This window comes from Catharus ustulatus, chromosome 16 (genome assembly GCF_009819885.2).
Source record: "Catharus ustulatus isolate bCatUst1 chromosome 16, bCatUst1.pri.v2, whole genome shotgun sequence".
Lineage (NCBI taxonomy): Eukaryota > Metazoa > Chordata > Aves > Passeriformes > Turdidae > Catharus > Catharus ustulatus.
In genome coordinates, this window is record NC_046236.1 from 14194413 (window position 1) to 14467351 (window position 272939).

Here is a 272939-nt window from a genome sequence, read left to right on the forward strand (position 1 = left end):
CTTCTCCAATCCCGATAATCCGAGAACTCCAGGATCCCACCAGAGCTCGGGAGGACACCCCAGCGAACAGCAGCATCCTGCACGCACCGGAGGGAAGGACGAAGCAGCCGTGGGCCGGCTTTGGAAGCGATGGATTCCACGCGGGGTGGGGCTCCCGGGGGTGCGCAGGGTTGCGGAGCAGGGAAAACCCCGCCCGTAGGACCAGGGCCACGCAGCCAATAAGCGCGGCTGCCCTGAGTGGAGTGATTCTACATCACGGCTCAGGGCCCGCGATTACATCATGTCAGTCCTGCGGGGATGGCGGACCGGCCACGTGGGCGCTCCGGAGTCGCTGAGACGTTTTTCCCGAGCGCAGGCTTGGAGGAAACCGCAGGATGAGACAGAAAACAAACCAGCCCCGGGATGGTTGGGACCTGGCCACCGAGCCGGCCGGGCAGGCTGGTGCGGCTCGGCGGGGCTCGGGCTGTGCGGCATCTCCCCGAGCAGCTCCGGGATGTGCGGTGTCTGAACGGAGCATCCCCAGAACGGAGCATCCCCCCTCGCTCAGCCCGCTGGGCTGTCCCAAAGCGAGCCCCCGGCTGTTTCCCAGCTGCCAGCAGCTTTAGCCCCGCGCTGGAAGCAGTGTGCCATGCTCCGTGCCCAGCCTCTGGCATCCTGCCTGCCCCGGGGGTTGTTTTGCTCTGGCAGAGCGTGGCGTTAATCATTAATTTGTGTTGCAAACATTCAAAAGCCTCTTCTCTCCTTCACTGCGTGTAACTCGGCTTTGCCAACTGTCCCTTCCTGAGCCGCAGCTTGGGGAGATGCTGCCAGGTTTGGTGGCACTCCAGTGCAGCCCCTGCTCCGGGTTTATTTACCCTCGGGGTGAAATGGGGGAAGGCAAATGCACCTGTGGTCATTTCCTATTTGCACTGGCATCCAAACCTGCTGCCCAATGCCAGAAATCGGTGACACTCAGCTGGCCCGAGGCTCTGCCCACATGGGGCTCGGTGCCGTGCTATGCCCGGGCTTGGCAGCACATGGAGGAGAGCAGGGATGTGTGGAAGCCCCCAGCCCATGCTGGGAATTTGCATGGTCACTGTGGGAGCAGGCTGGGAGAAGAGAATCCCAGCAGGGCTCACAAACCTGGGGAAGCCATGCTCAGTTTGGGGAGATGGATCACCAGTGGCTGGAGGGGCACACATGGGAAAAGCAAGTCCCCATGTGCTTGTCCCCCTTTGCACCCACTCTGGCCCCTCTTGGAGGCAGAATTTGGGGTTAGAGGGATCTTTCCCTCACAAGTGTAACTGTGGGGCTGCAGAGGATGATGTGGTGAAGCCCCTGGAAGGAGCAGCTCCCTTTGCCAGCAGCCCCTCACTCCCAAATCCCCTCCTCCCACAGCCCCTCACTCCCAAATCCCCCACTCCCACAGTCCTTGCTCCCAAATCCTCCACTCCCAGTCCCTACTCCCAAATCCCCCACTCCCACAGTCCCTGCTCCCAAATCCCCCACTCCCACAGTCCCTGCTCCCAAATCCCCCACTCCCACAGTCCCTGCTCCCAAATCCCCCACTCCCACAGTCCCCCATTCCCACAGTGCTGCACATTTCTGACCCGGTGCTTTTTGTGTGATTCTGCCCTGTCAGGGCAGCAGTAGCTCCACACCTTTCCCAACAGATCCAGGCCAGGAGCCTCCCTGAATGTGTCTGACATTGAGCTAGGCACATGATCAGTGCAGCATAAACAAGCTGGGGCAGGGCTGTTTAATGCTAATATGTGGCTACAGGGAGGGAAAACTCCTCTTTCCAGCTTTTCCACACCCCCCTTGCCCAGATTTAAACAATCAAAGTGGATCTCCATGTGCAGAACAGAACATTCTGCCAAACTGGTTCGGTTTTGGCCAATGCCATTTCTCCAGGGTTCCTAGGCTGATGCTCTTCCTTCTCTGCCTATCAAACTCATCATCATAATGGGGATGTTGGAACAAATTCCTGGCTGATGAGTCAGGAAAATGGCCCTTGGATGGGCTGGCAACATCACCCACCACTTTCTAGGTCACCAGGGTGGTGATCCACAGTTGCCCTCCAAGGACTATCAGCCAGGTGGGCAGGCATCCCACCAAGCACCCAGGTTGTCACCTGTTCATCTGCCTGATGCCACCCTCAAAAGATGTGCCAGAATTTAGTGGGACAGGAATTTAACAGCACTGGCAACACAGCACTGAGGGCAGCATGAGCCATGCAAAGACACAAAAGAGCAGCTGCTGGGGACAAGCCCTCTCCCAGTGGGAATACCCAGGTTCTGTCTCCTGGAGGAGACTGAGGACTCCCAGTTCTGACATCTGGTGGGTACCCCAAGGGCTGCACATGTCCCCTGTGCTCTCTCATTCCCTGTCCTCAGGCCAGGCAGTGGAGCCAAGCGGGTCCCCAGCTGAGAGACAGACGATAGCACCCCCAGCTCACACTAACAGTGTATTTATTGGAATATCTCACATGCAGGAACCAAGGAGATGATTTCTGGAGCAAGTTAAACAATGGCAGATTAATACAGTTGTCTCATCTGTAACGGAAACACTTTCTACTTGAATACAGCAATGTTTTAGTGTTGGGTTTCTCTGGTTTTTGTGTATTTTGTTTCTCTTTACATAGTCGATCTCTTTAAACAGTTATGTCCCCTTTCTCCCCCTACCCCATTCCCAAACAAAAAAATATCCAGTATCTTCAGTAAATAAATATTATCCACTTTTATCTGGAAAGCCTACAGCTGTAATATACAGAGAAGCTATTACACAGGTTATGTTTGTAGGGTTAACAACAGCTCATAGGAACATTTAGGGAATGAGGAGCTTGTACTCATAAAAACACGGAGCAGGGTGGGAATTTTGAAGTAGTGGGTTTGCCATGGGCTGAAGAGAACCAGCACCAGAGCTCAGCACTGTTCAAGGCCAGCTGGCTCTTGGTGATCCACAGCCTCACCTCTCTCCAGGTGAGGAGGAGGTGTGCAGAACCTGGAGCTGGAGCAGGCAGGCACAGCCTGCTCCAGGGGCTGTGGTTTGGACGGGTGGAAGGTGCTGTGTGGGCACCTCGTCTCCTTGGCTGGTGGGAGCCCACAGCAGTGGAAGGGTTACCTCCAACACAGCTCTAAATCCGCTCACTGCTTCACTATTTCCATCAAAATAACTGTTGTGAGCTGGTTTTTTCCAGGGGAGGCTCCGCAAGGCTTGTGGTGAGCCCTGAGGAGGTAAACAATGACAGAGCTGGATGGGGACGGACGGGGATGGAGATAGCACAAGCAGTTCCCACTCCAGGGCTCCCAGCAGCCACAGGAGACTCAACAACTCACCAGATGTGTTGGAAATTCTTGTTTGCTCTCCTGGGCTGCATATCCTGTCCCTGTAGGTGACATCAGGAGAGCAGGGGATAGAGGAGAGGGACAGGCTGTGCTGGCTGGGAGCTCCTGCACAGAGGGGCCATCACCCCTGCCCTGGGCCTGAAACCACGGCCTGGATCTGTTCTTCCACCACTGGAGGGAAACATCTCGCCACCACAGCCAGCCAGCTCCCAATCCTCCATTTCAAAGTGGAAACAGCCAATGTATTCCATCAAAAAACACTGAACAAAGCCAAATGAACAGAAATCCTCACTAAAAAAAGTCCTTCAGCTTGGAGGCGCAGACAGAGTTTGATCAGCACATCCCAGAGATGGAGGCTGTGATAATCAGAAGGGAAAAGGAATGTTGGAGGCTACGTGAGGGTCCCAGTATGGACCAGTCTCAGCATTGATGCTGTTCCCTTTAAGAGACACCGTGCTACGTTTTTATGAGCAGTTCTCCTATGAGCCTTACCTACACCCTAAACACCCTAAATGTCTGTACAGCACATTGTTATCTATTACACCTGCCAAAGATGTAGCTGAAAATCTACACAGAACAATTAATAAAAAAAACAAACCCCAAATGATATATTTAAATAGAAACCATTGATTCCTTACATCTCAGCACATGAAGAGTTAACAGAAGAGGTTAAAAAACACACTGGAAAGAAAATATATAGACAAAATAAATATTTTAACCTAGAATAGGGCACGATTAGAACTTACAAAGGACCCCGAGAATAATTTAGTGTCATTGAGTGTCAAGCTGTGATTCCTAATATGCCTAGAAAGCACTGGGATGTTTTTTCTTATGGAAAGTGGATCAGGCTGCAGCTCCATCCCTGTTCTTGCAAGCATTGGAGCCACACGAGTCCTCTGCCCACTTGCACAGAGGAAGCACTTAAGAGTGAAAGCGGAGGAAGGATAAATTGAGAAGTTGGTCTCCTGAAGTGAAAAACCCCTTCCCTTTCCCTCAAACAGTTCCCACTGCTCTGGTTTTCAGCAGACCACAAGAGGACAGGGAAGATGAGAGATCCTGATACAGGACATTTGGGACGCTCTAGCGTAGCTCTTGTTATTTGTTAAAGAAGGTTTGGGCTAAACCACCTGTTCTGCCACGTTCTGTTCCCTTTGGTGCTTCCAGCCCTGAGAGCCAAGTGTGGTGGATTTGGGCTCCAGATCCATCCCAGGTCTTTCCAAAAGTACATTTCCTCCTAAGGAAGGCATCTCCTGGGAGCTGCCCTACTTCCAGCAAAGCCACCACTTGTGCTGGTGGCACCTGTCACTCCCTGCAAGCAGTGCCACGGCTTTCCAGAGGATAATGCAGAGTGTCAGCAGGGACCACGCCTTGCCTGGGGCTGCACACACCACAAAACCCCCCTGAGCTCTGCCTACACACTTTGTATATTCTCCCCAGCATCATCCCTCTCATTCCAGCTCTTTTCTCCCATCTGGAGAGAGCAATCACCGACAGCTCTGCAGAATCTTCCAGAAAGGGACCGGATTCTCCCTAAAGCAACACCTTGGAGGTGCCAGGACAGGTTTAGTGTGACAGAAAAAAGCATTAACAAGCACACTCCCCCAGCACCTTTTGGCTGAGGGGTGGGGGATGAAGGGCCAGCACAGCTGCAGCAGGGGGATGCTGTGGGGGCTCGGTGACAGTGACATCCGTGCCGCTCTGCACAGTGTCCCCATGCCTGAGCAATGCGATTATCTCCTCTGGCTTGGCAGGGAAGCTGGATTAACATGCTTAGAATCACCTGATGTGGCCATTTACAGGGTCAATGTGTTTCAAGGATTTAGAAGAGAAAATACAGACTTAAAACACCCACGGAGCTTTCTGCATTGACAGGAATACCAGCAATTCATTCTGCGCTGGCAAGACTGCTCAGGCGATCACCAGACGCCGTCTGAAATCAAATCAGCGTTGCCCCAGAAGTTTCCTCAGGTTTCTGGGAGCTGGTGGCCACATCTGATGTGTTGCAGCAAGCTGGCAGTGCCAATCCCTGAGCGTTGGGCTCACCTTGTGCTGAGCAGTGAGGGCAGTGGGTGAGAGCAGGAGCGTGCAATGCAGACTGGGCAGACTGTTCTTTTCCATGGAGAAGATGGAATGGGGAAAAAGCCTCTGCAGACCCACATAGAAAGACTTCAACTGGAGAGAGCCAGCAAGTGAGGAGAAAAGCTTGATCCCCAAGTTATCTCCATCCTTAAACTGGCTTTCCCTGTCCATTTGTAAGCCGTGCTGCAGTGATGAGGTGTCACGTCAGCACAGAGGGGTGGCAGGACAGCCCTGCCTGGGTCCAGCTACTTAGGGAGGGTTCCTGAAAGAGGCTACAGGCAGGGCAGGACAGAGGAGACAATGAGAAGGGAGAGCACAGAGTGAAACCTGACCTGGGACGGCCTGGAAATCCTGCACCAAACAACATTTCCCTTCAAAGATTAATGTGTCCGCTGTCAAAGTCCATCAGAGCTGCAATCAGGCATTTGGTAACAGGCTTTGTGTGTCACAAGTCCCAAAGGGGGTGGTCCTCAGAGAGTATGGTATGGGCTGATAAAATGCTGTGCTCAGATAAAAGCTTCTATCACTTGGCCTAGAACAACTTTCAAGAGAGCTTGACACACATCAGCATCCTGGGAAGCTCAGACATGTCAGGTCAGAAGGAGCTTGCCTAAGCCAAGGAACACCCTGAGGAAGAGGAGCTGGAGCCTGCTGCCTGCACAAGCATTTAGCTGATAAAGTGCCTCTCTGTCAGGATGGGAGATTCTCCTGCCATGCACTGCTCAGCTCTCTCTTTGATCCTGCCATCCTGCGCCACTGGCTTCCTCCCAAGGAACACGCTGGGGGATGCGGCGATGGCTGGAGCTGCCTGCTCCAGCTCTGCCTGTCAGCCCAGCAAGGCAGGCACACATGCTGGAATCCCTTCTGGCAGCCCCAGAGGAGCAGGAATCCTGGCCATGCCTCTGGCAAGCAAGGGAATATGCTTGTTTGCACAGAGACTGCAGCCCTGTAGGAGCCGGGAGTTAATGAAGGGCAGAGGGATCAAAGGACATTCCAAAAATTACAACTAGCACGGTCACAATCATTTCAACACTTTCTCAGGCCTAAAACTGGAAGGAAATGAGGAGTTTCACCTCCAGCACAGGCTGGCACAGCTAATCCCTCCATGGTAACCACCTCCCTCAGCGTTCCATACAAACCTCTGAGGTTTGCCTCTTTTCCTCATCCCTACCCCCAAGAACCAGCACATCTATCCTACCAGGCATGGCAAGGAATCCAGGAAGCTCAGTTCACACCCAATCCATGAGCAAGTCCATCTGCATGGATGTTTACACCAAATGCAGAGCTCTACAGCCACCAAAGAAAGAATCTAAGATATGGAGAAAATAACCAAGCTATTTAAAAAGGCAAACACACCAGGAAAATTCCTGTGTGAAAATGGTCTCCCAAAGAGCGAGGTGCTTCCTGTGCCATCGTTACAGCAGCCATTTAGCCCAGCACTTTCCATCCTTATCAACTGCCAGAGCTACTGGACACGGCCAACAGACTGTTTCAAATTAGAGCAAGCCCAGATAAAACACAAGGCAAAAAATACCCTGTGAGATTTAGAAATGAAACGCCACAGAAAGTGGGGAAAAGCGACCACCATATGGTACCAGGAGATGTGTGAGTGGGAGAGTAAAGGATTTTAACTTGTGAAGCACATGTTGAAAGGGGAACAGTTGTTCCTTGCTGTCGAATCCAACACGAAAGCCAATACATTAACATTTTATCTAAAAATAAAGACACACTCCTCCTGAACATTCCAGCTCAGTCAATTACATGCTGATTGACAGAGCCGTCTACTTGGCAGGACCTGCCTACAGAAGAGGATGATCCCTACATAAATTGAAGGGCAAGGCTGCTCTCTCCCCCCTGGGCTTTTGTTTCAGCCCAGTGTGACGTACTGGTGCATTCTGAAGGGGTTTTCAGCATCAAGAGCTGGTTTTGTGCAGCTGGGACAGGAAGGAGGGGATTAAGCGAGTGCTGGAGAATCGTGGTCTGGCAGGAATAGTGTTGGATTTAAATAGAAAGAGTCAGCTTGTGGGGGTGGATCATTTAGGGAGGGAGGGAAGGAGAAGCAAACTATGGAATGGGGGGGACGGGAGTCGTTGTTAGCCAAGGACTGTGGGAGGACAAAGTGGCCGTGCGGCGACATTGGCCGGCGGAGCACAGGGAAGGGAGGGCGGCTCCGCGCCACCTTCACAGTGCAAAGAGGGCGTCCTCCGAGCGCTCCTGCTTTTTCCTGCTGGAAGGATTTGTCGGAGGGGTGGGGGCTTCCAGGGGAGGGGATGGCAGATTGGGAACCATCTCCGCCGCTTTGGCTCGCTCTTCTAAAAATTTGTCAAACTCTGCAATGCAAAAAAACAGAAGAGAGACAGGTAAGGATGGGGGGCCGTGGGTTTGGCCCCAGGGACAGAGGTTGGCAGGGGCTGAAATTCCAGAGCCTGGCATCTGTCGGGCAGTGTTTGCAGGCACAAATACTGGTACAGCCCGACTTCCTAAGAAAAGGGTACAGCCGTCCTTGGAGACACCCGAGCTCAGGCAGCAGCTGGAATCAAACCCACACTGTGCCACCGCCTGTGACAGAACCAGGGAAACATCATTCCAAAGGGCTGAGCAGCTTGGGGACACATTCCTGCTGGCACAAACACAGAGCACAGCCAAGGAAGATGGCAGGGAAGCACTTACAGCCAGGAGGGCTCCCCACACCATAAATATGAGCCTTTTGCTGTGAAATGCTCTCCTCCTGCCTTTCTGAGCATGGAAGCGTTTGCTGGGGAATTTCAGGCAGAGAGAAGGCAGCATCTCAGCAGGGATCAAAGCAAATTCCATCTGAGCACTAACCTGAGAATGGCTCATAGCCACGGGCATCTCTGCTTACCTTCACTGGTCACTCCTTCTTCCAGTTCGTTGCCTTTCTGCAATGGGAACAAAAAGGCACGTGAGCACAGGCAGTGTTTCCCCTTCCCTGTCATCCCCTCCACCTTTAATACAACTGGACAGTTTCCACCACTTGCTTCCACATATTAACCATCAGAGCAGGGTGACCTGGGGAAATCACTGGGAGGCCAGTGGGGACTGACATTTCACTGTGCTGCAGAGCAGGAGGATGAGCACTGAGGTGCTTCTGAGGATTGCTGGTGGATAGCTAAGCTTTCCCTGTTGGATCTGAATGTCAGTCCAGCGCTGTTTCCCCTTCAGACAGTAATTCTGGTCCAAATCTGAGCTATGTGAGTCACACACACACTGTAGCAGATGGCATCTTTTCTGTCACACAGTCCTTTAAAAAGTCAGGACTGTGGTTTGCATTGTGTTTTCAAGTGAAATGCACTTTTAGCTGACAAAGGACACGTGCAAAATTGTCTGGGGTCAACATTCCTCCTGTGAGAGTTCGTTTTAGGTTTGATACAAAAATATAGCAGCTTTCCTGTGCCCATGCTGTACAAAGAAAGACCAGGGTGAGCTGGATGAAGGATATGACAGCAGTTAATGTTTGTCCATCAGAATCAAAGGCTGGGAATGCCACAAGGTCACTGTATTTCCACCAGTTTGTGCATTTCAAATAATGAAATTAAAAATCCAGGGATAGGCAGCCTTGTCAATCTATCAGGATGTTTAAAATGGGTAAAAATACTGGTTGAAAACCTAATGTTGAAACTGCTTTGAAAAAGTAAAGTATTTGTCTATACTTGGCTTCTCTACCAGGGGAATATGCTGACTGGTCTCACATTTTAGAGCCTCAGCATCTCCTACTGCACTGAGGTTTCCAAAGGTTCACAGGAAGAGCTGCTGTTTGTCCCAGTGTACCCCAAAAAGGGTAAGGAAATAACAATTATCTAACCTAACCTGCAGCTTGCAAGACTGGGAAGCAGAGAACTGAAATGAGCTGTTAACAAAACAAGGAGGAGGTGACCCAGAGTGAAAAACAAAAATCCAGTCCAAATTTTCACAGGTATCTCTCTGCTGCACCCACATAAGGCTGGGGGTCCAGGGACATCCCCAGGCTTGTTCAGGCATTTCCAGGACACTTCTCTGCTTTGTTCCTTTTGAGCAAAACTGTGCTGGGGATGACAGATGCACAGAGCTACCTCCATATCTCTCCATCAGATCTTCTCTCCCTCTAAATTAATTTAAATGGCAAAGACCAAAGTTTATTGGTTAAGCAGAGTGGACATGCTACATTTACTGTATTTTTTTAACAAAATGAGGCCAGTTTGCAATTAAATTTGAAAGTGACTCTCCTGCACTGAGGCCTGACAAACCTACCTGCAGTTGGAACCCAGTGACATTTCAGAGACAGCCAGTAGTCAGTCTGCCAAAATCAAACACTGAACCCAGAATCTGTTTAAGCACTTCAGGCACCTCTGGAGAGCTGGAGAATTTTCTTCCTTCCAGTACAGCCAGCTCCTCCAGTGCCAGAGCACAGGGCTGACGTGCCAGAGCGTGCCTGCAGCTCTGCTTCCAGCTGAATCCCACAGCTCCCAGCTGGGAGCTGAGCAGGCAGCAGCAAGGGGCTGGGGGAAACCCTAAGGATTGGGGAATTTTCTGCCTGAAGCTGGAAGAATGGAAGGAGATGATCCTTGGGGATGGGGTGAGCACAAGTTCAGTTCACTAAAATCATGTTTAAAAAGAACAGTGTGAACACAACCCACCCCCCACCCCCCAAAATGCATTTGGTTGATTTGAGTCATATGCTTACACTGAAAAAAACCAAAATAGAATAAATGTGTACTAGTTGTATCCTGCTTAAAACAAATGTGTGTTAGGACAGCAAAACAAACTCCAGGGTGAAGGCAAAGCTACTTTTAGTTCTGCTTTTTGTTTATTTGTTTAATAATTACCAGACAATAATCATTTAGGAGAAAGTTGTAAACATTGAAGAGAAACTGTTATAAATTTTTATTATTACTATTATGAAACATGTCAAGATTGCCTGCCAGTTTAACAAAGACATCTTGATTTGAAAGGAATCTAAGCCCTGTTCCAGCATCTCTTAAAAGCATGCCTCAACATAAGCATGAACTTAGATCCTGTCTAAATAATGCAGCTTTAAATATGGACTTTAAGTCTGGTGCAGAAAAATTCAGCCCATATTTAACACTTCCCTATTTGAGGATCAGAATCCCACGTTTTCTGGAACACATGCTATTCTGTGATGTTCACATGGAGAAGGGAAAATAAAACAGCTCAGAAAAAAAAGTGTTTTGATTGAATTGCTGAACACGACCCTGACTACTCCTGCTTAGATATTCCCTTCGAAGGGAACCAAACTCTCTGCTTGGGAAGTTTCACTGCTTCCCACTATGAGAAGTACCAGGAACTCAGCAATGCATTCAAAGTTACCCGTGCAAGTGAAAAATGAAAATATAAAGAGTCTCACCAAGTCGGTACTGAGCCACTCCTCAATGTCATCCATGACAGAGGACTGTGCAACAGGGATCTAGGGAGTGCAGCGAGAGAACAGCAAGGCAGGCAAAAACCAAAACACATCCACAATCATGGCCACAGAGCGATGGAAAACGCCAGAAATAAGATTAAAAACAAAACAAAAACAAAGATGTAAGATGTGCTGGAAAAATAAAAATAAAAAAAAAAGGCAACAAAATATAAATGGCATTTCAAATAAAGAAACAATTTGGAAAGGAAATTATGAACAACAAGGCTAAAAAAAAACGAGAGAAAGATTATGGGGAATGACGTGACTGGATGCCAGTGTAAGATGAGTAACTTCTCGACCACACATTAAAACCATCAAGATGGATTGATGATTCTAATCTTGATCGTGAAATGCTTTTAAGGGTAGAATACTGGATATCAGTTAGGTTTTGAAATGTTAAATTTACACCTTTTGTTTTTTTTAAAAATGGGTATTAGCCACAGTGAAGGGTTAGAAAAAAGAGGGGCTCCAAGTCTTCAGGCAACACTCCTATGAAAACAAATTGGTTTTCCCTGCAGGTGGAGAAGTCAGAGCCCAGGGCACAGTCATGCTTCCTCCCAGATCCTCCTCCCACCACACCACTGAGCCCTGGCAAGCCTTGGCACAAGGTTTTAAAGCAGAACTGTCCCAGCTCCCAATTCCCACTCCTCTGCCAAAGGTGACCCTCAGCAGCAGAGCCCAATGTGTGCCAGTGCAAAGTGCAGAGTCTCAAAGGTGAGGGAGGAGGAGGAGGATGGGGCAGAGGAGGAGAGCACAGCCCCAGAGCTGCAGCAGGGCTCTCCAGAGCAGGTCAGGCTCCTGGGATAGTTGAACACTCAGGCATGGAAGGTTTGCCTCTACCCCTGCAGAGGAATTGGTCACGATACTGGTGTGATTGCAACACCAACAGGCAGCTGAAGGGCAGCGATTTCACACAGTGCTAAGGGTAACTGGGTCAGCAGAGGGAAATTACTGAGTATTAGGTGTAGAATTTCCTGACTTAACTACACAGCTTAAATACAACAGAGGCCTGCCGAGGTAAACAGGAAAACATCACAATAGTTCTGGTAAGGACAATCTGAAAAATAGTTGGAAAACAATGTCAGACATGCGAGTTCCAGGCCAGGGCACGGCAGCCAAGCAGCAGGGCTGGCAGGGAGGAGATCTGGCACTGAGAGAGGGATCCTCCTAGGTAGAAAAGGCATCAGGGGTTCTCCACAGCTTTGCCTGAAACCTCTCACAGGAATCACCCACCCTGGAAGTGATAAAAAACCCTGTAGAAGTGGTGCTTGAGGGACAGGGCTCAGTTGTGGCCTTGGCAGTGGTGGGTTAATGGTTGGATTTCATGGTCTTGGAGGTCTTTTCCAACCTTAATGACTCTGTGATTCAATAAGAAGAGCTGGAAGAGGCTCTGCAGATCCATTTCCTGGGAGATGTAGTTTTCTCAGGCACTTCTAGCAGAGGAAGATGGACAGATGCTGGATCACTGCGGCTGAGGCTGTTTAGCAAAGTTCCTCAGGAATTTTTTTCAGAGAATCAAGTGGCCCTTTGTACTGAGGAGGCCAGTTAAGCCCTTGCTTGAGGTAAGGTGTACTAAAGTGAGTTAGTTGTGTCAAAGAACTGGAAATCCAGAACTCAATCCAAAGCATCTCCCCCAAAGAGCAGCACCAGGAAGGTGGCTGGGCTCTGACTTGACAGGTTGCTGTACAAAGTGACAGTCCTCAGGGTCAGAGGTACAAGGCATCATTTTGCTTCCAGTGAATTCATAAAGATCCCAAACAGAAAATAAATTCCTGCAGTTTCCTCTGGATTGGCTGGATTTGGGGTAACTGCCCCTTTCTGATTTCCTGAATCATTCACACACAACATGAGCTGAAGCTGCTGTGAGCTGGCCCAGACAGCCACCACAAGGGAAGAGCTCTAAGCACCTTCCAACATGTTCCTTCCCAAGGACAAGCTGCATCTTGTAAAACTGTCTCCTTGGTTTAACAGCTCCATAAAATATCGGCTTCAGAGATATGAAGTAATTAATTTATTCAGCCTACAGCAACCTAAAACCTACTGCAGAAGTTGCACTGCTGCCTCTCTCCTGTGTTGCTTAACTTGCACACTGTGGAAGGTGCAGCATTGGAGCTGGTGGTTGGTTTGCAGCTCAGGAAGGTGTTTATATTTCTCTAAGGATAACAACATGTGCAGGGAAGGGAGGAGGAAAATAGCTGGTTTATTTTTCCTTTTCTGTGAATAAAATTTACAGGAGCACAGGGGGCTCCAAGTGAGCTGGAGAGGGATTTTGAGTAAGGGCCTGCAGTGACAGGACAAGGGAGAATGGCTTTAAGATGAAACAGGGTGGATTTAGACTAGGTATTAGAAAAGATTATTCCCTGTGAGGGTGGGGAGGCCCTGGCACAGGTTGCCCAGAGAATCTGTGTCTGTCTCATCCCTGGAAGTGTTCCAGGCCAGGTTGGATGGGGCTTGGAGCAAACTGGGATAGTGGAAGGTGTCCCTGCCAGTGGCAGGGGGCTGGAATGAGATCTCTTTTTTCCAACCCAAACCATTCCAGGATTTTGTGATTTTATGAATATAAGAGCAGCTGTTCTAAAAAGTGTGGCAGTACTGTGTCCCTGTATTAGAAGGAACAGCAGCTCAAATCTTGATTATCCTGAAAATATGACAGATGACTGATCAAGTACTGAGTTCCTGAGAATCACAGGACTCTTGAAATTGCAGAAGTCCTCGAAGAACAGCTCAGCAGCACAAGAGTTTATGTTGTGGTGTTTCGCAAAAATTTTTTAAAAATGAAAGAAAAAAAAAAGCAAAAAAAGGAATTCTACTTTCAGCTAGAGCTACTTAAACAAACAAAGCTCTCAGAAGTGCAAGAGCACTTCTTGCAGAGAAGCAGACAAAGCTGTAAGATAAACATCTGAGTGTGTCAGCCGTTTGCTATTCAGCACTGACCTTTTAAAAAGCTTCCCCTGTCTCCCAGCACATCCACAAGTGCTGAGGGTTTGTATCTATTGCTCCTTCCATGCACAAACTGCCAGTTTACTTTCCTCAGACTCTGAGCCCCATTTCCTCATAAAACATGGGTTATATGTGTCAGGTTTAATTTGTTCAAGAATAAAGAGGGAAACTCTCAAAGAGCAACTGGAAGTTTTAAATTATTTTAATGATAACACTGTACCATTTATTTTTTCATTTTAAACTGACCATACAGAGAAGTTCAGTTTTGGCCACTCAATTGGGTACTTGGCAAGTCTTCCCCTTTCAGAAGCCCTAAACTGAAAAATGTGCAGGGCACATGCCAGCAGTGGCAGCCACAGACTACACGGAAAAAACTCTGGAATGGGACACTGTCTTGTTGATACTTTGATTATGCAAACTTCCATGGTCTAGTGAAGCTCTTGTCTTGACAAGAGAGCTCTCCAGACAGTCAGTGCTGGCTGCAAAAACTGCTTGTATAAAGATATTGCAATTTATTAATTTTTTTTTTTCAAGTCTATACTTCAAGTAAATGGAAATTAAGTCACAAAATATTTTTGGGTACTTTAAGTAACTGGCTTTAATTAAAAGTTGGGCTGATTGTTTAAATTCCTTTTTTATTTAGTCTTTGGAAAATCCTACAAATGGGATCATCTCAACACTCCTGAAAGGGAAATGGAAAAGGAGGGCTGGGAGAACAAAAGTGAGTGTTCAATCCCACAAAACCCACAGGAACCTGGAATTCAAGTTCCTACTTATCTAAGTTAGATTGTGTTGATGTTCTCACTAGCAATCAAAAGCCAAAGCGTATTGCCAATATATTTCCTCAGAAGTCATAAAATCCAATATTCTACCCTTAAAAAGACAGTTTAAGGTTATTATTATCACATTTTATTTCTATTAAAAATGATCCCACTGGAAAAGAAGCAGGTATGAAATGACAATTCAGGTCTCTAGGTGAGCTCATTAATGTTCTTAAAATGTTTAACAAGGTTTATGCTAATTGTTGCTAGACTACTGCCTTGTTAATTCCACTTCTTTCTAGATGTTTAACAAAGCTGACAGCAGTTCTTGGTTAGTTGTTACTCACTCCCCCTCGCTGGTTAGCAGTAGTAAGGTCTGTCATTGCTACAGCAGCATTAGGAGCACACCAGCAGGCTACTCCAGCTTACTACTACAGCCTTACCATCTATTTAAAGCTGTTGTGATCTTGAAATAGCTGCTTGGCCTCAATATTAGAACACGCCTGACTTTACGTGTGAGGACTGAATTAACCCCCTGGTTACTCGTGGCTGTGTTTCCACGTGGCACAGGGGCAGGCAGGAGCAGCGTGTTCCCCAGCAGAGCCTGCTGTGCCTGAACAACACCCAGCACATCTGGATCTGACAGGCGTGCCCAGACAGTGCCAGCCCTCCCTGACACCGGGGATTGGGCTGTCCTTGCACAGGGCTCTGAAAAAACCACGGCTGGGTGAGGAGACCCCCGTGGTTTTTGGCTCAGAGAAAGCACCTGCTTGCTTTCAACAGGGAGAGGGGTCCCACCACAGGGAAGAAATGAGATCTTCTCGTGTTTGTTTTTGGGCTTATCCACAATTCAAGCACGTCAATCTCCAAGATGATGTTATTCAACAGTCTCACCTTACCCAAGGCATTTCCACATCTCAGATCCTATCTCTCTCTTGAAGGCACATAGTGGCATCCCACTTGGTTACTAATTAACAGAGGTTTGTTTAATTTAATCTTTACTCACCTCTCTTCCCTACAAAGAGGCTCTCCTCTCCAGCCAGGCATGCTGCTGGCAGTCAAGATAGAATGCTGAGTAGTGTTCATATCACTTTCTGTGAATTCTAGTTCAGTTTCATCCTTCCCCTTCCACTGTCCCAATTAATATCCTGACATGGTGGCTTAAGCAACACCTACTTCTCACTTTCATAACAAATAACCCATTTGGTATGTGAGTGGGTTGACAGATTATTCTGAGAAAGGAATATATTAATGCAAATCTCAGTAGCTGTCCAATCTCATGAGAAGGGAACTGAGACTACCTGCACTAAAACCTGGCTCTGTGGTAAAGTCTGTGCCTAATTGTTGCTGATATGGATCCCTGCATGGCAAAACCCTGACCTTACACTGCAGAGATCTGTCACTGGAACAGCTCACCTCCCATCCCTCAGTCATATAAAAAACAGAAATGTTTTCTGCCAGTATCATTTTGCCTACTTTAGTTTTGTAGGTAGAGCTGGGATGCATAAAGGTGTGGCTTGTGTCTGTCTCCATGGTTCTGGCATCATCTTGATGGCAGAACTGGGCCACAGGTGAACTGGAAATAAGAACAATACTGCCAAATTAACTAGGAGAGGAGAGCCAGAGACTGCAAAGGTGTGTGATGAACTGGGATGCAGAGAAATGGAGTGGGAAGGACTCAACCCAAAGCTGAAATGTATCCCAGTTTGTATAGAACAATGTCAGGTCGTGAGATGTGAGAACCACTCTGGCAGGTGGAGAATTCCTTTCGAGTGGTCTCAGTGTTGTACAGGCACAGGGAACAGCAGTGTCAGCTCACCCCTTTCCTCCTCATCAAAGTTCAAAAAGCACCCATAGAATGGGCACATCAAGTTCATACCTGGAATTCTAGTTATCCACTGGCATTGTAAATGCTATAGGTCATATTAATACAAACTGTTAAGAACTACAGCCAGTTAAGAGAGAAACGGAGTTAATGATTAGTTTAGTTCTATTTTAGGTATTTCTCTCTTGTATTTAGCATACAAACAAGGTGAAAGGTTTGTAAGAGCAGTGACTGGTTGGACAGCCAGGCCCCCTTCCCTCCCCAAATCCATATGCCTCCATGAATGCTGCAGTATCCTTTTTCCAGACTGAATAACCACAAGCCAATGAAGGAATATGCTGTTTGCTTTTTTAATAAAGCAGTGGTGTGAGTGGTGTGAACAGCAGGGGTGCTGATTTCATGCTTCCCCGCTCTTGTAAACAGTGGAAAGGCAAAGAAGAAGAACTAACTCAATCACTGGATTATTCATTATGGATGAACATCTAACAGTGGCACAGCACATCCCTGGCTGCAACAGAGCCACTGAACAGCAAGAGCCTCTGTGAGCCACAGCCAACAGTATCAGAGGCAAAGTTGATACTGCTGCTCATTTTACAGCTTTTCACTCTCTCCTTGTGAGCACCAAAATGACACTCTGGTTCCCAGGGACAGGTACCCACAGTGGGCTTATCCAGGTGTGTCAGCAGGCATGGAGCTGCTTTTGGGCAGGACAAAACCTGTCCCATCACTGTGTGTGCACCAGCCATGCAAATTTCTGCCAAATTTCCAAGATGGCCCTGAGAAATAATCTGGATTAGCCCAACATCCAGAAGAATAAATGGAAGTGTTTCACAGAGTAGATACTGCACACTCTGGATTTTCTAAACTTTAAACTTTCTGGGATGTTTCTCTATTCAAGCATTGGGCAGCTTAGTGTGGGACATTCAGGGTTGTCCCTGGAGTGAGACATTCCTGCCCCAGGGGCTTCCAGGTGCCCCCACATGCTGCACTGCCACTTACCCCAGAGCAAAGAGAATTCTCCCTGCACCTCTCTGAACTCGACTGCAGCCACGACTGTCTCAGGAGGATTTTCTACAATATTAGTTAGGTCACATTATTGGTACTATTCTCAAACACTTAAAATGATGGATTACATTGTCCAAAAAAAATGGTTTTAGAACTTGGCTTTAAGGCATAGCTGAGGCTATTTTTCCCTTCCTCTGGCTTCTGCACCTAAAGCAGGCTTTGAACTTCTCTCTGCAAGCACATTGATGAAGGACAACTTCAAACAAGGTCAGAATGTGCACAGGTTCAGTGATCTTCAGAAATCTGATTTTATCAAGGCACTGGCATCACCAGACATAGGAATTAAATCCTTACAGCCAGACACAGTATTGTACCTTTTGGAGTCTGATTCCTAACGCCAGTGGGGTTGAAGATGTCAATCTGGGCAGCAGTTCTCCCACTGCCCTCCTTGCATAAAGAATGACCCCTACATTACTCCATTCAACTACATATGATCCTACTATTTCCCTATGTTTATTCCAGACCATGAAGCTAAGCACTACCAGGAAAGGCTGCTTTACAGACAGATAGCAAGTGTCCCCTTTATGAATAAGATCCATGAGACTTGTGTTTATCCCTCGAAAAGTGGATACTGCATAAATAAATCAAGACAGTAGAAGGAACCAGTTGGATCCCCAGGCCTCTTCTGAAGGTGACGTGGGATCCTAAAAATCATTTGGTTGTTTACAGGTCTTTGTGCTGTATAAACCAGAAATTGGTGCAAATCTTTCCCTTTGCCCCAGGTAATGATGTAGGTGGGAAATAAACTCCTTGTACTGTCCGATTTCAAGCGGTTCAATAGGGCAGGACGAGAGGTGAATGGAGGATGGTTATTCTAGGTCAGGGACTGGGGTGGGCAGTAGGAATTGCTTCACTGGTGAAGTCCTCACCATTCCTTGTGTAATTAGCCACTTGTCTATGGGCTCCATGTCTGAGTTCCCACCTTTACCTCTCCTCTGTGTTGAGAACAGAAAGGTCCATAAAGAGAGAAACCACAGCAACAACCCGTGATCAAGTAATAAACAGTTAAAAATTCCACATACACAGACACACACATACACACACACAGTTGCCTACAGTAGCTCCTGGCAGCAGCTGTGTCCCCCTCTGCCTGTCAGCTCTGTCCATAAGGGGACAGACCTCACCCAGAATTCTGCACTTCCTACAGACAGTTCATAGTGTTTTAGCACTCCCTCCATGATGTCCTTAAAAACAAGAATAAAAATAAACCAATCAGTGGCTAATAGTGAGGCTGATGTTTGTCATCTTCTTAGAAGAAGGAAAAATGAGGCTGTACAGGCTTCTGCAGTCAGTGAGACTGCACTGGAAGCTCTCGTGTCACACTCTATGGAGCCCCCTTGTTTATGAAGCCATGGGTTGCAGCACACCCTGCTCATGTCCTCACCCTCAGCAGACAGACTGTGCCCCACACAGACAGCACAGCAGCTCTGCAATGGTGTTGAGTGGAGGGGAAGTCAGGGCAGTTTGCTGCAGTGTCCTGGCAGCCTTTCAAACTGCCCCTCTTGAAAAGCGCAGAGGTTAAAGGACTGCTGATGCATCCAGCTCCCCTGAGCAGGCTGCAGACTGCATGGCACAGCACCACAAACACTCTGAGATGGTTTTGTGTCCTTCAGCATCTCCTCCCTGAGCCAGGGTGGGATGCAGAGTCATCTCCAGCTCTGGAGGGGCTTGCTCAGGCTCAGCAGAGTGCAGTGGCTCCAGCCCAGAGCTGGGAGAGCTCAGCAGAGAGCCACTGGTGTGTTCTGTACATCCACCCAGACACCTGCACACATGGGACACCTCTCCTGTCCCTATTAACACAGGTAATGGAGAATCAGCTGCAATCTTTTATGTCTCATTTTCTGAGGAAGAAAAACCAAAGGGGGGAAAATCATTCCAATTTCATACTCCCTCTGTAACACCAGAGAATTGTTTCTTGGACACCTCTCCTCCCAGTTGTGATCATGCAACAACTCTGTGGCAACAAAAGCAATTCCCAACATGGAAAAGCAATATTAAGAAAACAGGGTATTTTTAGCTCATCTTGTTTCCAGCTGCTAAATCACATTAAAAGACAGCTAATGCCACGTGATCAGGCTCCTCTCTGCAGACCATTCCGAGAATGACTACATTAGAAACGTCGGATGTGCTGAATTCTACCACTGGACAACTGTGCTGGAACGAGACGGGTGTGAAGAATGTGTTGCAAAGCTTTTGGCTCCTCCCCAGAGCTGTTCTTAAATTAGCTCTACCCAAATTAAAGCCTGTCTTTTCGTTTACTGAGCACTGCCAGTTTTTTTGCTACACATGCTGAGGCTGGTAACTTTAGGAGAGTTTAATTTTTATTTCCTTTAAGAAGAGACACCCACAAGCCTCACAACAGTTGAGAAAAAGTGTTTACCAATTACAGAGAGACTGCATTTCAAAATAAGCTCTCCTGATTACATGATACAGTCTCCAGGACCTTTGAAAAGAGGCTGAAAGTCTTGACAACTCAGAGCCTCAAGATCCACAACCTGTAAGGCATTTACCCCAAAAAACTTTGACCCTCAGATGAGCTCACCCACAGCCCTTTGGCCTGATAACACTTAGGGCAGAGCAGCAGCTCTGCTGGTGTGAATGACATGTGCTGGTGCTTAGCACAGAACTGGCTGGGAACAAAAGTGTTAATAAATAAAGACATGACCCTGAGGCCCCTGGGGGAATACAGCCCCCTTGAGCAGCTAAATGCAAGCCCCTTGCATTTGGTTAGCCAGGAACAAAGAGCAGAATCTCAAATCCTTCCCCAACTCCTGCCAATAACAGCTCAGTGATACTGGGGGTTTGGGATGTGACACTGGATTCAGGAATTCCTGTGAAGGAATATTTCTGTCCCTGCCTCCTCATGCTTCCCCTTTTCCCTCAGTGTTGCTGCCATGAGTTTTTGTGGGGCTGAGCTCCAGCTGGCCATGGGGCTGACCTGGGTTATAAATTACCCTTCCTGCAGGAGGACAGGGACAGGAAGAAGCAGGTAGGTTTGTGGGCTGGGGGATGCTCTGTAAGAGCTGAGGCCCTGCTCCCACTGAACAATGGCTGGGGCAGGCAGGCAGCTGTGATCTGACCCCAGCTGGCTCCCAGAACAAACTCTCCCTGGCTTGGAGCACAAGCTGCCAGGCATGCCAGCTGCCCAGAGCACTCCCTCTCCATGTCATGAAAGAACCAGGGTGGGATCAGCCAAGGCATGGGGAGGCAATTCTCCCGGGTGAGAGGCATGTGCACACTGCATTGGCTCTCCCATGCTATGCTGGCTCTGCCGTGCTCCCTAGTGGTCATCACAGCCCAAAATTGGACTGGAAAAGGCTCTGAACTTTCTCTGGCCTCTAAAAACTTACACACAGCTGCATACAAAAGAGCAGCACGGTTTTAAAAAGCAGGGTGGTAGAAAGGGGTCGAGGAATGATCTGAAAGCTCCTTCACTTCTGCCTTCACCGAGGGATGCAGACAAAGCTGCCCAAGCTCTCTCACCCATGTTTTAAGTGTCAGCTGCTGTGAGGTGACAGCACATGGGGCTCTTCTGCCCACACAAGAGAGCGAGAGCCAGCCCTGGGCAATCAGAACAGGCTGCAAGTGAGGGCAGTTATGGCAAAGAATGTGAAGCACTAAAAGGCTGCATCATTTCTCTCCCTGAAACTTGTTGGTGTATCCATGCACTTGGAGCAAAGTCTAGCAGATTAAGACTTTCATAAGCAAAACCAAATCAAGCCAATGCACATCAGTGTTCACAGGACATTCCCCATTTAATTCTTCTCAGCAGTGATTCCAAAGAGCTGGACTCCCCAGACAAGCTGCAAGGACACAAGAGAATTTACCCACTATGATTCTGAAGTCTTTTAGACTGGAGTGCAGCATCTCTTTAGAGATCATTACTGAGCAAGTACTTGCTCCCAGATATCAATTTCAAAACAGCCATTACTACCACGTTGCTGGAATACAGAATGAGAAGCTCAGTCAAAGCAGCTGCCTCCAGCTTGGATTCCACATGGGTAACAAAACACAGAGCCATGACCTACCCCTCCTGTGTTCTGTTTCCGAACATCCAGGGCAGATGCCAGTCCTTTGACAGCCTGTGGATCCTCGTACGTCACGCTGGAAGGAAGAACAAACCACAGAACTAAAATCCAGTAGCCACTCATGAGCAGTCATGGAATTATAGGAAGGCCTGAGCTGGAAGGGAGGTTAAAAGATCCTCTCATTATCCCTCTCACCATCCCAGGTTGTTCCAAGCTCTGTCCAACCTGGCCTTGGACACTTCCAGGGATCCAGGGGCAACCACAGCTTCTCTAGCAACCTGTACCAGTGCTTCACCACCCTCACAAGGAAGAATTTCTTTCCAATATTCAATCTAACCCTACTCTCTCAGTTTGAAGCCATTCCCCTTTTTCCTGTCACTCCAGACCCTTGTAAATAATCTCTCCTTATCTTTCTTGTAGGCTCCCTTCAGGTACTGGAATCAGGTCACCCCAATCCCTTATCTTTTCCAGGCTGAACAATCCCCATTCTCCCAGCCTTTCCTCACAGCAGAACAATACTCTGGATACCCTGATTTACTCCCCTGGGAACCAGAAAGCACATTCTTTTTCTTAACAAGATTTGGAGGATACTGTGTGTACCCCAAGAGGAGCTTGCTCTGTACAAAGGCCACCCATCAGCTTTGGAAAGCACCTTCAAGCAAAGAGAGTAAGATCAGCAGTATGAGAGGCAGGCAAACAGGCCTTAAAGCACCCTAAGAATGTCCAAGAGTAAGTGGGGGACTGTGAAAAGAGACCTGATTGCAGATTATGTTTAACAAAGATTTGGAGATGACATCTGAAAGCCTGACCTTGAGTGTGCATAGGGAGAGAAGCAGAGTGAGACTCGAAGAGACATGAAATTATGCAACTGCAGTGAAGCAGACAAAGAAATGCACTATTTACAGAGCTGTTAAAAGCTTCTTAAATTGCAATGCAAAAGGGACATGTAGCAGTCAGGTGACAGAGGCAGCAGCAGCATCTCACAGAGCACAGTGGTGAAGCATGAGCTGCAGCAGACACAAACACGTGCCCCTCAATCAGCTCCTGGCAGGGGCTGCCTGCCTGAGCAGGGGGAGCCCTCTCTCCTCCTCATGCTGCCTTCTCCCAAGCTGTGAGCACAGCACCCAGAGCTCTCACATCCAGAGCTGTCACCTACACACCACAGCATGTCACACTGATGCCTTTCCTCCTCCCTGCTGCTCTGTTTATACAGTGCACAATCCGAGGAAGATAGAGCAATCCTCCCTTGTGAAATCACGGATGATCCGTGCTCCTTGTTCCATTAGCTACAGTGTGGGAAGAGTAGTTTTGTGCTTCATTTAGCACAAGAGACAGAGGGACCTCGATTAGATCTCTCCTGCAATGCATCTCCTTTCTAACTGTACATTAAGGCTCCTAGCCCAAAATCTCCAGTGGTGGCTTATCCCTCTACATTAGAGCATTTCTTCTCAGCACTGATACCATGGCTGAGGCACTACCAATAGCTATATTGATAAAAGAACCCAATATATTTGTAGGCTCAAGTTTTCTAAATTTTTGATAAACTATTTAACAGCATTTCTTAGCTTGAGACAAGACATTGTTGATATTCTGACTGCTGGTAACCTCTATTTCCTCTAAAATCTGAAGCCAGAAGGCAAGATATAATATATGAAAGAAAAATACCTGAGTGTGTCTTTTATTGAATATCACTTGACAGGGATCAAAGGATTTCTTAATAACTGCATAGATTTATTTTACATTAAAATAATTTGACCTGTTAAAATGCCCTTGAAAGTGCCAGATTTGCAGCTCCAGAGATGCAAGCCCTCTGCATATAAACAAATTAGGGGTAGCATGGAGCCAGGCAAGCTACACTGCCTTGACAGCCTGAGAGAGTCTGACTGGGGCTAAAAGGAGAGTTAACAGGATGGTAATTCTGTTTCCAAGCCATTGATGACAGTAATTCAGTCACCAAAGGACATCCATGACCTTCAGGTGAAGGACCCCTCTGTTCCTGTATCTTGAACATGGGTGGATGGGATGACAAGCCTTTAGGAGAAGGCAGAAGTGCAGGCAAGCACGTGTCCAAGTTTGCAGTGAGCTCATCAACTAAGACAATCAGTACCCAGCCAGTCTGCTCTGCCCAAAGACATACAACAAAACTACTTTTTCAGTCTGGAGTCAGGAACTTTCAGATTTATGCCCTTAGAAAACAGCAGTGCCATGACTCAGTGCTAAGGACAAATTCCAACTTACTTCTTTCGCTGCTCAGCCAAGGAGCTGCCTCTTGTCTGTGCAAACATGTCAAAGTCATCCCGAGGATTAGCATTACTGTTCTGGAGGGAGCTGAGTGTGCCACTGACACTGTTTGTGCCCAAGTCTGCAACCAGAGGAGAAAAAATAGTGAACCAGTGAAATAACAAACCATATGCAAACACCATCACCATTAACAGCTGCAGCAATGAGGACAGTTTTGTTCAAAAAAGGCTGGAGGATGCTAATCATGTGTTCTTAAAAGAAAAATGTAGAGATGATCTAATTCATCCTGGAAGCATCACTCCATAAAGGTTTCAAATATAATTTGTAGAAGGGGAATCAAGAACATTCACCAGGCTGATTTCACAGAGAACTATAACTAAGCAGAAATAGTAGTACAAGTTCTGCTATGAACAACAACCTGCACCCTCTCAATCAGTCTTCCCTCTGATTAATAAATCCCTCTCTTTGTGCCAGGCTGGCTCTCAATTGCAGATTGCCACAGTGCAGGAGAGTGGGAATGCCTTCTGATCCTTCTGTAAGCCAAATATCCAAACCTTTTGGAGGCCACATGGCAACATTAATAGGTAATGGAGAGCATGATCTAGATCAGGCACTCACCAAGACCTGCAAGCTGTGAAGTAAGTGAAGATGGAGGTGCTGAGTTTCCAACCATTGGGCTCACCACAGCTGGAGAGCCAGGACCCAAATCTATTAAATTATCTTCTGTCACCTCATTCAGTACCTGTCAGGACACAAGAAACAGAAGTTACACATGCCAGAAACTTCTTCTTGCAGTACATTAAACATCAAAATTTTCCACATTAGGTATAAACTGTTTTCAGAAACAAAACTTTGTTGTGATTGAAGTGTCAATACAGAGTCTTTGCTGAAGTTTGCATCACATTGTAGAAAGTGTAAGAAGCAAAGTAAACAATAGAAAATGTAATAGAAGTACAGATTCATCATGAACTCAGACCTTGAACACTATAAAATGACTACAAAAGAGTTTTCATTTAAAGAATAATTAGAACTCTTCAGCTTGGAAAGGGGCTGCCTAAATAGGATGAGAGTGGTTCCTAATATTATGAATGGCATGAAGAAAATTAACCTGAACAGTGAAGAAAAATTAGGTGAAGTAAACAAAAATCCTTAAGTGACTTGAGCAAATGTAAACAAAATATTTGTTATATATAAATGCAAAATAAATATGTAAAAATGTATAGTGAAACTGTGGAACTTATTGCTTAAGGACATTGTAAACTCCTGAAGTCCACATGGACTCAAAAGCAATCAAAAAAGTTAATAGAGGAACGAAAATCCATCAAGGATTGTAAACACAGAGATGTTTTAGTGTGAAGTGACTTCCTGAGCTAAAAGTTGTCTCTTGGGGTTTGCCACATTCTTACTTTTCCTGGTATCCACCATGAGTGAGTAGAGGCAGGACACAGGGCTGGGCAGGTAAAAGGTGTGGTACTACTGATAGTACTACAGCTGGTGTGAGAGAATCAAGGGAGTGAGTACTTACTCCATTGCTGGCGTTCTGCGTTGAGCGTCCCGATCTGTATCGCTCAAATCTGTTTAGGGAAAAAAAAACAACAAACCAAAAACCAACATGGATTATCAAAGCCACCAATAAATAATAAAACCCATGAGTTTATAACCAAGCCATGACATGCTTGCCATTGAATTTAGTTTTCTTTGGCTCCAAAGGGAAGTCTGAAAGCTTTAACTCCAAGCCAGGACAAAGGGAGGATTGCTGAGAAGTTGCACTCTTGGCAAAGGTGGATTTGAAGTTGACTAATCTGATCTTGCAGCACATGCTTGAAAAACACTGCAGGATTTATCTTTTGGTTTGGGGGGGTTTTTAATCATTAAGTGCTTTGTGACAGACTGTTGTGTGAGCCAAGGGACAGGGGGAACTGCAGCAAGATTGATGCTCACAGCCCAACAAGCCAAGCACAGCAGCTCTCTCACTCCTACTTAGCAGCTCCCTCCTGCTGCAATAATGTAAATGAGGAGCTCTAGATGTGTGGCACAGCCCAACCCAGGCACACTGGCATGAGGGACAATGAACAGCAGATTCACTGCTTAAAACATCCTGAGTTGACTCAAAGATGGTGACAACCTATGCTCAAATAGGTTGGTACTTTCCAACAAAGGAAAGTAATGATGTTGGACAGAACCTTCATGGTTCTAAGGAGAAGTCTGGTTAGTCAAGGTCTAGATTTCTTTGTGCATCTGGGGCCACAAACCTAAACCCAGTTTTCATGAAAGTCTTCAAGGCCAGGTTGGATGGAACTTTGAGCAACCTGGTCTAGTGGAAGGTGTCCTCACCCATGGCAGGGGGGTGGATCAGAGGAGTTTTGAGGTCCCTTCTAACCCAAACCATTCTGTGATTCTGTGAACTCAAAACTACCTGCTCCCATGGCCTGTCTGAGGCAAGCCTGATCTCCTTCCTTACCATGGAAAAGCACCATGGCTCCTTGGAGGTTTGAATTTTTCAAAGTAGACTCTCCAGCAAAAAGCCCACAATATTCATATAATCCTCCGGGTTTTCTCCCAGATGGACAAAACAAACAGGGAATGTCAACCGAACTAAAATGTTTTCTTAATGTAACAGAGGAAAATGCAGACTTAAAAGGCAGCAAAACCAAATTCAGGCCCAAATTTCAATTTTAGGAAACTGTGGGTGTTTGCTATTACTGGAAATCCAACTCCCTTTGCTGGAAACCTAAGACACCTCCCACCTCATTTCTCACCAAAAGGCTTCTGTTCATTTACATCCCAAGGCTTCACAGCAAAGGCCAGAGCTCCTGCTTGAGTCACTGACAGAGCTTGGTCCCTGTGCTAGAAATCAGCATGATGGATGTGGAGCTTTTGGAATAGCAGAGGAGGAACTGGAATTTATTGAACACTCAGACCAGTGCAGCTATTCTACCACAAATGGCTTGCTAACATCACTCAGCTCCCCTTTCATGAATAATGACTACAAACACATCAGCCACAGTCAGCAAAGTCGCAGATGGGGGGGAAATAGAAAAAATATTAAGGGTGACCAGACTAAACCTCAGTGATAGTTACACTCTGCCACTTGTAGGATCCTGCTTGTGCATGAAACACACAGCATTTCACACAAAAAGCCAGCGTTTGTTTCAAAGTTTGCCCCATCTCCTCTGAACGAGGAAATCAAAGGCAAAATCGAGGGCACCGAGTCGTCTTTGCAGCCTTTGCCGTGACAGCACAAATTCACAGATCTAGAGTCTAATTTATTTTTAAAGGCTTGAGAAACAAAGCCCTGTGCTAAGAGCAAGGAACAAAGGGTACTCTTTACTGCCTTGCTCCCCAGGCCTGTGATTAAGGGGAAGATTAAACTTTCCCAAGACTGCAGCATCACGTGTCACCTCCTGCAGCAGATGTGCCTGACAGCGCCTTTGTCTGGCATGTCGAAAGTCCTGTGCCCCAAGTCCTGTCCCTGGGGATGATTCCTGCAGACCAGCTCTTCAAAACATTAGCTCTGCACAAGAGCTTTTTTTTTTTCAAGATTTTAAGTGTTTCTTAAAAACAAACCCTTTGCATGCACGACGCTCCCGCCCACCTCAGGCAGCTCCCCTTGCACCAGCACTGGGACTGGAAAGCTCAAGAGATCAGAGGGCAGAGAAAGCTCATGGGAGCCTCCCTAAGCCAGGAAGCAGCACAGAGATTTGTGCAGAGCTTGGGCAACTAGTGACTGTGGCTGTGCTATTTTTGGTCCCAAGTCCCTAAACCTGTACAGCCCTGCACAACAGGGACTTGCAGACTTGAGCCTCTGCATTCAGAGCATTTTCAGAAGGTTGCCTTGCATTTTATGGATATGTCCCACAAAAATTCAATGCACAGCACAAAAGAGAAGATCACAGTATTAAAAGAATCAACTGAAACAGGAATGTTACCATAAAAGGCCATAAAAACACTGTGTAAATGGTTCCTGTGGTTTGGTTTTCTGTGTCATGTTGGACCCTTGGCCCAGAAGGCCAAATTTCACCAACTGACCTATTTTATTTTTAAGTGAAAACCCTGAATGAATGTAAATGGTTGCTGGGAGAGATGCCCCACCTTTCATATCGGAGGAAAACGTTATTTAAATCATCATTCACGTGCAGCAGCTCCTCTGTGACTTCTTCATTGGACACTCGTGAGATAAGCTCCACAATTCTCTGCTGCATGGCTCTGCAGGTTCGGTTCAGTTCCTAGGAGAAATGCATTGTGCACACACAGTCTGATAAGCAACAAGCAATAAGTAGATTTAGTTGAGCTCTGTTCACAGCCAAACATATCCCCCAGCTGAGAAACACTAAGACAAGTTTATCTTTGCATGATTAAATGTCACCCAAAAGCACATCTAATCAAACGCCCTTCAAGAGACGATGGCATAAAACCTTGAGAGCCTATTCACAATTCAACTTCCTGATTCTTCTTTAACTCTGAGCACTTCAGAAAATAAATATCTGTATTTTAGTCATCTGTTTTAAGAATAAAACATGTTAATACAACACCTTCCCAGAACAGAGCTTTCAAGGAAAATTCAATCTGCTCTTTTTGGCAGCATCATCCTTAAAAACCAAATTATGTGGATGGTGGAACATGTGGGGGGAAAAGGTTCATCAGGGCTACCACAAGTGCTATGTGTGTGTTAGGATGAGAAGTGCTGGTGACACAGAATTTACCAATACAGAGAACATGAGGATAAGGACAAACCAAGGAGCAGGAGCATGAAAAGGTGAATGTTCCACACACTCTCCAGCACTGAGATTCACAGAAATGTTCCCTTCCACTGAGCAAGCGCAGAGACAAGAGACTGCACAAAGGCTATGGGGAGTTTCAGGAGAATGTTTTAAGGAATGCAGAGTGAGGGCATTTATTTTAGAAGCTTCTCATCAAGAAATCTGGATTTCAGTTTGGCTAGACCAGGAGTTCTCACGCTTCCAGGACATCTCTTCCATCTTCCACCAATTACTTAGCAGAATCCTGTAGTCCTGAAAGGCCTCAAGACCAAAGGTCAAACTGGTCTGCTGAGGAGAACTGCAAGAAATGTGATGTATGGCAGGGTGCCTGTGATCAGGCCAATGGTTTTACTTCAATAAGCACTGACATTCCAGCTATAACACGTCCCTCTGTCATCTTTAACTCCTCCCAGTTCCACTTCACAGCAAAAATTCAGCACTAAACAAGGATGACTTGTTGGTACACAACCTTCACGATGAAAGCAAAAAAGTGTTTGCTTTCCTTGCATGGTCTGACATCCTAAGCTCTGGATAAATTTCACCTAGTGCAATCCAGCTGCCTTAACAGCTTGAGGAATGTGTTCTCCAATGTCAGTTTTGATCCCATCACTTTCGAAGCAGATTGTGACATTTCAGAGGTTTGTTTGCTGCCTTTCCGAGAGGGCTGACAGTACCTATCTATTCTGCTCAGAGCTGGCTCTCTCACAGCCTGTTTACATTTGATTGTTGGAGAAAATGTCAGGAATTATTTAAGGAGGAGGGCTATATAAACCTCAAAGCAAGGAGTCCTTGCACGCAGCACCCAGCTCTCAAAAGACTAACCATCATTTGTGATAAAAAACGGGTTCTCCCCAGCTCTGTGATTCAGATTTAGGATGCACCAGTCACAGAAGGGAACCAGCTGGAGTAAAGAATCGATGCTGTCACTCCATTTTATGATCAAGTTCTTTCACCTTAAAGCTGTGCTCTAAGGTTACTCTGTCAAGATGCTGGTGGCTGTTTCTCAGTGTAAGCAAACTGTTCGATTTTGGTCTGTCATGGTTTCCTGGAAGCTGCTTTTGTTTTGAGCAGCTCGACCCAAATGGGCAGTGACTGAAAGGCTCTTTATTGCAGAGCCTCTCATCAGCTGCCATGATGGCTCTGAGACAAACACACAATGCCACTGCATGGGAGAGATGAGTTTTTGGATGGATTTCAAACTCTGATGTGTCACAGAGAGCATTCCCTGCCTTCCTCTGAACGGATTGCTGTGGGAGCCCATCCTCCCTGCTGGAGGATCAAAACACAAGGCTATTTCTGAAGCAGTAGAAAGGCAAATCCCACGTTAGAGGCAGAAGCTGCAATGTCAGATCACAGTGCTCCTCATCTGTGGGTCTCTGTGACTTTCCTCAGCCAAAAGGCCACCCCACAACCACTGGCCTTGGGAAATCGGTGTGAAGCCTGAGACACGAGCTTGATTTATCCTATTTTCCCTCTTGAGATGCACAGTGCTGCACTGGATTGAGATTTTACAGCAAAGAAATCCCTCCTGATTACCCAGTCCAGCCCTCTGGACACCACAGAACTGCACCTGCCTTAAGACACCACACCTTCAGGAAAACACATCTGGAAAGACAATTAGTTCATAGATAAGATTTCAAGTGGCAGAGAATCTACAGACCCTTATCATTATTTTGACCAGATGGCAATATGGAGTGTTTTTTCCTGCCTGGTGACTGGGAATGTTTTGACACTGTACAAGTGGTGATGGGGGGTGTAAAAGAAACATGATTGCTCAGGGCTTACAGAACCTGTGGCAATTCCAAAGCTGCTTAGTGGTAAAGGAGATCTGATATTCAACACTGGGAAAAACTTGTAGCTACACAAAGAGGAAAGCACTGAACAAATTTCAAGGGAAGTCAGGAAATCCTTGTCACTGTAAGGTTTAACAAATGAAAAAAATCAAGTGGCACTTGCCAGGGTCAGGCACAGCCCACATCCATCATGTATCCCAGCATGGGCTGTGAACACACCCCCCAGAGAAACAAAAGAACAGAAGGGATCAGAATCATATTTTCTAGGAAACTTACCTGGAGTAACTCAAGGTCTGAGGAATCCTCTTGTCCAGGTACCATTTCTGTCAGCATTTCAGACATCACTTTTGTGTTCCCACGAACAATATCCAGCTCACTGCGCAGCCGGGCAATCTAAATTGGGGTAACAAGACAACAAAACACTGCATAATCTTTTGGTTTAAGCAGTTCATTTTCAAGAACTGACTTTGAGATATCTCTGGTTCTGTCTGACTTGATATCTCAGGCTCCAGACATTCTAGCAGGAAAAAAACCAAGAAAGATAAAAAGTTTACCCAGGAGAAAAGGAACAGAAAAAGAAAAGAATTATCATCACAAACCCAGATGTGCTGTGTCTGTATGGAAGGGAAGCCATTGCAAACAGCACCTAAAGCCAGAGCTTGGCTGTGGTGCCTGACTCCAGTGTGGGAAAAGATGAACATATTTTAAGTAGAATCTTTGGCTCTGAACTTATCATTTTGCAGGGAGTAAAGAAAATCCTGTATTAGGGCATTTGACTTCTTGCATCTGCAAGACATTCTGTGCCTTGAAAGGAGAGGGGCTAATGGGAATAACTGCTAAAATAGTGCTGAGTGGGCTGGACCAGCAGATTGTGCTGCCATTACCAGGCCACAGAGACACATCCAAAGCCCAGATTTTACAATATAACAGGAAGAAAGACTACTAAGTAGAGCCAGACCTAGGAAACAAAGTCCAAAGAGTTAAAATGAAACTTTCTCTGCAAATTAATTTCTAATTTGATTTGCTGAAAGAGTCTCACTTGAAGGAATCAACATGCCAATACCTGTTCAGAATTAGCAGTGATGGGACCAGTCACGTTCAAGGCTGGGGCCTGAGGAGCAGAGTACGCCGTTGGAGAGGACGAGGAGTAAGAACTGGTGCTCATCCTCTGCTGAGACTGGGAATTGTGCATATTTGCTGCAGGATCAACTTCAGGAACACTCTGCCACATCAGAAAGACAGGAGTTCAAAAGCTGAGCTGGGACAGCACTTGCTTTGTCAGCAACCTCAGGCCAAACAGGCTCAAATATAGAATATAATTGCACCTTGTGGGAAAGGTCATACAGCTACTAGAACAGACTGGCAGCTCCAAAAATCTTCCATGCCCGTTATCTCTGGACCCAACCCACAAGCATTTAAATCTATTTACTTTAACAAGAAAAGTTAGAAGCAAAATAAAAACAAGAGCCAAAGAGAAACAATTATAAATTATTTTAAACTAGGAATTAAGTTGCAGGCTTCCAAAAAATGATGTGATACATAGATACTGAATTTAATTAACCTTGACACAAGAATTGTAATCTCTTAGTCCTTGATCACTTGCATTTGCCGCTTCAAAGATTCATTAACTTCAGTTTTCAGAGTGAATAATCAGAACACCTGTGATCATTAAGTTACTTCCAAGCAGCAGTTCTGTCAACTTTCCAGACCTAACTTTCCAGAAGTAAAAACCTCTCACATTACTGTGGGATCAGAGAGATTCAGACTCTGTACACCCCTAACAGACAGGCAGGCCTTGGCTCAGGGTTATCACCAACCACACTTTTGAACAAAACAAGTAAATCTCAATCATAAATCTTGCTGGGCTCTCTTTGAACAAATTAGTGGCATTTGTTTGGTGGTTTCGTGGTGCAAGACTAAATGTTACAAACTCTTTCCCTCTTCTCAGATTGATGATTAACTCAAGGGAGGAGACAGTTTATCAATCTGTATTATGCCTCTCTTACATGCCCTTTCAGTGTTAAAATGTCCTTCCGGGAGTGAGAAAATGAGCCAAATTCAGAGAAATGGGAGGGGGAAAATGGGTAGTTATCCAGTTATTTGGAGTTGCAAGGCTGCAGCTTACCCTCTGTGGTGTGTGTATTGGAGACAGAGCATCAAGATCTGCCATGGGGAACTCGATGCCTTTCCTCTTGAGTTCTTCATAAATGTGCACGACTCCGGTTAAATCGGGGCTACTTCGGAAGGCATCAGCCCAAGCCTGGAAAACACGAGGGATTATCCATAAACCTTCCAAATGAAGCTCCAGCCCCACCCTGACCTCAGATACTGACTGCAAAAGCTTTCATGGATTTTAGCTTCAAAGGAAAGCTGGAATCATCAGACCTGGTCTAAAAGGTCCTGCAAATATTAAGACAGTCACCTACACACTTTATTCAAATACAAAATAGGCAGGAACCCAGTGCAGAGCAGCTGTGAGTAGCCCCTGACATCAGGAAAATCTGTGAAAACACATGAAAGTCTCTTTCCATCTCCTCTCCTCAGCAGTGATTGATGCTGATCTTTTCTGGCATATTGTACAGCAAATGACCCATCAGAAAAGGTCTGTGTGAAACATTCAATAGATCTGACCAAAATTCACAAAGCACCACCATCATCTTAAGTAATCTCCATTCACATTGCAAAACATCCTCCTTTGTTGCCAAAGGAAAAACACAGCCATCAAGTTGTCTTCAGTGTTTTGTTTGGACCAGACTTAAATTTAAAAAAAGGTCCTTTCTGAGGTTCTTGTCTTGTGAAGGAGACAGTCCCCTGAGCAGCAGAACTAACCATGCCTGGGTTCTGACAGAGCATATCCAACACTCAGACACCCCAGTGTGGCACAAAGGATGAAGTTTAAAAAAGAGAAATTCCCACAGCCAGAACATTCATAATATCTCTCCTTCATGAATTCTCTGGTGCCTAAAAAGACTTCAATTCACATTTGAGCTTTTCCTTCAGTGGGAGTACTAAGTGCTTCTCTTGGCTAGCCAGCCTCCTGCACTCACAGAGCTGCTGGGAGCACAGAATGCTGAATGCCTCAGCCCCTTTCACTTGTGCTGGAAATTAGCCAAATATTAAAAATGTAGAGGAAGGAAAAACTGAAATATTATGACAATTAAAAAATGAAGCATTCCACAAACCCCCACATGTGTGGAGCAGAGTATCAGTGTGCTGGATCCAGAACTACTGCGAGACGTGTGTGGGGGCTCCAAACTTAATTCATTTAGTCATCACTTTAATACTATTTTTTTTACTATTTTTACTTTAAAAGCTCTTTGAACCATTTTTTATATTTGAGAGGACAGAAGTACAAGATAGCAAAGTAAGATAAGAAATAATATACATTTTTAACTTGCTTTCCTGTCCTGTTCAATTCTAAGAAAGAACATTTCCCACCATCTGTGCCCAGGAGACAATCCATTATCAGGTGCAAGCAGACAATCCTGGATTTGTTTCTCAGCTTTGTTAAGAGTAAATCAACTGTTCTGATGCAGTGCAAGTCCAAACAGCCCTGCCTGAGCCAGAGAAAACAGCTTTGACAGCACACAGCCATTGTTTCCTTGGAACTGACCTTCCAAAACATCCCCAGTGCTGATGGAGATTTTGACTGCACAAGTAACTCCACCTTTGCCATGTCACTGCCTTTTTAATTTACATCAGAAGCCATCTGAATGATGCTTCTACATAATGGTGTTCACCACTTCAACTCTATTTGCAAGCAAAAGTGAAAAGTGTTAGGTAAGGGATATTCTATTTTAATAATCATCACTTGAAAGAAACTTAGAGGCAAAAATATGCTGCATTCTGCCCCCAGTTTTTAATGAGGCCTGTTTGTCCAGGAAGATGTACTAATACATCCCCTCCTTCATTGGCTTCCTGTGGATTTTGCAAAATAATCTCATTTCATCTGCACTCCACCTTTTAAAAATATTCTCTCTTCTGCAATTCACTTCCCTGGAGAAAGGAGACACTTCCATTTGTATTCTTCTTCACCTGAGCTGGGAGCATTATCTACATTAGAGTGTCTCAGAGGTCACAAGCAGGACAGGTACTATTGTCCTAAGTGCTGTCTACATACATTGTAAGACAATCCCTGTCCTAGACAGCTTACAGTCCAACTAGGCAGCTGCAATATTAGCTCTGCTTTATGGATAAGGAGCTACACTAGAGCTTAGGAGACCTGCCCATTGTCCAAACACATGTAGGACAGAGGGGAGATTGAATTCAGAGCTTCTAAGACTTTGGGCATGACAATCAAATATAGATATCTCAGGATAAATCCCACTTGGATCCTCAGTGTGCCCAAACATTGTAAATCCAGCCCCTAAACTGGGGATCATCCCAGTGTTTGGACACTGGGTGACAGGTGAGCTCTTACCAGGGGCACAGTGACAAGGAACACTTCCAAGGCCTCCTAGCAAGGTGAAGAAGGAAGGATAAGCTCTATGCAACATATGCTAATTCATGTACACTGAGAAATAGGTTGAGAAAATGAGACACAAGATGCTCAACATCCCAAAACAAGTCTCTAGATAAGAAATTGATGGCAGCTTTATCTACCCTGGTTATGGAAAGGCCCACACACAGCTCTGTGGCTGAAGACATGTGTTGTTTATACAACTCTCTTCCATGCTTCCAAGTCTGGGCTATTAATCCTCTCATTTCTGTTCTTATTAATTCCCCAATATCAAATTGGATATAGAAAGGGATAAATACAATGTTAGTGGGGCAGAGCTGAGATCTGGGACAGGGTTAACTCCAGCCCCAGGGAGCTCTACAGAGCACAGCCTAAGCTGGGTGAAGCTGTCACAGGGTATTGTGGGGGTATGTGTCCATAGGGCACCTGGGATGAGTGACTGCAATCACTCTTCCAAACTTGTCAGGCAATCTGGAAAACAAAGTCCCCTACCACCTCCAGCTAAAGAGACACAAACAGAACCCACCCACAGGCAACCTTCATCATTTTCAGGCTTTTTATATCAAAAGGCATTTAGTACCTAGAGTGAGGCTTTTAGCTCTACTGCACTACGTCTCCTCAGATAAAGCTCTGTTTGATACACTGAGGCAATGACTGTGGCTTTCTGATTATGTTTCAAACACTCCCATCTTTGCTGCTTTCACGACTGGGAATCCATTTAAACCCAGAGCCCAGCAAAACCAACACTCCCTAAAACAACATGGAAACACACCCAGTTTGTCTTTGTAAGACAGTTTTTAACCTCATGTCCTGGTCACTGTATGCATCTGCTCTCACACTAAAGCAGGTAGAAATCTGAGGGCTCAGTCAGAAGCACAATTCATTAATAAATTCATTAATTTTGTGGCTTTTTTTAAAAAAGCCATAAAATCATACACCAGAAATAAAGGGACCCCACAGACCCTGACACAATGCTCACTAATCCCACCACCCTACCAATTTCCTGTTCAAAAATCACTTATTTACATTGTCATGCTCTATGGATGCCTTATCCCTGTATCCAAATAAGAAATACAGCAGCAGAAATCCAAGTGGCATGCTTTGCCATAAAAATCAGAAGTATAGCTGGCAAATGATGCTGTGCATTTGTAAATACCTCCCCACAAGGAACACTGCAGCAGGTTTATATCATTTTAAATACGCAGTGTCTTTTAGTCTCTGGTGTACGCAGTAGCCTGTGGAAGCTTAGTGATAAAGCTTCCTATAATTGTCAGATTTCCTCCAGGCAGGCACCAATGTTTCCTCATGTGTGGCTAATGCTTTGTGGAATTAACACGGCTGTTTATTGTTGTGCTGCACAGAAGGAGAAGTGGCAGACAGGCCCATGTCTGAACTTCCTACTGCAGGCAAGGATCTGACAGCGTGCTTTTACTGCACAATAACCAGAGAAAAGACACCAAAACCATTTTAATTCCTATATGGTCATTTACTTTTCTATAACCATCTTTGAAAGGAATGCAGAATGCTTTCAAATGGAGGGAAACAGCTCCATTTTCCGCTCAGGGAAACAGACACAGAAAGACAAGTGTTCTGCAGCTGACACCAAAAGCACAATCCTCTGAAATCTCCTGGCCTCAGATGACAAGCTCATCGCCAAGGCAAGTCTCCAGCTTCTAGATATGACTGTTAAATTGCAAAAGCATCCATTTACCTTTTATTAAACCCTCCTGTTTTAGAGTAATACCTCTCTAACTAGAATCCAGACAGTTCTCCCTGGATGAAATATCTATGTGTGTACATGTCTGCTGTTTCCCACCCATCTGGATATATTGTTTGAGTTTATATATAAAAAACTTGCCACATTTTTAACGATGACAGCATGTTTAGTGATGCGTAGCATCGAAGCAGACAGTCCTTATTTCAGGCAGCAACATATGGAGGCAGAGACAAGCTGTGTACCTGAATCAGTGCTAGCACTTTATCCTGTACTATAGTGGGGGGGTTGTTCTTGGGTGAGATGATTTTCACCAGAACGCCATCGATGAAGTCACGGTTTGCCACCAAGACGTGGAAGCGATGGCCACAGTTCTTCACACAGGTCTCCAACACCTACACACACAAAAAGCCAACATTCATTGTTGGAGCAAAGCTTGATCATATACATTTTGAAATTTATTTTAGATTTTTTGATGGCAGGGCGAGAAGATAGAGGGAAGATGACACACTCTTACTACTTCTCTTCTTCCCCAATTTTGCCAAAAAACTTCTCTACACACACATTCAGCTGTACCTCACCCACTGTTAACACAATGGGCATTTTTGTGATCTACCTTTCCTGTTTTCAAGGTAAAGAAATAGAAAGTTTCTTCATCTTCAAAGCAGAACTTTCCAGCCAGTGCAGCTGAACAGCCAAGTACAGAGCAGCACATCAGGAGCAGGTAAGACAGAGGACATCCTGTCACAGTGAGATATTATCGTGCTGTGCCACTCCACCATTTTCTGTGTGCCTGGAACACAGCTGGACCCAGTTGCTCCGAGCTATAAGCCATGTTTTAGAGTTGGGAATTCAGGTGAATGATCTTCACTCATTCAAAACACTCCCCTGTGAATGCTCTGACAGGTTATACTTTGACACATTTTCCCCCTGCAACCTAGCTGGAGGCACCTTCCACTTGCCATTCAACTGCCATGGAAGAACAGCTGTTGATTTCTCTCTGAAGAACATGATTAGCATGGAGATAAATCCAACACGTCACTTCTCCTTACAGCCATGCCTAATAACCACTGCGACTCTGTACCGAGGAGTCTGTAATTACTCTCCTCCTTCAGCTACTTTCATCAGCCATGATGACACGGGCTCATTCCTGATGGATTTCGCTCTTTCCTGCACAATGGATAATCTCATGGTTTGGACTTTGGTAATCTGTCAAAATGACAATCCAGGACAGGAAATGGCAAGAAGACAGAAAGTACGGTTACGCCTCGTCAGGGAGATGCAACAAGAGCTCTGTGAAAGAATCACACAGATCACCTCCCCAGAGCAGGATAACTCGATCTAGTTACTGCCAGAGCCAGCCCAGCACCCCACTCTGGAGGGCTGCACTACCCAGGAAACCTCCAGCTGAAGCCATCAGCAGGAAAGGTCACTGCTAAATTATCCCACACCTTAGCAGTGCTGCCTAAACGCACAGAATATAATTTACACTTTATTGAGTGAAATTAGATCAGCATAAATTAATGCGTTGTCTCCCACAGAGATTCATTCACAAGGGAAATTGTGCATCAGCTACTTATGAAGCTGAAAATATGGCAAGTTCATCATCCTCACTTGCAGATATGCCCACAGCTGTTGCCTTGGAGTGGAGGAATGGTTGGACACAGGGAAATGAGAGTAGAAAGGAAAACCTCAAAGAGTAACAGACCCATTTGAGCCACTTTAACTTTCCTCAGTCAGTGCTTGGGATGAATAAGAGCCACAAAAAGAAGCAGAAATCAATTGAGTCAGAAAACTGCTATGCAAAGCTTCCAGCAGCTCTCCCCAAGGAAGCAAGGAGGCAATTGGAGAGAAGAAAAGGGCAGAGCAGTGGCTGTTAAAGGAAATAGTGTGTACATTCAAGAGAGTGCCAGGAAGAGGAACATGACAAAAGGGTTCTGCCCTTTGAGGCATTCCAGCCTGCCCCCACTCACCGTCAGCGCCAGCATGACCTCTCTGTAATTTTTGTTTCCATTCAGCCTCTTCTTCAGCGCTCGAATGGCATCCTTGGGCCTGAAGGAGAAACACACCATTTTAACACACAGCTCAGACAGGCTTTTCACATCCCATAAACTGTGGGAAAATGAATCCTTTGCCATTTCCAGCTGGACATCAGCATGTGGGTTCACTTCAGATCATCTGACTACAACCAAAGCAGGGTCATGGAGAAATATGTGAGGAGAAAAGGTATCACAGAAGTCAAGACTGGAGGAATGCCCCAAGTCTCCAAAAATCCAGGTTGTTGACTAGGCAGGGAAGACTAACAGCCACTCTGACAAGCCCAGGGAATAAGAGCAGTGATCAGTTCTCCTGTAGACTGCAAGCAGCAAAGTTTTCTGGTGCTGAAGGAGGGGTGTGAGAAAAGCTGTCTACAGAAGTAGCTGAAATTAAAGGCATTGCAGAGATACACCTGCAGAAAAACAAAGGTGGCACCTCCCCACGAAGTTCTTTATGCCAGCCCTCCCAAGCAGAGACTGATCACAGAAAGTATCACAGAATCATTTGGGTTGGAAATACCCTCTTAGGTCATTGAGTCCAACATTAGCTCAGCACTAAGCCCACCACTACACTATGTCCCAAATGCTACATCCACGTGTTTTTTGAATGCTTCCAGGAATGGTGGTTCCATCACTTCCCTGGGCAACCTGACCCAGTGCCTGACCATCCTTTCAGTGAAGAATTCTTTCCTAATATGTCACCTAAAGAAGTTGCTCTCTTGGCACAACCTGAGGCCATTTCCTCTTGTCCTGAATCCTACAGGAACTGCATCATGCAGGAGCAGGGGAGGTCTCAGGAGCAGGAAAACCAAGCAACAGATCTGCAAACTGTATTCAAACCATGAGCATCTGCCCCCAGCCTCGTTGCACCTCCTCACAACTGGAGGAAGATTGTGTTAAGAGACCTTTCCAAGTCTGCTGAAAGAGCACATACCCTTCTTCTGTCTCGTTGATAATGTCACAGATCTCCATGTTAAGTGTCCAGTCTTCACTCTGCAAAGAGCCATCTGTGGCCTTTTCTGTAAAGTAAAGAAAAATAAATCTTTTCATATCTTCCTGATTAGGTCTATACCTCAATCCATCTTCAGTTACTCTGAGCTGAAACTATTCAGTAACAGACAGAAAAAAACAAATCCCTGCTAACAATAAACAATGTCAATCCTTCCATCCTGGTTTTAGGGATCAGCACAGAGGTTTCCAGACAGAATCAATTATCCCTCCAGCCCACATAGATGGGCTGTTCTTCAAAGACTCCTGAATTCCTGGGAGAGTAGGAAAATGTCAGCTAATTCCAATTTAAACTCTTCAGATGCTGCATTGCTGGCAAGTTATGAGCTAGGAAAATATCCCCCCAAACCAACATGACCTCCTCCCTGTTTCAGCAGATAATACCTCCACATGAACTGAGGGAGGAAAAATAGCAACCTGGGGACAGAATTCAAGGAATTTCAGCATGAAAACCCCACCAGCATGTGAAAACATTTAGCACATAACAGCTCAGGTCTTGGTATCATGACACCTGTCCTGTGCTGTGTCCCTCTGGGGCTCTGTACACACCTCCCAAGCTCTGCCTTCCTCCCAAATCTTCCCCCAATATTTGTGTGGCAGGTTAAGTCACTCTGGCATCACTCAATTCCTGGGGAAGGATGACCTATAGCACTGTGACAGTGGCAGATGCCAACTGTTGGCAGTTTAATTTATAGATGTCTGCAAGAGTAGCATAACCATAACTTGTAGTAATCAGTTGACAAGAACTATTTCCTCCTTGGGATTTCCTCCTAAATCAATATAGTTTTGTCTAGCAGTGCCTGGAACATCCCTGGAATTTTTCACACTCCTCACTTGCAACATTCAAATCCTATCTGCTACCCACAGTCAGGAATGATGTCAAGTTGAATGCAGAGCCTGTCACTAAAAAGATATAAAAAGGGGACCTTTGAGTCAAGCATGACCTTCTCTAAATTAGTCTGGGTTTTTCTACAGATACCTAGATTTCCAGATACAGATTACAGATTGCCAGATCCAATGCTGGAAGGCAAAGAGGGTCAGCAAACCCACTTTTAAACAGTCCAAAGAAGAAACAAAAGCACAGGTACCATCTTCTCCAACTATTCTGTCTACATCCCTCAGAAAAAGGCAGATTTTGTTTGGAAAGACCAGGCTCCAAGGACTTCATACATCTCTTTTTGTTTACCAACAATGTTTTGTTCTATTATTATTTCCATCACTGTGACTGAGGATACAGATGCCCACAGGCCATAATTATGGGACATTATTTGGAGAAAGACTCTGTCTGGATAATTCAAGTTTCAGTGACTTGTCTACACCAAAATCGTGGTTAAAGCAGCTCCACCAAAGACAGCAATTACAGAAGTTTGAAACAAACCAGACAGCTGTGTAAAAGCCCAGAAGAGAGAGCTGAACAGAAGGGAGAGGACATCATGGAAAAGGAGATTATGGAACAGGAAAACATTTGTTACAGACCTCACTTCTCATTCTGAGAAGCAGCACTGCAAGGCACCCATTGGGGAGGGAATGGAGGCTGAAAATCTCCCAGCTGGGTCTTTTTCAGCTGTCACCACCTCATGGTCAAGTTCACTTTGGTCAATGAAAATTCTTTATGCTTGAGAGATGCACAGCTTCATAATGTCCAATAAATATTGGACATGTTGCTGAGTATTTTTAATCTACAGTGCATTTACAGTGCAGGCAGAGCTGTGTAATGTTTTCTAGGATACAGGAAATTTATCTCTGTGCAAAGCTACTTGTAAGAATCACTTCTAGTAGTTGCTTTTTGTTCTTACAGTCTACATAAGGTTTTATTGCTGTAGAATGTGATCTGCCTTCACCTCCATATAGTCCTTACCACTTTGGAAAAGATTTTATTTAGCATTAGAAAAAGCCCTTAACATTCAGGGAAAAAAAATCACTACATCTGATCTACTAGAGAAGGTGTTCCCCAGAGCTGCAAAGGATTTACAAGCCAAATGCTTCAAAATAAGAGATTATGCCTTAAATAGAGAAGCTGGGCACATGATTTGTTTCCTCAGTCTTAAACTATATTAACAAATTTGTGTGTTCTTGACAGCATTTGTCATCAGGCAGCAACTCAGCCATGTTGAGACTCTCTGGTCTGCTATAATCACGTTTTATATATGATTTTGGAAAATGCTGATCCTCCACAAATTTGTGCTGGCAGCCAATTCACTCGCTGGTCTTGTAAAACTCATGGAGTTAAGTGTTATTTTGACAAAATGTGGATATAGCAGCACTCCACAGGTAATATTGTGGAGCTGGCAGAGTGAAGAGATGCTGCTGCAGCACTGAACAGAGGTTAGCACTGGAATGCTCATCTGTGGTCCCAAATAACCTTGGTCATATTCCCCTTCTGAGATACTCCAGGGAAAACAACATCCCCTTTCTCCCAAATAACTTGGTTACTACCTTTTTATTTTTGCATTTCTGCATACACAGCTGAGACTGTGTGGGTTTAAGACATAACAGTTGCCTTCTTGAGAATTAGCTCTTTCCCCCTTGGGTAATTTTTAATTCAAGTAAGAGTCAGAAGTTAATTTTAGCAACAAAGAGCACACGAGCACTTATCATCTGGAGTTGTGTGTCCTTTGTAGGGTGTGTGACCCAGATTTGCTGCTGCAGTGCTCTCTCAGCTGTACAAAGGAGTTCACTGGCTGCAGAGAAGGTTTGGGTGGGATTTGCTTGAAGAGCAGTACTGTGCTGTGATGAACTGAAAGCCCACAGAGCTTTTCTAGAACCAAAACACAGCAAATTGTAGTTCTGGATTTCCAGTGGAACAGCTCTGCCTGCACTCAGCTGTACAAGAATCCCTACCCAAAACAGCCAAAATGCAGTAAATTAAAATTACTCAATAACCTGTCCAGTATTTCATGGACATTTTGGAAGGCTCCTCTTCAAATAGCACCCAGATATGACAGACAAGATTAAACAGATTTTGGAAACTATCACAGAACAGCAAAGGAACGGCACACAAATCATGCAAATCCCCTTAGAAAGACTAATCAGTTCCTCAACCTCTTTCATGCTCATTAAAAGGCATCGAAATGGCACCAGTTCATTCACACACGGACTCTGGAATGTGACTAAAGGATTCCAGGGTGCAGTAAGACATGAGGGAAGGTGATGAGGAGGAGTTTGCCCTGAACTGAAGAGTTTATGGTATAATTTAATTGCATCACAGAAGGGCTGGCAGCTCCCAGCCTGGTGCCAAGGGCTCCTTGCACAGCTCCTGACTCGGGCTGGGATAATGCCGGGTTTGTGTCTCACACAGAGACACGATACCACCAGTGAGATTATCAGAAAGTCTCTCTCTGAAACAAGATGCTATCAGCTCCCACCACGTGTCCCAAATTAAAGCATAAATGTTCTGGTGGGAAGAAAGACAATCTGGCACTCCACGCCTGACACGCAGCAGACCTTGGGCACTGCATGTGCACACACAGCATCAGCTTATCTGCAGTCTGTGAGGAAAGGGAGAAAAAATTGTGCTATTTTTTCCATTCACACCTTCCCTCTGAGATCCAATTTTTGTGGTCACATATCCACGCTCTGCCAAATGGCAGTATCAGCATTTCCCTGCTCACACTGAAATCCTGTATAATTTACAGCACTCAGAGGGTTCAGCAGTGTAAAGTTCTCAGTACAAACAGTCTCAGTGCACACACCCCCAGCCAAGGCTCTGCCCAAACAACCTGCTCTGACCCAAGATGTCACCACAAGGAAATCAGGTCAGAAATTCCCATACAATCACAGGTTGCCCAGGGCAGGGCAGAGATTAGCTTCTAAATGTAGGAAGAAAATAGAAGAACTTTTATCACCCATGCTGAAACCAGGTCAAAAGTGACCTCACAGAGAAATACCAACTCTGGTTGTCCTCAAGAAGCTCCTCTCTGCTCCCTTCAATCCACACTACTGCTCCATGTGCATGTTTGTACAGCTGAGACTGGAATTCTGACTGCTGGAAGCACTGAGAACAGCCAGTCCAGCCTGAATGACAACACCAGGGTAAATGTATTTCCAGAAATCCATCTATAAGTATAAATACCAAGAAGTCTTTATGATGCTGTAGAATGGTCTTGGGAGAAAAGGCAAAAGGGAAAGTCAAATGTGGTAGTTGCTAGAAATATTATTAAATGGAAACAGCACAACTGCTGTTTTCTGTTTGAATATCAGGATCTCATGAATGAACAGATCTTTGTGTTCAGACAACTCATGGTTTTCTCTCTTGGGTCTTCTCCAGATGTTGCTTCAGAGACTCTCAATTCATACATTTGGGACGAATTACACACACAAATTCACCTTCTATTTTTGCAAGAAACATGCAAATCAATGCATCGTGCTAGAGATCCAAAACCAAGAAAGTTCCATGCCCAAACTTCTCCCCTTCCCTCCAACAGTGTCTGGTGTTCAAATAACATAAAACATCTTGGGCTTTGTGGTTGGTTTTCTTTTTTCTTTTTTGCTTGCAAGTTCATAAGACTGCAGATCTTAGATCTTTGTCTTGTCTCTTAACAGTCCACCTGCCTACCAGCTGTGCTCCACCACTGAAATTAGTGAATCAAACACTCAGATATGTTGTATTTCACTCTGCATAATAAGGATCAGAAGGAGCCACAGCATCAGCAGGTTTTTGCTTCCATCCTGCTGGTCTCCCACCCCTCAATGCAGAGCTGCTCTCTCAGAAGCCATGGACATCAGCTGAGGGTAAAAGCAAAATGCTTTTACAGACTGAGCTTTCAGGAAAACAGCAAGAATTTTGCAATGCAGTGCAAACCAGACAAGATTGCTCAAATGAATGGGATGATGACATCTCTGAGCTGTAGCCTATAGAACTGTTTTACACTTTAAAGCACCATTACATTTTGTGACTGCAGTTGTCTCTCTTGGATTCAATAACTCATCAATGAACCCCACAGTACCATCAATAAGATCCAGGGAAAGACCATACAGAGGCCACAGAAACGTATTTCAGCTGTTCAAGCAAAATGAAGATAAGACCCAAGACCCCCAGCACTGACAAAGCTGCTGAGTTCAAGGCATCTCACTTGGGAGACAGAGACACACTCAAATAACACACTTGGATACTCCCGGAGCCAACAGTCTATTCTTGTTTCTCTATATTTGCTTTTAAAAGACAGTCACGGCCACTTAGACATTATGGTAACCAACAGGAGGATTGTTCCTTTTTATCAAAACGCTCCTATTAAAATATAAATGTGACTCATTCAAAATTCAAGATCAAAACTCAACTCTGGAGTGACTTACTCATAAAACCCTGCCAGCTTCTTTGTTAGAGCGCACAGCTCCAAGAGCATTTTTCAATTAGCCACCTCACTGCTCCAAGTCCTTTTTCTACATTCCTTATTTCACACTGCTCTGAAAATGCTGAGCTTCACACTTCCAAGGAAAAAGGCAGTCAGCTAGAACAAACGGGCTCAATCTGAATGGCAAAGCACTACAGAAAATGTGATTTGGGTTGGACTGCTGCAGCACTGGCCATCCACTTGTCATGACCACTGTGATTTTTCACTTGGTTTTTAGCTATGCTCACACTGAAACTCTTTGGGATCAAATCATTTATCCTCCATTCATTGTTTTGCCGAAGTTTCTGGTGCTGAATAAATGAATATGTAATGGCTGCAGAGTCTATGTTCAAATGAAATAACGAGACACTGTGGACATGCACACGTGCAATCCTAATGAGTATTTAGCTGGAGTGCTGTTGGAAGGCACAGCAGTAAACTGGGAACTGTCATTTTCTCCAATTAACTTTCAGGTTTTCTTCTTTTTGAAGGTGCCACCCAAATGCCAAACTTCCTCCAACCTGCTTTCCAGATCACATGTACCTGCAATCATGAATATATAGTACATAATTACAGTGCCTTTTTAAGGACCTCATGGTACTCACAGTCATGCTACAACATTCTCGTGATTTAGATATGCTGCAGAAAAAAACATCACCCATCTCCCACAAATTCAAGTGCAGGAAACTCCAGGTGATTACCTGAGCATAGCTGCACTGCAGCTTCAGAAGCAGAGCAAGGTGAATAGATTAATACATATTAGAGAAATATTAACAGCTGTACAACAAAGAAGACTTTTCTTTCATGCTCAGATCAGAGCTTCACCTGAACAAAAAGAAAACCAAAACAGAAAGCCTGAAAATAATATCAGAGCAGGCAAGGGAGCATATCAGCGTGGCTCAGTTTATCACATCTCAAAGGTCTCGATACATTTGCAGGGTGTAAAACCAGCTGGACCTTCCCATCTGCAATTGTACTGCACAAAAAAGGCCTGGCAGGAGAAGCTGGTCCAGGCAGCTTCTGTACTCGGATGTTTCTCATCTCAGGCATAAATGGTAGTTTAGTCACAGTCCTTAAAAGCATTTGGAAGCTGGATCCCAAGCAGAACGGTGTGTTTCTATACAATAAAGACTTTTGTTATGAATATTCTCCCTGAAGTTCCCCCATCAGCAGAAATTGTTGCTGCTGACAGCAAACTCCACTGAATGACATGTGTATGTGAGCTGCTCTCTTCCAAAACAGATGGCAGAGAGACACTACTGCTTCTTTAAAACACAGTGAAATCCATCTGACTTCTCCATTCTCCACAGCTTTAGAAACAAAGCAGAGAACACCTTCCTCCCATGCCCTGACACTCATTAGAGCTCACATGTTGACCCATGTACTGTAAATAGCCGTCCTTCAGAGCGAGGTCACACACAAGCAGCTCCCAGCTCATCAAGCCATTTGCATGATTCAGAGGCACTTTTCCCCCAAATTCAGCCTTCACTGCATATTTCCTCATCTCTTTTAGCAGTGACCTTGGCTAGATTCCCACCTCGTTGCCAACCCACGATTTTCAGATGATGGTGCCACTTCACGATTGACAAACAGGGACCTGCTCACGTCAGGAATCGATACGGCCAAGCCTTCAATCAGAAATGTCAAAGCTGTTTTAAAATCTGCGCCCTGTATTAATGGATTTTAATGGATTTGAATGGAGATGTTTGATTTACAGTAGGGGAGCAACAAATCAATGATCCTTTATGACATGTCACATCTCGGGACAGTGTCCCCTCGTCCTGTTGTGTCGGGGGGATGATGACTTGCCACTCCACAGACATCTGTGATCTATTAGGCAACACTTCCAGTAGTTTAATATCATCCCACTCTGTGTGTCCATCTTTCTTCTCTAGATGAGAGGCATGAAAGCATAAATTAAAATCTCCTGGGTGATGAAATGGTCTCCTTCAGATTTGCCTTTGCTAAATTTAACTGCGACTGCTGCGATGTGTCCGAGTGTGACTGTGATGATTCTGCGTTGGAGAATTTATCAGCACAGTGTTGTTTAAACAGGTCAGTGCATCAGGATGGGTACCCAAATCTCCTCCTCCTTTGAACACTATCCAGCAGTCAGTGTTTTATAACCAAATCATGAACATTTAGTTATTTCCATAGCCAGAACTCAGATTGCAGCCCACCACTTGCCAAAGAGTTTTCGTCCTGTTTTAGTTTCTCTGTGGAATTTGGGCTCCTTAACTTGGGCTACCAGTTCCTTAACTGAGAATCTCAGGTATTAAGGCACTGATATACTGGATGAGTAACATCTGTTGATTAACACTAGTAATATAAATTTCCAAAAGTCTCCAAAAAACCCCCCAAAACAAAGAAGCTGAAAAAAAATAATAATTTTCCAAACATCCATTAGTAGCCGAGAACTACCTACTCACACAGACAATCCAAATAATGCAAAACCAATGACTACATTAATTTTTCCTGATGCAAAAAAAAAAAAAAAAAAAAAAAAAAAAGCTGCTAAAAACCAGTAGACTCCATTAATTTTATCAGCCTTAACTTATGAATCTCAGAGAAAGGGGCAGCTGGAAGTAGGGAAAGCAGGCAGAGAGGTATCACAATTCCATATCTCAGCAGCAAAACATGCTTTAATCATCATCAAGAGTAAGGAGATGTCCTGATCTGTGACTATCTGCCCCATTCAGAACTTCAGCAGCATCCAGTAATTACAGGTAAGCCCAAAAAAATGACTTTATGAAAAGTTATGGATGATCAGTGTGTCAGTGAGCTATATTTGAAATCTATCAGCTCTTGATGGCCAATTTTGTACTACATGAGTAAAGCAAGTTCTAATAACTCACTTGGGACTTCACTCCAGTACTTACAAGCTACGTGCTTTTCATATTCATAAAACAAAACTAATTGCCTTTCATGGATGAAATGTTCGAAGAATTTTTAATCCACGTCAGCTGCAAACTCTAAAAATCCATCCCCATATATTTCAAAATCCCCCTCCCACCTGCTCACTTGTAACATGTTTGCTGCAAACAAACAAATCATCACGCTCCTACATTAGAATTATTTGTATTATTTTTTACAGGTTACTCCAAAAATCAGCTGCCTACATTTTCACATGCTTGAAATAAACTGAAAACACTATTGAGTGAGGGGAAAAAATAGGGAAAATCTCCCATTCCTACAAGGAGGCACCTACAAGAACAAGTTTACTCCTTTTCTGCAGCGTGCTACACCAGATTTTTAAGCAAGTGTTCACACGTGATAATTAAAATGTGTTACAAATGAAACGCAACAACTCTCGCAGTAACTATTCCACGTGCATGTTCCCACCTCCAGCTCTCCTACAACTATGAAGGTGAGAGCTGAGTCCTCTGGAAAAGCACAATTATCCCACATGTAGAGTGAACTAGACAGAGGAGCCTGCAGCTTTTGAGGGTTGATGGGCTGTGTTTTCTAGTCTGAAGGCTTCTGTTTGCATTTGAATTTTTCAGCCTTCCCCTGCACTGCTCTACAGGATGACACCAGGCCTGTGCAAGAGGCAGCAAGCTCCAGCCCCATCCCAATTCTCCAAAATCTCACAGCTTGAGGATCAGTGTCTGGAATACACTAAGTATCCACCATGGGAGGAAAGGAGAGCTGGCTCCTCTTCCACTAGGTGACAGGAATTTTGCTGTGGTCACTGAAGGGCTCCACTGCCAGCTGCCCATTCCAAGAAGCCAGGCTTGCTATGCCTGCAGAAGCTTAGCAGATAAACACTTCCCAAGCAATCTCCTCAGTAAACCCGAGTGCAAATCAGGCAACAGCAACAACATGGTACGTATGTGCAATCCCATCTTGGGGGCTGAGAAATGTGGATTTCTTGGTCTCTAATAACCCTTCTAAAAATTCTGTTCCATTTTTACAGCCCTGTTTCTCATGTGCCACTGCCGTAGATAAGCCTGAAAAAGACTGATAAATAGAAAATGTAAATACCAGAAGTTTAGGTCAAGTATGCAAATGCCTATTTCTGAGACTGTCATTTTAATTTTCCCTTAAGTCCCCATTCACCAACTTGTGTTATCTAGGCACATGACTTTGTAAATTCTTCAGGTCAGGAGCAGTCCCAATCCATTTCACGTTCCACTGCAATTGCCTCTATTACATCATAGCATTAGTGTGGCAAAATTAATAAAAATGTAAATGTATCAGGGGACTGAGGTGTAATTTTGGAAAATAACTCTGCTGGTTTAGTTGTCTTGGACAGTTAAGATTCTAACTAGAACACAAATTTTGAGCAAAGCTTACAAACAGTTTGGCTTATTTAACAGGTGCAGCAGGGAAGTAAACTCCAACAATGAAACAGGCTGATCTGATGCAGAGTATGGATGGGAGGGAAACCTTCCCAGTATGAACACATGCAATCTTTTGGAATCTGCAGAGAACCAACTCCTCCTGCTTGGGAGAGCCATGAGGATGAGCAGCCTGCCCTGCTCACTGTGACCAGCCCAGTGATGGAGCTTCACCAGCTGCAGCCAAGCTCATCCTCTCCTGGGCATTCCCTCCTTGTTCTGGGTGAATCACGACTTTCTCCACTTCCTTTGGGTTTAATGTTCATATCCACCATGCACATCCTTCCTCTGAGTCCAGCAGCAGCTCCCTGAGCAACCAACAACTGTGTGATGCTGCCTGTAATGAAAGGGAGCCTTTAGAGGGGCAAAGGCTGAGCCAGGCTGCTGCAGCTCCCTCCTGGTGATCACCACAGCCAGGAGATGATTCTGCATCCAAACTGAGCTTTGTTTCAAGGAATGCTACACGTGAAATACCTCATTACCCACAGCAAGACTCCAGGCCAATACCCATTAAGGAACCTGGTAGGAAAAAGGGGTTTTTCTACTCATTGGTTATGCCAAGTCATTGGCAAGGATGGGGATTTAAAAGGCAGATTTAATTATAGTAGGTAAAACCCACAGATGATCAAGCTGCAGTGTCAGAAAACCATCAGAACTGAACACTGACCCATTTGGGTTGTTTGCTGAACTTTAATCACTTTCCAAGTCTGACAGCTGCTCAAACTTAATTGCTCATTACACTTGTAAATAAAAACTGATCTCACTCTCTGATTAGCCAACCATCTTATAGTTGCCATAACAACTTCTGGTCTAATAAGTGATTTCAGATTTACCATTATTTGTACTAGCAGAAAATTTCACAAAGGTCTGAGTTCGCTCTTTTCAGCAAAATACCCTTCTAATTAAAACCACTGAAAATCAGTAGAGAAAGGGCAGCTCAAAGATAATGAAAAAAACCCAAGCTATTTACTACAACAGCTTAAATGTGAGCTCAGGATAACACAAACCCAAATACATGCTGCATCCAGCCCAACATCTACATCCCCCTATCAATCATCTTATTATCATGCCTATATCCCATAACAACTGCTCAGGAAAATACCAGACAGAAATCAGGAAATAACTCGGGTCACAGTGTGGAGACGGATTCAAAATTCACTCTTGATGAAATATTCCAATAAAATTTGCATATTTTCTCTTCTAATCCTTAAATTAGGAACCAATTAACTGGTGAAATTCCTCAACACTCTGTTAAATGATCAGAGAGCTTTTTGGTGAAAATTGAGGAGTTAAGATCCTCAACAACTTATATAAAAGAAGGGGAAAGTATTGAGTCCAACAGATATCCATTGCTTCAACTGCAATCAATGAGGTTTTGGAGGAAAAGCTACAACATAATATCTCATCTCTGGATCACTTCAGTCAAAACCATAATTAGGCAGGACTTCTTGGACAAAACTAGTAATTAAAGCCTTGCAGATGTTTAAAAAAATTATCCATATTTGAGTAAGCATTTGGTCACCAAAGCTTAAGTAAAATGCTTATATTCAATATACAGATGTATTTATTAGTCTCAGAAGACAAAGCTATGAAATATCTCTCACCTGTAGGCCCAGAATATCATAAAACTTTCCAAAATTTGCTGGCAAAGCTGCTGAAGCCTGCAATTTATTTAATATACTCAAGGCAGCTTTTTGTGTTTATGGGCAAGGAAAGGCACCACCTTCCTTCCAAAACAAAAATAAATGCAGAAAGCTATAATTGGATAAAAGTTTAAAAACAAAACAAAAGTCAGTAAATACCAGATTTTTAAAAGGGACTTTTTACATTTATTAATCTAGGCAAAAAAAAATGGATTTTTTTTTCTTATTTTGGTCAAATAGGAAACAGTCATATTTCTTACAGTAAATATATCCCATGAAAATAGAGAGGATGCAACATGCTCAGATCAACATTCCTGACCACATTTGGGGTGCAACAAAGTCTGCCCTGCCTTAAGAACACAAAACCAATGCCCTGAAAAATTCTTGGTATTCAAACAGTTTAAACAGCTTACAACACAAATCTGTGCCTTCACTTTGTGTATGTTTTCTTTGATCTGCATTTGAACAAATAATTTCTTCCCAAGCTAATTTAACCCAGAAGGTTTCTGAGGACCAGCTGGGGAACAGGCTGCCCTACTCTCAAGGAATAAGCAGCCTACAAGGTAATCAACTTATTCAACAGGTTTTTTCTGAGTATCTCCTTATTTTTGAGTCTCCTGATGCTCCCTGAGACTACACTGAGCTGCCAAATGCTGTGAACCAAGAGATACAGGAGCATGGGTAAATACTCCATATGCAGCCATGCCAGGAATTGTGCAAATACAGACAGGGCATGGTTTTTTTTCATCCTTAATCTTTGATTTTGAAATGAGTTACAGCATTGTGGAGCCCATCTTATAATTGTGGCAGGTGGAGAACAATTGTGGAGTGTATATTTAAATTTAAAGACAGTGCTGCCAGTAATAGACTGGTTGGATTTATTTGCATCTCCCCTTCCTGAGCGATGGGAAATGTTACCTATAGCTGGAAGATCTGACTCCTTGTGTTGTATAAAAACATGTTCACCTGCAGCAAAGGAGCTGCTCCTAAGGGAAGAGAGACCCAGCTCTAGGGAAGCTCTTGGACCAGTTGTGCTGAAGAATCAATTTTAAAAGAGCCTTTTTTGCCACTCTCAGTAACTGAAATGATCAGGCAGAACCATCAGCAGAATAACCACACAAATATAGAAGATAAAGCTTATCTATCCTTGGTAGGATTTTTATGCTCAGCAACAAGTTTCTTTTACATAGAAAACTCACTTTTCGCCAGGTAGATGCAAATGAGAAAGAGGAAAACTAGTTCTGGACGATCTGTGCAGATTCATTGCTGTGTTTCACAGGCTGAGTTTTTGGGTCTCTTCCTCATTTCCCAGGGATCATCTCAACAAAACTTCTGCAAGAGATGTTGCTGTCCCTCCACTGACCACCAAAAATGCCTTCAACACCTTCAAAAGTTATTAATTAAAAGCTCAACACAGTTTATGAAACCATAGGAAAGTCTGCCTACCTTAAAACTGTTCCTAACTAAGGAAAACACAGAGTACTTTTTTAGGGGAAAATTGTTTTGGATGCAATGCTATATCAGTTGGAAGGGTTTGTGGGGATTTTCTGTGGTTTTTAGGCAAGCATATTTTATATATGCAGTTTAAAAAAATCTGCTGAGTTTGTGAACAGAGAAGTAACAAATTTGGAACAAGCTGTCCTCACTGTCATGTATAGATGGCTATTAGAACCATGTGGAATATATATTTAAGCATACCATGCTGAAAGAGATATAACAGCATTACCCAAAAATACATGTTCTAATACCTTCATGAACTACAATCTGCTTTTGTGCCTATAAAATAAATCCAGCCTTAGTAACCCAGTATTAAATGGCATTATACTAATTACCCAGCTTCACACGTGTACGTAGTTTCTCCAAGTTGCCAGACTCATGACTCAGTATTTATTTGCTCCTTTAAAAGCAAAGATATCCATTTTTGTATTTCATGGAGATTTTCCTTACAACATAATCCATTGTCATGAAGTGAAAGCAGATCCAAATAATCTCATAAAACTAAAAGCACTTTATCAGGCTCTTTTTGCATGACAAGCACAATTGTGAATGAGCAGTGGAGGCTGGATTTCTAACAACTGACCAGCTACAGGAGTACCTAGAAAAGTACTTCAGCTCTGAGAACTTCTTGAGCCCTTTTCATTACAGGTAAAGGCAAAATTCATCTTTTTGATACAGCAACAAAAGTTACTGCCACCTTGTACAGAGAAAAGCTTCCCTTAGAATAAGGGACAATGCTTCCATGGTTGTGGGTAAATGCAAAGGATTTCTTATTTCATTATAAAGCAATGAATGATGAGAGAGAGGATCCAGAGCCCAACAGCACACTGCAAAAATGATATTTTACAGGGACCACATCCTAAGATTATGGTGTGCACTTCAAACACTGATTTCTAACATTGAGGAAAGGCTCCATTACAAAAAAAGTGTTTCACTTACAGCACAGCAAAGTAGTAAGTTAACTCTGAAGGGAACTTAGGGAAATTTTGGGACAAGAAAGCCTGGATTAATGCCTCCCAAAAGACTACCACAAGCTGCTGGCTCTAATGTATTTCTCTGTTCCTACATGCAGCCATCAACTCATTTATTTAAGAACTGTTTTTATTCTGAGAATCATAAAAATCTTAGAGATATAAGAAACCTGAAGAAAAGGCTCAAGTGCTTCTTATGGAAGGAAAAATATAAAGGTGTTTTAAACCCCCTTGGCTGAAGCATTTTCCCATTAAAAAGAAAAAAAAAAGGGGGGGAACAAACAGCAGCTCTGAAAACAGCCTGTATCCACCATATATATTATCAATTTAACAGCCTTGAATGGAAACTGCAAGTGCTTTGATAAAAATCAATTGAAAAGCTGTCTGCCTCACTGCTGCTTCAATAAAGTGTCTCTGTATCTTTTGCTGAAACCTTGTTTTTGTAGCCTCCTTAAACAATACTCTGTATTAAATCACCACACAGTTTCTCCTCCAAAAACAGACTCCAAAGCAAGTGCCCAGACCAGCACTGAGCATTGAAACTTCCCTTCTGCATCAGGGACCAGGGGTGTAAAGCAGCACCTGATCCCCACTCCCAGTCACACAGGACAGCTTCATTTCTACTGCATTGTTAAAAATTAACTTTCAAGTCTTGCTGCACTTAATTCAGGTGCTGAACTTCACTCCCTGAAGTCTTTGACTCTGGGTCAGGCAGATTTGGGGCTGAGTGAGAAGAGCTGAGTTCAGCAGCACACACAGCCCTGACCAGAGCCTGACCAAAACTGACCCTGATGCCCCTGTCCAGCACCCTGTGAGGAGCCCATTTCACAGCTCACTGCCCCAGCTCACTCCTCTGCACCTGCATGAGGGGGACAGCAGCAAGATTTGGTTCAGATTCAAACAAATAAGCATTTTCCAGAAGCCTTTGAAAAGTCTCCAGAGGAAAACAAAAAAAGCTAAACCAGGCTTTCCTGTGTCCTCATGTGTGAGCCATGTGGCCACTATCAAATAAGCAGAATGGCCAAAAAAGACTCACCAGCCCTCCACATCCTTGTAATTCAATCAGCTTTAATCATCAAAGATGTTTTTGCTAACCTGCAGCAAGGGTATTTGTTCTAATAACCTTGAATAGAGCGGTGACACTTTAAAGATGGTTCCATTGAACAAAGAAAGATAAAAACGCAATTTATGGCAGGATGGTGAATCTCAAGGCAAATTCCCACTACTGTAAATTGCAGCTTTTTCTCCAGGCTGATCCCTCTCCACACAGCAAGCACTCTGTCAGCACTGCTTTACTACACATCTTCCTGCTCCTCTCTGCTCAGGATATTCTTCAATATAGTATTTACAGTGGTGTTTGGAAAAAATAAACAGTTCAGTTGTAAGAACTGGGCCAGCACCCAATGCCACAAAGGATCTTGTCAGCCTTGATGTACTTGGCAGCCTATGAAACCCATGGCACCCAATTCCACCCTCACTGCCTTCACAAAGACCTTCTGAAAAACACCTCAAAAAAAACTTGGGAAAGAATTGGATTCTGCTACAAAATCTGGGGTGAGATTTTTGGTTTATATGCAAACTGATGCTATAAGCTCCCTTCACAGCAACCTCCAGGTAAAAAGAAATTTGGAATTAATTTTTTTTTTTTTTTTTTAGTTCAGGAATCTTTCAGGTACAGCTGCCTGCCTTCCACACAACAGCCCCACCAAAAACCAACCCCTCTTCTCAGGAGAAGAGTTTGTTGGAGATACAAGGGACAGCTGAGTATCCACAGGTCAATCAAAGTATTACAGCAAAATTAGGTGAGGTTTGTAATTAGCAGCCATGGTAATTGCTTATATTGTTTCTGCTATGTCACCACTGGGAATTAAATAGAGGGTGCCATATAAGCCAGTCCAAAAATCAGGTAGGTTTCAGCCATGGGGAACCTGGCTGCCATTTCAATGGCACTTTAGATGCAGGAGACTCTATCCATCTCCATTACAAATCCTCTGAGCTCATCCTAGCATTACTTTCCCACATTAAGCAAAAGAGTTAACATAAAAAGCCTGCCTAGCTTCAGACATTATCCAGATAAAGAGGAGAAAAGAGAAAATCCCTTGTATTACCTCTCTCAGCTCTCCTCAAACCTTTCCTGACATCTTTGTTCTTTACAGACCTGGCATTTATCTGCAGATATTGTAGAGCCCTAATTAAATCTTCTCATGAACCTCTGCTACTTCCTGGCAGGGAACACACATTCTTGGTGTGCTGATGGACCTACAGGATTTTCTGCACTTCTTCCTTATGGTGAGTGTTAGGCCTTGCTTGAAAACATCACAACTGTGTACAACACAATATGTTTAAACAGAAATACAAAATTATTCCATTTCCTTCAAAGAATGAAGAGAAACATAAGTGAAAATTATACTCCACAAGCTCATTGGAAAAACAAACTGTGGAAGCACTGGGCAAATAGCAGTGTCTGAGAACAAGGCATGCTTTTGTTTTACTGCTGTCTCAGAAAGGGATAACTGGCAGCGACAGGAGAAGCAGAAAAATTTGTCTTCCAAAATAAAATCTGCAGTTATCTCTTCCCCCTGGGAGCTAAAAAAAAAAAATTCTGAAAGTGCAGCTGAATTTTGCATTAAGGGAAGCTGCACACCTAACCTTATCTGATGGAAGCAGCTCAGCGTTCAAAGCCTCAAAGTTGGCAGCGAGCGCTCGTTCAGCAAGCGAAGGGATGTGAGAGCTGTGAAAACCTTTGCACTCCAGAGTTAAAGAGGCAGAAGGCTAAAAAAGCAGATTTTACTGCTCCTCCCTCCCTGCCCCACAACAATTCTTCAGCTCCTTCAAACCACTGATTGATGCTAAAAGAAGCTGCCAATGAAGCGAGGAGGAATTGCTGCCTTCCCTTCCCAGGCTGACTGCAGAGGCCTGGCCCAGCAGCAGCTGTCCTGGCAGGGCTGCTCTGATGGCCAAACACAACAAAGCCAATTCACTCTACAATCACCTTTCACTTGAGCTATTCTTGTTATTCTCCTCCGATTCCCGGCACTTCTCTCTCTCAGCAGAAGAAATAAACACCCCAGATGGCTGAGGATAAACAGCAAGTTATACATATGCTCCATATAGGCTGGCAAAGAGAGCCCAGCCATGCTCAAAGCACAGCGTGAGACTCACCCATGCAAGGGCCTTTTACCTCGACCAGGGGGTGCCCTGCACATGGGGATGAGGAAAGGACTAGAAAAGAGGTTTGAGGTCATGAGCCGATACTCTGCAAAATTTTCTCCATTATGATTTTCAAAGACTTCCATCATTCCATAAATCAACGTAGAATAGCTACAGGCAAGACTATACACAGCTGTTACAGAATCACAGAATGGTTTGGGTTGGAAGGGACATTAAAGATCATCTCATTCCTATCCCAGGTTGCTCCAAGCTCTGTCCAACCTGGCCTGGAACACTCCCAGTCACGGGGCAGCCACAGCTTCTCTGGGCAACCTGTACCAGGGCATCCACACCCTCACAGGGAAGTTTGTCTTCCCAATATTCCATCTATCCCTACTCTCTTGTCAGTTTGAAGCCATTCTCACTTGTCCTGTCACTCCAGACCCTTGTCAACAGACTCTCTTCATCTTTCCTGCAGGCTCCCTTCACGTATGGGAAGGCCACAGTTAGGTCGTGCCAAGGCCTTCTCTCTTCCAGGCTGAAAAATCCCAATTCTCCCAGCCTTCCCTCGCAGGAGACATGCTCGACTGAGCATCACCTTGGCTTTGGGACTACCTGCCCTCCTGCACTGCGGGAACCTGAGCCAGCCTGTTCCTTCCCAATGTCAGAGATCTTAAATTTCTCCAGGGCCCAACAGAGGAAAGCAGGAGGCATTGAGAGCCCACTCAGCTGAGGTGAAAACTCAGTTACCAAACTGTGATGCTCAGGCTTTCTCCTTAATCTCTTTGCCCCAGCCATGGCAACCCAGACCAAAATACAAGTAGCCATTAAAGAACATATCTGTGGGAGGGAAGGAGTAGCCACAGCAGCCCAGGGAGGCCTTGACTGGCAGTGAAAGCTCGCTGAGGGTAACGTGCTAATGGCACCAAAGCGTTACCAAAACCACAATTCAGCCTCCAAGCTGAAAACTGAGCACATATTTGTGTTCTCTAAACCACATCACCCCCCTGCCCACTCAGAGGTACAGGGAGGTTTCAGAACTTTGGGAAAAAGTGGATTGATGGCAGGGTGGTCTAGAAGAAGGTGCTCAACTTGAGGAAAAGGAGCTGGGGGATGCAACAACTTTCCTGCATCCATCTCGACGTGGAGTCACTCTCTTCTCATGGACACCAGCCTGTCCAAAGCCCCCCCTGTTCCCAGACCTTGTCTGCCCTCTGATCTCTCCACAACCCCCACTAACCCCAGAGTCCCCCACTGAGGCCTCCAGCACTTCCCAAATTCCAAAGCCTTCCAGCACCTCCAAGCCCCCACCAGCCCTGGCATCCCTGCTCCCCAGAGACCCTCCCTCATCTCCAGAGACCCCCGACAGCCCCCAGAGCTGTCTCACCACCTCCACACCCCCAGCAATCCGCGCTGATCCCCATCATCCCCAAGCACCTCCACTAAGCCCCAGAGCCCCTTACCGAGCCCAAATTTCCCCCACGGGCTCTCACAGACTCTCCACCCACCGCTCCCACAGCTCCTCACAGACCCCCCAGAGCCCCCACAGCCGCTCCCAGCCCCCCAGAACCCCCCCCGGTTCCGGCCGCGCCCACTGCCCGAAGCCCCCGCTGTCTCCCCGGGCTCCCCCGGGCCCCTTCGCGCTCCCCAGGCCGCCGTACCGAGGCTCTGCCCCACCGGGGTGCTGAACGGGTTCCCCAGCAGAAACTCCATCTTGGGATGACAACAAACAGCGGCCCAGCGCCCACCCCTCCCGCACCGCGCCCTGAGCGACAGCCCCGCGCACCAACCACAGCGCGCTCTGACAGGCGGGTCCCGCCTCCCTACACTCAATTGGACAGATGCTGGACGCACAGCAAAACTATTGGATATAGAGCGTGTCAATCACTGTCAAGAGATGGGTCCGCCCCCACCGTAGTCCCGGCTCTTTCCCCACCCTCCCTTTGATGGACAGCGGGAACAACGAGACTGCCTTTCCCTATTGGGCAAAGGCCGGAACTATCGGTAACATTATTGGACAATAGGAACGTCAATCATCCGAGCCCTCTCCGCCTCGGGGGCACGGTCCCGGCGTTGATTGGCTGACACGGATTTCTTGCGCTCTGATTGGTCTCTGACCTCCCCACCCACCCCACGCCCATTGGTGAATGCGTCGGTCACGTGCCGTCCTTAGCAACGCACCTGGGCTTCCTTAGCGACGGGCACCGAGGCGCGGGTGGGAACCGGGAACGGGGAACGGGGAACGGGGAACCGGGAACCGGGATCCGGGATCCGGGAACCGGGAACCGACCCAGACCCCAGGGGACCTGCGGGTGAGAGGCCCGGTGGGCAGGAATCTGGGCCTCAGTGGGTCCTGGGAGCGGGAGGCGGCGGCGCCTTCCCACCCACCGGGCAGGCGAGTTGGAACCGGCATTGACCGGAGATGCTGGACAAGTGCACATCCCTGGGAGTGTTCCAGGCCAGGCTTGACGGGGCTTGGAGCAACCTGGGATAGTGGAAGGTGTCCCTGCCCGTGGCAGGGATGGAACAAGATGAGCTTTATGGTCCCTCCCAACCCAAACCATTCTGTGATTGTACAAGAAAGAGAGAGAGGAAGGCCAAGGATGGATAAATCCAGATGAATAAATCCTCGGTCTGTACTGCACACAACCGCAGAGAGGTTTGGTTTGTTAATGAAGTTCCATAATGAGAACAGAACTCTCTAAACTCTGACATTTATCCTTACTGTCCTATGCAAAAATAAATCGGAGCTTGCTCTGTAATTATAAACATCTTACACAAGCACAAGTTTGAAGATTCAAGCCTTTCACAGCAATTCATTAACTCTGCACAGTTCAAAAAAGGCAAATAGTCTCATTGCCTCCAGGGCAACATTAGGGATATTTAAATTTCCATTAAAAATTTCTTCACTAAAAGAGTTGTCAAGCATTGGAACAGGCTGACAAGAGATGTTGTGGATTCCCCTTCCCTGGAAGTGTCCAAGGCCAGGTTGGATGGGGCTTGGAAAAACTTGGGATAGTGGAAGGTGTCCCTACCCATGGCAGAGGGTGGAATGAGATGAACTTTAAGGTTCCTTCCAACCCAAACCACTCTGGGATTCTACAACTGCTGGAAAGAGTAGCCAGGCAGTGATTTAATTTATTTTTCTTTTCCGTCCTTTAAGGCCGATTCTGTCTCACAATGAGCCAGTTTGTCAATTTTATTGAACCAAACATTATTGATGATGAAATGGTTCAGAAAGCCATTGAAGAGAAGTGTCCAGAGGACCTTGGAGATCTTGCCAGAAGGGAAATCACTAACTGGAAGGTTGTGACAGAGCTACAACTTAGTTTTAAAAGTGAGTATCAGAATACAGTAATTTCACGTAGAGCTACCGTAATTGCGCGTATACTGCTGCTACCGTAATTACCGAAATCACCGTAATGACTGCTATTACCGTATTTAGCCATAATTCCAAAAATTACCGTAATTACCACTATTACCATAATTACCACTATGGGGGCACCAGGAGGGGTTGTGGGGGCACTCAATCTTTGTAATTGCAATAATTTTGGTAATCTCAGTAATTTGGGTAATTACGGTAATTTGGGTGGCAGCGGCAGTGTACATGGTAAATTACTTTAGCTGCGGCAATACACGGTAAATTATGGTAGCAGCAGTATACGTGCAATTACAGTAGCTGCAGCAATATACTATAAATTACGGTAACTGCGGCAACATGCTGTAAATTATGGTAGCTGCGGTTATATACTGTAAATAACAGCAGCGCATATATACACGGTCAATTACGGTAGGGCGCATATACACGGGTAATTACGGTATCGTGCACATATATTAGGGTAATTATGGTAATGCACTTATGGTAATTATGGTAGCGTGCACTTATATTAGGGTAATTACGGGAGTGCGCATATATACTGTAATTTACGGTAGCTGCGGTGATATACTGTAAATTACGGTAGCTGCGGTGATATATGATAAATTACGGTAACCGCGGAAATATACTGTAAATTACGGTAGACGCGGCAATATACTGTAAATTACGGTAATTACCGTAATTTCGGGTATATTACCGCAGCTACCGTGTTTACTGGAATTACCTTAATTACCTGAATTACCCTAATTACCAAAACCACCCTAATGACTGCTATTACCGTATTTAGCTGTAAGTCCAAAAATTACCGTAATTTCCGCTATCACCGTAATTACTGCTATCACCGTAATTACCTCTATTGAGGCACTGGAATGGACTGGGAGGGGTTGTGGGGGCACTCAATTTTTGTAATTATGGTAATTTTGGTAATTGCAGTAATTTGGGTAATTACGGTAATTCGGGTGACAGCGGCAGTATGCGCGCATTTACGGTAACCACGGCAATATATGTTAAATTACGGTAATTACCGCAATTATGAGTACATTGCCGCATGCACCGTGTTTACCAGAATTACAGTAATTTCACCATTATAAGCCGCACCATTTTGACTAAAATTTTGGGCTGAACCCAAAGTGCGGCTTATAATCAGGTGGGGCTTATATATGGACAAAGAATGAAAAGTTGCTGTTTTAGTTTGGAGGACAGGTGTCTGCTGAGAAAGGCAGGAGCTTCTCTTTGAAATGGAGAATGTAAACCCCCTCCCTCCAAATTATTATAATTTGGAAATCAAGGAGCTTTCAGGCAAAGATATGGGAATTAGGAATAACAGTTCTTTTCTAGGGAAATTAAAATAGAAATACAGCACTACAAAGAAACAAACCCCAAACCCTGACACAGTCAGAGTACAGCCTGACACCCGTCAGGCAGGGTGTTGGCAGCAGTCCCATCCCATGGTGGCTGCATCCTCCTGCAGTGACAGATGTGGCTCAGTTGGAGCAGTGCTCCTGTACAAGGTGCAGTTTCCCTCTGGAGCTCCAGTGGGGATGTGGAGGAATCCGGTTTTCCTCTGGAGTCCAGTGGAGAAAGGGGCTCCCTTAGTGTCCCAAAACCGCTGATTTTATCTTGGTAAGAAATGTTGGGCTCTTCCCCCTGGCTGGAGCAACTCCCAATGGGATGCAGTAATTTTATCAGTCCCACAGTGGGACTCAATGGCCATTAGCAGAAAATGACTGGCTGGAGGAAGGATGGGTTGTGAAAAGATAAAGAACAATGCCCTGCCTGGTTCCAATGGATGGCCCATTAGCAGAATATCACCACCAGAGATAAGGATCACTGCCCCCACCCTCAACAGATGGTGATAGAACAGATACCTTTTATCACACTCTGTATTGTAATGTGCAGCTTATAATCAGGTGTGGTTTATGTATGGACAAAGAATGAAAAGTTGCTGGCACCCAGAAGTGTGGCTTATACTCAGTGTGGCTTATAATTGTGAAATTACTGTGTATATACAAATTTTGCCTCTTCTTTTACTGGAAGGTAATAGAATAAGTGAGTAACTGGCAATTAAGCAACCATTATTAGCTTGGATTTATTATGTGAAAATTAACATCTGGACTTGGACTTTTGCTCACAGCTGTACAAAGGAGCTTCATCAGAGGGAGCCAGGTGCTTTTGCTGATGGGTAACCTCAAAACTGCTTCACTTCCCGCTCTCATTGTCACTGCTGTTCTCATTTAACATTTATATTGTGGTGACACCTACAGGCCACAGGCCTGTTGGGCCCCTCAGTACGTGGCCAAATCCAGCCCTGGGCAGGCTCTGCCACGGCTGGTGATTATGTGAGAGCTGTTTGGGAGATTATGGTGATTACAGCCCAACCTGATGGCATTAGCTGGTCATCCATAGCATTACTATGGCTTGCCTCTTACTGTCAAACCTGTTATAAACTTGCACTCAAAAAAAAAGAAAAAAAAATAAAAGAAAAAAAGAAAAAAAAGAAAGAAAAAGAAAAGTACGAACATTTGGCACAATATTTAAGTATTTGGGGAGGGGGGGTAATTTCACAGGCAAAATCTACAAAATCTACTGTTGATTCTTCTTTGTGTGCTCCAGTAAAATAATGAGAAATGACTCCCTTGACCTGGTCCTGCATAGAATTGATTGCAAATACAAAATCCAGAACTGTGGGAATATTTTGTGCATGCAATTCCCTGGTTTGTGATGCCCTCACTAAATAAGGATAGCAGGACAGCAGATGAAATCTTCTGGGAAGCCATTGCAGGGGAAAGAGAAATGGGAGTGAGGATGTTCTGTATTTCTGTCACCTTGGTCCTGATACTTTGCTGCGGTGACTAACGGGCTGCCCTTGTGATTCTGTTTTTGGAGGAAACTAAATGCAGGGATATTGATTAGCTCTAAACTGCAGCCTTCACAGAAAGAGAAGACTCCAACTTCCTCTCCTGTGATGAGAATCCTGGGAGCAGGAGAGTCATTTAGAAAAGCAGGAGCTGGGCACAGCTAGACTGCAAATGCAGAGAAAAGCAGAGTGTCATCCCAAACCTCCTGCTTGGAGCTGGAGAGGAAAATGAAGGTCAAGGCCTCCTAGTAGTGGATTCATAAAGCCACTGGAGTGCAGGGCCATAGTCAGCATCCCCTGCACGCCTCGTTGGCCTCACTGATGAGCAGTGTGTGCTGGTGCAGGACACTGAGGTTAAGTGGGCTGTTTCACTGAAATCTCGCCCAGCCAGCGCACCTCTGAGCTCTCCAGGGCACTCATCACACACTGAAAATCCTTCTGGAGGCAAGACTGGACGTGTTTTCCTTGTGCAAGGCAGTGTGTCTGCTGAAACGAAGCAGTCTCACATGAAAAGGAATTTTCTTTTCTTTCTTTATTTTTTTTTCCCTGTGGCTTTAGGCATCCTGCAGATTGATAATCTGTGGCCATTAGAGAATCTGACTAAACTGCAGCTGGACAACAACATCATCGAGAAGATAGAAGGTCTGCAGAGTCTGGTTCACCTTGTATGGCTTGGTGAGATACAGGCAGAGGAGGGTGGATGCCTTCACAGGTGCAAAGCAATCTGTGACAAACCAGGATGTCACCTTACTTCTCAAACACGACTGATAGGAGCTTACCCTGGGAAGGCTGTCAGCTGTCTGTGTGTCTCCTTATTTGACTGTCAAATGTCAAAATGCCTGAGTATCACAGCTGCAAAACAATCCTTCAAATGTTTAAAAACTGGGTTGCATACATTTGGTGTGGTGGGAACAGGAAGCTGAGGTTTCAAGGTTGTTTCCAAGGTCTGTATTGTATTTAGGGGTGACTCTCAGGAATATTTATGGAAACACCTCTGTGATTTAGAAGCCTGCATTCTATTTCCAAAGCTGCTGCAGGCATTCCAGAGCCTACAACCTCCCATCTTTACCCCTATATCCTTCAGGGCTTGGTGTCATTTTTGTCCCAAGGAGTGCCCATCCTTGTAGCCTTATGTGACTGCTTGCAGCTACACAGATGCACAGCTTAGAGCATTCCCTGGAACTGCAGCCACATTGCTGCCTGGAATCCTAAATATATCCTCAGCATGCAGGGCTTCAGCTCATAAGCACGTTGTGAAATGTCTAATGGGTTCTTCCTCCCAGTTGTCTGCACTGTTCTGCTCCACAGATGACTGATGCACTTGTGAATCACCAACTATCAGTGTAAGCAGAGTGTTTGGAAGCACACTCACATATTTTGTTTGCCCAAAGGCTGCAGTGGTTCAGCTGCTGCTACACGAGTGTCTCAGCCACACAAGAGACCTCATAAACTGGTTTTGGACTCTTGGCTTGCTCAGTACTGGTCCAAGGGCAAATCCTGCCCTTAGTCATGGTGAGTGTAGGTGTTAGGAGAGATGTTCTGGCAGGGGAAGAAGATGTTTCAATAAGTGAAACAGCTAAAGGGAGCCTTTGCACAACTCCACTGACATGGAACTGCCATATCTTTGTCCTATGGGAGTGACCACAGCTGTGGCTTTGGTGTGGCAGGACAGAGTCTGAAGAAACAAGACAGTGTCAGATTTATCACAGAAATTCCCCTCTAAGGGCATTTCCCCACCTCTTGTTTTGTATTTCCCCATAAGGCAGAAATCCCTCTCAGGCTGTGTATGTGCACTCTGCATGGACTAACTTCAGCTTCTCCTCTCATTTAAAAGCTGCACAGAAAATTGCAAAGAGGGAGATGAGAGTAAAGGATGATTTAATGCTGAGTTTTCCTGTGGGACACAGACCACTCCTGAGAAAAATTGTACATAAACTCCTGCATCCAGAACTAAAGGGTGGAATCAGGGTGTTCTGCAAGAGATAATTTGATGTTTGATTTCTAAATTCTTCTCCAGACCTGTCCTTCAACAATATTGAAGTAATTGAGGGCCTGGATACTCTTGTCAAACTACAGGACCTCAGTCTCTACAGTAACAGAATATCTAAAATTGAGCACATGGACACATTGCAAGAGCTGCAGATTTTCTCCATAGGGAAGAATAACCTGACCGTTCTGGAAGATGTGAGTGTTCCCTGGCTTTGCAAATATTCTCTGTTGAAGGATCAGATATCTAAAACTACCATTTGCCATTGTGTCCAAGCCGCTCCTTAGGTGATAAAATTCTCCTTAGGATTTCTAAGTAGTCTGAGCTATGTTTTTGGTCCTCTGGTGTTAAGTGCTTACTGCAGCCATTTTTCTTTTAGATTATTGACTCGTGGGGGCCCAGTTCAGTGACTGCTCTCAGCCATGGCAAAACTTCTATTGGCTCCCGTGAAAGCTAGAAAAGGGGGGAGACTAGGATTTATTTGTGGTTCTTTTGAGGGCATCTTAGCAATTTAGCACCTGTGATTTGTGCACCCCATCTGCCTTCTCTCTCCACCCATTAGATAATCCCAATGTGAATTTAAGTATTTCCTTTCCCAAAACCATTAGAAACCCGTAATTGACTGTCATGCGAATTTGGCAGTGGAGCAGAATACATAATATTGCAACTCAACTGTAATAAAAGCAATAAATTCCAAAGCTGTATTTCCCCAGCAGTGGGAAATACAGAGCTCTTTTCCTTTGGCACAGGTTGTCTATCTCAGGAGGTTAAAAAGCTTACAGACACTGAACCTCAGTGGGAATCCTTTCTGCAGTGAGGAGCACTACACGCTGTTTGTTGTTGCTCATCTTCCAAGCCTGGTGTACTTGGACTTCAAGCTCGTGAGAGACTCCACGGTGAGATTTCTACATTCCCTGCTTGGGAAATCAGGCAGCAGCATCTTCCAGAGCCTTTGCTTTGTTGGTGTGCCAGAAATATTCCAGCACTGAGGACAGGTTCCCTGCAGAAATCAGGCTCATAGAAACACACAGTGTTTATTCTGCTTCCACATAACAGCTGTGAACCTGTAGGCCAAATTCTGTCAAATCTGACAGAGAGGTAGAGGTGTCAGAAGCATGATGTCTTCACAGATTTTGTGAAAATCAGCAGCTGTGTGTGGGAGAGGGGCCTGGTTCGTGTTGCCACAGAGAGGCTGCAGTGTGAGTGCAAGTCTTCTCAGAGAATCTCAGAGGAAATCAGTCTTGAGACGTGGATCCAGGGGGAAGGAGCCTTGGTGGTCCTGCTGCTCACTGAGTGATTTGTTTCAGTAGCAGACTGACAATCCAGGCAAGCATGTGTCTGGATGCACTTCCCTCTTTTGATTTGTGAATAAGACACTTCATCCTCACCAGTAACCTGTGGAACTGCTTTATCATCCCAGGGTTCAAAGGAACAAAGAGGAGTTTTTTTTCAGGGGGTTTTGTTTTGGTTTTTTTTTAGTAACCAAAGAACATGATTAATTGTAAATTTGCTTGGTTCAGAGCAGGAGCTGTACTTGGAATGTACATTGCTCTTACCACAGGACTGGAAGGGCTTTCCAGGTCATGGAATGCAGTCCTTGCTCATCAGGGACGTCAGAGAATTGCATACTTAAATTTGTCAAGCTTCAGTTTCAAGCTAATGAGGTTCTTGCCCCTGGTACTACCTTGCCATCCACTCCTCCAAAGAGCTTTCTCCACCCAAGAAAACGTATTAACCTTGCTGACTGATCAAATTGGATCTCAAATTCTAGAATTCAAAATAGAACTTCCTGCTAAAAGAGGAAAAAAAAAAACAACTCTAAAGATGAGAAAATGGAGAGAGAAAAGCTTCCTGGGACTGAATTATCTCAGATGCATTGAATGCAGAAACAGAGCAATATGCCAGCAAAAAAATGGGATGAGGATTAAATTAGAAACTTCATAAGCAGTTTAATAAAAAGCCCATGAGGAAATGGAGATGCAGATGCCACTTTGATGCATGTTCTAGAAAGATCAGTTCCTTATGCTCAAACTCATTGAGCAATGTTTGATAATCTAATACAAATATTTTATTTATATTTCTCAGAGAAAAGCTGCAGCTTTAAAGTATCAAGATCTTACTGAGCCACTGGAACAAGAGGAGGCTCGGGTCCTTGCTCTGCAGGAGAAACAAGAGGCAAAGCAGAAGGAGCTGGAGTACCACAAGGTAAGTTTTCTTTGGCTGGTCATGTATTGTCCCAGGAGAAGGAAGCACAACACATATTGACTTGTCTGTCCCCTGCTTGAAGATTTAATGAGAGGTTAACATCAACTCTGCTAAAACTATGGCTCAGATTAATCTCTGTGATCTCTGAATCTTATCTTTTGGATGGAAACAGGGACTGCTGTGGAATACACATGACGTGGGGGAACATAATTATTTGGGCTGAACAAAGAAACTATAGATAGAGACCCAGCAAAGCTAAATAGTAAATCATACCCAGGGAGCTTATCAGCCTGACGTGAGATTAAGAAAATTACAGGTCTGAGGGAAACGTTAACATTTTCATGGTGAAGTGACTTTTTTATTCTCCTTGACACTAAGTTGAGACTTTCATTAGTTTTATGGTTAAATTGTCCAGGACTTTCAGAGATCACTGCAGTCTGAAAGCAAGACCAGGTGGGATGGTGCTTTCAGTTGCAGCCTGGCTCTGTATTCCAGACCTCTAGAAGATCAGAGTGGCTAAGTTCAGTCTTTAGTGCCAGAGAGGATGCCTACAACTCTTCCCTTTGTCTCTCCCCAGAGTTCACCATCTCCTCATCTGAAAGGCTAAACAGCCTTGCAATAAGGGTTTATATGTGGAAATGTCTTATACTGACAACTGGCACAGGGTGCCCAGAGAAGCTGTAGCTGCCCCATCCCTGAAATGTTCCAGGCCAGACTGGATGGGGCTTGGAACAACTTGGGAGAGTGGAAAGTGTCCCTGCCCATGGCAGGGGGTGTGACTGGATGATCTTTAACATCCCTTCCAACCTAAACCATTTTATGATTCCATGGTCTGATATGAGATTAAACAGTGTTTTCTATCCTTAGGCTACAGAGTTGTAGCAGCAAAGCCCCTGGGATGGGTTTCACTCCAGTTGCAAGGTGCTTTCATGGCTTGGTTGGTGTTTCTTCTGTGTTCATGAAGCTGTGTCTGCACCAAGGTTCTGCTGCAGCTGAGGTGCTTCTAGGAGAGACACATCCTGAGGACTGGCAGCAGGCTGGCATCTTTATTTTACTTATTTTGCTCTGTTTCTCTTCAAAGACAGCCTTTGTTGAGTACCTGAATGGATCATTCCTGTTTGACAGTCTGTATGCAGGGGATAGAGAAGCTGCCAAGCTGGCTTTCCTCCCTGGAGTGGAGGACCTGCTGCTGGCATATCCTTGCTGGGTTTGGAATACCTACTGCTAAAAGGTAATGCCTTGAGTTAAGAAGGAAGTGCATCCACAGGGACTCCTCATCTGTTGCTTTTGTCCAGAGCTGAAAGCTACATGGATGTAAGATCTGAGACAGTCTGTGTTCAGTTTTGGAATGGTACCAAAATTACACTACAAGGCTGTGAGACCACTGACTGCTCTAAGGCTTGATATCTTGTGAAATATGAGGGCTCCAAACAAATGGTTTATATTACTGGCAAGCTGGCCAGCCCAGCTTGAAACATCCCAATGTAAAACCACCCGTTTCTATCCCCAACAGGTCATGAGATCCCAGCATTTTAAATTCTCACTGTTGTAATTACCATATTCCTTTTCCTTCCCTTGAATCAAACATCATTTCAGTAGCCTCCTTTTCTGACCCTGCAAGAATCAAGACTTTGTACTTTCTTTAAGTCTGGAATCCACTTAAAGTTTAAAATGAGCTGGAAGATAAATCTCTGCCGGGTAGATTGTAAGAGCACAGTGCTAAAATCATGTTGAAATTGAAGTGGTAGGAGATAGGAACAGACTAATCAGAATGATACAAGTCACATATCTCACAACCTGCCAGAACTGGCAATGTGAAGTTTCCAGGCCAGCACATTTTTCTGATCATTGCTCCTACACGGGGGAGCAGAAAGCAGACACTTTTTTTTCCTTTTTCTTTTCTCATTCAGATTAATAGAGTATTGTCAAGGCCAGTAACTTGACCTTCCTTAAAATTGCATTACACTGTTGGGGAAAAATGCATCACAGCTTAACTACAATAGACTCCAGAAACAATTTCATTGCCAAGATAATAGCAGAAGAAAAATTGACGTTATTTTTGTGATGCTACCAAGTCAGTAGTTTATTCTGTACTCTGGCTGTGGGCTCCAGAGCTGTATTTATTAACTACACAGGCACTGTATTCACACTTGTGAAGACAGATATGGTTGTAGGTTTCCTTCTGCTGCTGTGTCAGAAGAATCAGACAAGTGAATGTATTTTCTTCTTTTCCTCAAGGCCTTTTCCCCCCCTCAAGTTGCCACAGCTTTCTCCATACCCTTCAGGCAGCAAAATCTTGTGCATAAAACGTGAATGGGTGACCCAGTGCTGCCCCAGACAGAATATTTGGCAGCTCCCAGCAAGAACCACAGAGTTTACATAAAAGTAGCTCATAGCTCTTGTTGCTCAGATTTGCAGAGGCAGAAGGAAGACAATGTGTTGCTCCACTGAACAAGCAAAAAACCTTGACTCTGCTGTCACATACAAGAAGGAGTTTGTCTCAGTTTGTAAGAACCTGTGTAACTATGGACTGGAAGAGTATGAAAAACGAGAAGCTCTAGTCTCTAAATTCTACAAAAGGTACCATGAAATTCTGGCAGTCAACCAGGAAGAAAGCAGGAGAATAATCTCAGACTTCGAGAGTAGGAACCAAAAGGTAATGTTACACTTCTGTTTGTTTGACACATGATTTCTCTACACCCTATACCAGCTTTTAATTGAGCTGAAAAGTGGGGTAATGCCATTAAAATTTGGAAAATTATTCTGGATTGACAATGCTGTAATCAATACTTGATCCCTAATGGCAGAATCACAGAGTGGTTGAGGGTGGGAGGGATCTCTGGAAGTTATCTGGTTCTGGTCAAGGAGGAAAACCCACAGCAGGCTGCCCAGGACTGTGAATATCTCCAAGGATGGAGACTCCACAGCTTCTCTGGGAGTGCCAGTGCTCAGCCACTCATATTTCCTTGTGTGTTTCTTACAACATAAATTTATACACAGAAAATTTGTTTTGTTAGTTAATATAATGTCATTGACATAATGTGAAAAGTTTTTTAATACTTTATGTAGGGGAAAAAAAAGGGGGGATTGAAATTTCCACCCTTTGAGCAAATTACAACCAGCTAACACAGCCTTTATCAATACTGGAAATTCAGTGTAGAAAAAAACTAATTTGTCATGATGTTGTCATCTATAAAGGTAAAGGTCCTTCAAGGGTTTACAGGAAAAACGTGGCTAAACAGGGTGGGGTTTTTTACTTATATTTTTTCCCATCCCAAAAAGTTACCAATATTTAAGAAAATGGAAATGCTCAACCTTTCTTTTAGTTTAAATATTTTTACAAAGTTGATTTATGAGAGATAGATAGATAGATAGATAGATAGATAGATAGATAGATAGATAGATAGATATTTACTGCTACAACCCTTCTTTTTGAAGCCTACAATAGCTCTTCCTTCACTGAAAAATCAGGAAGAAAAGGAAGGAAATTGCAGGGCATTCAGTTTATTTTCAAGTAATTTTCTGCTTCAGTTCATTTTCTCAACAACAGCTCAAAGAACTATAAGCAAAAAAATTAGAGGAAGTTATTTGAATGTATTTCTAGTCCTTTAAAGCAGAATCTCTTTTCATTCTGCTCAACTACAGCCACCCATTGTGGCTGCTCAGGGCGTAGCTTCTAGCTGGATCTCTTTCTAACCATGTATAATAGATGGATCACGATTTTGTTTCCACAGGAAAAAAAAAAAAAATTAGGGAGGGCTAAAGCCTGGTAACACTGTCAGCTGAGAGAGCAAGTCCCTGACAAGTGACACCAACAGAGTCACGAGCGCTGGCTCCCGCTGCAAACCAGGTCACTTTTATTTCAGTGCTTGTCACAGGCTGACAGCTGCTGAGTCACTCTGCTCCCAGGGCCTTGGACCTTGCTGACTCATGCTGGAAATCTGCATCCAGCAGCTCCAGGAGCTGGCAGCACTACCAGAGTCACAGAACTGCAGCGTGGTTTGGGTTGGAAGGGACCTTAAGGATCATCTCGTTCCAACCAGAAGTTTGATAGGAATATTCAGTTGGCTTGAGCTTGAATTCTCACTGTATCTTCCATTAAAAAAATCCTAAAGCAGCAAAACAAACCCTGCAAAACCTACAAAAAAAACCAAAGAAACAACAACAAAACCCAAAGAAACACAGCTGAGGCCAGATTTGACCCCTTGGTCTGACTACAGGTTCAGCTGTGGATTGAGCTGCGAGTGGTGACAAGAGGGAATGGCCTTGAGTTGAAGGAGGAGAGGCTTAGATGGGATATTAGGAAGAACTTAGATTAAATATTAGGAAGAAATCCTTCCCTGTGAGGGTGGGGAAGCCCTGGTGCAGATTCCCAGAGAAGCTGTGGCTGCCCCTGAATCCCTGGCAGTGTCCAAGGCCAGGTTGGATGGGGCTTGGAGCAACCTGGGATTGTGGAAGGTGTCCCTGCCCATGGCAGGGGATGTGACTGGATGATTTTTAAGGTCTTTCCCAACCCAAACTATTCTGGGATTCTGTTATTCACTATAAACAGGACACAGGGGTCAGTGTGCCAGTTTTCATATAAATATTGGAGGAGTGGGTATGAAACCCAACTCAGTGTTTTAACATCATTTCCCCCATCTTTTAAAACTGCTGGAGGAGTTCAAAAGGCACAGAGGTCCCAGCAGACTGCAGTCTGTGAGCTGTTCTTAGGGCTGTTTGTCTGTCTGTAATCCTTTCATGTAAACTTGGGTAACCTGTAAAATCACTGCTCTCTCTGAAGTTGGCCATGGAGGATTAAAGGCCTTGAACTTTGAAGTTGTTGCTCCCAGAGGTGCAGCTTGAGTGGCTCTGGAGCCTTTTGGGCCCCCTAACTTGTTTACATTAGAGAAGGAGACACCCTGCTCTCCCCTTCCCCCTTTTAACACTGCAAAGTTTGGGTAATCTGCCCCATTTCCAAACACAAGCCTTGGCAGGGGTTTTTAATTGAATTCTTTATTTCATCCCATTCCATTCCCTCTCAGGAGAAGTGGATTAAACATAATAAAACATATATCTTATCCCTGCTTTTTTAAACAGTAGATTGTTAGGTGATTTTAAACAGACTTGAAAATAACACATTCAGCACAAGAGGATTTTTTTTTTTTTTTGATCCAAGAAAACATAAATCTTGCCTGATACAAAAGTGACGTCAATACAAAATTCTGAAGGGCAATAAATCCTTGCTGTAAGAGGAAGGCAGGCAATGATAGGTATTCCATATTCAGAATACTAAATCCTGACCCTACTGGAAGTCAGTCAAGATCCTCTTTGGCAGGAAGTGGATCAGGATTTAGGCCTGCATTACTTTCTCTGAAGCAATTGTTAATTTCTTCTTCACAGCCAGCAATGTCAAGAATTAAATATTATTCTTTTTTTACTTGAAATGAAGGAGAACCAAAGTTGGAAGCATAGAAGGAGCAAAGTCTTCTGCTGAGTAGAGCATGAGGAAGAGTTTTCCCAATCCCCCTGCAGTAGCAAACCTCAGCACTGTTGACTATCCACTATGTAAATCTGGCGACTTCCCTGAATCATCACATTTCATTTCAGCTAATCAGCAGCAGGAACTTTTCTCACACGCGTAACAAGTTAATTAAATTGTGATGCAGTGCTGCACACAAGCTCTAAGTAATTCATGTATCTCTGTGTTTAGAGGCTGGATGAGCTTTATCAGGCTGGGAGAGGCGACCTTGCTGAGTCTGAACGAGCCCAGGGCAAGGAGAACATCTGTCAGCTCTGGGATGCTCTCATGACCTTGGAAGCGCTGGTATCCAACGACCTGGAGGTGAGATCCTCACAGTCAGAGCATTGGGGGTCACTTCTCTGTCACTGCAGCTTGCACACAAAGAGGAGGACACTGCACTTCCACTCAGGAAAATGTTTTGTCTCCATCTTATTCTTCCTCTGCTCAAAGCTGATGAGGGTGAGATCAGGATATCGACACCCTTCAGGAAATTTCTGTTTCTCAGAGCAGAACACAGCATGTCCATCACATCTATGCAAGCTGGTTTCCCACACTTTAGAGACAGGGAGGTTGTGCAATCATTTTATAGGTCTGCACAAGTAGCAGCATAGCATGGGGTATGCATTTGGAATTCTAGAGGTGTCACTCTTTGAAGCTGATCTTTGCTATAAGATTACACACATTCCTGCTCAGCTTGCTGCATTTGCTTGCATAATAGCTGCCTTTTCCTCCCCAGACTTTTCCTCAAAAACTAGGGCAGGGCTGCTGATGTGCATCTTCACCCAAGGAAAAAAAAAAACAAACTAATGTGCTTAAAAATGAGCAGGCAGGAACTGTGGCCTGAGTGCAGTCATTTACTTTTGTGAGCATGGATGGCAGAAAGCAGCAGCTCAAAATGGATCCTCACTGCACCAGGATTGTGCCTTTTTAGTGTTTTCTCGGTTGGCCCTTACATATCTGCAATCACTGATGGGATGAGCAGAAACATTTCTCCCTGTGTGCCCTGCTGGATTTGCAGGATTCAGGGTACCAAGACATTTAAGTGCAACACTTCACAGATTCTCCATCAGCCATTTCTGAGAGAGGGAATAGGCAGCAGCAATTTTAATTTCTGAGGACTAAACCAAGAGCTGCAGTAAAGCCCAGGCAGGGGTTGTGCTTGTGACAAGAGGCTCTTCATACAGACAAGGACAAGGAGGATGCAGCATGGCAGGGTGTGGGAATACAGCCCTCTTAGGTGAGGGTAACAAAGGATCCCCAGACACAGACAAAGGCAGTATTCAGTCAATTTCCCTCCAATAAACTGATTGTGATTCTCTGTCCCTGAAGAAGGGAAGAAAATCTTGCAGCACTTTGAAAACACTTTAAATGCTCGAGGCAGTTCGGTTTCTGACTGTGCTAATAACAGCAGTGAGTCCAAATTACAGTAAATTGTAGATTCCTCCTAGACTCCCTGACTCCCTGTTATGTTTATGCAAGTTTTCATTGTGATATTTCCTCTTTTTCCCCTCTGTTAAGGAGCTGTTACAGGATTTTAAAAGAAGCATTGATGTCATAGCATCAACATTCACTGAAAACATTCAAGGGATATATCCTTTTCACAGTTTGCTGGCCTGGACCTCCCAGTCATGTACCTACACCTCACTTCTAAATGCAAAAATGAGCCAGTGGTATAAAAACTTTATTTTTTTTATTTTAATCAACAGAAAATATCTTTCCCAGGTTTTGAGGAATGGTCATTCAAGGTGCCCAGCTTCTTTATGTGGAGAAAGATCTAAATTCTACTGTGCTGGAAGTCTGTAGGATTTAGGCAGCTTTCACCCTGTTGGGAATCTTCCTTTCTTCTCCATGCAGAGAAGACAAAATACAGGAAAGATCTGGTTAGACCATTTTCTAGGTACATTCCTGCCATAGCAGTCAATGAAGTATCTCCAATTCTTGTTGAAATGTCTTTAAATTGTGTTCATTTCTGTATTTTTGATGTGTGCTGAACAAAAGTTATATGAGAATACTGAAGGGCTTCAGTGTCAGGTCATGCTGCTTTAAATGTAGAAATCTGATGGCCTGGTGCAAATAATTGCACTGTATTCAGAGCTCAGCTTTTACCTGGAGGCCTCTTCCAATTTCCCTGGCAATCCTAGGTCCTCTCTCAATCCTCTGTCATATTTGGCAGTAAAGATGAGACTCAGTGTGTGATTAAGAACTGAAACTGTATATCCTGATATCCTGACACCACAGCAGCTTCTGGGAGCAGCCAGGCTCATTTCTGCAGAATCCCCCTGTGCAGACACTCAATCCCAGTTATGGGAGGTCATTTAATCTCCACAGATGAGTGGTGTGCTCAGCTTTTTCCTTAACCATGTTCTGCACGTTTAACCAGTGCAGGGATCTGGAAAATAAGCACCATGAAAAGCTCAGGGTGATTGTCCTCGCCACCCAGAAGAAATTGGACATGGATCCATTCGATGAGAGTTTGCCAGATGATGTTCAAAAGGTGAGGGCACCAAAATAATTCATCTCTGTGAGGGAGTAGGCAAGAAAATGAGGCCACAGCCTCTTCTCTGAAGGGACAGGATTTCCAGGAGGCTCAGTGCTGCCAGAGCCATACCTGAACCACAGCACAACCTCCTTCCTAAGGGTCCAGCTGCTTGCCTGAACTCTGGTGCCTCTGGACATCTCCACTGACTAGGACAGGGAATAATTGCACTGCAGGTTTCCCTGGGCACTGCCAGAGCTGGTGGCAGCAGCCCAGAAGAGGTGCTGAGGAAATCTCTCTCCTGCCTTCAGCACAGCTCACTGCTCTGGCTGATTTCCAGGCACTCAGGCAGCATCTTTGCTGCACTCCCTCACAGCTGGTTTTGCTCAGGCTCTCCCTGCTCCCTCAGCAGAATCCCAGCACTGCTCTGAATTTCTTGCACCGCGGCTCTGTTTGCCTCACTGATTTCAAAATCCCTTTCTGGAGCTCCTGAGCCCATGAGCTGATCTGGAGGCAGGACATGACCCTTTAAATGGAGCTTTCCACCGAGCCCTCAGTCTTGCTGTGGAAGCAAAGATCCCAGGAGCCTTTCCAAAAAGCACCAACATTGCTGCAGTGCTCCACTCAGCAACGCTGCTGCCCTTTTTGCCTCCATTAGTCCTTCATTTAGTGGCTAAATTACTTGAATTTCTATTAGCTGTGGTTTTTGCTCTGTCCAGATTATCCCAGCCCCCTGTCACTCCAGGTAACCAAGAGCTGACAGACACAAACCAGACCCCTGAGCCTCGGGGGAGCTGCTGCTTTATGGCCTGTGCAGATGGTGGCGGTTCCGCACCGCTGCTGTGCACCCATTTTGCTTCACTGCCATCCCTTTCCGTGGAGAAGGGAATTCATCTGCCCAACAGCTGCACTTGGCTGCAGGAGGAGACTCATTATGGGTTAGTGAAGCCACCCTCTATTTAGAGCCACGAGGGAAGTCACTGCTTCCATTAGAAGCTGGGACTCTCCAAAAATGAAGATTTACAGCCAGTGCCAGCAGTGCAGGAATCCCTTCCAAGTGTGATTTTTCATTTCCAGACATGCTGGAGCATATACAGCCTTAATTCAACAGCAGCTGCAAGGCAGCCCTGCTTGCACTGAACTCCCCATTCCAGCATGTGGGGCCAAGGTGCTGCCTGTTTCCCCACCTGTGTTAGGGATAATGCCCCATTACACCAGGCCAAGGGTAAAGCTCTGGATTCATCCCAACGAGTAGGGATTTGCCAGGTTGAGACAGAGGGTTTCTCCCTCTGAGCACTGCTGTGCTGCTCTTCATTGTGTGCTCATCCCTCCTCTCATCCGGTCACGTTACCTCCCAGCTCTTCGAGAACAAAAACACCATTGTCAACATCATCAACACATCCCACAGCATCCGCCTGCGGAAGATTGATAAGCGAGAGAGTGACATGCTCTGCAACATCTACCAGTGGCAGATCTCAGAGAGAGAGAAGGTAAGAGACCCTCACACCCAGGGTATGGGCCACAGACAGGTCTGGCCCAAGTGGCGGGGACACTGTGAGGAGAGACATTCCCAGACCTTTGCTGGAGCCCTCTATGCTCCAGGGATCTCGGCACACCTACAGATTCACTGCTTGGTTTCAATCTGTCCAGGCTTTCCAAACTGAGAGCGACAGAAACCGTGCCTCTATTGGAAAGATCCTTTGCTTCACCAACACTCTGCAGAAGGAGCTGGATAACAGAGTGAGCCTGAAGCCTGTGGAATAGGGCTGGGCAGCTGCCTCAGCTGGGGCACACAGGACAGCCCCCAGCAGGAAGAGCTGCCTCTCTATGCCCAAGCTGCCTGGGACCAAATGCATATTCCTTCCATCCTACCATAAACTGCAAATAAAAACTCCTTCTTGACTCTGGAAAAGCATCCAAAGCCCTGTCTCTTCCATCATGTTGGCACAAAGCCCGTGCAGACAACTCAGACCTGGTCACAGGGGGTTATGGATCAGCTGTGAGCTGATTGAACCAAATCATCGTAGCATATCATGCCTGAAAGCTTTGGTACCTGTGAGCTCAGTGGCAGGAACCTGTGAGCCGCTGGCACGAGGCAGCAGCTCGGGAGAGGAGCGCTCTCCATCAAACCACCCCCGAGATAACAGCAGGTTTCCAGCTCAGCAAGCACAAGGCTGGCGGGAGCTCCGTATGCCTGGGAGCCTCATCTTCTCACCCCTTCTCACAAGCGGCTTTCTGCAGCGTGAGCAGAGCAGCCCCCAGCCATCAGGAAGGGAAATCAATGGTTCCACAGGAGCTCACGCGCCGCCGCTCGCGACAGCCAAGCGAGGAGTCATTAATTCCCCTCCTTGCTCGGTGACAGCCGCGGCCACGCTCGCTTGTGGGCTGAGGAACAGTGCTGGCCAGAGCGGTGCTGCTCCAGGCAGGCAGCAAGGAGAAGGTGGGAAGGTTAAACAAGAGGGACACAGAAAACCCCGTGGTGGTGCTGCCTGTCAAACACAGATTCAGCTTATTGTGCTCTGTGCTTCTCAACATGGCCGGAGCCAAAGTTTTACCCCTCTTGCTCCAGGACTACACAGTTGTCTCCTTGCTATCACTTCAGCTTCATGGAGTGGTTCACACAGTAGTTAGTGTCTGCTCTGGTCTGTGATTTTTAATACCTGCAGCCATCCCAGCACCTGCCCACAACCTGGCAGCTCAGGAGCACCCCACAGTTTGGTGACTGAAACAAAGACACACAGCTTTTGGTACCTCACAGGGGCGAGTCTTTAATGGAACACAGAGACCCTGGTGTTACAGACAGGCACGCCGAGGGATGAACAACAGATGCAGTGGAGTCTGTTTTCAGATTTCCATAACAAGTGTGTGTCAGGAGCTGGCAGCTATGAAGACATGTGGCATATGCTGGGTATGTCTGTGCCGTGCCCTGCCCAGGAAGCTGTTCCTTCCGTGGGAGCTCCTCTGATGAGTTACAGACACCAGGAAAGGATGGAGCTGCTGGCTTGGGGATTCAGAGGAAACTCACCTTGACCTTTCCTCCTTTTGTGCTGTACTGCAGCAGGCAATCCAAGTGAAGAGCTGCCCACAAAACCACAGCACATGAAGCTGATCCCAGGAAAAGTGGAATGGCAGGAAGGTGGCTACCATCCACTGGGTCAGCCCAGCAATTCCCAGCTGGACATTTTCTTTCTGTGCCCTGCCCAGCTGCCTCAGTCCTGCAACAGCTTGTGTTTTACAGTGGAGCTCTCTGAGCAGAGGTGAACAAAGAGAGTCCCAGCTGCTGTGCGAGCACGCAGCTCACACAGGTCGTAGTCATGGGCCCACTCCACGTTGCCCCAGCGTCGAATCTGAAGGAGAGGAGGAACATGGATTACATTTAAATCACCTCAGCAACTCTCAGCTTCCCTTCTTATGTTTGTGAAGCACAGGTAACCCCCCCCCAGGAACTGAGATGATCCTTGACTGCTGAGGCAGGGATATCTCGAGATGAGGATGTGCTTCATCTGAACTGAGGTCTGATGCAAAGCCTCTTAACGGGAGGATGAAAAGATTTTCAACTTCAACCACTTTTGGGACAAGGAGAGCTTCACACCAAGCTAATTTCCAGCAAGCTTGATATCTTGGTGCCTATCAAAGCCTCCAGACTGGATAACCCTCAGCAGGAGAAGCCAGCCACAACTTTGCACTTCAGATTAGAGAGGGAGAAAAGCAGCCATCTGGGCTCTGTGAAAAGAAACTGGCAGCCCTGGGAGCACTCTGGGCTGGTGTGCCCGTGGTGTTGCTCTGCAGCAGCACGCTCCACACGCTCTCAGACAGGGAGACTGGTGGAGTGGAACGTCTCCTGCTATAGCAGGCACTTCCCTTGCCAGTTATTTGTGGTGGGGGATGCATTTGTCATGCTGAGATTATTGCTATTTGAATTATAGGGCTGTTTTGTAACATAATTTACCTGGTATTCTTCCTCCAGGCGAGACAGAAGCACAGCTTTCTCTACTGTAATGTGCCTGTCAATCAGGCTCATGGACAGAATCAGTGATTTCAGCTGGGTGATTACAAATTCTATACCTGGAAGGGAATAACCCAAACCAAACAAGATTCATGGCTGTTTTCTGCAGCATTTACAGCAGCATCTTCACATGCTCTGAAGAGACAGGCAGGTTGTGGTACCCCCTCAGGGAGGGCCAGTGATCCTCCCACCTGCATCTGGGCACTCAGATCTGTGGTTAATAGCAGGCACAGAGCATTGTGCTGGCCCTGCCACCACAGTGACAAAGGCCATGCCCTGGACACCACCTCCTTTTATTCTGCCACAACCCCTCCCCGTGCACAGCAAAGAAATATCCATCCAGGCTTGAGCATTCTGTGTCTTTTGTGGGTTTCACTGCCTGCTGCTCATTCAGGTCTGGAGCAAAGCAAACCTCCCTTCATATCTTTATCTTTTGGTGTCATTCAGATGATTCAGGCAAGATTAAGTGGGATATAAGGATGAAAAAGTGAGGACAGTGCACAGTGTGGGCACTTTGGAGTACTAAGCCTGATTTCTTTTCCTGGTAACAACAAATCTAGGGATTAAATCATTAGAAGGTTTGGCATTAAAGAGGTTATTTGTGCTAAGGTGGAGCAAGCAGCTCATGGGACTGCACAGTCAGATGAACACCAGTAGCACTGAAGTGATTCCTGCCTGTGACAAAAGCAGGTCAGGGCCTGGCTGCAGATTTAAAACATAAACCTCCACACTTGGAGCAGGAGAAGAAAACATTACAGTCACTCTCCTGCCCTGTGGAGAGAAACCACCTCCTCACTGGCCCAGCCCTGCTCACCTTGCAGGGCCCACATGTTGTAGGATGCCAGATGGCTGACAAAGGTGTCCTTGGTGCTGGCTGGAATGTTTGGCCCCAAAATGCTGGTCGAGGAGCCGATTGTCACGTTGTACCTGGAATGATCACCCAAACCCTTAACAAAGCCCAAGGGAAAGGCCCAGGGCTCACAGAGCCTGTGGCCCTGGCAGCCACAAGCACCAGAGTTCCTGGGCTCAGCAGGGCAGGGCCTTAAGCAGCCAGGAACTCTCTGAGCTCTCACCTTTTCTCAGCCCAGGCCACCACGGGATCCCATTCATTCTTCTGTAGTTCTGCCAAGGCTGGAGGCTCCTCCACACGATAGCTGAGACATCATGGAACAAATCCACACTGCATGGTCACTCCCAGGCTGGGACACACCTCTGGGAAGGACACTGACCCACCAGACCCACAGCAAGCGGAACAGGGACCTTCTGTCCACCCAGGCAGCAGTGACAGGGAACAATCCCCCAACTCTTCCCTAAATTCAGTGCTTTTTGTTATTCCAGGAAGGACAATTCTGTCTTACTACAAAACAGAGCAGTGAACCAGCCAACTGAAAACTGCAGGTAGTCCCAAGCCACAGACTGAAGTGAGGTTCAGCAGTTAGGGGTGGGTACAAACCCCACTGCAACTCTGTGTGGGGCCACTCCTGCTTCTCCTTGCCCAGTGGCTCAGCTCAGCACTCCCTGCCCCCCCAAAGCCACAAGTGCAGGTAGGGGAAGCCTGTTCCTCTCTCTCCATAGGAAATGTGCCAGTGGACAGTGGGATAGAAGTCCAAGTATGACCACACTTGATCCTACAGCTCACAGGGACTTTAAGGAATTAAGGGCATTTTGGGACTGGTGCAAGTAGTCTGAGCTATCTGTAGTGACAAGGAAATACCACAGACTAGCTGACAGATACCCATAGGCCTTTCAAAGATGTTTTCTTTTCTCCAAGATCTTCATTTCCTACTGCTCTCACCCTTGCCCAGCAAGGAGTTGTCCAAAACAGGGTTCAACAATGCTCCTTCTTTGGATGCACCAGGTTTGCACATGCAGGACTCATCTAAATTAATTCAAACTCTCAGGCAAAAACTAGCACAGATCAGAGCCATGCCATGACTGGGTGAGAGCAGATGTCTTCCCTCACTTTACCCAACCCTTTTTCCAAAATCCAGCTGGGCCCCATCTCGTACCAGACTGTGTCTGTCTCCAGGAACTTCACTGCTGCCCGGATCAGCTGCTTTTTGTTTCTCTGCGTGGGATTGTCCAGCGCCGTGTTGCACAGAGTGGTCTGGGGATAAAGGCAGTTGAAACTGCTGTTATTCCAGGCTTGAAAAAGCAGCAACTTCCATGGTACAATGCCAAGAAGAAGCAGAAGGATTTGTGGCAGATGAACAACTGAGGGGTGCAGGGCCACAGAATGGCTCGTGCAATAGGTATCTTCTCAAATCTTACAGAATCCCTGGAAACAGCCCATTAAACAGCAGGGAAGAAGGGCCATGGACTGCTCTAGAGCTCACTGTTCCCTCCTGCCCACACTATTCCCAACAACACTGTCCAGCCCCTTCTAGAACTCCCCCAGTGAGACAGATTCCCTCCCTACAGGCACCCAGCCAGCCCAGAGAGAGCCCTAACTTTCTGCTCATTAGGAGCAGGACAACCTGCTGCCTCCACATTCTGCATCTGGAGGTCTCAGCATTCCACCCTGCTCACCAGGTGCATGGTGTAGAACTTGATGGTGTCTTTCTGGGAATCCCACTCCGTTGCCACTGCAATGGCCAAGGCCTCGCTGGGGACAGTGAAGAGCTTGGCCTGGGGCGTTTTCAGCTTTCGGTGGTCCAGGTTTATTTCAAAGCCTCCTGGGAAATCAGAGTAGAAATCCTGGGGAATCAAAGAGGAGCAGGCACTAAGGAACAACAGACAACCCCACAATGGGAGCAGATTCAGAGCTGGAGCTGATGGGAGCAAGGAACCAGGAATACTCAGGTTTCCCACCATCACTTGGATAGACTTGGTTTTGGAAGCTGCTTCCCACCATGAGGCTTTGCTGTGGATGAGGAGGGGGCCCAGCAGCTGGTGACAGATATGCCACTGCCATGCCTGGGCTGCAGATTCCAGTGTGGTGTGGGTGATGACAGGGATCAGCCCCTCCACCCCATCCCAGCACTCACCTTCCCCTTGCGAGATGCTCACGCTCTGGTAGAACCTCTTCCTCTCTGGGGACAGAAACAGAGTGCAAAGAGAACATTGAGAGGGCAAACAGAGAATGTTCAGCTCCTTCCCCTGCTCCCCATCACAGCTCAGAACAGACAGAGCTTTAGTGCTATTGAGGTGGCCTGGACACAGAAATCCAGCCCCTCATGCACAGTTTCCAAGCTGTGAGCTCCACTCAGCAGGGAAGCACCAGGACACTGGTGACAACCACAGTGCAGCTGTGCACAGCCAGGGAGCAAACAGAACCAGCTACCCCCTGCCAGGCTGGGGGCTCAGCTGCCTCAGAGTGTGGCAGGGCTGGTTTCCCAAGCAGACCTGTCCCACCACTCCTCAGAGTTTTGCTTCAGGGTCAACCTTTCCAGATTCTACAACTACAGTCACACTGGGCAAATTAATCCACGAAGGACACTCCTCCCTGCAGCCCAAACATCCCAGTCTAGCTCAGGAATATACCTGCCTCACCAACAAGGTGAGCCTGAGGAAACTTCAGGTCTCAATTTACGAGCAGCATCCTTTGCTACCAGCACTGCTAACACGTGAGAACAGGATTACACACATTCCAAAGGCTCACACTCCTCCCACGAGGCAAGAAGAATCCTTGAGCCATCCCCTTGACAACAGCAACCAGGTTGTAAATCCCAAACTCATAAATCTGTCTCGTGAAGGGCACAGCAAGCAGGTCAGGCTGCAGGTCTGCTATTCTAGGCTAAAGAAATGACATTCCCGCTGGGGAAATGGAAGGATTTGCTCAGGCTCAGCAACCTGCGAGCTTTGGTGCCTCAGAAAGTGCCTCAGACCTAGTTCTAAAACCAGATTAGTGTGTGCACCCCAGAGGAGCCCCGAGGCTCATCAGTGGCTCCCAAAACCTTGCCATAAGTCACCGCGACTCTGCAGCCTCACCTCAGACAAAAAGATTAATTTTGCTGTTCTCAAACACCACATGATTCCAGCAAAGTTTGGATGGGATAGATGGACCGTAACATACCTCGTCTGAGCCCCATTCCCTCAAAATCCCTAAACCCCAATAAAACACAAAAACAACAGTAACAAACTGTTTCAGTGAAGGCTTGCCCGTGCTGCCAGTGAACCTTGCCCGCAGCAAACCCACATTAACGCCAGGAAAAGGACACGGGGGGATCCCCAGCACCGAGGCCCTCAGCAAGGCCGTGCCGATCCCAGCCCTGCCCTGGGAGAGCCCGGGATGAGGGTCCCCAGGGAAGGATCCCCCTCCCCAATCGGGGCTGGAGCCGCCCCGGTGCCCCCTCACCTGCCGGCGGGGCATAGGCCCGGCGCCCGCACGGCTCCACCGGGCTGCTCCCGGCAGCTACAAGAGGCGGTCGGGGGAGCCGAGCGGGCGGAGAGTAGGCCCAACAGAGCCGGCGACAGCCGCGCCACATCGCGACAGACGACATAGCAACCTCGTCCTGACCGCGCTCAGCGCCGCTCCCTGGGCGCCGCCATCTTGCCGGCGGCCGTGACCAATCCGCTCCGCCTCGATACAAAAACTACATTTCCCAGCAGCGCCAGGCGGCATCACAACCAATCAACGCCCGTCGCCGTGGCAGCAGCCAATCAGAGACAGGGAACACCCCCCTGCCACGCGCGCGGGGGCCAATGGGAGCGCGCGGAGGCGCTGCCGGGAGGCCCCGACCCAGCGGCGGCCGCGGCGTGAGGGAGAGCAGCGGAGCGGGCGGCGTTCCCCGGCCGCGCCCCGGCCCCGGCCACGCTGGCGCCCGGGGACCCCCCCGAGATGCCGGTTCGCAGCGAGAGGCGCCGCGCTGGAGGGGCAGGGAGCTCGTCTTCCTCCCCCGCCACCGGAGCGGCCGCCAGCAGCCTGGTGCCGCCGCCCCCCATCAACACGGCGCAACCCGGAGTGGCGACTTCGCTGCTTTACAGCGGGGCCAAATTCCGCGGGCAGCAGCGCAGCAAAGGCAACGCCTATGAGGTGGAGGTCGTCATGCAGGTGAGGGGGACACCGGGGCGAGCCGAGTCCTGGCGGGGTGGGAACGTTCACCGCGGCCTGGGGCGAGCGGGGGACCCGCTCGCCTCAGGCCGCGGTGGCCGTTCCCACCCCGCCGGCCCCTTGCGACAGCACCCGCAGCACCCTATCCCTCAATATCACGAGGAATTTCTTCACAGAAAAAGCTCGTTAAGCATTGGAACGTTTTGCCTAGGGTGGTGGTGGAGTCACCATCCCTAGAGGTGTTTTAAACTGGACGTGGCGCTCAGCGCTCTGGTCTGGTTGACAAGGTGGTGAATCAGTTACAGGATGATCTCATAGATCTTTTCCAACCTCAGTGATTCTGTGATGATTCCAAGCCGGCGGGGTGTTTTTTATGTTTAATTCTACGCGTTCCTGGTGGGATTTGTTGTGGTGGGGACATCCCATGGTTGCTCAGCTCTACTGCACGCTGTCACCTTGTAGGGCCTGGCTGTGGTTTTGTGCTTTAAAACGTTGCTTTTGTGCTTTAAAACGCTGCTTTTGTGCCAAAAAACGTGGCTGTTTTGCATGTGTCAGCTGAGGAGAGGGGACTGCCTGCTCTCCCTGTGCTGAGCACAGGGAAACGTTGCCATCCTTTGATCACAGGTGGAGAAGATCCATCTTCTCACAGCACAGGTTTGCACTTCCTTGAATAACTCACTGCGTGTTTTGAAAGCTCATCTGGAGATGTCAGGGAAAAGCTTGGAAAATCCCTGCTTTTAAAGGAGCAGGCAAATCCCTGCCGAGTTTCTGCACAGCAGAGAGATGCAGCCTGATAACTCAAAGTACAGGTGGCATAAAAGCTTTAGGTTTTGGAGAAAAGCCTCCTACAAAATGCTGGGAGTGCGGGTGATTCTTCCAGGAATGCTTTTTCTTGGAGAACACTGTGAGTCAGATCCTTTCTGGCTGGAAAGGGGATTTGCTTCCTGGAGTGTTCTGGCCAGAGGGTGTTGCTTTGGGAGCAGGCCTGGGATGTGGAGGCTGCCAGAGGTGAGCTGGGCACCTGCAAATGATCTCTGCAGGTGGTTCCCATCGTGGAAAAGGGCTGGCAGTGTGAATACTGGGCAGTGAGCTGGAACTGAAATTATCCTTGGAAGGATAATCCTAGAAACTGCTTTGGATCAAGCATGAGTCTTCATGCCTATTTTTATGGTTGGACTTTGCACTCTTTTCCAGCATGTGGATATGGAAAACTCCTATCTCTGTGGATACTTGAAGATTAAAGGCCTTACAGAGGTGAGTGTTAACTGCTAAACAACACAAAAAGGGGTTCTGTTAAGGTGATTTTTTTTTTCCTGGTGGGGTGTGAGAAGCTGCTGCCACAAATAGGAGGTGGAGGTATTGAGCATGTTGTAGATTTGATCACAGAGGGAGTGGTGATAGTTGTAAATGTCATCCAGCTGGGAGTTTCATGGAATCATTTAAAGTTGGAAAATCCCTCTAAAATCCTTGAGTCCAGCCACTGACCCAGGACACACAGCCAGGTCCACCACTTCCCTGGGCAACCTGTTCCAACATTTAATCATTCTTTTAAGCTGTTCCTAATATCCAGTCTAAACCTCCCTTGTGCAATTTGAGGACATTTCTTCTTGTCCTGTCCCTTGTTCCCTGGGAGCAGAGCCCTGCACCCTCCTGCCAGGGAGTTTGGAGAGTCAGGGTCCTTTTTCCCAGGCTGAGCCACTCCAGCCCCCTCAGCTGCTCCTTATCAGACTTGTGTTCCCCACAGCCCGGCTCTGACTTGTCTCCTGGCTTCATAAAGTGAGGAGAGAGGCAGAGAAAAGCTGGAATGAGAGCTTGGAGGCTGAGGGTGTGGAAGAGTCAGCCTTGGAGAGGTGTGGGGCAGAACAAGGGATGGGAGCAACAGCCTCAGAGCTCTCCCTAGGAGCTGCTTTTTGCTGAGTGCATGGAGCTTTGTCAGCTCTTGGGTTTGTGCCTGTAGGTGACAGTTGTGACCTCAGCTTTGTGTCCCCTCTGCCAGGAGTACCCAACCCTCACCACGTTCTTCGAAGGCGAGATAATCAGTAAGAAACACCCGTTCCTAACGCGCAAGTGGGACGCCGACGAGGACGTGGATCGTAAACACTGGGTGAATAAATCTGGGACAGAGGGTGGGTCTGGGATGCTGCTTTGGAGGACAGGTGCAGTGTGTGCCCATGCAAGAGCTGGCAGAAAGGCCTGGAGATATCTCCTTTCTGGCTGTCTCCTTTCTCCCTCTGGGGTCTTTGCAAATAGAGGTCTCTCCAGCAAGCTGTGATCTGTGATGAGGGAGGGCATGTCTTGTTTTCCACTTGTTGGCTACAGGGTTGGAAGGGAGCAGGAGAAATCCTTATCTCTTGACCCCCTAAGTGAACACACTCCTTATTTTTATTACAAAATGGAATGGAGAAGGGGAGAGGGACCCCTACTAGCACAGGTGCCTGTGCCCCTGTTTTTTGAGGCCACAGCAGCTGCCTTTACATCCCCACCTTTACCTTGGCTGTTGTTTGCCCAGCTTTGGTGTTTGTTGTATTTCTGTCTAAATATCTTCCTCTGTAAGTGCAGGAACTTCTCCAACCAGGCTGGATATGGCTGTGGGTGTCAGTAGTTTTTCCTCCTAAAAAGCAGTTGGTACTAGAAGTTCTATTCCTAGAATAAGCATCCTTTTTTTTTGTTTTGTTTCAGGGAAAGTTCCAGGCTTTTTACCAGTATGCAAAAACATTTAACTCTGATGACTTTGATTATGAAGATCTAAAAAATGGGGACTATGTCTTCATGAGATGGAAGGTAAACCCTGCCTGTCTCCTTCTGTGATGAGCTGCTTGCAAGGCACTGACAGAGACTTGAGGTGTCTCAGAGCTTTTCCAGCTATGATGGTTTAATGACAGATCTCTCCCTGCCAACCCCAAAACCCACTGTACTTGCAAGTTCCAGTGTGACTCATGTCTAGCCAGCTAATTGTGTCCTTAAGGGCTGCAGTCGTGGCTAAAAACACAACAGGAAAATCTTGCTTGGTGATGCTCCAGAGGATGAGAGAATTGATGTCTCCAGTCCCTGTGTGGGGCCTGTGATGCAGACTGGCCAGTCTGCAGCTCTGTTCTTCAGCTGGGATCATCACAGTCACCATAGACTGGTTTGGGTTGGAAGGAACCTTAAAGCTCATCTTGTTCCACAATCCTGCCAAGGGCAGGGACACCTTCCACTATCCCAGGTTGCTCCAAACTCTGCCCAACCTGGCCTTGGACACTTCCAGGGATTCAGGGGCAGCCACAATTTCTTTGGGCACCCTGTGCCAGGGCCTCTCCACCCTCACAAGGAAACATTTCTTCCCAATATCTCACCTAACCCTGCCCTCTGGCAGTGGGTAGCCATTCCCCCTCTTCCTATCACTCCATGTCCTTATGCAAAGTTCCCTTCCAGCTTTCTCATAAGCTCCCATAATTGTTGAAAAGCTGCAGTAAGAACTCCCTGGAGCTTTTTCTTCATTCTCAGGCTCTGACTCCCAGTTTTGCAATGGGCTTCTGGTTTGCAGGGACAAGCGTTGAGCTGAAACTGATCTCCTGCACTCTTAGAACTCATTCTGTTCTCAGTTATCTGCTTCCCTGTGAGGTCCCTGCTGTGGCAGTTGGTGAAGGGACACTGATCTGTGCTCTGGGCTGCTGAGAATTCAGGGAGTGCTCAGCCAGGAATGTCTTCGTGTTAGTGGGTGTTTGTATTTGATTTGGGAGGGCAGATTGGGGTGGAGTGGGGCTGTGTGTGACCAACATTTTAAAATGCAGCCTGTGTTTTGCATGCAGGAGCAGTTCCTAGTCCCAGATCACACCATCAAGGACATCAGTGGTGCTTCCTTTGCTGGTTTCTATTACATCTGCTTCCAGAAGTCAGCAGCATCTATAGAGGGCTATTACTACCATAGGAGTTCAGAATGGTAAGGAAGCCTCCTGAAGACTTAAACCAGGCTGTGACTCCTCTCCTGCTTGTCCACAACCTTGGGAGTGTCCAGACAGGAGATTCAGGCTTGTGGTTGGACCTTGGGGCAGAAGGGAGAGGTGTGGGCTGGGACTGGCCTGGGCAGGCTGGTGCAGTCCATTGGTGTGGTATGAAGTGCTGCCCTTATGGAAAAGGGGAGGAAATTTGGGCTGGCAGGGTGGAGGAGGGAAGATGATACAGGGTCTGGAGAAGTGCTGTGAGGGAGCTCAGTTCTCCCTCCTAAGGAACAGCTTGGCTCCCTTCAGGCAGAAACCTTGTCAGGCCAGTGTTTTGTATTCTGAGGTCCTTGGGGTGTTGCTGTTAAGACAAGAGAACAGTCAAAGCTAATTGGTGGGGTTTTTGTTGGAGACAAAGAGCTGTGGAGAGCTCTTTTCTTTTGCATCATTGTCATGAGCAGCAGGTGGATGGCTGGAAGCTCTCAGGGGGAGGGAAGGAACCAGGAGGCTTTCAGACACATTCCCTCAAGCTGAGCTTTGAAAGACTCGAGCGTAATTTGCACTTGTAGCAAACACTGTTTGAACTTGAAAGTTGTTGAACTTCAAAGGGAGTCTGAAAAACCACCACAGTCAGCCCACCTGGAACGCTGCCTCGCTGCAGGTGGCTCAGAGGGACCAGAGTGGGAATTACAGGATCATTAAGGTTGGAAAAAACCTCCAAAAGCATCAAGTCCAACCTTTGACCAAGTACCACCATTCCCACTAAATCCTAAATGTAATGTCTGTTTGATTTCTTAACACTTCCAGGGATGGTAACTTCACCACTTCCCTGGGCAGGCCATTCCAGTCTAAACCACTCTCTCAGTGAGGAAATTTTTCCTTGTATCCAAACTGAACCTCTCCTGGCACAACCTGAGGCTGTTTCCCCTTGTCCTATCATTAGTTGTGTGGGAAAAGAGCTCAGCCCCCACTGGCTGCACCCCCCTGTCAGGGAGTTGTAGAGTGATGAGGAATGATGAGTCCTGTCAGGATTTTGGCACTGTGGCAAGTGGGTGTTGGATGCCTGAGCACTCTGTGACTGTAAAAGGGGAGAGAAAAGCACAGTGTCTGCTGTGTGGCTGCCAAGCAGCAACTCCATGTAATCCTCTCCTCCCTCTCTCCCTTCTCTGGCAGGTATCAGTCATTGAATTTAACGCACGTTCCCGAGCACAGTGCTCCTATCTACGAGTTCCGATGACAGCTGTCCAGATCTGATACCGCCCAGAAGCAAACCGGGCAGGAGAGCATGGCCTGCCAGGAGAACTGTGTCCCTGTGGGAGCACGGGAATGCACGCTTCTCTCCTGCCCCTTGGACTCGAGAGAGAGAGAGAGAGCCTGGATGTGAACTCACCCAGCCCGAGGAGCTGCTGGAGCTTGATTCTCCCTCCTGTCGAGTGGCCATTTGATCTTTACTCTGGTTTTAAGCTACTTTAATGCACTTTCTTGTTGCACAGCTCGTTTCTCTGTCACTGAAGTTCCTCCCAGCTCTCCTCTGGAAGCTGTTTCTCAGTAGCTGGAATCAGTGCTCTGGCCTCTGAGTAATAAGGGAATGTAAGCTCAAGGCTTATATTTTCCTTGTTATATCCTGATGTGGGTTGAAATCACCAAGATTCAGGTTTCTTGCCCAGATTTCCAGCTCTGATGCTCCCAGAGCCAGGCCCTGGGTGTGAGGCTCAGCTGTGGAGTCTGTTGGGGGAGTGTTGGCTGAGGTAAGGCTGGAATGAGGCTTTGCTGGCTAACAAGGTTAGCTGGAGCTGCAGATCTTTCAGGAACACCGGCCCTTTGGAGCTGGGAGCTGTTCCAGTGTCTGGATAGGCCACTGGGAATTAATTTGATGTACGGACTTCCAGGCTCTCAGTAAAGTGGATCTGAACTCTGCTTGTAGGTGTATATTTGCTCTTTACTTAAGTTAAGGGTAAAAAAAAAAAGTTTAAAAAAAAAGACAAAAAAAAGACTTTTATTAAAAAAAATATATATATATATCTATTTTTATGGTTCCTTTTCCAAAGGACCCTATGGCAAATGCACAAATACTCGATTCCATGTTACCGTTTTCACATTGAAAACCAGGAATGTCTGTGTTTTTATATCTGTGTCTGTATCCAGCTAAGCTTTGGGAACGTAACCAGAGCGCAGGCGCTGAGCAGCGTCACCCTGGGACCTCTCAGCGTTTGTACTCCCCCTTCATGCTTCACCACCACTGCTTGACACCTTTTTACAAGGAAAAACAAGAAAAAAGTTTTAAAAAAACTCCTTCCCAGTAGCTCCCTCTGACTCTGAATGTTGCAAGTGACATAACTTAAGGCTCCTGTGCCAAAGTGTGCGTGTGAGTGTACGCGTGTGGGGTGGTTTTTTTAAAGACACTTTAAAACTTGGCTTCAGTTGTGTTTTTATCTTGTCAGCCCCACCTGCAGGGCTTTGTGAGAGTTTAGTTTGCCTTTTTTTCTGGCTGTTTTAAAACCCGGCTTCCTCCAAGCAGACGTGTGGCATGGCTGGTGCTGAGGATGGATTTTCCACTTGGGAGAGGGGATTGAAGCCTCCACTTGCTGGCGTGAGCTGCTTTGGGTTTTGCTTCTTTTTAACTAACTTCCTTTTTGGCAGCAGTTATTGCTTGTTTAAGCCTTAAGGAGGAAGGATTCTGGGCTTGGAGAACCCCTTTCCTCTAATCCAAGTTGGGATTTTGAGTGCTTGGAGGAGCAGCTGGGGCAGTCTGGGGAGATGATGCGGAATTCACGCACCTCGTGTGTGCTGTTCTCCGTGGATCAGTCCTGCTCCCCGGCACTCGTGGAGAGAGATGCCTGGGGGAGAAGGGAGAGACCTGGCCCTTCCCAGGGAATGTGTGCTGGTGCTTTGGCTGTTGCTGGAGGATGTGCAGGGACAGTGCTGAGGTGATTTGGGGCTGTGAGCAGAGCAGTTGGGAAGGGTGTTCCTGTTTTATTTTGCTCCTCTCAGAGAAACTCAGCCCCTTTTGAGGAGAGGGGTTTCCTCATGGATGGTGCTGGGAGATGTCCTGGTTTTAGAAGTGAAAACCCATGGTGCTGCTCCACTGTGACCAAGTGTGGGGATGAAACCTCCTTCCCAGGTGCTGTGTGAGTGCAGGGACCCAGCTCCAACTGCTCTTCCCAGCCCTCTGGAGCTGTGTGTGCAATGCTGCTGGTGGTGCTGGTGTCCCTGTGCTCCCCAGGGCTGTCAGGGCCAGTGGGACACTTGGATTTCTGATATGGTTTAGGTGATGGTCCTGGGGGTGTTAAACATGTGTAACTATCCCTAAACCGATGAAGTTGGGGTTTTGGGGTTTTTTTGATACGTCGTGAGAAGGGTGTGGAAGGAGCATCCTGCTCTGTGCCTGCCTTCTTCCCACCATCCTGAAGGGAATTTCATCTTGGATCCAGACCTGTCTGGATGCAATGTGTGGCAGGTGCAGAGCAGGTTATGGAGCTGAAGGTTTTGCAGGGGCTGTTGGTGTGTGGATTTTCCCTCCTCAAAGGCCTGTGCTTTGGTTTTTCCTTTTCTTTGACCTGTTTGAGTTGAGGGGAGATGTACGTTGTGGTGTGGTGAGAGAGAATGGCCCAGGGGAGGATTTGGGGGGCAGAGGTGAGAAATGGGATGTTGGGGCTGGGAGAGGCTGTGGTGTCCTTTGGATCACTCTGGCTGCAGCAGGGTGTCCCTGTGCGAGCAGAGAGTGTCCGTGTGGGGGCCGAGGAGGAGTTTTGTGGAGAGATCAACGTCCAAATTAAACATGAATTCTATTGAAGGGGTCTGTGTCCGTGTGTGTTTGTCCATCACAGCACTCCCTGGTTCCAGGGGATTACTGTGCTTCATCTCCCTCCTTGATGGCTTCTCCGGGAATCCCAGCAGCTTCAGATGGCCTTAACTCACAGGCTCTCAAATCATTAAAGCTAGAAAAAACTCCTGAGAGCATCGAGTCCTGTCTGTGACCGAGCCCCACCTTTTCACTTGGTGGCACTTGGTTCAAGGCTTTCCCTGAACACCCCCAGGGATGGGGACTACACCAACCTCCCTGGACAGCCTGTTCCAATATCTAATCACTCTTTCAGGGAAGAAATTCCTCCTGATGCCCAACCTCAACTCCCCTGTCCCCTTTTTGGCTGTTTCCTCGTGTCCTGTCACTGGTTGTCTGGGAGAAGAGCCCGATCCACCCCTGCTCCACGGTCCTTTCAGGATCCAGCCTTAATTAGAGGAGCAAGAGGAGGCGGTCCCGATGGGGGACTCCCCTTAACACCGCCCCTGCTTTCTGAGACTTTTCTCTTCGAGCCTCTCCCTCCTGTCCCCATCTTTCCCCTCCCTGGGGCCCCTCCCGGCGGGCGGAACGCAGGGCGCGGGGCTCGGGGCGCGGCCGGAGCTCGCAGTGCGGCACGGCCCGGACGCGTGACGGGGACGGACGGGCGGGCCGGCGGCGCTTCCGGCGGGCGCGGAGCGGGGCCCGCCATGGGCATCCTGGAGAAGATCTCGGAGATCGAGAAAGAGATCGCCCGCACGCAGAAGAACAAAGGTGCGGAGGGTGCCCGGGGGCTGAGGGAGCCGGGGGCAGCGGGCGGGCAGCTGGGCTGGGGGTTATGGGGGGCTGGCGGTGCGAGGGGCTGTGCGGGGACACGAGTGGTCTGTGAGTTATGGGGAAAACTGAGAGAGGTCCGAGGGAAGAGAGGGCTGGGGGCTGTGGAGAGTCTGGGGGGCAGGTGGGCTGCGAGTTATGGTGGGCTGGGAGAGAGTCTGGGAACTGTGGGGGGTTTGGGGTCTGGGAGGGGGTCTCTGAAAAGAAGTGCCAGTCAGGGCTGTGCGGGGAGGCAGGATGGGGGTGGTCTGTACAGCTGGGGTGTCTTTGGGGACACAGAGGGCGGGATCCGGGGTGCTGGGAGCAGGGTGAGCCCTGGGGCTGGGGTAGGAATGTGTGTGGGGAGCCCCTGGGAGGGTGGGGGTACCCGCTTTCCTGCCCGGGTACATCTCAAGTCCGGCTGGCACAGGAGGCTCCTCGTGTTTGAGTGGTCTGGGGCTCCCCGTGGGCTCTGCCAGAGCTGCTGGGGCTGTAGCCTGTGGTAAATAATAGAAATAAACTCTTGGTTTCATGCACTCACCTATTACAAAGTGAGACAACTACCTTCATTTTTTTTCTGCTTCAGGTGTAAATTCAAGTGTTTGGCTAAGAATAAGGTAGTAAAGTACTTTCACACATGTGAGCTCTGAGTTAAATGTGTCTTTAAAAGGTGACAAGAGCAGAGGAAAATAATCTGGTCATTTTGGAGTGCTGAATGTGACCAGGTGTAAGGAGGGGCTGTTTCCAAGAGGGGCTACTCCCCTGTGGTCTCTCCCTCCTGAACTGTCTCCATTCACCCCTTCATTCCTGCACCTGCTCTCCCTCCGCTTTACTCCTTTAACTCAGGAAGTTTTTGGCTGTTTCCCTCCATTGTGACTTTGTGCAGGCCCCTGGGAGGTTTGCTCTCAACGCCCAGGGTTCCAAAAGGTGATGGAACAGCTGGGAGCAGCTCTGTGCCTGGCAGTGGTTAAGATGTTGACCAAGATCCATAAGTGTTCCCTTTTAGGAAGGTTCTCATTCCCAGAAGTGAATCACCAGCAACTTTCTGCCAACCAGCTGTTGGGTTTGTGTCATTGCAGCCACTGAGTACCACCTGGGTCTGCTGAAGGCAAAGCTTGCAAAATACAGAGCTCAGCTGCTGGAACCCTCCAAATCCCCGGCGGCAAAGGGCGAGGGCTTCGATGTGATGAAATCAGGAGATGCCCGGGTGGCACTGATCGGTTTTCCTTCTGTGGGGAAGGTCAGTGAGGGGCTGTGTTCACTGTGTCTCCAGGCTGTGCTTTGCAGTGGCTGCAGAGCAGGTTTGGGATCACAGAACTCTGGAATGGTTTGGGTTGGGAGGCACCTTGAAGCTCATCTTGTGGGATCCCACCTGGAGTCCTGTGCACGGTTCTGGTGTCTCCAGCATGAGAAGGACATGGAGCTATTGGAGAGAGGACTGGAGCACCTCCCCTGAGGACACAGGCTGGGAGAGTTGGGGCTGGAGAACAGAAGGTTGTGTAGAGACCTCAGAGCATCTTCCAGTACCTGAAAAGGCTACAGGGAAACTGGAAAAGGATTCTTCATCAGGAGGAACTGTAGCAGCAAGAAAAGGGGGAATGGGTTCACACTGAAAGAGGGGGAATTTCAGTGAGATATATGGAAAAAATTCTTCCCCATGAAGGTAGGGAGGCCCTGGCAGAGGTTGCCTAGAGAAGCTGTGGCTGCCCCTGGATCTCTGTAAGTGTCCAAGGCCAGGTTGGATGGGGCTTGGAGAAACCTGGGGTAGTGGAAGGTGTCCCTGCTCATGGCAGTGCTGGAATGAAATGAGCTTTGAGGTCACTTCCAACCAGATCATCCCATGTTTCTGTGATCTAGCTGAGAGTTGGAGATGGGGAAACACTCATTTTGTGTACTCTGCCCTGTGAAACTTGTTACCTGAAATCTTTTCTTGCCCACCCCCAGCACTGCTGAGGAAAGGGGGATGTGCAGGATTTACTTCAATTCCATGACAGTGTCACCACCTCACTCCCTGTGCCTGGAACAGCCACAACACAACTTCCACAGCCTGAGGAGCACTTAGGTGTTGCTTGTTTTGCTGAACCTTTTCATTTTCCTGCCTGGTGATGCTGATCTCTTACATTTCAGTCCACGTTTCTGAGTTTAATGACCTCGACTGCCAGCGAAGCTGCGTCGTACGAGTTCACCACGCTGACCTGCATCCCAGGAGTCATAGAAGTGAGTAGGATTCTCCTCCATCTGTGTAAATGTGTTTGCACAGCCACACTTGTGCTGCCACTAAGGAGCAGAGACATCCAAAGGTCTCCAAAGCTGAATTTTGCTTTAAACTTTTGAGTGCTGATGTAGCACTTCCCTGAATTCAGTAACTCTTCAGGATTGGCTGCTTGATCAGGAATTTTGTGCTGCTCTTGGACTGGCCAGAGCAATACAACAATTCTCAGCTGAATTTTGTATAACCATTGTCAGTGCCAGTGACCAGCTGGCTGCAAACCTTGACAGATTTGTTTTTAATGAAGCTTTAAAGAGGCAATCTGTGCTGTGATTACTTTCAAAACAAAATGCATCTACTCCTGTCCTTGAGGGGCTTTATTAGTGGTGACCTCAGCATCCATCAGTAAAGCAAATGATAAAGGGCATCAAACTGAAAAGTGTCCAAGAGTAATGAGGAAATCTGGGTCAGGATGGAAAAGGGGGAGTTAAATAATGAAAGTGTTCTGTATTGGTGGGAAAAGGAGTTTAATGTAACACATTCAAGCAGAGCTGTGAGCTGCAACAACAGCTGGAGAGCCAATGTCTTTCAAATCCTAGGAATGAGAGTCTCCTTTTTTTTTTCCTGGTACTGTAAGACCTGCAGCACACCTGAATAGTTTGTTCTGTCACAGTAAGAGATGTGGCATGTGTTTATTACTGAGTTTTCTCATTAGACCAAGAAAGAAAGGGTTGTTTTTTCTTTCCATTCCTCAAACTTGGGAATACATGACTGCTGTGCTGTTTTCTGCTGCTTCATCCAGCTGCAGTCATGGGATGCTTTAGGGGGAGTCAGGATCTAATGCACAGCTGTGTGTGCTGCTGAACACAGCCCATAGCCATGGAATTTGCCTCAGGACAGAGCCGTGAGCTTTGTGCAGCCTGGCCTGCCAGTTCCATCCAATTCCAGTCTCCACAGGATGTGGACCTCCAGTATGTGTTTGGGGCAGCTCAGGTGCCCTGCAAAAAGCTTTCAACTTTCCATCCTTCCATTTCCTTTTCAGTACAAAGGAGCCAACATTCAGCTGCTGGATCTGCCTGGAATCATCGAAGGAGCAGCTCAAGGTTGGCTCATGTCTGTGTTCATGTGCAGGAGGGATTTGCCCTCAGTAGTGTCCCTGGGTGTCTCAAATAAACACTGGGCCAAGAGTTCCTACATTGTCTTTCCAAATTTTTGAGTCCTTGATCCTATGTGAGGCACGATTCCTATCCCTGAGCCCACGTAAGGCTCTATATGTAGCACAAAGATGGTTTTCTGGAGGTGGGAGCCAAAGCAAGCCAGTCACTTCTCACTTCCTTGCCTGAGTGTTAAGTGGTTCATCTGTTTTCTGGTACTGGGGAAATCTATAGAAAGATGCTGGAGAGGCGGAGGGGGAATTACAGCTAAACACTAACCTTGTTTGAGTAATTCCCTGAGTTCCTGCCAGTCCTCCCATGACTCCTGATTCTGGGAGGAGATGTTGGCTTTGTGTCTCTGTGTTGTCATTGTCCTCATTGGCTGGTTGTGTCAAAAATAGCTTAGGAAATCAGGGAGTCATTGAACATCTGGGAAGGGACCCACAGGGATCATCCAGTCCAACTGATGGCCCTGCACAGGACACCCCAACAATCCCACCCTGTGCCTCGTGTTGTCCAAACACTCCTGGAGCTCTGGCAGCCTTGGGACTGTGACCATTCCCTGGGGAGCCTGATCAGTGCTCAGCCAGCCTCTGGGGGAAGAATCTTCTCCTGATATCCAACCTAACCCTACCTGACAGAGCTCCAGCCATTCCCTTGGGTCACCAGAACAATGTCTGTGTTTCCTAAGGCACCTTTTGGCACTGATCTCTCTGCTGAGCTCTCTGTGCTGCCTGCAGCTGCTGCCAAGGCTCTCAGCAGCTGACTGCAGCCAGAACAGCACTGCAGGATCTTTTTCCTTGCTTTCAAGCTGCTGCATGGGGCAGGAGTCCCCATCTGTCACAGAACTCAGCTGGTTCCTCTTGCTGATGTGCACCCACCTCCTGTCTCCCCAGGGAAGGGCAGAGGCCGGCAGGTGATTGCTGTGGCCAGGACAGCAGATGTTGTGATCATGATGCTGGATGCCACCAAGGGTGAGGTGCAGAGGTGAGTGTGTGCTGGGCACGAGGGCTCTGGGCTTCTAAACATGCCAACAGCCTGAGGAATTGTGGAGAGCACCTGGGGAATGAGGAATTCAATTATTGAATGCAAGATGGGAGTTGTATTCCATGAGAAGCATCCTAATGGCTGGAGTGGGTGCTCAGGTGAAGGGTCATTCCTGCAGCATGGCTGTCAGAGATGGAAATGTCAACCTGGATTTCCACTACAGACTGACCTGCATTAGGGGGGTTAGGCTGTGATGGAAGCTTGTGGCAGGGCTGTATTAACACAAGAGTTAAAAAGGGAAGGGTTTGGATGTCACCTGGCCATGCTCAGCCTCACAGGTGCTGTGTCCCTGCAGGGCCTTGCTGGAGAAAGAACTGGAATCTGTAGGAATCCGGCTGAACAAAAGCAAACCAAATATCTACTTCAAGGTGAGGCTTCCTGAGCTCCTGCAGGCACAGCTTGTCTGCCTGCTTGCTCAAAGCTGAGCTCACTCTGTGCTGTCTCTCATGTTGGACAGGCTGAGAGGGCTGTGGGTTTTGCAGAATGTTCTTATGTTGCTTTTTTGCCTCCTGCAGCCCAAGAAAGGTGGAGGCATCTCCTTCAACTCCACTGTTACATTAACTCAGTGCTCTGAGAAGCTGGTTCAGCTCATCCTTCATGAATACAGTATCCTTTCCTAAAATGGGGAAACCCTTAAGCCATCAGCAGCTTGGGACAGCTTTGGTGTCATTTTGGTGCTGGCTGGTTGGCAGCAGGCTGTCACCAGGGAGCTCAGTGGTGTGTTGTGATTTGGGCCTTGACAGTGTCCACCTCAGAAATCTTCAATGCTGAGGTGCTGTTCAGAGAGGATTGTTCCCCTGATGAGTTCATTGATGTGATTGTAGGAAACAGGGTCTACATGCCGTGCCTCTATGTGAGTATCCTGGGCAGCCTGGCTGCTGTCACACCCAGCATCTCTTCTCTGTGCCCAAGGAAACATTGGGACTTCACAGAATCATGGGAAGTTTTGGGTGGGAAGGGACCTTAAAGCTCATCTCATTCCACCCCTTCCATGGGCAGGGACTCCTTCCACTATTCCGGGTTGCTCCAAGTCCTGTCCAGCCTGGCCTTGGACACTTCCAGGGATCCAGGGGCAGCCACAGCTTCTCTGGGCACCCTGTGCCAGGACCTGCCCACCCTCACAGAGAATTTTTTCCCAATATCCCATCTAACCCTGCCCTCTCAATTTAAAACCATTCCCCTTTGTCCTATTACTCCATGCCCTTGTTCCTGGCTCCTAAAACAGTAATGATTTGGGGGTTTAAGAGGTGGAAAACAGCTCAACAGGGAGTTTTTGATCGGCTTTGGATGTGCAGCTGTGCTGTGTGTGTTCCCTGGGCCCTCTTGTGGCTGGTGCTGCCCTGGAGCAGCAGAGTTTCCAATCCTGCTGCTGGGGCTTTGCTCCCACGTGTGGAGCCTCTGATTCCCCTGCTGCCAGCTCTGTGCTTAACTTATCACATCTGGTCCCTTGTGTGCCAGAGGTCCCTTTAGGGCTCTGTTTGTAGCCACTGGGTCTGTAAGAAATCAAAGATACCGGAGAACGTGTTCCAAGTCATCCCAAAGGGAGAATTTTAAGAGGCCAAAATTTATATTCAGGCTTCTGAATTTTAATAGTTTGTTTTACTGAGAGTCTTGGCTTATCTTCAGACAGGATCCACATTGCTGTTTCAGGTGCTGGAGCTACCCTGTTATTTGTACATGTTGCTGAATTGCCTTTCTGAGTGCTGTGTTGTTTTCCCTTTGGTTTAGGTTTATAACAAGATTGACCAGATATCCATGGAGGAGGTGGATCGTCTTGCTAGGAGGCCTCACAGTGTTGTCATCAGGTGAGAGCTGTCACATTTCTGCTGCTCTGCCTGGTGTGGGGTTCATTTCACACTCCTTTCTCCAGCTTCTCCCAGGTAGGGACTTCTCCCAGGGCTGCTGGAGTGAGAAGCAGAGCTGCTGTGCAGCTTTTCCCAGATTTCCTTCCCCTGGAGAGGCACTTGGCTTTCTCCCTCCTGTCTGCAGGACAGAGTAAAACAATCTGGCTTGTTTCCTTAGAAGTGCTGATATATCTGTTGGGGCTTTGCTGCTTCAAAGCTGTTCACCCTTCTGGAATCATGGAATGATTTGGGTTGGAAGTGACCCTAAAGCTCATCTCATTCCACTCCCTTCACTAGATCAGTTTGCTCCAGGCCCCATCCAACCTAGCCTTGAACAATTCCAGGCATGGAGCAGCCACAGACTCTGTGTAAGCTGTTCCACCCCTTCAGTAAGGAATTTCTTCCTAATATCTAATCCAACCCTGTCCTCCCTCAGTTTAAGGTGATTTTACCTTGTGTTTTTCCTTTCCTTGCCCCTCATTCTCCAGCACTTTATTAAAGACATTTCACCTTGTTCTTTGGATCCCTAAATCACAACAGCAGTAAACAGATGATCCTGGTGTTTTGCAGTTGTGGCATGAAGCTGAACCTGGACTACTTGCTGGAAAAGCTCTGGGAATACCTGGCACTCACCTGCATCTACACCAAGAAACGGGGACGTAAGTGACCACGAGCTGAGCAGAAGGTTTGAAAGACACAAATGCTGCTGCTGCTCATGGAAGGCAGACAGCCTGGTGCCTTGGAAATGCTGGAATTAAACCCTCCCTAATCATCTTTCAGCTCTTGGGAAATGCTTCCTGCTCTGTCTGATCCTGCCATGTGTGGATCCCACCATGGCCTTCTTGTATTTTACAAGAGCTGAATTTTCATAAATCTTTGCATGATATAAGGAATAAAGGGTGCAAGTTCACAGCTTTTTTCCTTTTTATGCACACTGTGATGAACTGTTCAGCCCATCACAACCCACAATAAGTTTCCTCTCTCTGCTGCAAGAAATTTGGTGATTCCCATGCCCTTGGAGGTGCCTTTGATCCTTTATAACCTACTTGCAGCTTTTCCCAATGATGGAGGCACATCTATAGCTTGCTCTTTCTGGTTGTGAACACCTGAAATTGGGTGGATGTGAGGGGGATCAAGGAATTTTCTGAGCTTGTTAATCTCTGAAATCTTGGGGATTTTGGTTTTCCTTGAGCAGGTGTGTTTTGACTTGGGTGGTTTTGTTTCTCTTAAGTCAAGGGTTTGAGATGAGTTAGGTCAGGTGGGTTGTGAGTAAGATGCTGACTGTGTGGAGTGGGTAATTGCACTTGTGGGTAGTGCAGAGCTGATTTGATGCTTTTAGGTACTGGATCCCTGTTCTGTCTAGGAGCAGGAAGGAGGAATTTGGGAGTAGTAAGGACAAGGTGATGTGAGATGGTGTCAGCATTTTAGAACACACTTGACAAAAACCCAATGATTTTTCCCCCCTTCTGCTTCTCCACAGAGAGACCAGACTTTACAGATGCCATTATTCTACGGAAAGGGGCCTCTGTGGAACATGTGGTAATTTTTCTACATCTTTTACATTTCCCTGTGTGCAGAAGGCAGTTTCTCTTGGACCTGCTGTGATTTGTGCTTCATAAAGCTCAGGACATATCAGTGTTTGGTCGAGCTTCTCCTTTTGTTGCCTTTTATCTGCCTCAGGTTTCTTTCACAGCTGCTATAAAAGGTTTAAACAGTAATTATTTAATGCAGCCCAGTGAAAAAGCACATGGAAGCAATGGAATGGGGCTTTATGTGAGCTGGTGATTCCTGTATCTGTTCTGTATGATTTCAAATGATGTTAACTGGCTCCTAAAGTCTTTATTGCAAATTCTGGCATAGACTTGAGTTTCTTTTAATTCCTGGGTACTGAAAAAGTTGTTTGCAAAGTGGTGTCATGTAAATACTGAAACTTCTTCCTGTCTGTCTTGCAGTGCCATCGGATTCACAGATCATTAGCCAGCCAGTTCAAATATGCCTTGGTGTGGGTAAGTGTTAGACAGCAACTGGAATCCCTGTCTTCAGGTGTCTCTGAATGGTCTTCTAACCCTTCTCCCCATTTTTTACTTCAAAGGGGACAAGCACAAAGTACAGCCCTCAAAGAGTGGGCTTAACCCATATGATGGAGCATGAAGATGTCATTCAGATCGTGAAGAAGTAACTGCTGGTGCCTGGCCTTGTCTTTAATCACTGCAATTGGAACTGACCATGTAAAAACAAAACAAAACGCACTCAAAAAAAAGAAAAGAAAAAAAAAAGAGAAAAAGAAAAAGGGAGATGTGTTCCAGAGCCAAGAAAGCTTCTGTGAAGCTGCTTCCCTTGGAGAAAGGCAGAAAATGAGGCTACTGTGCTTGCAGGTGGGGATGGGGAAGATGGTTTCCATCTTGCAGCATTTCAGGCCAAGTGATGTTTGCTAAAAATTTTAAAGGAGCCAGTTCTTCTAGGACACAGTTCCACAGCCAGCAGTGTCCTGCCCCTTGTAGGGTTTGCACATGAATCCATGTGCATTCCCAGTGGGAAGTGTTTGGGTTTGTGTGAAAAAATCTGGCCCTGTGCTTTGGGCTGAGAGAACATTGCTGATGCTTTGCTGCTTATCCATTCACTTAATTTAAGCATTGATCTGAAACAGAATCAAAGTTCTCCCTTCCCTGCTCGCTGGACACGTCTGCAGCTGAGACAACCCCAATTTTTAATGGTCCCACCTCAATTAACATTAAAACCTGGCACTCTGTGCCTTCCATAGCCTTGCAGTGGGGTTTGTAGGACATCCTGGTCCAACTGGTACTGAGAGATGAGCAATTAAACTGGTAATGGTTAATTAGCCTGGCCAGACTGCAGTGGGTGTGATCCAAGAGCTGTAGTCTGGGGTGAAGATTCACTTCTGGCATCTCACTCATTGAGGAGCTGCTTTGGGAGCTTCCTCCTTTGTTGGGCAGGAGTTGTCCTTCCCTTTAGTCCCCAAGGTGGGGGTCTCATCAACCATGCCCCTAAATTCCAGTTGCAGCTCTTTGGAGCTCAAGGTACTCCCCATGCCATGAGTTTTACCCCAGCCCTGTTAAACATTGCTTGTCTGGATATTGTTCATCAGACATCTGGGATTTTTTTAATCATGCTTTTCCATTGAATACTGTTGCTAAACAATTCAGAGTGCCTGATAGAGGACAGCTCTTGCCTTCTGGGATCAAGAGCTGCCAATAGCTTTTATTTTCTTTCATTGGAAAAGGGTTTGGTCTGACGTGGATGCAGAACTGTGAGGACAGGTGTGACACCTGTCTGAGCAGAGTTCCTCCCCTCCTCCCTGCTCCTCCCGCCCCTCACAACCTGATTGAGCAAAAATGGAAGGATTATTTTATTTGAGAAAATAAAAGGTTGTTATTTCATGTGAATGGTGGATAGATGGCTTGTTGTGTTTCCTAACTTTTTTTTTTTATCTTTGACCACCTGAGGAATCCTGGATGCTCTCACAGGAGATTTAGGGGGCAATAGAAGGTGAAGTGACTACAGGAGACTGGTGATGGGAGATAAATAGATACCATACCTAAGCTAAGAAGGTGACTTTGAACTCTGTGAGTTCCCTTCCCTATTCCTGGCTTTGCTCACAGCTGGAGTGCAGAGGAAATCCTGACCATGGAGGCAACGAGTGGAGAACAAGCTCCAAATTATCCACATTATCCCTTTCTGGCAGTGGAAATCTGGCCCTTCCCAGTGTGAGCTGAGTGGGAAGCTGTTCCAGCACATTAACTCACCCTTCCATTCCCCATGAAGGTCACACAGGCAGAGTTGTCCTCACAAAGACTAATTTTGGTTTAGTTTTGTCCCTGAGTTTCTGACTCTTCCATCTAGATCCTGCAGCCTGCCAAGTCTTGGCATGGAGCCGGGCAACCAGAACTGCTGACAAGGCTTCATCCTCAGCCCAGGTAGTGCTGGGAGCCAGAGGGTGCTTGGTGTGAGGCTGAAATGCACAGTGTTACCTGCTAAAACCTGTCCTTGAGTAGCTGCTGCTACCTCAGTGTGGGTTTCAAATTGATTTTGGCATATCACTGTTAAAACCCCCTCTGCCTAATTAGCTTCATTTAGGAAAATGGGCATTTTATCCTGTTCAAAATGAACAGATACATGATTAAAATTGGAATGGGGATGAAGTAAAAATAGTTAAGCTGGAAGAAGCCAACTTATTTTTTCAGAGAGAGTAGCTTTTTTGGCAGCAAGTTTATAGCTGCATTTGAAAATGCACTATTTAATTGCAGTATTCCTTCTTCCAGGAGCTTCTCTAATTGTTCTGCACTTATGTTAAAAGCAGCAAACGTTGCAGTTCGTGCTGGAGTGAGTTTGCCTCCAAGAGATCTCCCAAGTCCTGAAAAGACAAGATCCAGAGGGCAAGAGGGAAATCTGCTGCAGAATTAGGGTTGTACTGGAGCCTCCTGAGGTTTATGGAATTTGCAGCATTTCAGTATCAAAAGGGGCTTGCAAAAAAGGTGGAGAGGGACTTTTCACAAGGGCATGCACTGAAAAAGTGCATGGAAAAGTGGGAATGGTTTTAAGCTGAAAAGGGAAATAGAGATGAGGTGTTAGGAGGAAATTCTTCCTGTGAGGGTGGTGAGACTCTGGCACAGGCTGCCCAGAAGCTGTGACTGCCTCATCCTTAAAGTGTCCCAGATCAGGGATAGTGGAAGGTGTCCTACCCATGGCAGAGAATGGAACAAGATGAGCTGTGAGCTCCCATCCAACCCAAACCATTCTGGGATTTTATGCATTGACCAGAGCCCCTCACTGGGGAGCTGCTGAAGGGAAATGAGACCAGAATCTCCTTGTGTGTTGGGAGAAGGGCTCTCCAGGAGGGTAGGGTGCAGGTAGGAGTACCCTACATTTCCCTGCTGTAGGAGGAAAGCCTTGGCTGGATACTGCTCAGAGAGCTCTGCCCTGCTGCTGCTCTGTGCTCCTGCCCTTCCCTTTACTCTTCCAGCTGCCTCCAGGCTCATTCCTGCTGTCCCCAGGGGTCTGTGCTCATCCTGCCCCCTCCCTGGGGCCTTCCCCTGCCTGAGCAGAGCCGTGCAGCACTCCAGGTGTGGAGCAGGCTTAGATCAGCATCCCCACAGCCCATCAGCCACCCTCCATCCCCCTCTGCAACCAGCGCCTGCCTAGAGGCGTGCTCTGTTTAAAATGCCTGTTCCAGGCAATCAAGCAGGTTTGATTGGCTGAACACTCCTCTTATAATTTAATTTAGTCAGGAATCGTTTCCAAGGTAATAAAGAGTGACTCTGCCTCCAAATACATTCATTTAATTCAATGGGAGATGGTTGCTGCGGCGGGCTCGCCTCAGCCAGCTCCCCTCACCCCATCACGGTGACATCTCAAAGTGCTGCTCAGGGCCGTATATAAGAGTCACGATCCGCAGTGACAGCTTAATTGTCTCAAATGCTGACAAGGGTCACCCCAAGCAGCCATCGCGAGTGGCGCGGAGCCGGCTGGGGAGGCTGCGGGGAGGAGGATTTATGGCTGGCAAATAGTTTTGAATTCCTCTGGTTGCGCCTGCTAAATGATGAACCTGCCCCGAGGGGATTGGGGCTATTGATTGTAATTTGCAGTTAAGCCCTCGCGTTCTGAGGAATCAGCATAATAAATACCCACCGCATTACGGCTGGGACGTGCCTGCCTGGAGGAGAAGGAAGCGGAGGTTTTCCCGGCTCGGGTGCTGCAGCAGGATGCTCTCTCTGCCTCTGCATGGGGCTCCATCACTGCAGGAAAATGGTCCCCAGTTTGGTGGGATGCAGGAGCCCAGCGCTGGAATTGGGAGAGTGGAGTGTTGTGAAGGCAGGGGCTCTGGTATTTTTGGGATAGTGGGTGTCTAGATCCCTGCCAGAGCCTCTGCAGCTGATCCCAGCCCAGCTTTGTGAGGAGGTGCATTTGTTCCTCACTGCCGTGTTCTGTAATTTCTTCTAAACTTCCATTGGTTTGGGGGCCAGAATGGGTCAGGGCCATTTTCCAGCTGTTCACATCTGGGCTACACTGAGGCTTATTTATATCCCAGGAGGGATGTGGGACAGTCCAGCTGTGTCACCAGGGATGCAAGGGACAGGGACCACGGGAGGAGGGGACCCTCACCCCCCCAGCCCCTCCCTCCCTGCTGCTCCCCAGGGCTGTGAGGGAAGATCAGCTCCCATGCCTCTGCTCATGGGTGGAGATGAGAATAATAGCAGTCATCAAATATGCATCGGGTCCCGCAGCTGCCAGGGGAGGGATGGTCCCGGCGGGGAGCGGGGAGAGCACGGCACGGGCAGAGCACCGGGCCAGCCCACGCCATGCAGGGCACCTGGCTACCCCCGGTGAGTGCTGTGGGTGCCCCAGCTGGGTGGCACCTCCCGTGGGCTCACAGTGGCTTTGCTGGGATGGGACCTTTGTGTGTGACGGTGGATTTTAAGTGAATGCTGCTGTTGAGGTTCTCCTGGGCAAGGTTTGTGGTGTCCCCTCACCTCTGCCTGTCCCTGCCTGTCTGCTTGCTGTCCTTATCCTCCCTTATCTTCCCACCTTCTGCCTTCCCACCTTCTCCACATTCCCACCTTCTCCACATTCCCACTGCCCTCCACAGCAGAGCAGTCTCCTCTGAACACTCCCTCTTTCCCTGGAGGGAATACTCCGTATTTCCTATCACTCTTCCCCACATTCCTTTTACCTCAGGGCTGTTTTGCCCCAGGAAAGCTCCTGCGTTTGGCTTTGGGACTGAGGTGATGGCACAGGGCTGTGACCTGGCTCCAGGGCTGCCAGCCAGCGTATTCCTGGGTGCACGCCAGCATCGTGCCCAGCTGGTCTGTGCTTCCAGCATCTGCTCCGGCTATCTCCTTCCATAACACCTCCCTGGTGGGGAGCAGGCAGCAGCTGGCAGGCAGGGATTGCCACGTATTGCTCATGTGCTGGGTCCCCATCCTCATTTTGGAGGCAGGAACTGGAGAGGGTGGAAATTAGCCGGGTCAGGGGGGTGGTGGGTGCTTGGGGGAGCAAGGAAAGGCCCCACTGTGCCTCGGGGACTTGGAGGATTGTGCCATTGTCACGTTGCTGGAAGCTCCAGCTTATCCCTATGCTCCCAGCATCCCTGCAGCTGTGATAAGAGCTGTGGCCGGGCTTCCTCACCTGCTCACAGGTGTTTGGAAGTGGATGTGCTATGACGCAGAACTGAAGACAGGGAAAGGGACGTGGTGAGAGGTGCTGCCGCAGCCGGGACGTGCCTGGGCTGGCTCCGGAGCATCCCGGGAGGCACGGCAGGACCGGGCCGGCGTGCTGTGCTGTGCTGTGGTGTGGTGTGGTGGCACGGAGCCCTGCTCCGGCTGTAATTGGAAACAGGCTGTAAGCGGAGCCGGGGCCGGCTGGTGACCGCAGACCTGCCGGGAGCCGTGGAGCTGCTGCCTCTGGAGCTCTGCCCGCCGGTGCCGGCACTCCGAAGGTACAGTCCTGGGCAGCCGCGCGTCCTGCCGGGCTGGGGCGGGTGAACCCTGAGGCCAAAGGCTCCATCCCCTCCCTGCATCCAGCCATGGAACAGCCGCAGGCTGCGGCACTGGGGCCGGGGCTGCTCCGGGCAGTGTCCCTGGGGTGAGGTGGCTTTCCCTGCTTCCCCCACGTGGCCGGAGACAGTCAGGACTGACCTGACCAAAGGATGCTCTGGGTATCTTCTACCAGAGCCTTGGTACTCATTGCAGAGACCTCTCACTGCCAGGTTTGGCACCCAGAGTCCTCCTGTGGGCTGGATGCAGCCGTGCTCAGACACCCTGGAAACAGCCACCGAGTGTGGGTACCCCTCTGACCCCCGGCATTTGTTTCCATCCCACTGTACCTGGGCACAAAAGCTTCTTGGCCAGCTCTGCCATGCCAAAGGCAGGTGAACCCTGTGCCCAGGATGTAAGGAGAGAGGGTTTTTGGAGGCTGAGACCATGGAAGGCAGCATCTGTGCAGGATGAAGCCCCTCTCTCTCCCTTCATTCTCCCTCTTGGAGAGGCCTTGTCATGGGCAGGGAGGCACCACGGGCACAGCCATGGCAACAGCACGGGAGCTGTGTCAGCACCCAGGGTGCTGAGAGCACTGCCAGGGCCACTGCCTGCCTGGGGGGACAGAGGTGGGGACTGTGGGGTGGTGGCAAGGACTGCATAAGTGGTGGGCTGCAGGGGTACCAGCCAGCTACCCCTTTGCTCTCTGCCAGCAGAGACAGAAGGGCTGTGTCCGTGTCTGAGGTGTTTCCCTGCCACATCGTGGTGCCCAGGCTCTGTGTGCCCGTGCCAGGAGGAGGGGTGGGGTGGTGGTGTGGGGCAGGGCCCCTGGCAGGGCAGGCTCTGTCAGCCTCAGTGGCCGTGGCAGACCTGTGCATGGACTGTGACAGTGCCAGGTAAGGCTGCTGCTGATCCTGTGTCTCTGTCATAGACCCTCTCCTGATGCCTGCCAGGTGCCTCTCATCCCCCTCTGCCCACCCTGCACTCCAGAGCTGCCTCCATCAGTGCAGATCAGGATGTGTCAGTCCCAGAAATTAATGCAGAGTGGGCAAAGCCATGGGATCATGGTGGATGCCCCTCTGCTGTAGATGTGGCAGGGAGGGACAAGATTGGGGACAACACAGAGATGCCAGCTTTGGGCTCTTCTTATCCTGAAACCAGTGGTTTCAGTCCAGCAGCTGCTGCTGGTTCTTTGATTCTTCCAGCTGCTGCACAGCTGGATGTTTCTGCCTCCCCAAACACATCCCCCATAAGGGAGTGCAGCGGGTGCTGCCCCTGCCCACACCAGCCCCACTGCTGCCTGCAGGTGATCCATGTGGGACGCCGAGTTCCCACTGCTGCTACTTAAACTTTGATGAGCTGCAGCCGCAGGAATCCAGGCCTGGCATTAACATTTGATGTGGTCACCCTGCGCCTGGGCACGTGTGTGTGCAAGCACGCTGCTGGCACCGCCACGGGTCACACGTGTGGCACATGCAGCCCCTCTCGCCAGCTGTGTGTGGGCAAGTGTGGCACCCTGCACGTACCTGCCACCCGGCATGGCATAAGGAGTGCCCCTGCGGGCTCTGGGCTCCTCACTGCTTCCCGGCAGGGCTGTGGAATTTGGTCTGGTGTTGGGTCCCGTCCTTGCGTCGCTCCCCTTAGGGCTGTTCCCACTGCTGCCTTGGGCTCTGCAGAATTCTCACCTCTCTCAGTGCCGCCCTCTGGGCTTCATCCGTCTCCGTGCTGACCGGAGGAAGAGGCTGATTCCTCAGGGAGGGGCAGAGGAAGCCCTGAATCTTGGGGAGGTGGCAGGGTCCCGTTTTGGGGAAACAGTGCTTCCCCTGCAGAGTCCCCCTGGGGGGATGCTCCCAGCACCAGGATCCCTTCCCTGCTCCTTCGGAAAAGTCTCAAGGCTGGCGTGGTGCATCCCTTACATTATTCATGGCTCCGTGAGCTGGCGGTTGGGTTACAGCCGGATCCCAGGCACCGGCACCGCGCTGCCGACTCGCGGGGTGCGCGGGAGGCAGGAGCAGCTCCGCCGGGCTGCCCCGGGCCGCTCCCACCGCCCCAGCGCCATGCCAAGCGGGGGAACCACGCACGGGCATGTGCCTCGCCAAACCCGGGCACAGGTAAACAGCCAGCCGGGGCAGGCGGCGGGGTCGGGAGCCGGGAGCAGGCTCCTGCCGGCACAGGGCATCATCTCCCAGGGCCCCGCTGGGGCCGGAGCATGAGCGCCTGCCGCTGCCAGGATGGCCGGCAAGAAGGGGGAAGGCAAAGGGAAGGCGGGCAAAGGGAAAGGGAAGGATGGCAAGAAGGGCAAGAAGGAGGATCCCAACGAGTCGGAGGATGCTTCGGATGCAGAGCTGCTGAAGGCAGAGGAGAGCGAGACGGAGGTGGTGGAGGAGCAAAAGGAAGAAAAGGAGGAAAAGGAGGAGGAAAAGGAGGAAAAGCAGGAGGAAAAGGAGGAGGAAAAGGAGAAAAAGGAGGAGGAGGTGGCTGCAGAAGAGCCCAAGAAGGGGAAGGGGAAGGGGAAAGAGAAGAAGGGATTGCCCAAGGCAGGAGTGGCAAAGAAACTGGGCCTTGGGAAGAAGGTGCAGCAGGAGACGGAGGAAGAGGAGGGTGACAGCGATGCTGCAACAACCAAGAAGAACATAAAGGGGACCTCCAAGCTGGTGATGGGGCTGGCACTCGACAAGAAGAAGAAAGGGGCCAAGGGTGCAGAGGCCAAGGGCCAGCCCAAAGAACCTGTGGAAGCCAGCCCGGTCGAGGAGGAGGCGGCAGCGGCTCCGAAGGCCCGGGCAAAGCGGAGCCTCCGCAGCACCTCGAGGCTCTTCATGGGCTTCAAGAACCTGGGCTTGCGTCGGCCCAAGAAGGGGCAGTTCAAGAACACCTCCCGCTTCTTCTGGGGGCTGAACAAGCACAGCACCAAGAAGAGGAAGAAGAAGAAGAACAGAGCGGTGCTCAAGTCCACCTCCAACCTGATGATGCGCTTCAAGGAAGTGGGGAAGAAGAGGAAGGAGGAGGCCAAGAAGGAGCCACCATCGAAGCCATCCTTCGTGCTGCTGCGGGGCGGGCAGGACCCCGAGCACAGCGCGTCGCTCTTCCGCCGGCACCCGGAAAGGAAATTCAAACCCCGGGCACAGGTGCTGAGCAAGGCGGCCGCAGCCACGGGCTGGCTGGCCAGGAAGGTGCTGTCCCGGCGCGGGCGGCTGGTGGGAGGCAGCCGGGCGACTGACACGGCCTGGCTGTCCCGTATCGGTGCCAAGAAGCTGCCGTTCCCCGCGGAAGATGAGATCCTCAGGCACCGGGCCAACATGAAGCGGATCCCTGGCGGTGTCGGGGTGTCGGCGCCCGGCACTTCGCGGCAGGGCAGCATGGTGAGGCGCCCATCCCGGCGGCGCTCACAGCGGCGCTCCCAGAGACGCTCCCAGCGCGGGGCCGCGGAGCCGCCGGTGCCACCGATGCCGCGCTACGGTTGGGCCGAGGAGGAGAACAGAGCCTTTGGCCGCCAGCGAGGCTACGGCAAAGAGGATGGGGCCTATGGCTCCCGCCGTGGCTATGCCAGGAAGGAAGATGGAGCCTATGGGCCCTCGTACAGTCGCCCCAAGGAGGAAGATGGAGGATACGGCTCCCACCGTGGCTATGCTGAGGAGGACGGAGGCTATGGCCGGTGGCGTGGCTACAGCAGGGAGGAGGATGGAGTCTATGGCCCCCAGCACAACTACTCCGAGGAGGAGGAAGGCTACGTGCAGAACCCAGGCTACCCAGCAGGGTATGGCTTTGAGGACGAGGTACCGGCCCCCTACTCTGACTACCCTGGCTATGAGACTGATGAAGAGTATGACTCCTACGGGGGATTTTGGGAGGATGGAGACCAGCCAGGGCACCCCTACGGCTACTCAGAGCTCGAGGATGAGGGGCAGTTTGGCGGTGGGTCTCCCCTCCTGTACGATCCGTACGGCAGCGACCCGGAGTACGGTGAGGAGGCAGCGGGGCCCTTTGGCTACAGGGGGGACCCCTACGAGGACTTTGGGGAGCCTTTTGCCGGGGGGTACCCTGGGGGTGAGTACCCCGAGCATCGCATCCAGTACAGCGAGGGCGGGTGGGCGCCGCACGCCCAATCCTCCTGCAACCCCTATGCCCTGGGCCTGGAGGAGATCGCTGAGGGCGAGGAGCCCGAGGAGTGGGAAGAAGAGGAGGAAGAGGAGAAGGAGTATCCCTTTTCCATCCTGAGCGCCTCCTCGCTTCGGGGCATGCGGGAGACTCTCTCCTCCAAGCTCTCCCTCAACAGGAAATTCAGGCTCTTTCCCCGACCCCAGGTCAAGCTTTTCGGCACGGACCGCCTGGACGTGCCCCTCCCGCCGTCCCCCCACCTGCCCGCCGCCCGTGACGAGGACGACTACGACGAGTACGAGCCGCCGCCGCCCCCGGCAGCCCCCGGCCCCGCCGCATCCCCGGCACGCCGGGTTTCGCCAGCGCGGGCGTGCGGGAGCCCTCTGGGGCAGTTCCTCCAGCGATCCCTCTCCATTCCTCCCAGCCGCCCACCGCGAGGTGCCGGGGGATTTCGGGGACCCCGCACCCCCCAGCTCTCCTACAGGCGCTCCAGCCGCAGGCAGGCGGGGATGGAGAGCGCCGGTTTGGGGGACCGGGACCCTTCCCCACCCTGGGGGCAGCCCCCTCCCCGGGAGCCGGGGGCTGCGCGCCCGCCGTCGCTCCGTAACCCCTTCGCCAACCCCGGGCGCTCCCCATCGCCACCGCCCGTCCGTCCGCGCCCCGGCAGCACGAGGGGCGAGGGGCCACGGCGATCCCCGTCCCTCGGTGCCAGCCTCCGGCGCTTCGGTCCCGAGCCCCCCGCCCCGCCGCCGGTCGCTCCCCGCTCACCGGGGCCGGGGGGAAGGCGCCTGGGGGGACCCGCGGTGGGGAGATCTTTGTCATCGCGCCGGAGCAGCCCCCCCGGGCTGCCGCTCCCCCAGGCCTGGCCCCGGCTTCCCGAGCCCCCCACCAAGGCGGTGAAGCCGCTGCAGAGGTCCCCCTTCCTGGGACCATCGTCCCGCCCCGGCAGCCGCCGCCTCGGCCCCTCGTGGGATGAGGAGCTGCCCCCCTGGCAGGGCTCCCCACGGGGACCCGCCGGGGTGCCCCCTCCGCCCAGCTCCGCTCCCAGCACCCCCAAAAGTTTCATCCAGCGCATCGGGCAGCCCCTTGCCGGGATGGCCCCGCACTCCCCACCACCGAGGCCATCTGCTGAAGCGGGGGGCCGCAGCCTCTCCAAGGGGCGCTCCGTGGCTCAGTCCCTTGCTTCGCTGCTAGTAAAGAGCATAGGCTCCACCAAATCCCCCTCCTCCTCACCACCCACCCGCCATCCCTCCACTCGCTCGCCCTCCTTGCCCCGGCGCCCATCCCGGCGGGACGGGAGCACCCGCAGGTCTCCGAGCCCACCCCCGGGCCGCCGGGGCTGGGCCGACGTCGGGCGCCCCATCCTCCCCTCCAACCCACGTGGCAACCGGAGCCCCTCACCGCCCCGTCGTGCAGCTTTCCCCCCGCCCCACGGGCGAGCCCCCGGCTCCCCGGTCCTCCCTCGCCACGGCGCTCGTCCCCCGGGGCTGGCGGAGCCCATCGAGGGTGACGGGGCGGCCGGGGAGGAGGGCGCGGGGCGCTACGCGGTGGTGACGCCGCAGGTGCAGAGGTTGGGCTCCTTCCGGCGCGCATCCCGCATGTACAAGCAGCACTGGTCCACGCAGCACGTCGTGCGGGTGCGGGAGATGCCCGACACCTGGACAAGCGAGCAGGGTCTCCCCCAGCAGCCCACCCAGCGCGGCCGGCGGTGGGCGGGCCAGTGGGGAGCCGACATCGCCCGATACCTGTGCCAGCGCCCGCCCGCGGGGGGCTGGCGGGACAGGCACCCCTGGGCTGACCGCTACCTGGGCAGCAAGCAGCCCTGGCGCAGCAAGGTAACACCCGCGGGGAGCCCCCTCGGGGGGATGGAGCCGGGGCTGAGCTGGCAGCTGGAGGGACACGGGACAGGGTGGAGAGTTAAGGTGCCTGGTGGCTCTCCCGAGCACGGGTGCAGAGGGGTTGCAGCGCGCACAGGATGGAGGGTAAATGGCTGTGGGTGGTCTGGGTGCTGGCGGGGGTCCTCCCGTGGGGAGCAGACTGGAGGAGGGGATCATCACCTGTTGTGTGTCCCCCCCACGAGCGGCCCCTCTGGGGACACTTGATTCTGGCGTATGGAAATGGAGAGACCCGATCCGGCGGGGACAGGTGCAGGTGGCACGGTGACCCGGCGGGGTGTCCGCTTTCCTGCCCACTGCCTGGCCGGGCGCCAGCACACGCTCCTGTGTGACACCTGTCCTGCGTCACCCTGCACGTGGCCGGGGGGAGCAGCCTCAGCCCCCTCCATCACCTCCACTGAAGGTGATGCCCACGGGAAGCAGGACCAGGATTCTCAGGACCAGGTTTTCCTGGGACAGGCCCCAAGGTGGCCTTGGGTGGCCTCACATTTCTGTGCTGCAGCACTGCTGCTGTCACCTACTGCACAGTGCTCTTTTTTGTTTTGGGGCTGTGGGGTGTTTTCTTGGGGTTCCTGCCATGGCTGAGTGTGTGTCCTGTGGTTTGGGATTGCAGATGGTTTTGGGGTGGTGGTGGTGACAGGGTGGGACATCTGAGGGTGTTGGCACATCCATCCCTGCCGTGATGGTCGCTCCATCCTTGCAGATGCAGTCACTGTGCAGCTTGCCCATCGTGCGGTACCAGGAGCCCCAGGAGGAGGATGGGCTGGAGGACATGACCCAGCTGGAGTGAGTGTCCCTGACCCTGCTACCCCACCCCATCTCATCCCAACATGGGCTCTGCTTCAGCCTCCTGGGCCTGGAAATGCTGGGGTCACTGTGGGGACAGCAGACACTCCCTTGTCCCTCTGTCACCCCCTAATTCAGCCTCTGCTCCATGCCAGGGACCTCCAGGAGGCTGCAGTGCTGAACAACCTCCGGACGCGGTTCGAGCGCCAGCTCGTCTACGTAAGCTTAGGGGGACACAGCCTCCCCCAAAGACTGCAGGTGAGGGATCTTTGGGGAATCATCACCCTCTGAGGGCTCACAGCCCCACACCTCTCTCTCTGGCAGACCTACATCGGCAGCATCCTGGTGTCGGTGAACCCGTACCGGCTCTACAACATCTACGGGAAGGAGCAGGTGCAGCAGTACGAAGGCAGAGCCCTGGGTGAAAACCCGCCGTGAGTACCACGCTGTCCCCAAACGCCCCGTGGGGTCACTCCCAGCTTCCATCCCCGGGTGGCACCACACCCCCCCTGCTTCTCCCCACCCCAGGCACCTCTTTGCCATCGCGAACGTCGCCTACTCCAAAGTGATGGATGCCAAACACAACCAGTGTATCGTCATCAGGTGGGACATGGCTGTCCCCACGCACAGCCCCCTCGGGTGGCCCCTAATCAACACCACCCTAATTGCTGGGTCGCTGCCACCAGCCTGGGGATGGTGCTGATGGGGATTTGGGGACATTTGGGGTGGGCACCCCTTGCTTGGCCGGTGATGGGCCCAGCCATGCCCCCACTCTGTGTTTCAGTGGGGAGAGTGGCTCAGGGAAGACTGAAGCCACCAAGCTGATCCTGAGCTACCTGGCAGCCGTCAGCCAGAAACGCAGCACTGCCCCACAGGTAGGGTGCTGCCCTGGCGACATCCCTGAGTCCCCATGTCCCCATCCTCTTCTCCCTTCCCTCCCAAGTGCTCTCTTCCATCCCTCTTCACGGCTCTGCTGCTCTCTCCTTGTCCCAACGCTTCCGCCTGGACCACGGCAGATCGAGGTACGGAGGGGACACATGGGCTGGGATGGTTCAGGGGGACAGAGAATCGTGATGGCATCTTGGCCATGGCACCCCAGCTGCAGGGGAAAGGCGGGAGGGACAGCAGGAAATCAGTGCATGCACACGAATGGAGTCTTTGTGCTCTCTCACATCTTCATTTAACATGGCTGTGGTGCACACCTCAAATTTGTGCACCCACGGGTGTCTGCATGGATCATGGGGTGGCAGGGAGGGTGGCAGAGTGACAAAGGGGTGCCCTAGCCTTGGGGACACCCCATGGTGTGCTGGGTGCCCAAGCTGATCCCCCCAGCTCTCCCCATCACCACAACAGATCCTGGAGGCGACCCCTTTGCTGGAATCCTTCGGCAACGCCAAAACCGTGAGGAATGACAATTCCAGCAGGTTTGGGAAATTTGTGGAAATCTTTCTGGAGGAGTAAGTAATGCTGAGTAATACCTGTGTGTGGCTGCTCCCACCCTATATCCCCTACTGCCCAACCCAGCCCCTTGGCCCTGGGAGGACACATGGGGATGTTTTTGGGACAAACCTGGTGGTGGAAAGGTGATGACACCTGAGGACAGGTGGCAGTCCCTGGGGTAGGGATGTTGTGACCTGGCTGGCACCTTGCCCATTCCCAGTCCCCATTCCTGTCCTCATATCCCATCCCATCCTCTCTCAGCCCCACTGATCCTGATGGGGGGGTGCCCAAAATCACCCCAGGGTACAACACTCGAGCCAGGTGCAGACCCCTCTGCCCACTCATCCCTGGAGGGGGGCACTGGGGGAGCAGCACTGACCCCCCATTTTGTTGGGGGGCATTGGGGCATGGGTGGGTGCATTGGGGGGCCACAGCACCGAGGTTTCCAGCCAGATGCCCTCTCTCACCCCTGCAGCGGTTTGATCTGCGGTGCCATAACCTCGCAGTACCTGCTGGAGAAGTCCCGCGTGGTCTTCCAGGTGTGTGCTGAGGGGGTCCTGGGCTCTGCCTCCCACTCTGCCCCCTCTGCCACCCCCTCCTCAGCTCTATCCTCTGCTCTCCAGGCCCAGAGTGAGCGCAACTACCACATCTTCTACGAGATGCTGGCAGGGCTGCCGTCCCAGCAGCGGCAGCGGTACTGCCTGCAGGGCGCCGAGACCTACTACTACCTGAACCAGGTAGAGTGTCCCTGCTCCCTGGCCTTATTTTCGGGGGGCTGGTGGGTTCCTGAGTCCTCAATGTGTGGATGAGGAGGATGCTCAGGGCAGGGTGACCCCCCCATGCTGAGTGCTGAGCCCACCCTGGGATCACTGATGGACTGAGGGGGCTGTGCCAGGGTGGGAACTGCGAGATTCCCGGCAAGGACGACGCTGAGGATTTCCGCCGGCTGCTCAACACCATGGAGGTGCTGAACTTCAGCGTGGACGAGCAGAACAGCATCTTCCGCATCCTCTCCTCCGTCCTCCACCTGGGCAACGTCTACTTCGAGAAATACGAGGTACCCCGCGGGGAGCCGAGCTGCGCTCCTTGGGCGTGATTTGGGATGCGGCCACTGGGGGATGCCCACATCCCACGGCATCGCTGTGTGCTGCAGACCGACTGCCAGGAGGTGGCCATGGTGGTGAGTGCCACGGAGATCCGGACGGTGGCTGAGCTGCTGCAGGTGTCCCCCGAGGGCCTGCAGAAAGCCATCACCTTCAAGGTGACGGTGAGTGCAGGGGGACAGGCTGGGAGGGGTCTCTATTCGCTAAGGACCGCATCTGATGTTGCTGAAACTCCATCATGGCATTTCCCAACCAGGAAACGCAGCGGGAGAAGATTTTTACCCCTCTGACTGTTGAAAGCGCTGTGGATGCCAGGTAGAGGGCAGGGGGCTGCACTGTAGAGGGTGTGTGTGTGGGACGGTGTGGGAAGAGAAATGCCAGCAGGGAAAGGGGATGATCAGGTCCCTCAGTGTGGATTAGACTCTGTGGTGATAAAAACTGATCCACTGTGGCAGTGGAGTACACTGGTGCCACTCCAGAGCTCCAGCACTTCTCTCTCCCCTCCCAGGGATGCCATTGCCAAGACCCTCTACTCCCTGCTCTTCAGCTGGCTCACGGACCGCATCAACAAGCTGGTGTACCCGCGCCAGGAGGCCCTCTCCATCGCCATCCTGGACATCTACGGCTTCGAGGTGAGCAGGATTCATCCCACCTCCATCCTGGCTCAATCCCAGCTCCATCCTCACAGGCTCCATGGATCTTCCTTCTCGCAGGACCTCACCTTCAACAGCTTTGAGCAGCTGTGCATCAACTACGCCAATGAGTACCTGCAGTTCTTCTTCAACAGGATTGTGTTCCAGGAGGAGCAGGTGGGGCTGGTGGGCAGTGCTGGGCTCTGCCCCAGTGCTGGGCTCTGCTGTGGGGCCGGGGGCACAGGGCTGACCTGGTGCCCACGCTGCAGGAGGAGTATATCCGGGAGCAGATCGAGTGGAAGGAGATCCCCTTCAGCGACAACCTGCCCTGCATTGACCTCATCTCCCAAAAACCCTACGGCATCCTCCGGATCCTGGATGACCAGAGCTGCTTCCCCCAGGTGAGGGGCTGCCCAGTGATGAGGTGCACCTGGGGAATCACCGTGGCCCAGGGCTGCTCTTCTGAGCTGTCCTGGACAACCTTGGAAACCCCCCTGGGTTCCTCCAGGCTGGATAAGCCCAAAGAGTCAGAACCATCATGGAACCACAGAATGGTTTGGGTTGGAAAGGACCTTGGAGATCATCTAGCTCCAACTTGGTGCTGAATAGCCTGACCTGTGTCACTCCTGTGTCCCTTCCCAGGCCACTGACCACACATTCCTCCAGAAGTGTCACTACCACCACGGGACAAACCCGCTGTACACGAAGCCGAAGATGCCTCTGCCCGAGTTCACCATCAAGCACTATGCAGGGAAGGTGACCTACCAGGTGTGTGAGGTTGGGATGTCCAGCAGGGATGTTAGGGTGGGTTAAAGAGCAGGTTAATCCTGCACCAAGGAGAGAAATGCATCTCTGCAGGTCTAGCAGGGGTCCTGGAGCTCCTTGCCTCACCCTGTCATCCCGCTAGGCTCCTCACCATGAGGTTTTGCTATTTGCCAGGTTCACAAGTTTTTGGATAAAAACTATGATCAGGTCCGTCAGGATGTGCTGGACCTGTTCCTCAGCAGCAGGACCAAGGTAGGGCCCTGCCTGGGGCTGGCTCTGACACTGGGCATCAACAGCCCCCTTCCATACATCCCTTCCCATGTCACCAATTGTGTCCCCACGGCCAGTGAAGCCAGGGGGAGCAGAAGCAGAGGATGCCTCTGGCTCTACCCAAGGGATCCTCTGGGCTTTGACCCCTCAAGCATTTGACACAAACAGGCACATGGGCTGCTCCTGTGCTTTGTGTTATCCATATCCTCATCCCCATCCAGGCAATCTGGCCACAATTAGGGGATGCAACTCGCTCAGGAGTGGGCTGTGCTGTGAAGAAGATTTGGGAGAGCTGCACCATCCTGGGCACCCTCTTCTCTCACCTTTCCTGTCTCCCCAAGGTGGTGGCCAACCTCTTCTTCGGCCACGCCCAGGTGCTGGCCCGGCAGAGGAGCCTCCTCAGGAGGAGCAGCACCAGGACACGGCGCTACAAGGCTCCCACCGTGGCTGCACGGTTCCAGCAGTCACTTCTGGAGCTGGTGGAGAGGATGGAGAGGTCAGGGTGGGCAGGGTGGGAGCTGGACCTGAGCCCGAGGTGGCTGGGCTGGCTTTGCCCCCTGTTCCCTGTGGCTGACAGGGTCTCTCTGTCACAGGTGCAACCCCTTCTTTGTGCGCTGCATCAAACCCAACAACAAGAAGGTGAGAGCGGGGCTGTGCCACCTGCCCTGCTGGCACCTGGAGTGTCGTGGGCACAGGGAGGTGGGGGTTTGCCCATGCAGTCACTGATGCTTCTCCTCATCCCCACCCCAGGAGCCAGGGCTCTTTGAGGCTGACGTGGTGAGGACCCAGCTGCGGTACTCAGGGATCCTGGAGACCATCCGCATCCGCAAGGAGGGCTACCCCATCCGCATCCCCTTCCTCGTCTTCATCGACAGGTGCCTGGGGGCTGGGCACTGCCCTCCCAGCGAGGGGAGACCACAGTCTGTGGGTGTTTTGGGGGCAGCATTTGGGCTGGTGTTCCCCCACACTGGGAGCTGGGAACATCTCATGTTCCCACACAGCCCTGGGAGAAGCTGCATCTCCAGGTGCAGTGTTTGTCACCACGGGGAGGGTCTGTGCTGCTGTCCCAGCGGGCTCCTGTGTGGTGACAGTGTCATGGGCTCACCCAGGTATCGCTGCCTCGTTGATATGTGGTCCAATGTCATTCCCAATGGAGCCAACTGTGTGGAGATGCTGAGGAGCCTCTGCCCCGTTAACCCCAGCATGTACTACGTTGGTGTCACCAAGGTACTGTCCCGGGAGGGGGCTCGGTTCTGGTGATGCCCTGGGAGTGGTGGTGCTGCCTGGAAAGGCTGACCTTTCCAGAGACTAGACAGAGCAAAAGGAATAAAATAGGTATTTGTTGAAAGGATACAGTTTGGGCACTGCAAGAGCCCAAATTAAATCCCAGATGGATCCCAGTCATGAGTTTTACACTTTTCTAGGTTTTGGTTCATCTACATATCTACATATTGGGGTCAATTATCCAACCAGGCTATGAAGTCTCAACCCCCTGGCTTTCCTCTTTCCCTCACCATTGTTTATGCTTTTTGGGTACCAGTTATCCTTGATTCTCTAGCTAGAAAGGAATTGTTTTGTCCAATTACCCCGTGAAAAGAACTTACTAACACCTAATAAGAAGTTTCAGAGTTACACACTAAGCAGTAGAGATTCTGAAAAATATAAAAGCTAAAACCCAAGGCAGGGAGCTCATGGCCTCACCCCTGCCCCCAGCTCTTCCTGAAGGAGCAGCTGTACCAGGCGCTGGAGAGCAAGCGGTGCCGTGCCCATCACCTGGCCGCGCTCACGCTGCAGCGCTACGCTCGCACCTTCTTCATCAAGCGGCGATTCCGCTCCCTGCGCCGCAAGATCGTCCTCCTGCAGAGCCGGGCGCGGGGGTACCTGGCCAGGTGGGGGTCCCTGGGGGTGGCGGGGGGGCTCTGGTGGGTGGCAGAGGGTGACGGGTGCTCTCCTGCAGGCAGAGGTACCGGCGCATGAGGCACACGCTCATCAAGTTCAGGTCGCTGGTGCACATCTACGTGAACCGCCGGAGGTACCTCAAGGTGAGCTGGGGGCTGTCACGTCCCAGGGGGTCCAGGGGACACGCTGCCACCGTGCTGCATGGTCAGTGGTGGGTCTGAAGAGGACACAGTGGCATGTCCACACCGTGAGCCCACCCTGTCACCTCCTCCGTGTCCCACCCATTTTTGGGGTGAAAACCGTGCTGATATTGGGGAAGGGTCAATGTCAACCCAGGGAGCTGTGATGCCTCAGGGTAACCCTTCCTCCGGTGAGACTCAGCATGGTGCTCTGCTTGCAGAGGAAGGAGGATGCTCGCCGTCGGGCCGAGGCGGAGAAGGAGAGGATGAAGCAGGTAAAGATGTGGTGGGAGCACAGGTGTGATGCCTGTGCAGCCCGTGCTGCTGTGCCCTCAGCCCTGCTCATCGCTGCGCTCCTGGCCGCGGCACCCGAGGGTGCTGGGGCAGGGATCAGCACACAGCATCCCTGTGCTGCGGCGGCAGGAGCTGACGCGCAGGGAGGTGGTGGATGTCACCCACCTGGAGATCCCGGCCGAGCTGATGGGGCTGCTGGAGGCGGCTGCAGGTGAGCGGGTCCCGCACCACCATCGCTCCCAGCCCCTCGTGTCCCCCCCGACGGCCGTGCCGTATCTTCCCGCTGTGCCGCAGCCGCTCGGGAGGTGAATGCCGGCTGCGTGGTGCTGGTGCCGCCGCCGGCGCTGCAGCCCGACCCCCAGCTCACCCTCCCGCTCGACATCAACGACTACCCCATGGCCAAGTACGTGCGGGGCCACTTCCAGGTAAGGTGGGCGCCGCGGAGAGCTTTTCCCGACGGGCAGGCAGCTTTTGGGGAGTCCCTGGCACCCCGGTCATGGTGGAGCAGTGAGGTTCAGGGTCCCCCGTGGTGGTTTCTCGCATTGTCCCACTGGGCTCTGCCCCGGCTCCCACCCTGGGGACACCACGGGTAGCAAGAGAGGCTGGATCCGGGGTGGCTGTGGTGCTGTGGGGAGCTGGCTGCCACCTCCCTCCCTCCCCGTGGGTTCCTGTCGTCTCCAGAGGCCGGGGGGACCCTGCTGAGGTTATCGGAGAGAGACCCGCTGAGCCCTCCTGGACGCCCGACGCGGGGCGGATCCGGAACGCTGGGGCGGGAGACCAGGTCGCTTTGCTCCCGGGACCCCGGCCCCACCCACGGTCACTTTGCCCCATTCCTCTTCCTCATCCCCGTTTTTGCCCTGTGTTTCCCAGTCCCCGGCATCCTGAATGACAGCACCGGGGCTGGATAAGGCTCTCAGCCTTGCCAAGGTGTTGGCATAGAACCACTGAATGGTTTGGGTTGGGAGGGACTTAAGGACCAATCTGTTCCACCCCCTGCCATGAGGGCAGGGACACTTTTCCACTAGACCAGGTTGCTCCAAGCCCTGTCCAACCTGGCCTTGAACGTTTCCAAGGATGGGGCAGCCACAGCTTTTCTGGGCAATGTGTGCCAGGGCCTCACCACCCACCTCTGGTGCTGCCAGCACAGCCTGAGCCCCTCCCTGCCCCACTCCCAGGAGGCTGCTGGCCCCATCCTTCACCCTTTGGCAGCCCCACAGACTCCACCCAGCACCAACACCATGCTCAGCACCATGGGGCCAGCCCCTCGCGGCCTGAGGCTGTCCCCAGGTAGCCATGGGTGCGGGTGTCACCGCAGGAACCGGCATTTGGGATGCTGACGGCCCCACTGAAAGCCCCCCTCACCCGGCTGGATGAGGAGCTGTGCCACGAGGCTCTCAGCCTCTTCCAGCTGGTAGGTGGGATGGCACAGGATCCGCCACCACAGCCCCCTGCCCGCTCTGTGCCCGGGTCAGAGGGAGGACCTGGCTGTCCCTGTGGCAGATCCTGCGGTTCATGGGGGACCCAGGGCTGGGCGGCCCGCAGGAGACCCTCTTTGGCAACTACATCGTGCAGAAGGGGCTGTCGGTGCCAGGGCTGCGGGACGAGCTCCTGGCACAAGCTGCCAACCAGGTGTGGCGGAACACCAACGTCAACAACGAGGAGCGGGGCTGGCTGCTGCTGGCCGCCTGCCTCAGCGCCTTCCCCCCGTCCGCCGCCTTCGACAAGTACCTGCTCAAGTGAGCTGGGGATGGGCTCTGGGACGGGGAATGGGGGTGAGGAATGGACTGGTGTTCATGCCTGGGAGCACTGCTGGGGCTTTTCAGGGCTTTCCTGGCACCTGTGGCTCAGGATTCTGCCTAGGCCCCAGCTGGCTCCTCCATGATTGCTTGGGACAGCCTGGCACACATGGCCAGGTCCTGTTGGGAGTGCTCTTAGGTCCCTTTAGGATCCCTCTGGACAAGCTGGCATATGTGCCCATGTCCCTTTAGGCTCCCCAGGGCCAGCCTGGCACATGTGCCCAGGGATACCGGCCAAGTCCCACTAGAGATGCTCTGAGATCCCTCCAAGATGCCTTGGGCCAGCCTGGCACATATGCCCAGGGTGCTGCCAAGATCCCTCCAAGGGTGCTCTTAATCCCAGCCTGGCACACATGATCCTGCCCACATCCCTCCTGCAGCATCCTCCCTTGCCCACAGGTTTGTGTCTGACTACGCCTTCGCTGGCTACAAGCCGGTGTGCCAGCGCAAGCTGATGCACGCCATGGCTCGCTCCGAGCTGGGCGCCGCCGCCGCCCGCACCTTCCCTCCCTCGCTGCTGGAGTGGACGGCGAACCGGCAGCAGGCCAGCATGGCCCTCGACCTGCACTGCTTCAACGGTGAGGGCAGCGTGGTGCTGGGGCACGGTGCTGGCCAGGGTCGGTCCCAGTGTGACCACATCCAGGGGCAGCAGAGACTGGTGGCACCCGCTCACTGCCTGTCCCTCCCCAGGTGACCAATTCTCCTGCCCCATCCACTCCTGGAGCACAGGCGAGGACCTGGCAGGGGATGTCCTGAAGCTCAGGTATGTGGTGGGTACCCAGTGGGTCATGGTGTCACCTGGGGCTGTGTTTGGTGTCCCCAGGATCTGGGAACCCGAACGCCCAGCTCACGGGCGGGGTGTCCCTGTGGAGGCTGTGCCCATGCCCAGTGTCTGGTTGTTGCAGAGGGCTGGCAGAGGGCTGGCGTGGCTGGACCGTGGCTATGAAGGCGGGTGCACAGTGGGCTGAGCTGGCTGGACACGACTATGTCCTGGACCTTGTCTCTGACCTGGAGCTGCTGCGAGGCTTCCCCAGACAGAAATCCTGCTTCCTCATCGCGTGGGATGGGAGCGAGAGCCACAGCAGGGACAGCCGGCCGTAGGTACCCGGGCAGGGACGGGTGCCCCACTGTGGGGCTGGATGGGTGCTGGCAGGGATGGGTGGGCTCCTGAGGGGAATCCTGGCACCCAGTGGGTGCTCAGTGAGTGCATCCTCCCTCTCTGCAGGGTGCTGGGACACGGATTTGATTTGGATGAAGTGCCTCCTCCCCCAGCTGTGAAAGCTCCCACACTGCCCTCGATGGAGGCATATCACTCCCATGGTAGGGCATCATTCCCCTCAACTCCTGTCCCCCAGCATTGTGACAAAGCCCTGCCATGCCAGTGGTTCATGCCTTGCCACTCACAGATGGGGAATTTGGGGAGCAACGCAGCCAGAAGGGTCTGGACCGGTACCTGGACAGTCTCTTTGACCCCGTGCTCTCCTACGGCAATGGGGTGAGAGGGGTGTCCCCCTGCCCGAGGCATTTTGGGGTGCAGCTGGCTTGGCCACTGTGCCCTGACCCCTGTCCCCCAGGAGCTGGAGAAGCCATCCATCCTCTCACAGAGGCTGAAGGGAGGAGGTGGAGTGGGAGGGGGGAACAGTGGCACTGATGCCAACCAGAGCGAACCTCCCGTGGCTGCAGAGACACGTCAGCCGAGGGGTGAGCGCCTGAGTACATCCCCAGCCAGCTCCCTGCCTCAGTTTCCCTGTCTGATCCCTGGTGTGGGGAGCATGCCCACAGCTCTGACTGAGCTTTCCTCTTTGCTGTCACAGGCACGGAGCCAGACACATCCCCACAGCACCGGGCAGATGTCAAGCAGCCACCCGGACCCTCGGTCAGTGCCATGGGGCCGGGAGGGGTTGAGCCCCTTCTCTGCTCCAGGGCTCCTCTCTGGGGCAGCCCCTGGGGGTGGGAGCAGCTGGAGATGCCAGCTGTTGATAGCATCGTGTCCCTTGCAGGGCAGAGTGGCAGAGGGGACACCAGCCCATGTCCCCCACCCCCGGCCCTACTCACAGAAAGCCGGTAAGGGGTCCCGGTGCAATGGGGTGGCCACAGGGGCTGGTGGCACTGAGCCAGGGCCCCTGATCGTGTGTTTGGCTCCGCAGCAGCCGTGGCCAGTCGGTGGCCGGGAGAGCCAGTGCGGCATTCCCGGCTCAACTCAGAGCATTTCCCGCGGCCCACGCACGACATCCGCAACATCATCCGGCAGTGCCAGCCAGCCCCGCGCGGCTCCCAGCCCCACAGGTACACCCCGGGCCCCCAGCCAAGCCTCGGGCTTCTCCTGCCTGGGGCTGCATGTGCTGGTCCTGATGCTGGGCTGTAGGGGATGATGGGGTGCAGCTGATGCTGGGGTTCAGGTGATGTCGGATGCTATCTTGGCAGCAAGCTCTTTGGGAAGAAGCTGGACCCCCATGAGGAAGCCATGCAGATCCTGAAGGAGCAGCTCTCAGCAGCCAGGGTGCCATCAGCTGTGGTAGGGCTGTGGCCACCCCCGTGTCCCCCTGTCCGGGCTGGGGGTGTCACTGGCACTGACCACGAGCCCCTCCGTGCCTCACAGGGGCCCAAGGAGGTGGTGGCTGCGGTGAAGCCGGTGCCTAGTGCCAGGTACCAGCCGCGAGCACCCCCAGGACGTCCTGCAGCCACACGGCCCCCAGGTATTGCTGGGCAGAGCTGTGGCACTGGTGGGGCCACAGTGGAGCGAGGCACTTTGTCCTCCCAGTGGCACAGCTGATGCCTGGTGGGATAACTGCTGTGTGTGGCTCAGCCAGAGAGCTGCTCCCCGTTCCTCAGTTTCCCCAGTGGAGGCAGCTGTTGGTGGTTCCCCCCAGGGATTTTAAGGCTTTCTGTCCCTTTGCAGTGTTTGTGTCACGGGAGCTCCCATCCGAGGCACAGCAGGTCCAGACACAGCTGCACCGCAGCTGCAGCGAGGACTTCTACACCTACCACAACGTGCCCTGGAAAATATTCATCCGGAAGGAGGTGCAGATTATGGGGACACTTGGGGACAGGCTGGTGCCAAAGTCCTACCGGGATAAGGGAGTTTACACCAAGCCCTGGTCTATCTCCTGGCAGGTTTTCTACCCCAAGGACAGCATCAACAGCCCACTGCTGCTCGACCTCATCTTCCGGCAGGTGAGGCACTGATCTGGCCCCACCTGGAGTTCCCTGGGACATGGGATACTCCCCAGTGGGGTGATGATTTACTCATCCCACTGTGGCCATCGGGAGCTGGGGCTGTTGCAAGCTGGAGCTGGGGGGCTTTTTGCTCCTCCCCACACAACCCTGCTGCTCCTCACCCCCTTTCCCAGATTTTCAATGATGTGCTGTCTGACACCTGCATCCGGATCAGCCAGGAGGAGCGGCTCCGCCTGAAATCCCTCTTTGGTAACCCTGTGTCCCGCTGCTCCCTGCTTGGGGGCTCACACCCAGCCTGTCCTCATCTCCTGGCTATCTCCAAGCCAGGACTGGCTCTGCTTAACCCTGGGTAGTTTTACCTCCAAAAGCAACCACCCCCCTGTAATTCAGTGCTCCACAACATCACAAGTTGTGTCAGGTCTCAGCCAGCTGCTTGGGGGACACACATGGGAAGGGCATGAGCATCCCTGCTTTCCCTGGAACTCTGCCCACATCCTCTGCAGGGAGGGGATGCTCACAGGAGGTATTTCCCCCTCCCCACAGCGGAAAACAAGCTGGACTCCTTCAGCCCCGTGGCCACGGAGAGTGTCAAGAGGGAGATCATTGCTGCAGCCCGGGATGGCTGCGAGGTTTATTTCTCCCGTCTCTTCCCTGCCACGGTGAGGGTCCAGCTGTGGGCAGGCCAGCACGGGGGGCACAGTGTCACCGTGCCCCTGGCTGAGATGCTGTCCTGGCCCCCAGGGCAGCGTGGGGACGGGTGTGCAGATCCTGGCCGTGTCCCACACTGGCATCAAGCTGCTGCGGGTGGTGAAGGGCACCAATGTCCCCGGGGAGCAGCTGCGGGTGCTGCGCTCCTACAGGTAGGGGTGGCCAGGGTGGGGTGGGTGCTGTGGGTGCCACAGATACCGGGTGTTTCAGCCTACCCTTGCCCTGCCCCAGCTACCCCGACGTGCTCTTCGTGACCACCCCATCCAGGAACATGCTGGAGTTCAACCTGCGCAGCGAGAAGCTCATCCTCTTCTCCCCCAAAGCCCCCCAGGTCAAGGTCATGGTCGACCACTTCATCACAGAGCTCAGGAAGGTGGGGGCTGCCCTGGGGCCAGGGTGGGTTTGTCCTGGGGGTCAGACCCTGCCCCTGTGCCTGTATTTGGGGGGCTGGGGTGGGCAGAGAAGGGCACCCTATGAATGGGACTGTAGCTGGATTTGGGAGAATGGTCCTGAGGCTGCGGGTGCTGGAAGTCCCTGTGCTGGGAGGGGTGTGGGTGTCCCTACGTGCATGGGCTGTGCCAGACCCCCTGTGCCCAGGACTCCCAGTATGTGGTGGCTGTGAGGAACTACAGCCCGGAGGACAGGCGCCAGCTCAGCTTCCACAAAGGGGACATCATCCACCTGCAGTCACTGGAGCACCCTGAGAGAGGTGGGGTGTGCCAAAATGCCTTTGATGGGGGACACAGGGGCAGCAGACTGATGGCTTGCCCTGCTCTGGAGGTGGCTGTGCACTTACCTTGCACCCTGTGACACCCCATGTCCCCATGGTGTCCCTGCAGACCACTACTATGGCTGCGTGGTCCGCAAGAAGGTGATGTACCTGGAGGAGCTGAAGACAGACACGCAGGATTTTGGTGGGTTCCACACTGTCCCCGTGTGTGTCCCTGATGTGCTCTGAGCTGTGTCCCCTCCTGAGTCTGGGGCACAGGGCAGGGTCCTGCCTCTGTCACCCCTCAGCAGGATGGTTTGGGGACTTTTTGGCACTGACCCGATGCAGGGAGATGCTCCCCTGCAGGTCCCACCCTGGTGCCACCCATGTCCCTCAGGTGACAGGCTTTGTGCCCCTGGTCTGTACCTTTCCCTTGAGTGATGCCAAACTGCATCTGCTTCCAGCCAAAACCCATGACCCAGATCCCTGAAAAGGGCTGGAGGTGCAGAGGCAGGAGGGAGCAGGCAGACAATTTTAGGGGTGACCCCATGGTCAGCCCAGTGCCATCCCCACCATCTGTCTGGCACAGGGTGGAAGTTTGGGGCCATCCATGGCAGGTCAGGGCTCTTCCCTGCCGAGTACGTCCAGCCGGTGGCAGCGCCTGACTTTGTCCATTTGCCTGCGGAGAGGAAAGAGGAGCCCAGGGACAAGCAGGGCAAAGTGGCGGCTTCAGCAGCCGTGGCTGTGGCTGTGGCCTCCACTGCTGCTGCCCAGGAGCTGGACAGGAAAACCGAGGTGGGTCCTGGCCCTGGGCTGTGCCCGGTGCTGGCTGTGCCCGGTGCCCACTGCCCTGCTCCGCAGGTGTCCCCAGCCAGTGCCACCTTTGTGGAGGGTCCGGAGGGAGATGGTGTGGAGCAGCTCAGGGATGTCACCGGGGCCTGTCCCATGCTGGCCTTTGCCCAGCAGCATTTCCGTGCGGCACGACGTGGGACCATGTGAGTGTCCAGCAGTGGGACAGGGATGTGCCATGGTGGGGACACCTGTGCCCACCTCTCCCTTGTCCCTCTGCCAGGGACTCCCGTGGGATGAAGGTGCCAAGTGTGCTGGAGATGCTGACGTTCACCAAGGTATGGGGGAGTGCTGGGGTGCCCTTGTCCTGTTGTCACCTGCAGGTCCCTTTGAGGTCCCAGCAGGGTCCCAGAGCTGGCCCTCTCTCCCCAGATTCCTATTCAGGAGTCACTCATTGAATTTGTGGATGGTGGCCTTAACAAACTGGCTGCTGAGGCTTTCCAAGGTAGGCAGGGACATGAGTGTCCTGTCCCCCTGTCCCTCAGCCATCCCCAGCCCTGTCCTTGGAGGAGGGAGGGGCTGGACTGGGATGGGCAGAGGGGGTGTCCTCGGGGAGTTTAGTTCTGGTCCCACTGCTCTGTGTGCCCAGGATGTGCACACCCAGGAGAGCGTGACCATTGTCCCTGGGGAAGGGACATGCTGAGCTGTGTCACCGTGTGGCTTTGTTGTCCCCAGCTGTGATGAAGTTCATGGGTGACCACCCCCTGCGGGGACAGACAGAGCTGGACACCGTCTGCACCATCCTCAAGGTAAATCCATCACGGGGGTGTGAGTCCTGGGGGTGGCCTGGCCAGGGGGTGGCAGAGAGGTGGCAGCTGTGCTTGTCCCCCAGCTGTGTGCGGAGCATGATGTCCTGAGGGATGAGGTGTACTGCCAGATCATCAAGCAGATCACCAACAACACCAGCTCCAAGCCGTGAGTCCCTGCACCCACGTGGGACAGCAGAGGCTGGCACTGGGACATTTGTGTCCCTGAGCTGCTCCAGCCTAGAGGGACACCTGGGGACCTCATCCTTGCAGAGGGCTGTGCTGGGTGCCACTGTGGGCATCCTGGCCCTGCTTAGGGGATCCCTGTTTCCACAGGGACAGCTGCCAGAGGGGCTGGAGGCTGCTCTACATCCTTGCTGCCTACTACAAATGCTCTGAGGTGCTCCGGCCCTTCCTCGTGGCCTTCCTGCAGGATGCCAGCAGGCACCCGGAGCTGCCTTTCCACGGTAGGGGCAGTGCCCACCTCAGGGTGCTGGCTGCATGGTGGGGAAGGACACCCCGGGTGTCACAGAGCTCAGGAGGAGCTCTAACAGAGCCAGCATGGCAGCTCAGCCCCATCCTTCATCCCGGTCCCTGCTCCTGGCAGGCATCGCCAAAGCCTGCGAGCAGAACCTGAGGAAAACTCTGCAGTTCGGCGGCCGCAGCCTCTTCCCCAGCAGCATGGAGCTCAAGGCCATGGTGGTGAGGCCAGGGGCTCCTGGGTGCCTGTGGGGTGGAACAGGGCTGGTGTCAGCTTGAGATTCCGCCCCAGAAGTTCTGACTACCCACATAGGGTCAGGTTATCCCTGTGGGCTTGGGTCTCCCTCTCTCCTCTCATCCCAGCGGGGAATGAGCTCTGTGGACATGGAATGGGCTGGACAAAAGGGGCAAGAGACAGGATGATCCCAACGGGATGATTCTTAGGGATAGCTGCAGGATTTGGGGTTCCTGCTCTGTGAAGGGCCCCCCTGCACCCCAACATGTCCTTCCATGCAGGCTGGACGTAGCGCCAAGCGCCAACTCTTCCTCCTGCCCGGTGGCATCGAGAGGCACCTCAAGATCAAGACGTGCTCGGTGAGCCAGAGGGGACAGGAGACTCAGTGCACCCCAAGATTATGGTGACACCTCAGAGGGTCACATATGGGGGGCTGCACCCTTTAGCTGTCCCTGCTGTGGGACTTCATCCTCTGGGAAAAGCAGATCACCTCTAGGATGATGCAGGACAAAAGTTGGTGGCCCAGAGCACAGCAGGGGGACGTGGCAGTGTCCCAGCTATCTGTCCCTGTGCCCAGGTGGCTCTGGATGTCATCGAGGAGCTGTGCTGTGAGATGGGGCTGCAGAATCCAGAGGCTTTGGAGGAATACATCCTCTTCGTGGTGACCGACAGAGGTGAGGAGCTGGCAGGGAGGGGACAGACAGGACAGGACAAGACAGGATGGGACAGCCATGGGACACTCAGCCTCCTGGGTGGCACAGGGCAGAGCGTGCGGCCACTGACCCGCCGGGAATACGTCCTGGATGTGGCTGCTGAGACAGAGCTCCGGGACACCAGCTACACCTTCTGGTGCCGCCGCGTGGTCTGGAGCCAGCCCCTCAAGTTCGACAACGAGCTCTATGTCACCGTCCACTACAACCAGGTCGGGCCACCCCAGCAGCCTCCCCCAGGGCCACCTCCCTGCCTCCCTCAGAGCGTGCCCTGTCCCCAAGCCGTGTCCCTGTGCTCTGTTTCCCCCCACCAGGTGCTCCCTGACTACCTCAAGGGCCTGTTCACCGTCCTGCCTCCGGCGAGGTCGGGAGAGCAGCACTTCCCACACGTGGCCAAGCTGGCCGCCCTCCAGCACCGAGCCAAGGACCGCCACCACCTCCCCACCGCGTACGGAAGGGGACAGGGCACCTGGAGCGGGGGGAAACAGCTGTCCCGTGGGATTTGGGACCCACTGGCCAGCGGTGGTCCTGACCTGGGGTTCCCCACAGGCGGGAGATGCAGGACTACGTCCCTCCGCAGCTCTTCCGCCTGCTGAGGCCGCAGTCGTGGCTGCAGATGGTGACCCAGCACGTGCAGCAAGCCCAGGCACTCAGCGCCCACCAGGCCAGGGCACAGTTCCTGGGTGAGGGGACAGCCATGGGGACAGGGAGGTGACATTCACAGGGACATGGTGCTAATGAGGATGTAATGCTGCCTGGAGGGTGATGATGATGGGGATGGGATGCTGCTCTTGTCCCTGCAGAGGGCAGGAGGGATTGGCAGGACAGGCCAGGCTGTTTCCAGGTCCCACTTGGGACACCCATTTCCCTGGGGACTGGGCAGATGGGGGTGGCAGTGGCCACTGAGCCCCCGTCCTGTGCCCTGCAGGGCTGCTGAGCGCCTACCCCATGTTCGGCTCGTCCTTCTTCTACATCCAGAGCTGCAGCAACAACGCCATCGTTTCACCCTGTATCCTGGCCGTCAACCAGAACGGCCTCAACTTCCTCAGCAAGGACACCCACGTGAGTGTGGGGCTGTGTGGGACACAGGGAATCGTGGAATGGTCGGGCTGGAACAAACCTTAAAGTTCATCCAGTTCCACCCCCTTGCTATGGGCAGGGACACCTTCCACTAGAAGCAGGGACCAAGCTGGGGTTCCTGGTCCCCTTGGAGGGGTTCCCAGGGCACACTGGCCACCCCTCTGTCCCCGTCCCAGGAACTCATCGCCAAGTTCTCGCTGAATGAGATCCAGTGCACGCGGACGCAGCGGCCGACGGCCGGATCCAGCTATCCCTACGTGGAGATCACCCTGGGAGACCTCCTGGCCCAGGGCATCACCCAGCTGCAGCTGGAGCAGGTCTTGGGGACATGGGGACATCGGCAGGGAGTCTCACAGGGGCGGCACGGCCACTGACCACCGGTGTGTCCCTCTCCAGGGCCTGGAGCTGTGCCGTGTGGTGGCCGCGCACATGGAGAGGCTGCTGGGTGCTCGGGAGAAGAGGCAGACGCTGCCGCCCAGCGAGATCACCCTGCTCTGAGCCCGCCATGGCCTCGGACCCCATGGGGGACACAGGGCGCAGTGACCACGGGGTGTCCCCAGCTTGGCCAGTGGCCACTGTCCCCCTGTCACCAACCCACTGTTTTTCTGAGGTTTTATACACGCCCGGGAGCCCGGCATGACTCGGTGTCCGTGGTTTTGTGTTGCGCTCGCTGCTGCAGAGGGAACGCTGCTCCCTGTGCTTGATTCCCCATCAATCGCCATGTACTTCCTATTCCCGTGCCTCAGTTTCCCGCACCGATCTCCGTTTCTGTTTCCTCATTCCGGTGCCTCAGTTTCCCCTCTGTCCCGCCCGTGCCTCAGTTTCCCCGGGCCCCCCCTGCAGTCACTCCCGCCCGCCTGTCGCGCTCGCCGCGTCCGCCAGGGGGCGCTGGCGCCGCGCGCCCGCCGCCACTCCTGGCTCCTCCCACCCTGCCGCCGCCGCGCGCTCGCGCTCCAACCGCCCAATCAGCAGCCGGCCCGCGGCGCTCGCGGCCGCCCCCCGACCAATCAGCGCCTCGCGGGGCGGGGCGGGGCGGGGCTGCCGCTCCCGGTTAACGGCGCCGGTGGGTGCGCGCGGGGGGGGCGGGGCCGGGTCGCGCGCTCTGTCCGTACGTGCGCGAGAGGGGCGGGGCCGGGGGTGGTGGCCGCGCGTGCGCGGCGGGGCGGGGCGCGGGGCGGCCCCGCGGCGATCCGGGATGTCGGGCCGGCTCCTGGTGACGTAGCGGGAAGGGCCGCGCCAGACCCCCCGTCCGCTGCTGTCCCCCGGCACGGCACGGGATCCCCCACACCTCCTCCGGTTGCCCCCCGCCATGGGCAGAGCCGCGGCGGTGGGAACGGGCAGGGCGTCCGGGTCCGCCACTGGGAATGTGCCAGGCCCTGCCGCCGCGTGAGCACCGGCACCGGCAGCGTTGTCCGCGCCCGCCCCGGGCCGAGCCGTGAGTGTGGCGTCCGCCGGGCCGCCCCTGCCCCGGGAGGGAGGGAGGGGGAGAGGGCGGGAGCTCCCAGCCGGGAGCGGGGTCCTATCTCCGGTGGGGAAGGGTCTGCCGCGGTACCGGGATCCCGTGCTCACCTCCCCGTCCTGCGGGGCTCTCTCTCCCGGCAGGGCGGCGGGTGCCATGAGCAGCAGCTGCGCGTCCCCCGCCGCCTCCCGCCGCCGCCTGCAGCGCCGGGATCGATAGAGGCGGGGGCTGCGGACGCGCCATGGCCGGCAGCGGCTACACGGACCTGCGGGAGAAGCTCAAGTCCATGATGCCCTACCGGGACGGCCACAAAGGCGGCGGCGGCCTCCCGCGGGAGCCCCCCGAACCTCCGTACGACCGCAAGCGGCGGCACCAGGAGGACTCCGGCTCCGAGCCCAGCGACTACGAGGAGCAGAAGGAGGAGGAGGAAGCTCGGAAAGTCAAGAGCGGCATCCGCCAGCTTCGCCTGTTCAGCGCCGAGGAGTGCGCCAAGATCGAGGCGCGCATCGAGGACGTGGTGTCCCGGGCGGAGAAGGGGCTCTACAAGGAGCACACGGTGGATCGGGCGCCGCTGCGGAATAAGTATTTTTTTGGGGAAGGTTACACCTACGGGTCTCAGCTGCAGCGGCGAGGCCCCGGCCAGGAGCGCCTGTACCCGCGGGGGGAGGTGGACGCCATCCCCGAGTGGGTGCACGACCTGGTGATCAGGAAGCTGGTGGAGCACCGGGTGATCCCCGAGGGCTTTGTGAACAGTGCCGTCATCAACGACTACCAGCCGGGGGGCTGCATTGTCTCCCACGTGGACCCCATCCATATCTTTGAGAGGCCCATCGTCTCCGTGTCCTTCTTCAGCGACTCGGCGCTCTGCTTCGGGTGTAAATTCCAGTTCAAGCCCATCAGGGTGTCGGAGCCCGTTCTGTTCCTGCCCGTGAAGAGGGGGAGCGTCACGGTGCTCAGGTAACTCGCCCGCGTTGCCGAGGCTCCGGTTGTGTAACGCGGATCACGAGGCGCACGGATGCGCGCCCCGACGGCGCCTCGGGCTCCATCTGCCTCGGCTGTGCTGGGAACGGGTGAAACGGGGATTTGGGGGAGTGTCCCCTCCACCAGGCTTGAGGTGAATGTTGGTAGGAGCGTGGCTAACCGCTGAGTTCCTGTGAATGGTTAAAATAACACGTTGAGACACAAAATGGATCCTTTGCCCAAGAGTGGTCAGAGCGGAGCAGCTGGTAGGGACGGGGCTCCTGGGTCTATTCTTAGCCTCTGACCTGACCTTAATCGTGGGGAGGAGGTGTGAATGGCCTCGTCTTCCCAGTCTGTAAACTGGGAAGGCTGAACCCTCCCCTGCCTGGTGACGATAGGGAGACCAGAGTGCAGAGCCCCGCGTGATTGTCGCTGGGAAGTGCAGCGGGTCACGGGCACAGGAAAGGACTCTGCGTGTGCTGAGGAAGAGCCCTGGAAGGTGGAATGACCTGCCCAAGGTCACGCACTTGGTCAGCAGCAAAGCTGGGATTGGCACCGGGAAACGCTTCCTTCCTAATCCCACTGCCTCCCGGTATGGGCTGGGAGGGGGAGCAGACAGGTGAGGGGACAGCCAGGTAAGGACAGGAGCACAGGGATCCTGCTGGTGTCCATCTCCAATCCTGGCCCCTGGACTACCAGCCCCTCCTGTCCCTGAAGGTCAGAGTACTCCTGCCAGGAGCAGGGATCACCGGGACTCTGCCAGCAGTGCTACCAGCTGTATTCTCATTCGGGGGGGCTGGTTTATTTTGGACTGGTGAAGGTCCAGGCCGGTTTTCCGGGCTCCCAGGCAGTAACACAATCCCTCGCTTTGGCTTGTAAATCGATCGCCGCAGGGTTCGGGAAGGAATTTTTCCCCCCACAAACACACGGCCTCCTTGACTGGTGCATCAATAATAAATGCTGAGATCTCGCGTAGCTTTTATCTCAGAAAAGCTGCACAAACATTAACTAATCCTCGCCGTACCCCGGTGTTAGGTAACTTGTGTGGATTAGCCAGGGACGAAGGAGGCTGCGGAGGGAGTCGGGAGGGAACGGCGCTGAGGACATTTTCTCATTCTCTGGTGGATTGACAGGGCTCAGGGGGCAGAGGTCAGGGTGATTTTGTGAAATGGGACTCAAGGGGACCCATCCTGCCCTGTATCTTTTTGCTGCAGAGCAAGCTCCATCCCCAGGGATGGAGACTGCCGGGTGTGAGGCTGTTGTTCTGCTCCCTGACTTCTCTGAGACACCAGCAGAGAAACTTTCTACCCTAATTTTCCTGCTGATGATACAAACCCCTCTGCTGTCTTTCCTTGGATAAATACTTGTCCCTCCTTTTACAGCTAGAGGCCGCCTTTTTTAAGGACAGTGAGTTTTATCCTGCTTGGAAGCATTCTGGCAGAGCTGCTAATGCAGGGTCAGCCTCAAGTCTTGCAGTCAAAGCCTCTTGAAAAACTCTGGAGGAGGATCTGCAGAGGAGGATGGTGGGAGGAAGGAGAGATGCTTTCCCTGCTCCAGGACCAGAGAATGATGTTTTCTTATTCCAGACCCTTGTTCTTCCTTCAAAACTACTGGGAAGAGGCTGCTGCCTCTAGGCTCATGGAATTGGAGTGAGGCGTCTCCCAGGGGTTTTGGGTTGTTGTTCAGTGTCACTCAGGTGCTGTAATCGGTTTGTTAATGTGGCTGAAGCAATCCTGCAAACCAAATGAAGATATCTAAGATATCTTTTCCCTCCAAACCCAAGGGCTGCTTTCTGACCCACCCACTGCAGTTTGATCAAGGTCAGATGTTCTGCCTTCCAGCAAATAATAGACTTTAAACCAGGGATTATTTCAAATTTGGTACAGCAGTTAGCAGGTACTTTACACTCACTTAAGAGAGATTCTGCCAAAGTGACTGTTCTGTGTTGATAGGATCCTGGCTGGAATGAATTCTTGCCTCACAGCACATCTCCAGGATCCTGGCAGCAATCAATTCCTTGCCTCACAGCACATCTCCTGGTCTCCCATCTAACCTTAACAATCAGGAGGAACAGAAGTGCAGACCGTGCTCAGGGGTGTGTCACCAAATCTAGCCCTTGGCCATGACTAACTCCCCAAACTTGGCATTTTCTGCTGTGGGTAAACAGCTGCTGGAGGCAGTTACCCTGGAGATGGGGAATGGCACAGATAGAGGTGGCATGCCTGTAATGTCTGGGATTCAAATCCTGCTGGGTCAGTGGCTGCTCCTGGCCTGCAGCCTTTCCAGGGAAGCCGGGATAGCCTTGTGTGTTCGGGGGCTGCGTGGAAGTCACGAGGATCTAAAGGAAGCTCTAAAGTTGGATCCCTCTCTTTGACCCCACAGCACTCTCAGGCTGGCCCCAGATTGCCCCTGTCCCATTCCTGCTCCTAATTTCACAGCTGCCAATCCAGTAGGGATTTTGCAGAGAGGCTTTCCCGTTTCCCTCACTTGACTTTGTTTACCCTGAAGCAGGATGTGGTGTTTGCCAACACTGAACCTGCCTCAGAATCCTTGGAAAGTTTTCAGCCCTGAAATGACAGGTGAGGTGGAACAAGATTCACGTGGCTGGGCTGTGCCCCTCAGCCAGAAGGGAAAGGCTGAGCCAGCCCATGAGGTGCTAATGAGCCTTTCTCTCTTCTAACAAAGCCCTTTCTCCTCTCCTTTCACATCTTCGGGGATGATTTGCTCTTGTAGGTTTTGAAATGTAGAACATGACCTCCTCCAGTCCCCTCTTCCCCCACAGCCCTGGGAAGCAGGTGCTCCTGCAGGTTTGTCCCAGTGGCAGCCAGGCCAGGAGGAAGCTTCAGCTCAGGGTGTGCTGCTGGATCCCAGCCCTGTGACCCATCAGCTCCCTGGGGAGGGGCTGCTGACCTCACCACGTTTGTGCATTTTTCTTATTTTAACAATAATTTGGTGAGCATCAATCGATAGGAGCAGTGGAGATGAAAGAATTTGCTTTTTCATCTGGGGAATGTGTGCTTTGAGAATGCTTGGGCTGGGAAAAAGGGAGGGAGCAGGGGGTGTGTGGAGCCAGCTGGGATGGGGGGGTTCCAGGTGGATCCCTGCCCTGCAGCTGCTGTCATAGGAAGCAAATCTCAGCACTGAAACTACCAGGTATGTTATCTGAGCGTTGGAAAGAGTGCACCTGCAGCTGGAGGAAGGAGAGGCACAGGTAACAATTCCCAAATTCCAGGAGCTTGTGCCATAAGGGCTTCCCTCCCACAGCTGGAGAGTGCTCCAGGTCATCTCCTGGCTGTTTGTAATGCCAGGGGAGTGCTGTGATGTGTGTCCCTCCTGTGCCTGATGGAAGCAAAATCAGAGCAGGTTGGAGTCGCTGGAGGATGAGTCTCCTTCCTTCCCAGCTGGAGGAATCTCTCTGCAGCTGTCTGCTCCAAAATAGCCTTATTTCTCAGAACAGGCTGGTGGTGCAGAGGAAGTTCCACGTGTGCCAGTGGTGATGAGGCAGAGATTTGTTCAAGCTTTCCTTGTTAGAGTCTGTAGAACTTCAAGGCTTCCTTTCTGGTGATTTTTGCACAAAAATAGCCACTTTTATCTCTGTGTGAATCAATTCTGGCTCGGCAGCAGCTCATCCAGATGGAAAAAGAGACTCAGGGAAGAATTGGGGGTGTAAGGTTTGACAGGTTGGTTTGGAGTTGGGGTCTGATTTTAGGTGGTGTGTGGAAAACATCAGCACTTACCCATGTTCTTCTGGAAAATGCTCTGGGATGGAGATGTCACACTCGAATGTTCTCATGGGCAGGAATTTATGATTTTCCTTCCCAGTTAACTTTGGGTTTGTTCTCTGGGCAAGAAATCTGTGGATTGAGCCTTGATGTCATTAGGGGTCAGGTTCTCCCCCTTCACCCATCCTGAGGGTGTGCAAGGCTGGACAGTGGGGGAGAAGTTCATGCTGGCACAAGTATAACACAACTAAATAATTTTCTTTTAATTTCTCTGCCTGTGCAGGGGCACACCATCACTATATATGATACATACATGTGCAAACAGAGTTTTCCCACACCAGTTTGGCACTGGGAGCAGACTGGTGTGTCCCCTTTAGAGCCTCACTCTGGAGTGGTGGGGCTGTTGTTGGTGCTGCCTGTGTGCAAACCACTCTGGAAGTGATCTGGAAAGGGGGATTCTGCCTGGGGAAGGTGTGAAAAGGAAGATTCAGGCTGATACCTCATGATGGAGAGTGCAGGTCTGAAATCAGACCTTTCCCTGGTGTTCAGGGTGCTGCTGAGGATGCTGAGTTGAATGCTAACGTGGGTGATATTCATGAATTCACTGGAGCTTGACGCAGAGATTCCAGGAACATAATAGAGCATCATCACCAGGCCCTTGGCATAGCACTGTTGTGTTCTGCAATGCCTGGAGCACGGTGGGGATGGACACCACCCCTGCTTTAACTGGTCACGTCTTAGACTCCTAGCTCTCCTGGCAGAGCAGTAAATCTGTGTGTGAGGAGGTGTTTCTGGGTGAGTGGGTGGGTTATCTAACCAGATCAAGGAAACCCGGTCCTGTCCCCAGAGAAGACTTGCGTGTGTGAGCTCTGTTCTCTGCTCAGGGTGTCCTGAATAACCTGCCAGCCCCTGACCCTGCCAGCATGGCACAGAAAAACCTTGTGGGGACACTGGGCCTGGTGATTTCTGCTTCAGGCTGGGTGTGCAGGCTTGAGCAGCCTTCTCCCCAGTGCCTCCCAAGGTGTTCCTGCCCTTGTTGGGTGTTTCAGGAAGCTCTGGAGGTATTTGGTTTCTCTTTTCCCCGTGCTGGGCTCCAGAAGGCTCTGAGTGAGCTGACACTCTCCAAACTGCAGGTAGAGGGCAGGCCCCACCGCTGGGATCTGCTGGCTCACACCCTTGCAGTGATGGGATGTGCTCCCAGCATGGTTTGTGTGTCAGAGCAGGTGTGATTGCTGCTCTCCACGGACCCACCGTGGTTTCCCCTGCTGTGCTGGGCACAGGAGTCCAGCTGAAAACAGAAGCAGCCACGAGGAAATGCTCCAGTGTGTTGTGGGAAGCTGGGGCTGATCTTGGCCGTGGCTTTTCTCCAGCCTGCTGAAAAATGTGGAGTATCTGGAGTCAAACACTCCTGCTGACAGCAGCTACTGCTTGAGCCTGGGTTTTCCTCAGCCCAGGGAACTGTTTCACCCTGTTACAGGGAAATTTGAGTAGTGCAGCTTGGTTTGCAGGTCTGAATTTTAGGTTACCCCATGAGTACTGGGTTAGGTTCTTGTGGTGGCTGGGGATGTGCCATTTGATGGGGAGGATGATGAGGTGTCTGTGCTCAGGGAAAGGGGGTGAGTGGCTCAGCTCTTACCACAACTGCACCCCTCTGTGACTAAAAAACCTCCTGGATCTGTTACATGTTTGGGTCTGGATGTGCTGCACATCTGAGCTGTGAGAGATGCCTTTTCTCATGGGCATGTTTGGAGATGATGCTTTGGAGAAATGTACTCATTTTTTCCTCTGTTGCTTTTTAATTTCTTCATAAATTAATGGTCTGAATCTACAGTTCTATATTTCTACATGTTTTATTTCCTGGTGCTGGAGCAGGTGGCAGTTTCCTCTGGGGTATGCTGAAAAACTGAGTCATGAACCTCCCCCATAACCTCCTGACTGTGCTCATTCTTTCCCAATGTTTCCTTCCTGTAAGTCTAGCTCCTGTGTACCTGAGGGGTGGTGTTTGGAGGAGGAATTCCTGGTGGAAGTTAGGAAGTACTGGCCAAACTGAGTTGTTGTGGCTGGAAACCACTTTGTGCTTCTGCCTGGCATCTCCCTGACGGTGGCTTTTTGTTTCCCTTGTCAGTGGGTATGCGGCCGACGAAATCACACACTGCATTCGACCACAGGACATCAAGGAGAGGAGAGCTGTCATCATCCTCAGAAAGTAAGTGTTGAAGCCCTCCAGACAGCAAGATAAACGTGGATGTGGAGTCATGATAGTTAAACACTTGAAAACTCCTTGCTTGTTAATTTGCTGGCTTGATTTACACCTTGATTAGGTGTCACTCTGATGCTCCTGTCTTGCTGTACCTGGCAGTGGAAGTGGCTGGAACCTGTTCCTGCAGGGTTCATCACTTCTTGGCTCTGTGCAGCAGCACTTCATTGTCATGGCAGGGGTTGAAAGCCCTGCTGGTGCCCAAACTGGGTTTCCATGGCTCTAAACTCTTATTGTTTTGGGCTGTGTGTTCAGGTGTCTGTCTGGTCGTGTGGTACCCCCATGTGTGAATTACCTGGATTGTCTTTTGAAGCTGATGCTTGTGATGAAGAATGTCCTGTGAAGCAGAGAAAGTTTTCTTGGTATCATGGCTTTTGTTTCCTGGGGAGAGAGGAAGACACTGGCTTTGGAGGGAAATATGTAAAGAGTTCAATGCTCATTACAGAGATTGTCCTTTGAGTCTGTGTTGGGAGGCCAAGCTCCTTAAGCTGTTTTAGAAAGGGGCTTCCTGTTCTAGAAGAGCACTCCTGATGGCATTTCATCAATCACTGCTTGTTCCTAAAGCTCTTAAGAAAATAGAGACAAAGTAAACTAACCGCACCCCAAAGTCCCTTGGTAAAACCTTGTGTTCTGCCTAGGAATGTCCTCTCTCCTCAGTTCCATCTACTATGACACCAAAAAATGTGACTGCCACATATTGACCCCTGCTGACTGTGCCTTGGAAGGTGTTAGCAGTAATTCTGCTGTCGAGAAGTGTCTTTGTAAATCAAAATACACAACTTTGAGTCCTGGAAACCCAGCCAAAAACGTGGGCATTGGTGGTTGTGGCCCAGGCTGGCATAAGGCTCTCAGGCAAGCGGTCTGGATTCAGACTGGATGAGCTTTTGGATGGCTTAGTTGGTTTCAAAACAAGTCTGGCAACATTATGAGGATATGGCACAAAGCCAGAGGAGTGGAGTTGGACATCTGGTTAGAGAAACCCATGGAATGAAGGCAGGAAAAACAGCAGCCCTGAGGCATTAGCCAAGCAAAATCAGCCCAGACCCAGGGAGGCAGGATGAGATGTGGCAGGAGATAGAGAGGGATGAAAGGCAGGCTGTAGCCAAACCACCCCACAGCTGGGTATGGCCACGGGAGGTTTGGGGAGAGAGGCTGTGATAAGAACTTGGAGCTGTTGTGTTGATGGAGTTGGAGCAGCCAGGGAAGTGCTGACAAGGAGGCATCTCCAAGTCTTGTAGCTGCTTTGGCTGGAGTTTGGGAAGGAGAAACTGCCTGGTCTAGGTTGTGGAGCAGTTCCCTGGAAAAGACATACACAAATAAGCTAAAGCTGGTGCAGATATTGAATGTACCTGTTTAAACTGGCTCTGCCTCTTTCTTTGTCCAGCCTTGGTAAGCTGAGCGTGTTGGATTGTTTCAGTCAAGCCTGGCTGCCCTCAAAGTGCACCTGGGCAGGGAGGGACCTTAAACCTCACCTCATTCCAACCCCTGCCATGGGCAAGGACACCTTCCACTGGACCAGGTTCAACCTGTGCTTTTCTGGGCAACCTGTGCCAGTGCTTCACTGCTGTGTAAAGGATTTCTTTCTAATATCTAATATAAATCTTCCCTCTTTTAGTTTAAAACTCTTCCCTCTTGTCTTATGACCATCTCCCCGTGTAAAAAGTTGCTCTGTGTGTTTTTTATAAGCCCCCTTAAAGTCCTGGGAGGAGCAGTGAGGTCTCCCAGTTGTACCCAGCTGACTTGGTGTGTTCCTGAAGGGACAGAGCCTGTACTCTGCTGGCTTTGTTTGCTCATCCACCCTAATTTTTGGTGCTCATGTCAGAGCAGAATTGTCTCTGCCCATCAGACAGGACAGATAAAACCACAGCAGGATTTTTCTCTTGAGCAAAGCATAAACCCCTGGTAATTATTTCTGTGTAGCCTCTGTGGCTGTGGTGAATCCTCGGCAATATTTGCCAAAGGCTGCACCGTGATTGCTGCCAAATAGAGCTTATTAATTACTGCTTATCTCTGGCCAGGGAGGCCACCTCCCCGTGTCCCCTGCGTGTCCCTGAGCTGTGGATGGTGGCACAATGCCATTCCTGATCTCTGGATTCCCAGGATCATGCCACTTTGCCTGGAACCAGGGTGTTGTGCAACCAGGAAAACAGCTGCTTCCGCTGTTGGCCTGTGAGCACGAGAGGCTCAGGAGCAGCCAGCTCCTCATAAAACTCCTCTTCCTCTTTTTCATGGTGAGGATCAGCCCTGAGCTTTCCTGATCAGTTGGATCATCCCAGTTAGGGCTGGGATATTCGGCTCTGAATTCTGCCAGAGCCTGCTGGGTCGCAGACGTTTGAGTCTGGCTCTGCTCTTGTCTCTGCTCTGAGTGTGTTTCTGCTGACAGCAGCAGCAGAACAAAGCTGAGGGAGCTGGAGGAGCAGTGGGGTTCTGCAGGATTCTCCAGAGCAGCGTGGTTACCAAGCAGGTCATAAACACTTCAGTACTCAGTGTTTCCTGTGTGTTGGATCACAGGGCTGCCGGGAGCCAGAGGGTTTGGAAGTGCTTTGAGCCAGAGGAGAGGAGGAATGGTGCTCTCAATTTGAGATGCTGGGAGAGGTAACCTGGGAGGTGGGTATAGAAATGAAACCTATTGAACCAGGTCTTGAAAGCAGTTTTAGAGGCTTTTGCTGCCATTCTGCTTTCACTCTCATAAATAGGGTTTCTCTATTTAAGTTAGGTAGGTACATTATTCTCCATTTTGTTGTTGCTTCTCCTTGTACCTGGCTGGAGAGATCAGGGCTGGTGCTCCCTTGTCCTTGCAGTGTATTAGGGGTTGGTTTGTTTGAACTGCAGCCCCACAGTTGCTGTTGTATTTGAGAGGTTTTTAAACCACCTCATTTGTCACGAACAGGATCTACAAAGCCTTTGGTGTTCAGGCTGGACTGTGTCCAGCCCTGGAGCTGAGAACAACTCAGGATGGCAGTGTGGACCAGCACAGGCTCCAGCCTGGCAGCTGCCTGTGGAGGTGTTCCTTGTTTCTGGCATGCTGGGCAAACTCAGGCTGCCATGCCCTGCTTTGCCTGTGCCAGGCTGGCATCACCCTGATTAGCTGAAGAGGCTCTCCCTGATAGCAGAGAAGCTTGGCAGCTGGATGTGCTTCCTAATGGAAGTTTAGATTGGGATTCTCCTGTGGAAACCTCCCTCAGGAGTTAAAGTTCAGCACTGGAGAGCAAGTAGTGCTTCTCCCCCTTCATTTTTCCTCCTCCACCTGTGGCTGGCTACAATCCTGTGACAGTTCTCCTTTGGGATGAGCTGTGCTTGCTCTCCAGCACAGCTTGAGCGTGTGCAGAGCTGCTGGAAGGGATGTGGTGCAGCTTCTGTTTGCTACACCTTCTCCTGACTCGTACTTCAACTCTTTGCACCTCTTAGTCAAGAGCTGAGGAGCACCTGACCCCCAGAGATCCGTGGGCAGGAGGGAGTTTCCAGTGGAAGCAGTTATTACTGTTGCAGGTGATGATGCTTTTGCAGGGCATCTCCCACCCAGGTGGCTCAACTGGAGCTGTGAGTTATTGCCAAGTGATTTCATGGGATTTCACAGTTGTTCCAGCACCTCTGGGGTTGCAGTGAGCCCAGCACCTTTTCATTCACCATGTGACTGTGTGTCCCTGGGCCAAGGCAGGATAAAGGGGAATGGCTTCAAACTGACAGAGAGTATTTTTAAATTAGATATAAGGAAAAAATGCCTTTCTTGTGAGGGGGCTGAGGCCCTGGCACAGGTTGTCCAGAGAAGTTGTGGCTATCCCATCATTGAAAGGCCAGAGTGGACAGGGCTTGGAGCAGTCTGGTCTAGTGGAAGGTGTTCCTGCCTGTGGCAGGGGGTTGGAAATGACATGATCTTCAAGGACCCTTCCAACTGAAACCATCCTGTGATTCTCTGAAGCTTCTGGTACCACAAAGCTGCAGCTTGTTGTGCTGTGGTGTGTGGTGTTCCTGCCTCTCCTCCCGAGCTCTGTGGTTGGGGTGGAGGGTTCTGCTGCAACACCGGTGATTCTGAAGAAACTCCTTGCAAATTCTCTTCTCTTTAAATATTTGCAGAACAAGACTAGATGCACCTCGATTGGAAACAAAATCCCTGAGTAGCTCTGTGTTGCCACCAGGTTACAATTCTGACCGCCTGTCGGGAAGCAACCGGGACCAGATCCTGAAACCAAAGCGGTCCCATCGCAAAGCAGATCCTGATGCTGCCCACAGGTAGGATCATCTCTCCTAAGAGCAGTGTTTGGGATGATATCTGTGAATCAGTGCATAGCTGAGGTCCCTGGACTCAGAACTTAATTAAAAATACTCTGATTTGCACCTGCCAGGTTCTTTCTGCAATGCCCAGATCTGTTTTATCAGAACGAGCTCTTTATGTGTTCCTCCCAGACTTGTGGAGGCTGAGCTGTGGCTGTAAGCAGCTTACATTGTTTATCCTGTGAGTGGCATAATGAAGAAGCAATAGATTTGGCTGGCTTTTGATAATGCAGTCGTTCAGAACAATAGTTTCCCTGCAGCTAATCATTTTTGACCTCTATTGCCAAGCAACCTGTGCAGCTGCGTTAAACTATATTATGAAAGCAGTCCTGGGAGGGAATGGGAGGGTTTGCTATCTGGGAAAGGTTAAGGACTTCTTGGGAAGCTTTTTAGGCCTGTTTTGATTCCAGAGCTGCGTGTGTGCATTTTTGTGTGAGAAACCAGACTGTGTGGATGTTTAAGCCTGACCTTCAGGGAAGCTCCTTGCTGAGGTTTCAGACAAGCTTGAGCTCTGCCAGCAAGGCTTCCCTTAAACACCTTGGTGTGAGCACACTGATGGCTGTGAGTGATAGCCAGTCTGCCAGCTGTCCTGCATATCCCAATTCCAAAGCTTCCTGAGGATCCAGATGGCGTTCTCTGCACAATGGGTACAACCCAAAAGTTGATTTGGTCGCAGGGCTTGGCTGCTGTGCGCTCCCAGCCCTGTTTGAACCTGTCCTGGAGGGAGGAGGGTGGGGATGGTTTGTTTGTGAGCAGTGTTCATTCACCTGGACACAGGCTGGAAGGTGGATGAAGATCTGAAGCTGGGCTGCAGTTGCAGCTTCCCTGGGAGCACGCAGAGGGCCGGTGTCCGATTAGAGGAGCGATCATGCGGGACAAATGTGCACATCCGTCAGAGCTGTTTTTCAGCCTGATGTGACCTTATCAGGCTGTGGGGGATGGCTTGCATAGGCTCCTGCAGCAGATGGGTGTGAAAAACATGTTTTTCTCTGGCCTCAGAGACTCCAGTATAACAGGTAATTCTCACAGATATTATGGTGGAATCTCTCAGGAACCACTCAGATAAAGTAAGTGGTGTGTGCAGCCCACCAACCCAGTCCTGCTAGGAAGTGATCACAGGCAGCTCTGCAAAAATAACAGTTGAACTGTGCTGGTATTTGAGAGGACAGAGGATTTTGGAGCTGTGGTGTGATCCTGCACTATAAGGAGCTCAGCTCTGAGCTCTAAATTCTGCTGCAGTAGAGACAGACCCTTCTGCCCAAGAGATTTTTCTTGGGACCACAAGCTGCAAGTTAAAAAGAAAGAGGTGACTGGAAGTGCTCCTGATGGAGGTAAAGGCAAAAGCTCCAAAATCCTTTTGGGATTTTGGGAGCCTTGGGAAGGGAAAGAGCTGGCCCATTATAGTGAAATTCTTAGCTCCCCTTGGGAGGTGCAGCTTGGTGATCTGTTCCTGCTCTGCCAAGTACCCAGTGCTGGGAAAGCAGCAGGAAAACAGGCAGAGCTGTCCCAGCAGGAACACCTGGATCTCATCGTGGTGTGCCCTCACTCCTGTGCTCTCCCTCTCCACAGGCCACGGATTCTAGAGATGGATAAGGAGGAGAACAGGCGCTCAGTCCTCTTACCAAAACATAGGAGACGGAGCAACTTCAGCTCTGAGAACTATTGGCGAAGGTCTTACGAGTACACAGAGGACTGTGACGAGGAAGAGGAGGATGGCAGCCCCGCCAGGAAAGTCAAAATGAGGCGGCACTGAGGATTGCACTTCCCAGGCTCGTGGAGTTGATGAGATTGGCCTCCAGTCTGTGAAAACTTTCTCCTCCCTCTGGCTATCTTCCATCTAGCTTCAGTTTTGGTTTTTCCTTTCAGGCTGAAGAGTAAACAGGAAGGATTTGGTTTTATGAATGGAGGAATGCTGAGACATACGTGAGGATGGAACGTGTCCAGTGCACATGGTGTCCTGAGTCATGGGTCAAATGGGCATCTCTCCCTTAGGAAGCAGATAAAGTTATGCCAGGTTGTCTGTTGGGATTTCTTTTGAAAACACCAAAAAGTTTAACTGTTTCAAGAATTGTATTTCTGTTTTGGTTTTGTTTTTTCCTTTTTTTTTTCCCTTTCTTTTTTTTTTTTTTTTCTTTAAAACTTTTCCTTTCTGAATGTTCTAAATATGATGTTTGACCCCAGGAGCTGAAATTCCATGGTGGGCTCATATTCCTTGTTTCCCCAAAGGGCTCCTTGGTCTTTTCTTACCTGATGGTTGTTGGGTCTGTTTGAAGGGTGCCCTGCAGTAACTGGAAGTTTGAAGCTTTGCAGACCCCTCTTGCTGCGATCGATTTCAAAGGGTTTAGGACATTTTTGTTGCACTTTAGTGTTTTAAATGCCGTAGGTTTCCTTTCCAGACCCTTTTCCCAAGCCAGCGTGTCGCAGCCCTGTGTCCCTGCGCTGCCCTCTCCGAGAAGAATGTACTAGAGCTCTGGTTTCTCAGTGCTGGTCTGACTGGGACTGTGCTGTGGATGAGGAGGAAGGAAACTGGCCCAGCATTGCCCTGAGATCCATATTGGAATCTCAGGGCTGCCAAGTGAGGGATCACACTGAGCACGTGCTGCTTCCCAGAGCTGGGGATAGCAAGGAGGAGTAGGAGACGCTGTGCTTGTGAGGGCTTGTGCCTTGGGACCCCTGAGAAGAGCCCTTCTCCACTGCCCCTTCCAGGTGGAGAGGGCTGAGTTGGTGCAGCATTCGTGGCACAATGTCCCATCCCAAGGGACTGGCTGCACTCTGGTGGAGCAGGAACAGGAACTGCTGTGGCCTTGGGGGAGCTGAGCAGCTCTGTCCCCTCCGAGGCTGGCTCTGGGAGCAGGGACACTGCAGGGCTCGAGTTTGGCCCCAGTTCAGTGCATCCAGCACTGAAGTTGCCTGTTTCTCCTGGTTTATTCCTGCCTGTGTTCCTGGGGTAGGGAGTTTTCTGGTTGCTCCAGGAAATGCTGAGAAGAATCAGGTGTTCAGCCCTGTGGAGTTGTGTTAGAGCATCTGCCATCATCATCCTCTTCTCCACCTGGTTTGCATTAGCCCAGACCAAAGCCTTGGTGTTTGAAAAGTTTGGGGCCCAACGCCATATTTAGAGCTGTACTTTTAAGGAAAACTTCCTCCAGTTGATTCTTTGAACCCAAGTGTTGGCAGTTGCAAGGAGTAGTCTTATTTTTAAATTTTTACTGCTTTGCCCTCCTTCCAGTTGTAGTTTTTCTTAGTGTCGTGTCCCCCACACACTTCATGGTCTGCACGCTTGGCAATAAAAAGATGTAATATATTTTGAAACCTGTTTGCTGCTGTCTTGGGGGGGGCTCCTAGTTTAAAGCAACCACCCAGGTGGTGTTCCCTGCAGCACTGATGGAGGATATTTGCTGACATCTGGGTCCCACTGTCCTGTCCCTTCCCTGCTGATTTTCACCTGGTGTTGGGGTTCTGCTCAGGCTGGATCTTGTCACACGAGCTCAGTGGATGTTGCCATCACCCTCAGCACACTGCTGGCCTGTGGGGGTGTTGGTGGGTCCCACTATCCAGTGGTTTTCCTGTTGAGACTGAAGGAACGTGTCTTGTCAGTCCAGAGATCCGAAAGTTTGTGCTTCTGCTGCTTGTAAAACCTTGACAATGCCGTTTTCAGACCACACGTAGCATTTGAAGCGATGTTCCTTGCCCTCCCAGCTTTCTGCTGTGAATCCAGGCCAGCTCTTGGCTACAAACTCCCTGTTTTGGAAAGCTTGGCATTCCCCTGATAGCAAAACCACACGCAGGGAGCAGAGATCCCTTCTCCTCCTGCTGGCTGTGTCTTTCTGGATCCATCCTGGCCATGCCCCGTGCCCGTCGTGCTGCTGGGCTCTGCTGTGGGTGCAGACAGTGACAGAGGTCACTGCCAGAGGTCTCAGCTCTCCCCTCCTGGCTCCCAGTTTTATCCCTACCTCTCCAGAATAGATACTCTACCCTGGTGTCAACTCAAAATGAAGCTGGAGCAGCCAGCCTTTCCACAGCTGCTTCCCAGAGCAGGACTTCCATGGGATGAGGCGCTGGCTCTGTCTCTGGACACCCTGAGGATCTCTAGCCTGGTCCCAGCCATCACCTCATCCCTTGTGCAGGCTGTACATGTGCAAGTTTCCTTTCCCAGCTTGTTTTGGTATTCCTGCATGTCCTGCTCAGGAGCTTTCCCAGCTTCCCTCTTCTCATCCATGCAGTGGGTCAGAGCTGGCAGCCGTGGCTGAGGGGACAGGAGGAGCTCTTCTCCAGCCATGATCTTGGTTTTTAACCTGACTGCTTGGGGCTTGACACCTTGGAGAGAGGGGGAGCAGGATGCAGGTGGGCAGAACCCACAGCATCCCTCAGGAGAGGAGTCCCCAGCATCCAGGCAGGGCCATCTTCCCACTTGTACAGACATTTTCTATAGACACGGATGTATATGTGTAGATAACATGGTTTTTTAACTCTTTTGCACTGAACAACATCAGAGTGAAACCTGGATTCAAAACTAGAAGACATTTTTCACACGGATCCAGAGGTCTGGATCCTTCTGTAACCTGTCTGGTTGAAACTGTGGCTCAGAATTCCTGGTTTTCTCTGTTGGGCTGCACACAGGCATCAGGTCGGGCTTGGTGGCATGGGGCTGGTGCTGAGCAGGGAGTGGGGTGAGCTCCAGTTTGGGGGCAAAACTTCTCCCATCTGCCCCCCAGGCTGGGCTCATGCACATGTTGGGTTTGTCATGTGTCTGATCTGGTTGTGTGTGTGGTCCAACCTCTCCATCCACCCACAGCGTGTCCATGCTCAGCCCCAAACTGGGAGCTACATCCAGCGTGACAATCCATGTGCCCAGACCCCCAGCCCAGACCAGGAGAACTGTCTTTCCTAAGGAAGGAGGAGGAAAGTGGGGTTCATCCCTTCTTTTCTGCAAAGAGCAGGAGGAATTGGGGTTTGTTCCTGTTACCGTATCTCAAGAAGGGTCAGTGTGGAATTATCCAAGCCCGTGGATCAAAACAGCTGCCAGGCTTTGAGGAGGGCTGGGGGGGGCTGGGGTCTAGACCCCCACCAGCAGCAAAGAATTTTTTACCTGCCAAAAGTGTTCCCTTTCCCTGTTGTGAGGAGAAACATTCACCTGGGAAATGTCTCTGCTCCTTCCCCTGCCCACACTTAGAAGTTCTGGCTGACTTTAATTTTTGTTTTTTAAAAGATTCTAATTTTTTTGTTACCAATAAAAATAAAAATAAAAAAAAAAGAAATAAAAAAAAAGAAAGTGGCAATATTTTTTTCTGTAAGCTTTTCCTAGGAAAAAGCGTGGTTTGTAACAAAGTTGTACAGTTCTGAAGTTTGAGATACGAGAAGTACTGTGTGAAACGCTGTAAATGGGGCAGAGATTATTTTATGTACAGTCTGACGTGGGGGAATCTTTTAATTCCAGTTGATTCTTAGGAAGAATTTGGTTCTTCACTGTCAGGGTTTGGAATTTCATGGTTTCATTATTTTTTTTTTCTTGTATAGATTGCTGCATTAATTGAATAAAAGCAGAAAGCATCGCTTGGCCTGGCTGTGTGGTAGTACTGGGGGCTGGGATGTGCCTCGATTCCCCCTGGCAGGAATGAGGTGCTTGGGAGCAGGGAACTGGTTCTAAATAAAGGGACTCACCAGCTCCCTGGGGACAGGGTGGCCAAATGTGGTGGCTGTGCTTCCTGAGCTGTCCTAGAAAGCAGGGATAGGGATCTCTGCTTCCTCCTCTTCTGCCAGCACCCTGTGCTTCAGCCTCGTGCTGAGCTCCTCATCCTCCTTGTGCCCCTCTCCTGCAAGAGGGAGATGGGGGCATGGGTGTGAGGTGCCAGAGATGGGATGGATGGGGTCTGCTGCTCTTCCTCCTCCTGTTCTTTCTTTCCTGTTCTGCTCTCTTCTCTCTCCTATCCTCATCCTCTTCTCCATCCTTTTCCCCTCGTCTCTCATTTTCCTCTTTCTTCCTCCCGTTTGTCCTCTCCTCTTCACACATCTTTCTCTCTTATTCCTCTTCCCTCCCATTTTCACTCCTCTCTTCTTTCTCCCCTCTGTTCTCCTCCTTCCTCCTCTGAGCTCTTCCTCCTTTTCTGCCTCATCAACCTCCCCACCCTCAATCCCCGGGTGAACCTGCGGTCCAGGCCCCTCCTGAACCATCCATGAACCCTCATCCACCCATGAGCCCACAGCCCATCACCGAGACATCATTCCGCGCTCACCCCGGGCTGTTTTCCACCCCAAACCCTGCGTCACCGCAGTGCCGCAGCCCCGCAGGGCCGGGGTTAGTCAGCAGGGAGGGGAAGCCATGCCCTGCCCGGGGTGACTCACCCCAAAACTGGGTGCAGGGCAGGTTGTTCCCCCTCCCACCTTGGGATGATGCCGTGGGGGGAGTGGGGAACAACATTCCCGAAGCTCTGGTGGGAATAATGAGTCGCCGGCCGGGAATGAGCCTCGAATGCTCACTCTGGGAGCCGGCAGGATGCTCCAGGCCTTGTCGCCGGGGCGCCGCCATGTTGATGCACCCCATGGCTGTGGGGCACATGATGAGATCCTGAATCCACGACACCCCGTGTTTGCGGGGCTTTGCGACCGCGATGACCAGGCTTGGGGTGTCCTCCCTGTCCTTCACCATGCCCACGGGAAGGAGAAACACCGAAAGAAGAGGATTTAAAAATAATATAAATAAATCCAGCGTAGAGGGCGTTAAGTTGAAGGACTACGTCTCCCATCAGCAGCAGCGGCGGCGCAGGCGCAGCAGGGGTGGGCGGGGCCGCGGCGCGCGGCGCGCGTTGCCGCGCGGTGATTGGCGGGAGGAGCTGTCAGTCAGGGTTCCGCCCCGCCCCCGCCGCGGCGGTGCCTGCCCGGGCTCGGCGGGCGCGCGCACCGGGACCCCGCACCGGCACCGGGGACCCCGCACCGGCACCGCGCCCCCTGCCGGCCCCGCCCCGCGCCGCGCCCCGGCCCCGCCACCGCCACCGCCGCGCCGGGACCGGCCCCGGGACCGCCGGCCGCGCCCGCCCCGCCCGGTACCGCGCCACCGCCGCCGCCGCCGCCGCCGGCCCAACCATGATGAAGTTTCGGTTCCGGCGGCAGGGTGCCGACCCGCACCGCGACCGCATCCGCCACGACCTCTTCGCCTTCAGCAAGGTGCGTCTGGGGCGAGCGGGGGGCGCGGCGGTGGATCCCGGGGGGCGGCGACCACCGGGAGGCACGGGGGGTACCGGGCAGGGTGCGGCGTGCGGGCAGCCCCCCGGTGGCGCGGGGCTCCGGTACCCCGGCGGGATGCTGCCCGCGGGGAGGCGAGCAGCGTGCGGGGCACCGCCCCCCGGGACTGGCTGAACCCCCGGGGGAGCCGCGCACCGGGAGCTCCCCGCTCCCGGGGAAGGGGCACGCAGAGAAAGGGCAGGGCTGCCTGGCCGGGGCACCCCGGGACGGAGTGCTGGGCCCCACCGGGAGCTCGCACCCCCGGGGATGGGTACCGGGAGCCCCGGGTGCGGGATGCGCCCCGGGGTGCGGAGCGGGGGCTGCGCTCCTCCCCGTGCAGTGCAGGGGGGCACTCCGGGAGAGGATGCGACCCCCTCACCAGCGCGACATCCCTGTCCCCTGCCCCTTTTGGGAGGGGTTCCATGGAACGCCCCGGTTCCCGGGCTCCTCCTGTCCCGTGGATTCCCCAGGCCTCGCTCACGGGCGTTTTGGGGTGACCCGTGGTCCCGCACCCTGTCTGGCTTTGGAGCATCCCTGGCTGCATCCCCCATGTGGGGCTCAGCCCCTCACCCCAATCTCCCCAGGGGTGGGATACTGGGGGGCTGGACCCCCTGTGTTAGCAGGGAGGGCTGTGCCGATGACCCCCGGGCTTGGGGTTCCCTGGCACCCCAAAGATGTGACTCTGGGGGTCCTGGGGGGACATGAGAGGTCAGCACTTGCCCCCCTCCTCCCTCAGAGTGTTCCCCCTTGCCCCTCTCGTTTGAGCTGGGAGAGACCTCCAAGCTCATCGAACAACCCTGGTGCGACCCCACAAGCCCTGGGGTGCCAGACCCTTCCCTCGGGACATCGGGCTGTGCCAGCGGGTGCCTTCCTGGGACTTGGTGCGACTTGTCCCGGAACCGCCGTGGCATTGGGACCACCCTGCTGCCCTGGCACCGGCAGTGTCCCCTGGATGTTCCCAAACCGTGTCCATCAGTCCATCGTTCGGCAGCATCCTGGCACTGCTGTGGGGTACTTGCCCAACTCACGGTGGGGATGGTGCCGTGCACCGGAGGGACCCCCGGGCTGTCCCCCAGCGGGACCGGGCTGCGAGCTGTCGGGATGTGCAGTGGTGAGGGGTCCCATCCCCAGCACAGCCCCGGCCCCCCAACTCACTGCCGGGGTGCGAGGCTCAGCCCAGCCACAGCCTCGCTGTTTTTGGGGAGCACAGTCCCACAGCCGGATCCTGCCCGAGCGAGTGCCCAGGGTGGGTTTGTGCCAGTGGGATGTCCTGGGGGGAGGCTGAGGAGAGCCCCTCTCCGGCCGTCCCAGCTCTGGGGCCGCTGGCTGCCCACCTGCCTCCCATTAACGGTTGTTTTTCCTCCCGAGCTCCAGATCTGCCTGGGATTTGCTGTAATTTGGCCGGGAGCGCGCCTTGGCCGGTCGGCGCTGCCTGCCGGATGCGGCCCCGCTGCGGGCGGGAGCGGGGGCTGCGGGCGGGGGGCTGAGCCGGCTCCCCCTTTGGGATTGGGAGTGCTGGGGAACTGGGACAGCGCTTTTTGGGGAATCTTTGCCCGTGTCATCGTGTTGGTTTCTGGCCTAAAGCATCCCTGTGGTGTCCCTGCTGTCCCGGCTCCTTCCTCCAGCGCGGCGTGCATCCCTGGGGATTCAGAATGACCCTGCGTGGGTCGGCACCCACGAGCATCCACTTCCTCACCCCTTGGACGTGTTGGGAGCCGCTTGGATGGGCCGGGACTCCTTGGATGAGCGGGAGACGTTTTCACGCTCCTGAAGGTGTCCCCTGGGAGGGCAGCAGGAGCTGGGGTGACAGCGGGTGCCGCCGGCGGGTGCGGAAAGCCGCCCCGCTGCGCCTCTCGGATGCCCCAGACAAAGGGAGCAGGTCAGGATCCGGCCAGTCTGGCTCCGGCGGCCTCCGTATCGTCTGATCGCGCCGTGGCTGCTCAGCCGAGCTGCCCTCGGGAGCCCTGCGGTCCCCTCGCCGCGGGCCGGGGCGGTGGGTGCCCCCCGCGTCCCCCCGCTGCCAGGGCAGCCCCTCCCCAGCCGGCGAGCCCGGGCACGTCGGACGGCCGGGACTTCCTTGGGAAGGTGCCCGCGGGCGACACGCGGCTCCGGCGGGGACGTCCCTGGCGCTGGCGGGTCCCGCTCGCCTGGTTCTGCCGCCCGGCATCGGGGACGCCCGGTGATGTCGCAGTGGGGTCCCGCTCACCTCTTCTGGGGTGTCCTCACCTCGGGGGTTTGGAGCAGGAGGGTCCCATCCCCAAAGTGCTGGCGGGTGGTGGGACAGCTTGTTCAAGGTCAGACCTACCCCAGCCCGTGGTGTGGCTCTTGGGCTGGGTTTTGGGGTGCTGGGGGGCAACTGGATGAGGAGTGATGTCCCCCTTCCCCAAGGCCCTCCTTGGTGGCACTAGGGGACACAGCAGCATCATCGTGATCCCCCGTCGCAGGGGTGATGCTCAGGCTGGTGCGGGATCGGAGCTTTGGGTGTGAGGGGGGCCTGTGGAAGGTTTGGGGGTGTCAGAGGTGGGGGGTCCCGCTCTGACCTGCCTGTCCCCATGGCAGACGGTGGAGCACGGCTTCCCCAGCCAGCCCAGCGCCCTGGCCTACGACCCCGTCCTGCGTGTGATGGCCATCGGCACCAAGGCGGGAGCCGTCAAGCTGTATCCTTTTCCTCCCCCATGAGCAGGAGGTAAGGACCTCCGGGACCCTCCTGCACTCACTCCTCTGCCTGTCCCCATCCCGGAGAATGCTTGGAGACGTGGCCGTGCTGCTTCTGGCCCATCCGGCAGCCCCCACTCGGCTGACGTCCATCCCTCCGTCCAGCTGTGCTGCAGCTGGGCCGGGCGGCGAGGGGGCGGCTGGAGGAAACCCCCACCTCGCCCAAAACTCCGGGAAGGAGGGGGGGGCAAAGGGGCTTGGCCATCCGTGGGGGGACATCCCAAGTGGGGGGTCCTTGCTGCTGTTGCCCCGCTTATCCCGGGGGGCTCCTGTCCATCCTGCAGGGCTGGGGGCACAGGGGGCTGCGGTGGGCGCGGAGCCCGGTCCCGGGTGGGGGGCCGAAGCGGGGGACGCCGAGCGGGGCCGGCCGGGCTTTGTTGGCGGCAGCGTGCAGGGAGACTTCAGAGGGCTGCTGGCGAGCGGCCAGGGCTGGATGCAGCCCGGGCTCGGGGGGCCCCGCGCCGCAGGAATGCGGGGTGGGGGCGCGGGGGCGGCTGCGCCCGCAGCGGGGTCGGGGTGTGGGGGGCGGCCGCACTCCCCATCCCCCAGGCCGGCGGCTCGGCTGCCTCCCGAGCACAAAGATGGCGTGTTTTGTTCTGCCGGGGCCGCCCGGGTGCCAGCCCGGCCGCGACGTCGCCGGCCGCCCCACTCGCCCGCCCGGCCCGCGGTGCTGGTCCCAGCTGAGCCCCGCTCCCGGCTCCGCGGGGATGAGGTTGCGGGGGGCTGCGATGCCCTGAACATCCTCTGCGGGGATGGTTTTGGGGTGGTACCCAGCGTGGTACCCCATGGCTCTATGGCCCCGCTCTGGCTGCTGCCGAAGTGATGCTTCTGGAGGCTGGCGGTGCCGGGGAAGCCGGGGCCGGGCGAGGCAGCAGCCGGAGCTGGCCTGACTGGCGTTACTGGTTAGTGGGGGCACCCCTGGGTGCTCCCCGGCCGGGCTGGCCGGATCTGCTTGCAGACAGCCCGGCATTGAGGGGCAGCCAGCGCCTCGGGGGTCTCTTGAGGCAGCTGGGGGTCCCCGTGCTTAGACCCCCATCCCACATGCTGGTGACACTGGTGTGCCTGAGCCACTCGCCCTGAGGGTTTTCAGCTTGTGCCACTATTTTGGGTGGGGAAAGAGCCCAGAATGAGCAAGGCATGGGTGGCATTTCCAATCCATATAGCACCGAGAGCCCTCTGCGTGCTGCCTGCTTCATTCCCATCCCCTGTTGCCTGCTTTCCCCAAAACTCCGTGGCCGTCACCTGGCTCTGCCGGCTCAGCTGTGCCTAGCACTGCCAGACAGCTCCTGCCTGTCCGGCTGGGCTGAGCTGCTGGGCTGGTTCCCTGTGCTGAGGGTGCCAGAAGGTGGCCAGGGGCAAGGACCCCCAGCACACGGCATGCCCAGATGTGGCTGCACTGGTGACACCGGGCTGGGGGGAGCAGCTGGCCGGGTCTGGGGCTGCTGGGGATGCCTGGCCGGGGTGCTGGGGATGCCTGGCTGTGATGCTCCGTGCTCTGCGCGGGTCCTGCCGCGGTTCCTGCCGAGCAGCGTCCCCGAAGGAGCCGGGACCAGTCGGGTGAGTGAGGCTGTGCCGCCGCATGCCGAACCCCACCCCGGCACTGCCGGTGGCTCCCGGCGCCTCTCGCACACCCGCCCCAGCTGTGCGTGCTGGCCGCAGCCTGACCTGGGACATCCCGGTGGGAGGTGGTTGGTGGATCCCAGCCTGACCTGCGGTGTCCCAGCTGGGGTTGCTTGGTGGATCCCAGGCTGATTCAGAGTGTCCTAGTTGGAGGTGCTTGGTGGATCCTGGATGGGGATAGTGTGCCAGGGATGCTCTGCCCTGGGGACAGGGGTGTTTGCAGGCAGAGCTGTGACCTGATGAAATTCAGAGACTCTCGAGACTGGCTGGGGAAGAGGGTGGGGGGCTCTACCCTCGTTGTTTCCTTGACGGCCCCTCCAGATATGGCGCACCAGGTGTGGAGCTGACAGGCCTGCACAAGGAGACAGCCACTGTCACCCAGCTGCACTTCCTTCCCGGCCAGGTACGTGGGTGTCCAGGTGGGGAGCCTGGCTGCATCCCCCCAGCCCAGCACCTCACACACCCCTCTGCCATCCAAACATCCCCAGGGCTGGCTCCTCTCGCTGCTGGACGACAACACGCTGCACCTGTGGGAGGTGTGCCAGAAGGAGGGCTGCTCCCACCTGGAGGAGACCCGCAGCTTCGGCCTCCCGGGACGCCCAGGGTCCGGCAGCGCTAAGTACTTGCCTGGGGGGGTCGGAGCCGCTCCCCCGCGGGGCTGCGGCCAAAGGGATGCTGCTGCCAGCTGGGAACGGCGCGTGGGAGGGATGCTGGCCAAGCTCCTCTCCCTGATGGTGTTTTCCCCACTGGGATGCTCCTCTGATCCCGAGATGCTGAGTGAAGGGGGAATAGCTCTGGAGTTTTTATGGTGCTGGCAGGGTCCGGGGGTGATTAATGGCTCTAATTGCTGTCAGCACCGAGGCTGTCCTTGTCCTCCGGAATTCAGGGAGATGGGAGTGAAGGGGTGGAGCAGAGGAGGTGTGGGGTCGCTTTGATGCTCCCCCAGACCCAACACGGTGTTGAGGCAGCCCCTGTTCCCCCCCCAGCTGCTCCCCTGGCATCACCCGGGTGACAGTGGTCCTGCCGATGGCTGCTGGTGCCATGGTCTGCCTGGGCACCGAGGGTGGTGCCGTGTACTTTGTCACCCTGCCCACCCTGACGCTGCTGGAGGACAAAACTCTCTTCCCAGATGAGATCCTGCTGAGGTGAGAGCCCTGCAGCCCCCATGCCCCATCCCCAGCACCCCCAGCCCCCCTCTGACCCCCTGTGCATGTCCCCCTGCAGTGTTCCTGATGATTACCGCTGCGGGAAGGCGCTGGGGCCCGTGGAATCCGTCCAGGAGCACCCACGCAACGGCAGCCAGCTCCTGATCGGGTACAGCCGGGGGCTGGTGGTCCTGTGGGAGCAGAGCACTCGAACTGTCCAGCATCTCTTCCTGGGGAACCAGGTACCAGGGCTGGCGTGGTGGGGTGGTGTCCCTGTGTGTGTGTCCCCATCCAAGTGCTGAGCCCCCCGTGTGCCCCTGCAGCAGCTGGAGAGCCTGGCCTGGGAGCAGAGTGGGAAGAGCATCGTCAGCTCCCACAGTGATGGTGGGTACATGGTATGGGCAGTGAGCGGCACCGGCCAGAAGACCCAGCAGCCAACCATGTCCACCATCCCCTACGGTATGAGGGTCTGGGGGGGCTCTGGGGTTGGTGGCTGATCCCTCCTCCATCCCAGTGCTACAACCACAGTGTTGGTGTCTTCATTTCAGGGCCGTTCCCTTGCAAAGCCATCAGCAAAATCCTCTGGCGAACCTGCGAGTCAGGGTAGGTGGGTGGGATGTGGGCACAGGGGGCACTTGGGGGGTGCAGGGTCTGATGGCAGCTGCTTCATCCCACCCAGGAACCCCTTCATCATCTTCAGCGGGGGGATGCCACGGGCCAGCTACGGTGACAGGCACTGTGTCAGCGTGCTGCAGGGCCAGACCCTGGCCACGCTCGACTTCACCTCCCGTGTCATTGACTTCTTCACTGTGCAGAGTGCAGAGGTGCCCGAGGGAGGTACGTCCTGCCAGGGCCACCCTGGAGATGGGTGATGGTGTGGGGGTCTCCACGTGCAGCAGCCATCTCCTCCCTCCCCAGGCTTTGAAAACCCCCGAGCCCTCGTGGTGCTGGTGGAGGAGGAGCTGGTGGCCATCGACCTACAGACGCCAGGCTGGCCCACCATCCCTGCCCCATACCTGGCACCTCTCCACTCCTCTGCCATCACCTGCTCCTGCCATGTCTCCAACGTGCCCCTCAAGCTCTGGGAGAGGATCGTCAGTGTGGGCGAGCAGCAGAGCCCCCGGCAATCCTCTGTGGTCAGTGATGGGGGCGGTGGGGAGGGGTCCTGCTGAGCCCCTTCCAGCACAGCCCAGCAGGCTTCATCCCTTCCTCCATCTGCTCTCCATCCCTCCCTCCAGGCTTGGCCCATTGATGGGGGAAAGAACCTGGCCCAGGAGCCCACACAGAGGGGGCTTCTCCTCACCGGGTGAGTGCACTGACAGCAGGGAGGGGATCTGGAAAACCCAAAATGCGGGAGGGACACATCCACACCCATTCCTGCAGTGGGGAAGTGGGATGGGATGGTGATGACATCCACTCCCTCTTCTCGGGTGGGCTGCCCCTGCTTGTTCTGGCTGGGCATGAGTGTGTCACCCGCTGCTGTCCCCCGTTGTCCCCCCCTCTGGCACGGCGGCTGCCAGCACACAGGCAGCTCTTGTTAGCCGGGCAGATGCTGGGGCCCGGCACTGACAGGACCCCCCCACCCAGGCACGAGGACGGCACAGTGCGGTTCTGGGACGCCTCGGGGGTCTCCCTGAAGCCCCTCTACAAGCTGGGCACTGCCAACATCTTCCAGACAGACTGTGAGCACAACGACAGCCTCAACCAGGCGGGCGAGGAGGAGTGGCCTCCGTTCCGCAAGGTGAGGTCCCCTGGGCAGGGTGGCACTACCATGGACCTCAGCACCCTCCCAGCTCTGCCAGCGCTGGAGGGGGCAAATCCAGAGCTGGGCACGGGGGATGCACCTGCTGGAGCCATCCCGGCTGTGCCCCGGGGACGTGTCCCCCCGCTCGGGGCACAGCTGTGGTGTGACGCACTGTGGGGACACAAGGGACGCTTGTTCCATGGGCCCCATCCCGTGGGTCTGCCCCAGCATGGGGGAAAGAGCTGGGGGGTGTGTGGGGCCAGACTTCTCCTGGGCGTGATGCCCAGAGTGTGCCGTGTGCCACAGCTGGTGGAGGGATGTGGGGGCGCAGGGGGGGCTGCCCCACAGCTGTGTGCAGGGTCCTGGCTGTCCCTTCAGCTGTCCCCTCCCGCAGGTGGGCTGCTTTGATCCCTACAGCGATGACCCGCGCCTGGGCGTGCAGAAGATCGCGCTCTGCAAGTACACGGCCAAGATGGTGGTGGCTGGCACGGCGGGGCAGGTGAGGTGACAAGGACAGAGCAGGGGCTGCTGAGCACCTCTCGGCTCACCCACACCATGAGGGGGGCTACAAACCCTGCAGACCCTCATGGGGGTCCTTGCTGGGCTCCTGCTCTGGGTTTAGCCCCCGGTGTGCAGCAGGCTGGCTGTCTGGTGGGATCCAGTGTCCCCCTGTCTGTGCTGTCCCTGCAGGTGCTGGTGATGGAGCTGAGCGATGAGAAGTCAGAGCATGCAGTCAGCGTGGCCACCGTGGACCTGCTGCAGGACCGCGAGGGCTTCACCTGGAAGGGCCACGACCGGCTGGCCCCCCGGAACGGGCCCCTCCATTTCCCCCCTGGCTTCCAGCCCAGCGTGCTGGTGCAGTGCGTGCCCCCCGCCGCCGTCACCGCCGTCACCCTCCACTCCGAGTGGAACCTCGTGGCCTTCGGGACCAGCCACGGCTTTGGACTCTTCGACTACTACCGGCGCAACCCCGTGCTGGCCAGGTATGGGGGGACCTCGGTGCCGGGCACCCCTGGAGTGCCGTGGTGGGTGCTGAGCAGCGTGGGTGCCCGCAGGTGTACGCTGCACCCCAACGACTCGCTGGCCATGGAGGGGCCCCTGTCCCGCGTGAAGTCCCTCAAGAAGTCCCTCCGTCAGTCCTTCCGCCGCATCCGCAAGAGCCGCGTGTCGGGCAAGAAGAGGCTCAACGCCAGCAGCCCCTCCAGCAAGGTGGGCTGGGAACGGGGGCCACCGTGGCAGCTCCTGTCCCCACCGAGCAGGGACCGACCCGTGTCCCCTCCCCAGGTGCAGGAGGCCAACGCGCAGCTGGCGGAGCAGGCGGGGCCCCCCGAGGTGGAGATGACGCCGGTGCAGCGGCGGATCGAGCCTCGCTCGGCCGATGATTCGCTCTCGGGGGTCGTGCGGTGCCTCTACTTTGCCGACACCTTCCTCCGTGATGGTGAGACCCTCCCTCCCTGCCCGGGAAAAGCCCCCAAGCTGGGTCAGTGGGGAGGGGGCTCTGACACTGCTGCACCCCCACAGCCGCCCACCACGGCCCCACGATGTGGGCAGGGACCAACTCCGGGTCGGTGTTCGCCTACGCCCTGGAGGTGCCGTCGCAGGAGAAGTTCTCGGAGCGGGCGGTGGAGGCGGTGCTGGGGAAGGAGATCCAGCTGATGCACCGGGCGCCGGTGGTGGCCATTGCGGTGCTGGACGGGCGGGGGAACCCCCTGCCCGAGCCCTACGAGGTGTCTCGGGACCTGGCCAAGGCTCCTGACATGCAGGGCAGCCACTCCATGCTCATCTCCTCTGAGGAACAGTTCAAGGTGAGTGTGGGGCTTGGTGTCCCACTGTGGTGGGGATGGGGCAAAAAATGTCCTGTGTCCTCTTTGGATGTCCTCATCATGCAGGGACTGGAGGTGACCAGTCAGGTTTTGGGGGCACTCCTGTGCCTGTTCTAGGGTGGTGAATCCAGGGGGAAGGTGCCCCCTAAACCCTGCAGGTTCCTGTTCTCCCCTGAGCCTTCCTGTTCTCCTCCTGTCGCCCCAGGTGTTCACGCTGCCCAAAGTGAGTGCCAAGACCAAGTTCAAGCTGACAGCACACGAGGGCTGCCGGGTGCGGAAGGTGGCCCTGGTGAGCCTGGCCAGCGCTGGCTCTGAGGAGCGGCTGGAAAACTGCCTGGCCTGTCTCACCAACCTGGGGGACATCCACATCTTCACCGTGCCCAGCCTGCGGCCTCAGGTCCACTACAGCTGCATCCGTAAGGAGGACATCAGCGGCATCGCCTCCTGTGTCTTCACCAAGCACGGCCAAGGTGAGGACACCAGGTGACATCGGTGTCCATGGGGTGTTGACCTCACTGCAGCTCTCTGGGGGATCCCTGAGGTTCCTTGTTGTCCCCCCTGTAGGTTTCTACCTAATTTCACCGTCTGAGTTCGAGCGCTTCTCGCTGAGTGCCAGGAATGTGACGGAGCCACTGTGCCGGCTGGAGGTCGCCCGGCTCCAGGACACCTCCTGCCTCAGGTGGGCTGTCTGGGGGGTGTGGGGGGCTTTGCTGTGGTGGAACCCCTGTACACCCACCCCATGACACTGCTTCTGGCCATAACTTCTCCCTGTTTCCTTCCAGCAACAGCTCAGCGGTGACACCGAAGCTGCCCCAGGCGAACGGCACCCACGTCCCACGCAGCTCCGAGGGCCAGCACTCCCCCTTGGACAGTGACCGTGAGTGACCACCCTGTCCCTGCACTCACAGTGTCCCACAGCCCTGCTCCAAGCCTGGCTCTGTGTCCTGGCTGTCCCCAATCCTTCCTGTCCCATGACTCTCCAGGGTCCCCTGTGGAGCACCCGGCTGCCTTCTCGCCCGGCCCCATCGACTCCCCCAACAGCAGCATGGAGAACCCGCTGGACATCACCGGGGACATCACCGTGGAGGAAGTGAAGGATTTCCTGGCGTGAGTGGGGTGGGAATGGGGTGAGCGGTGCTGAGGAGCTGTGGCAGGGCCTCCTCACCCTGCTCTGCCCCAGGTCCTCGGAGGAAGCGGAGCAGAACCTGAGGAACACCAGCGAGGACGAGGCTCGGCCCACGGGGATCCTCATCAAGTGAGGTCTGTGAGGGGCTGGTGGTCCCTGGGGCTTGTAGAGGAGGATGGGAACAAGGGGAATGCTTGTCCTGAGCCCCACCAACTCCTTCTGCCTCGCCCACAGGCATCGCCGGCCTCCCTGACCCATCTCAGTGCTCGGATTCCCGGGACGCGCGACTCGACTGGACCCCCGCGCCCCCTCCCCATGTAACGTAGACTCGCCTCCTCTCTAACATCCGCGCCGGCCGCGCCCCGGCTCCGGCACTCCCCGCACACCTCCCTGCCCGGCCGCCGGCCCTGCGCCCCCCTGGCCCCCGCGCCAGGGCCCTGGGCCACAAACTCTTCCCGGGGAAGATAAGTTCCTTTTTTATACACCGTCGAGTGTCACTGTCCCCACTGCTCCAGAGCCCCCTTCCTGGGGGATGCTGCTGCTTCCCCGGCTCCACGGGGAGGGCTGGGGTTTGTGGACCCCCCTTTGTCCCCCGGTTCTGGTCCCTTGGGGCAGTGGGGGGTCAGAAGCCCCCGGGCACGGCCCCCCCATACCCTGGTCTGTGTTTACATGCCCGGCTCCCTGCAGTTTACAGCCCCGTTCCCTGCCTGCCAGGAGGCTCTGGCTGCCACACAGGGACTGTCCCCAGGGATCCCCTGGCTCCCAGGTGGGCAGCAGAGGCCTTGAGCAGCCCGAGGAGGGGCACGGTGGGGGGTCACAGGTGGCCTTTTTCTCTTAGTGGCTTCTCCAAGGGCTATTCTCCAGGTTGGGCTCTGTGCCTGCTGCTCCTTTCTGACACTAATTCCTGCCACGGGGTGGGTTTGGGATGGGATCACGCTGTGGAATGACACACCTGGTCCGTGTTGGTGCTCGGGGAGGGCAGATGGGGCTGCCCCAAGCCCCCTCCTGCCCCAGGCTGGGCTGCCCCACCCTGGGGGTCTCACTGTGCCAAATCCCCCCTGAGCTCCGAGCCTGGCCTCGTCCTCCTGGGGGGCTGTGGTGACGCTGGCTCTGTCCCCTGGCCCACGGTGGCTGTTCCCACGGGGCTCAGCCCCTCTCCTTTTGGGGACCTGTGGCCCCCCGGGCTCTCCTGCGGTACGTGTGTGGCTGGGGGGGTTCGGGCTCTGTTGCTGCCGGCCAAGGCCGGGGCTGTAGCGTCCCTGGTAGAACCCCCCCACCCCAACCTCATTTTTTTTTTTTTTTTTTTTTGGTAAGATGAATTTAGCATTGTTTAGTTATTAAAAATACTTGTTTTTAATATTGAAAATAAAGCATTTAATATCAACTGCCCAGGCTGCAGGTGTTTGCTGAGCCTTGGAGCCAGGTGAGTGCTGGGGTTCCCCTGAGCTGCAGAGGGGCATGATCAAGGTTGGGGGTGACCCCATTTGGGAGTGAGCCAGAGCCTGGGACAGTGTCGAGGTGAGAAGTACAGCCTTTATTGATATGATCCAGATGGGCTGATCCCTGCTGAGGGTCCATCCCCCAGGACAGCAGGGACCACCTGTAAGGCCCAGGGCTGAGAGCCCCTCACCCCCCCCAGTTCTCCTTAGCAAAGCATCCTCCCACCCAAACTGGGAGTCACTCCCGTCCCCCAGTCACAGGGGGAGCTGGGCACTGCTTTGGGGCAGCAGCATCCCCAAGCAGGGCCTGACAGGGGCCCACACCACCCCCTGTGCCCCCCAGGAAGGGAAGGGGCTGAGCTGGGCCCCGTGCTGGGAGAAGGGGGGACAGAGGGACAGCCCCAGTGATCCCCACTGGCCCCAGCTCGGGGGGAGGCGGCTCCAGGCTGAGCCTGGCGTTGGCGGCAGCGCGGGGTGCCGGGCTCTGGCCGTGCCAGGGGGGCAGTGGCCGGAGCACCGGGTGCCCCCAGCCCTTAGGTGGGCGGCTTGCGGAACACGCTCCAGGCGTGGAAGCAGCGGGTGAAGGGCCAGGGCTCGTTGCCTTTCCGCACCAGGCGCAGCTTTCGGGGGTGTGTGGGGTCCTTGGAGCGCATGTGCTGGATGTACACCTGGGGCACAGCATCCAGGGTTGGGATTCCCCAGCCCAGAGCTCTGCACCTCCCAGATCAGGGCATCGAGGGGAGAAGGGAGTGCCCAAATCTTCCCCCACACAGCCCCACCATGGAGGGAGGTCTTACCTGGCACGCCTTGAGGCTCAGCTTGATCTCCACCTGGCTGGTCTGGGTGCCCACCCACATGTAGACCTGCAGAAAGGATCAGCAGCTGGGCTCAGCCCGCAGAGCCACCAGAAGATCTGGCCCAGGAGAGCCTCATGCCCCCAGCTCACCTCCCGCCCGTTGTCCAGCAGCATGATGTCATCATCAGCCAGGTCATCCTGGCAGAAATCTGAGCACTTTTCTGACACAGAGAAATAACCTTTCTCATTGGAGCATCTGCAGGGAGATGGACAGCATCAGGTATGAGTTTATTACAAGGGATGTGATGTGTTTTGGCTGGTTGTTTTCCCAAGAGGGATGGGCTCTGTGGGAGGAAGGGAAGCAGCACAGACTGGAGCATCCCCCTCCAGGCCAGTGCCCACCTGAAGAGCCTTGAGTGCTTCATGTAATCAGCATCTTCATCGTAGGGCTTCTGGCCCCCAATGCCCACCCAGAAGAAGTTTTCGGGTTCTTCTCCCTCGTTGATGACCTGAAAGGGCAGGAACAAGGCTGAGCGTGGCCTGGGTGGTCACTGTCACCCAGGTAAGGTGGCACTGAAGCCCTGCTCACCTGTTTGCTGTAGGAATCATCAAACATGTGGTTCATGATGTCCTCAGCCAGCTTGGCCTCGTCAGGGTCAGCTGCCCGGCCCACCCAGGTGTAGACAATGCCCTGGTTGTCCGTGCTCTCAAAGGGCACCTGGGGGACAGAGGAGTCAGGGCTGCCCAGGAGGGCAGGAGGGCACCCAGGCAGCCCTGAGGGTGCTCAGCCACCAGCAGTACCTTGAGGATGAAGCAGAACTCAGAGTTGAGCAGAGCAGCATCCGTGTTGATCTGGATGCACCTGGAGATGGAACCACCAAGGCACAAATCAGTGGGAGATCCATCAGCTGTGCCCACCAGCAGGAATCCCAGCTGGATGTGGCACCCCTGGGGGCACGGAGCAGCCGTGGGGCACTGACCTGGTGCACAGGGCCCCGCCGTTGGTGCGGATGTGGTACAGGCTGGGCTGGGGGGTGCTGACCCGGTCCTTCCGCTTGCCCCGGTGGATCACAAACCTCCTCTTGAAGTGCGACAGGAACTTGGGGTTCTCCTGCTGCTGGGTCATGCGCACCACCTGGACAGGGGTGCGGGTCAGAAGGGGCACAGGGACTGCCCAAACACAGCTCCAAGCCCCAGCTGCACCCTCCTGCCAGCTCCCATCTCTGCTGCTGACCCCTGCCTCAGCCTGAGGGGCAGATGGAGGATGGGGAAGAAGAGAGGCAAAGCTGGGGCACCCATGTGTCACCCCCAAACTGTGTCACCTCCAGCTTGCCGCGGAAGTGACTCTCAAACTTCTTCTGGAGGCTGAAGGTGAAGGTGAGCCAGCCCATGTTGGAGGCCTCCCGGCCCTGCCAGAAGTAGACGATGCACTGGGAGTCTTCCTCAGGCTGCTTCTCCTCCTCTTCCTCCTCACCCTCCTCTTCCCCTTTGCCTTCACCCTTCTTCTTTTTATCTTCATCCTCCTCGTACTCCACTGGCACCCAGTACCTGAGAGCAGGAACAGGAGTGATGTGAGGGATGGGAGAGCTGGGAGGACTGGGCAGGGAGGCTGGGGACAAGGTGGTCCAGCAGTCCCTAAGAGGGGACAAGCCAGGTGTCACCTGCACAGGAAGACGTAGCAGTCGTGGGTGTGGAAGTGGCCAAACTCCTCCTCGGGCAGGCGAGTGAATTTCTTGCCCTCCAGCACGAAGCCCTCCATGCCATCCAGGTCCTCGTTCCACTCCTCCATCAGCTGCTCCGCCTGTGGCCCCAAAAGCTCCGTCAGCCCCCCAGCTCCTCCGCCAGCACCCAGCCCCACGCCATGGGGGATTCACGGGGGTGCCCAGCCCTACCTCGCTGAGGGGCATGGGGGGCTGGCGGGGCAGGAAGAGCGCAGTGAGGTCGGCCTTCATCTGGTCCTTCTTCTCGGCGTCCTTGCGGACCTTGCCGGCCAGGCCGCCGTCCTGCAGCACTGTCTCGGCGTTCCGGGTGTAATCCACGCGCAGGACGTCATCCCAGTTCTTGAACTTGGACTTGAACACCTACAGCACAGAATTGTCAAGGCTGGAAAAGACCTCTGAGATCATCGAGTCCAACCTGTGACCGATCCCCATCTTGTCAAACAAGAGCACTGGGTGCCACCTCCAGTCATTCCTTGAACACTCCTGATGTTCAAGGTGTAAATTGGGGCGTAGGTAACAGACCCTGGGTACCCTCCCAGGTACCCAGCACCCATCTGAGGGGTCCATACCCTACCTGGCACTCGGTGCCCTCCAGGTTCCTGGTGACCATGGCGTGCTTGGGCCGGTGCAGCATCGTGCACAGCTCCTGGCTCAGCTTCAGCGCCGCCGCCCGCACCAGCCGCGACGACTTCCTCCCGATCCAGATGAAGACATCAGACCAGCAGTCCAGGATGTACACGCTCTTGGTGTCCAGCAGGCTCTGCAGCTGAGGGCACCCCAGGGAAGAGGGGGTCAGGCACCTGCAGGTGTTCCCAGCTGGAAAACACCCTGCCTGCTCCCAGCAGAGCAGAGCATCCCCAGCCAGGCGCTGCTGGCTGAACCTCCCTCTCCCAGGGCACAGCTGCAGGCAGAGGGGCATGAAACCAGTCTCACTGGTCAGACTGGGAGAACCTCCCCGCCCCATCCTACCAGGCGCATCTCTGGCATCAGATCAGCCTTCAGCCTCTTCTTGTGCTCCACGGAGAGCTTGTAGTTGATCTGGGGAAGCTCCAGGTAGCCCAGACCGAGGCCAACCTGCAGAGGGGATGGGGACAGAGGTGAGTGAGGATCCCAGAAGGGCTGGTGGCCCTGTGGATGCAGTTTCTCACCTTGTACAGCTTGGGCTTGTGGGGCTGGAAGTCATCAGGGACACAGGGTCGGATCTCCTCGGGCTGTCCCCCCAGCACGTCCCAGAATTCGGGGGTCTCCTGGCCCTGGGTGAGCAGTGTGATCTCGGCCTTGCCCTTGCGCTCGTTCTTGTTGATCTTCTCGGCGAAGAGCCTGCAGTAGGAGCAGGTGAGATGGCAGCTGGGCTCCCCACACCCCCAGCACCCCCACCAGCCCTACCTGGCCTTGGTGGTGCTGCTCAGCGTGGCCTGGCTCCCACGCCACACCAGGAGCTCGAGGCCATGGTCCAGGAGGAAAACAAACCTGGTGGAGAGAGGTGAGAGGAGTCAGGAGAGAATAAGGTGTGCAGAGCACCCTCCCCATCCTGGTGATCCCTGCAGGGCACCAAGTGGGGTTTGAACCCATATTCTGGTAGAAAGGTGCTGGCATAGCCCATGTGCACCACAGAACTGCAGCTATAATGTCTCAGGTAGACCCTGCTGAACCTTCTGCAAGGACCCTCTGTCCCCTGGCTGCTCACCGCGGGTCCAGCGATGTCCCTTTCAGTGCCACCGGCTCCAGCTTGACATTCTTCTTCCCATAGACACGGTAGAGCCTGGGGAAGGGACAGCCATGGTGGGACATGGGAGGGAGGGAGCTGTGCCTGCCCCACACATCCCCCCAGCCCCTGTCCCCAGCTGTACCTGGTGACATACTGCGTGTCCTCAACCGTGAAGAAACCGCTGGCCGTGCCACCCTCGATGTAGGAGATGTCATTGTCAAAGACCTGGGGGAAAGGAGGGGGTGAGGGTGGGACAGGAGGGGTCAGGGGCTACAGGGAAGCTGGGGGCTGGCCTGACCTGAAGGAACTCTTCGCTTTCATCCCCCATCTCCTCGCGGATGCTGCGGCACTCCGCCCCCAGGTAGTTGCGGAGGTTGACGGCGTGGATGGCAGAACAGGCCTTCTTGTCCAGCGTGGCCTCCTGCCCGATCCAGTAGTAGATCTCCCAGTTCAGGGAACCATTCTCATCCAGGAAGGTCTGGGAAGGACAAGGATGTGAGATGGGATGGCTGAAGCTCCAGGCAGGGGATGTGGGGGACCCTTGGATACCTTGAGCACAATGTAGCAGTCAGCTTCGTAGAACTTGCCGTGGAAAGCCTCGTCCACCAGCGTGGGCACAAAGTTCTCGATCTGCCAGACACAGAGGCCAGGCAGCTGCCCCACATCCTCACTGAAGAACTCTGAGTAGTCCAGCTGGGGCTTCTCCAGGCCCTGGTCCCAGCGCCGCGTCTTCAGGTCTGGCGCCTTCGCCTCCCCACTCTCCTGTGGGATGGAAACAGCTCAGATTAGGAACACCAGAACCCTGCTGGCACCCAGGGTAGGCCAGGGACATTGTGATGCCCTCAGGGCCTCTCTCCCACCCCAGACTCTACCTCTATCTTCTTATTCTTCTCCTGGGCCACATCTGACATCCCCTTCAGCACCTGCTTGGCTTGGTCATCCTGGGCAGAGTCCTTGCGCCGCCGGAGCCGCATCTTGCGGGCCAGGGGGTCCTTGGTGCTGCTCCCTGGGGACACGGGGACAGGGTGAGAGGCAGCCACGCCGCCTGTGGGGCACCCCGTGGAGCAGGGCTCATTTCCCAGCCTCTCCCAGGGCCGTGCCAAGGCAGGGAATGCGTGCCCCCATCCCCACACACGTACCTGCGGCAGCGGCGGCGACGGTGGCGGGGGAGGCTCCGGCCAGGCGGAGCTGGTTCTGCAGGGAGAAGTCGATGTTGTACCACTCTGAGGATCGATCCGCCGGCTTCGGGGGCATCACCAGGCTGGGGTTCTCACGCACGTCCAGGATCTGCCAAGCAGGGCACAGAGAGCTCGGTGAAGTACACACTCACAGGGACATTTCAGAGCGTGGCATGGGATGGAGATCTCCAGAGCACTCCAGGTGAGATGAGGGGATGTGGAAGGAGCCCTGAATCCATGGCCAGGTGTTGGCCCTGAGCTCCCCTCGCCTCACCCAGCCCACCCTCCAGCCCTGGGGTCCTAGGGAGGTGCTGGGGCTGTGGTGGAGCCAGCCCAAGGCAGAGAGGTTCTGGGTGCCCACCTCCACATCTGTCAGGAAGTGGATGGCCTCTGGCAGTGTCACCAGGCGGTTCTTGTTCAGCACCAACTTCCTCAGCTTGGAGCACCTGTGGGACAGTGGTGCTGGTGACAGGCCAGCCCAAGGTGACCTGTGACCACACCTCTGTGTTCCCTCTTGGGGACACAGCAGATCCAGCTGTGTGTTCCTCACCTGCACAGGCTCTCAGGGATGAGCTCCAGGTTGTTGTTGGCTGCCATGAACTCCTCAAGGTTGGTGAGCTTGCCAATGCCTGAGGGGATCCCATCAAAATCCAGCTTGTTGGAGTTCAGGTATATCTTCTTCAGCTTGGTCAGCTTACAGATGGCCGACTGGGGAAGGGGGAGACGGTGGGGTGAGGGAGAACCATGGAAACATGAGCAGGGATGGCACACAAGGGCAGGGACATACAGGCAAGGAGGTGAGCTGGTTGCGGGACAGGTTGAGGGTCTCCAGCTGGGTCCACTGGTCGATGCAGAGGGACAGCTCTGTGATCTGGTTACTGCTGAGGTTGAGGCGCCGCAGGCTGCCCAGGGTGTAGAGACACTCAGGGACACGGCTGAGGTCATTGCAGGACAGGTCCACATCTGGGCAAAGACACAACGGGGTGACACCACCAGCCAGATCAACATGGGGCTGGGAGAGCCCCTGGAGGGCTCTGTGGGGCTGGGTGGCCTGGCCCTACCTGCCAGGTTGACCAAGCTCTCAAGGCTGGTGGGCAGGTTGCTCTGCGTGCGCTGGGTGTTGCGGAGGTGCAGGGTCTGCAGGGCTGTCATGGCTGGGAGCTGCCTGCAAACCAGGGAGAGCCACAGGGCAGAGAGAGTGTCAGGATGGAGCAGGAACCTCAGTGCCAGCCCTGCCAGCCCGGGGAGCGGGGCTGTACCGGAGCTGTGCGTGCAGCAGGGGGTTGTTGTTGAGGATGAGGGTCTGCAGGTGCACCAGGCGCCTCATCTGTGGGGGGAGGCTCTCCAGCTTGTTGTCACTCAGGTCCAGGTAGAGCAGGTCTGTCAGGTTGATGAAGAGCTGGTTGGGGATGGTGTCGATGCTGCAGGGATATTGGGAAATTCAGGACTGCCTCGGATCTGCACCAGCCCTGGCTCTCCCTCGAGGAGGGGCAGGGAGCAGGACCCAGAGCAAAGTGTGACCAACAGAAGTGGCCATGGCCAGGAGGGGGAGAGTGTCACCCTAGCCAGGACCTACCTGTTGTGGCCAAGGTTAAGGACCAGCATGTTCTTGGCATTCTCCAGCTCCCTGGGACACTCTGTGAGCTGGTTGTAGCTCAGGTCCTGGGAAAATAGGAGCACAAAGCAGCGGTTACCCTCTGCCCCACAGCCAAACCTGAGCACTGGGGGGTATCTCCAGGGGCACAGCAGGAGCTGGAACCCAGGGAACCCATCCATGGCATCAGCCTTTAAAGGAGGCATTGCCAGAGGGTCATCCTGCTGACAGCCAGCTTCCCTGGAGCTCAGCCTTGGGCTTGGGACTGGTGCTCCCAAGGAGCCACCAAGGTGCAAGAATGGGATCCAAGAGTCTGAGCTGGCTCCTGCATCAGCTGAGGAGACTCTGCACCCACCAGCACTGAGAGGTCATCCAGCTGGAAGATGTCATCAGGCACTCCTGAGTTCTTCAGGCTGTTTGCACGAGCCACAATTGCCTGCAAAGGGGAGAGAGGCAGGGATGCAGCTGCCTGCTGAGCCCCCAGGATGCCCAGGTATGATCCTCGTGTGCCCTCAGATCCCAGAGGTGCCTGGGGACCCCTGAGGCAGGAGGGGACACTCACCCGGAGGCAGGGCAGGCCAGAGAGCTCTCCATGGAGCGTGGTGAGGCTGTTGTGACTCACGGAGAGGTGTTCCTGCAGGGAAGCCCCAGACAAGCCCCAGTGAGCAGAGAGAGGAGCTGAGGCTGTGCAGGGCAAGGGTTGGGCCCTCACACTGATGTGGAGGCTCCTCCATCCCAGGAGAGTTGGGGATTTGTGAAGCCCTGTCACACACAGGGCTGCTGGGACACTCCCAGTTTCAAACTGGTTGGTTGGCCCAGCGTGCCTGTGCTGCCTCCACACCCCTCATTCCCTGGGGTAGCCCTGGCTGGACACCCCAGCCCTGCTGTAGGGTTTGGGGTGCTCTGGGATGCCACTGAGCTGACCCACACAGTCCCTGTGCAAACAGATCCCAGTCCTTGGGAACGCCTCTCACTGGAAACGGGCAGACGTGGGCACTGCTGGGAACGAGGAGTTTCCCTGGGGAAATGTTTTCCTCTGAGCATCACCAGCCCTGGCTGTTGCCTGCTCAGGAACACAAGGAATTGGCAGGCTGTGGGCGGGATACCAGGATTTTATTTTCTTTCAGTCTTGCTGTGGCCCCCGAGCACCTGGCAGGGCTGGCAGGAGCGAGGCTCCGAGCGGCAGGGAGGGATTCCCTGCACCTGGCACAGGGACTGGCACTTCTGGTGGCTTTTAAAGCCCTGAGTTTGTCTGACACTGACAGGATGAGGTCCCTGATGTGCTGTGGGCAGCACCAAAGCCAAGCTGAGCCACGACTCCACCAAGGGCCTGGTGGAGAAACCCGAGAAACAAAGTCAGGCAGCTGCCAGCTCCTGCTCTATATATACTTTGGCAAAGGAGAAGGTAAAAAAGCCCCCAAAACCTTGATCCTCTCCATTGCAACCATCACCTTTCCCTACTACCACAGGGCAGAGGATCTAAGCATGGCTTTTAATCTGGTTTTCTAGGGAAACAAGGTGAAACCGAGTGCAAGCCCATCACAACCCCACTCCTGACAGCTCCTGCATCTCATTTCAACCACACACTGTAACTCAGTGCTATTATTAGACACCGAAGCATCTGCTGCTGAGCCACGAGGCTGGCAAGGATCAGGCTCCCATCGGATCCCAGGGGGACAGGGGAGCCCCATTCCATCCCAAACGTGGGGCTCACCAGCTTCTGGAGGGCAGCGAGCTCCTCGGGCAGGTAACAGAGCCCCGTGCGGTTCAGCTTCAGCCAGCGCAGGCTTGTCATCGCCTTCACATGCTCAGGGAAGTATCCGCCCTGGAGAGGAGGAGGAGGGTGAGGAAAACACCTGTCCCATGGGATTAGGATCTGGGGACCTCAGTCTGACTGATGCTCTGTGGTCATGGGAGGTTTGGTAGTGAGGAGTCCTATGGGACTGGGAACTGTGGGGTCGTGGTGGCCCAGTCCTAAGGGACTGGGAGCTGTGGGGATTGGGATTACCCAATAAAATTATCCCAGTCCCATAAAACTGGGAACTAGAGGGCTGGATCACCCAATAAAATTATCCCAGTCCTATAAAACTGGGAACTAGGGGACTGGGAGCTGGCAGACAGGGATCAATCATTCCTAGGGGACTGGGAGGCCATGGAGACCCAGTCCTATGGGACTGGGAACTGGAATTACCCAGTCTATGGAACTGGGAGCTGGGATCGCCCAATCACTCCTATGGGACAGGGAGCAGGAGGCTCGAGGATTCCCCTGCCTCTCTAGGGATGGGGTTTCTCAACCATAGAGGCTTGATGGTGGTCAGGGATCGCTCTCCCCGCAATTCCCAGGGATCGGGACCGCCCCCGGTCACCCACCATGGGCGGGGCCCGAGTTGGGATTCCCCCGCCCGGGAAGCCGAGCCGGGCCTGACAACCCCGCGGGGCCCAGGCCCGCAGGAGCCCTGTGTGCCGGGCTGTCCCCCTCTCCCGCTCCCCCGCACCTTGAAGTCGTTGCCGCTGAGATCGACGCCGCGGACGAAGGGCAGGACGCCGGTGGCCGCCATGGCGGAAGGGCGGGGGGACCCTGCGGCGGCACCGCGCCCTGGCACGCCCCGCCCCCCGCAGGCCCCGCCCCCGGCCCCGCCCCGGCCGTGACGCAAGCGGGGATTGGGCGCTACTTCCGCGCGCGGGTGGGCGGGGCCGCGCCGCGCCGCGCTCCCATTGGCTGAGGCCGCGCCGGGGGTGCGCGGGGAGCGCGGGGCGGGGGCGCGCGGGGGCAGCGCCGGGCCCGGGCTGGTCCCGGTCCCGGTCCCGGTCCCGGTTCTCGTCCCGGTTCTGGTGCCGGTGCCGCCTCCCCTCGGTCAGTGGGGTCGGGGGGGAGGCTCCCATCCCGCCGGTGCCAGCGCCGCCGGTGCCCCGCGAGGCTTTGCGGTAGGGCCGGGTGAGGAGCGGGTGACCCTTCCCGTGTCCATTCCTTCTCCGGGATGCCCCTTCCTTCCCTGGGGTGTCCCTCCGCGGGGTGCCCGTTCGCTGGGGTGTCCCTTCCCTGCTGTGTCACTTCCCCGGGTGACCCTTGCTCCCTCTCCGCACGCAGGTGTCCCGGTGGCGGCGGGAGCCTTTGTCCCGGAGGAAAGCGGGGCAGCGGAACCCCTTGTCCCCAAACCCTCCCGCCCTGCGGCCGTGCCTGTCCCGGGGTGACAGATCCCCCAGCCCGGGGTGACCCTCCTGTTCTCCGCAGGGCGACCATGGCGGCGTTTTGGCAGCAGCGGGGCAGGCGGCAGGAGAGCGGCGGGCTGGGCAGTGTCATCGACGGGCTGGGCAGCGTGTTCGATGTGCTCTTGGCCAACGCCAGGCTGGTGCTGGGCGTCAGCGGCGCGGCCGTGCTGGCCATCGCCACGCTGGCCGTCAAGAGGGTAAGGCTGGGGTGGGGGTCACAGCAAGATGCCCAGGAGAGTTGGGTTGGCCCCAGTGTGGTGGGGCAAGATGTGCCCCAAACTTCAATGTCTGCTCCTGAGCTCTTCCTTGTATATGGCACGAATGCCACCGGTGCTGGCAGTGACATAGGGATATGAGTACCATGGGCATGGAGCTGCCTGCTGCCACCCTTTGGGGCCATGTATCCGTGTTCTCTTTGCCTGGAGCATTTGGGATACAGTGTCCCATCCCAAAAGGTATCTGGGCCTTAATTTGTGTCTGGGTATCTGTTTGCCATGTAAAACCTGCAGAAGATGATGTGTGCATTTGTGGCTCCCCAAACTGGGTGTCATTCTCAGCAGAAGCCTTGAGTGGGGCTGTCTCCCCATGTGTGTGCTCCAGAGGGGATGTTGTCACCCATAATTCATGGAAAACAAAGATAACAACTTGTCCTCTTGGGTTTTCCTTCCCTCCAGCTGATCGACCGAGCCACCAGCCCTCGGGATGAGGGTGATCCCAAAGCTGAGCAGAAGTCCCTGGAGGAGAGCTGGCAGGACTTGACACTGATCAAGACAACACCAAAACCCCCTAAGAAGCAGAGAAGGGAAGACCTCAGTGAGCCTCTGCTCTCTCTAGCTCGGCCTCTGGTGCCAGGTGAGGCTCCCACTGCCCAGCCAGGCAGATCACCTTGGTGTGCTCCGAGTGGCCGTGCCGGGAGCTCTGCGTTATTTTTAGCTCAGTGTCCGGGAAGCTGACCCGACTGAGCCTGCCCTCCTGGGAGGCTCCCGAGCCATGGCCCCTTTTTAGGCAATGCCTGTGCAAACAGGAGCTCTGATGACAGCTGGGGTACCCCAGCCAGCACTGCGGGGTGGGGGCTGTCGGGGTTTGTTTGCTCTGGAGCAGTCGTGGCTGCGCTCGTTTTCTGGGTCAGCTCTGACTATAGGAAGGTGTGCATGAGAGCTGCTGCAGACAAAGGCTGCCTTGTCCTGCTGCCCATGGAGATGGCGTTTTTCCAACTGGGAAACTGGCCCAGCTTGGTCCAGGGCATGTCCTGAGATACTGGACCCAGAGCAGGATTGTTTGTAGGATCCTCGTGTGAGGAGGTGGAGGGACAGGCACTGATCTCTCTGATGACCCGTGACAGGATATGGGGGAACAGCAGGAGCTGTGTCAGGGGAGGTTTAGGAAAAAGTTTCTTCCCCCAGAAGGTGCTGGAGACTGACCAGGCTTCCCAGGGAATGGCCCATGGCCCCAAGACTGTTAGAACTCCAGCAGTGTTTGGACAACACTCAGGGACAGGATGGGATTGTTGGGGTGTCTGCATCCAGTCGGACTGGATGATTTTCGTGGGTCTTTTCCAACTTGGCATGTTCTGTGATTCTCTGACCCTGGCAGCAAGTCCTTTGCCTGGTTCCCATCTCTGCCTGGGAACAGTCAGGTTTTGGGGTTGATTTGGTCTCTGCATGGCTGAAAAATGCTTTTAACATCAGTGGGACCAATGAGGTGAGATCAATGTCACCTCCAGAGGGGTGGGCTGAGAGCTGGGCGCCCAACTCATGCCTTCCCTTCTGCTGCTGAGGGTTTCAGGTGATGTGCTCAGAGCTGTGACTTCTCCTTTCCCTTCTCACAGACCCCAGGGGCTGCTCTGCCCCTCTGGGGGCTCCTCAGGTCAAGTCCAGCCCCCTGCGCTGCCTCACGCTGCAGGAGAAGCTCCTCTCACACAGCAGCCAGCTGGCTGTGCCCGAGATCCAAGCATCCCTCGTCCCACAGCTGGCCAGGAGCATCTGCACCCAACTGCAGAACTTCCTGCGGAGCAAATTCCCAGAGCTGCCCTTCGGCCGCCTCTTCCTCAGCGGAGCCCTGCTCGATGGCCTCGAGGTGCTGGCAGCTGATCACATCCACCTCATGCTCCCAGTGGTCCTTGACACCGGGCTCTGGAGCCTCATCTCAGGAGAGGACACCGTGGTGAGGAACCCCCAGTACTGGATGATCAAGAGGATCGATCTGGGGTATTTCCCTCGTGGGTGCAGCCCCTGGGACAGGTTCATTGTGGGCAGGTACCTCTCCTCCAGCGTGCTCAATGAGACCCTCCACAAGCTGCTGGTGGCCTCCATCAACTGGCCTGCCATCGGTGGCCTGCTGGGCTGTGCCATCCACCCCGTGGTGGCCTCCCGGGAGCTGAAGCTGGAAGTCAAACACGATCAGGTCGAGCTGAACATCACCCTTTTCCCACTGGTGGAAATGGAGGACAAGGTTCTTCTGGCTGTTCCTCCTGAAGGATTGGTGGAAAACCTCTGGCTGGAGAGCTTTTACAGGGCAGAAGTCTCGAGGGTGAAGGAGCTGGATGCCGGTGACTCCGGGGCTCGGCAGCTCTGCCTCCGCATCCTGAACGGCGTCTGCAGGAGCCAGCCCAGCCTGCACAAACTGGGGGGCAGCCCCGTGACCCACGTCATCCTGCACCTCAGTGACACTGCTGCAGACTGGGCAGAGGAAAGCCTTGCTGACAGGTTCCAGCAGGTGCTGGAGGAGCTGGTGGCCTCGCTAGAGAAAGGAGTGCTGCCTTCTTATTTCAACCCCAAAGTCAACCTGTTCTCCGGGCTGTCGGAAGAGGAAATAGATGAGATGGGTTTTGTGCTCTACAGGGCCATATCTGAGCCAGAGGTCCTGCTGAAGTGACCCCTGTGTTGGGAGCTCCTGAATGTGGGGTGTTGCTCCCCTGCCTGCTGCTCCCCGCTGTGAGGGCTGTGATGCTTCTAGTTGACTAGTCAGTAAGAGGCAAAGTTCTTGCACTTTATGAGAAAAAAAAGTTTCCTGTGTGAATAAAACGTGCCTGAGCAGAGGTGGGTGCTGGCAGAAGGAGCCTCTGCTGAAGCTGGGGTGAAGGCAGCCCACACCACACACTGAGTTCTGTCTGCTGGGAGCCCAGTGAAGCATGTTTGGTCCCTGGCTCCCAGTGTGCTCTGCTGTCCCAGCTGTCAGGTTCCCCTCACGCTCTGAGCTGGAGGGGAGCAGCCCCTTCCTGCTGCTGTGTCCTGCAGACCCCTCAGGTGCCACGTCCTGGGTTGGTCCTGTCACCAGCACCCCACGTGGCCTCACTGTGCCAGCACTTGGGGCAGAGGGAGGGAGCCTCACCCACCTGGAGGATTCTGCCAATCCCAAATAAGTCCTGTGGATGATCTGGGTGTCTGGGTGCTGGATGGTACAGCCACAGCAAATGGGGCTGGGGGTTTATTCCTTGGAAACCCTTCCAGCTGCCAGAAGGGGGGAGCTCAGCCCTACCTCTTTGTTCTCACAGTGTTGATGCTGCCCCAAAGAGGGGCCCTTGTCCCATGCAGTGTTTTGCTGGAAGATGTCCTGAGAAAGAGCTGCTGCCTCTGGGGAAGCTCCTGGTTCAGCTGGAGGCTGCAGCAGGGCTGTTTCCCCTCCCCAGAGGGTGCCAGTGTCTGTTTGCAGGTACCATGTCCCCTCCTAGTCTGTCTGGTCACCTTTTCACACATGCATTGCTGCTGTCTTGAGGTCCTTTTTCCCTGGAGCCCCAGGTGTGGGGCGGGGAAGCAGGGCAGGAATGATGTCGTGAGCAGAGTGCTTGCAAGAGCTGAAGTGGTTTATGCTGTTTATTAAGAAGATATATTTTGTTTGGGTATTTTGTTGTTTTGTTTTTTCTTTCCTTTGAGTGGCTGCTAGTAGGGTTTGGTCTGGCTCTAGTCCCAGAGAAAAGGAATTTATTCTTGTATTTAATGGGAAGAGCTGGTTTTGCACGCGGGTGGAGCTGGAGGAATCCTGTGGACTTCACTGTGAGCAGCTGTTGTGGTTTAATTTTCTTTACAGCTATCATCTTGTTTATGGGAGGAAAAAAACCTGCTTTTCTTCCCAGTCTGACAATTACTTTGTTCTTCCAAACCACTTCCCAGGTGTTAGTGATGAGAATAAACCTTCCCTGTGCACACTGCTTCTCTGGTGTCAGCTCTTGTCTCCTTCCCCCTGGTAAGGGCTGGTGACCCCCTCAGCTGTGGTGGCTTCCTGGGAACCACCCAGGGTGTGTCCTTGCTGTCTGGAGAGCTTGGTGATGGTCAGATCTCATCCTGCAAAGTCTCTTCCTCCTCCTCTTCCAGAGCCCTTGACCCACAGAGTGCCTGGCTGCAGTGTGGGAGCTGTCTGCACTGAGCTTGTCCCACTTACAGGGCTCAGCTGAGCACTGACCAGGGTGAGACTCCTAAAGCTGGTCCTGGCTGATCCAGCTCCAAGGTTTAACCTGCTCCCTGTGTCCTGCCCAACTGCATGCCACTGCTGTTGGCATTCCAAGGTGGCTGGCCAGGCTGCTGCCCTGCCTTGGCTCAGTGACTGCATTCCAAAGCCTCCTAATCCTGTTATTTTAGCCCAGGGTGTGTATTTTTAGGCTATGGCTGTTAATGGTGGGAGTGAGGGCTACAAGGAAATGCCAAAACCCAAATTCTCTTGACTTTCTGCATGGATTCAGACCTGATAGCAATGGACTGCTGCAGGGTTTCAGGCTCTCTTTCAGACCTGTGCTGCTGTGGGCTCTGCTTCCAGCTGCCTTCCAAGTGCTCCAGACTCCTGCCTGTCCCCTCAGTGCTGACCCCAGAACTGCTGTGTGCCCAGGAGCAGGATCCTGAGCAGCCCTGGAGGTCCTGGCAGCACAGCACACAGGAATCCTGCAGGTCTCCCTCCTTTGATGAACAGAGGAAGCCCCAACAGCGAGGGAAGAGGCAGCCTGGCTTCCCAGGGAGTTCAGTCTGAACTCAGAAGAGGAAAACAGAGCTTCTCTTCAGCTCAGCCAGCTCTGTCTGTCTGTCCCAGGTCAGCAGATGCAGCTGGTGAGATAAAAACCACTTTTCTCATCTCTTTGTAGCTCACTTCTAAATTACTGCAGGGAGTTTGTGCCAAGAAAGCTCCTGTATTGTTCCAGTGATTGGCAAGAGCAAGATTTGGCTGGATGCTTATACAGTAAAAGCTTCATTGTTTTATGCAGGAATAAATAACTAGGCAGAGCTAAGGTGTCACTGCATCAAATTTAAAATTTAAATAATATTTTAATAAGAAACTCATTAGTTTGACAAAAATAACTTTCATCAGCTAGCAGCATCACAAAGGCATGTCTCAAACTCTGAGCAAGAACTCACCTTCAAATTCAAGAACCATCTAAAATGAAGGATTTTCCTGAGCTCTGCAGCTGAGCTCTTCCCAGGGCAAGCACCAGATCCAGCTCCTCTGCACCTAACCCTCCTTCACTGGCAGGGACAACCCAGGTAAGGGTGAAAAAAAAGGGAATTTGCTCAGGTAAAATAAACTTAGAAGGGAACTTAAATTCCACACTGTGGAAAGCCAGGGACTGAGCAGAGCTCAGCAGCCCTGGTGTCTGAGCTGGTGGCCCTGATCCAGCTCTTCCCTGCATGGAAAAGCCAGGAACAACCACCAGCATGGTGCAGGGGGATCCAGTGCAGTTTTCCTCACAGACTCAGCTTCCAAGTGCTTCCTTGAAATGTTCAGACTTTCCCAATCTGCTCAGCAGAATAGCAGCTGGAAACAAAAGCTGGAAGTGGAACCACTTTTCCAAACTGGTTGAACCCTTGCTGTAAGAAATGGCATCCCTTGGCAGGAGCAGCCTGCAACCAAACCCTCCAAAAAACACTCAAGGGACTTGTTCCTAGTGTCCAGTTCCTCGTGGTAGAGGTGGCTCCTGCAGCAGTTCACAACCCTGCTCCTGGCAGCCTCTCAGTGGTTCTGGGGGCAGGTTTTCCTTGTGTGCCCAGGCTGGTGGCAAATGCTGCAGGTCCGTGGTTTCTTGGCAGCAGATCCTGAGGAGACACTGCCTGGTCTCTTGGCCTTGCTTCCCAACCCTCTGGAGAATCCATTGCTGCCAAAGTGGCTCAAAGAGTTATCTTCAGAAGGGCCTAGAAATAAACAACTTGAATTTAAGGACTTTTGAAAACATAAATAGGTGAGAAACACAAGGTAAGTTCAAAATAGCAGATCAAGGATTCGCAGATTATTCCTGAACCTGCATTTGCTTCAGACTTGTCTGAACAGTGAGATGTTACCCATTTGTCCTGCAGCATCAGAGACATGTGGGAACAGCAGGGGGGAAGCTGAAGCAGAAACAAAACATGGCAGAGAAGAACTTGGGGTTTAAGCAGTTTCAAAAACTTGATTTTACCCCTTTAGGCCCAAATGTCTGAGGAGGATCTCTCACAGACCACACCTCCCCCTCTGGGACCTGGTTATCAGTTCTCTCTTTTGCATCCTTATTTTGTCATTGTTTGTGTTTTCAGCATCTTTCCACAGAGTTTAATCTCTGATCAAAGCTCCAGAATGACTTGCCCTTTCTAAACTAGGGCAGAGGCAGCAGCACAGTTTCCCTGGCATGCCAAGTGGGTTTGAATGTCTCCACAGAGGGACACTCTGTCACCTCTCTGGGCAGCTGTCACCTTTAATGTAAACTTCTCCCTCATGTTGAGGTCAAACTTCTTGTGTTTTAGTTTCTGGCCATTGCTCCTCATCCTGTCACTGAGCACCACCAAAAAAAGTCTGGCACCTTCTGGCACCCACCTTTGAGATATTTACATGCATTAATGAGATCTTACTCTTCTCTTCTGCAGACTAAACAGGCCCAGCTCCCTCAGTCTTACCTCAGACCCCTCACCACCTTTGTGGCAGCTCCTTGTTTAATTCAGCTTAAGAACAGCCCCCATCCCCTGTGTGTGCCCCCAGCCCAGCCATACCTGGTGCCACGTTCTCATCTGCCCACTGGAAGAATCCACACTGCTGTTCCCGGGGCTTGGGGCAGGTGTGGAACTGCCTGCCCTTGTTGGGCCCGTCCTTCTGCACGGTGCGAGTCACGACAGGCTCCTCACACCTGCACACGGTGCCACCTCCAGCATCCGAGCTGCTGCCTCCCAGGGGCTCCCTCCCTCCTCCTGGGCGCTGCAACCCTGCTGGGGCTCTCCCAGCAGAGGGCTGGAGCAGCGTGGAGCTTCTGTCCTGTGGCTGCTCATCAGCCCAGAGGAAGAAGTTGCAGGTGCTGGAGCTGCACTTGTAGAACTGGCGGCCTTTGTTGGGCCCCTCCTTGCGCACGGTCAGCAGCAGCGCCTCGCTCCCACAATTGCACACCACGGCATTGCCATCGTCTGGGGCAGCTGCAGGAGCAGCCCTGGGGGTCCTGGAGGAGTTGATGGTGAGCAGGTGTCCCCGTGCCAGGTTTGAGGTCCCTCTGGCTTGCCTGGTCTCACTGCTGGCTCTGTTCAGTGAGTGGTTGGTCTGCAGGTGATGTCCTGGCTGGGTGGATGATGCAGGTTGGGATGATCTGTGCAAGTACTTGAGGTCCAAAAGCTCTTTCAGCATCTCATCACAGCCTCCAATGCAGCCAATGAACTCCAGGGGCATCACAGGGGGAACACTGCCTTTCTTGAATTTAAACTTCAGTCTGCAAGGAAAGGAAGAGTCAAAGTCTCCCAGTTTCTCATCAACACACCTCAATTTATACTTGAACTTTTATTTATTGTTTTGATTCTGCTGTATGGAGGCCAGTTTCCCCAACCCCTCTTCTTTCCATCACCAAGCCAAGTGCTACTCCAGCTTTCCAAGACTGGAATGGAAAATGGTTGCCCAGCCTGGCCCATGGAAGTCTCTGCCCAGTGTCCAACAAGGGATAACTGGCATGACCTACCTGTGAACTGGATGGGGTTTACACACATCACAGATGCTCTCGTCCCTGGTGACATCCAGCACAAAATCAGGGAACCAGACTGCAGTTTTACAGGCTGGATAGCCCATACAGCTGAGGTAAAACCTGCCATGGGACAAAGGCACTGGATGAGGAAGAGACAAACTCAAGACAGTTGGGGATCCATTCTCGTGTCTTCTCAGCCATTAGAAATTGTCAAAACTGCAATTTTACTGGGGAAATACCTACTTGAGAAGAGATTCAGCTGAGTCCACACAGCTTATGTAGCTGGTGGAGTCAGCAAGCTGCAGCTCAAGGTTTCCAAGCTTTTACAAAGGAGGTAAAGGAATGCCTGGAGAAACACAAACCAACACAGGAGGCCACAAGAGGGAAAGTCACCAACCCGCCGTTCTTCCTGGTCTTCAGGACCATGTCACTGTTGCACTGGGGACATTTCCGAACAGAAACAGGCGTTTCTGGGTACACCTCATCCTGCTCTGCAACTTCTGCAGCTTCTCCAAGATACTGAGCCAGGGCCTGGTCCAATCTGTAAAGAAACAAGCAGAGCATCCTGGGTGTCTGTGCAAGGAACAATCAGGTGCTGCAGTGACTCAGAGCCCCCACACAGCCCCTCTGAGCTTCTCCACGAACTCATTGACTCAGCACCACGTTTCTGGAACAGGAAAGGTGTGGGTACAACACCAGAGGTCAGTGCATGTTGCCATCCCCAAATTTAATCTTAACTGCTCATCCTGGTTTAAATCCTTAGCTGGCAGGGAACTGCTGACAGCGTGCCAGGCTGCGAGTCATCCTTTCCCAAGCAAAAGCCTACACACAGGGGGCAGAGCTCCAGGGAAACTGTGACAGGATCCCTCATTGCAGGGAAACAGCATGACAGGATCCCTCATTCCAGGGACACAGCATGACAGGATCCCTCATTCCAGGGAAACAGTGTGACAGGATCCCTCATTCCAGGGAAATGACATGACAGGATCCCTCATTCCAGGGAAACAGCATGACAGGATCCCTCATTCCAGGGAAACAGTGTGACAGGATCCCCCAATCCAGGCTGAGCCCCAGATGAGCAGCCAGCACCTCTCAGCAGAGCAAAGCAAAAGGAAGAAGGCAAAGACAGCACTCACTTGTTGGCTCTGGCCACAGCTTCAATGAAGACTTGCTTGTACTTTTGGACCTGCTGTTGCAACACTGCAGATTTGTCTTTCTTCCCCTCACAGATCAGTTTTAGATCAGCTTCCAGCTCAGCTCGAAGGTCAGGCTTGGACATCTCGTAGCCCATGGAATCATAGCCTGAGGAATATGTGGAATGGTAAGAGAAATGAAGGAGCAAATAAGGACTCTGCCACCTCTTTAAAGCCTCTCCCCTCACCTTCCACCAGCCCCATGCCCAGCTGGCCGGGCAGGAAGCGCTGATCTGCCGTCAGCCCCACGTACATCCGCGTCTTGATCGTCTCGATGTGCTCGGCGTGGGTGGCATCAGTCCCTGCAGGCACAGAGATGTCAGTCAGACCAGGGGCAAGAAGAGATTTCCCCTGTGCCCAGGGACAAGGACATGACTTATAGTGAGGAGCAGCACTGCCTTTGTGCCCCACTGGCACTGAGGCCAGCAAATTGGACCCAAAATTGCCCATTGCCCTGAGTACTGGAGGTGCTCTGCATGCTCCTGAGGATGTTTGGACTTTGCCCTCTATATCCCTTTTTTCTGCACATTTAAGTCATTCCTTATCTACAGCAACATTTGGAGAATTCCCTGGGGAGAATTCCCTCTGCCAAGAGCAAGAGGCCACACTGCCCAGTACTGACCAATGCCGTGTTTTTCCATGAGAGCAATGAGATCTGCTTCTGTGAGGAGCAAGGGAGGACTGGTTTCCCCATCCACCATCTCCACTGTGCTGGGCTGAAAGCGAGACCCTTTCTGATACAGTGGGATAACCTGGAGGGAAGGAGAATCTCTTTGAAACCTTCCTGCTCCATTCACTCAGGACAAAAGCTCTGAGTCCAACAGCCAGAAATCATCAAAAGATGTTTTGCAGTGAAGTGCTGCTTCAGCCTCTCCCATTTATGTTACTCCAGGGGATTACCTTATCACTCCACTTGTCATAGGGATACACTTCCAGGTAATTTCGAGCCAGGATCATGAGTCCCTGAGCAATGAATTGCTCGTTGGCAATGTCGATCTCCACAGTTGTCTCCTGTCCTTTGGCATCTTGAGAGCAGCAAGCCAAGAAGTGGCGCACGATGAATTCGTAGAGTCTCTGCTCATTGCCCTGAGATCCAACAGTGAGAAGGGTCAGTGTCCTCCAGGGTTAACAGGACATCACAAAATCAGTGGGATCTCAGGTGAGGATTTTGTGCTAATGACCACATTAAGACTTTTATGTTTGTTTATCAGCCCATCCAGTTCCCTCTGGTTGCACCCACCTGCAGGTTGCTGGTGTATTTTGTGGGGTGAATGGGAGGGTGAGCCTGATCAGATTTGGTTCCACTCCGAGGGGTTGGCCCACCCTCATCCAAAATCCTCTGTGCAAACTGTCCCCAGTTTGGGTCCTGTGTTTGCTGTTCTACCAAGGCAGAGAGGTTCAGCTCCTTGGGGAAAATGTTGGTCTCGGTTCGAGGGTAACTAATGAACCTTAGCAAGAAAGACAGGAGAGCACTTTGTGAGTTGCTCCAAGATGCTTCCCATTTCAAACAAAAGGCCATTTAGTTTTAAAAGAATTAAGTTAACCAAGCCAAGTCTTGTTTCTTACCCTTTAGTATAGAGTTTTTCTGCTATTGTCATCGTTTCCTTTGCATTTATTTTCAGTTTGCGGGAAGCCAATTTTTCCAGTTCCTGCATTGGGAAGAGCCAGAAAACCCAGAAGTATTAGTGGATAATTCAGAGCAGTGAGTAAAACATCTGTTCAAAGCTCTTTTCAGACAAACTATTACAGAGTTCAAACATACCACAGTGTCCAGGGGCAGGGGCCTCCATTTGCTCTTTGGCTTGCTCACAACATCAACAACAGTCGCTACCGGATCCTAAACAGAGTAAGCAAAACCCACATCTCCTTCAGGAGTTTACACAAACTGTTTTTTAAAAGTCTTGAACAACACAGACACAGGGAATGTTTGGCTGAATCTGGATTATGCAACTATTTACAAGCTTTCCTACCTCCATACACATCTGGTAAAGGACCAGGCATGCTGTGTGATTGAAGAGCCGATTTCTCTTCCAGTTGAAGATCACGCTGCCATCTTCATGGTCGTGGGTCACTGTGATGGACAACAGAGCTGGCTGATAGAGGAGCCACAAAATGGAAGTACCACAAAGGAACTTGGAAACCTTCCAGTTCTGCTCAGTGGTTGTGGCAGAGGAAGAGGAAACCACCTCTGCAGTATTTTGTGTTATTGCTTCAATGTTTTTCTTTTCTGTCCACATCAAACCCTGGACTGTGTTTCCCCAAACAGTTAAAATTACCTTTAATTTTATAGAAGGCTTCAGGAACAAAGGCCTGGATGGCTTTAAAGCGTTCAACTACAAATCCCAGTGTGGGGAACTGGCAGCTGCCATAGCTGATGAGCTGATCTGCTAAAACATCAGGGAAGATCTTCCGCAGCCTCAGAGTCTGGAATCTGGTGAAGGCAGCACCTGAGGAAACAAAATGGGCACCACAACTGAATACAATAATGTGGAATGATAATCACAGCACTTTTTTCAATATTCTGAGCGTTAATTTTACTCTGTTTAATACTCAGTTGAAGAAGTTTGTCAGTGCTGCATAAGCTATAAATTTAATATTTACTTCAAGGAGAAATTTGCTGTTTTCAAGAGGAATTTCTTCACAGAAGAGGCTTTTAAACATTGGAATGGACTGCCCAGGGAGGTGGTGGAGTCACCATCCCTGGAGATGTTCAAGAAACAACTGGATGTGGCATTCAGTGCTCTGGTCTGGTTTACAAGGAGGGGATGAGTCACAGGTTGGGAGTTGATGATATTCTGATTCAAAGAGCACATTTCCAGTAAAACACAAGGTATCATTTAATCATATCTGATCTAAAAATCAGGTTTATGACACTACAGAGGACATTTGCCTCGAGTTGAGGTGACAGTAACAGATGTTTACGTGCCTATCCTGAGGTCCAGCTCCTGCCTGACGTCCACGGCGTCGCTGGTTTTCTGGTCGGGCTGGGTGAGGTTCTCACAGGCTGATCTGACAGCATGGAGGGTGATCTCAGAGAACCGCGCTCGGAAAACCTGCAGGTTTGGCTTCACTGCCACAAGAGAAATCAGAGTGATTCAAACACCAATGGAAAGGAGCAGCTAATAAACAGCTATTGAGAGAGCATGCTCTCAACTGATTCTACAGCTTTTCAACAGCTGGATGCACTTCAGGTCTCTCACAGTCACATATTTATTAGAATTAGTTTATTAGTTTATTAGCATTTAACCTGGACAAAATAAAATTTGAGAATTTGCCTCTGCTAAAGGAGTTGTTACAGCATTAATGGAACTCAGACTGATGAAGATGCTCTACACACCAGCTTTGCACACGTGGATGATCTCAAAGCCAATGTTCTCTCCTTCTCGATCACAGTCAGTCCAGATCACCAGGGCTTGGCACTGCTGGATTTCTCGTTCAAGGGTTCTCTGAGAGGAGAAAAACAACACAGGGAGAACATTCCAGGCCACTTGCTCTGTCATTTCATTTCAGAATGACTCACTGAACACGAAATGCAATGTGTATCCATGGAGATGGGTTGTTGCAATAACATTTTGTAATTGTGTGTCTCAGGAGATCAGGCAGCTTTCAAAAGAATTGAGTCATTTATTTACATCTAATTCTGTTAAAAACTTTGGCTTGGAGCAGGTTGTACCACAATCTGTTTTCTAAAAATGTCTTTTTCTGTAAAACTGAGACACAATCATCAATTCCACCTTGTTGGAGAAAAACATTTCTATTTTTAGCTGTTCCTCCACTGCACTACAAGAGTTTCAGTGTCACAAATGAACAGCATATACAGTCCTAGGAAATTTGGATGTTAAGGACAAAGGTAAGATCCTCCCTCTGTCTGGAACAGTACTTGTTGAACCCCTGAGCTGTTTCAAAATCTTAACCATGATGTACCTTGATATCCAGGTAATTTTCAGGGCAATACTTCTCAATTTCAGCATCAAAAAGAGCTAAAGGGTTGCAGCTATGCCTGGAAAACAGAGGAGAAATGTGTGTGTGCATCACATAAACTAAAACACCATTTGTGAGACACCAACTGGTGCTGCCTAAGTATTGGAATTAATGTATTTTATTACAGGCCTTGTTTCAGACAACAGAGAGTTCACATGAAATGCTCAGTAACATTTAAAAGCAACAGAATGAAAAAACAGCCAGAGAAAACAGCAAATCTGGAAGGCAACATTTGAAGCCCAGAATACAGAAGGAGGTAAGGCAGAGAAAGCACCTTGCTCCCCAGAACAGCTCCCAGCTGAACAAAGGACACAAAACCATCCCATTCTGGAATCAGTTTAATTTCCTGTGCCTGCCTTGATGTATTTTAATCAGTATTATGTCTTCAGGGGGTTTTAGCACTCTGAAGACAGAAATTTGAAACAATATTTTGGCTATTTTCTATAAAATTTGGAACTCATCACCCTGCTGTGAGTCAGAATCCCTTCCTGCCCCTTTGTCTTTGAGCTTGCAGTGTCCCAAGGATGTGTCAAGGAGGTGCCTGCAGTGTCAAGGATGAGAGCAGGAGGTGACAGCCCCTCCTGTGAGGGGCAGGAGGTGACAGGAGCACGAGGTACCAACCATTTGCGAAATGGCATCATAAAATCAAGAGCCAGTAAATGTCCTGACACGGATGTCATCACCATGGTAACTTTCTGCAAGAGATAAAGCAAGGAAATTAGTGGCCATCACTCCCCAAAATCTCCCCTTAGCTCTCAATTTACAAGATTAGTGACACCTTTCTCCTGTTAATCCCTGAATGTTCTGGGTTAGGAGGGAACTTAAAGCCCATCCAGTGCCACCCCCTGCCAAGGACAGGGACACCTTCCACCGTCCCACATTGCTCCAAGCCCCATCCAACCTGGCCTTGGACACTTCCAGGGCTGGGGAAACCAAAACTAATACATCATAACAAGCTCTATCCATGGCCTTGTCCTCAATATTTTTAGGAAGCTCCCAATTCTAAACAGCAACATATTTTTGACTGACATAAAACCAGAAAATTGAAAGAGAGCAACAAAACAGGTGGTTGAGCCAAGAAAACAACATCTGACTTTTCCTCATCTTTGGGCAGAACATCCCCATGGCTGGAGCTGTGTTTTGTAACTCCTGACAAATGGCTTTTATTAATTAGTATTTGTACTTCATTAATCCAGCAACAGATTGAGAGAAAACTCTTACCTGGCCAAACATCTGGTAGTCATATTCATAGATCTTGTTGAACTTAGAAAACCCTTCTCTCTGGAAGGAAAAGGAGAATTCCTGAGTTTCTGGCTTTTAACAGAACACAAATTCTTTTTTTTTTTTAAATTCAATTTTTTAACAGGAAACAAATTCATCCTGCCTTGCTTTGTCCAGACTGTGATGGAGCACAAGAGGCACATGGCAAAGGAAAACCAGGTACTGGAGCTAATGGGAATTGCAGCAAGGGGATGGAAATCTCCTGTATCATTTATGGAGACACTGAAATGGTGATTTCCAAGGTAAGAGGATTGTAAACCATTCCTGTAGGTGGTTCCAGGGTTATCTCCCCACGAATAATGAGCAAATGATTTATTTAATGGGGCTGGCCAGTGCTCAGAAACTCCTAACAAACTCTTGTCTTGTTCCAAGTGACAAGGAGTGTCCCCAAGGCTACCTCCCACCTAACTGGGACTCATGGAAGTTTTTAGATTGTGTATTTCCTGTTTTATTTTTTACAGAAGCAGGATGATGTCTTGGTTGGAACTATCAGTGCCCAGGTTCTCAATAACACCTTTTATTCAAATAAAGGAGGGTGGAGCCACGTGGGGGTCAGCATCTTTTCCCAGGTGACAAGATGAGAGGAAACACTCTCAGGCTGTGCCAGGGAAGGTTTAGACTGGACTTCAGGAAGAATTTCTTCATGGAAAGGGTTATCAAGCATTGGTGGAGTCACCACCTCTGGAAGTGTTCAAGGAACATCTGGATGTGGACTGGTGTGGGTGCCAAGGTGGGGATCATAAGTTGGACTCAATAATCTTAGAGGTCTTTTTCAACCTCAGTGATTCTCTGATTCTGGTCTAGTAGCACCTTAGTTTGGAAATTCCTTTGTTTGGTGATTATGCAAACTGTTACCAGAGCAGCAGAGAGTAGAAATCTTTGAACTTTTCTTCTCAAACCACAGCCTGTTTTTGCTTTATTTGGTGATCTCCAGTAAACCCCTGACACTTGCTGATGCAGGAGTGGTGTTTTTAGACAGGGAGCTGCATGCCAATGGACGGTGAGAGTTTCTGAAGCCCTTGTCATACACTGCTAATCCAGGAATGACCCAGGGAGCCCTCACCATGCAGCTCAGTGCCTGGGGAAGGCAGCCTGGACAGGGAGAGCCGAGTTCCCACTGGACTTAAACCACAGGGACCTGAGACCCCCAAATACATTTGGGCAAATGGTGTCTGTCCACAGAACAAAGCCATTCTTATGTGTTCACGGACAAAAACTGTGTCCAGGGACACAGTGCCAAGTGTGCTGATATGAAGCATCCACACCAAGCTCTGCTGACAATGCTGATAATGCTGATAATGCCGGCTGCCACACACCACACGGACCCTCCCCAGCCAGCTAAGCCAGCCCTGTCTCGGTGCACCAGGGAGCAGCACGATGTGGGTGGGGTGTTCCTACCCTCCGCATCCTGCTGTTGGAGAGCAGCTCAGCGATCCCTCGGGCAGCATCGTTCTTCTCCGCCACGCACAGCACCTTGCGGATCCTCTGCAGCGCCAAGTCCTCCGCGGCCCGCGAGAAGAAGCGCCAGGGCTGGGGCAGCATGGTGCCCCTGGTGAACAGCCGCACGTAGAGGTTCATCACAGGCGGTGAGGCCGGGCCATGCTGCTGCTGCTCCGCGTCCCGGGGCCGGGGAGATCGGAGTGTCACCGCTGGTGTCACCGCTGGTGTCACCGCGGGAGGGTCAGGACAGCGCCTCGGCGCCGCACGGGGATGGAGAAGGCGTCACCCTGTTCCAGATACAGCTGTGAGGGGGAGCCTCGGCCCTCTCCTGCCCTCACGGCCCCTCACCACCCCTGATCCCCCTCGGGCTGTCCCTTACCCGGAGCTCATCCCCCTCCCCCTGGCCCTTCCCCAGGGCAGACCAGGCCCCTCGCCACTCCATATCCCCCCTGGAGCTGTCCCCTACTCGGATCTCATCCCACCTCGGGCTGTCCCTTCCCCAGGGCAGACCCTTGCCGTTCCTTTCGCCGTTGTCCCCCCGGTCCCCCCTCACCTCCCAGATCTCCCGCGCTCCGCTGTCGCTCCCCCTCACCGTCACGTCCTGCCGTAAAGCGCAGCCGCGGCGGCGGCACGGAACTACAACTCCCGAGATGCCCCGCGGTGCCCCTAAGTGTCCCCTCCCGCCGCCGCTCCGCCTCGCTTTTCCCCCTTTCCCATCGCCGCTGGGCCCGTCCCGGGGTCGGTAACGACAAAGGGCGACGACGGTGAAAATAAACAACTCCAGCTGAGGAAGAGGAGGAGGACTCGGCGTCGCTTCCTGCCGGCGGGGTCGGAGGCCGCGCGTCATGTGACTCCAAGATGGCTGCGGGGCCGTGAGGAGGCGGCGGCTCCGGCCATGGCGGCGGCGTGAGGGGGACACGGGGCTGCGGCTGCGGCGGGGCCGGGCCGGGGCTGCGCCGGTGCCTCCCGCGGGGCCCGGCGGTGGCGGGGGGACCGGGGGCGCGTCGCTGCTCCATGTCGGTCCCGTCCTGCGGGAAATATGATCAGCGCCCCTGATGTGGTGGCCTTCACCAGGGAGGAGGAGCTGGAGGATGATCTGTACCGCGAGCCTCCCCTGCCCGAGGAGTACTCGGTGCCGCTGTTCCCCTTCGCCGGCCAGGGCGCCAACCCCTGGGCCAAGGTCGCTGGCTCCAAGTTCACCCGGGACTTCATCCTCATCTCCGAGTTCTCGGAGCAAGTGGGGCCCCAGCCCCTCCTGACCATCCCCGATGACGCCAAAGTGTCGGGCACCTTCGATCTCAATTATTTTTCCCTGCGGATCATGTCTGTGGATTACCAGGCATCCTTCGTGGGGCACCCTCCCGGCTCTGCCTACCCGAAGCTGAACTTTGTGGAGGACTCCAAGGTGGTGCTGGGGGACTCCAAGGAAGGAGCCTTTGCCTACGTGCACCACTTGACCCTGTATGACCTGGAAGCCAGGGGCTTTGTGAGGCCCTTCTGCATGGCCTATATTTCTGCTGACGAGCACAAAATCATGCAGCAGTTTCAGGAACTCTCCACCGAGTTCTCCAAAGCCTCCGAATGCCTGAAGACGGGGAACCGGAAAGCTTTTGCCAACGAGCTGGAAAAGAAACTGAAAGATCTTGACTACACCAGGACCGTCCTGCACAACGAGACTGAGCAACAGAAGAAAGCCAACGACAAGGGGTATTACACAACCCAGGCTATTGAGAAGGCCAACGAGCTGGCCAGTGTGGAAAAGTCAATCATCGAGCACCAAGACCTGCTGAGGCAAATCCGGTCGTATCCCTACAGGAAGCTGAAGGACTCTGAATTCCATCCCTACGAGCCAGAGTGTGCCCTGGAGCGGGCTGACGTGGGCAGCGATCAGGACCCGACTGCCTCTGAGCCTGGAGAAACTCATCTTTACACCCACGTGCCATCCTACACCCCCAAACTCATCAAGGCCAAGTCTGCCAAGTGCTTTGACAAGAAGCTGAAGACACTGGAGGAACTCTGTGATGTTTATTTTTTCACCCAGACCCTTGACCAGTTGCACCATATTGAGAGGACTTTTCGAGGTGATGTGTGTTACCTCCTGACAGAGCAGATCAGCCGGGCTCTCCTAAAGCAACAGAGTGTCACCAACTTCCTCTTTGAGGATGTGTCTTTTCTGGATGAAAAACCTCCTGAGAAACAGTACAGAGGCTGCCAGGAGCTCGGCCAAGGTCCCGTAGATGAAAAGTGTTCAGAAGAATCCTTTGCTCCTACAGTTGTCATCAGCCTGGGCTCATACAAGTCCAGTGTGGAGTGTGTGCCCATCAAGATGGAGCAGGAAATGGAGGACTCTGAAGAACCCAAGATGTCTGAGTCAGTAATGTCTGAGCACCAGGAGAACCTGGACTACCTGGACGCAGATATCAAAGGCAGCATCAGCAGCGGGGAGAGCATCGAGGTGCTGGGAACGGAGAAGTCAGGAACTGGACTGACAAAATCAGAGAGCCAGGCCAGCCTGCCCGTTATCCCCAGCCCCCAGGCGGGCCGCAGCAAGGTGGGCAGCCGGCGCACGGTCAGCGAGGACAGCATCGAGGTGCTCAGCACGTGTCCCTCCGAGTCCCTCATCCCCGAGGATTTCAAAGCGAGCTACCCAAGTGCCATTAACGAGGAGCCCTACGTGGATGACGACGAGGGAGGCCTTCGCTTCACCCCCAGACTGAACCCCGCCGTCGATGACGGGCAGGACGACATCTCAAAGCAGGAAAGCTTAGTGCAGGTGGATGCTGCCTGTTGTATCGGGAAGGAGAGCCCCAACTTCCTGGAGCCCTTGGCCGAGCTGGCGCAGAAGCCGTGCGAGGAGGACGGCGTGGTGCGGATCCCCCCGCAGCCGTACCGGCCGGCAGAGCCGGGGCTGCGCGGGGGCTTCCCCTCCCACGACGGCCTCTCAGGGGGGCTCCTGCCCTACGAGCTCGACTCACGCTACCTGACAGGCAGCAGGGAGGTGAGTAAGAGCAGCCTGGACGAGTGCTCGGACTCCACCAGCTACATCAGCAGCGCTGCCTCCACGTGCTCCGACAGGACCCCCTCTCCCGCCCACCTGGGCTGCGCGGCCGGGGAGAGGCACAGGAAGAGGGCAGGGCAGAACGCGCTGCGCTTCATCCGCCAGTACCCCTTTGCCCACCCCGCCATCTACTCCCTGCTCAGCGGGAGGACCCTGGTCGTGCTGGGGGAGGATGAGGCCATGGTCAAGAAGCTCGTGACGGCGCTCTCCATCTTCGTGCCCAACTGCGGCGTGCACGCCAAGCCCGTGAAGCACTGGGTCACCTCCGCTCTGCACTTGGTGGATTTCCAGAAGTGGAAGTTGATTGGACTCCAGAGGTAAATGCAAGGGTCTGGTTGCTTTAATAGGGTTGAGGTGTGTGGTAAGAGTTTCATCTGAGAGGGCAATGGGTGTGCAGGGGAAGTTTCATAATTACCAACACAGCTGGCATGATTTATTTTGGAAGAGGAGTAGACTTGTCTCTCTGTATCCAGCCTCACTGCAGAGTAAATGTTTAAAATATCTGCTGGGCCCTTGCTGCCTGACTCAGGTGAGTTACTTGGCCAGGAAGTTTTTGCCTGGCAAAGCAGAGAACAAACTCCTGAGTCCTGCTGAGTTCCTGGATGATCTGACACAAGTGTTCCTGGAGTCCCTTGTATTTTCTGCTTTGCCATCTCCTGCAGGAACTTTTCTCACGTTTCTAGCTGGAATTTTAGGGTAAATGGTGCTGTGCTGGAGGGAAGGTTTTTTTCTTGTGGAGCCAGTTGAAGAGGTGATGAGATCTGTAGGTCAGAATTGGAATGCAGCACCTCGGTGTGGGCTGGTGAAGAAAGGCCCCTGGAGATGTGCAAGAGCAGTGTTGGGATTGTAAGAAACCTCTGCTTGGGGTGAGAACTGTCCCAAAAACAAGTGCCCCTTCCCAACATCCAGTCCTGAACTGTGGCTTCACAGCTCGTATTAGCAAAGAGTGTTTGCTCAGCTCAAGGGCCCTGCCCTTGTTGATGTTATGAAAAGGATCTTTTGTGTGTTCCAGGATGTGCTTTGGGTGCAGGTATGGCAGGGAATGACCATTGCTGTCACCAGTGTGGAAAACATGAGTCAGAGTGACAGACAGTGCTCAGAGCTGGGCTGGAACAGCTCCTGCAGGAGTGTTTGTAAACAGCAGGGAAATTAAAACCCAGGAACCTGCTTTCTGAGCTGCAGAGCATTGTATTGCTGGGGGATGTGGATGGTGAAATTATCCCAAACTGTGAGTTTGCTCTCATTTCTACGCTTGTGAGGCAGGATGACAGCTCTGCCAACAGCTGCTCTCAAGCTCTCTGTCTGTCAGTGAGGTTTTTAAAAACCCCAAGTGTTTACTCGTTGCTCAGTGTTTGTGGTTAGATGCAATTTTTATAAACAGAAATCTTTATTTAAGAACTGCCTGTAATATGTGTCAGTCATTTCAGCTCTCCTCCGTGGAATGTTAATTAAGTGTTCATTTTAATGTGGGTGCTCTCCACAAACCATTTGTAGGAGGACTCTGGGAAGGAATTTAGAGGCTGAGCTATTTATTCCAGTAAGGATTCTATGTCTCCTAAGGCCAGGTGATGCCTGGGCACAGGGACAGCCCCCACACCAGTTAAGGCTCCAGTTTGAGGCTGGGAGCTGTATCTCAGCCCAGTGAGTGTCTCCACAGAGAATGGAGGAGCTGAAGGGTTTGTGTAGGTTTGTAATTTGCATTTCAATGACATCAGGTTAAGCTTGGTGGGTAATTGTATCGTTGTGAGCATGCCGTTGGTTTGCAGCTGAGTGACAAATACCAGGCTCAGCCACGGAATGTTGTGGGTTAAGGATGGTTCTGTCTTTTAGGAAATTCAGAAGGTTCTGCTCCACTCAGGGCTTCGACCACCTCTCAAAGCAGTTTGGGGGAAATGTGGAGCTCTTGGAAAGTGGGGGCTGCTTTGGGTTTCTGAGTCACATCGAGAAGCTTCCAGCTGCTGTAAGATGTGTCTGTTCACCAGAGATGTCCAGTCACTCCCTCTCCACGTCATTGAGGGAGGAAGCTGACCTGAAATGTGGTGGTTTATGCTGCAGCATGCACAGTACAGATCAGGGCATGTGGGGATCCAGGGAATCGAGGTTTCTTTGGGCTCTGGCAGATTGGAGAGCCAATCTGTCCCCCGGCTAGGCTTTATTCACCCACACATCTCCCGCACCAGCTCAGCTAGAGGGGAACTCCACAGGATACAGGGCACGGACACACCCTGCTGCTCAGCTCAGCTCACCTCCAGCCCTGACCTCTCTCTTGCTGTTCCAGGGCAGCGTCCCCTGCCGGGGTGAACGTGCTGCACGCCCTGAGCCGCTACAGCCGCTACCTGAGCATCCTGGACGCCGACAGCAAGACCCTGCGCTGTCCCCTCTACAAGGGCACCGTGGTGGCCCGGCTGGCCGACCACCGCACGCAGATCAAGCGTGGCAGCACCTACTACATGCACGTCCAAAGCATCCTCACCCAGCTGTGCTCTAAAGCCTTCCTCTTCACCTTCTGCCATCATTTGCACCTTCCCATCAGCGAAAGGGAACCGGAGGAATCCGTCGTGAATCGCAGGATGAACTTCCTAAAGCTTCAGCTGGGCCTTGCTAATGAAGATGTCAAAATCGTGCAGTACTTGGCTGAGCTGCTGAAGCTGCACTACATTCAGGAACCGGGGCAGGAGGGGAACCCCCTGCTCAGATTTGACTATGTTCCCAGCTTTTTGTACAAAATCTAGCCTTGCACAGGCTGTGTGCTCGGGGTCTGACAGAGCTCATCCGTGCTTGACATTGCCGCTGTCTGCAGTAGCTCTCACACGCTGGGGAGGGGCTGAGGTGTTGGTGTCTCTGCTCTGCAGAAATCCAGGTCTGCAGGAGCAGATTTCTGGCTGTTCCCTCTAGCCAAAAGTGTAGATGTTCCATCACATAAACCATCGTTGAAGTGGGTCATGGCAGCATCCCAGAGGGGTCATGGCATGAGGGGAGGTGGGGTCAGTACTCAGGGGTCAGTACTGACAAGTGTGCAGCCCCCCATAGAGCACAGTGTCCTGCACGCTCCTGCCAGAACCCTGAGCACTGGCAGTCCCTTCCACAGAGCCAGGGCTGTGACTGGAGGTGTAAAGGCCATGTGAAGTTTTGTGTCCACTGATGTGTCTGTCCTGTGAGTGTAGCTCAGAGCCCCCTGGCAGGGCAGCAGTTCACAGGTCTGTGCACAGCCACAGTGCTTGGCGTCCCTTCCTGCACTTCCTGAGTTTCTGGGCACTTCCCAGGTTGTTCCTGGGTGAGTGGGAGCACAGCAGAGGCACACATGCTTCTCTCCAGAAGGGGTTTCCCAGTTTCTCCCAGCTTTGTTCACTCCAGGAAGGTGGAAGCACTCCCTAAGGCTGCGAGCCCGAGGCGCCGGCCGCTGTGAATGTAGAGCACTGTGCCTTGTTCATCTGTCATGTCCCATTTGCTGGGCAAGCTGAGCAGGCTGGAGGGAGACTGGGAATCCTCAGAGTGTGTGAGGTGGCTTTTTAAAGACAGAAGGGAACTGAAGGAGGGTGAGGGCTCTCTTTTTAGGTGCATTTTGTAATGGGTAAGCAATGTGATTCAGCAGGAAGCCACGCTGTGAGACAGCAGGCTGTTACCACAGGCTGGTGAGGTACAAGTGCTCAGGAGAGATTGGGGATGAATGTGCTGGATTCTGTGTTCTATCCATCATTTTTTTTAATTTTATTTTTCGTTGGGGAGTTGGCATTTGTACTTTGTGATAACACAGGGCTGGGCATCGCTGTGTGCTGCTCCTGGCTGAGCCATTGTCGTGTCCTGACTACCTCTCCCAGGGCTCCTGGGTGGCTCTGGATGGGGCAGAACTGCTGCTCTCTGAGCCTGGGTACTGACAACTTTTCTTTTCAAAGCTTCTGTGCCATAAAGGATGTACCACCAACGTGGTGACACTCCTGGATTGTTCCTGTCAGTGCTGAAAGCTTTGTGCCTGGGCACAGAGCTTCCCTCTGGAGTCTTGCAGGTGATGCTGGGCCTGGGCTGCTCTGCCCGGTGCTATGTGGCAGCAGCAGCTCCCAAGGTACTTCTAAAGTAAGAAAAGTCTTGCTAGGAAAGCTAATCTTGGTTTTAATTATTTTTAATGCTGATTATGGGGTGAGAAAAGCTAAGATCGTACAAGAACTGATCTGTACTTTGGTTTGTTGGTTTTTTTTTTAAACTTTTGTTTATGGTGATAATGTGAGGCAGCTTTGGAGAGGAGTGTGATCTTCTTTCTGAGCCTGGGAATTTTCTGTGTACAGCCTGGGGTTCCCCAGCATGGCTTAGACCCCACTGAGACTTGCTGTGAGACCTTCACTCCTCCAAAACCATGTCCTGGAGACAGGGAGGCTCCCTGGGGAGGCTGTCATTTTGCACCAGCATCTGTGCCTCAGGATTGTGCCACCTCCTCCTCTCTCCTGGAAAGGGCTCTCTGGGATATAAATCCACAGGGCAGAAAAGTTGTTTTTAAGGTTGTTGCTGTTTGTGGTGGCTCAGCCAAGTTGGCCTTGTGGATTTCCTGGGTCAGGGGTTGCTTGTGATGGTGTTTAGAGGTCGTGGTTGGAAGCAGTGTGGTGTGGCCTTTGCTGAAGGTGAGCAGTGTCTCTCTGGGGCTGCTCACCTTTAGAGCATGTTAAAAGCCTTTTCCTGTCCTACCTGTGCCCTCTTGTCTCATGTGAACTGAGTCTGCTGGTGAAAGGCCTCTGTGTTTGCTTCCTGAAGTGACTCAAGGTGCCCCCTGGTTGATTCATGCACACCAAACTTCCCCAGTAAAGCTGAGGTGAGATTCCCTGGGGGAAGGGGCGTCTCAGTAGATGAGTAATGCAGGTGACACCAGGCAGATAAAAGCTCCCAGCATCCTGCTCTGGAGCAGTGCTCAAAACAGGAGCTTGTTTCACACTGAAAAATAACCTAGTGCTGTTTGGGTTTAAGGAGGGAGGGAGGGACAGACTTTTTTCCTGCTGACTCACTCATATCTTCCTCCCGCACGGAGTGGGAGAGATGATTCGTGGTGGCTCATCTTAGTCACAGTGATCTCGACCTGTGGTGTTCAGCTGTGCTCATAAATTGCTAAATAACTCACTTCTTGCTCCCTCTGTCCAGCCTGTAGTGTCTGATATTCAAGGCCGTGTTGAGCAATACTTGCACTACCACCTGTCTGACCTGCTCACCTCTCTGCCACACAGCAGCTCTGAATGGGGAGGATGCCCCGGGGGCTTGGCTGCAACATCACCCGATTCCCAAGGGATCTCTGGGATTATCTGCAGCTGGGAGCTGTGGAGAAACACGCCCTGGAGTGCTTTTCCTCCTCTCAGCAGTGTAACCTCTGAACTTGGACTGGAAAGGGGTAGTTAACACCGAGCTGTGGCACCTCAGAGAGCTTGGAGCACTCTCTGCTTGTGGTGGCAGAAACTGGGGGGATTCCAAGCACAGCTGGTGTTTGGGAGCTGAATTCCTCTGTCCTCTGTAATTCCTCTGTCTCTGTTCTTCTGCTGATGTACAGTACAGATCCCTGTATTGGCACTTTAGGACTTTCCCCCATCTCTGGTGTGGTACCTCACCAGTTTCTGATACTCACAGACAACAAGCCACAACCTTTGCACTGATAGCTCCTGCCATGAGTCCTGGCACGTGTGTCGTTGTCTTGCCTGAGCCATCCTTCCAGGAGGAGCAGGGCGGGTTCCTGGCAGGGGCAGTGCCATCCTCACCAGCCTTTCAGCTGCCAGAGCCCTGCATGGCCGACCCTGCTTCTGTGAGTGCTGCCAGCCCAGCATGTTCCCGCTCCCGCACGGCCACGCTGGCTCCTCCCCCGCTGCCAGGGACTGGAGGTGTTGGACCTGACCGAGAATTCATCAGAGCAGAATTCATCTCCCTCCCCGGCCAGGAGGGAGAGCTCCCGATTCCCCCTCCTGCTCTTCCCAGCTGCTCTGAGAGCTCCTGCTCTGCTCTCCACTAACCCTCCGCTTCCAGCTCCCACCCCAGGAGGGTCAGCCATAGCTGTAGGCGATCTTAACCCTACAAAGGTTTCATTTCTCAGAGAACAGTGCTAAGATTTCCTTTCATCTGATAGCAATCACTTCTGAGCAGCTCCACATCTGCCTTGCCTCGGCAGGGAGGAGCTGTCTGTACTCTAGCAATATTCACCGTGGTGGGAGAGGCACTCCAGGGCTGAGAGCTGATGGCTCCACCAGGCCAGTACTTTGGGTTTTATTGAACGTGTTTTTTGGGTTTTATTGAGTGTGAGGGTCCCAAGCCCCCGTGTCTGGTGCTGGGGGCCAGCCCACGCTGCAGATTCTGGGAGCTGGGCAAGACCCAGGGCTTGTAGCAGCAGCACAGTGAGAAGGCTCCTGTAACAGGGTCTGAGGGAATTCAGGGAGCTGCCCAGGCTCCAGAGCACAATGTCAGAGCACCAAACTGCACCCCGATGTTGGAGGGGTCACAAACCCCCCACCCACTGCTCCCCGAGCCGATTGAACTGGAAGGCAGAAGCAGGGTACCCAGTCCTGCCGGCAGCACAGCTGCTGGCACGGGGATGGGGCTGGGCTTGGAGCTGCCTCTGAGGTCTGCCAGGAGGCTGTGATGAATTCTCATCTTATTTTAAAAGCACTGTATCCTATTCCTGCATGTTGAGTTCCGTGTGTGTGCCTGTGCGTACCGAATGCTTGCGTCAGTAGTTAGGGCGAGTGTGACCGGGAGAAATCCAAGAAGCATGTCTTAGTGTCGTGCTGTAAGTGTTACTGCACAAGAGTTTAACAGATGTTAACACCAAATGACTAGTCTGAGAAATGTACTTTTAAAAAAAAAAATATTTATTTGGGTTCAGATATTTTTGAAATACAAAAAAAAAAGAAAAAAAAAATTGGTCGTATTTTTTAAAGCTTATAATTCTTGTCATACGTTGTGGTTAAATTCTTAATTTTACCGTGCTTATTAAAAAATGGTTCAACCTAAGCTTTGTGCCAAGGGCTCTGAGAAAATACTGGAGGATCTGGTAAGGATGGGATGGTGATCCCAGGAGGGACGTTCAGGACAAGGCTTGGCATTGTCATAGCCTGTGGAGGTGGCAAGGCACAGAGGATGAAGGAGAATCCTCGAGGCTGAAACCAGGGGGATTTTAGTGGCTGTGAGGTTTCTTGTGCAGCTGGAGCCTCTGTCCCTCACCCTGCCATGGGCAGGGTGTCCAGGGTATGTGGACAAACCAGCCTAATATCATCTGCTGCTCCTCACGAGGTGAGGGGTGACCTGGTGCTTGTTCCCAGTGGTGACACAGTGGTGAAGGGCTGGTGTCCCCACAGGAATTGTGCTTCTGGGGGTCCCTGTGCCCCACATGGGAGGGGAAAGGTGAGTAAGAGCCAAAGGAAGAGCTGCTGCTGCAGTTCCACAGGGAAATGCTGGGAGAAGGCACTGGGGTGTGTCAGGCTGGGGATTGTGAGTGTGCCACGGTCCTGGGTACTCCTGTAGCTGTGGGAGCGGGCATGGCTGTGTCCCCTTACAGGACAGGCAGCCCTGGCAGCGGGAATGTGGCTGCAAAGGCTTCTACTTCCTCCCTCAGTGCCTTCAGCTCCCCACGGTATTTTGGGTCCTCCAGTTTGTCCTTGAATTCCTTCAGCGTGGCCTTGGGGCTCATGTCCTTCTGCACACGCAGAGCCAGCTCGATCCCTGCCAGGATGGGGGGAGATGTCTTGGTCATCCCTCGCAGCTGCTGCATGCCATGGCTCTCCCACCCTGCTGCTCCCTGGGACACAGCCCTGCTCCCTCCCTCCTTCCCTCCCATCTGAGGGACTTGCTGCCCTGGGGAACAAGCTGGACAGCTGGGAGAAAACTGTGAGAAGGACTGCCTGTGCAGTGGGGAGAGTTTGGCTGTTCCCAGCTGTGGCCAGGTGTCCTCCCCCCATACAGATGTGGAGGTAGGATGGTTATTCCTCATTTGTGGGGTATGCTCCCTTGCCAGCTGAGGGGACAACTCTCAGGTGGTGCCTCCTGAGCTGGAGGAGTTACCCTGGCCCAGGCTGGTGCTGGCCCCACACGCCCCTGGCTCACCTCTGTGGATGAACTGGGCCACCTTGCGGAAATCGTCCTGCCGAAAACCGCGCGAGGTGAGCGCCGGCGTCCCGAACCGGAGCCCGCTGGGGCGCAGGGCACTGACATCACCTGCACACAGGGCACACAGTGTGACCAAACCTGGCACTGAAACACCACCCCTGGCATTTCAGCCTGGCTCCCAGAGCTGGCAGAGCTTGTGGGATGCCTCACCAGGGCACGTGTTCTTGTTGCAGGCGATGGAGCAGAGCTCCAGCACGCGCTCGGCCCGGCCGCCGTCGGTGCCTCTGCTGCGCAGGTCCACCAGGATCAGGTGGTTGTCAGAGCCCCCTATAAAGAGAGGGTTTGGTGGGAATGTGGGCCTGGGGAAATGCTGCTCCCACAGCAAACTTCAGCAAAAGACTTGAGATTTAACAAGGGGTGAAGAATTGTGTCAACAGAGCCCAGGGTCAGCCCCATAGCACTGCCAAGACGTGTCCTCACCTGTGACAATGTCGTAGCCCATCTCCATCAGTGCTGATGAGAGTGCCTTGCAGTTGGCCACCACCTGCTGCTGGTAAGCCTTGAACTCGGGTCTCATGGCCTGCTGCAGTGCCACTGCGATCCCTGCAGAGAGGTGGGCCAGGGTCAGTTTTGGGGGCTCCCACCAACAATGGCAGTGCCAGAAGGAGCCATACTGGAGCCAAACAAACTGATGGGCTGATTCTTCCTTTCCCCTAGCCAGGCTGGTGGCATTGCCATGAGCCAAAACACAGGATAAGACAGACTTGGTCACTCCTTGAGCAATGCTGGATCAACCAGCTGCCTTTTGCCACAGTGTCCCCGGGCTCTGAGCCCTGCAGGGCAGCTGGAACCTCCTGTGCTGCTGCTGGGGGCCAGAGCCCAGCCAGGACACCTTTGCCAGCTCCCTGTGCCATGCTGGAGCTGGCTGCCAGCCTGGCTGCATACCTGCAATGGCGTGGTTGTGTGGGCCTCCCTGCAGCCCTGGGAACACTGCCTGGTTGATGAGGCTCTCCAGGTTGTAGAGGGTCTCCTTGCCTGTCTTGGGGTCCACGCTGCGAGTGCCTGTGAGTCAGGGAGGACATGGTCACAAGGCAGCACAACCACCCTTCTCCCACAAGCTGCTTTCACCCCCTGGCCACTCAGAGCAGGCAGAGTGGTTGTTCCTCTTCAAATCTGAGCCAGGATTACCCGGGAAAGCTCCCCAGACACTCCCAGGCTCTTTCTGCCCTCCCTCTTTCCCAGTTCGGAGCGTTAACTCGCAGTGTTCCTCCCGGCACCCCAGGCAGCTCGGGCACCTTTGCGGTAGAAGATCATGCCGGCCCTGCAGCCCCGCAGGGTCTTGTGGGTGGTGGTGGAGACGATGTCACAGTGCTCAAAGGGCGAGGGCACCACGCCGGCGGCCACCAGCCCGCTGATGTGCGCCATGTCGGCCATCAGGTAGGCGCCGTTGTCGTCGGCGATCTTCCGCATGCGGGCGTAGTCCAGGTTCCGCGAGTAGCAGCTGACACCTGCGGGGACAGGCGATCAGGAGGGGACAGGAGCAGATGTGCAGGACCTTGGGACAGCCCCAGGAGCAGGCTTGCAGTGTGGACAGTACACAAAACTCCTTCCAGGTTGGTTGTGTTGGAAGTTCCCTCCTGGCACTGCAGCATCCATGGGTTTATGGGGGTGCTGCTGGCTTCAGGGAGCCACCCCCAGCCAGGCTGAGCCACCAGGGAGGTTGGTACAGGTGTGATCCTTACCTGCTATGATCAGCTTGGGGTGGAAGAGCCGGGCATTCTCCTCCAGCTTGTCATAGTCGATGTAACCGGTCTTGGGGTTGACCTGGGAGAGGAAGAGGAGGGTTCAGCCACTCGCTTGGTGAAGATCAGCTGCAGTGCTGTCCTGCAGGAGGGCGTGCTGGCAGCCTGGTGCCAGTACTTTTAACTTTAAGAGGCACCAACACTTATAACTGCATCCTGTACCTTGTAGGGCATGGACTCGAAGAAGAGAGAGGTGGCAGAGATCTTCTTCTTGTCCGTCATGAACCCGTGGGTGAGGTGGCCACCATCGGGCAGGTCCAGCCCCATGATCCTGCCGTGGGGCTCCACCAGGGCCGTGTACACAGCAAAGTTTGCAGGTGACCCTGCAGGGAGAGCACACTGGGCTGGTTATGAATGCTGGGGCACACAGAGGCCTGGGCAACTGTCCTGGCTCTCCTGAGCACCCCAGTACCTGAGTAGGGCTGGACATTGACTCCCCACTTCTGGGGGTCCAGCCGGTAGGCCTCCAGGGCTCGCTTCTGGCACAGCCTCTCCAGCTCATCCACAAACTCTGTCCCACCATAGTACCTGCAGTAAAGACAGGGCAGGGGGTAAAACCAAACTCATTACTCAGAACAGTCCCTCTGACCAAGCTGGGGAGAAATGGAGGTGATGCCCCATTTGTGCAGCCACAGCAGACGTGACCCTGCTGAGACTGTCCCGTGTGTGGCCAAGGACAGAGGCCGAGAAGGTGACAGCCTGTCCTGGAAGAGCCTGGCTGCCAGCATAAGGACATTGCTTCCTTCCCTGAGGTGAGTCCTGCAGGATGGGGGGTTCCTCTCCCATCCTGTGAGGGTTTGGGTTGGTGGGCCTTGCCCCCCGCCCCATACCTCTGTCCTGGGTAACCCTCAGAGTATTTGTTGTTCATGCAGGATCCCAGGGCCTCCAGGACTGCTCGGCTCGCAAAGTTCTCTGATGCAATTAACTCCAGCCCCAACTTCTGCCGCTGCTTCTCCTTCTTGATAATGCTGTGGACCTTTGGGAGAAGAGAGAAATGGCTTCACCCATGCTGGCTCTGCATGGAGATGTGGATGCTCCACCACAGAAACAGGGCTTGGAGAGGGGCCTGGAAAGGTGCTGGAGAATGGAGACACGATCCCTTTTTCGTGCAGCTGATCCCAACCAGACACAGAGAGGGCACAGAGGGTGGATGGCTTCCAGCAGCTCAGCCTTGGACCCTGCCACATCCCTGGCTCAACAAGGTCAGTATCCCCATGGCTGGCTGGGGGGTGAGTGAAGCAGCTGGGCAGGAGCCAGGAAGGGGCTCTCACCTCCGGGTCATTGGTGTCCAGTGGCTCCATCACCATCTTGTTATGGGAGGCCCAGAGCTCGGCACTGGGGAGTTCCTGTGTTGAGTTCGCCATGGTGCTGCTGCTGGGTCTGGGTCACCTGCCAGGGGAGCAGAGAGTCTGTGGGATGGCAGCAGGGCTGGGTGCTTCCACATCTCCCTGCAAGCTGCCTGCTGCCATCCCACGTATTCCCTGAGAACAGACATGGGCTCTTGGGTGAAGAACACACAGCCCTCAGGCTTCCCCTGCTGATTTAAGATCAGTTTGTTAACTACAGTTCTTTGATAATGTCTGATACTCTTCCATCACCTCCCCTCCCTGAGCTCCCCCTGCCCAGCTCAGCAGTGCCTGATGTTAAATTTCAAGGGTAGTAAAGTGCTCATACCCACAGATCTCAATTTTGACACACACTGTGGTATCCAGCACGCTTAAACCTTTTGGCTGCTTTCCCTTGGGCAAAACCCCAGCAGGTCAGAGTCCCACCCCAAACCCTGACTGAAGCATTTTGTGGAGCTGAGAGGCCCTGAGAGGCAGCAGCTCTGCCTCTGCTTGGTTCCATGGCATGGGTGATGCCCAGGCCTGGCAGGAGCCCTCTGCTCCAGTTGATGCCACTGCTGCTCTTGGGGAAGGAGTAACAGCCCAGTTGCTGCCTTGGCAGAAAACAAAGCATCTTTTTACTCATTAACCCCACAAGGACGGGTGAAGGGCCATGAGCAGGTTATTAAGCAATCCCACATGGTTTCCTTGTGCCAAGGGAGGCTGGGCTGGGCAAAGGGCTGCAAAGGGAAGTGCTCTGGCTCTGAGCAGGATGCCTGGGTCCTGCATGTCCCCCCAGCACAGGTTCCTGCAGCACTCACACTCACTGCTTCTGGCTCAGGGAGGACAGAGCTGCCATTCCCAGCCAGGATGAGACCCCCCACCATGTCCCCTCTGATGATGGACACCTGGCACCTCACCTGGGGAACCCCACCCCCGAAGCTCTATCTCCACCTAGTTCTGCACCCCCTGTACCCCGACTCCATCACCTCCCACATCCCGAGCGCCTGCTGGCGCGCCCCGCTGCCCTGCCGCGGGTGGCGGGAACCGGCGCTGCCTGGCTGCTGTCACCCGCACCGTGCTGCCGTGCCGTGCCGTGCCCCAGCCCTGCTCTCCCCACGCTGCACACCCCGATCGGGTCCCGGTCCAGATCCCGGTCCCGGTCCTTACCCGCTCCCGGTTCCAGCACCGCGCGGGAGCCCGCGCGCTACCATAGCCCGGCCTGGCCCCGCCCCCCCGCGCCCTGACCAATCAGCGCCGCGCTCCGCCCCGGGCCCGGCGGCGGGGAATCCGCGCGGGGAGCGCCTGAGCCAATCAGCACCGCGCTCCGCCCCCTCCTCGCCTCCCATTGGCCCGCGCCGGGGGCGGGGCTGGCGGCGCGGCACGCACGTGGCGCCCGGGCGCGGGTGACCTTGGCCGGGCCGGGAGGGGCGGGGGGCGCGCTGCTGTCAGCCCTCCTCTGTCACCCCTCCTCTGTCACCCTTCCTCTGTCACCCTTCCTCTGTCACCCTTCCTCTGTCACCCCTCCTCAGTCACTCCTCTGCAGTCACCCCGCTGTTGTCACCCCTCTGCCGTCACTCTCAGCTCCAGCCCTGCCTGCCGTGCACCCCCACGTGCTTCTCCTCCAGTGTTCCCACTGTCCCACGACTTCCCCCATGAGCCAAAGGATGGGACACCCCAACACTCTGCGTCGGGCAGGGTGCATTTCCAGGCACCCCCAAAATCCTCCACCCAAGACCGTGTCTCCACAACAGCTGGCGTGCCAGGCTGTGGCACAGGTTGGGCTCGTTGCTGCTGTTGTGGGGAGCAGAGCTGGCTCTGTCCCCCCTCGTGGCAGAACACCCCGGTGCCTGGAGGGATTTCTGGGTGCTCAGCAGGGAGAGCTGCCAAGAGGATGAATGGCACAGGCAGGAGAGGGGCCATGTTCTCTTCATTCATCAAATCTGAGTTAGTGGGTGGGCTTAGCCAACCAGCCCCAGGGAACCTGCACCCTCTGGGGCTTCAGGGGTTAAATCAACACACCACAAATTGAGGAAGAAGATTAGGGAATAAATGATCCTACTAATTTCTCGTGATCCCAAGCCATTGGAAAATGGAGCGATGCAGTGTGAGTCACCCTGGAGAGGAGCAGCACAAGGGGAGTCAGTCAGGAGGGTGAGACCACCCACTCTGGCAGAGCAGCCAAGGGACAGCTCGGGGAGTCTTGCCAGGATCTGCCAAGGCAAGTGCCAGGATGAACAGCAGAGAGATGAGGAGAAGGGTGGGCTCACCAGAGGGTAGGAGGTGGGTAAAGGGCCTATGGTTACACTTGGATACAGCTCAGGTGTCCTTCTGCACCTCCTGGAAGGGGCTTGGTGAAGAAATAGTCTGTTAACATCATTGTTACCAGACTGGATAGTTTTTGCTGTCATAATTTGTTGCTGGTCATCCAAAAAGGATTTGCCACTGTGGGGGGATCTGGGTTTCCATGGTTTTGCTGCTGTTGGCTGTTGATGAAGGTGTTGTTCTGACACGCTGACACCAACAGCAAAACTGGGATTGGTTTCTCTACTCAGGGTGATTTGTGTGAGGTGCAGCTGCATGTGCTATAGAGAAGGACTTTATATTAATTTATATTCATTTATCTAATCTCTCTTTTCATACACATTTTGTGCACAGTTGCTCACAGAGATTTTCACCTCTCTTGGGCTGCAGATAACAGCTCTGTCGTGATTTCAGGTCTTGGCTTGCTAGTGATGGACAGCACCTCTTCTTCCCCTTCCCTCTTCTCTGCCAGCTGCCCCACGGAGCAGCCTGACAACGCCACTGACCATGACTACTACTCTGGCCTCCAGAAGACCATGCACATCCTGTCCATGGTGGTGTACAGCACTGCCTGTTTGCTGGGGGTCACAGGGAACGGCCTCGTCATTTGGATTGCAGGCTTCAAGATGAGGAAGACGGTGAATTCCATCTGGTTCCTCAACCTGGCCATAGCTGACTTCATCTTTACCTTTTTCCTGCCCCTCAGCATCGCCTACACTGCCCTGGGCTTCCACTGGCCGTTTGGGAAGCTCCTGTGCAAGCTGAACAGCACCATTGCCTTCCTCAACATGTTTGCCAGCGTCTTCCTCCTGACGGTCATCAGCGCTGACCGCTGCGTTTCCGTGGCCTTTCCTGTCTGGTCTCACAACCACAGGAGCCCAGAGCTGGCAGCCAGGATTGCACTGGGGACCTGGGTCCTGGCTGTCCTGCTCAGCTCCCCATATCTTGTCTTTCGGGACACTGTGGTCAGTTCCAGGAATGTCACCAGCTGTTACAATAATTTTGCGCTGTCCGATGATTACACGTCCGAGGCAACGCGCAGGCTGTGGAGGATGCGCCACAAAGCCATGATCATCACGAGATTCTTGTGTGGGTTCCTCATCCCTTTCATGGTGATCCTCATCTGCTACAGCGTTGTGGCTGTCAAGCTGAAAAGAAGGCAGCTGGCCAACTCTGCAAAGCCCTACAGAATCATCATTGCTGTCACAGTCTCTTTTTTCCTCTGTTATTTCCCCTATCACGTCTTCTCCTTGCTGGAAATATCCAAAAACTCTTCCAGCCATGAGATGAAACTGGCCCTTTACATCGGGATCCCCTTGGTTTCCAGCCTTGCTTTCTTCAACAGCTGCATCAACCCCATCCTGTACGTGTTTGTGGGGCCGGATTTCAAGGAGAAGTTTCGCCAGTCCATCCTGTCGGCCTTCGAAGGAGCCTTCAGCGAGGAGTCGGTCCTGGGCAGCCTGAGCAGCCGGCGCAAGTCCAGGTCTGCTTCCGAAGTCGAGATCCCAAGGGTCTGAGCAGGTGCTGCTGTGGAAAGGACAATTCTTTTCTCTGCAATTTCCCTCTTTTCAGAGCTCAAATCATGGGACTGGGGACTGTGGAGGGTTGCACTTGCTAGCAAGGTGGGATTTTGTGTTTTGTAGTGTCTCAAACATGCTATGATTTAACACACAGTGGGAATGGAAGAACTCTCTGGAGCTGCAGCAAGGTGGGTCAAAGTAGCAGCATTTGACTCCTTGTGCCTTTTGACTCGTTTATGGAGCCTTTATAGAAAGAGGGTTAAATGCAATGGCTGTTTGTATTTTTGCAGGGAATGGAATAGTAAGACACTCATCTTTTCTCTCCTCAGGCAGGACAAATCAGTGGTCATGCTGCTGTTACTCAGATTTGATGAACAGCATAACTATTTCTGAGCAATCCTTGTCTCTGTTTGTGTTTGACATGTTTCCAGCCCTTAAATAGTGGAGATCCAATACTTTGTGCTGTTGGTGAATGAATATTAACCCCCAATAAACTTGTGTAAAACATACCCAGCCTGTTGTGTTGCCTGTGGGATAAAACACTTGATCCAACCTGACTGAGCAGGTTCATCTTTGGTAACAGAACAAGCAGATAAAAAGATTAAATATCTAGAATTTGGAAACAAACCACTGGCATTAGCAGCAGCTCTATGAGTGAGGAAGACAGGACATGACCTGGGTGTGAGGACTTTGCCTGGGGCACATGAATGTGATTGCCAGATCGTTATGGTTTATTGCTGGGTTTCAGACCTTTGGGTACGTTTGAAAACCTCCCAGTGATTGGGAGGAGAAAAAAGAACAAGTGGCTGAGCTGAGTCTGGTCAAGCTTCATGTTTGCAAACTGTCCAGGATGAAGAAGGTGGGGACTTTCTTACAGGCTTCATAAGCCTCTGGAACTCTTACATTTTTGTGAGTAGAAAATGTTGGTCACGTAACAGGGAATGACAGCGCTGAGCTGTTGTCACTCCCAGCCCATCCTCAGCAGCTGAGGGAGCAGTGTCTGTATCACACCTCCCTCTCCTGCCCTACCCAATTTACCTGTAAATTAGTCCAACTCACCAATTGTCCTGTGCATCCTGCCAGAAATCTGCCTTGGAGCCTCCCTGCTCCGGTGGCTGGAAAATCTCTGCCTCCCAGCCGGATTGTAGGAATTTACACTGTTCCTCACCGTTCTGCATGGATGATGTTATGAGTGAGAGCTGTCACCTGAGCATGTTGGGGATTAATTATGGGCCTGCTGGGCCATGCAGTATTGAATGAAGGTCATGATCCTAAAGGAACACATGCACTTAACCTCACATTCATGCACAAACCCACTGAGAACAGGGAATGTAACACGACCATCATATGTCAAGCTTGAGTGAACAGAGAGATTTAACCTTTGCCACAAATTGCTGCCTGTCATGTAGATAAAACTGCAATGTTTGCTGTGCAGCACGTAACTCTGGGGCTGTTTACTTGCTCCTGGTGGTGAACTACAGCATCGATTGCCACGTCAAGGTTGTGCAGACCCACGTTTGCTCTTTCTGGTTTTCCTTATCTTTTGCAGAATCCACATAATTCCTTGTGACAAGAGTCTCTGTGAGTGTTGGACCAAGGCCTTGGACTCCTGTCTTGGCTCTCTCCTCAACCCTGGTAGCCTTGAAGGTCAGGATTTGAAGGTTGACCTGGTTTGTGGTGGGAAAGAAGGCAATTTTCTGGGTCATCTGGAGATCCAAGGTGGGTACAATGTGATTTAAGTGAAGCAGAGAGTCTGGATGATCTAAGGAATTACCAGCCATAGGTAACGGAGCAGGATGAGCTTGAGATGGAGATGGATTTGTCATCCTGGGTCTGATCCCTGCCCTTTGTGCAATGGGAAACCGTGCTGACAGCAAGGCAGGCCAGGCTGCCAAGGGACTGCTTCCAAGATAAATCTCCCATTGTATCGAGTTCCCTCATGTTCAGACTATCTCATTATCACAGGGATAATTGTCAGTCCTTCATTCCCAACTAGGAGGCAGCTCATTCTCTCTGATGTTTCCATTTGCCATATGCTTATCTAGAAAAGCCTGAATGAAAAAAAAGGGGGGAAATACTTTCTAACAGGCAATCTGAGGAGGCTGTTTTGGCAGCTGTGCCCCCCTCTGACGCAGCTTTGCTGTCAAGGCTCTTTTAGATGCCACGGGATGAGTTGAACAGCCTGAACCTCCCAGTATTTGCAGTCATTGAGAAAGGTGCTGAACCCGCTGCCCTGCTGCTGTGAAGCCTGATTGGTCCTGCAGAGGGGCCGATCCGACAGCCCCGCTCCTACAAACAGCAGGCTGGGATGGGCACAGCCACCGGGGTGTGTGGGGTCCAGGCTGTGCGTGGGGAGCCTTAGCTGAGAGAACAAGCAAGTTTTTGGCAAAGAATTTAAGTCAGGGATCTCGCCAGGAGCAGCTGTTGCTGCCTTGCTTTGAAGGACAGATTATTGCAGGTGATTCTGGAGCTGGGAGAAGCTGCAGAGATGTCAGGGAGGAAACCAGCCAAGGAGGACATGGCAAGCAGTAACAAAAGAGGAGAAAGAATTTTCTCCCTGGGACCTGGATGACAGCAGGGAGATAAAAACTGGGCTCAGAATAGTTATGAGGAAGGAGGAACGAGTGGGATCTAAGACAGTCTTGAAAGTACCAGCAGCAGGATAGTGAATGCAAATGAATGGGAGGGACACTGCAGCAGGTGAGGAAGTTCTCATTAAGGAGAGCTTAATGAGACAATAAAAGCTTCTGGGAAGCCTCACAGTCCCCACACCTCTCCTCTGGTGAGACTTTCCTGGTGAGTAAAATTTTTAAGTGTGCTCTTGAACTTGGGGAATTGATTTGTTTGATGAAATCAAAGGCAGTGCACAGAGGTCTGAGAGCAGAACCTCTTCCAGAGCTTGCTGAAATCAGGCAGGAAATAATACAGGGAGAGGTTCTGGTAGAAATCTTCTCTGTGAAGGAGATGTTGGTCATAGTGTCAGTAAGGGGGGTAGGCTGAGTAAGGCTCAACCTTTTTTTGTTGTAGCAGCTGGGTGAGAGTCCCATTTTCAGCACGGGCATTAATCTGTTCTTGCTGATCTGGGGCTGGTCCTGGTCTGAACCAAACTGGGGAGGACACAGGATTCTCTTTGTTGGCTGCACTTTGCTGCTTCCCTACACCTCTTCCAGCTCCTTTTTATTGTATGGGTCAAGGCTGGTACCAAATCTTTATTTATACCCTGCAGTTGTGCATGTAAAGCACAGGACCTGCTCTCATACACTGAATTCTGCTTCAATTTGTGAAGTTGCTCTACAGTGACCAAGTCAAGCCCTCGCTGTGCTCACTAAATGCCTGCACAGGGCATGGTGCCTGTCTGCTCTTGGGAGAGGAGCTGCAGCACAGTGAGGCAAAAGGCAAATCATGCTGGGACCCAGTCAGTAGGACAAGGAGGAACAGAGCACTAATTAGTGCCTGCCATGGACTGTGTAGCTGCTCAAATTCCTAAAATGACAATATTTCATTGTGCAGTGCAGCCACTTCTGCCTAAAGGGCAAACCACACGTGTAAACATCAGGTGATGGACACGAACAGGATGTTACACAGACTGCAGGACAGAGCTGCCCATGCACAGCAGTGCAGAGAGAATCTGTAAACCACACAAGAGGCACCACTGCTGATTTCTGTTCCAAGACAGTGTTTGTCCAAACCCTCACTCTGAGCTGTGTGTGTGTGCAGGACCTGTCACACTCCAGGTATTCCCACAAAGCTCTTGTTTCCTTGTTGGGAGGCTGGCTGGAGATAACCCCGTGTCTGAGCTGGAGCTGATGCAGATCTGTTAAACATTACAGACTGACCCGGAACTGGGAGCGCAGCTGGAGACAGGGAAAAAAACCCTGAACTCAGGGAGTCCTTCAGTCAGAGCTCTGTGACTCAGGGGAAACAGGACTGTGACAGATGAGTTTCCCACAGACAGCCAAGCAGTAATATTTGATAAAGCAATGAGTGCTGTCTACTGCCACAGCCCTGCACGCACAGAAGATGTGCTCCCTGCTCCAGGACCTTTATTAAAGCACTTTGCTTCTGAGACATGGGGAGTGCTATTTCCAGATCCCTCCCAAGATGTGATAAAATTACACCTCCTTCCATCAATTCCAAAATGCATTTATAGCTGCTTTGAGTTCTAGTTCTAGTTCTTCCTAGCTGGGTAGTGCCAAGGCAGAATCTTCTGGAAACTGGACACAGTTGTCCCCCAGGCAATAAAATTGAAGGCAGGGGAGCAGGGAGGTGATGGCTTTTGGTCTGTGCTCTATGTACTGCAGAACCTCTCTGTGGCTCAGAGGGGCTGTGTAGGAGGATGTAGAGGATGTTTTTGGGATGCTTTTATTTATTGGGAGAGACCAAACCTATCCACAGGGCTCTGTCAGGATAAATTCAGAGCATTTCTTGTCTGATAGTTCTCACTGTCACCTGATTTGGTAGGTGAGCTTTAATGCTTTAAAAGGTTTGTTTTTTTTTTTTTTCCTAAAACAAAAGCAGCTACAAACAAATAAACAAAAGCCAACCTGGCTGAGCAGTGATGGATGGAGCTCAGGAGCAGGGGTGACAGCAGCATTTATTTTCTCCCAGGTAATGGATGCAGGCTGTCCTCCAGCCCGGTGCTGGATGAGCAGTGCCCTTCACCTTGACTAGGTGTGGTGTGGGGGAGTTTTTCTGCACATCCCTGCTTGCCAGGGTAGCATCTGGATAAAGAACAACAAACCTCTGTGAGCCACTGTGCTCACACCCAGCAAATGTTCAGAATTCCTTAGATGGCTGCTAATTGAATCATTGTAAATGAAATAAAATCTGTGTGCTCATCTTGGAGCAACTGTTTGTTGAACTCTTAGCGTTTGGATAGAGGCTTGTCAAATTAACAAATCCCTCTCCCTTGGGAGCTGAGACTTAAACTGGTGTTCATCTGATCAGGAAGACAGAGGTGGGAAAAAAATTGATCTTTTATTCTCTAAGAAAACAAAGGCAGTAGCCTTATAAAAAAAAGGATTGGAAGACAGGACCGCTTAGTTCCTGGTCCTGTGGTTTGCTTAAGCAATGTCAGGAATTTGGGGCAGCACAAATCAAACAGTCAGCAAATTCTGAGGGCCCTGGAGTATTGAAAAATGCTTCTGGGGAAGGCTGCTAATTGCATTATGGGTCAGTGCTTCACCATGTGTTGTTTCTGGTTGTTCTGCACTAAACTGCTCTGTCACACCAGCCTGTAGTGGAATACTGTGAGGGAGACCAATGCTAAGAGAAATCTGCTCTGTGAAGAGGCCAACAAAAAGCTCACTCCCCCTTCCTTTTTGTCCTGAAAGCCCTGAAACAAAAAAAGAACCTGCTTGGGTCAATGATCCTGAATGAACTGTGTGGAAGCACCAGCCTGGAAGCAGAAAAACGTGGACTGGGAATGGTGGGGGTGGCGAGGGATGGGACTATTCCCTTACTCCTCCTTAGTGTAATTTGGAAGAGGATTTAGGAAAGGCAGAGGATCACTGCAGCATCTAAGAGGCTGCTGGCCTCTCTGCTCACACATTTCTGACAGATGTCCTGGCTTTGAGAGCCTGCAAGTGGATTGCTCAACATCTGTTCCATGGCTCTGTGTTAAGTGGCTTCTCCTTCCCCAGCTCCAACTCTGCTAGAAAAAAAGAATCAAAAAAGGAGACAACAAAGTCTTGGAATGCAAGAAGCAAATGTGAAAACTGAGGAAAACACTGGCCTGTGACTATTTAAAGTGGAAAATGCCGCTTTTTTTAGTGGCAGAAATACGGTTTCAAACTATGAATTTAATGTTGTCTCTTTATAGGCATGTTTGGTGAGCTGGCCTGTGGCTTTTCCTCCTCTTTTTATGTTAAGGTCAGCATGGACAGAAATATCTGCTGGGATGGGATGATCAGCCTTGGTCCAGTGCACCCTGCAGTCCAGGAATGTTCAAATTTAATTGCTTTTTGTGAGAAAAACTGCAGCAGAAAGTACCTGATTTGTAGCTTTATGCTAAATGCTGGAATTCTGATCCATAATATGCTGTTCAACTTGGGCGTGCTGAGCAGTGTAATTTAAAACAGGTTCAAACTGCGCAGTCTGGGGGAAAAACATGGTGTTTGGGTTTTGTGTTTAAGGGAGGGATGTGTGTCTGTGTGGGATGACTGCAACTTCCTCAAAGCAGTTCTGTCATGGGTGTCTTGGGATAAAGCTTTTTTCTTTTTTTTCTTTTTAAACAGGGTGACTGAAATAAGAGTCTCATTTCAGATGTCAGAAGAATCTTTGTGCAGTTTAACCGATGTATGCAGCACGGAGAGTCTTGAGAGGACTCTGGATGAATCGTGTGCACTTTTGACAAGGAACTGAGAGACTACTGATAGTTTCTATTATTAATTTACTTTGCAGAAATGCCTCTTTTTGCTGATGGCAAAGGCCAGCTCGGTGATGGAGATGCCCAGAGCCCTTCCAGCTCTCTCTGGTGGGGATGAAGATGTGGGAGCTCCAAAATAACAGCACCCTGTGGACATCACTGCGTTTTTCCATATGGATTTTGCATCGGGGTAATTTTATTTTGGTGGGGGGAGCAGCTGAATTGTGATGTTGGGGTCCCCCCCATCATCCCAATTGGGGACTGAGATCTGAAAAACTTTTAAGACAACAAGGTTCATGATGGGTCTAGAAAATGTATTGAAAATGGCTGAGCTGGGTTTGTTTACTCTGGAGGATGCTCAAGAGCCCTTTATCATTTTCTTCAACTCCCTGAAAGGATGTTGCAGTGAGGAGGGGATTGGTCTTGGAAATAGCCTTAAGCCGACACATGGGTGATTCAGATTAGATATTAGAAAAATTCTTTTCATTGTCCGTGTGGTCAGGCACTGGAATAGGTACCCAGGGAGGCGACAGAGTCACCATCCCTGGAGGTGTTGGAAGAGGCATCCACATCTGGGCGGTGTTTTCGTGGTACTGCTGCGCTGACGGTCGGACTGGATCATCCTGAATGTCCCTTCTAACACCGATGAGTCTAAAATTTTTAGGTTTTGTGACTCCAAGACCCGATCCGGTCCCCAGCAGCCCGGCGGGATAACGGGGAAGATGGCGCCCGCCGTGTCCCCTCAGCGCGGCGGGGGAAGGGGGGGGGGCGTCACCGCCTCGGGCCCGCCCCGCCCGCCCGCGCTCCCTCCCTCACGCCCCGCCGCCATCTTGCCCGCGGAGCACCGGAGGGGCTGAGCTCCGCCGCCGCCTCTGCCTCTCCCCCTCCTTCCCCTCCGGCCGGGCCGCCTTCTCCCGGGGCCGGGGGGCCGGAGCCGGCAGGTAAGGCATTCAGAGAGGGGCACTCCCGCCCGCTCAGCGCAGTTCAGCCGGCTGTGTGAGGGCAGGACATCCCCCTTCCCCACACGGGGTTCCGATGCCTGAGGGATGGGCTGTGTCCTCCCCTCAGGGGATGGAGACCCTCTGCTGGGCGGCCCCTTTCCGGGGTTGCTCGGGCTGCCCGCGTGTCCCACAGGTGAGGGGCAGCGGCGTGCGGCTGCCGCGTGCCCGGGCCGCTCTCGGGGCTGGGGATGGGATCCTCGGGGACCACAGGGCCTGTGTAACCCACCTGGAGCTTCTGAAGAGCTGGTAGGGCCCTGTGGGCTGCAAGGCTCTCTTAGCCCAGGAGGATCGGTGAGTGTGGAGGGACGGGAAAATTCCTTATGGAGAGATGGGTGAGAGCGTGCAGATTTCCTCCATCCCATTCCTTAGTGCCATGGTTATCCCATCCAGTTATTCCTGCCTCTGTTGCTTTCTGTGTGGACATGCTCAGTTCATGGAGACATAAAGCCATGTGTGCCCGGGAATTGTTGTGCTCGTCATGATGTGTCTGTGTAATTGTGTGCAGCCCAAGAGGAAAGGCAGGAGTTTGTGCTGCAGCCTGTTCTGTGGTGCTTGTGTTCAATTTTAGAACAGTAATTCTGGTCCCATGTACCCCTGTGGAGTCATGTCTTTGCACATCTAATAAAGTTTTGTGAGCTTGCATTCATCACAACACCTGTTTGAAGGTTGATATATCCATATTACTCTAGAAATGCAACTTCCCTGCCCACCCACACCACAGCCCACTTGTACCTGCTGAAGTTCATCCACAAGAAAGTCCTTGACCTGTAATAACATGAAGAAAAATGTTCACTGTTGCTTGTAAATACATCAGTATATTGTGTGAAGTGCACCCTCAGCAATAGTTGGGATCCAACAACTCATATTTTCAAATCTGTGATGGCTCCTCATTTCCCTAATCTATGGAACAAAGAAGACACACATTTGGATTAAAAACGCCTTCTGAACGCTCTATGGATGCTTTTAGTAACATGGAAAGTTTCTTCCACGCTGTTCCCATCCAGGCACACAAGCAGGGCGCTCTCAGGTGATTTTCTGAGTCCTAAAAGCATTTGAGGTCTGTGCCTGCTCTGCTGGAGCTGAGATGGATCTTGAACACCATCATCAATATTTGATGAGTGATGGCCATTAGTTGACAGCTGGGAGCTGCAGAGAGTGAGGTACAGCAGAGCAGAGAAACACCAGCTAAGAACTGGGATTTTTTTTGGTGTTTAATTTGAGAGGGATACCGGTCTTGCTTTGGGGATGTAGGGGCCCCTCTGGTTTTTATATTCAGACATTCTGGGGGCTGAAGTTGTGGCTGTTTGTGCTCTCTCTGTGCGCAGTTTGGAAGTTCTGATGACAGGCAGGTTTTTATTCACGGCAGTTGAGCAGAGCTCAGCCCTGGCACCAACAGATTTGTTGTTAGGAAGTTCCTGACTTGACTTTGGCTCTTCACAAGAGTGAGTCGGGTTCCTCTGACAGTTGAACTGAGCCAGACTGTCTGGTTGTAAAGGAGGTGTGAAGGAGTTTCATTGCAGACCTAGCCAGCTGTTCCTGTAAATACAAAACTCTTTTGGTTGTTGTTTTGGAGTGCTTGATACATCATCAGCTTTTTCTAACCAGTTACATGTGACTATTAGATAATTCTGTTTCTCAGCAGGGAGATGTTTACCAGGAAAGGAGTTACTGATTCAGCTGTAATTTCTGTTTGCTTTGGTTTAAATTGTGCCACTCATATTTCATATTTCCAGTCTCCTACGTAATGCTGAAATGGATGATAAAGGATTGGATTATTTATGCCGCAGAAGTGAAGTGCAGCAGGATTTTGAGTTGAATTCAATCTGTCCAGAGCTGCTGGTCAATGGGATCTCTTTTTCCTTTTATTTAACCAAAATTTTATAGTAGAAGTAACAATGAAAATGTGATTTACAAAGAATAATAAAAAGATGGAATCTCATCAGATCCTTGGTGAGATTAGTGGTTTGTGCCTTTATTTCAAACAAAAAACAAATGATACTGATTTCCTCCTGATATTTTTCTCCTGTTTTCACAGGAGGAATATTGCTTTCAAAGAATGACAACAGCTGCTTCAGCAAGTGGATTTACTGTGCAAGAGGTCATTATTTACAGCTGCCAGCTTTATTGAATTCTTCCTTACATTTCATCCTTATTTGTAAGTTTATGAGTTACTGCAAAATAATGAAAAGAGGCTCAGCTGTGGAAATAGACTCTTCTAGCCAGGACCCAAGAGCTCTTTTTAGTTCCCTTCTACCCCTGACTGTCACTTTGGAAAAATCCATAAACGTTGCTCAGTTCTGGAAAATGAACTGGACAATATGATGGAAAAAAAGTGTCAGTTACTGGATGATAGCCTGAGGAAAACAGTTAAAAAGGAAAAAAAAAAGTGGTAAATGTTGCTAGAAGGTTGTCTTGGGGGATCTTTGGAGAGCTGTAGGGAATCTATTAAACTGGGATAACAGATTTTGAGGATGCTGGAATATCCAGGGTTCTGGGAGATTACACTTTCTAAACAGAAAAAGTATATCTTGTTTTGTTTTTTAACAAATTTATTTAAACGACCTCTGATCTCTTTCAGTCTTGTAGAAGCGGCAAAACAACTTAGGGTTGATGTTTTGTGTGCCATCAACTGAAATTGGGGCCATCATGAATATCACCAAGGGTGGGCTGGTGCTGTTCTCAGCTAATTCCAATTCCTCCTGCATGGAGCTGTCCAAGAGGATTGCTGAGTAAGTAAAGCCTGCAGGGAATCTTGTGATCTTGGGGTTCTCCTGGTGGGATTTGTTTTACTGGACACTTGATTTCCCTGTTTAAGGGAAGTTACATGGGAAAATTGCCTCTATTTGCAGGAATATGGAGTGTGCTCTATGGGAGAGTGGATTTCAGCAGCTCAATAAGAGAGAGAAAAATTTGTGTTTGAATTGTCCCGTGGCAGGTTGTGATTGGCTGCAGCATTTTAATTAATGTTTGCATAGTGTGAAGTCATGGCACCAATTTTTATTCCTTGTAGTGAGGTATTTTTAGGCTGGAAAGGAAAACTACATTCCTTCTGCTCTCTATATATTTTGGATGGGAACATTGCTTTAGCTTAGATCCATGAATAGCTTCAGCAGAACTTTTAGAACTTAAGTACATTTTTACTTTGCTAATTAGGATGTGTAGCATTACTGGGAATATTAGGATGGATTTCTTCCAGAGGCTTGTTTGCCCAAATTTAGTGTGATAGGAGGAGAAAGAGGAGTCTGAAGGAACTCAGGTTATGTGTGGGAGGAATTTGTGTGCAGAGCATACTCTGCTCTCATCTTTGTGATGATGAGGTGTAGCTAATGCTGACAAGGAATAAATACAGCAGATAATATTTTATTCTTCCATTATCCATAAAATAATGCTTGCTACTCTTTCCTCTTTACTCTCCATTGAGAAGAATGATTTAAAAGCAATATTTTAAAGTGTTGTGCACATACATGTTGCCACGTGTGTGTGTGTATATGTATAAATATATATGCAAGAAATATATTAAAAATTACAAAATGTTACATGATTTAGTATTCAGCATTTTTTCCCTCCTGCTTGTTCTGAGCTTGACTGGAAAATAAATTTAGTGGAGTCTGCAGTGCAGCTTTTGGAAATTGTGAGTGTTTTATAAAGAGATGTTCACTGCAATTACTGGTTTTATGGTTTGGAATTTTCTTTCCTTGGTTTTCTCCCAGGGAATGCAGCCTTTTCAGTAACTGTTGCATTCTATGGGATTTACATTTGATTAGCCCTTCTTCTCCCCTTATTGACTTCTGCCTTTTTTCTGTCCCCACAGGCGCCTGGGAGTTGAGATGGGGAAGGTTCAGGTTTATCAAGAGCCAAACAGAGGTGAGCATTTAATTAACAAAACTGGAAATTACCTGACACTGATTTGAATGTATTGGTTGCCCTTTTCTTAGACTCTAAAAAGAATTTTGCTCTTGCAAATATTGCATTTTTCTCTTCTTGGCAGAAACACGAGTGCAGATTCAGGAGTCTGTGAGAGGAAAGGATGTGTTTATCATCCAAACAGTTTCAAAGTGAGTAACTGCCTAAAGACCCTGTGCTGGCATTTGATGTGGAATGCTTCTGGTTTTCATTTTTATCACCTTTCATGTTTGTGATGCAGTGTAATAAGCTAAGATTAACTAGACAGAGGTTTTTCTTTGTGGAGGGTATTTGTTACTGGTTTTGTTGGGTTTTTTATATGTACACAAAGACAACTTTGGCATAAAGAAACTTCTGTGATTTTAATTTTTAGTGACTCTGTGAGTAAAACTTTCCCCCTGGTCTCTGCATTCCTTCCCTAAGTGTATTCTCTTGCTTGTGTCATTCTCTTTAAACTCTTTTCTTCCCAGCTCTGTCTCTAGCACCATCACAAAGTTAAGATGTAGGAGGAATGTTTCCTGAACAATGTGTCCTGTGATTCAGAAATTCTTCAATTTTATGTGAAAAGAACTTCCCAAATGCTAAGACTGTTTTTTTTTTTTTTTAATGGTGGCAGAAATGTAGATCTTAGTTGATGACCAGATCTCTAAAAATACTGTGGTGAGTGCAGGATTTTTATGCACCAGCTACAGAAGCAGATGTTTCTCTTTGCAGGGATGTGAATACCACGATCATGGAGCTCCTGATCATGGTGTATGCCTGCAAAACCTCCTGTGCCAAAAGCATTATTGGAGTGATTCCTTACTTCCCCTACAGCAAACAGTGCAAGATGAGGAAAAGGGGCTCCATTGTCTCCAAATTGCTGGCCTCGATGATGTGCAAAGCTGGTAAGAATGTGGCTGAATAATCACAGCAAGGGGGTCTCCTGCTGTCAGCTTCCAGGTTTAGAGAGATCTGTACACAAATTTGGAGTCTGTATAAAAATAACTGCCAAGCTTTTCATGTGTTCAAAACCTATGTAAAAAGGAGAATGTGATTAGAAATGTTTGCAAATGATGAGTTCATAAAAAACCCGAATTTGATACAACCATTTTACACTGAGTTGTAGTGAGCTGGCAAAATGAGACTGCTGGGCTGAGCTGCTTTGGGCTGTGGTACCCACCTCTCATAATGTCATCCTTTGCCTTTCTTGCAGTGTGGAACAGTTGTGCCTTGTCATTTCTGTCTTGTTTTTCACTTGTTGGATGAATGCACTTTGTCCTTTACATCTGAGACCATGTGGGAGAATGAGATTATTCATTTTCACAGCCTTCAACACATTTTCTGCTTCTTTCCTTTCACTCCCATCCCTGGGAGAAAGCAGGCAGTTCTAACAAACTGTGTGATCTGGGTTGTTATTTTGAGAGAAGTGGTTTTTGATTAGGAGCTTGGCCCATTTTTCAGGAGTTCAGAACTAATGAGAGTGCCAGGGTCTCGCTGTGACCCAGGACAAATCAGTGCTTCCATTTTGTCCCATGGCCAGTGGAGAAGGATCTTTCCTGCCTCAGTGTGGCACTGCAGAGTCAGTTTTGTGCAGAGTTCTGAGGTTCTTTTAAAAAAGTCACTGTAGAAGCCACAAAACACATTAATGCCAGTGTGCTTAAAAGGGACTAAAATTAATTTATTATGTACTTGCACTTGGTGTTCTCATGCAGTTCAGAGATTTTCTGCACAAACTTGCAGTGAAATTTAGGAAAATAAAGTCTCCCTTCTCTCTTTTCTTGATGTGCTTCTCTGTATGTCTTCTTGTTTCATTTTAAAGGACTAACTCATCTTATTACCATGGATCTACATCAGAAGGAAATTCAGGGTTTCTTCAATATTCCAGTTGATAACTTGAGAGCATCCCCATTTTTACTGCAGTACATCCAAGAAGAGGTGAGGAAGGCCTGTTATTACAGTTGGTTTTTTTCATTCTTTTTTTGTCATGTCTCAGGACATTTGAAACAAATCCTTCTGAAAAGATTTACTCTTCAAACTGAATTTTAAAGGGGGAAGGGTCATGTTGGGGCAGGGAGTGGTGTTGGGAGCTGTTGGTTCTTCTCTTCCCCATGTTTAAGTTTTGCTTTCCTGAAGAGCTGATGTTTTCTTACCCATGCAGCAATGCTAATTTTTTTCTTAGATATATTCCCCTAACACTAAAAAAAACAAATAGGATTTTTTTTCCCCTTTATGTCCTCTTCCTTTCCTATTTCCAGTTTCTTGACATTTATAGGATGGGCTGTTTGTGTGGGTATAAATTTAAATTACATAATAAGAAACACTTTGGAAGTTGTAAACCATGAGGGAGCCTATTGATTGTGCTCTGCAAGTCAGGCTGGTGGGTGGAAATCTCACCCACTGTTTGTTCAGACTGCATGTCTTGACTTGAGGAGCTTAACTTGGGATGTTCTGCACCTCCATTTCTCCATTTTATTTTTATAAGGGTTTGGAGAAGTGCTGCTGGTGGCTTCCCCCATACAAAATGTGCAGATGATAATTGTTGGTATAGATGCACATTAAGCCTCTGACTAATGGCAATTTGGAATAAAGCAAGTGCTTTCTTCCTGGTGAGAGAAAAGCTTTAGTTCACTCTTGCTTTTGAATCCAAGCAATTTCTCTTTATAGAGGTAGGAATGCCTCAATTTAAAAACAAAACACACCCCACCCCACCCCCTTAAAAACCCTAACCAACATGATTTTGTTATGACAGTATTAAAATCTGTTTGGGGAATCAGTTACCATTTGAATTCCTCATTATCATTTCATTTGGTAATAGAGCCGAAGAGGATGGCAGAACAAAACTCAGGCTCTGACTTTGCCAGTGATTCATATTGTGTTCCAGGACAGAAGTATTGCACTGTCTAACTTTGAAAAAGAACAAAAAAGGAAAACCAAATACACAGACACAAAAGTTTTGCCTTTGTGTGTTCTTTAAAGTGTGGTTTATGGTCAGTAACAAGATCATGGTCCTGATTTGATCTGGAAATACATTTTGATTCCTGAATTGTTACAGCTTTGAGTCTGACACAGCTGTGCAGTCTAACAAATGACCATTTGAAAAGATCTGAAATATGTGTAGAAAAGTTTTAAAAGATCCTTTCAGTTATTCATCCCTCTGCTCATCCATGAGGGGATTTTCTAAAACCAAAGAATGGATCTGATCACATGGGGTCTGTACTGGCAGGTTCCTTCACCAGCCAGATCATTCATGGTATCTGTGCTTAAACCTTTGATCTGTTACTGTTCAGGGGGAATTCAGTATTGATCTCAAGTTCCTGTTGGCCACAGCTTGCTGGGTATCCTGTGCTGGGAATGCCAGAGCTTTGCAAGCTGTGGGAATCATGATGGGATGTCCTGAGAGCACAAAATGGAGTCAAGCTTGATAAAAATGAAAGCCACCTATAAAACATTTCACTGAAAGTTAGGAGGATGAGGGCTTGTTGGAAATGCATGCCTAGATGTGAAGAGAATCACTTGCTGTTCTGGGATGAAGCCAGTCCAATCAGTGAAATTCCTGTGACATGACAGTAGCTGGGTGTTCTCTGTGTGCTTGGCAAATGTTGGACACTTTGTGGCTTCTCTTTCCTTTGCTCAGGTGTTAATCCCAGAGTGACATAGCCCTTTGTTACGTGGACTGGTTGACACCTCAGTGTCTTTGGAATGACATTTCTGGCTTTCAGACTTCATTTTTGAAGAGCTGAGAACAAATTTGGTAATTTGGCAGGGCAAAAATGAGGCAATGGTGTCTGAAGTAGATCAAAGCCTTTATTATGTCGAGTGACAGGTCCTGCCTTGTCCGTGCCTTCCATCATGTTAATCTTTGTAGCCTCTTGTATAACTCAGAGTTTGTAAAGGACAGAACATGCTGAATTCCCAGTTCATAGGTGGAGTTACTAACATTGTGGATTATTAGTGTTGCCTGACGTCCCCAGAAAAATTCTGTTGGTTGAGCCCTTGCCCAAACTCAGAACTTTTTTCCCCATGCCCATTTCAGGTAAAGATTTTGGAAATAATCAGCCAGTGCAGTTTGTATGTTGTGGATAAAATTGTGGAGGAACTTGCTTTGCCTGTATTTGCATTGTGTGCTCTGGAGTGGGTATTTGAAATCTGCCAAGGAGAGCTGCATGACAGGGTGTCACCCCCACAAATCTGGGGAGCCCAGCCCTAACAGATCAATCTGCAGGTATTTAGTGAAGAGTCTTCCATCCCTTAACACTGGGATTCTGAGGACTGGAGCTGCTCTGTAGGACTTTGCTTGGCTCAGGACTGTGGCTTTTGGATAGAAGGACAGACAGGTTCTCTTGGAGCTGCTTTCCACAGACATGGATCAGCCCAGGGCAGCACAGTGAAGGAAAAGGCTGAGTTTGCAGGGAGTGGGGTAAAATGAGATAGCAGAGGAGTGCAGTTGTAGTTGCTGTTGGAAAGGAGAACTGGAAGTTACAAACCACATGAATCTGGAGTCACTGTTGCAGGGAAAATGGAGATGAGGATAAGAAACTTTGGAGAGATGGGGACTAAATATTGGTTAAACGGGGATCAGTATGAGAATGGGGCAGGGGCAGCAAACTCAGACTGTGCTTGTGGAGCCTGACTGAAGCACCTGTCAGACACGAGGGGGAAACCCAGACTTGCTGCCTCATCCCTCTGGTGCTGTCAGCATTTGCAGCAGCATCTCCTCGTGCTCACCAGTGTGGGAGGGTTTGCAGCACTGTGACACTGCCTCCAGGAGCAGGGAAGTTTCATCCCTTCTGATGGTCCACAGAAAAAGTCAGGATGATGTGATGGAGAGCTGTGACTTCTCTTGGGGTACTCTATAAGATAATAGGAAGTTGTAAAATGCTGGTTTTTAGTGATTAAAGACAATTTAGGTTGAACAGGAAACTTTAATTGTGATGGTTTCCTGTTTCTTTTAACACTTGTGGGTGTAACCCTGATGTACTAAAGCAGTTACTTTTCAGTTGTCTGTACTAAATGGGGTTTATAAAAGTTTGAAGTTAATATCTGAATTTCCTAAATACATGTTTGTACTGAGCTGTCAACCCTGATCATGTACCATGGATTCTTGAGGTTGCTTTCTTAGGTAAAATGTTCAATGCTTAAAATTCTTCTGGCAGAATGAAGTTCTCTGATTCTTGCTGAGTTTAAATTTGTCTAAAGATGTGGACATTGCTATCTGTTATTTACTACAGATACCAGACTACAGGAATGCTGTAATTGTGGCCAAATCTCCTGCATCTGCAAAGAGGTGGGTAAGATCTGCTCTCTTGCCTTAGAGCAGGAAATCTCTGTTGGGATTTTGTTCTTGGGATCAAGTGAAGGACAAATTCCCAATAATTAGAAGATGCAGCCTTCACACCCCTCACAATTCTCCTCTGTCAGCTGTGTAGTTTTTACATCATTGCTGTAATCATAATGAATCTAAGGAAAGTAAAAAAAAAAATAAAAAAGGATGCAGTAAATCAGTGTATTGCTGATGATTAAGAAGATTTTTAATAATGTTATATTTGTGTGCATTTACTTTATAAATCTCCTGCTGTAAATGAGGAAAAATGGCTGGAAGTGTAATGCCATTAATCCAGATGAGATTCTTAATGTGGGCTGATCAGATCCTAAACACAGATGGTGGAACTGGGTTTGCTGTTTGGGATGATTGTCATTGTGAAGTCTTTGGGGTTGAATGGGTGTTCTTAATCCATGAAGCTTTTTGGTTGACTGTTCCTAAACTCTGGATTTGCAGTGCTGTCAGCACTGGATGATGGTTTAAGAGATGCTGTGTTTGCTGTGGTGACAAACCAAGAGTTTGTTGAAAAGATATTTAGACTTCCATGCCAATGAAGTGTGGCACTCTGTGTTTTCCTTATTTCCTGTAACAAATCACCTTTTGTCATCTTTTTCTCTTTTTCTTTTTTTTTTTTTTTGTGATTTATTTTACACTTGTTTCTTTTCCATTTCTTTTCCATGGTGTCAGTATTGCCTCTTGGGTGGAGGCAAGTATTTGTTGCAGCATTTTAATGCTCATCCAATAATTGTCAATGCCAGCAAATAGACAGATGAGTTGCACATCAAGCAGTGATTGTGGAGGAGAGGATCCCAGAGCTGTGTTGTTTAGCTTATTCACATGAGTATTTATGGACAATATTTGAAGAGTTATATTGTATTGGGAGAGGGATAATTGGATGTTTCAGCTTAATCCAAGCTGAAAACAATCTAGGAAAATAATTTGGATGAATGCCTGCTTGTGAAAAAGAACCCTTGCATGGTGAAGTTCAGAATGTCTCTGTGGTTTCTGAGCTCACTGGAAAATTAATAAATCATTTGGCTGTTACTTTGAACTTTATTCACTTTAATACTGCATTTTAAGGTAATTAATATGGCTTTATTGATAGGATTATTCCTTCTAAGTCATAACTTATTGTTTGTAATAATAATTACCTGTAATTAACTACTTGCAAAAGTATTATAACAGTATGATAACCACAGGGTGGAAGATCATTCATTTTTAATTAACTGAATATCACGATGGGCTAATTATTCTCTGGACTTTGGATTGTTTGGATAGTGAAATAAGGCTTAAGGACAGAGGAGGTGATTCAGGCCCAGGTGCTGATGTTAGAGCAGAGTGAATCACTCTGGATGTGCTGGGCTTGCACCACAGGAGCTTGGATGGGTGGCTCAGGCAGGATCCCAAACCTTGGGTGTGCAAGGCAGGGTGGGATGGATGAGCTAATTTGTATTTGCTGCTTCCACTATCTGGGATGCAAATTCCTGTTTTCCTGACTCTCTGCTTTTCCCACTCCCCCAACCAATCTTACACTTTACAGAAATTTCTAATTTTAGTTGAAGAAATACTGCAGTGTGAAGGAACTTCATGGCAGCTAATTAAAAAAATCCAAGCTGTTCAACTCCAAGTGTGGTTTGTCAGGCAGAATGATCATCTGGATCTCCTTTTCCATAGGGTAGCTCAGGTTATGTGTCAGCAGGTCAGGGATATTGTCTTTATTTAGTACTAAATAAATGGGTGTTTTCTCTTTTTAGATGAGTGTTTTTTCCCTATTAAATGTAGACAATCCTGATATCAAGGTTACTGTTGGATGTGTCCTGCTAAAGCATGGCATCCCAAGGATGCTGAGGGCTGGGAAGTGTTATTTTGGCTGTTGGTCAAAGCAGAGGGGAGCAGTCAGCATTTTGTGATGTGCAGCATTTATCCTGCTTTAAACCCATGTGGGCACTTTGAAGTTATTCTGACTTTACCAAACCTGATAAAACCAAGATAAACCGAGGGACAACCAATCTCTTCCATGAATCCTCCTAAAATTTTAAGATCATTTGATACTTCCCTTTGAAACATTAGAAATTAAATGAAAATATCTTAGGATAGGTGAATTATTTTAAATTTCCCCTTTCCCTGGGTTCTTTTAACCCTCCCCTGCAGGGCACAGTCGTTTGCTGAGCGCTTGCGGTTGGGGATCGCCGTGATCCACGGGGAAGCTCAGGATGCCGAGTCTGACATGGTGGATGGGCGGCACTCCCCTCCTACAGCCAAATATGTAGCTGCTATCCACCCCAGCCTGGAGATCCCCAGTAAGTAAGTGTGTGTGGGGAAGTGTTTCCTGGTGGTTTTGTGGGTTTAGGGATTGGGTATGGCAGGGATGGTCTAAAAGGACAGAGAAAAAAAATCGTCTTTCTTCATGAGGAGAAGATGATTCCTTCTTGATTGAGTGTGGATGTGACCTACAGGGCACTTGTGTTTGCAAGCCACTCTGTGCTGAAATTAAGAGTTAATTGAATTGGTAAAGAATTCAGGTATAAAGGAATATAGTTAATATTTTAATTAAGCTTAAAAAGTTATTTATGTATTTGAATCCTGCTGGTTTTCTCAGTAATGCTGTTGAAATAGTTGCTGCTTCAGCTGACCCATTAGACATTTCCACAGTTCAAATAAACTATATAAACTTCCTCTTTTCTTTCTCCTTTCTACCCCTCTAAAAACATTTGCCATTGATCAGTGCTGATTCCCAAGGAAAAGCCACCCATCACAGTTGTTGGAGATGTGGGAGGAAGAATAGCTATCATTGTGGTAAGTGAGCTGCCATCAGTTCTCATAAATCACATTAAACATGTTAAAGGTGCAGAAAAATTGTGTATCAGCCACTCAGCTCTGGTTGCTGATAGGATGGGGCAGCACTGAGATGACAAGGCTGGCTGGGAGCTCTGAAGGGATCCACTCTGAAAGCAGCACTGGCACTTTTTCCATGAGCAGAGCTGGTGAAATTCTGTTCACTGCTCACCTGGAGGGGTTCAGGTGCTCCACAGCAGGGGAGAATCACCCTGTTCTGTTCCTGCTGGTGAGTTTAGAAATGCCAGTGAAGCTGAGGTGATGGATGTGGGCTTGTTGGAACAAGTCTGGAGTCTGACCAAGATGATCAGAGGGATGGAGGAGAGGCTGAGAGAACTGGGTTTGTTCAGCCTGGAAAAGAGAAGGATCTGGAGTGACCTAATTGTGGCTTTCCAGTAGCTGAGGAGAGGCTGCAAGAAAGATGGAGAGAGATTATTTGTAAGGGCCTGCAGTGACAGGACAAGGGGGACTTCAGACTGGCAGGGGAGTAGGGTTAGGTTGGGTAGAAGGAAGAAATTTTTCCCTCTAAGGGCAGCTGTGACTGCCCTATCCCTGGAAGCATTCAAGGCCAGGCTGTGTGGAACTCTGATCAACCAGATCTAAAGGAAAGTGTCCCTGGAATGAGATGATCTTTGAGGTCCCTTCCAACCCAGGCCATTCTGTGATTCCCTGATTTCTCCAAAGCAGAGTGTCATCTCTGGGTTTGAGGGGAAAAGAGCAATATTTGGATAGTTTGGGGTTTGCTGTCAGTCAGATGTGCTGTGTTGGTCTGTCTGATGTGGTGAACCCTCTGGGATTTTGGCAGGATGACATCATAGATGATGTTGACACCTTTCTGGCTGCAGCTGAGACCCTGAAGGAGAGAGGGGCCTACAAGATCTTTGTCATGGCCACCCATGGGCTGCTGTCCTCAGACGCTCCCCGGCTGATCGAGGAGTCTGCCATCGATGAAGTGAGTGCAGCTGAGCTCTCATCAAGTGATTTGGGGCTTTTCTAAGCAAGCAGTTTCCTCCTCATTTAATTACTGACATGTGTTGGCATTAAGGATTTAGATGGGAGGTTCCTGGTTCAGGCTTGCTTTCTATGGAATCATGTGGTGGAATGTTAGCATCCACATGTCTCTAAACTGTAGCAGTGGGAAATGTGGGAGGTGGTATCAGCACACCTTTCCCTTCAGTGGGTGGGATATTTTTGTACCTCCTCTGGGGCTGTGTGGCAGAATCAATGAATGAAAGGAAGGAGGGACAGTGCCATTAGTATCCATGGAAACAACACATGGTTCTTCCTGAGACTGGGACCCTGACAATAATATAAAATGTTATTTTGTCAGCCAGGGTGGTTTTGTGGGATCTGTAAAATTCCCTTTCACTCTTCCACTATAAAAAGTGGAAAACATAACAGAGCTACATCTTCCTGACCATTTCTTCTTCCTGTAGGTGGTGGTTACAAACACAATTCCACATGAAATACAAAAACTTCAGTGCCCTAAAATCAAGACTGTGGATATCAGCATGATCCTGTCAGAAGCCATTCGCAGGATCCATAATGGGGAGTCCATGTCCTACCTTTTCAGGAATATAGGAGTGGATGATTAAAGCTTCTTCCTCTAAATAAACACCCGGGCCAAACTGGAAGCAGAGAACGAGCTGTGAAGCATCGTGCTTACCTTAATATTTCCATTGAGCCACTTCTTGTTTTCTCTTGGTTTAAGTATCAAGGTAGAACAGTTTTTAAGACCTTTTTTTTTTTGGTTTTTTCCCTTTGCAGATTTTTTTTTTGTGGGGGGGGGTTGGTGGGAATAAAAGTTTTACAAAAAACTGTTGCTTTTAGGTTAGTTGCACTATACACGATGGAAAAATCCCACAAAACACTTGAGGCAAGAATTTGGCTTCTAAATTAAGCATTCCTTTTCCAAAGCTGCTTGCTACAAGTGCTTTAAAATGATAACAAAATGAAGTGACTGTATGATATTTGCATTTTAAAAGCCAAAAAGGTTGTACTGTTGTATGCAGTTCAGTGATTTTGTAGGAGTGCTTTTATAGAAAAGCGTATGGAATATGCGCCTGTATTTATTTTCTGCGACAAAGAATAAAGACTTGTTTTGTGTGAGCTTTCTAAAAATGTTCATGTGCTGCTCCTTTGTCTGAGCAACAGGGGCTTGCTCAGACAATGGCACAGATTCCCAGAGAAGCTGTGGCTGCTCCTGCATCCCTGGAATTGTCCAAGGCCAGGTTGGATGGGTCTTGGAGCAACCTGGGATTGTGGTTTGGGAACGAGATGATCCTTCCCAACCCAAACCATTCTGTGATTCTTTGACTTGGGAATATTGTATGGAGTTTAGGATTCAGCTGGTCAAATCCAAATCAGCTCATCACAGGTAAACTGGGGGGATTTTTTTGAGGTTTCTTGCCTGCCCTGAATGCGTGGATGAAGTAAAAACCACAGCACAGTGCAGAGCTGAACTTGTCCAGGTTTGTTTTCCCAACCTCCCTGGGCAGGTGTGGGTGGAATGGCCGGCTGGCTGCCAGGCAGCTCCCAGTCCTGGAGACTCCCAAGTTCCTCACCTGTTGCAGAGAAAACAGTGGTGGAATTGATGAGCATTTAAAGGTTGCTTGGTTTAATCTTTCCATCGTGTCCTACAGATGAGTCTAAAGCTTTTGGCGTGTTCAGAAGTGAAAATTAACCTTTGTTGACACGGTTTCTATGTTGGAGACAAACTTCCAAGGACTTTGGAGGCTTCATTGACTTTAAAGGATAAAACCAGGTGCTTTCCTTCATGTTAATGGATACAGCAGGCTGGCTTATTGACACGTGTGGGTACTTTGGATGTGTTAATGCAGGTCAGATTCCAGCTGAGCACTGAGGGGGAAGGTCGGCTCCTCTCATGGATGTGCAGAGCTGCTCCCGGTGCTGCTGCGGCTCCTTCAAAGAGGAGAAATGCTGCCCTGCCTCAGTGATGGCCATAGCAACTGCACCCTGTTTATTTTATCAGTGAGACCTTGTGGAAGTGTGCTGCCACTTGGGAATGAGCCAGACAAGCACCCAGCACAGCAAACTGATGGAATTCTAAGGTGTTTTCTGTGCCTATCTCATGTTGGCCTTTAGAGAAATTGCTATGTCTTCCTCTCTTAGCTCCCTGCCAGGAGGATGCAGCCAGGTGAGGGTTGGTCTTTTCTCACAGGTAACAAGTGACAGAGCAAAAGGAAACAATCTCAAGTTGCACCAGGAGAGGTTAGGTTGGATATTAGGAAAAATACCATGGAAAAGGTGGTCAAGCATTGGCACAGGCTGCCCAGAGCAGAGGTGGAATCACCAGGGATTTGAAAGCAGTGTAGATGTGGTTCAGTGGTGCTGAGTTAATGGTTGGACTCAGTGATCTCAGAGGAATTTTCCAGGCCAGATGATTCCATGGTTCTGTGATCTTTTCTGTGGGGGTCTCTCCTGGTCAGCCCTTGCTGCCATGCCAGGCTCCACCTCAGGCATTCACCCAGCTCCTGTTTGATCTTTGCTTTAAAACTCAGAAAACCCCCAACTTTGCCTGGCTTCATGCAGTGCAATTTTGCTGTTGATGAGAGCTCAGGAATTGGGGAACAAACTGCATCCATGAGGCTGCAGTGCTGGTTCTTTGGCTGTTGGAGTGCTGGAAAGGGAGGGAAGCACGAGGGGCAGCACTCAGACATTTTTCAACCCTGCACATTTGCAAAATCAAACAGTTCTGGCTCCCTGAGGATTGGAGAGGGGTGGGAAGCAGTGGAGGCCAGGCTGCCCACCCAGGCACCTTTGGAAGCACAATTCCTGCTGTTGGGCTGTTTAGTGATAAATGGCCTTGTGCTGCTGTGTTCCTGATTCTGTGACTGTGATGCTGAGGATGAAGAAGGAGGCAGAGGAATGAAGGAGCTCAATTCCACTGCTGGATTTGTTACCCCCTCACAGCAGTTCAGCATTGCTGACCTTGTTGTTGTACTGGTTTATTTTTCCTTAAACATTGGCATGGGAATATGGGTAAGAGTCTTTTGTTTCTTTCTGCTTGCTTGTTTGAATAGGTTTTTTTTTTTTTTTTCCAGGCTTTTCTGTGTTGAATATTTGGAAGCTTCTATTATTTTCTTTTTCACTTGTGTATTTTTTATGTTGGGCTGTGTGGAGCCAGACTGGGAGAGCTGGGAGTGTTCACATGGATAAAAGAGGTCTGGGGGTACCTTGAAGCCCCTTCCAGTGTCTAAAGGGGCTCCAGGAGAGTGGAGAGGAACTTTGGACATGAACCTGGAGTTACAGGACAAGGGGAAATGGCTTCTCACTGACAGAGGGCAGGGTTAGATGGGATATTGGGAGCAAATTCTTGCCTGTGAGGGTGGTGAGGTCCTGGAATAGGTTTCCTAAAGAAGCTGTGATTATCCTGGAAGTGTCCAAGGCCAGGTTGGATGGGGCTTGGAGCAACCTGGGATAGTGGGAGGGGTTTGGAACAAGATAACCTTAAAGATCCCTTCCAATCCAAACCATTCTGTGACTTGCTGTGTTTTGTAAAAATCTTCTGCCCCTTTCACCCCCTATGGAAATGCTCCCATAACCTGGGAGCAAGGTGGAATTAACCACAGAATGAACCAATTAACCCCTTTCCCCCAGCCTGTCTGCTGGGTGTGAGCAGCTCTGCCCCTATTACAGGGTGTTGAGCCAAATGCCCTGATAGCAGCCCTGATAACAGAAACAACCAAGCAGCTTCAGATAAAGACTCTCCAATTGCATTTATTCTGCCTTGCAGAAAAACCCTGGCCAAAGCTGTGTCCTATTAACCAACCTGTCTGCTGGGGATGGAACATCCTCCCTGCTTCTCCTTTTCCAGGTGCTTCCTTTGCCATTCATGCTCCAGGTACCTGGGGTGCAGCCACCATTTCGTGTAATTAAGCTCGAGTTGCAGAGCTCCCATTAATTATCGAGTCTCCTGTCTCTTGGCTTCTTGTCTGGGAGACTTGGGTCCTAGTGACTTGTCTGGGTTTTTAGTGAAAGGGTGCTCTGTGCTGTTCTTTCCTCCTCCCAGTCTTCCTGCAGGGTGAACAGAACTGTCAGTGACCATTTCCTTGCTGGGACAGACATGGCCTGGTGGCCAGTGAGTAAAGACAGTCCCTCTTGTGACACCCTGGGCACAGGGACATCAGCACCACTGCCACACTGAATTCCTTCCTTTCTCCACTGCTTTCCACCTCCTCCTGCCAGAATTTATGTCCTTGGAGCTGTTTCTCCCTTCTCATTGCACAGAGGGTGCTGGAGTTTGTTGGGTCTTTCCACAGGCTGCTCTGAGCTTGGGGAGGGATCCATGGAGCCAAACATCCACCTCCACCATTCCTGCATGCTCCTGCTGACTCCAGCAAACTGTATTTCTGTTTTCCACCTCTTATTTCTGTCAAACTGGCTGTTGGTCCTTCCCGTGTCTGGCACAGGGCCACCTCCAGCAGAGTTTGTGGCCCCTGTGGCAAACAGAGCAATGTGTGGCTCCTGAAGACAAAAAAGTCAATCCCAAACCCAGCAGGGATGTCCAGGTAAGCTGGCTTGTGGGAGCATCACGTTCAGCTACCTGAATTTTATATATCAAGAGATTTTCTTGCTGAATACACACACATCCCTCATCCCACTTTTAGAAGTGCCCTGTTGCTCCAGTTCAAAACTAATTTTTTCCACCTCCTTTTCCTGAGTTATCCCCTGTGGGGGAGGAGCACAGCTGGTGCAGCTGGCACAGCAGCCGTGGGAGCACCTGCAGCTCCTGCTCTGCTCCTGCTCCTGTTCCTGGCCAGCAGAGAAGGCTCCGGGCTCTTCCTCAGCGCTGCGGGGGAATCGCTGTCGCCGGCTTCGAGTGGAATGTGAGAAATGTGTGCTGTGATTAACACAATGAGTTCTGTCGCAGCAGATGGGCCATTTCACAGTCTCGAAAGGTTTGGGAGGAGCCGCGCAGGGGGTAATTAACACAGCCCTGCTAACTCAGCTTCTCCAGTGTCCTGCGGTGAGGATGGAGTCAGCTCCACGTGCTCAGGGAAAAGGGCGTTTTGGAGCCGAGTTCCTAATCCAGCCCCTGCAGATCATTACAGGGGTGAACAGGTCACTCATTCCCTGCTTCCAAAGTCCTTGGGTCCTGCAGAAAAATAAAAAAAACCCATAAAGGCATTTGGGTTTTGTGGTGCTCAAGGACTTGGTGGGAAGTGTCCAGTCAGGAGCTGAAGGGCTGAGGGAAACAGATTCCTGCTGCCAGGGTGTCTCCACCATGTCCCCATACCCAAAAGGGTATCAAAGGTATCTGAAGCCATTTGTGGGTGTAAAATGTGCCCTTGAGGTGAACCAGGGCTGGAGCAGAGACAGGGTCTAGGTCTGCAGTCAGCACTGAGCTGCAGCAGTATCCATGTTCTCCTCTGTCTCTCCTCCTCCCTCACAGGCAGCTTGTGCTCTGGCATGGCCTGGATGTTTGTGCCTGTCTCAGTCTCATCTGGGGTAGGTGCAGCTGCCCTGAGCCTGTTGTGGGGAGTGTGGCCTTGGGCAGGTCCTCCACTCCCAGGAATCCTGTGGGACTCCAAGTTCTGCTCTGCTCTCTGTCCCCTTTGCCCTCCCAGGACCATCCCAGGACAGTGGGGCCTGGCAGGGCAGTGATGGCTCTCCCTCCCTGGCAGATTGCCACAATTGCTCAGTATCTCCAGTGGAGGTTTGGAGGGGAGAGGATCCAGATCTACCTCTCACTCCTGCTCTCCATCTTCACCAAAATCTCAGCGAGTAACCCTGCCTTCAACTCTGTGACCAATCCAGGATTTATTTCCATTATCAGAAGGTTATTTTTGTGTTCAGACCTTGTACAGCCAAACTGGGGAAGAGCACTGTAGGATGCTCCAGGATGAAGTGGGACCAAAAGTGGGAATTTGTGACATGCCATGAGTTCAGACAGACCCAGCAGTGATGGTCCTTTCCAGGGAGCCCCAGTGGATGTGTGGCTGTGTCAGCATTGCCAAACTTGCCTTGTGGCAGAGGTTGTGGGTGAAATGTGCTCAGAGGTTGGGCTGCATTGCCTGGGTTTCTCCAGTCTCTGGCAGGGATGCTTTCCAGCATTCCCAAAGGACCTGGGACAGCCAGGGACTGAACTGGGAGTGTATTAATTCCTTTGGGGCTCATGGGTTATCTGAGAAAAGGAAGCCTTGCTGCAGCTACAAGATATTCAAGCCTGTACAGTGCCTGGAAATCAGGCACTTTTCCACAGGGATGTTTTCCCCTATTTTAACCTCATTCACAACTCCCTGTGTGCAGCCTCTGCTCAGCTGGTAACCATGGGAAGAGTTTATCCGAGGTAAAACAGCTCAAGAGCCTGTGATACCAGGTCTAGGGCAAGCAGGAGAGAGCCTGGCACAGACAGCCCTGGGGGGCTGGAGACAGCGAGACAGAGATCAAGAGCAAGCAGCTCTGAAAAGCTGGAGAGAAAACCTGCCTGAGGGAGTGATCCTGCTCTGATGGAGCAGGTGGATCTGACCTGGGCTCTGCTGGGGCTAAAAGAAATGTGCTTTTGGAGGTGTCTGGCTGCAAGAAAAGTGCTTTTGCAGCAGCAGGGGCTGAGGCAGGAGGGCACTGCTGGCACCCACATCGAGGTGCTCAGAATCTGTCCCTGTGGTCACCAGCTCCAGTGTCTGTTCATCACTCCCTGCATGGCCTTTCTGCAGTCCCAGGCCCTGGGCTGAGCTGTGGGGGATCCTCTGGCTGTCCCTCTGAGGGATGTGGAGGATGGAGCAGCCCAGAGCAGGGCTCTCTGTGCACATCCATCAGTGCTCCAAGCAAAGGGAGAGGCTGGATCTGCCTGGGACAGAGCCCAGGCCTGTCCTGAGCTGCTCTCTGACCCTGTGCTCTGGCTTTAACAGGCAGCTTGCAGGGGCATGGCAGCCCTTTCCACAACCTCGGGGCTTCCAGAGTGGCAGAGGTGGCACTGGTGACTCTGTTGCTGCAGCTGTGCCCTCTATTTTCCCCCCACAAAACCATGCTCTGTGCTACTGGAGGGCATTCTTCCATAAAACTAATATTCTTTATATCCCAGTCTTAAATGGTGTTGGAAATGGTGTTGGTGACTTTTGGAGCATGAGTTCAGTTTGCACATTTGGACAGTGACACTTGGATTAATCCCTGATTTCCCTGATATCCAGTAAACTCTTGAAGCTCACTCCCCTCATGTGTCACATCTCCTTCCTGCTCCCAGCAAAGATCCAGGAGGAGCTCAAGGGACATGCTGGATATGCATGTCTGTGGTCCCTGGTTCTGTGATCTGGGGGCTTCTCACAGATCCCTCCTGGTGTTTAAAAGGACAGGAAGCAGGGATAGGATTTCTGCTGAGATAATTTGTTCTTGCTGGTCTGAATTTTAAGAGAGAGATCGTTGGTAGCTCGATGTTGTCTTTTAGTCTCTTCCCAGGCATTCCCCCATGTCCCCTCTTCTCTCACCAAATGATGTCCTACCAAGCCATGGGGTCATGCTTGGTCCCTTTGTTTTCCAGCCTCTCCATGGCTTTACCCAGAAGGGATGGATGTCCTACAAGCTCCTTCTTGTTGTCACCTCTTGCCTAACACCAGATGAACCTGCAGATGACCCCTGTGCTCCAATGGGAACCTCTGCAGCTCTCTGGGCCCTTTCTCACACATCCTTGTGTTTGGGCACTCCCAAACCCCTCTTCCTGAGCCTTTCCTCAGCCAGTGCTGTCGTTTCTTTGGTCTGCTGAGCTTTCTCTGATCTCTGAGTCAGGCAGGATGCAACAGAAGAGGAATCAGGCTAATAAGGGGATTATCTTGGCATCTGGCTCCTTTCACAGTAAATCCTACAGACAATGGCTCTTTCCAGCAGTGGTTTGGGATGAGTGTCTGCAGACACGCGGGGCAGCTGCCAGACTGGCCCCACATCCCCATCCCTGTGGTGGCCACAATGGGGAATGTGAAACTCAGAGCAATTAGGCTGGGCTGTGTCCCAAGGGGTTTATTTGGTCCTTGCTGGGGGCTGACTCAAAGCCCAGCCTTATCTGGGTTTTTGCTGCCTCCTCTCCCTGCAGATGTTGTGTTTTCAGATCTCCCAACTGCATCCATGCTGCTCCCTCAGCTCTTTTTGGCAGTGGGTGTGACAGACCCTCCTCTTCTGGAAATCTCTTTCTGGTGGACTCCAACCTTCCACATTTCATGGCAGGGCAGCCCAGAATCCTGCTGGGAGATGGTTTCCCACCCAGCTAGGAAGATGTGAGGAGCTGCACAGACATCCTAGCCTTGGCAGAGAGCCCCTGGAGACTCCTCTGTACCCTGGGGAACTCGTTCTACCAAGGCTCTGGCTTCACCAATTGTTAATCCCAAGCTGTCTCCAAAGCCAGCTTTTATTGGGAAGGCTTTAGCGACAGTTGGGTAAGAACAAGTTTCCAGGTGAGGTCACTGGTGGAGGCAGGGATCTCTCTGGGTTATGAAGCCTGACTTCAAAGGCTTCTCCTCTCCTCTTGAGGTTGAAAGGACTTATTTTATGAATAGGTCATGCCTGGTTTTAATTAGCTTGTTTTTGTATTTGGGATGTCTTATTAATGCCTCGGTCACATGTGCTTTTATTTTTTCCCACTCTTGCAGAATTAGCAGGAAGGGAGGTGGAGAGACCTCTGCTTCCTCATAGCAAAGGCCTCGACTCACTTGCAGACGACTGCAAAAATGATTAAGCATTGAGAAAGTCAGGAGAGGCAGTGATGAAATATCTTGTCCAGGGCTCCAACTTCCAGCTGGGCTGTGGGGAAGAGTTGCTGGAGAAGGGGGAGAAAATCAGGAGGGAGAAAAATTCCTGGGTGGTGCTGATGTGTAACAAGTGATGGATCCCTCTGAGGGACATGAGGAGCTCTGGAAGACACCAAAAATGCTTGGCTGGCACTGTGCTAGGAAGGTTTAGACTATTTTGGGTTCCCACTTCAGGCTGTGTTGGGAGGAGGTGGCTGAGGGCTCTTGGTTGGGGTTTTCTGCCTTGCCACTGAAACCTGTGCTGGGTGAGGGGTTCATTGTCCTCTTGTAGGGCTGCTCAGGAGCATCAAAGTGAGGTTGGATTGTGTTTGCAGTGGGGAAAATACTTGAGGAGCCACTGGTGGAGGTCATGGCGTGGCTGCCCATGAGCTGGTTCCTCTTCAGGAGGTCATTCCAGGGCTGAATTCCTTGCTGCTGCTGCCAAGGACTCTCCCAGACACATGGCCAATCCCAAGTGCAGCTGAGGACACGCAGTGCCTCCCTTGGGAATGCCAGGCATGACTGTGGTGTGAAGCCTGCTCAGAATGCCATGGAAGAGGCCCTGAATTAGGATCCTCGAGATCATGGTGTAAGTGCTGCTTTGATTTGATTTAACTGAGGTTGTGTCTAACCTCAGGTGCTGGGGAATGGCTTCTGTGCTGTGCTGGAGCTGGATGTGTGCTCCCCTCCTGGTTTTTGGGCTGGTGGAGCCCTCCTGGGCACTCACACCTCTGCTCTTCCCCTGCATGATCCTGCAGGGCCCCTCTCCATCACCAATCCTCAGCTCCACGTGGGAACGTGCTGGAGCTGAGCTGGGACCAGGAGGGGTGACATGGGAAACAACTCCTGCCCAGCACCTTCCTAATCCCGAGAAACTGCTCCCACATGACAGGGCAAGACAGCCCTGCTGCTGGGGAGGGCTCTGGGAGGTGTGTGAGGAGATGGCAAATCAGAGCTGCTGCCTTGGCTGTGGGAACCCGGCACAGCTCGGGGCCAGGGTGTGGACTCAGCTCTTCTTGCCTCTTCCTGCCCCTTCTGGCTCCTTCTCTTCCCCAAACAAAGTTTTTGTGAAGATGCCCCAGCTGAGTGCTGGGGATGGCTGAGCTCAGCTCTGGGTGGGGATGTGCTGGTGGCCCTGTCGCTGTCACTGTGCCTGGTGTCACAGCTTTTGCTGGAGGAGGTGTCACTTTATCTGTGACCACCCCTACGTGGGTACAAGGACAGCTGGAGCTGCCTGCTCTGCTCCCTATGGGCTGGGGGAAGGTGGCACAGCCACCCCCGGGACCCTGGAGGTCAGGATTGTCCTGGTGTGTGCCATACATCTCCATGGAGACCTGAGTGTGGCTTTTCAGTATTTAAATGGTTTATAAAAAAATAGAGACCCATTTTTTGTATGGGCAGATAGTGATAGGACAAGGGGGAATGGTTTTAAATAAAAGAGATTTAGATTGGATACAAGGAAAAAAATCCTTCCCTGTGAGGGTGGAGAGGCCCTGGCACAGGGTGCCCAGAGAAGCTGTGGCTGCCCCATCCCTGGAAGGGCCCAAGGCCAGGCTGGACAGAGCTGAGAGCACCCTGGGACAGTGGAAAGTGTCCCTGCCATGGCAGGGGGTGAATGTGATGGTCCTGAAGGTCTTTTCTAACCCAAACCCAATTCCAGTTTCCATGTCCTCCCTGTACCCACAGAGGCTGTGTCACTCCTGCAGCAGTGCTGGATGTCACTTGTCACCTGTCCCAGTTCCTTTTCCACCCAGATCTGTACTCAGGGGCTCTCTTTGTGCCTGGGCTGGGACCTTACCTGGTCACTGTCCTGCTGCTGGTGGCCACGGGGCTCTACACCACTGCAGCTGGGTTACTCAGCATCTGCTGGCCTCCAGTTTTCTTCTTTCACTGAAACACACCCCTTAACCCTTCTGCTTTTATTTGATTATTGTTATTTTTGCTGCTGGAGCGTTTTTAGGGGGTTGCACCAGTGGAGTTCATGTCCCTGCCCCAACCAGCCAGGATCTGATCAGCTTTCTGGAGCAGGTCATGACTCAGCCCATGACCTCTCCTTTGTCATTGCACCTTTTTATTTGTAATAACTCCTCCCCCACCTGCTTAAGCACTTACCTATTTGTACCAGCAATGATCTGGGCTTCTTCTATTACAGGATTATTATTGTGGAATCTACAACCTGAGAGCCCTTGACCTGGCTCCTTTCCCTCCCTGTGGCCCTGCCCTCAGTGCACCCAGCTGCCCTCCCTTCCCAAAGCTTTCAGGAATATTTCTTGGCCCTGCTTCCCCATTGTGGGACCAGCTGGTTTGTATAGGATCAACCCTTATGGTGGTTCTGTGATCTCGAGGTGATGAGGATTTGGAGCTGGAGTTGGAATTTGTGGGTTCAACAACTGGGTTGTTGAAGGCTTCCAAACTCTTCATCACACTTGAACTTTTTAACTTTGTCTTTGGAGCATGTGTTTTAGCCCTTTGGGTACATTTCAGACCTTGGGATTAGTTTTTGTTGGTTTAGGGTTTTGGAATTATTACTTACCACTGGTAGCCTTGCACCCCTCACCTTCTTTGCAAGTTCTGACTCCATTTATCACAAACCAGTTTGCCTCTCTTTTCAATTTTTGCCAGCATAGTAAATGTCAGGCATTCCTTATTGTCTTGATTTTTATAAACTATTTATTTGATAAACTGGGGCTCCCAGCCCCACTCTGAGCCCATGGGACCATGTACCCCTGCCCTTTGGGTTGTTGTTTTGGCTGGGACTTTCCCTCCCCTGGTAATGCCAGTGGAGACACCTGGCAGTGAATCCTCCCTCCTTATCTCATCCCAGCCATCCAAAGGGGAAACAATTTAAAATGTACCCACAGCACAGTGCATTTTGCAAGGCTTTGGTTTCAGGCAAATCCCATCTGGGTTTTCCCTGCCCACAAGGCCTGTTGTGATGTGAGGCACCTCGGTGTGAGCTCAGCCAGGTGTGATCATTGCATCACCCAGGAACATCCCCCAAAGCCCAGGCATGGTGCTGGCAGGGAGAGGTGAGAGCTGGGACAGCACAAATCCCAGCACAGATCCATTCAGAGGGATCCTTTTCCCAGTAGGGTGGTCTCAGAAATAAATATTCAGTCTGAGCAATCTTGTGGCTGAGTGCCCAGCAGGACCCTGGTTTGTAGCAATCACATTAATAGAATCTGTGTCCCCTGTGTGCCATTCCACCAGGGCATATTCCCTGGAACATCCCCCTGGGGCTGTCCCCTGCCCAGGTGACATTGCTGTGCTCACCACTGCTCCACAAATGTGTGTCTTGCTCTAAGACAGATCGAGGGTTTGACAGCAAAGCAGAATTCCCAGTTCTGCTCCAGGAGTTTTGCTGGGCTCTCCAAACAGGATCCCAGAGCCCAGGGATGTGCCTGGCTGAAGGTGGGGCTGGAACAAGGCACTGCTGCAGGGTGGGATGTGGATCTTGGTGCCCTGCTCTGGGTTCATCCCCAGCCCTTCCTGAGCCCCCAGCACTGTTGTGTCTCCTCTCTTTCAGCCCCAGAGCATCCTTGGGAGCTTTCATCAGCCTGGCTCTGCCATGGGGCTCTTGGCCCTGAGGAACAGGAAGCAAAAAGGTCCCAGCTTCAAAGGCAGGTGTGTAATACAGAGGATGATTTCTAGGGGCTCTCCTGAGGTGATTTCCACCATCTCCTGGGGAAGGCTGTGCTGGCAGGCGGGTAGGAAGGGCTCTGACCCAGAGCTGTGGAGGTGGGAGCAGCCCCAGCCCAGTCCTGTGCCAAAGCAGAGCCCTGGACTCAGCAAGGTGTATTTACAGAAGTCAGATGAAAGGACAGGACTTTCTGGAGAAGGGACAACAGCATTTAACTGCCCCAACAGCAGCACAGAGCTGCTCCAGGCAGGGGAGGGCTCTGCCTGTCGGGGCAGATCGGAGCAGTGGCTGCAGCCTGTGCGTTGGACTGAGCCTGGATGTTGGGAATCCTTGTTTGGAGCTGTCCTTGGGGCTCTCTGAGGATTGTCTCTGCCAGGTGCAGAGGAGCCAGAGGAGGAGGGCAGGGAGGCAAAGCCTGGAAAATCCCCTCAGGGAGCTGCAGAGCCCCGGTTTGTTTTGGCTTTGCTCTCTGCGAACGTGGCGCGGTGTTTGCAGGGAGCTGAGGTGCTCGGCTTGGAACCGTCCAGGGGAGCCAAAGAAAAGCTGCTGGTTGCACAGGTTTTTCCTCAGGTCTCAGGAGGCCTCAGGACTGGAGGTGGGTGTGCCCCAAGGGTGCTTGGTTTGCTCCAGCTCCTGTCAGGTTCAGCTAATAAAGGATATTTGGTAGAATCCCTGAATGGTTTGGGTTGGAAGGGACCTTAAATCTCATCTTATTCCACTCCCTGCCATGGCAGGGACACCTTCCACCATCCCAGGCTGCTCCAAACCCCATCCAACCTGTCCTTGGACACTTCAGGGATCCAGGGGCAGCCACAGCTGTTCCCTCACAGGGAACAATATCCTTCCCAATATCCCATCTAACCCTGCCCTCTGTCAGTTTAAATTCCCTCTGCTGAGGGATGGCTCTGCCAGGCTGTGGCATCACAGATGACACAGACTGGGCCATGCCACCCCCACCTACCATTCCAACACCATTTAATCCCAGCAGAGCCCATGGGCTGCATCCCAGCTTTGCCAGCTGAGCTCCTGCTGCCTGCAGGGTTTTTCCCTGCTCTTCCTCCTCAGCAGGCGTGGGTGCCATGACTTGCTGGCGAGCACCTTTGGGAAGGGAGCAGGTCTGCACCCCCAGGCACAAATCTGTGCTTTCAGCACTCGGCCTCTGCCTCTGGAGAGCCTTTGTTGGTGCCCAACGCCCATGCAAAGCTTGGGAGTAGCCGGCGCCGGGATAAACCAAGCGCTGGAGGGCGGCCAGGGCTTCTTGCACAAGAGCAGGAGGAGTTCCCAAATGCTGACTGCCTGTGAAACACGGCAGGATGGCTGGAAGGGGGGATATGGGGGGGATGCCAGCTCCCCAAAAGCCTCAGGTGGCAGGGGGGGGATCTGGGATGAGGACAGGGCTGAAGGTTGGTCGTGGAAAGGGGAGGGCTGCAGGGAGAGCGCTGCTCTCAGGCAGGAGAGGGTGAATGACCCTGGGAATTGGGATTTGACCTTGGAAATGGGGATTTGCTCAAGCTGGACTTGATGGTGATCCCAGTGCTGTCTGAGGGGTTTGCACTTGGTCTAAAGACAGCAGCACTCATGAGTGGGAGGCAGACTGCTCAGGAGCACATTCCCACCCCATCCTGCTGCCCTGGAGGGGACAGAGAGGAGGGTCTGGACTGCAGGGATGGAGGGATGCAGGATGTGACACAGGGATTCCACCAAGGGATGCTCGTGGATCTTGCTTTGTCTCTTCCCTCCCTGAGGCCTCTGGAGCCTCCTCTCCTCTCCCAACAGCTGCTGAGGGTTTGGGGGTGCCAATGCCCCTCCCTGCTCATCCCCCCAGGCTGCTGCGTGGGTGGCCGTGGGGGGAACGGGGTGGGTGCCTCCCATCCCTCCCTCCAAAAAGTGACGCCTCTGGCTCCAAAATTCTCCTGTTGGAGGTGCTGGGGGAGCTGCAAGGAGGGCTCACCCCGTGCCCCCCAGGAGCAGGGAGGCAGTGGGGAGCCAGGGCACAGCCCAAGGCTGCTTGGCAGCACTGCAGGAGCAGCACGGGGCAGCTGCCAAGGGCTCAGGGCATCGCTTGCAAGGGCTTGTCCATGACACATATTCCTTGTCAGGGCTCAGTCTCAGACCTTGGCTCCCATTTCCTAGGAAAAATGCAGTGAAAAGGGGCTTCTTTTCTTATTTTTCTTTTACTGATTGCTGGAGGTTTGGGGATGGGAGCACATGGGGGTGTTGGGGAAATGCTCGAGGGGGTAGAAAATACTCGGCTGGACGTTTGTGCCAAGGCACCTTGAGCTGCAGTTTATTGAGTCCAAGGCCACCTAATCTTGCATTTTAATAGTCTTAGCTGAGGTCCTCCTGCTGTGGGAGCTTTAATGAACAGGTTGCTTTTTTACAGTACAAGGTTAAAAGGTTTGGGTCCCTTGAGGAGTCTTTGTCCCAGGACACGGCTCACCCTCCGAAGGGAGGGCAGACTGCAGTGGGACCTGCTGTGCAAAATGGTAACAGAAGTCTCTTAAATAACCAGAAGGAGACATGATCAGGGATGATCCCTCCCTTTCCAGGCATCATTCTGGGCCGAGAAGCTGGCTGGGTTTTGCCAGCTGATCCCACAGATCACTGGGTTTCCACTCCAGCCAGCTCCCCCAACGATGCTCTCCAGCTTTTAACGAGGTTGGAGGTTCCCCCAAGCTGGAAGAAGCCAAGATCATTCCCAACACTACCTGTACCTGCCCAGGCTGCATCTCTTCCAAGACCTGGTCTCTGGAGATCTGCCCTGGGCAGGGATGACTTTTGGGCTGTCCATCATGTCCATTCCTGGTGCACCCACCAGGAAAATGTAAACAAGAACCCCCTGCCCCAAGGAACGCAGCCTGGGCTCTGCAAGGCCACCATCCCCAACCCCTACTGCTCCTTCTGGCCCGTGGGCTCGGGGGGCTGCTTTTTGGAGTCCACACAAGCACCCTGCTGAGCCCCCACAACCTTGTTCTTGAGGTGCTTGGACTGGGACAGTTTGGAGAGCGGGATGCCCAGGGGTGTCCTCATCTCCTCCGTGGGTTTCTGGCTCTCAGGCAGGGAGGTGAAGCGTTTTCCCAACGCTCTGGGGGTGTTTGGGGGCAGCTGGCCGGATGCTGTGGCCTTGCTGGGGCTGAAGGTTTTGCTCTGCCAGTAGGGCTGGCTGCCTGCAATGGTCTTTTTGGGCTCTGCTGCCTCCCCTCTGTACTTGGTGGCCCCGAGGGGTTTCTCGTGGGTGGGGGAGCAGGAGAGCTCCTTGCCCTGCTCTCTGCCCGCCGGGGTCCTGGGCCGGTAGTGGTAGATGGGCGTCCCCTGTTAGGGAAAGAGCAGAGGCACAGGTGAGCTCTGGCTGTTGGAAGGATGCTGCTCCCTGCAAGGCCACCTCTCCACCTGCCTGTGCCAGGTGTCCTCATGGACAAATCCCTCTGTCCTTTGGTTCCTTGCTCAAATTCAGTGGCAGCTCAAAAATTCCTCAGCTATTAACCACAGCTGCTGGTCTGGCTCCTGACTCTGGAACCAAACAGTCTGGAAGCTGTCCTGAGCCAAGTCCCTCCTGCCTGGAAATCCAGGACAAGGCATTTCAACACCTTCTCTCCAGCAGCAGCCTCGACACCCACTTTAATCATCTCAGCCCTCATGCCAGGCCTGAAGAGCATTCAGTCATGCAGCCCCAGCCTGTGGGATGAGGTGACTGCCAGGATCTGATGAGAGATGGAGGGGTGGGAGCAGGGAGCTGCAACACCACGGCGGGGGTGGCTCCCATTAGCTGGGTTGAGACACACGTTTGGGTCGGGTCTGAGCACCATTAATCTCAATTCTGGCCTGGGTAAGGCTGTCACACACGGCTGTGGTCACCAGATGTTTATCTCCCCTTTGGGTGTGCCTGTGCAGAGGTACCAGGGGAGCTGGTGAGCCAAGGTGCTGATGGCAGGAGGAGCTGGGTCAGAGGCTGCAGAGCTGGCTGTGCCAACCTGCCCTGCCTCTGCCAGGACCCTCACCTGGCAGCAGCTCCATGGTCAGGCAGTGCCAATGTCCCAAAGGCCCTGGAGCTGACACCTCCTGCTTTGACCAGGAGGGTTGTGTTAAAGCAGTTTAGTTTAGGTAGTCTGAGATTGGTTAAATTAGGTGCTTAAAATCAGTGTTAAGGTCTGAGATGGCTTCAGGTGAGGAGGATTAAGGATGATTTAACTTTTCTCCCTCTGAGCTCATCATGTGCCTGAGCTGGGTGGTGGCTCCTGACATGGCTCTGACTCTTAGGAAGAAATTTGGGTTTCCCAGCCCAGGAACTGGCACCCTGTCCCTCCTGCCCACCAGCAGGATGAGGCAGTGCTTGCTCAGGAGAGCCTGAACCCTGCTGGGTGCTGAGCACTTCTCTGGAAGCCTTTGGAGAGACTCTGAGCTCTTTGCAAGCAGCAATTCTATGGATGTTGCCTATTTAGGAGGGATTGCCCCAAAGCCCAAGGGGTGGCTGTGTTGTGGATGGACACAGCTTGGCCAGAGCTTTATGTGATGGTTTGTGGGAGGAGGAGGCTGGACTTGGTTTCCACATCATTGTGGGCACTCTTTGAGGAAGAGATTGGAGAGAAGGGGTGAGGGGGTGGGATGGTGGTGGGGAATGGCTGCTCCTGGCTGCAGGATGTGCTGCTGTGGTTGCACTGGGCTTTTTGGTGCTGCAGTGTAACCCCAACCCATCACTGGTCTGGAGGAAAACCCCACAGTGGGTTGGGTGCATCTCTGCACTGCATTTGGGCCCAGTGGCTCCAGCATTTGGGATGCAGTTTGGCAAGGAAGAGGCTGATGTGGAAGAGATGCTGGTGCTGCTCAGCTCCCCTGCCTGGCTCTCCAAGGTCATTGTCCAGTGGTCACTCTGCTAAAAACCTGAGCCATGCCAAGGCCGGCTCCATCCTGGCCAGCTGCCTGAAGGTGCTGCCCCTGTTCCTCAGCATCATGCCAGGGATGATCAGCAGGGTCCTGTACCCAGGTAAGGGCCCTGGAACTGGTGGGGTGAGGAATTCCCCTGTCACAAGGAGGGGCTTGTCTGGAAACCTCTGCTCTGCACAGACCTGGGGGCTCTGCAGGTGGGATGGGGACAGGAGAGGACCCAGGGGTCCCCGGTGCTCTCCTCGAGCCTGCTGTGCATCCAGCTGTGAATGGGGTTGTGTTTTTAGGGAAGGTGATGTCCAGAAAAAAAACTGGGAGAGAAATTGGTTTCCATGACATGGAAAATGTGATGTTTGCCCTGGGTGAACTTCCACCTGTGTTTTGGGCTATGCTGGGCAATGGACCAGCACCTAAGAAACGTGGACCCAGAAAAAAAAAAAGAAATATTTGGGAGAATTGACAGTGATTTCTGTCAGATTTGAGTTTTCAAGAGTTAATCAAGGGTTACTTCAATTTATTATTTTTACACATGGGAGAAACTCTTCCCTGCACCTCTCCACTGAGCTCTGGCTTTCCTAACCCTGATGCTGTGCTAATTATCTGCCTCTCATCAAAGGGCCAGAACAAGTTGCTGCAGGAACACCAGCGTACCCAGCCGTCCCCAGCAAGGTGGCACCTGGGACCTGGGTCACAGAGCATCAAAGAGCTCCCTGCTCCTTGCCCTGCAGGGCTCGGGGGTATTTGATGTGCAACGATTAAAGCTCTGAGCTCCCTGTCACTGCCTGGGAAGGGAGAAGCAAGTGGAATCTGGGATAGTGAATTTAATTCCTTGTAAATACAGATTAGATGTTCAGCTGGGGTAGCCTCAGGCAGTTTCAGTGATTTCAGCTGCTGGTTTAGCCCTGGGGGTTTGAATGCCCCAAAAAACAGCGGGTGGGGAGCCTTGGGAAGCCAGAACGAATGCTTGGCAGAGGTGCAAGAGTTGCAGAGTTTGGGTGGGGATGGGGGATCACAGTGCCATCACCCACCCCTGCATGGGACGATGCTCTGGCTGTGCTGGGGATGCTGCTGTGACCTCGTGCTCCTGCAGTGGGATCCTGGCTGCTCCCATGGAATTGCAGCAGCCCTGTGTGGTGACAAGGTCTGGCGTCACCCGTGGATCAGCCACAAAGCTGCTGACTGTGCCACTCGCCCACAGAGGTTGCTGTCCCTGTTTCTCCGCTGTCTTGCTCTGACTAATTATGTGTCCGAGCGCTTTCCCTTTGATGCTAATCACCCTGGCAGGGCGCTGGAAAACAAGGCTGAGAGGGACACGCCTGCACGCACAGTCTGTCCCCAGCTGGGTGTGATGCCACTGCTGATGGGCTGAGGATGGAGCTCAGCGAGTCCCAGCACATCTGTACAGCTGTGCCCCATCCCCAGCCCAGTGCTGTGGGATAACCTTTAATTAATTACCAAAACCTTTAACAGCCATTGCTGGACACCACATCTTTGGTCACCTCTCAGGTGACCACGGCCACGTGCAGGGTGTTATTCTCCTATGTGGAAATTCTGATCTCAGCACCTAGGACAACACCAAAGGTGGGGATGGCACCAAAACTCGGGATGACATCACACCTCGGCTGAGCTCACCGGGTCACCTCCAGGTTTGCAAACCTTTGTAGGGTGGGGAAACATAAAGCTGGAGCAAAAAGTCCTACCTGGGTGGCACTGCTGGGGTAGGAGCTGTTGCCATCCAGGAGGGTGCGGGGCAGCATACGCCTGATCTCCACGGCGTTGCTCCTCCTCTTCGTCACGTCCTCCAGGCGCATGTGCTTCAGGGAGGGGAGGCTGCCCAGGGGGCTGATGAAGGTGCCCCTGCTGATGTGAGGGTCACTGAGCTTCCTCTGCATGGGCAGGATCTCCCCGTTGTGGGTGACGTCCGAGTTGGTTCTGCGGAGGGGCCCGTAGCGATCCCGCACCTCGAAGTACTCGTCCGAGATGGAGGAGGCGTTGGAGCGCCGGTAGCTGTGGTCAGCAGAGCTGCTGGAGTAGCTCTCCTGGTCGCTGAGGGTGATGAACTCCTCTTCCTCCTCCTCCTCCTCTTCTCCCAGCCCGTTGTGGGTGCAGGGAGGCCCTCTGTCCTCCTGTGGGGCTGCTCCTGGCCGGTCTGGCTGCACGTGGGAGGTCTCCGTGGGAGCTCGGTTGGGTTTCTCCTCCTGCTTCGCGCCCGTGTGGTCAGTGCGGGGTGGCTGCGTGTCACCCTGCAGGACAGTGCTGCTGCCACAGCTTGTAACCACTTTGGTCATGAGGACACCAACAGGGACGGTCCTTGGCTTTGGAACTGGAGGCTTGACATCCTCCAGTGCCTCCTCCTGTGGCTTCAAATGGTGGCCCAACGGCGAAGGGGCGAGTGTCCCCGCTTGCCTGCTTGTCCAGCTGATACCTTCAATGGGGCTGGTGGTGGGGACTGCAGGAGCTTCCATGGGGGGCTGTGGGACCTGTCTGTGGCTGGGGGACAGCAGAGGCAGCTCCTGGTCCGAGTTCTTCCTGGCCTCCATCTCCCTGTTCTTCAGCATCTGCCGGTGCTGGGCGCTGGCCTGGGAGACGTCGCAGACTTTGATGCGGTTCATCTGCGACAGCTTCACGTTCTTCACCTTGGGGTCAATGATGTTGATGTAGCCCAAAACTTCGCTGCCAGGCTCGGGGTCAGGCTCCACCCAGGTGGGCAGGTAGTCAAACATGTTGGCTTTCTCCAGGTTCAGGAGGCCGGGGTGGATGAGCAGGGACAGGTCAGCCACGTCGCCGTGCCGCTCGCCCCCCTGGCCCTCGGGAGGAGCTTTGCCTTTGTTGTCAGTCTTCTGGTTTTTGTCCTGGTTCTCTGATGAGGTCTTGCTGATCTGGTCAGCACTCTTGGCCTTCACCAGGGCATATTTGGGGTTTATCAGCTTCTTCACCACGGCGTTGGCGGGGGTCACGGGCACCACGGAGGGCAGCGTCACGGGCTCGGGTTCGGGCTCTTCGCCCATGGAGATGGATTTGAGGCTCACCCCCTTGGACATGAGGTACAGCTCCTGGAACTGCTTGTCAAAAGCCTCCACCACCTGGCCTGACAGCACTGTGATGACGTTTCGGTCCGTCCTCGCCGCGGACCAGGTGAAGCTGGAACAGAAACACAACGGAGACTCTCTGAGCACTCACTGGTAAATAACAGCTCTCCCCAGCCCCAGCCTTCTCCAGGGGCTGATGGTGCCAGCAGGGACATGATCTCACTGTAAACATTAATAATAACAATAATGGGATTGACAAAATAGCTCCCATCACAAATTGGAGTGAAGGGTTGAAGTTTTGAGCACAGTGGGACTTGAAGTAAAAATGTATTTGCAGTGGGTCAGTTTTTCACTTTGGTGTTGGCTGCTTTTCCCATCTTTAAAAAATGAACTTTTAAGTGGATGTCTTATTTGTTATGGCCAGAAAGGAGGAAATATTTCAGCCTCATGTTTATAAAACTTGTGTTTTAGACCTGAAACCTGACCTGGGCTGGTCCGTTTCTACCAAAGTAAGTTTTCCTTTGAACAAACTGAAAAATACTTTGTGTAGGAATTTGTCTGGGAAAGCTGAGGTTGGTGTGAGAGCTGGGACTGGCTGTGGTTTGGGTCTCATCAGCACAGGAACACTTTGTGTGTCCCACCAGCTCTGAGAAGGGTGGGTGTCCTAGACCTGGGGGAGTAGGGAGTAGTGGGAACCCCTTACAGGGCACACTCCAAATCTCCTGGAAAATCTCCCAGTTTAGGAGGAGGAGAACAAGTCTGGCACGAGCTCCTGGTGCCTTGGACTGTGTGGGTTCACATCAATCCTTTGTGACACCTCCACGGGGTGGGAGGGGAGATGTCACTGATTTACCTGTAGGAGCCACACATGGCTCGATCCCCATCCACAAACATGAACTTCTGGGCCAAAGCCCCCTTGAACTTGGTGGCCGAACGGGTGAAGAACTCGGTGCCTCCTGTGCTGCGCACGCGCAGGTTCTGCAAAGCAACGGCAGAGCTGTGAGCAGCAGGAATGAGGAGCTGTGTGAGAGCATCACCCACCCCAAGAACCATCATCCATCCCTCTGGGCAGCCCCTCTGAGCAGTGGGAATGTTCTTGGTGGCCAGCTCTTGGGCTCATGGCTTGGAGAGGTTCCTGCTTTGCCCCCGTGCCAGGCTGTGTTTGCCATCTCTTCACTCGGTGTCTGGGGGTGAGTGCTGCGTGCTGCTGCTGCTCCCCAGCTCCTGCAATCTCTGCAAACGCCACCATGGGAGAGGAGCTTCCAGCCCTGCTCACAGCTGGAGATCTGCAGGGGGTTCTAAGGGAGGTGGTGACCCCAGGGCAGCCCAAGGGAACCTGCTGGCAGAGGGTTTGTCCTGCCCCACGCTCCCCCTGTTGCTGTGCTCCTAAATTTGGGGTCTAGTCCTGCATTTTGGGGGCTGTGGGAAATCAGGCAGTGGGGAAACATCTTTTCACCCTCAGGAAATGAAACCTGGTGATGTGGGAACAGGTCCCTGGAGTGGAGGTGGGTGTCCTCCCCAGGGAGCCCAGTGATGCAGGGGCAGCCCTGGCTCTGTGAATTTTTATTTTTTTTTGTTTGTTTGTTTTATCCCCAGTCTGGCTCCTGTCTCCCGTGTCTCCATGGAGGGCACTGGCACATTCCACAGCAGAGCAGATAGCATCTCCCACAGCAAATGGGCTCCTTTTGGGTGGGGAGAAAATATTTTCTCAAGAAAGCACTTGCATTCCTCCTGTTCCTGCTGGGATGTTGGTAATGCTGTTGCAAAAGGCTCTGTGTCATCACTGGGTCATGCCCTCCATGGCTGTTTTATTGTGTGTTTTGTTTTGTTTTTTACAGAAAAGCATCCAGAATATTTGTCTTCCCCTCCTCCAGCCTTTCTCATCTGCTTCCCTGGGCTCTCCTCTCTCCCTGGAGACCATGGCCAGGCACAGCCCTAAGCCCAGGTGCTGCCTTTCCCTGCTCCCCCATGCCTGACAGGAAAATTCAGTGCAGATGATGTGAAAACAGCAGCTTCCCAGATTGTGTTTTGCACACTGAATGGAGAAGGTTTGGGGGGGAATTTTTTGCGAAATTTGTGTTTTTCATAGCGTTTCCCTTTTTGCTTGCTGTGGCTGGGGTGCTGAGCATCCTAACTGCAGTGTGCTGAGCAGGCTGGGGTGGCAATTCCCATCCTTGTCCCGGGTTATCCCTGCACATGGGGCTGCTGGGAGAGCAGTGACACCCAAGGCTTCACCCTCTGCCTATCACCCCTCGGATCCCACCCTTTCCCCAAACTCCAGGAGCAGCTCTGGGCTTTTCTCAGGGAACAACGCTCCCGGTGCTGTTCCCTTTCCCTCCCGTTCAGTAAAATCTGCTTCTTTAATCCCTGCCGAGGAGCCGGGCTGGGTGAATCATTCCCCAGGCAGCCCTTGCCCAACGCAGCCTTGCCCAAGCCAGATGCTAATTGCCAAGAGATAACGAGGGGACGTTTTGTTATCATCTCTGCTTTAAGACCCAGCTCCCAGACTCTGCCCTACTTTCCTCACCTCCTCCTGCACCCCGTGCCAGCTGCAATATCTGGCAAATCCCAACTTCTAGACATTTGCCGAGCTCTGCAGATGTTCTCCTGCTTTTCCAGTCCTGCCACCGGGCTGCTAAAGCAGGAAAACACCGGCGTGCGTCAGCGCTGGCTTTTCTGGTCTTGGAGCGGGATCCCAGACTCTCCAGGAGTTTGGATTCATGTAAAAGCTGGGCTGTGTTTAATTGTAGGGAGCAGCAATTAAATCAGGCTGGCTGGCACTGCAGCTGGGTGAGTGTGAGGCTTGGCCAGCTCCTGATGGGGGTCCCTGAGCTGAGCCCAGCCAGGTGTGAGGGTGGTGTGAGCTCCTGCGTGTTCCTGCTCTGCCAGGGGCTGGCTCTCACCGTAAGCAAATCTGGGGAGCCTGCCCGGGCACGGGCCTTGCCAGGGGCGTTTGGCAGCGGGCACACGGCTGGGCTGACGTCAGGAGCAGCAACATCACTTCTCTGCCAAGCAACAGGCGAGGCCCAGCCATTGTGGGCAGGAGTGGGGGGTCTGCAAACCCCCGGTGAGGCTGTGGGGATGCTCTGGTGGGTTTGTGTCTGGTGTTGAGCGCAGAGCTTGGGGCTGTCCTGCGGCTGGAGTGAGGGTCCCTGCTCTGGCTGCTGCTCCTGGGGCTGGAATAACCTCCTGTCCTCTTCTCTGCCCCTTCTCCTGCCCTTGCATGAGCACTGTGATGGGTGATTTTCTCTGTGCTCCCCGCTCACACAGGGATGTGGAATCCCAGAATCTCTCGGGTTGGAAGGGACCTTAAATCTCATTCAAATCCAAGGACACCTTAAACTAGACCAGGCTCCTCCAAGCCCCATCCAACCAAGCCCTGTTCTGCCAGGCATCCCCCCTCGTGCTTTTTCCTCCCTGGTTTTCCATGGGATTTGTGCACAGGAGCGATTCCATGTGCTGGAGAACGCGCGTTGGCACTGCCCAGCCCAGCGAGAGCAGTGAGGGCATCCTTGGCAGCTGCCAGGGCCCCAGGCAGCGTGGGAGCCTCCCTGCTCCGCTCCCGGCCCCGTGCTGGGGTGGAGGCTCCGGAAAAGGAGAAAATCGAGTTTTTAATTCCAGCCTCTGACTTGCGGGAGAGCCCGAAAGCGCGAGAAGCGGCCGGCAGCCGCTGGTCCTGCCCTGGGGCAGGGAGCTGGGACAGCCTCATCCAGCCCTGGCACAGCATCTGCTGCTCCTCTCTTGCCAGCTGGTTCCTCAGGAGGAGCTGAGCTCGCAGGTTTGCCCCGAGCTTTGCTGTGCTCACCCCCAAGCATTCCTCTGTCTCAATCCCTACTGGGAACCCCCTGGGATTTCTGATGTAAATCCACATCCCTGCCTCTCTCACCCACTCCCCTCCATCCTGCTGCTCCTGAATTTGGGTGTCACCTCCAGCTTTGGCTACAGGAAAAATGGACTGAACCCTCCTAGCGCTGGGGGTTGTGATTGCCCAGGACAGGAGGGAGCAGAGCTGATAATTCTGATTATCTCCCTGCCTTTGGAGGAGGCTCCCAGACCCTCACTCATCCCTACCTTCAGGTGTCCAGCGTGCATGTGGGCTCGCTCACACATCTGAAGGAAGTGCTTCACGTTGGTCTCATCCAGAATGATGTAAACTCCCACTTTCCTCTTGAAGCCAGCGTCCAGGAGGTCCTTGAAGATGTCCACATCTGTGAACATGTCCATGACCACAGCGATGACCTGGAGAGGGGAGAGGAGAGATGAGTCTGGGACAGCCCAAGGTACAGTCAGTGCTTGTTTTGTGGGAGACAAAGTGTTTTGTGTTTTGTAGGAGGCTGGAATTTGGGGTGGGGGAGCCCAGGGTTGCCCCCAGCTCCAGACAGTCTGAGGGTGAAAAGTCCTCCCATTCCTCTGCTGTCACTGTGGAAAGTTTGATCTCCAAGAAAGGTAAATGTGGCACTTGGGGACATGGTTTAGGGGTGGCTCTGGCAGTGCTGAGTTGATTTTTGGACTTGATGGTCTTTGGATGTTTTTTCCAGCCCTAACCATTTCAGTGGTGATCCATAGCATAATCTACTGATGAAAAAAACAGTTACTGAGGGTCAATCTGACTTTCCTGCCTTTAACAGGCTGCACAAAATTCAGAGTCCAGTTTCTGGCTGAGAAGTTTGGTGTCCCTTTGCTGTCAGCATTGCAGGGAGAGTCAGAATGATCCACAATGATCACAGAATTGTTCAGGCTGATAAAGACCTGTAGGATCATCAAGCCCAGCCACTGAATGGTGAGTCCATCTGTCCTGGTCTCACTGCCCAGCCTGGGGTGCTGCTCCTCCTGCTCCAGGCTGAGTGGAAGGAGCAGAGCCAGGACAGCAGCACCAGTGGCAGCTGTGTTTGTCACAAGGCAGCATCACAGATATTCACAAGCTGGAGCTGCCTTTGTACCCAGGGTGTTTGCTGCTCTCCCAGCCGTGTCTGGGGCTGACAGGAAAATGGATCTGAGCCACTCTGGGAATTTCACTGGAGTGTCTGCTGGGCACTGCAGGTGGCTCTGTGCCCACAGGTGCTGATTTCCTGTGAGTGGCAGCTCGTGAGATCTGGCAGGCAGAGGGGCTGGAGGCAGCTGAGCATCCCAGGGCAGCTCCACAGGGATTTCTGCCTCCCCTCATCCCAGGGAAAAGGCTTGGCACCACAGTGCTGGCTTGTCATTGTCCCAAGGCTGGAAACCTGTCAGTGCTCCCATCCCTGTGGCTGTTCCTGGAAGGTGCCCTGGGCTGGGGGCTGGTGGCTGCTGTTGGCCACTTGTCCTTCCAGGAGGGCCCTGCTGGCCATGGCCCGTGGCTGGGCCAGGGAGGACACCAGGGGGACCCCAGGGTGCTCCTCCCTCCCTCAGGAAGGGGTTGGGGTGGTGCTGGGTGCTTGCACACTCAGACACATCCACTCCACAGCTCTCAAAGCACCGAGCTGCCTTTTAATTAGTTTAGTGCCACAGGACGTGGAGAGCTTTAATTAAGCAGAGGATTGTTATGACACTGCTGGCTCTTCCTTTTCTGCAGGCAATGGGGGAAGAGCAAGGCTGTGTGGGGAGTCCCAGCCCTGCTGTCCCTGATGCCACCCTGTGTCCCCAGCCCTGACCACACAGGAGCGTTTTGGGAGGTGCCAGCGAGCCAGGTGAGGATCATTTATGGCTTTGCCACTTGATTTTAACTGAATTCCTGTTTTTCCTCACCTGAGAGCCTCTCCCATTGCTGTGAATCCTCACTCCCTCGTGCACCTACTCGTGTGTTTTGCTCATTCTTGCTGTCCTGGTGGGGAAACTGAGGCAGGAACCAGCTGCTGGATTTGCATGGATGCAAAGTGGGATGGGTTCAAAGCTCCTCTGGGAGCTCTGGGCTTGGATTTGCCGTGTTCAGCAAGAAACTGGGGAGGAGCTGAGCTGTGTTCCATGAGCCCTGGCAAAGGGACACCTGTGGTGGCACAGTGTGTGGTTTGAGGATCAGGGTTTGGTGGCAGATAATTTGCTTCTGATGCTCTGTGCTCACTTTGCCTGTGTGCTGTGTTTTCCCCAGGAAAAGTTGAGCTCTTGTAAAATGGATGAGAATAGCACTGACCTTCATTTTGGAGGGAAAAGAACATTTTCCCATTGTGGTCCCAGCTGTGCTGAGGCTTTGGTTTGCAGGCTCTGGAGGTGCTCAGGGCACTGTGCCCATCCCCAGCCCTGCTCACACAGCCAGGGGCCCAGGGTGGCCAGCTGGGGCATGGGAAAGGAGCCCAGCTCTCACTTGCCCACATTTTGAACCCAATTCCTCCTGCTCAGCTGGTGCATCCTGGCACTGCTCAGCTCCTGCAGGACAGGCTTGGCCCTGCTTTGTCACCGGGATCTTTGTCACCCTGGCATGAGGACAGTGCTGGCAGCGCTCCTGCTGTGGTGACTGTCCTGGGCTGGCTGAAATCTGCTGCTGGGCTGCCTGTGCTCCAGCCCTGGGATGGGATCATCTACAAATCACAGAGCACTGTCTGCTGTGGAGCAGTGAAATCCTCTGTGCTCTTTGCTCATCTTGGGGAATGGGATTGTCAGGAGCAAGCTGTGCCATGTGGCTGTGAGGAGAGAGCTTGTCCCTTGTCCCTGTCAGCTCTGCCAGCGCACTGCTTGGTGCTGGCACCTTCCCTTTCCTGAAGCCCTTTTGCTGCTGTGTCATCCCAGGAAGCTTTGCCCATCCCTTTGCCATTCTCCTGCAGGGTGCAGAGGAAATCAGCCCTAAATCTGCAGCTGGAGGCTCCCAGTGCCCACGCAGGTGAAGCTTTTCTTGCCAGGGTCCCAGGAGCTGCCAGAATCCAGGGGGTTCAGCAGATGTGCAGTGCTGGGTCCCATTGTATCCCTCTGGACACTGGGCAAATGCTGTTGGGATTTTTGGGACAGCTTTGATGAGCACATAAACTGCAGGATCATGTTTTATAGAGGAAGTTGCAGCTCTTTATTGTCTCACTGTGAATCATCAGATAATGACTTTTGGGGTGCGCCACGTGGGCATTTAATAAATTAGGCAGGCACCAAGGCACAATTAGAGGAAGAGTGTTGGGATGGAGGAGAGGTGGGACAAGTAACATTAATAATTGCTCTCCCCTGTCGACCCTTTCATCCAGGAACAGCAGAAGGTTTTGTAAACAGTAATTAATAGGGCTCCCAACCTTCGCTGGAAGTTGCTCAGGGTAATTACATCACCACAATCCCAACCTGGAACCTCAAGTGAAGAGAGGAGGTCAGAGTCACTGCTCTCTCCTGTGGCTCTGGGCCAAGGTCAATGTTTTCATGCTCTGGTTTCTGGTCAGAGACAGCCAAGAGAGGAGGAGGGAGATCTTCCTCCCTGCCATCACAGAACCATTCAGGTCGGAAAAGACATTCAGGATTGTCGAGTCCGACCTTGGACCCATCCCACCTGTCAGCAGCTCAGAGCACTGAGTGTCACATCCACAAACTCCTTGGACACCTGCAGGATGGGGACTCCAGACCTCCCTGGGCACCCCTTCCAGTGCCTGACCACCCTTTCCATGAAGAGATTGCTGCTGCTGTCGAGCCTGTGAACTTTGCAGCCCGAGGGGATCCTCAGCAAGGAGGAGATGGCTGTGCCATGGCTCGACCTGGTGAAGCTGCTGGTGCCCCACATCCCTCACCACCTCTGCTGTTGGCCACAAAGATGGGATTTTCAGGATTCTGCCTCTCCTTTCGTTCCCAGAAAGAGGAGGGGATCATTTTCATCTCCCTCTCTGGCACAGCAGGGTTGGAGGTTCTGAACTCGGCAGCATTTCATTCCTGCAAGCACCAGGGCTCCTCTGAGCCTCAGAGCAGCCTCACACCCCTGTGCTGTGTGACCTTCCAGCCCCAGCAGTGCTCTCGTGGCTCTGAACTATCCTGGTATAAAGCTCCAAGGACTTTGCTCTCTCATGGAACTCACAGCAGGGTTTGGGGGTTGGTACTGGGACCGGTGCACAGCGAGCGTCTGGGACGATGTCTGGAGCAAAGGTCACCTCTAGCAGGGAATTGTGAACTTCTCCCAGGCCTGTGCTCCTCTGCACGTGGTGGAGAGCACTTTCACTGCCTGGTGGGATGGGACAATTGGGCAGGGATGTCCCCAGGGAGGACAGAGCACATGGTGGTGCCAACAGGGCGCTCCCTTTGTCCACTCTTGGCTTCCTCAGCCAAACCTTTCACCTCTGAGCTGCTGTGGAGACCTTGAGCCCTGGCAGAAATCACCAGGGTCGTCCAGCTCAGTGTCCCCCACCCTTATGAGCACCCACAAGTTGTCACCTGGGCTCCACTCAAATATGGGGTGAAAAACCATGGAAGAACCCTGCTCTCCAGCCCCTGTAACTCCTGCCATCCCCAGACCCTGCAGCATCGAGCACTCGCCCATCTCTACATTTCCTGAGGCACCACAAGCTCCAAGCAGCCTCCTGCATGTCACCAGGGGTGTCACCATGTCTCATCCCACAATCAGGGACTGTCTGGATGGGGAGACAGAGCCCAGCCCTGCTCAGGGGGCATCGAGGCACCAGTGATGAGCGCAGCAGACACATCCTGGAGAGGCTCCAGGGGAGGTGGGGACATGCCTGACTCAGCTCTGAGCAGGAGCAGGGTCTGGGTGACTCAGGAGGAGCCGTTTGTGTGGGAGCAGCTGGGAAGCCGTGAGTAGGCAAAACCAGGCGGGAGCTGCAAGCTCGAGTCAGGCAGGGAGAGAGAGCCGAGGATGAGACATTATTTGTTTTGGGATTGTCCTCCATCCCGTGGGATGTCAGCTCTCCCTTCCCTTTGCCCTCGCTGCAAGCACTGTGGTGGGGAAAATGTCACAGGTGAGGACAAGTCACCTCGATTTCTGTGAGGTGGCAGTGCCACAGCTGGCTCCTGCCCACAGCAGGGCAGCCCTGACACCCCCAGCAGCCATTCCTGTGATGCTGCTGCCTTGAATGTTTTGAGAGATTCATTTTTCTGCCTGAGCTGCTCTGGAGAGGCTCTGCTGGCTGCATGTCAGAGGTTTCCCTCTCTCCTACCAGGATCTGCAAACCTCAGAGCAGCCAGGTGGACCTGACTGATCCCAGCCTGTCCTCTCTGCTCCACAGCTACCCTGGTAGGCTCTCCCTGTTTTGCAGTTGGGTTGGGAGGCTCCTTCCTTTCAGCTCTCACAATACTCCAAGAGCTTCAAAGCACCAAGAAACCAGCAGGTACCAACCCCTCCTGCTCTTCCCAGCTGGGACTGGGTCACTGGGGAACACCAGCATGTGCTGACCTTCAGCACAGGCCACCCCATCTCTCCTCCCAGGGTGATGGCTCATGCATCCCCACTCCCTGCTCCTTGGTTTGATGCCACAGTGAGGACAAGTCTCAACCGAAATCTCTTCAGCATCTGCCCAGCCTTGTCCCGCTCACCAGCCCATCCTTTTCCTCTGAGAGCCAGGATGAGCCAGCTTGGAGCACTGCAGCCACCTCAGCCAAACTGGACCCTCGTGTCAGTGCTAGACCAGAAGCTTTGACCACTTTGGGCCAGGACTGGATGGACGGAGGGCACAAGGACCGAGGCCAGGCTGTGACCCAAGGGTCAATGCTGGACAGCTGGTGAACCCAGGGCCTGAAGCCAGACCATAATCCCAGGTTCCTGAATGCTGTCACACTGGGAATAACGATTGTGGAGTGGCTGGGACACCACGGGCTCCCAGCTGGAGAACAGCTCAACCCTTTTTTCTCCCAGCAGTTTTCCCACAGGGACCCTGGGATGAACAGCGCTGCTGTAGGAATGTTGTGAAGGGCTGTGCAGCTCCCAGGAGTGCTCAACCAAGGATCAGCAGATCCTCAGCACGACCCCATCCCCAAATATTGGTTACAAGGAAAAACCTGCATGCTTGGCCCTGCTCCCTCTGCTCGGGCAGAACTTTCAGCACGATGCCCTGAGGCCAACCCTGCCCTTTCCCCGCGGCACACCTCACCTTCTGAGCCTGGCAGATCATCTTCCTCACCACCTCCTTGATGTGCGCCTGGCCCTCGATGGGTGGCTGCATGTACACGGTGGCCCTGGTGACCCCGCGGTAGGCGATGGTCTCGGGCCAGCCCAGGTCCAGCTGCGGGATGGAGCGGTCGGATCGCTGGGGCCAGTACTCCAGGGACGGGGCCAGCTCCTGCTCGTCCCCTTGGCTGTTCCCATCGCCCTCGCTGCCGCCGCCGCTGCTGCCGTGCCGCGGGATGTACTCGGAGCCGGGGTCGTACGTCTCCAGCGTGTCCAGGATCTTCTTCAGCTCCAGCTCGGACAGGAAATCCCTGATGTTCTCCCTCTTCAGGACTTCATAGAAGGCGTCGGGGCCACGGGAGGCCAGCGCCTCCAGGGCCAGGCGTTGCTCCTCGCTGTAGAAGAACTCGGGCTTGGACTCGCTGGACCTCCAGTTGACGTGGCTGTCGTCCAAGCACTGCACCTGGGAGAAAGCCATGGTGACCCCGCACTCCGGTCCCCCCTCCCGAGGGAGCTCTGTGCCCCCAGCGAGCGCCGGATGTCGGCAATAAATAGGAATTAATTATTCTCCAGTCTTTAAATACACAGTTTGCTTCACCCTCTCCGGCTCGGGAAAGGCACCGCTCCCTTTTCCAGCAGCTCCTGCCACGCCGGAGCTCTTCCTGCCGGGGAGGAGGCAAAGAAAACGCGGAGCTTTTCTTTGTGACCAGCCCCAGGTGTACCCAAGCACCAGCGAGCTCCTTCAGCCCCGGCTCCGCTCCCTCCTCATCCTCCTCTCTCCCAACACAACGCTCACACCGGACGGAAATAAAAAAGCGCGGAAGAAACAAAGAGAAAAGCGGCTCAGAGCAGGGTGTCCCGGCCGGGGTGCCGGCCCTGGTGCTCGTTCCCGGAGCAGCGGGGCAGCCGGGGCTGGGCTCGGTGGCGAGCGCTCCGTTCCAGCCTCCTGAGCATCGCCCTGGCAGCTCCGGGCTCGGGGCTCTGCCAGCGCGCACTGCCGGGGCCGGACAGGTAAGAGCAAGAAGTGAAAAGAGGAAAAGGAAAAGAGTGATTCATCCCTCCGCCCTGCCCCACCTGCAGTCACATGCTGCCTTCACACATTCCCTGCCCAGCCCGATTAACTCTTTCGGCTGATGCGCCCGCACACCTGCGGAGCCGAGCCCGGAGCCCCCCCGAACCTGCCGGGTGTGGGAGGGTCTTGGGAGGCTCCAGAGGGATTTGGGGGTTTTGTCTTTTTAGAAAAAAAAAAAATATTCACTCTCTGAGATTCCCCCCTCTCCCGATGTGCCGGTAATTCAATATTTCCCAGGAAAAGAACTCTGTCCTGTGTTAACCCCTCCTGTGCTGGGGCAGGAGCTCGGAGCCCGGGTGGGTCCTGGGGGGCAGCACCGAGTGGGAGCTGCCAGGACAGTTCAAAGCTGCACTGAGGTGAGTTTGGACTGGATATTAGGAAGCATTTCTTTATGGAGAGGGTGTTCCAGTCCTGGAACATGCTTCTTAGGGAGGTGGTCAAGGCCTCCAACCTGTCATTGTTTAAGAGGCATTTGGACAATGCCCTTAATTTTTTGGTCAGCCCTCAATTGGTCAGGCAGTGGGACCAGGTGATTGTTGTAGGGATCTTCCAAATGAAACCATTTATTCTGTTCTGTCTTGTCCTGTCCCCTCCTCTGTGGGGGTTGCAGCACGGTCACGGTCACATCACCAGATCTGGCTTTGACAGATTTCGTTAATAAGTGTGAGATGAACAAAAAACCCCACCCTGAATTCACCAGTTGGTGCTCACAAGCCAGAAATGTGGAAGCTCTCCTGAGCTTTTCCCTTGGAAGCTGAGCTGAAGACGAATTTCAGGAATTGGGGTCAGATCCTTGCGCCAATGCAAAAAAGAAAAGTGCCACGGGCTGTGTGTCTGTCCCTGGCGTTGGTGTGGCTCATCTGGATCCACAGGGAGGGCCCTGCCTGAGTCAGGCTCCCCAGGCAAAGCTGCCTGTCTGCTGGGCCATCAAAGTCTCCTCTCTGCAGGCACAGTGACAAATCGTGCCTGGGCTGTGAAGGAGGTGCAGAGGGGCTGGAGTGTTTGGGATTGGTTTTGTTGGGGTTGTTTTGTTTTCCTTAACAGAGCTGAGCAGTTATTGGTTGTTATAAAGGTGTTTATTGTAAAGGTGCATCAGTCTCCAAAGGGGAAGGGTCCTGAGTGTTAAAGTTTATGCTGAAAGTTTTTGGTGTAGGGTTTTAAATAGAAGGAAAGTCCCAATTAGAAGTAGAAGCTGATCTTGCTGAGGCCTCAGGAGCTGGGGTTGTGGTTGCAGTTCTGTCTTCTTCAGGCCACGATGGTGGTGGTGAGAAAAGAAAGAGAGAGAAAGCTAGTCTCTCCCCAGTGTACAGATTTTCATACACAAATTACTTAATAAGCTAAAAACACAAATCTGAACCATTTCTTCTCAATCTATTAGAATTCCAGTTTTTTAGCACACTAGTTTACATATGAACTATGCATATGGTCCATCTTGTTTTATCTAAAAAATGTCAGGAATATTTTTACTATATTTTTATTATGTCTAAAACTGTTTTTGGAGCCTTCACAGAGACTTGTTTTTAAGACTTGTTTTCTACACTGATATTTAGGACTATGTTTTTCAGCTCTTACTGCAGCTTGTCGATCTCTGAGGAGCTCAGAGAGGCTTCTGTCTCAAACTCTAGCACTGGGGGACACGGATGTGACAGCTGTTTGTTTGTTGGGATCAAGGACTCATTCAGGTTGGAAAAGATCCCCAAGACCAGAGACCAACCCAACACTGCCAGGTCCGACACTGCACAGTGTCCCCAAGTGCCACATCAGCCTGGGGCAGATCAAAATGTTTGTCTCTCACGGATGATCAGCTCAGGAGGTGTTTTGGGGGAGCTGGTGACTTTGGGGCTGAGCCAGCAGGGATTTCCCAGTGGTCAGTGACATCCCCATGGCCTGGCCAGTGATTGGTGCAGCAGAGACTGAGGGAGCTGGAACCAAACCTGGGGGTTTTGGGTGAAATCCCAGCAAGGGGGACAGCAAAGGGGACAGAGGAGAGCACTGAGGCAGCAGCCAGGACCTCTCTGGTGTGATGGGAGATGGCCCAGATGGGTGCTGTGGGTGTGGGTGGCGTGGCAGGAGCGTGCTGTGGTTTTTGCCGCCTCAGCCGCTCGCTCCAGGTGTTTTTATTGTGCCAGGAGATTTACAGGCTCTTTCACGGGGTGTGTGCATTAATGATTTATTGCATGTGGGGTAAACGCTGCATCCCAGCGGTGGTGTGCTGTGAGCTGGCTCTGCTGGGGGGGCACATTGGGTGTCCCCACACCTGGGGCTTCACCACCTCACCCTCACGAGGAGCAATGACACCTGTGTCCCCAATTCCCCATCATTCTCCCCATTCCTCACCCCACACGGTGAATTCAGCCCCTGAACTGGGTGCAGCCCCTGTTTTCAGCTCGGGTTGCTGTGGCTGAGCAGGTTGGTCCTCACCATTGCAGGGTGGATCCAGCTGGACAGGCAGCACCCGCTGCAGACACGGCCCTTTCCTGCAGATGGAAGCATTAATTACAAGCTCCTAATTAATTTTCCTTTTTTAGCAGCACTTTTAAAAAGTGAGGCAGTGGAGTATGACACTGCTCCTGGCTCGGGGGCTCCTGCTTCCCTCTCACTGTGAGGTCCCACCAAGTGTTCATTGCTGGAGCTGAGGCCTGGGGCAGGAATTTCAGCTGGAATACAGAATCCAGACACTGCCTTGCCCTTTGGAACGTTTTCCACCCTCCAGCCACCAAGGATTTGCATGGAGCCGTGCACAACGTGGTGTTTTAGAGAGGGGAAACTGAGGCACGGAGTGCTGATGGCAGCTTTGCTCAGGGCTGCTGCAGGAAGGAGTCACAGGGCCCCACAGTGACTCTGACCTTGGGGAAAGGCGGCCCAGGTCGGGTTTTTTGGCATCCTTGGGATGTGCTGAGCGCAGCCTGTGGGCTGCCCACAACCCAGCCGTGCTCCCTTCGCTCCTTTGTGGAAAGTCCCAAGGTGTCACCGCCGGTGTTTGGGGCGAGCTGGGAGGCTGAGGGAGGTCAGCAGGCAGGAGAAGCAGGACAATGCTGCCAGTCCTGGGCAGGGATCACCCGTGCTCAGCCCCGTGCTCCAGCCTGGGCGGGTGCAGCCCATCCATATTTATGCCTGACATTAATTTCCATCCATTTCAATATTTTATGAGCGTAACAATTAAAAAAAAAAAAAAGGGTTCAGCGCTCTTTAAGACATAGAAATAATTGGGTGTTGATGGTCCTGGCGCCCTGCCATGCAAATCCCAGGAGCTGCTGTGCTGCCCATGCCCAGGAAATTGCCACAACAGTGCAGGAGCCCGGCTGGGCCCTGGGTGGGGATGGGCAGTGCCTGCCCCGGGGCTCTGCTGCCTCAGGTCCTGGTGGGGCTCTGGAGATCCCCCCGGGGCAGCAGTCGCTGGATTTAATGTGGGAATAGATCCAAGCTGCACTGGGCTGGGTGTGGGCAGCAGGAGGTGAGGGGTGGGATGGATCCTGCTGTGCTGGAGCTGAGGGTGGCAGTGAGGTGGGGGAGGCACGGGTGGATTTTCACGTGGGATGGACTCCTTGCTTCTCCACCTGCTGTCCTGTCAAGGTCTGGGCATCGTGGCCATCCCGAGGGTGGGAGGCCACGGGGGAGAGGAAGGGGTGCAGGGCTGGCCCCCACCGTGCCAGGGGTCTCAACATGTCACCTGCCTGTCCCCCACACTCAGCCCAGTGCAGGTTGGATCTATTCCCACATTAAATCCAGCGACAGCTGCCCCAGGGAGATCTCCAGAGCTTGGATGTTGGGGGGGACCCCATGGAGGGTCTGTTTTTGGGGACACCCCATGGATGTTCCCTGCAGCCCCTCCGAGGGTCGCTCCAGGATTGAGGTCAGGACATGTGGGGTGTCAGGGTGCAGCCGAATGTTCCCAAATTCCATCCTGGCCCCGAGGGAGATCCCGGAGCGAGGCTGCAGAGGGGCGAGCACCAGCCCGGGGTTATCCTGTCCCATCCCATCGCTGCCGGCTCAGCCGCTCCCTCTGTCCCGCAGAGGGACAGAGGAGATCGCGGTGATGATGGCAGCGCTCGTGTCACCCCTGCCCTTCATCTCCAGCATCCTCTTCATCATGGACATCTGGAGCGAGCTGCGGCCGCTGACCGGGAGCTCCCGGTGGGCAGGTACTGACCGGGGGTTCCGGGGTCACCCGGGGGTTTTGGGGTCACCCGGGGGTTTTGGGGTCACCTGGGGGTTTTGGGGACACCCGGGGGTTCTGGGGACACCGGTGGGGCCGGTCAAACCTGCGAAGCGCCTCCCCTCAGCCCGGTTTATGTAAGGAGAACAAACCCTTGGATTATTTTAGCGCTGGGAACGCAGCCGGGGCGCTCGGTGCAGCCTCTCCCGGGAGCCCGCACAGCCCCGGTGACCCTCGGAGCCCCGGGGAGCCCCGGCGGCAGCGCTGGGGAGCGCCCGGCTCGGGGCCACCGGAGCAGCAGCGTCCTCCTCGGGGTGACAATGACAGGGAGCGAATCTGGGTCAGCGCTTCTGGCCGGGCTGTGCGGGGCTTGGCTGGACCAGCGCCTGTTCCGTGGCATCCTCCGTGTGCTCAGGGTGGGAAAAAGGGTGGGAAGCGATCCCGGGGAATGGGGGTCCCTTGCGGAGAGGGGAGCTTGTCTCAGGGCCTGCTTAGCCCTGGCACCGGCTTCGCTGCTGGTGACAGGGGTGTGACAGGGCAGGACAGCTTTCCCGAGGATGGATAATGAATGTTTGCGAAGGGCTTTGCCCGCCCGGGGCGGGAGTCGCTGCTGCGGCGGATCCCGGGAACTTCCTCGGTGATTAGTGCGAGCTGCGGGTCCTAGGGGGAGAGCCAAGGAAATGTGCTTGGGAGAGGGGAAAAAAGCTGTTTAAGCTGCAGGTTTGAGGTTTGGACAAAGGTGGGTTGGGTCCTGAGTGGTTGTCAGGGGGTCCCAAGTGCCCCCGCACCCACCAGGGTGGGGATGCCTCATCCTGGGATCATGGTTTGGGCTCGTTCCAGCTCTGAGGACAGGACTTTGATTGTGGGGTGACAAAGAGCTCCAAGTTCCCAGACCCGGGGGTTTGGGGTCCTGCTGCAGCCGTGGTGCCGGGCTGGGAGCTCCTGCTGGGGTTGGATGCTGCTCCATGCCAGGGTGGGGGTGAGGTGATGGGAGCATCTGATCCTTCCCCAGTTCCCTGGCTGTGCTCCCTCCTCACTTTCACATCCCTGCTTTTCCAAGATCTTTTAGCCTCGAGACCGGGCTGGGCAGGGCTTTGAGCGACCTGGTCTAGGGAAAGTGTCCCTGCCCATGGCAGGGCGTGGAACAAGATGAGCTTTGAGGTCCCTTCCCATCCAAACCATTCCATTGTTCTTTGATTCTCTCCTCTGTGGCTCACAGACATTCCAGACAGAGGGATTTCTCCTTCCCCATGGATCAGGGCGTGCATTTTATGCTCAGGCTGTTTCCCCTTCCTGCAGCAGTGGCATTTCCAGCTAGAGCTGCTTTCATGGATTTGTTTTTCTTTTATTTTTTCTTACTTCTGCTTTTTGAGATGAGCAGATGGAGATGTAGGAAATTTTGTGGAGCTGTAAATAAGCTGGGCTGAGCTATAAATGCAGCAGCTTTGGGGTGGGTCCTGCCCAGGCTGGGCCTAAAATCTGGGGTCTGGCCAATGCCTCCTGCTTCAGAAGAGGGTGATGCTGTGGGGTGTGGCTGGGATGGGGTCAGGGTGGTGTTGGGGACTAACACAGCCCCCTGCCCAGCCTGGCAGGGTGCCCTGAGCATGGGGCAGCTCAGCCCATGTCCCCAGCTCTCAGGCATCACCCAAACCTGGCCTGAGAGCAGCCAGGCTCTGCACATGATGGCTTTTTACAGTGGAAGTGTCCATTGCCTGTGTCAATATTTTCTGTTATCCCTATTTTGCCTAGAGCCCTGACAGCCCCTGGGGTGGGGAAGAGGTGCTTGGAGAGGGAAAAATGAGGATTTGGGTGGTATTTTTATTTGTTTGGGACGTGGTGTTTAAAGCCACTGGTGCAGCGAGTTGGGTGTTCTAGCACTGCATTCCCTGAGTGCATCCCAGGGGTGTAGGGGGCATTTGTGGGGACAGAAAATCCCTCAGAGGGGTTTGGGATGGATATTGGGGTGGGGAAGTGGGGGCTGCAGGGAAGTGAAGCAGCACCTGTGTGAATGGAGGGGCAGGAGTGCTGGAAAAGGAGCAGCCACACACGAGGACAACACCCAAAGACATTTTACTGGCCCTAAATAAAAAAATAATATAAAAAAGCTCCACAATTTGCAGCCATGAACAGCACCTGCAGGATGGGATCCCCCTGGACCAGCCTTCCCTGGTACCCTGAGTCCTGCAATCCCTCCATGGAGTTCTGGATGTTGTGTCCTGGCTGCCTGCAGCCCTCCCTGGAGCTGGGGCTTTGCTTCTGGGATTGGAGAGGAGCCAAGCTTTGGGGTTTGGGGCTCACTCCCTCTGTTGCTGCCATCCCACTGAGTTCTGGCTCTGGGAAAGTTTTTCTGGCCGTGGTTGAACGCTCCACACTCCCCCCTGGGGGAGCAGCGCTGTGAGCCCCATCCCTGGGCTGAGGCTCCAGCGTGTCACAGGGCGTGACAGGCACCATCCTGCGACGAAGGGACACTCGGGCCGTGTGCGTGGGTGGGGACAATGGGCCGGGTCCTGCCCGGTCACCCTGCTGAGGTCACTTGCGGAGGGGTTGGACGTAGCTCCGGGGGAAGAGCCCGACGCGCCCGTACATCTTCCCCTGCCACCAGTTGGGGTCGGGGCAGTCCAGCACCTCGATGATGTCCCCACGCAGGAAGGGCAGCTGGGAGCCCTCCTGGGCTGGGAAGTTGAACTGGGCTTGCACGAATCGGGGTCTCTTCACCTGCAGGGAAGGCGAGGGTGGGGTTGGCAGGAGGGGAGGGGTCCCCATCTGCCACTGCCCTGCACTGGGTGGCACTGCCTGGGGCCTCTGATGGGGACACTGTGCCACCACGGGATGAGGACGAGCCTGCTTTGAGGAGACAGAAGAGTGGAGTGCTGGGGACATCCCCAGGTGCAGAACACCCCAGGGCACAAGACTCCCTGTCCTTGCTGCTGGGAGAGCCAAGGTGGGTGCCCAGGGGACCCTTGGGGGCAGCTGGCACCCTCTCCTTCCCAGCTCCTTCCAGATGCTGCAGCCTTCCCCATCCCAGCTCCCAAAATCCAGTTTTGCCACCTCCACAAACACTGCCCCAGGGCTTGGCTTTGCTGGAGTTTGGCTGTGCCCTGTCCTGATCTGGTTGGGCTCTGCCACCTGCCCTGGGCATCACCCCAGGCCCGAGGGACAGCGATGTGTGCCCTGCCCTGCCCTGCCCTGCCCTGCCCTCCAGGAGCTCTCCCTCCCTGCAGCACTGCCTGTCTCAGGCTGCTGCACCCTCTCCTGCTCCTCACCCCCTCGAGCCAGAGGATAAATGCCAGCCAGGGATGTCCCTGTCCCCTCTGCAGGGACACCGAGCCTCGAGGGGGCTGAGCAGGGGTTTGGTGGTACCTCCTGGGTGTGGTTCTCGTCGCACAGGAAAAGCTGCTGCTCTTTGGCGATCGTGGTGGTCCTGTAGAATTCCACCAGCTCGTTGAGGGAGTTGAACTTTTCCTCCCAGAGGAAATATTTGCCGTTCCTCTCCCTGAGCACCTTGAAGTGCTGGACTCGCTTCCCGTAGCTGCAGAAGGAGGATGGAGATCACCCTGGGGACATCCTGGCACCATCCCCTGAGGTGGGTAAAGCCTGGGGGTGCTGGCAAGGTCGGGGTGAGCCCATGGGTCTCACTGCACCCTTGCTGCCGTGGTGGGGGTGATGGTGGCACTGGGGTCATTCCTGGCCCTGCAATGAGGACCCACAGCTGAGCCCTGCCACAACTCACCCCAGGGACAGCCAGAACTCGGTGCCCTGGCACAGGGGGACCTCAGGGATGGCAGTGACAGCCACGTGGAGGGCAGCTGGCTTTGTCCTGGGCCATTGGTGAGAGCTGCAGGTCTCTGTGCACGCCAGGAGGCTGCAGAGATTGTGGGATTGTGATGCTGGGGACCCCCGAGCTGCAGGAGGACGGGGCAGGGCAGGATTTCCCTTGCTGTCACCCCACAGGGTGTGCCTGGCTGAGAGGTTGGGGTGCCCCGGGCAGGGGCAGCACTCGACGGCAGAGCACGGTTCCCTTTCATTAGGGGCGAGAAACGTTCAATTAGGGGTTGAAAGTGTGAGAAAAGTGCTTGGATGGCCTGGGGCCGGGAAGGGGCCGGGGCAGCGAAGGGGCGAGATGCTCCCGGAGTGGCTCGGCCTGTTGTAAAACCAGTGCCAAAGTCCTGGGGATGGATGCTGCAGCCCCTTCATCCCCGGGGATGCTCCGGGATTTGTCCCTGGGATGCTCCTGGCTTTGTCCCCTCGGGCTGTGCCTGCAGCTCGGCCCCAGCCCCGTCATCACCAGGGGTTGGTTGTGTTCGGGGGTGTCCCTGCGGTGCAGGGAGCAGGAAGAGCAGGGCATGGAGGCGGAGCTGCGGAGGAGAGGAAGGAGGGGAAGGTTCTGTGCGAGGCTGTGCTGTGCCCCTCCGAGGTGTCCAGAACAGGGCAGGGAGCACACACGGGGGTGGCCCAAAACCTCTGTCCCCAAGGCTGCAGGGACCCCTTCCAGGCTCTTACCTGACGGAGAGGGAGAACTCTCCCGGGGCGCTCTCGCTGTCGCGGATCAGGAAGGCTCCCAGGTGATTGCGCTGGAGCAGCCGCTCCTCTGCCAGGCTCCGGGAGATCCTGCCCGCGTACCACCTGCGAGGGCACCGGGCTGAGCCCCGCGGGCACCCCCGGGGACACCGGGCTGAGCCCCGCGGGGTGCGGACACCGACAATCCCGGTGCCACCGGGACCGGAGCATCCACCGGGCTCCTCACCGGGCTGGGACCCTCCCCTGGCAGTTTCCCCCTTCCTCCCCCTCCTGGTTCATCCCGGCGATTTTGGGGTGCTGTGGGTGAGCGCAGCGTCAGCGACACCGCCACCGCATCCTGTCACCTGGCCTGTCACCCGCTCTGCTGCTTGTCCCCTCCTCCGCGTCCCTTGTCCCCTCCAGGCGTGGAGCAGAGACCCCCTCGGTGCCAGGACAAACCCCAAAGGACTGCCAGGACCCCCTCGGTGCCAGGACAAACCCCAAAGGACTGCCAGGACCCCCTCGGTGCCAGGACAAACCCCAAAGGAGCTGCAGGAGCAGAGTCCCCGTGTCCCACCCCTGCCAAGGCTGTGCCCGGCTATTTCAGGTCCCCGGGGCAGTGAAGATTCTGTGCTGCTGTAAAAATTGCTGGTGAATGATCAGGCACGGAGTTTAGCACAGAGCCAGCCCTCCAGGAGAGGCTGAGTCTCGCCCGTCGCGGTTGTTATCCCAAGCTGGAGAAGCAGTGGGATGTGCCCCGGGCTGCCCCGAGCCCACGCGTTCGCTCTGGCATTTAAATGTGATTTACCGGGGGCTAAGGATACATAAAACACAGGTTCAGTCAGCGATGGATTAGGCTGGGCTTTAATAACTCGGTAATAGGATTGGGTTTAATGCAGTCGTAATCCCATAACGCTTTGTTGTTCCCCAATTATCATTTATTTAGTGGCAGCTCGGTGTGAGGGCTGGATTTTTGGGGTGTGCTTCTGCCTCCAGTCCCCTTGGGCTGTGGTGGCACTGGCAGACTGAGCCAGCAGACAGACCCCAGCTCTGTGACTCAGTTTCCCCACGTGTGGGACTCCCCTGGCTCGTGGCAGCCCTTCGGGAATTGGGATTGTTGCTGGGACGGTACTTACGGGTGTGGCTTGACCTTGATGTAGTTTTTGGGGACAAAGCCCTCGCAGCCGAACAGCTCAGCCTTGTACCAGTTCTGGTCATCTTCCATGTTGAGGATCTGAGGTGGGAGAGGAGCAGGGAGGGGTCAGGGGCTGAGTGGGGTCCCATGAACACCCCCCAACCATTCCCTGGGGGAAAGGGGGGTTCTGACAGTGCTGACACACCCTGGGGGTTTGGGGTCCCAGAGCTGGCAGGTGCCTGTCGTTGTCCCAAACCCCCGGCAGGGTGGCAGCGGCTGCTGACACCGCTTCCGTGTGACAACATTTTCCAGCCTCCCACACAGGGGCCCGGGGCCGGCACAGCTGTGAAAACAGGATCCGAAACCCCGGGTCAGGGCACGGGGAGAACACTCCGGGATGGCACGGAGGGTTCGGGGCTCTGAGCTCCATCCCGGGGGGCTGCAGAGTGCCGGGGGTCCGGGAGGAGCCCCAGAGGGATGAGCACATGGGCAGGGAGGGGCTGTCCTCACTCCCACCGTAGGGCTGCTGCCCCCCAGGGATGTTCTGAGCCCCCCGGAGCTTTTTGGGATTCTCAGGTGGCATCTAAGAGCCCACCCCAATTCCAGTCCCACGTTTGGGCACATGCTGTGACCCCCAGTGCCCCCCGGACAGGAAAAACGTGTCCCAGCCCCGAGGGGCTGCCGCAGAGCACAGCTGGTGGCAGTGATGGCCAGGGAGGCCACACGCCATGTCCCAGCTGCAGGTGTCCTCTGAAGTTGTGCCTGGCGGCACAGGCAAGCAGGGAATGCTGCTCCACACTCCAAAACCCTCGAGGTTGGCTCCTTATACCCCACAGAAAGCCCCAGAAGCATTAAAGTCAGGGACAGAGAACACACCGGTGTCACTCTGTCCCCACAAAGCGACATCATCCAACCCCCCCGGGCTGGTGTCCCCTGTACCTTCAGCGTGTCCCCTTTCTGGAAGGGCAGCTCATCCTTCTCCGTCGCCTGGAAGCTGTACAGGGCCACCGATTCCATGGCTCTGGGGGCTGCCGGAGGGGTCCCGGGGCTGCCGGAGGGGTCCCGGGGCTGCCGGAGGGGTCCCGGGGTGTCCCGGGGCTCTGCGCTCGGGGCTGCGCGCACGGTGCGGCGGCGGCGGGGCAGGAAACCGCGCTGATGTCAGCGCTGCCGGGGCACCACGCGGGCCCACAGCTGCCCAGATGTGCGGCGGGGGCGGGGGGAGCCGTGCCAGCCCACCCTGGTGCCAGGGGATCCGTGTGCAGAAAGGATTTGGCGTTTTTTCTGCGCGGTGAGTGATGGGCAGCGGTCGGGACAGGGATGGTGATGGGCTGGGTAAGGGTTTGGTTGGGTTGAGGGTTTTGGGAAGGTGTTTGGGAAGGTGTTTGGGGAGCACAGGCAGTGCTGAGGGGGGAGTGTGTGGCTCGGCTGCCAAAAGGGGGCTTGGTGGGAATGGTGGTTCCAGAAGGAAGAAAATCGAGGCAGGTGGGAGCGGCGGAGGGAGGTGGGTGGATGCACACACCTGGTTTTGGAATTCAGAGCGAACACTCAGTGTCTCAGCTCTGAACAGCACCGCTGATATTGGCTCTTTGGGCTGTGGCCCCTTGAGGGGGTTGATTTTTTTTCCCTGGTTTTCTTCTACAGGGCGTAGAGAATAAAAATCCCTTTTAGACTAAAACTGAGCACTAAAAGTCCCTGCTGCTCCCGTGGGCGTCAGGCACTGAGGGTATCATTCCCAGGGGAAGCTCTCTGGAGCTGTTCAGCCTTCCTATGTGTGGGCTGGGGCATGGAAAATCCGCCAGACACTGCCTGGCTTTGCTGCGAGGAATTAAACCAGGGACAGCTGCAGCTCAGCCCCTGCCCGTGGATTTGGGCATTTTCCAGTGAGGAGCAGGATGCTGCTGCCATCTGCCCGGGCTGGGATGAGCCACGGTGCCACTGTGGGGACGTGGGCTGGGTGATTCTCCTCTCCCAAACCTTATTCCCGTTTCTTGACTGCATCTGAAAAGCAAAAAGCCTGTAACACCCCACTGAGGGTGTTTCCAGGCCCCCAGTGCCTGTGGGAGGCAGAGAGGGATGGGTGGAGGCAGAACCCCCGATGGTTATCCCGGGATGAGCCGGTCCCAGGGGACACAGAGATGCTGGGGGGGTCAGGGAGGCCGTGGGAAGAGGCTCCGTGTGTGCTCGGCACGGAGGATGGGATGCAGCAAATCCCCACGTCCCAGAGAGACCCAGGGGATGGGAATGCAGCAGGAAATCATCTTGGGATGAGCCTCCTCTGCCCCTCAGCAGCCTTGGGGAGGATGGAGCTGGGTGTTCCCAGCTTGGGGAGAGCAGCCCAGCAGTGGCCAAGGGCCTGATGCTGTCCCTGCTCCATCAGCCCAAACTGGGTGATGCAAAACCCACTCCAGGCCATCCCAGGTGGAGAACAAGAGGCCAGGGAGGGTGTCTGGGCACTGCAAGGGGTTGGTGTGGGAGAAACCAGCCCAGGAGTGGATTATTGAGGTGACAATCAGCTGTGCCAGGTGGGGACAGCGGGAGCAGTTTTGGGGTTTGGCTTCCTGGGCCAGCAGGGAGGGTTCGGGGGGCACCGTGGGGTGTCCGGGCTGGAGCCACACGAGGGAGTACAGGACAGTGTGGGGTCACCGAGGGTCCCCAGGCCTGGAGCAAGGGCCGGGCTCGGGAGCAGGGTGGGATCCTGCCAGCAGATGGCAGCAGTGCCCCAGGGGACACTGGGGAGGCTGGGGACACTGGGGACATTGAGGACAGCGCCGCCTGCCCCTCCACACGGGCTCTAACGGGGCAGGCAGACCCTTTGACACCTCTGTCACCTCCTACATCACACCCCCTCCCTGTCCCCTTCCCTCCGATCCCCCCGCTGTCCCCACCGCGCTCCCCGTGCAGGCTCCAGGTCCCCTCTGCTCGCTCCTGGCTCGCTGTCCCGAGCACGTGTGGTCACTGTGGGGGTGACAGCAGCACCTGCACCCCAGCCCAGCCTCTGGCTGAGGTTCCCAGAGCAGTCTGTGGCTCCTTTTCTGGGTTGGGAGCCAAACGCTGCCTGTTCAGCTGGTCCCCATCCCGAATCGCCGTGCCAGCCGGGCAGGGTGGGGTCCTGGGGGATCTGTCCCCTCATCCCTGTGCCCTGCATGTCCCCAGGCTTCAGAGGGACACAGGAGGCGCCACATGGTCGCTGTTGGTCGGGTGACAAAGCTTGAACTTTGGAGTTGGGTGCTGAGTCCGGCTCAGCCTGCAGGGAGATCCCAGGGGATCCCGTGGATCACCACGGGCACAGAGCAGAGCCCCCCTGCCCTGGCACTGCCACCAGCCCACGCTGCCTCTCCCTGTCACCAGGGCAGTGCTGTGGCCCTGGGGACAGGAGCAGGAAGGTGCCAGGAGCTCTGGCATTGCCCTTCCCTGCCTGCAGCTCCTGCTGACTCCCGGCTTGCCCAACGTGCCCAGCCCTGTTTCATCAACATCCTGTGTTTACCTGGCTGCAAAATCCCCACGCGGGAGGGAGGAAGAGGAGGAAGGGGAGGAAGAGGAGGAAGAGGAGCCTCTTCCCCTTCCTCTGCAGCCTGGAGAGCTCTGTGATGGACAGCACTCCCCAGCTCCTCTCTGCTGCTGCCTCAGTGACCATGGGAGAGGAGGGGGTGTCTTAAGCCTGGCTTTGCCTCCTGAGGGGCTTTGAGCTGGGCCTGGGTGGTGCAGCCTGCTCACTGCAGCTCCAGGGCTTTGCTCCCTGAGCAGGGAGAGGGATGGATGCTGTCCCACCACACAGCCTTGTGCTGGGGGCTGGGAATGCTGCCCAGCTCCTGCCTGGCGTGGGGAAGGTGGATAAATCCTGTGGGATAAAGGCTGCAGGGATGGATGGATCCCTGGTGGGCCCAGGGATGGATGTCTTGGGGAAGGAGCCCCACTGAGGCCCTGTGCAGAGAGGAAACGATATCCTGGGCTGGAAAATGCCACATCAGGGCCCCCAAACAGGATCTCAGTGTCAGCACCTTCCCCCTGGAGCAGAGGCCAGGTCAGTGACTCCTGAGTGTTGGATCTTGTGTGTAACCCAACTTGTGTCACCATTTACACCCTGGTGCAGCTGAGCACAGAGGATCAGATCCCTCTGGGGGTCCCACTGGGTCCAGCATGGCCATGGAAGGCTCCTTGAGGTGCTGGAGGTCTCCAGATGTGGAGCTGCATCTCCCCAGGGTCAGCACGGGTGGTTGGGGCTGGTATTGGGGTTTTTGGGTTGGTAAATCAGAGCAGAGCCCCCTTGCCTCTGATCTAGGTGGGTTGGAATGTGGGACTGTGAGTTCATGGGAGGGCAGGGGGCTGGTGGTGGGACCTCACTTTCTGCTTTTGGCCCCAAAGATGGATCTGAAAAAGGATTGGAAGTCATGGGTGTGGAATTCAACCCCAAACCTACAAGAAAGGACTGATGGGGTCACCCCAAACAGGCTCTTCAGGAGGGACACAGCCTGGGCTTGGCCCTGTTCTGGTGAGGAGGGAGAGCCCAGACAGAGCAGCCTCAGGGGAACAAACAGTGGGGGCTCCCTGGGAGTGCCCAGGACTCAGTTTGGGGCTGCTGGATGAGGTCACTGTCAGAGCCTGGCTCTGGGAGGGGGGCTCAGGCCAGGATCGTTTACAGAGATATGAACCATTAACTAATTAATCATCAAGGCCAGCACACCTAGAGGTTATTTACCTCCCTGGGCTCTATAAAAGGATGTGGAGGCCCCTGCTGGGGTTTGGGCAGATGGGGAGGGACTGTTCTCTCTTGTGGCTGTGTCTTGGAGCTGCTCCTGAGATCCTGCTCTTCCCTGGGATGCACCAAGAGCAAAAGGTGAGCTGTCCCTCTGTGTGTGGCTGTGTCCTCTCTGGGGTGACCTGGAGAGGATGGAGCTGCCCAGACCCACCTGGGGCAGGTGCTTGGTGTCCAGCTGGGAGCAAATCTTGTGTGCCCCATGGCTGTGGTGTCCTGGGCTCTGTCCTGGGAATTGTTTGTCCTGACACACCTGGGGGTAACTCTGGGGTGCCCTCGTGTGGGTCAGGCTCTGCTTGAAGCTGTGGGAGGAATGTTTTCTGCTGAGTCCTGCTGTGGAAATGTCAGATGGCGACTCATGGGATGAGCAGCTGTGTCTGGCCTCCAAAATCCATCCCTGGTGCTGGGCTGCCTGCCTGGGCTGTGGAGAAACTGAGGTCCCCACGCCAAAATTTGGATGGGAGTGGGGAATGTTCTGCCAGCTCTTGGGGGTGCTCACAAACCTTTCCCAGACAGCTGGAGCTGGAAAACCCCCAGTGCTGCATTGTGTCCGAGGGTCACAGCACTGCTTTGAGTCACACGGGAGGGAGGGAAAAGGTTCCCTTTAACTGGAAATCACAAAGAAAGCGGGCAGGAGGCTGGGTTTGGGTGTGGAGGGTGTTTGCTGTCGCTGTTTGCCGTGGGGGGAGGCTCCTCGCCCTGGCACAGCCCCCACCCATGGGCAGGGGAGCTCCAGAACTCCCAGTGGGTTTGTTAGAGGGGAACCGAGAATTTGGTCACATCCCGAGGCCTGAACGGATTCCAAGAATCTCCCCCTCAGCAGGAGCATCTGCTATTTTTCTAGGAATGAAAAAGAAGAATCCACCAGAGTGCTGGGTGTGTAGGTGAGGGCACCGCGCTGTCCCCGCCGTGACTCACCCGGGGGCAGCTGCCATTCCCGGGAACCAAATAAAAAAAAAATAAAATAAAAAAAAAAAGTAGGGAGAAATTGTGAATGATCGCTGGCTGAGCTCTCCAGCGGGGTAGTCAAATTTCGGTTCCTCCCTAGGGCTGGCCGGTTAACAAAGAAGTTATTAATAACCAATTAAGCCACAGCTCACGTCATGCCTTCCTCTGGAAGTGTGGCAAGAGCAGTCCTGGTTCCTCCTTCGGCTCTGTACCCACCCTGTGCCTTGGGGGGGGACATTTGGGCAGGTGT

At 52.4% G+C, this 272939-nt stretch overlaps 17 protein-coding genes across 25 annotated transcripts; 10 read left to right on the forward strand and 7 right to left on the reverse strand.

Moving 5' to 3' along the window:
* Positions 1–2433: 2433 nt before the first annotated feature.
* Positions 2434–58144, reverse strand: TOM1L2 (target of myb1 like 2 membrane trafficking protein). 3 transcript variants are annotated; one of them, XM_033073667.1, is made up of 16 exons: positions 58047–58144; positions 39381–39465; positions 38384–38462; positions 36656–36805; positions 32363–32497; positions 31301–31459; positions 30514–30630; positions 27777–27910; positions 25210–25258; positions 24303–24426; positions 23682–23805; positions 21444–21519; positions 18285–18350; positions 10768–10827; positions 8269–8305; positions 2434–7735 (listed from the first exon to the last, which is right to left on the reverse strand). In XM_033073667.1, the coding sequence occupies exons 1-16, from the start codon at positions 58096–58098 to the stop codon at positions 7587–7589; spliced, it is 1596 nt and encodes a 531-aa protein (XP_032929558.1). In that variant the 5' UTR covers positions 58099–58144; the 3' UTR covers positions 2434–7586. The 3 variants fall into 3 exon arrangements, with proteins under 3 accessions (XP_032929558.1, XP_032929559.1, XP_032929560.1); XM_033073668.1 differs by lacking the exon at positions 18285–18350; XM_033073669.1 differs by lacking the exons at positions 10768–10827; positions 18285–18350.
* A 445-nt stretch (positions 58145–58589) lies between these two features.
* Positions 58590–77433, forward strand: DRC3 (dynein regulatory complex subunit 3). Its single transcript, XM_033074532.2, has 13 exons — positions 58590–58600; positions 59549–59722; positions 63177–63293; positions 64636–64802; positions 65355–65501; positions 66691–66810; positions 67892–68004; positions 69292–69466; positions 72503–72634; positions 73832–73902; positions 74684–74807; positions 76148–76279; positions 76440–77433. Exons 2-13 carry the CDS (start codon positions 59566–59568, stop codon positions 76551–76553), a joined length of 1569 nt encoding a protein of 522 aa, XP_032930423.1. The 5' UTR covers positions 58590–58600; positions 59549–59565; the 3' UTR covers positions 76554–77433.
* Positions 77434–77529: 96 nt separating this feature from the next.
* Positions 77530–83311, reverse strand: ATPAF2 (ATP synthase mitochondrial F1 complex assembly factor 2). Its single transcript, XM_033074531.2, has 8 exons — positions 83093–83311; positions 81783–81827; positions 81325–81470; positions 80805–80902; positions 79869–79949; positions 79610–79722; positions 78739–78854; positions 77530–78136 (listed from the first exon to the last, which is right to left on the reverse strand). The coding sequence occupies exons 1-8, from the start codon at positions 83235–83237 to the stop codon at positions 77999–78001; spliced, it is 882 nt and encodes a 293-aa protein (XP_032930422.1). The 5' UTR covers positions 83238–83311; the 3' UTR covers positions 77530–77998.
* Positions 83312–83490: 179 nt separating this feature from the next.
* On the forward strand, positions 83491–91501 carry GID4 (GID complex subunit 4 homolog). The gene is made up of 6 exons (XM_033074500.1): positions 83491–83788; positions 84983–85042; positions 85785–85892; positions 86468–86569; positions 87580–87710; positions 88882–91501. Exons 1-6 carry the CDS (start codon positions 83576–83578, stop codon positions 88943–88945), a joined length of 678 nt encoding a protein of 225 aa, XP_032930391.1. The 5' UTR covers positions 83491–83575; the 3' UTR covers positions 88946–91501.
* Positions 91502–92153: 652 nt separating this feature from the next.
* Positions 92154–101957, forward strand: DRG2 (developmentally regulated GTP binding protein 2). The gene is made up of 13 exons (XM_033074493.1): positions 92154–92260; positions 93379–93539; positions 94427–94516; positions 95551–95611; positions 96559–96649; positions 97005–97077; positions 97225–97315; positions 97465–97562; positions 98438–98514; positions 99124–99212; positions 100034–100092; positions 100506–100559; positions 100646–101957. Exons 1-13 carry the CDS (start codon positions 92197–92199, stop codon positions 100730–100732), a joined length of 1095 nt encoding a protein of 364 aa, XP_032930384.1. The 5' UTR covers positions 92154–92196; the 3' UTR covers positions 100733–101957.
* A 7049-nt stretch (positions 101958–109006) lies between these two features.
* On the forward strand, positions 109007–130528 carry MYO15A (myosin XVA). The gene is made up of 63 exons (XM_042779786.1): positions 109007–111973; positions 112737–112819; positions 112975–113038; positions 113144–113253; positions 113348–113422; positions 113604–113694; positions 114173–114276; positions 114735–114798; positions 114883–114996; positions 115155–115316; positions 115413–115526; positions 115619–115677; positions 115871–115994; positions 116076–116171; positions 116264–116395; positions 116637–116762; positions 116934–117011; positions 117371–117525; positions 117623–117668; positions 117780–117904; positions 118139–118256; positions 118743–118918; positions 118987–119071; positions 119329–119382; positions 119531–119612; positions 119696–119826; positions 120717–120812; positions 120902–121137; positions 121597–121775; positions 121888–121960; positions 122103–122294; positions 122423–122517; positions 122604–122692; positions 122772–122898; positions 123012–123073; positions 123198–123261; positions 123345–123483; positions 123622–123712; positions 123797–123893; positions 124097–124218; positions 124312–124371; positions 124548–124623; positions 124918–125033; positions 125116–125234; positions 125314–125455; positions 125680–125791; positions 125922–125996; positions 126381–126586; positions 126653–126786; positions 126864–126918; positions 127013–127085; positions 127316–127389; positions 127473–127555; positions 127723–127853; positions 127994–128088; positions 128383–128460; positions 128679–128775; positions 128863–129023; positions 129126–129259; positions 129361–129494; positions 129740–129873; positions 130068–130208; positions 130288–130528. Exons 1-63 carry the CDS (start codon positions 109007–109009, stop codon positions 130387–130389), a joined length of 9729 nt encoding a protein of 3242 aa, XP_042635720.1. The 3' UTR covers positions 130390–130528.
* Positions 130529–131505: 977 nt separating this feature from the next.
* Positions 131506–148110, forward strand: ALKBH5 (alkB homolog 5, RNA demethylase). Its single transcript, XM_033074224.2, has 4 exons — positions 131506–132307; positions 138158–138238; positions 142364–142519; positions 144131–148110. Exons 1-4 carry the CDS (start codon positions 131592–131594, stop codon positions 144312–144314), a joined length of 1137 nt encoding a protein of 378 aa, XP_032930115.1. The 5' UTR covers positions 131506–131591; the 3' UTR covers positions 144315–148110.
* A 1487-nt stretch (positions 148111–149597) lies between these two features.
* LLGL1 (LLGL scribble cell polarity complex component 1) lies at positions 149598–161275 on the forward strand. Of its 2 annotated transcripts, none has more exons than XM_033074070.2 (23): positions 149598–149719; positions 152336–152433; positions 154433–154514; positions 154600–154730; positions 155098–155256; positions 155336–155498; positions 155580–155715; positions 155805–155859; positions 155936–156093; positions 156175–156392; positions 156495–156562; positions 156844–156997; positions 157395–157499; positions 157691–157983; positions 158056–158209; positions 158285–158438; positions 158522–158805; positions 159029–159293; positions 159388–159502; positions 159606–159700; positions 159807–159930; positions 160004–160083; positions 160184–161275. In XM_033074070.2, exons 1-22 carry the CDS (start codon positions 149639–149641, stop codon positions 160080–160082), a joined length of 3171 nt encoding a protein of 1056 aa, XP_032929961.1. In that variant the 5' UTR covers positions 149598–149638; the 3' UTR covers position 160083; positions 160184–161275. The 2 variants fall into 2 exon arrangements, with proteins under 2 accessions (XP_032929961.1, XP_032929962.1); XM_033074071.2 differs by having other exon boundaries at positions 154600–154715.
* Positions 161276–161462: 187 nt separating this feature from the next.
* Positions 161463–170994, reverse strand: FLII (FLII actin remodeling protein). Its single transcript, XM_033074069.1, has 30 exons — positions 170881–170994; positions 170100–170210; positions 168948–169019; positions 168741–168821; positions 168368–168453; positions 168051–168212; positions 167853–167956; positions 167579–167754; positions 167342–167499; positions 167153–167237; positions 166753–166900; positions 166486–166619; positions 166163–166375; positions 165912–166091; positions 165756–165838; positions 165593–165667; positions 165292–165375; positions 165054–165225; positions 164875–164979; positions 164480–164671; positions 164077–164265; positions 163846–163985; positions 163507–163732; positions 163165–163319; positions 162986–163046; positions 162774–162902; positions 162587–162693; positions 162335–162440; positions 162186–162251; positions 161463–162056 (listed from the first exon to the last, which is right to left on the reverse strand). The coding sequence occupies exons 1-30, from the start codon at positions 170941–170943 to the stop codon at positions 161922–161924; spliced, it is 3798 nt and encodes a 1265-aa protein (XP_032929960.1). The 5' UTR covers positions 170944–170994; the 3' UTR covers positions 161463–161921.
* Positions 170995–171158: 164 nt separating this feature from the next.
* MIEF2 (mitochondrial elongation factor 2) lies at positions 171159–175742 on the forward strand. 3 transcript variants are annotated; one of them, XM_033074546.1, is made up of 4 exons: positions 171159–171320; positions 171618–171792; positions 172270–172447; positions 173424–175742. In XM_033074546.1, the coding sequence occupies exons 2-4, from the start codon at positions 171625–171627 to the stop codon at positions 174467–174469; spliced, it is 1392 nt and encodes a 463-aa protein (XP_032930437.1). In that variant the 5' UTR covers positions 171159–171320; positions 171618–171624; the 3' UTR covers positions 174470–175742. The 3 variants fall into 3 exon arrangements, with proteins under 3 accessions (XP_032930437.1, XP_032930438.1, XP_032930439.1); XM_033074547.1 differs by having other exon boundaries at positions 171159–171310; XM_033074548.1 differs by having other exon boundaries at positions 171173–171239.
* A 1082-nt stretch (positions 175743–176824) lies between these two features.
* Positions 176825–188267, reverse strand: TOP3A (DNA topoisomerase III alpha). Of its 3 annotated transcripts, none has more exons than XM_033074480.2 (20): positions 187968–188267; positions 187334–187662; positions 185876–185935; positions 185276–185349; positions 184598–184673; positions 184011–184119; positions 183600–183743; positions 182950–183120; positions 182644–182744; positions 182436–182510; positions 182240–182322; positions 181914–182121; positions 181574–181759; positions 181296–181425; positions 180862–180975; positions 180617–180782; positions 179878–180021; positions 179478–179600; positions 178534–179234; positions 176825–177705 (listed from the first exon to the last, which is right to left on the reverse strand). In XM_033074480.2, exons 2-20 carry the CDS (start codon positions 187511–187513, stop codon positions 177527–177529), a joined length of 3024 nt encoding a protein of 1007 aa, XP_032930371.1. In that variant the 5' UTR covers positions 187514–187662; positions 187968–188267; the 3' UTR covers positions 176825–177526. The 3 variants fall into 3 exon arrangements, with proteins under 3 accessions (XP_032930371.1, XP_032930370.1, XP_032930372.1); XM_033074479.2 differs by having other exon boundaries at positions 187929–188267; XM_033074481.2 differs by lacking the exon at positions 187968–188267 and adding an exon at positions 187858–187915.
* Positions 188268–188339: 72 nt separating this feature from the next.
* On the forward strand, positions 188340–193984 carry SMCR8 (SMCR8-C9orf72 complex subunit). Its single transcript, XM_033074059.2, has 2 exons — positions 188340–190750; positions 192712–193984. The coding sequence occupies exons 1-2, from the start codon at positions 188415–188417 to the stop codon at positions 193163–193165; spliced, it is 2790 nt and encodes a 929-aa protein (XP_032929950.1). The 5' UTR covers positions 188340–188414; the 3' UTR covers positions 193166–193984.
* Positions 193985–197490: 3506 nt separating this feature from the next.
* SHMT1 (serine hydroxymethyltransferase 1) lies at positions 197491–202852 on the reverse strand. The gene is made up of 12 exons (XM_033074060.2): positions 202792–202852; positions 201568–201685; positions 201127–201272; positions 200709–200824; positions 200459–200619; positions 200237–200318; positions 199790–200002; positions 199440–199556; positions 198975–199097; positions 198705–198821; positions 198492–198602; positions 197491–198110 (listed from the first exon to the last, which is right to left on the reverse strand). Exons 2-12 carry the CDS (start codon positions 201658–201660, stop codon positions 197941–197943), a joined length of 1449 nt encoding a protein of 482 aa, XP_032929951.1. The 5' UTR covers positions 201661–201685; positions 202792–202852; the 3' UTR covers positions 197491–197940.
* On the forward strand, positions 201279–205952 carry LOC117003792 (chemokine-like receptor 1). The gene is made up of 2 exons (XM_033074062.1): positions 201279–201498; positions 204340–205952. The coding sequence occupies exons 1-2, from the start codon at positions 201291–201293 to the stop codon at positions 205440–205442; spliced, it is 1311 nt and encodes a 436-aa protein (XP_032929953.1). The 5' UTR covers positions 201279–201290; the 3' UTR covers positions 205443–205952.
* A 6677-nt stretch (positions 205953–212629) lies between these two features.
* PRPSAP2 (phosphoribosyl pyrophosphate synthetase associated protein 2) lies at positions 212630–226974 on the forward strand. Of its 2 annotated transcripts, none has more exons than XM_033074392.1 (12): positions 212630–212753; positions 214849–214968; positions 215392–215542; positions 216625–216677; positions 216802–216868; positions 217431–217603; positions 218518–218633; positions 221927–221982; positions 224170–224318; positions 224744–224814; positions 225659–225805; positions 226290–226974. In XM_033074392.1, exons 3-12 carry the CDS (start codon positions 215424–215426, stop codon positions 226446–226448), a joined length of 1110 nt encoding a protein of 369 aa, XP_032930283.1. In that variant the 5' UTR covers positions 212630–212753; positions 214849–214968; positions 215392–215423; the 3' UTR covers positions 226449–226974. The 2 variants fall into 2 exon arrangements, with proteins under 2 accessions (XP_032930283.1, XP_032930284.1); XM_033074393.1 differs by having other exon boundaries at positions 214849–214911.
* Positions 226975–240933: 13959 nt separating this feature from the next.
* FAM83G (family with sequence similarity 83 member G) lies at positions 240934–256606 on the reverse strand. The gene is made up of 5 exons (XM_033074364.1): positions 256112–256606; positions 250212–250379; positions 246994–247118; positions 244812–246252; positions 240934–241542 (listed from the first exon to the last, which is right to left on the reverse strand). Exons 1-5 carry the CDS (start codon positions 256604–256606, stop codon positions 241120–241122), a joined length of 2652 nt encoding a protein of 883 aa, XP_032930255.1. The 3' UTR covers positions 240934–241119.
* A 6818-nt stretch (positions 256607–263424) lies between these two features.
* Positions 263425–268106, reverse strand: LOC117003730 (GRB2 related adaptor protein). Its single transcript, XM_033073903.2, has 5 exons — positions 267928–268106; positions 266990–267087; positions 265857–265979; positions 264717–264885; positions 263425–264071 (listed from the first exon to the last, which is right to left on the reverse strand). Exons 1-5 carry the CDS (start codon positions 268003–268005, stop codon positions 263886–263888), a joined length of 654 nt encoding a protein of 217 aa, XP_032929794.1. The 5' UTR covers positions 268006–268106; the 3' UTR covers positions 263425–263885.
* Positions 268107–272939: the final 4833 nt, after the last annotated feature.

Coding starts and splice junctions, on each gene's coding strand:
- TOM1L2 (XM_033073667.1), bottom strand. CDS start 58,098: ATGGAGTTTCTGCTGGGGAACCCGTTCAGCACCCCGGTGGGGCAGAGC. Junction 39,466..58,046: donor CCCGGTGGGGCAGAGCCTCG/GTACGGCGGCCT, acceptor TTTACTTTACAG/AAAAGGCCACAGATGGCTCT. Junction 32,498..36,655: donor AAGTGCTAGCACTGATTCAG/GTACACAGCTTG, acceptor CGTGTTTTCCAG/GCTTGGGCTGATGCCTTCCG.
- DRC3 (XM_033074532.2), top strand. CDS start 59,566: ATGAGCCAGTTTGTCAATTTTATTGAACCAAACATTATTGATGATGAA. Junction 64,803..65,354: donor ACCTGACCGTTCTGGAAGAT/GTGAGTGTTCCC, acceptor CCTTTGGCACAG/GTTGTCTATCTCAGGAGGTT. Junction 72,635..73,831: donor TGGTATCCAACGACCTGGAG/GTGAGATCCTCA, acceptor CCCTCTGTTAAG/GAGCTGTTACAGGATTTTAA.
- ATPAF2 (XM_033074531.2), bottom strand. CDS start 83,237: ATGTCGTCTGTCGCGATGTGGCGCGGCTGTCGCCGGCTCTGTTGGGCC. Junction 81,828..83,092: donor GGCCTATGCCCCGCCGGCAG/GTGAGGGGGCAC, acceptor TTCTGTCCCCAG/AGAGGAAGAGGTTCTACCAG. Junction 80,903..81,324: donor AGTTCTACACCATGCACCTG/GTGAGCAGGGTG, acceptor CTTTATCCCCAG/ACCACTCTGTGCAACACGGC.
- GID4 (XM_033074500.1), top strand. CDS start 83,576: ATGCCGGTTCGCAGCGAGAGGCGCCGCGCTGGAGGGGCAGGGAGCTCG. Junction 86,570..87,579: donor ATGTCTTCATGAGATGGAAG/GTAAACCCTGCC, acceptor TTTTGCATGCAG/GAGCAGTTCCTAGTCCCAGA. Junction 87,711..88,881: donor TACCATAGGAGTTCAGAATG/GTAAGGAAGCCT, acceptor CTTCTCTGGCAG/GTATCAGTCATTGAATTTAA.
- DRG2 (XM_033074493.1), top strand. CDS start 92,197: ATGGGCATCCTGGAGAAGATCTCGGAGATCGAGAAAGAGATCGCCCGC. Junction 95,612..96,558: donor CATCGAAGGAGCAGCTCAAG/GTTGGCTCATGT, acceptor CTGTCTCCCCAG/GGAAGGGCAGAGGCCGGCAG. Junction 100,093..100,505: donor GGGCCTCTGTGGAACATGTG/GTAATTTTTCTA, acceptor TCTGTCTTGCAG/TGCCATCGGATTCACAGATC.
- MYO15A (XM_042779786.1), top strand. CDS start 109,007: ATGATGCGCTTCAAGGAAGTGGGGAAGAAGAGGAAGGAGGAGGCCAAG. Junction 123,894..124,096: donor TGCAGCCACACGGCCCCCAG/GTATTGCTGGGC, acceptor GTCCCTTTGCAG/TGTTTGTGTCACGGGAGCTC. Junction 128,776..128,862: donor CTTCGTGGTGACCGACAGAG/GTGAGGAGCTGG, acceptor TGGGTGGCACAG/GGCAGAGCGTGCGGCCACTG.
- ALKBH5 (XM_033074224.2), top strand. CDS start 131,592: ATGGCCGGCAGCGGCTACACGGACCTGCGGGAGAAGCTCAAGTCCATG. Junction 132,308..138,157: donor GGGAGCGTCACGGTGCTCAG/GTAACTCGCCCG, acceptor TTCCCTTGTCAG/TGGGTATGCGGCCGACGAAA. Junction 142,520..144,130: donor GATCCTGATGCTGCCCACAG/GTAGGATCATCT, acceptor CCCTCTCCACAG/GCCACGGATTCTAGAGATGG.
- LLGL1 (XM_033074070.2), top strand. CDS start 149,639: ATGATGAAGTTTCGGTTCCGGCGGCAGGGTGCCGACCCGCACCGCGAC. Junction 156,563..156,843: donor AGGGGGCTTCTCCTCACCGG/GTGAGTGCACTG, acceptor CCCCCCACCCAG/GCACGAGGACGGCACAGTGC. Junction 159,294..159,387: donor CTTCACCAAGCACGGCCAAG/GTGAGGACACCA, acceptor TCCCCCCTGTAG/GTTTCTACCTAATTTCACCG.
- FLII (XM_033074069.1), bottom strand. CDS start 170,943: ATGGCGGCCACCGGCGTCCTGCCCTTCGTCCGCGGCGTCGATCTCAGC. Junction 162,903..162,985: donor AGTTCTGCTTCATCCTCAAG/GTACTGCTGGTG, acceptor TCTGTCCCCCAG/GTGCCCTTTGAGAGCACGGA. Junction 162,441..162,586: donor AAGCACTCAAGGCTCTTCAG/GTGGGCACTGGC, acceptor ATCTCCCTGCAG/ATGCTCCAATGAGAAAGGTT.
- MIEF2 (XM_033074546.1), top strand. CDS start 171,625: ATGGCGGCGTTTTGGCAGCAGCGGGGCAGGCGGCAGGAGAGCGGCGGG. Junction 171,793..172,269: donor CCACGCTGGCCGTCAAGAGG/GTAAGGCTGGGG, acceptor CCTTCCCTCCAG/CTGATCGACCGAGCCACCAG. Junction 172,448..173,423: donor AGCTCGGCCTCTGGTGCCAG/GTGAGGCTCCCA, acceptor CCCTTCTCACAG/ACCCCAGGGGCTGCTCTGCC.
- TOP3A (XM_033074480.2), bottom strand. CDS start 187,513: ATGAACCTCTACGTGCGGCTGTTCACCAGGGGCACCATGCTGCCCCAG. Junction 183,744..184,010: donor CATCCACGTGTGCAAAGCTG/GTGTGTAGAGCA, acceptor CTCTTGTGGCAG/TGAAGCCAAACCTGCAGGTT. Junction 182,323..182,435: donor CCCTGCCCCTGGACACTGTG/GTATGTTTGAAC, acceptor TTCCCAATGCAG/GAACTGGAAAAATTGGCTTC.
- SMCR8 (XM_033074059.2), top strand. CDS start 188,415: ATGATCAGCGCCCCTGATGTGGTGGCCTTCACCAGGGAGGAGGAGCTG. Junction 190,751..192,711: donor AAGTTGATTGGACTCCAGAG/GTAAATGCAAGG, acceptor TTGCTGTTCCAG/GGCAGCGTCCCCTGCCGGGG.
- LOC117003792 (XM_033074062.1), top strand. CDS start 201,291: ATGGCTTCACCCATGCTGGCTCTGCATGGAGATGTGGATGCTCCACCA. Junction 201,499..204,339: donor CACATCCCTGGCTCAACAAG/GTCAGTATCCCC, acceptor TCGTGATTTCAG/GTCTTGGCTTGCTAGTGATG.
- SHMT1 (XM_033074060.2), bottom strand. CDS start 201,660: ATGGCGAACTCAACACAGGAACTCCCCAGTGCCGAGCTCTGGGCCTCC. Junction 201,273..201,567: donor TGGACACCAATGACCCGGAG/GTGAGAGCCCCT, acceptor CTTCTCCCAAAG/GTCCACAGCATTATCAAGAA. Junction 200,003..200,236: donor CCCCAAGCTGATCATAGCAG/GTAAGGATCACA, acceptor CTGTCCCCGCAG/GTGTCAGCTGCTACTCGCGG.
- PRPSAP2 (XM_033074392.1), top strand. CDS start 215,424: ATGTTTTGTGTGCCATCAACTGAAATTGGGGCCATCATGAATATCACC. Junction 224,319..224,743: donor CCCCAGCCTGGAGATCCCCA/GTAAGTAAGTGT, acceptor GCCATTGATCAG/TGCTGATTCCCAAGGAAAAG. Junction 224,815..225,658: donor GAAGAATAGCTATCATTGTG/GTAAGTGAGCTG, acceptor GGATTTTGGCAG/GATGACATCATAGATGATGT.
- FAM83G (XM_033074364.1), bottom strand. CDS start 256,606: ATGGCTTTCTCCCAGGTGCAGTGCTTGGACGACAGCCACGTCAACTGG. Junction 250,380..256,111: donor TGATCTGCCAGGCTCAGAAG/GTGAGGTGTGCC, acceptor TCCCCTCTCCAG/GTCATCGCTGTGGTCATGGA. Junction 246,253..246,993: donor GCCATGTGTGGCTCCTACAG/GTAAATCAGTGA, acceptor TTTCTGTTCCAG/CTTCACCTGGTCCGCGGCGA.
- LOC117003730 (XM_033073903.2), bottom strand. CDS start 268,005: ATGGAATCGGTGGCCCTGTACAGCTTCCAGGCGACGGAGAAGGATGAG. Junction 265,980..266,989: donor ATCAAGGTCAAGCCACACCC/GTAAGTACCGTC, acceptor GTGCCCTCGCAG/GTGGTACGCGGGCAGGATCT. Junction 264,886..265,856: donor GAGTTCTCCCTCTCCGTCAG/GTAAGAGCCTGG, acceptor CTCCTTCTGCAG/CTACGGGAAGCGAGTCCAGC.